The sequence below is a fragment of the Scyliorhinus canicula genome, chromosome 13, assembly GCF_902713615.1.
Source record: "Scyliorhinus canicula chromosome 13, sScyCan1.1, whole genome shotgun sequence".
NCBI lineage: Eukaryota > Metazoa > Chordata > Chondrichthyes > Carcharhiniformes > Scyliorhinidae > Scyliorhinus > Scyliorhinus canicula.
In genome coordinates this window covers 83678129-83966486 of record NC_052158.1, presented here as the reverse complement: position 1 = coordinate 83966486, position 288358 = coordinate 83678129, and the positions used below count along the sequence as shown (strand labels likewise).

At 48.1% G+C, this 288358-nt stretch overlaps 1 protein-coding gene across 1 annotated transcript; it reads left to right on the top strand.

Annotated features, from left to right (window-relative positions):
• Positions 1-72981: 72981 nt before the first annotated feature.
• On the top strand, positions 72982-257257 carry LOC119975449 (vesicle-associated membrane protein 2-like). Its single transcript, XM_038815118.1, has 4 exons — positions 72982-73123; positions 244855-244981; positions 247576-247734; positions 257180-257257. Coding segments are annotated over exons 1-4 (366 nt in total). The 5' UTR covers positions 72982-73121.
• Positions 257258-288358: the final 31101 nt, after the last annotated feature.

Genomic DNA, 288358 nt, shown 5'->3' with positions numbered 1-288358 from the left:
ATAATTTGGGTTTTAGGACAAATTAGACAGAGGGTGTGAAGAGTTATAGCAGGAATATTATCATGAGGGTAAAAGACAGGTACCCAAGAGTTTGTTGTGCTTATTAATTCGCAGTAAACATTTCTATAATTAAGTTTTTAGGCACTAGCTTCCAAAACAAAAGTCTTGGTTAATCTGACTGGGTTGTCGTAAAGTTCGGGTACTGTCCTGAGTTTGGTATGTATAGGTCCAATATGAACATAGAACATAGAAAATACAGCACAGAACAGGCCCTTTGGCCCATGATGTTGTGCTGAACTTTTGTCCTGAATTAAGAACAAATCACATTAACGTGATGTTTCAGTTCTAATGTAAAGGAGGGAATATTTTCAACCAAACTTTCAATTTTAAATAGATTAAGCGAGGAATCAGTGCTGTACACATTCTTCCTCGAGGTGGGGATTGTAAGATTTTGATAATTCGACTAATTTTTAGGTTCTGTAACACATTTGGATTTTATTATTTAACCACAGTTGGAATTAAATAGTTCAGTGTGAATTTCTGCTAGTTGGAATTCTGTACAGGAAGGCAGTTGTCTGTGACTGTTCTGTATCCAGAAGAAATGTATTATTTATTTGTAATGAAATGTGAACTTCCAGGATTAGAAAGTAAAGGATAGAGCTGTGGCTCAGTTTACGACACATGAAGCAGGGAGTTTCAGAGACAGGGCAACATTAGATTATTTGTACGCTGTAGCTAATAGAAGAGGCAAATTTGGACTATTCCTAAATAAGGGAGGAGGAATGAGAGACCCCCAGGGATAAAAGTTGAAAAATCATAGGGCGCGGTCTTCCAGCCTCGTGCTCAAGCATAACAAGGCTGGTGAATAGTGGGAGAGGGAACTGCACCAGGCGACAAAAAGTTTACGATGCAGCTGGCCCGTTACTGTAGGCAAATTCGTAGCCGTAGTGTGGTGAGAAACCAATTATCGCTACTTGAGCCCCATTTCCATACAATTAATGAGAGCCACCCATCATCCAATAATCTCCTGTCATTCACCAGCCTCCCCAGCAAGTGCTCACGCTGGTGCCGATTAGTGCTCCTTTTAAAAACGTGAACCTGATGGAAGGCTTTCCGTGGGGAGCCGAGGATGTGAGTGGTAATCTTTGCTCACAGGCAAAAAGACCAGGGGCACTGGCCTTGTCACCCCAGTGCTCGACAGGCGGGGGGGGGGGGGGGGACCCTCCGCAGTGGTGGGCCGCCATGGGAGGGTGGGGCGGTAGCACTGAGGGGGGGGGAACAATCACTCGTGTCACCACTGTGCCGACCCTTGGATCCCAACGCCATTCCAGGGGCAACCCCTGTCCCAGCCCGTCTGCCCCACGGATCACCCATAACCCCCACCGACTGCTAGGGCCTCTGGCTGCGCGGCTGAAGGCAATCGCCAATAGGGAATTGGCAATCGTGGTGAAGTGAGCACTTGACACATGCCAAGTAGTTTCCCAAGAGTAAGCGGGCCATGTAGCATGTGGGAGTCATTGCCCAGCATTCCAATCAAACTTTGATGCCTGGACACTGTGGGGGTCAACACCACACACACAGCAGCCAACATCCAAATACCCAGGGGATGGGACACAGCTCCCAGGACACAACCGCGACCGGGCGGTGGATGGTGCCTCGGGGAGAGGGTGCTGCCTGGAGGGATCGGCGAAGAGTCCCGGGGTCAGCCTGCATTGTGTAAGAAAATGCCAGAGGCATCATAATGGTTGTGCAACAAGTTGTTTAATATGCTATATAACACCCAATACCCGATAGTGCTGCCCCCCAATCGCCCCCGCCCCCAATCCAATCCCTCCCCACCCCCTACCTAACACCTACGCCCTACCCCAGTGCCCTCAGTGATGCTCAACATGCCTGGCCTTCCTAGATCTACCACAACGTCTCAGGAGGCATATGACATGCACAGGTAGCTGGGATCAAATGGATTCCTGAGTATAGAGCTTGTCGAAGTAGAGATAAGAGAGAAATCAGGAGGGCAAAAAGGGATATGAGATTGTCCTGGCAGATAAGGCAAAGGAAAATCCAAAGAGCTTTTACAGAGACATAAAGGGCAAAAGAGTAACTAAGGAGAGGCTCTTAAGGATAAACAAGGTCATCTTTGTGCGGATCCACAAGGGATGGGAGAGGTCCTAAATGAATATTTCTTGTGAGTATTTACTGTTGAGAAAGTCACGAATGTTAGGGAAATTGGGGAAATGAAAAGTGATATCTTGAGGAGTGCACATATTACAGAGAAGGCGATGCTGGAGGTATTAAAGCGCATCAAGATAGATAAATCCCCGGGACCTGATGAAATGTATCCCAGGATGTTTTGGGGGACGAAGGAGGAAATCTCCAGTTCCCGAGCTGAGATATTTGAATCATCGACAGCCACAGGAGAGGTGCCTGAAGATTGGAGGGTAGAAAATTTTGTGCCCTTGTTTAAGAAGGGCTGTAGGGATAAACTTGGGAACTACAGACTGGTGAGCCTTACTTCCGTAGTGGGTAAGTTGTTCAAAGGTATTCTGAGGGACAGCGTGTACAGGCATTTAGACAGGCAAGGGCTAATTATGGAAAATTAGCGGGGCTTTGCAAAGGGAAAGTCATGTCTCATGAATTTTATTGAGTTTTTTGAAGGGGTAACCAAGAAGGTAGATGAGGGTAGTGCGGTCAACGTTCAACGGTCAATGGACTTTAGCAAAGCCTTTGACAAGGTACTGCATGGTAGGTTGTTGCAAAAGGTTAAATGCAGATGACACCAAGATTGGTGGCATCGTGGACAGTGAAGAAGGTGATATAAGATTGCAATAGGATCTTGATCAATTGGGCTAGTGGGCTGATGAATGGCAGATGGAGTTTAATTTGGATAAATGTGAGGTGATAAACCATAAGACATAGGAGCAGAATTAGGCCACTCGGCCCATCGAATCTGCTCCCCCATTCAATCATGGCTGATATTTTCTCATCTCCATTCTCCTGCCTTCTCCCCATAACTCCTGATTCCCTTATTAATCAAGAACCTGATTAAAAGGGGAACCTGATGCGTTTTGATAGATGAAGTCTGGGCAGGACCTACTCAGTTATTGGCAGGGAGTTGGGGGGGAGTTACAGAGCAAAGAGATCTTGGAGTACAGGTTCATAGCTCCTTGAAGGTGGAGTCGCAGCTGGACGGGATGCTACGTTTGATCGGTCAGAATATTGAATACAAGAGTTGGGACATCTTGTTGAAGTTGTACAAGACATTGGTAAGACCACACATGGAATACTGTGTTCAGTTCTGGTCATCGTATTATAGGAATGATATTGTTAAACTAGAAAGAGTGCAGAAGAGATTTACGAGGATGCTACCAGGACTTGATAATCTGAGTTATAAGGAGAGGCTGGATAGGCTGGGACTTTTTCCCCTGGAGCATAGGAGTCTTAGGGGTGATCTTATAGCGGTCTATAAAATAATGTTGGACTTTAACCTGGTGTTGTAAGACTTCTTACTGTGCTCACCCCAGTCCAACGCCGGCATCTCCACATTATAAAATAATGAGGAGCATAAATAAGGTAGATAGTCAACATCTTTTCCCAAAGGTAGAGGAGTCAAGAACTAGAGGGCCTAAGTTTGAGGTGAGAAGGGAGAGATACAAAAGAGACCAGAGGGGAGAATTCTTCACACAGAAGGTGGTGAACAGCTGGAATGAGCTGTCAGTGGCAGTGGTAGAGGCGGGTACAATTTGGTCTTTTAAAAAGCAGTTACATGGGCAGGGTGGGTATAGAGGGATAGGAGCCAAATGTGGGCATGTGGAATTAGCTTAGTGGTAGAAACTGGGCAGCATGGACCAGCTGGACCAAAGGGCCTGTTTCCATGCTGTAAACATCTATGACTCTATGGTGTTTCCCCCAGTGGACGCTGCCAGCTGCCTACCTTGTCCCGTGACCTTCCATGGCCCTAGCGGGCATCCTCTGGGGGCTCTGGGGCCGGAGGGCCTTGACTCACTTGTCGATAGCAGATGCACAGCCGTGCTGTATGCTGACCCTGAGATGAGATGCAGCCTCATCAGAGGGATGGAACTCGGGAGTGCTGATGGCCACCCTCGTCGCCCCATGGGAGGGGCCCGGGTTGACAGTCAGTGCCCATCCTACTGGCCAGTGCCCAAAGGGCCCTGGGATCCACCCTGAATTGGAGGGGCAGCTAGTTCGGGCCCTGGCCACTCCTGCATTATTTGGCTCTGCCAGCCCAGGTGGTTCCCCATGGTCTGCCATCGTGTCGATGCCCTCAGCGATGCTCCTCAGTGACTGAGACACATCCCTCAGTGATGGGATCATGCTCTGCTTTGCCTCAGCCATGCCCAGCTGTGACTGGGACAAGCTCCACAGCACCTCGGCCATTCCCATCTGAGAGCGGGACATGTCCCGCAGAACGACCTGGTACAGGGTGACATCCCTCAGTGTGACAGACATTCTGCCAAGGCCCACAGCCATGGCCGTCATCAGCTGTGCGACCCCTTGGACACCTTCACTCATGGTGCCTTCGTCGTGCACCAGGCTCTCCACTGTGGTCACCACCCTAGCAGTGTTGGCCTCGGTGCTGCTCATTGCCGGTGCCATCTCCTGCCCCGAAGCCTCTGCGACTCCTCCAATCAGTTATGGATCTGCTGGAGTAACATTGACATCTCCCTCTGAATGTGCCTGCCGCTCCTTTTGTCTCCAGCAGCTCCAGAGACTCAGCATCAGGCTGGGAACCAGCTGGGTCCTGGGATCCAGCAGCCCTCTGACTGCTCTCTTGCCTGAGGGTCCTGCCTCCACTAGATGTACATCAGCAGCAGTATGGTGCTCACCAGGTTGGGCCCCAGACGCCCGTCTATTAACATTTCCCTTGGATGTATGTGTATCTGCGCTGGTGGAGGGTGGAGATAATAACAATAATCTTTATTGTCACAAGTAGGCGTACATTATCACTGCAATTAAGTTACTGTGAAACGCCCCTAGTCACCACATTCCGGTGCCTGTTCGGGTACACAGAGGGAGAATTCAGAAAGTCCAAATTGGCTAACGTGACAGCTGTGCCGCGACTATAATAGTTGCATCGTCGGAGCCCTCCTCGGCGCCATTGTTGCGAGCTGGCTGGGGTTGGCTGAGCAAGTGCAGCCTAAGTGCTCTCGACGTTGTTATCCGGGGGGCTGGAGAGCGTGGTCACGGCGAATCAGCTGGCGAGCCGGCATTTGGGCGGGAAGCTGTGAGGCCTCGTTGAATGGACCAATTAACGTTGAATAGCATTGCGGGCCTCGCTGGGGCTGAGTGCCGGGAATAGCATTGCGGGCCTCGCTGGGGCTGAGTGCCGGGATTAGCATTGCGGGCCTCGCTGGGGCTGAGTGCCGGGAATAGCATTGTGGGCCTCGCTGGGGCTGAGTGCCGGGAATAGCATTGGGGGCCTCGCTGGGGCTGAGTGCCGGGATTAGCATTGCGGGCCTCGCTGGGGCTGAGTGCCGGGATTAGCATTGCGGGCCTCGCTGGGGCTGAGTGCCGGGAATAGCATTGTGGGCCTCGCTGGGGCTGAGTGCCGGGAATAGCATTGCGGGCCTCGCTGGGGCTGAGTGCCGGGAATAGCATTGTGGGCCTTGCTGGGGCTGAGTGCCGGGAATAGCATTGCGGGCCTCGCTGGGGCTGAGAGCCGGGAATAGCATTGTGGGCCTCGCTGGGGCTGAGTGCCGGGAATAGCATTGCGGGCCTAGCTGGGGCTGAGTGCCGGGAATAGCATTGCGGGCCTCGCTGGGGCTGAGTGCCGGGAATAGCATTGCGGCTGGGGCTGAGTGCCGGGAATAGCATTGCGGATGGGGCTGAGTGCCGGGAATAGCATTGCGGGCCTCGCTGGGGCTGAGTGCCGGGAATAGCATTGCGGGCCTCGCTGGGGCTGAGTGCCGGGAATAGCATTGCGGGCCTCGCTGGGGCTGAGTGCCGGGAATAGCATTGCGGGCCTCGCTGGGGCTGAGTGCCGGGAATAGCATTGCGGGCCTAGCTGGGGCTGAGTGCCGGGAATAGCATTGCGGGCCTCGCTGGGGCTGAGTGCCGGGAATAGCATTGCGGGCCTCGCTGGGGCTGAGTGCCGGGAATAGCATTGCGGGCCTCGCTGGGGCTGTGCCGGGAATAGCATTGCGGCTGGGGCTGAGTGCCGGGAATAGCATTGCGGCTGGGGCTGTGCCGGGAATAGCATTCCGGGCCTCGCTGGGGTTGAGTGCCGGGAATAGCATTGCGGCTGGGGCTGAGTGCCGGGAATAGCATTGCGGCTGGGGCTGAGTGCCGGGAATAGCATTGGGGGCCTCGCTGGGGCCGAGCGCCGGGAATAGCATTGCGGGCCTCGCTGGGGCTGAGTGCCGGGAATAGCATTGCGGCTGGGGCTGAGTGCCGGGAATAGCATTGCGGCTGGGGCTGAGTGCCGGGAATAGCATTGCGGCTGGGGCTGAGTGCCGGGAATAGCATTGCGGCTGGGGCTGAGTGCCGGGAACAGCATTGCGGGCCTCGCTGGGGCTGAGTGCCGGGAATAGCATTGCGGGCCTCGCTGGGGCCAAGCGCCGGGAATAGCATTGCGGGCCTCGCTGGGGCTGAGTGCCGGGAATAGCATTGCGGGCCTCGCTGGGGCTGAGTGCCGGGAATAGCATTGCGGGCCTCGCTGGGGCCGAGTGCCGGGAATAGCATTGCGGCTGGGGCTGAGTGCCGGGAATAGCATTGCGGCTGGGGCTGAGTGCCGGGAATAGCATTGCGGGCCTCGCTGGGGCTGAGTGCCGGGAATAGCATTGGGGGCCTCGCTGGGGCTGAGTGCCGGGAATAGCATTCCGGGCCTCGCTGGGGTTGAGTGCCGGGAATAGCATTCCGGGCCTCGCTGGGGTTGAGTGCCAGGAATAGCATTGCGGCTGGGGCTGAGTGCCGGGAATAGCATTGCGGCTGGGGCTGAGTGCCGGGAATAGCATTGGGGGCCTCGCTGGGGCTGAGTGCCGGGAATAGCATTGCGGGCCTCGCTGGGGCTGAGTGCCGGGAATAGCATTGCGGGCCTCGCTGGGGCTGAGTGCCGGGAATAGCATTCCGGGCCTCGCTGGGGCTGAGTGCCGGGAATAGCATTGCGGCTGGGGCTGAGTGCCGGGAATAGCATTGCGGCTGGGGCTGAGTGCCGGGAATAGCATTGGGGGCCTCGCTGGGGCTGAGTGCCGGGAATAGCATTGCGGGCCTCGCTGGGGCTGAGTGCCGGGAATAGCATTGCGGGCCTCGCTGGGGCTGAGTGCCGGGAATAGCATTCCGGGCCTCGCTGGGGCTGAGTGCCGGGAATAGCATTGCGGCTGGGGCTGAGTGCCGGGAATAGCATTGCGGCTGGGGCTGAGTGCCGGGAATAGCATTGCGGGCCTCGCTGGGGCTGAGTGCCGGGAATAGCATTGCGGGCCTCGCTGGGGCTGTGCCGGGAATAGCATTGCGGCTGGGGCTGAGTGCCGGGAATAGCATTGCGGGCCTCGCTGGGGCCGAGTGCCGGGAATAGCATTGCGGCTGGGGCTGAGTGCCGGGAATAGCATTGCGGGCCTCGCTGTGGCTGAGTGCCGGGATTAGCATTGCGGGCCTCGCTGGGGCTGAGTGCCGGGAATAGCATTGCGGCTGGGGCTGAGTGCCGGGAATAGCATTGCGGCTGGGGCTGAGTGCCGGGAATAGCATTGCGGGCCTCGCTGTGGCTGAGTGCCGGGATTAGCATTGCGGGCCTCGCTGGGGCTGAGTGCCGGGAATAGCATTGCGGCTGGGGCTGAGTGCCGGGAATAGCATTGCGGGCCTCGCTGGGGCTAAGTGCCGGGAATAGCATTGCGGGCCTCGCTGGGGCTGAGTGCCGGGAATAGCATTGCGGGCCTCGCTGGGGCTGAGTGCCGGGAATAGCATTGCGGGCCTCGCTGGGGCCAAGCGCCGGGAAGCTCCCTGCAATTCCCGCTCGCTTCAGCACTTGGAAATTTTTTTCGAAGAATTTCCGAAGAATGTTGGCACAGTGACACCATGGCTTCTGGGGTATGACTTTTCCAGACACAGTCCAAAACCAATTCAAAAACAAAGAAGAGGAGGACTTAACTTGTGCTGGAACACCGAGAGCTCCTTGGATCTCGAGAAATAAGAAACTTCTATATTGCCTTCGCTGCCTCTTGTTACGTGTCTGTAAAAACCTCGCTTAATAAATTTTACTTGATTCATAAATACTAGTTATTAGTACCTTGTAGGTCAGCTGAGGACCCTAGTGTTAGAAATCAAGAAATCGGACCCTCGAGTCATTTTTTAATGAAGTGGTTTTATACCTCAAAACCCTAAACTTTAACGCTGCTGCAATTCAGAGGAATTATTAGATGCGCTCATCCCATCAGATCCTCTCTGAATTCTGAAAAATAATTTCTCACAAATAAGTTTCCACCATAAAATAATTAACAACGGGGTACAGCTGCGGCTTATTTCTCAATTTGCTAAGGGAGGAATACAACCTATTAGGCGCCATAAATGCAGTGTGAGTTGGAGTCAACTGTCACAAATGTTTCCCGTTCTTTCCTGTCAGCTCAAGACACAGTAAAGAGACTTGCGCTGCGTGCCACACTGAACTATATGTTGAAACAATTAAGGTTCAGCGGGTCGAGATAGGCCCTACATTCAGATCTCCACATTCAAGCGTTTCAGGTGATGTTAATGTCTGAATGAGAATTCCAAATGTACAATCCTGTCATTTTACCCAATTCTGTCACAGTTTGTCTTTCAGGTGGATGGCCTCAGCGAAAGGGTGAAAGTACACTTTTTGACAGACTGATGCAGCAATAGCTTTTTACTCGATTTGAATTTCTTGCTGCAAAATCAACAGCAGATACAGTGGGTCCCTTGTTATTGAGGTTGGACTCTGGTGCCACCTGGTGGATAAACATCACATTGGCTGCTTTCCGCTCAATGCAACAAAACAAGTAGCAAAAAGCGATTTGTGAGGAGGACAGTAGCGTCTCTGGCACCTGATTTGGGCCCCATTGATTGGATTGGATTTTTGATGCAGCCCTTAATATTGGATTTTTTAAATATGTTGATGAGACGTGGACATCGCCATTATTGTCCATCCCTAATTGCCCTTGAGAAAGTGGTGGTGAGCTGCCTCCTAAGCACTGCAATCCATGTGGTGTATCCAGAATCACAATTCTGATAGGGAAGGAGTTGCAAAATATTGATCCAGTTACAGTGAAGGAATGGTGGTTCTTTTCCAAGCTAGGATGGAGTGTGACATGTTTGCGAACTTGCAAGTGGTGGTTTTCCCATGCATCTGCTGCCCCTTGATATCCTAGGTGGAAGAGGTCGCGGGCAATTTGCTGCAGTGCATCTTGTAGATAATACACACTGCTGCCATGAGCCAAGGTGGATGGGGTGTTGATCAATCAGGCTACTTTGTACGGGATTTTGCCTAGTTTCCTGAGTAGTTTTGGAGTTACAATCGTCCGGGCAATTGGGGAGTTTCCCATCACATTCCTGTCTTGCGCCTTGCAGATGATGGATAGACTTAGGTTAGTCAGGAAGTGACTTCCTCGCTGCAGAATTCCCAGGCTTTGGCCTGCACTTGTAGCCACAGTATTTGTTTGGCCGACAGTTAAGCTTCCAGTCTGTGATAAGCCCTCACTAATTCACTAACAATTAGTATGCAGGTACAGCAAGTTATTAGAAAGGCAGGTGGACTGTTGGCATGGACTGCAAGGGAAATGAAATATAAAAGTAGGGAAGTATTCCTGCAGCTGTACATGACTTTGGTGCGACTACATCTGGAATACTGTGTACATTTTTGGTCTCCTTATTTTAAAAAGGGTATAGTCGTATCAGAAGCAGTTCAAAGAAGATTGTCTCAACTCATTCCTGGAACGAAGGACTTCTCTTATGAAGAAAGTTGAACGAGGTTGGGCTGATACCCATTATTACTTCGAAGAATGAGAAGTGAAACATACAAGATCTCGAGGGATGTGACAGGGTGGATACCCCGGAGATAGTTCTGCTAATGGGGAGACTGGAACAAGGGGGTCATAGGGGTGCATGAGGTTTCTTGATTATTTTTAAATGGTGGACCATCTCCAACACACCGTAGAATTATTGTCTGAGATGCAGGTAGAGAACGATGTTGAAAAAGGAAAGTTAGCTTTCATTTTTAGAGCACAATGAGAAGTCATACAACACCAGGTTAAAGTCCAACATGTTTGTTTCAATCACTAGCTTTTGGAGCACTGCTCCTTCCACAGGTGAATGAAGAGGTATGTTCCAGAAATATATATATAGACAAATTGAAAGATGCCAGACAACGCTTAGAATGCGAGCATGGAAAAGGAAGCATATATAAGATTGAGGCCACTCAAAACTGATGACGATTTGGAGGAATATCGGGAAAGTAGGACAAATCTCAAACGCGCAATAAAGAGGGCTAAAAGGGGTCATGAAATATCTTTGGCCAACAGGGTTAAGGAAAATCCCAAAGCCTTTTATTCGTATATAAGGAGCAAGAGGGTAACTAGAGAAAGGATTGGCCCACTCAAAGACAAAAGAGGGAATTTATGCGTGGAGTCAGAGGAAATGAGTGACCAAAGGAATTCGGCCGGTCGGAGGTGGAGAATAGCAGGACGGGCCTCTGGAAATGGCCTCTAGTGGTGGATAATAGGCACGGCGTACTCCCTGAGTATGCAGCTTTGCGGGGGGGGGGGGGGGGGGGGGGGGGGGGGTGGACAATCGCTGAACTGGCGCCGGTCCCGATTTCATGTGGGAAACAGGATTCTCCTCCCGTCGCCAAACGCGACTTCGCCGTCTGGATGCGGAGAATCCAGCCCCATGTGTATATAAGGTTGGCCAGGTAGGAACTGACTAGCAGAGAGAGAGGGGGCCGGGTGAAGTCTAACCAGGCTCCTTTATAAGCAGTATGTGTTATAAATAAATGTCTTCTTTATGTTACTCGCCTGACTCCCTTCGCCTTTATTTAATTAACTATTCTCCATATTGTCATCAATTGCTGTGTTTTATGCCTCGGAGATGTGTAGAGTTGACATACTAGTTTCTATCAATGAACAAGAGTTGATTTACAAGGGTTTTAAAATGTGTACCCAGTCATGTTTCCAGCTGCTTGCTTTCTGTTCAGTTCCTGTTTCTCTAACTATACCCAGACTTGACTAACAGTCAACATACAACATAATCAAGCACCAAACGATTGAGCAATTGACCACACGCCACTTGGGGTCCTAAAACTGGTATTCCGTCACTTTTTATATACAAAGAGCCTAGTGCCTGTTTTGGGTGGCCTCCAGACACAATCTGCAGTGCTCAAACCAATATAGCAATGGATGTCTTTTTGATGTTCACGTTGGAGCCTGGCCCCCATAATTGAACCACTTTTCATGCATTTAACACCTGGAGAACAGACACAACAAAATCCAGTTCCACCACACATGCACACTCTCTCACACACATCTACAAACCTGCACAACAGCTACACACACATACAAACCTACACATATATACGGAGACACACACACCTACATGAACTCAGACAGCTGCACACATGTACAAACCTGCACATGTATACAGAGGCACACACACACCTACACACGACTGCACACATACAAACCTACATATACATACAGAGACACATAGTTCCACTCAGACACACACAGACACACACACATCTACACACCTACAGATACATATGGAGACACACATACCTACACCCCCACACGTCCTTCTGGGCACAAAGCACATACTTGCACAACTACAAACACACAGATATATTTTCACACATTTTCATACACACCACTGTACACATACCTACATATACCCCTAAGGACATAGATACACACACAAACCTACACAAATACTGTTATAAACAATTGTTTCTGAACCTTGGTGTCTGGATAGATCTGTGACTAAAGGGTTTTAGGTCTTTTGGGATTGTTTGTATACTTACATTTTAATGAGGTCTAACAACCCCTGAAGTGAAAAAGATGGGTTAAAAGGCAGGGATTGAAAGTTAAGTGATTCTGGAAACAAAACACAAAGTAGAAAAGCTTTACTGTTGCCTAGCGACAGTGATCCAGTTACACAGACACAGCAAAGACGGCAGTGAGAGAGGAGTGTCCAGTGTCAGAGAGAGAAGACAATGATTGTAAGATTCCTGAGAAGAAACACTAATAGACTAAGAGACTCAGTAAAGTGACCAGTTTGGAGAAGGTGCTTTTGGAAGACTAAATTTAGGAAACTCATTTGTTTGCTCTGCAGTTGTAGCAACATTGAGTTTAAAGTGTTTTTTGGCGCTATCTCAGGAAGAGAGCAGGGTTATGTAAGAAGCATCAAGTGTGAATGCTCAGGAATTCACCAGAGGAAAACCATTTGCAACTGCGCCAGTTATTGGTAATTTCTGACTGGTTTATGTGTCTACAAATATATTGATGGAGTAAAGGGATAGTGGAAATTTGAATTGCCTTCTTTTGTTTAAATTGAAATCTTTCCAACCTTTTTGTCTGGTTTTCTAGGTTGAATCAATATTTTACTATTTGTAGAACAGTACACCTTTGTGAATTTGTTCAGTAGCTTTCCTCCACAGTTTAAAGTTAGGATCTATCAAGCCAGGTTTCAATCTGGGATCTAACTGGTCCAGTATTAACATCAGCTGGGATCATAGCACTACACGCACCTCCACACAATCAAACCCCTATACACACACAAAAACACACACACACCCACACACATATCGCTAGACACACCCTCACACATAAAAAACACACATACATTCCCACACACACAAGAAACACACATGCACCTACACACACATAAAACACACCCACACACAGCCCTATACACACCCCACCACACACAGCCTACCACACACAAAAACACACATTTTCACAAAAACTACACACACACAGACAAAAAATACACACGGCCATACACAAAACACACAAATCCCCACACCTACACTCACATACACTTACACACCTACATTCACACACACATACACACCTACACACACCCCACACACATCTGCACACACCCCACACACATCCCTACACACACACACATCCACACATGCACATACCTACACATTCACACACCAAGCACACACACAAAAAAACACACACACATGCACAATCCTCTATAATCACGCACAAAGACACACTCACACACACCTACACATATGCATCCCAGTACACACACTCACAAACAGAAAACACACACACGCATGCACACACCCCTATAAATGCACACAAGGACACAAGCACTCACACCTACACACATGCAGTCTGATACACTCAAGGGCAGCACGGTAGCATAGTGGTTAGCACAATTACTTCACAGCTCCAGGGTCCTAGGTTTGATTCCCGGCTTGGATCATTGTCTGTGCAGCGTCTGCACGTTCTCCCCGTGTGTGCATGGGTTTCCTCCGGGTGCTCCGGTTTCCTCCCACAGTCCAAAGACGTGCAGGTAAGGTGGATTGGCCATGCTAAATTGCCCTTAGTGTCCAAAGTTGCCCTGAGTGTTGGGTGGGGTTACTGGGTAATGGGGATAGGGTGGAAGTGTGGGCTTGGGTAGGGTGCTCTTTCCAAGAGCCGGTGCAGACTCGATGGGCTGAATGGCCTCCTTCTGTACTGTAAATTCTATGATTCTATGAACCACCCACACAAAGAAATACCCACCCATGCCCAAGCACATACACACACCTATATATACAGACACCTCAACACACACATACCTACACACCCACACCTAGACATATACACACTTACTTACACACACAGCTATAAATATACACACTTACCTACAAACACACACTTAAATACACATACCTACATACACACACACACAACCCGATATACACACACACCAAAACATACATATCCAGGTTCCCACACACACCTACACACACACACATGCTCATGAACAGTTACCTGAGCCACTGGTGGAAAACAGAGGGTTAAGAAAATATTTTTTTCCACAAAGAAAGAAGAAGCAATAATAATTCAGTCATCAACTGAAGCTCAGAGACCTTCATGTAACTGGGTGCCTTCCTCCCCTCTCAGTACGGATGCAAATTAATGAGTCAAACGATCTAATCAACTAATGAGTGCCCTGCTGCCTTTTCTCTCTCTCCTCATCAAAAAGCTGTAGCCACAGTCAGCATTATTAAAAATTAAAGACGAGACTTTGGTCAAAAGTTGACATTCTGGATTAGTTCAAACAATTTTTGAACAGTGACCTGAAGAATTGGATATAAGAGAGAGAAAAAAATAAAATTGTACATATGTCACATTCAGACAGTGAAAACCACATATCCAAATTTTCTGACAATATAAAGACAGGTGGCATTAAAAGCAGTATAGATGGAAGCATAAAATTACAAAGAGGTATTAATAGATTAAGTGAGTGGGAAGGACTCGGGCGAATTTAGGAATAAGTGAGATCACCCACTTTGGGCAAAAAAGAATCGATCAGAGTAGTTTCCAAACAGTAAACAACCAGAAACAGCTTGGGTAAAAAAGACTGAGCTTCGGATACTGAAACCATGAACATTTCACGAACAAATGCAGAAAATAATCAAAAAAGCTACTGGCATGTTGGCGTTTACATCTGGAGGGCTGGAATAAAAGAGGGTGCAAGTCATGTTTCAGCCGTACAAGACCTTGGCTAAACCACACCTGGAGCACTGTGAGCACCTCTGGGCACCACACTGAGACAGATTTTATTGCCATTGGATGGAATCCAGCATCTACCAGAATTGTACCTAGACTCAAAGCATTTGATTAAGAGGAGAGATTACACAAAGTTTGTGTTTCAAAAGCTAACAGATGATTTGATCCAAGTTTTAAAATACTAAGGGAGAGAAACTGTTTCTGGTGAATGGTGATCTAGAGCTGGGTGCATTGTCTAATATTGAAAGTAGGGAGCACCACTACGCAAGAAGCATTGAAGAAAATTGGAACACTCTTCTTTAAGCAGCAACTGATGCTCTCTGAGGCAGTCCCTCAGAGTCGAGGATGAAATGCTTCCAGGTGACTGAGGAGTCCAGTGTGCGACCCACAGTCTCTGTCACAGATGGGGCAGATGATGTTTGGAGGAGTAGTGGGCAGGGTTCCCTAGTAACCACACGCTCTCTTCACTATCGATCCTTATCTTCAGCTTGATCTTGGCGATGAAACAAGGTGTTCAGCTGTTTCCCAGATTCCATCCCTTTGGGGGGTCTTGGGCCAGGGATTGCCAGGTATCAGTGGAAATGTTCCACTTTTCAAGGAAGTTTTGAGGAAGTCCTTGAAGGATTCCCTTTGCCCTCCTGGGGCTCACTTGCTGTATCGAAGCTCCGAGTAGAACTAATGTTTTGGGAGTTGGGTGTCAGGCATGCAGACTGTGGCCCTCCAAGCAGAGGTGATCGAGTTTGGTCAATGTTTCACTGCTGGGGATGTTACCCTGAGCAAGAACACTGACATTGGTGCGCCTATCCTGCCAATGGATTTGGAGGGTCTTGCAGAACCAGCGCTGGTGGTATATCTCCAAGGTTTTGAGGTGCCTGCTATACATAGTCCTCATCTCAGAGCCATATTAGAGGGTGGATATCACTACTGCTCTGTAGAGCATGGGCTTAGTGCTGGGTCTATGGTCCTGGTCTTCAAACATTTTCTTCCTAAGATCGAAGGCTGTGCAGCACACTGAAGGCAGTGTTGAACCTCATTGTCGATATCTGCCCTTGTTGACAGTAGGCTCCCAAGGTATGCAAAGTGATCTAGGTTGTCCAAGGCCTCATTGTAAATATTGATAAAGCATGGGTGTAATGCTGTTTGGTGGGGGTAGGTTGGTAGAGTATATTTGTCTTACAGATGTTTAGTATATGGCCCATGCTTTCTTACGCCTCAGTGAAGATTTTGATGATGACTTAGAGCTCGGCCTCGGTGTGTGTACAGATGCAAGCATTGTCTACATGCTGTAGTTCAATGGCACAGGATAAGACGACTTTGGATCTGGTCTGCAGGCAGAAGAGGTTGAACAGATTCCTGTTTGTTCTGTAGTTTAGCTCCACTCCAACAGGGAGCTTGTTGTGGTTCAGGTGAAGCATTGCAACAAGGAAGATCAAGAAGAGCGTTGGTGCGATGTCACAGGCTTGCTTGACCTTAATCCAAATGTGAATTGGATCTGTGGCGGATCCATTGGTCAGGTCGCATGCATGTCGTCATGGAGTGGGTGGAGGATGGTGAAAACCCTTTGGAGGTAGCCAAAACTGTGGGGGACACTTCATAATCCCTCGCGGTTAACATTGACCTTTCAGAGGTCACAGAAGGGTTGGTGCTGTTCCCTGCATTCCTCTTGTTGCTGCCACATGGTGAGGATCATGTCTGTTTTGTCCCCTAGTGGGCAGCATCCACATTGCAAGCCTGGGAGGCATTCTTCAGCTACAGAGAGAAGGTTATTAAGGAGGATACTTGCACTGACCTTCCCCGTAGGTGACAACGGGGAAATTCCTCTGTAGTTACTGCAGTCGGACTTGTCATCTTTCTTGAAGGTGGTCACGATTACGGTGTCTCTGAGAACTTCTGGCATGCTCGCCTCTTCCCCCAAAGGGGAGACGAGGTCATGAATTTGCGCCAACAGTACTTCTCATCCATATTTCAGTGCTTTGGTGGGAATTCCATCTGCTCCTAATGCCTTGTTGTTCCTTAACTGTCGAGTAGCCTTTTCTACCTCGAGCCAGTTTGGGTTTTGCTGAGATGGTGGTTGGTAGCATGCTGTGGGATTGAACTGAGGACACTCATGGTGAAGACAGGGTCTCTGTTAAGGATGTCTTCAAAGCCAGAAGGCGCTGAGTGCCAGTTTGTTCTTGTTGAGAACCTCTCTGTCCTTGGCCGGCAGTGGGTTGAGGCCTTGGGTGCTTGGGCCGAAAGTGGCCTTAACTACACTAAAGAAATCTCACGCGTCATGGTTGTCAGCTAATTGCTGGATCTCCTGAGCTTTCTCCACCAACCATCCATTCTATAGCTCACAGGTTTTTGCTGGACATCAGCCTTCAGCTGTCTGTACAGCTGCGTTATTGCTCTCGAGTTGGGTTGCTGTTTCAGGTTTATAAAAGCCTTGAACTCGCAGCTTATCGGCTCCTGGATTTCCTGGTCATTCTCATCCAACCAGTCTTGGTGTTTCCTGGTCGAGTGACCAAGCATCTTTTCACAGATGCTGATTAAGGAGGCCTTGAGGGAAGGCCGGGCGCTTGGACACTTTGTAAATCTGCGTGACCATGAGTCATCGTCAGGTTGGCAGTGAGGCGTTAACTGAAAAGGTCTCTCATGTCACGGTCTTTGAGTTTCTCAGCAGTGATTTTCCTGCAGCATTGTTTCTAATGCTGTCACTGCTTTGGGGCTACATTGATGTTGATCACAGAGTGGATTTGACAGTGAATTTGACATAAAATCAATTTATGTATCTATTGGCTATGTCACTAATTTTTAAAAATACACTCATGGATAAGAACAATACGCTGACATTTCTTCAACTAATTTCTTATGAAAACAAACATCGCTATTCTGTATCCAGTTAGAGTTGTCAATGAATCTGCTCACTTCATAAGCATCCCTCCCGATAATGTACGGTTGTAAAATTAAACATGCAGCACAAATCCTATAATGCTAACCCTTAGGCTTATGTCAACAGACAATGATTGCTTTTATCAAACTCCACACATTTTGTTTTGATTTAAAGACCAGCAAGGTAAATCCTTCACTGCTTTGATAATTCCAATGAGTTTTGCCAATTCTTTGAGAGCTTGACAGTTCTTTGACAGCTTTTACAGTTCTAATGAGGTCATGCAATTTTTATGCACATGCATCCTTACTTTTAACAATCCCAAAGGGCACTAGATCTCTCCCAAAGGGGTGTCTTACCTCTCTCAAAGGACACCTAGGCAGGGATTCTCCAAAATCCCAGCCAAGTGTTGACGCCGGAATAAATACCGGAGGGGTGTACACCAGCGTCAACGGGCCTCCTGACCCAGCAATTCACCGCTGTTCAGGGGGCTAGAACAGCGCTGAAGAGCTGCGTGCTGCTCCGGCACCGAAAGGCGGCCCTGCACGGCCATTGCGGGTCCTCGCATGCGCACGACAGCCGTCTCTGCACCGGCCCCGTGCAACATTGCGGAGCCCTATAGGGCCCGATGCAAATGAACAAGGGCCCCCCCCCCCCCCGCCGAAATGAGCACGCCCGCCAATCGGTAACCCCCGATCGCGGGCCTGGCCACCATTGAGGCCCCCCCAAGTCAGATCCACCCCCCCATCAGGACGGCCCCCGCAGCCAGTACGGCGAGGTCCCACTGGGACTGGGTGGGACCACATGTAAACCACGCTGGCGGGACTCAGCGGAACTCAATGGACACTCGGCCCGTCGAGTGCAGTGAATTGCCACGAGGTCGCTTTCAACGGCCCCCGACCAGCGCCACGTCGACCGCGCGCGCGACTGCCGGGTCCAAGGAGAATCGTGGAAATGTCGTCTCACCGGATTTCTGGCGTGAATGGCTATTCTCCATCCCCACGCCAGGCGTGATTCCGGCACGGAGGGTCGGAGAATCCCGCCCCTGATCTCTCTCCAAGGTGTCCTGGGACCATATTCAAAGGGCTTCCTTACATCTCCAAAAGATTACCCTGGCTGTCCAGATGTTATACTCTGGTACCATTCCCAAAGGCCATAATAATAAAGTATGTTCATCATGTTTGGTTTCATGGTCATTCTTTTAAATCCAGCCACAGTAAATAAACAGTTTTTTTTTAAATTCAAGTGCAGTTCTGACCTCTGCTCTAAGATTCTTTTCAAACAGTCGTAACAGTGACAGACTGGGGAGAGGAATCATTCAAATTGAACACAATGCTGCATCGTAGTTTGATTGTACAGCATATACATGACAGTTTCTTTTTTAAACGATGGAACTTTTACAACCCAGGGAGTCATGGCAATTTGCTTCTGAGTTATAAAAGAAAAATTGATTTTGTCTGTATCAAGACTGTCAATTTAAAGATCCCAGATAATGAATCAGAGTGTTTCAAACACTTGAGAGAAGAAAATCGAATTTCCAGCAAGCAGATAAATTAATTAGGTTCACGCAGTCAAGGGAAAGAAGCATCCACCAGCAATTTCTGCAGGGCCCTCCCGAGTGCCCAACATAACTTTGCCGACACTCCAGATATACAATGTAAGTCGCAGGGAAACAGAATGAACAACTATTTTCACCATTCCCCCATGGTTCCCACCACTCTGCCACGAAGGTCAAAATACAAGATCAGAAGGAGTAAGGTATGCAAACCTACATCTGCAAATGCAAGTTGCAGCTCATGGTAGGGGTGCAGAAAGCACACCCCCACTCCCCCCTCCCACCCCCCCCCACTGCCCCCCCACCCCCCCCACTGCCCCCCCACTCCCCCTCCCCCTCCTCCCCCCCACCCCCCCCTCCCCCCTCCTCCCCCCCACTCCCCCCCACCCCCCCTCCCCCCTCCCACTCCCCCCCCACTTCCCCCCCACTCCCCCCCTCCCCCCCACTCCCCCCCTCCCCACTCCCCCCCCACTTCCCCCTCCCCCCACTCCCCCCCTCCCACCCCCCCCCACTCCCCCCCTCCCACTCCACCCCCCACTCCCACCCCCCCCACTCCCCCCACTCCCCCCCACTCCCACCCCCCCACTCCCACCCCCCCACTCCCCCCCTCCCCCCCACTCCCCCCTCCCCCCCACTCCCCCCTCCCCACTCCCCCCCTCCCACCCCCACTCCCCCCCCTCCCACCCCCCCCACTCCCCCCTCCCACCCCCCCCACTCCCCCCTCCCACTCCCCCACTCCCCCCTCCCACTCCCCCCCACCCCCCCTCCCACTCCCCCCACCCCCCCTCCCACTCCCCCCACCCCCCCTCCCACCCCCCCCCACTCCCCCCTCCCACCCCCCCCACTCCCCCCCTCCCACCCCCCCCATCCCCCCCTCCCACCCCCCCCCCCCCCACACCCCCACCCCCCCCCCCCCACGCCCATCAACAAATATTTACATAACACCTTTAATAAAACAAAACACACATGTAATAAAATGTCCCAAGATGCTTCCTGGGAGCATTAGGAAACCAGGTATGACACTAAGCCACATAAGGGAATGATAGATCCGATAACCAGAAGCTTGGTAAAGAGATAGGTTTTAAGGGAGTATTTTAACGGAGGCAGAGAGGTACAGGAAGAGTATTCCAGAAATTGGGGCAACGGAAGGTACAGCCCCCAATGGTGGAGCGATTACAATTGCAGACGCACAAGAGTCCAGAATTCTCAGAGGATTGTGGCGTTGGAGGGGACTCCAGTGTTAGGAAGGGCTGAGCCTAGGGAAGGATTTGAAAACAAGGATAAAAATTTTAAAATCAAGGTGTTGCTTGACGGGTCAGCGAGCATAGGGGTGATAGGGAATTGAGATTTGGTGCGAGTTAAGTCAAGGGCAGCAGAGTTTTGGGTGACCTCAAGTTTATTGGAGGGTAGAATAACCAGGAATATCCTTTTGTTCCTTCCTCCCTCGCATGTTCAACTTAGCCTTTCCTTACATTCCTCTATACTACTCACATCAACTACTGCTTGTAGTAGTGAGACTTCCATTTTCTAACCACTTTAAGGGTTTCCCCTGAAGTTCCTATTGTGTTTATACGTGGCTTGTCTTATATTTATATCCCCCAGTTCCGGTCTCAACCTATCTGTGGAAAAATTGGGGTGGGGGGGGGGCAGTTTCTGAGGATGTTGGGGGCAGATTTGGGGTCAAACAGGGTGGGAAGTTCAAGAAAATTCCACCAGATCAGGATCATGATGTTATCCTGCCCTCTGCCAACTTTCTCTGGATTGAGATTGTGGAACTCCCCCCCCCCCCCCCCCCCCCCCCCCCCCCCCGGCCAATCTGGCGGATAAGTTATTGAGAAGTTGTTGAGATTTTTAAGAAGACAAAACACTGAATTCTGGATTTCCTAGCCATGGAACATGATTCACAGAATCACACACTGCAGAGGAGGCCATTCAGCCCATCGAGTTTGCACCGACATGTGAAAAACACCTGGCCTGCCTACCTAATCCCGTTTACCAGCACGTGGCCCATAGCCTTGAATGTTATGACGTTCCAAGTGCTCATCCAGGTACTTTTTAAAAGGATGTGAGGCAACCCGCCTCTACCTCCCTTCCAGGAAGTGCATCCCAGACCGTCACCACTCTCTGGGTAAAAACTGTTTTACTCAAATCTCTATGAACCTCCTGCCCCTCACCTTGAACTTGTGTCCACTCCTGAGCTGTCAGCTATCTCCAGGGTCACTGGGAACAGCTTTGTCAGTGAAGCTAACGAACAGTTACACTGAAGAGCTCTGGCCATGGTCATTGAGGGACAGCCGTTCATAGCATTTCTCTCAGACGCAGCTTTCATTGAATGATAGGTGATTGCCAACTTCTTAGATCAGGTACCTCACCTGTCTAGAATTCACTTGCCTTCAGTTTCACTTCCCTGTTGTCAGCCTTCACCACGGAATGAAAACAGTTCATGCAGCTCCACCTTCAAGCCCTGGCGAAGGGCAAGAGCAGAGACCACGCCACCACCAACTGCTCCAGAACCAGTTTCCTTCCCCTCAGCCACATGTCGCTCCACAGGGCAGGTGGGATGGGCACTGGAGTCCAGCTGGAAAGGGGTGAATCCCCCAACACTACAGGAGGAGGATCTGCTCCCTCAACACGTCAGAGCACCAGTGCCTTAGGAGGCTCAGTCTATCCTGGCAGGTCAATGCTGTCAGCTGAAGCCTCCTGGAACAAGACCTCCCCAAAGGAGAGGGTGGGCACATACTACCAATGATCCACACAGTGCCTGTCATTAGAGACCCACACACCCCTCCTCCGGGGCTTGGCACCTGGAAGTATCAGGCCTTTCTGAGGTCCAGGATGCTCTCACTGCACTATCGCCAGATCAGAGGGACCACACACCTGCTGCTGACTTCCATATATACACCTGCTTTGTTGCCGAGGTTGGCCCCCATCCTCTATCCTTAAGTGCTTACTTCAGTAAAGCTCCTCAGATCTCTCCAGGTAAGAGTGAGATGCCTGGGGAGCAGCCTTCCCAGGTTACCTCTCCATTCTTGGTTCTGCAGCATCAAAAATGCAAGTGCCTTTCAAGTGATCCCTTTAATTAGTGATCTCCTTTCTTTGGCATCATCTTGCCCACCCTCTCTAATTGGTTGAGGATTCAGAGATGAGCTCTTACATGGTTTGCTCTGGAAAAATGCAAACACAAAACTTATAATCTCTTCCTTCTCTTAACTATTTTAGTAAATTATTTTTTGCACTCAGTAAGAAGACTGGGGGACAAGATAAATCAATCCATGTATCTCCGACAGACATTTCAGAACAACAACAGTTTGAAATGCCCGGCAAAAGTAGCATTAAAGTCTTGAGGACTTCTGAGAGTTCTTCTGAAGCCTTTCGATTTGAAAGCGCGACCCTTTCCCAAAGTGGCACTTACCTGGGCATTTTCAAAGTGCAACCAGTGCCAGAAAAGGTTATGAAAAGTGTGTGCCCCAAAATCGCCGGGTACCCCACCAACCCCACTGCCAACAAATGCAAGTGGCAAGCCGGCCTGGAGTCCTTCTGAGGAAGGGGCACCAAAGACCCGCAAAATGGCTTTTTCACAACCTCTTCCGAGAACAACATTTGTTTTTATAAATTTAGAGTACCCAATTCATTTTATCCAATTAAGGGGCAATTTAATGTGGCCAATCCACCTAGCCTGCACATCTTTAGGGTTTTGGGGGTGAAACCCACGGGGAGAATGTGCAAACTCCACACAGACAGTGACCCAGAGCCGGGATCGAACCTGGGACCTCGGCGCCGTGAGGCATCAGGGCTAATCCAATGCGCCACCATGCTGCCCTTCCGAGAACAACATTAACAGGTTCTCGGACTCACCTGCCCACAAATGCAAGTGCCCATGTTGGCGGGAAGAATCCGTTGGCCTCAGTGGGAATACCTCATTGTGCCCCAGTAAACAGGCTAGATCCGACCTCATACATTTCCTTGTATGTCGGGCATTTGCCTCTGCAGGAATGAAGGGAACTTTCTCCAGAACAACAAACGCAGCCTAAGGTGCATTTTCGTCTGGGTTGCCCATTTACAAAGGACAAGACTTGCCCTATCTGCCAGCGACCATGTCCCATTGGTTAACTATACATGAGGTCCAGGGCTTCTCTCCCAGTGTCTATGTCCCATTGTAAGAAGTCTTACAACACCAGATTAAAGTCCAACAGGTTTGTTTCAAACACAAGCTTTCGGAGCACTGCTCCGGATCTGTTAAGATTTAATTTCCTGCAAATGCTCGCATTCTAAGCATTGTTTGGCATCTTTGCATTTGTCTATATATATATGTTTCTGGAACATACCTCTTCATTCACCTGAGGAAGGAGCAGTGCTCCGAAAGCTCTCAGGTTTGAAACAAACCTGTTGGGCTTTAACCTGGTGTTGTAAGACTTCTTACTGTGCCCACCCCAGTCCAACGCCAGCATCTCATATGTCCCATCGGTTAGCCATTTTCAAGGCCCAGGACCTGCCTCCTTCTGACAGAGACTAAGTCGTGTTGGTTAATGATAGTTTTAGTTCCAATCCACAGGGAGGCTGGCTCCCCCCTCCTAGTCAGCTTCTGAACTCTGTCAGGAGCTCCAACCAGGGAAAATTCCCATTAAGCAAAAGGAGAGCTTTCCTCAGCCTTGTCGTCAGGCCACCGTTTTGAGCACCAACCAAAAACCCCCCAAATGTGCATAATTTGTACAAACCTCCCACCCAAAAGGACCAAAGGGCCGATGGGACAGGACCTGGGTGGTGTCCGCAGATCTGGAGGTTTGAGGAACAATTGAAATCAAAGTCTGATTCTCGACTTTCCATCTCCTACTATTCTGCAGGTACGCCGCCCACAACCCGTGCCAGCAAATGCAACTGGCAAACCAACGGGAGGACGACAGGTAGTCCTGCCAGTTCTCAGGTACAGCACTGGAGACGTTGGTTCACGAGTCGGGCAATTGGAAAGATGACCCCCATCAATAAGGGGTCAGGAAACCTTCTTGCCAAACTCTGAGAAAGCAATGGGAGTATATAGCAGGCAGTGCAAGCAGAACCTAAATCTAGTGCCACAAGAAATGTATTCATCTCCCATAAGGCACCAGGCCCAGTGAATATCTCTTCAAATGCTTACACCTCTTCACATCCTTACACCTGAACAACTAACCTCACACACCCTTCTTCAGTCGCTGATCAACAATCTCTATCAATCATGACTCACACCTAATATATTCTTCACCTCACACTCACACACTTCGCAGTGCTGTAAGCCTCACACCCCCATCTCACAGTTTGCACACAGAGCTATTTAACCATGACAGCCATGTGATCCAAACAGATTGCACCACACTCACTGAAATACTTCCCTCAACTGCAGGGCAGGCATTACATAACACCAGAGGCAGCAGGAGCCAATGGGCAGGAGATAGCCAGAGCTTTATACCCGCACCCCAATGGAGGAAATGACACTCACCACCACGGGAGAGGCCGGGCCTGAGTCCCTGGTTAACGGCGTGACACAAATCATTTATGAAAACAGCTTCAAAATAAAAGCAAATTACTGCGGATGCTGGGATCTGAAACCAAAGAGAAAATGCTGGAAAATCTCAGCAGATCTGGCAGCATCTGTCGGGAGAGAAAAGAGTTAACGTTTCGAGTCCAGATGACCCTTTGTCAAAGCTAACAGACAGAGAAAGAGGGAAATATTTATACTGTAGAGTGAGAATGAAAGATGAGTCATAGCCACAGAAACGGGTGCTAATAGCCACAGAAAGCAAGCGGAAAGAGTGCTAATGGCAGTCCCCAGAGAGAACAAAAGGTGTGAAAGGCCAAACAGCAGAAAAACTAACATCAGAGGGTAAACTGTGACAGATGTAGATGGGGAGTAGGAGAAGGGGGAAAGCAAAGGGGAGAAAGGGTAAGGAAAGGTGGATAAGAATGTGGGAGGGGAATGAATATATATAAATAAAGACAAGAAATAAAGAAATGGTAAAAGACAGTTAAAATGAAATGGGATGAAAACAAATGGGTTGAGGTGGGATAGAGCTAATCATCTGAAGTTGTTGAATTCGATGTTCAGGTCGGAAGGCTGTAGTGTGCCTAACCAGAAGATGAGATGTTGTTCCTCCAGTTTGCATTGAGCTTCACTGGAACATTGCAGCAGGCCAAGTTCAGACATGTGGGCATGGGAGCAGGGTCTTGTGTTAAAATGGCAAGCAACGGGAAGGTCAGGGTCCTGAATGCACACAAACCGAAAACAGTATCCTTATTTGTGATCCCCTAATATCCCTTCTCACGTCCTACAATCTCCTGTGGTTTACAAGCTGCAATGGTATGAACATGCACCTCTTGCTTTTCCCCCACTCCCCTCACCGCAATTCTCCCCTTATGCGTTTTCCTTCCAGATACCCAAGAACTGCCAGCTGGTCAGGTAGTGGAAAGGGAAGGCAGCAATAAATCACGAAGAAACATGATAAATCCATCTCACTCACAGCCACTAGCCACTACGCTGAGGTTAGTTTAGAGCTGGGATCTGCCTATGTTGAGATAGTGAATATGCGTGCCATGTAGCCAGGGACAAGGGGAGCATAGATAGCTGCTAACTGAAGGGTAGGGTCGGACACAGGTTCTGGTAAAGAGGTCTCAAGGTGAGGTTGGCAATGGGACAGTGCACAGAAGGTGGGTAGACTGGGTACACTGAAATGCTTCCTACATTGGCAGGCCTGCCAGTGGTCTATGTCAAGGAACATGGAGGAGTTGGGATTGTGAAGATCATGGAATCCCTCCCCTATGGTGTGGAAATGGCGGCTAGCTCCGGAAGAAGACATGCAGGCCCGTTCATCTGTTAGCTGTGGCTCAGTTTCCTTTCCAGCACAAGAAGAAGCTACCCAACATCTTAGTCCTGCTATGGAAGCTCAGTCTGAAGCTCTGGGCTCCGACTGCTGCAATCATAGCCAAAAGAACGAGGTAGGGGCTTATTGGATGTCACATGTGTCCAGAAATCTGTCCTCCATGACAATTCTCACACTCCTGTGGAAGGGGGTGACTGCGGTCATCCATCCACCACTGCTACCCGACAGCAGAGCCCTTGCTGGTGTCTGTCAGCCAGCTAGCCCGGACCTCTGCTGCCAATGTCAAGGTGGTGCAGTTCAAAACCAGGCTTTCTAGATTCAGAGCTGCTCGAGGTCATCCTGCAAGGCCATCTCCAGTCACCCCCCGAGAAAATCAGCAGCCTTCCACCAGCGACCAGGGTAGCACTGTGTAGGAGCAGTAGGACAGGCAAAGGCACAAGGAAGAACGATACTAACAGGATATACAAAGTGATCAGTTAATTATTTTGTTGAATGGTAGATGATTTGATTTATTATTCTGATTTAGAATGTTTGGTTAGTGGTGTCTTCCGCTTTAGCATTGTGGTCAAGCAGATGCTGTGAAGGTCTGCAAAAGGACAAAGATAAGGGTATGGGACTGTTGGCGAATGGGGAATTGGAGTTATATTCATCGGTACCAGGCAGCTAATGCTACGCAAAGGAATTTCTCCAGCATAGCCTTTTTCATCATGGTATACACTTCCTACTTTTCAAAATATCGAAATTATTTTCAAAGGTCTCCCTCTGCTGGCAATGTGATGTCAGTGCTGTCCAGAACTTTAACAGAATGAAGAGACCAAGGACAGTGGGCAGCATTCTCCAATAATGGGGCTATGTCCCCATGCCAGCGTCAAAACCCGGGCACTTCACTCTGGACTCTCTAAAGGAAGGTCCTTTAGAAAGTCCAGGGTGATTCTCCAATTTGCAGGGGGCTAGCAGGGCCCCAGAATCCTTCCCACAGCTCTGGCTGCAGATACGGGACCCTGCACCCTGCGGTTTGGAGTCCGCGCATGCACTTGGCGGTGGCCTGCGGCAGCCGCATTGTGGGACATGGCGGACTCACACCGTGGAGCAGCAACATGGGTCCCCCTGAGATTGCGTGCGCCCGCAGTTCGGTTTCGCCTGATCACTGCCCCAGCCGTCCATGAGGACCTCCCCCCCCGGTGAAGGATCCTCCAGCCCCCCACCAGGGCGGCTGCAGACTGAGTCCGCAGCCGCCACGCCGAGTTCCCAGCGGATGAGACCATAAGAGACCCACGCCGTCAGGAACTCGGCCGGTTACACTTAGAGAATCGCTGCAGTGGCCTCTGTCAATGGCCCCCTACCCGTGCTGTGTAGATTCGCGGCAATTCACCAGGGACCGGAAAATCACGGGAGCGGCCTCACGCCAGATTTCAGCATCAACGCCCCACACCAATCACAATTTCGCCGCGGAGACTCGAAGAATCCCGCCCAGGGTTTACCAACCTCATCGCGCCCCACTTGGTGTAGCGACAAGACTGTTGAATCTTGCAAGAGGAATCTCGCGGAATTCCTGAGGCTTGAGACATCTTGCGAGATTCAACTGACCCTTGTGAGATGTCGCGATATAGATCTCACCCTCGTTGGGCGTGATTCAAAGCAGCATATTTGAATGATCCATTAGGCTTGTATAAACATGTCTGCACCATATTCTCACGGCGCCCAGGAACTAACGGCCACTCCAGCGATGGCTCTATCAGCTGCCTTTTAGTACTGGTCCACACAAACGTGGACCAGTTTTAACGGCATCTGAGGGGTCTCCCAGGACACTGGAGGCCCCCTGGTGGTCAGATTCTAGGTAGGATGGAACCCTGGCACTCCTGCTGGCACCTGGGCATCTTGCCAGCCTGGTATCTTGGAACTGCTACCCGGATACCCTGGCAGTGCCACTCGAGCCTTCCAGCGTGCCTGGGTGGCACTGCCAGCTTGGAAGGGGCACTGCCGCGATGGCAGACTGGCAGTACCAATGTGCCCAGGTTCCAGGATGCCCGGGTCAGAGGTCAGGCTCGGGTGTTTTGCCCTTAAGAGGTGGGGTGAGGGGGCGGGGGGACAGTTCGACGACCCCGTAAGAGGTAAGTTGGATGCGGTGGTGAGGGGTGGGGTGGGGTGGGGCTGGTCCGGAGGCCGTGGTGGGGCTGCTGAGGGAGGTCGAAAGATCGGGGCTACCTTTAAATGTGGCGCCCCGATCTGCGAGTCGTCTACATCAAGGAAATGGTGTAAGTGCGACCTCAAAGGGGCGTTCCCCACCGAGGCCCAAAAAACAGCAAAGTGCCGTTGAATAGAGGGGTGTTTCTTGGTGCTGCATTTGCCAAGAGACACACCACTAAACGCGCCCAAAAGCAGACGCCGAGTTTTTTTCTCCATTAAATTGCGCCCCAGAATTTGAAAAGGAAATCATCATGTCTCTGTGATAATAAGTTTTGTGATACTTCCTTGACATTCCCTGTGTGTTATGAGAAGACATACTCTCAAAAAATATTGTGAATTATTTTTTTAAGCTCTGCGAGACTCAAAACTGAGTATAAACCCAGCCAAAATAAAATAACTCATTCCCTACATATCAAACATTTTCAAAGCTGAAACCTGTTCTTCCAGACAACAGTGGAGATCTATCTACCCTCCTGCAAACACACAACAAAACTACATTTCTAAAGTTACAAACTGATTACAATATGCATGGAAAATACATAAACAGTAAGAGTGTGAAAACAACTATTTCAGAATTTGATGGGATACAGTGCATGAACGGACACACAAACACACAGTAGTTAGCACTGCTGCCTCACAGTGCCAGGGACCCAGGTTTGATTCTGACATTTGGTCTGTGGGTTTCCTCCCACAGTCCAAAGATGTGCTGGTTAGGTGGATTGGCCATGCTAAATTGCCCCTCAGGGCAATAGGAATAGGGCGGGGGATTGAGCCTCGGTAGGATGGTCTTTCGAAAGGTCGGTGCATATTCAATGAGGCAAAAGGCCTCCTTCTGCACTGTAGGGATTCTACATTAAGGAACTGACTGTCACCGATACCCTCCATTCTACAATGGAATGTTAAAGTGGTGAAGAGGACATCTAATAAATCTTCTGAACACTCCCAGACATTCAGAAGTACTGCTGAAGTGTGTTAAAAAGAATTAAAAGAGCAAGTCAGCTAATTTAGGTTGCCATTAATTCAAACTGGCCGATGCCTGGTCAGCCCATGTGTGTTCTTCAGAGTTATGGTACAGGCTGATATGACACCAGGATTGAAAATTTGGACATTGCAGTTTTGGCAATGTCTGGTCCAAATGACTTATGCGTGCTCTTATTTCTAATCAAATAAAATCACACAAACGTTACAACACAGGAGATCACGCGGCCCATTGCCTCTGTGCTGGCTTTCTACAGGAACAATTTAGCTAGTCCCACTCCCCTGCCCGTCCCTCACAGTCCAGCAAATTGTTTCCCTTTAAGATCTTATCCAATTCCCTTTTTGAAAGCCGCGATTGAATCTGCCTCCACCACACGCTCAGGCAGTGTGTTGCAGATCTTAACTACTTGCTGCATAAAAAGGATGTTTCCATTGGTGGAAGAATGAGTACTTCCACCAATGGAAACAAGTTTGTCCTATCTACCCTGCATAGACCCTTCATGATTTTAAACACCTCAATCTTCCCTCTTCTTAGGAGGTGTGGTGAATGTAATATGATAATTCACACTATGTCTTTGTAAGCGCAGTAGCGTTATCCGACCACTAGGGGGAGTAGCTCTGGGAATGCTCAGGAGCTTGTACAGGGCTCCACCCTTGGCTCTGCCCACGACTCCTCCCCCTAGTGCTGCTGTATAAATACCTTTGTCCAGAGTCAGCCTGCAGATCACTGAGAGTTCATCAACGGGTAACAGGCTGGCTCTGTAGTAAGTCGATTAAAGCCTAGATTCATATCGGAAACACGTGTCTGATGAATTGATGGTTCCATCAATTTAAACGACTTAAGAACAGTCAAGATCGATCATGGAATCAGCCTTCAAGCCTGGAACTCGACCCGCAAGATTCAGTGGCTAAAGAAATCTTCTCCCACTGGCTGCGGTGCTTCAAGGCCTACCTGGCAGAAGCGAGCACAGCCGAAACGACAGAAGAACAGAAGTTGAGTCTACTGCACGCGAGGGTGAGCCACAGAATCTGTACACAACTAAACTCGGCCGGTTCATATACTGCAGCACTAGCAGTACTCGATAAGATATATGTGAGGCCCATTAACAAAGTTTACCCAAGCCATGTGTTCACGACTCGCCGCCAGTGGCCTACAGAATCACTCGCCGAATTTCTAAGGGAACTCAATAATTTGTCCAATGACTGTAATTATCAAGCGGTTACCGCGGCTGAACACAGAGAACTTGCTGTACGTGATGTTTTTGTAGCGGGCCTCAGGTCTAATTATGTGCGCCAACGGTTGCTGGAAAAGGGGGCCCAAGACTTAGAAACGACTGTGGAAGCTGCTACCACGATGGAGGTCTCCTTCCGCAGCCTTAACTCGTTCCCCGCGGACCCCGCGACCCAATCATGGGCCCCCGACCAGCGACTTCCCCAGGCCTGTGCTACGCGGCCGCCCAGCCACCATGCTGCCCCAGCCAGCCGCTATGCTGCTCCAGCCTGCCATTTCTGCGGCCAGAACCAGCACCCGCGGCAGCACTGCCCAGCCCGCAACGCGACCTGCAGCAGCTGTGGGCGGAAAGGCCATTACGCAAGAGTGTGCCTCGCTAAAAGGGCCCCAGCTTCCAACTCCCCAGCGGCACGAGTAATCGCTCCCCTCACCCGCAGGCCCGCGGGGCCCGAAAGGCTGCGGCCTATGCCCCGACTCCGCCCCCTCCAGCCACGTGCGATCCATGGAGGCCACCATCTTGGCAAACCTCCATCACGCGGCCGGCCACGTGCGACTCATGGGGGCCGCCATCTTGGACACCATCTTCCTCGCTGCCCGCCACGTGCGATCCACGGGCCCGACCTGCATCTCCGCGCTCGGACAACTCACCGGAAGAATACGACTATGAACTCAGAGGGCAGTCATCATGGGGCCACTCCAGCACAGCTGATCGAGCCGCCGACTACCCGCAACTCAGCGCAGTCACTCTGGACCAATCACGCCCGAAGCATCTGCGAAATTCGAGCAGACGTCCATATCAACGGGTACAAAACGTCATGCCTCTTCGACACCGGGAGCACTAAGAGCTTCATACATCCAGACCTGGTAAGATGCTGTTCGCTCCCCGTTTTCCCCGTGCAGCAAACTATCTCACTCGCTTCAGGCTCCCATTCCATCCAGATCCAGGGGCGCACCGCCGCGACACTCACAATCCGAGGCGCTAGCTATTCAAAATTCAAACTCTATGTTTTGCCCAAACTCTGCGCGCCACTCTTATTAGGCCTAGGCTTTCAATGTAACCTCAAGAGCCTCACCCTCAGCTTCGGCGGGCCCCTGCCCCCAATCACTATATGCAGCCTTGCTACGCTGCGAATCCCCCCCCCCCCTCCTCTCTTCGCCAATCTCACAAAGGACTGTAAACCCGTACCCACTCGTAGCAGGCAGTATAGCCTGCAGGATAGGGTATTTATCAGAACAGAGGTCCGAAGGCTTCTCAGTGAGGGGATTATAGAGGCCAGCAATAGTCCCTGGAGAGCTCAGGTGGTGGTCGTTAAGGCTGGGGAAAAATTCCGCATGGTTGTCGACGATAGTCAGACCATAAATAGATTTATGCTCCTCGACGCGTATCCCTTCCCCAGGATTGCAGACATGGTAAACCAGATCGCCCAGTACCGGCTCTTTTCCACGGTGGATCTGAAGTCTGCATACCACCACCTCCCAATCCACCCAGAGGACCACCACTACACGCATTCGAGGCCGATGGCCGCCTCTTCCATTTCCTCCCGGGTCCCTTTCGGAGTCACTAACGGGGTTTCGGTGTTCCAACGAGCAATGGACCGAATGGTAGACAAGTACGGGCTGCGGGCCATGTTTCCGTATCTGGACAATGTTACCATCCGCGGCTATGACCAGCAGGACCATGACGCCAACCTCCACCGTTTTCTCCAAACGGCACAGAAATTAAATCTCACTTATAACAAGGAGAAATGCGTTTTCCGCACAAACAGACTGGCCATCCTCGGCTACATCGTGGAGAACGGAGTCCTGGGCCCAAACCCGGACCGCATGCGCCCCCTCTTAGAACTCCCCCTCCCTCATTGCCCCAAGGCCCTCAAACGGTGCTTGGGGTTCTTTTCATACTACGCCCAGTGGGTCCCTCAATATGCGGACAAAGCCCGCCCACTCTTTAAGGCCACACAATTTTCCCTGTCAGCCGAGGCACGCCAGGCCTTCAACTGCATCAAGGAGGACATCGCCAAAGCTGCCATGCGGGCGGTGGATGAATCCACTCCCTTTCAGGTTGAGAGCGATGCCTCAGAGGTAGCTCTAGCAGCCACTTTAAATCAGGCAGGGAGGCCCATTGCATTTTTCTCCCGTACCCTATCCGCTTCAGAACTCTGACACTCCTCAGTCGAGAAGGAAGCACAAGCCATCGTGGAGGCTGTTCGTCACTGGAGGCACTACCTCGCAGGTAGAAGGTTCACCCTCATCACTGACCAAAGATCGGTTGCCTTTATGTTTGACAACTCGCAAAGGGGCAAAATAAAAAATGATAAAATCCTTCGGTGGAGGATCGAACTCTCCACCTATAGTTACGATATTAAATATCGACCAGGGAAGCTCAATGAGCCCTCGGATGCCCTATCCCGCGGGACATGCGCCAGCGCGCAGATCAGCCGTCTGAAAGCCATCCTCGTGGACCTCTGCCATCCAGGGGTCACCTGGCTCGCCCACTACATCAGAGCCCGAAACCTGCCTTTCTCCAACGAGGAGGTAAAAGCGGTCACCAGGGACTGCCCGATCTGTGCGGAGTGCAAACCGCACTTCTATAGACCAGACAGGGCCCGCCTGGTCAAGGCTTCTAGGCCCTTTGAACGCCTTGCGATCGATTTCAAAGGGCCACTCCTCTCCACTAACAAGAACATTTATTTCCTCAACATCATCGACGAGTTCTCCCGATTATCTTTTGCCATTCCATGCCCTGATATGACCTCCCACACAGTCATTAGGGCCCTGCATAGTGTCTTCACCCTGTTCGGTTTCCCCAGCTACATGCACAGCGACCGGGGTTCGTCCTTTATTAGCGACGAGCAGCGTCAGTACCTGCTCGATAAGGGCATCGCCTCGAGCAGGACTACCAGCTACAACCCCAGGGGGAACGGGCAGGTGGAGAGGGAGAACGCGACGGTCTGGAAGACCGTCCTACTGGCCCTCCGGTCTAGAAAACTCCAAGTCTCCCAATGGCAAGAAGTCCTCCCAGACGCGCTCCACGCAATCAGATCCCTCCTCTGTACAGCTACAAATCAAACCCCTCACGAGCGACTCTTCAATTTTTCTAGGGGCACTACCACGGGAGTCTCACTTCCGGCGTGGCTGAGGACACCAGGCCCGGTCCTCCTGAGGAAGCACGTCAGGGGCACAAAACTGACCCCCTTGTTGAAAAGGTGCGCCTCCTCAATTCCAACCCCCAGTACGCATTCGTGGAGTTCCCGGACGGTCGCCAGGACACAGTATCCCTTCGGGACCTGGCACCTGCTGGATCCAGCCCCCCCCTACCCCCACTGAGGAACCCCTTACCCCGTTCCCTATGCTGCCGCCCCCTCGTGCCCCCGATTCCGCAAGCTCACCCCACCGGTTCCACGCGCCAGAACCAGCCCGCCCCCAGCGCCCCCAGTCTCCGGTCGAGCCAGAGGTGTATAACGTTCGGACGAGACCCGCCCCGGAGTCTGCCATCGTACCCCAGCTCTCAACACCCACCCAGCCACCGCAAGATGCTGCAACCCCGGTGCTCCGCAGATCGAAACGAACAATTCATCCACCAGACAGACTAACTCTGTGAGCCACCACCCCCGCTGGACTCGATTCTTTTCGCAGGGGGTGAATGTGGTGAATGTGATTCACACCGGATGATAATCTGCATACACATGTGCCTATATTGTAAGTGCAGTTGCACTACCTAACCATCAGGGGGAGTAGCTCTGGGAATGCTCGAGAATTGTACTGGGCTTCTCCCTTGGTTCCGCCCAGGACTCCTCCCCCTGGAGCTGCTGAATAAATATCAGTGCCACATGGTCAGCCGGCCAGTTCACCGAATGTTCAATGGCTAACAGGCTGGCTCTGTTGTGAGTATATTAAAACCGCTTTTCTAATCCTACAAGCACGTGTCCGAAGAATTGTTGGTTCCAACAGTGATCTTCCTAACAAACAAATCACCCTGCTTTGAAACAACAATGTCTGAACCTTTTAATAAAGCCCTCTTGTTTAAAAAATGGGAATAACCTGAAAAGGGAAGAGCTATAGGTGTCATTCGTGCCTCGACAAATTGCACACCAGAGTGAAGAATTCAATTTCAGGCTGTCTTCCTCACTTACAGCAGCCTTCAGACAAGTCTAGGGAGAGAGAGGGTTGGGTGAGACCGTAAGGGGGTGGGGCTGATTGCAGCTTTTGTGATTACTCTTGTCCCGGATGGTACACTGCTGCTCCACTTGCTCCAATCATTTCCTTTACAAATATTTCAAAGTACCTTTTTGACACTGGCTGCTGGCAAGGCCACATGCATGTCCAAGAAACCTGAGTGGTGTAGGCCGAAAATCTCCTCCACTTGGAGTAGCACATTTTAGCACCGGGGTGTGAGGAAGTCGATGTTTTTAACTTTAATGTGAACGTTTTTTGAGGCAGACACTCTTTCAAAACAGGAGCTGAACTGAAAATTAAACTAGAAGGAAAGCAGAATAGGTTAGCGCAGAAACGAAACTGAACTTCCCAGTCTCTAAGGAAATCAGGAGCAAACTGAGATTGCCAAATCTAAATAAAATCTTGTTGAAAGATATAAAAGGACACAGATAAGTCCTCGCTGTCTAGTAGTTACTGTTGAATCCAATGGAGAAAGACAGACAAGGTGAAGAAGTCTCAAAAAAAGAGGTTAGATCCAACGGCTGACAGTAAGCAAAGAGATAAGTTGTTGTAGCTGTTTCTGTTACTGGAAGATAACAGTGTGGATCTACCCAATGTACAATAAGTTGATCAGGTTCTGCAGACACGGTTCATTGGCCATGAAGATCGAGCCCATGGAACTAGGGTTGATTGTGGGCTGCTGTTGTCTTGGGATCAGACTAGCTGATAGGAGAAAGAGCTGAAATTCCTCATGAGGAAGAGCTTGAAGGACTTTGTGGATGAGTGAAATCACTAAAATCTGACCAGATTGATGTCTTATTTGTACCTACCCCTCACTGTGAAATTTATAGTTTATATTCCACCAAAGGTTGCTAATTTAAGTTTAACTCATGTTAAATGTGGATATTAGTGCAGGATAGAAACTATTTATTATTTGCATTGTTGACTCTTGTATGGCAAAACTTTCTACCATAATAAACTATAGAATCTTGTGGCTTCATTCCATTATTGGATGACTGGGATTTTGTATTTTATCAACTTTAACAAAAATACTGGCCTCGACCAAGATCAGAACAGGGGTTAAAATAGATGCTAATCCTCTTAGCTGTTAGATTAAGTTAATGAGAGAAGGCTTTTGTTGATCTTTATTCAGTGATGTCGACAAGGGGACTTTGTGATGGGGAGTCTGAAATGAATACACCTTTGGGGAATGGTGTCGCCATGTTGCAATGGGGCGGTTCCTTCTAACTATAGGGAAGCTTCACAATACATTCCCTTTTGCTCTGTCCTGTTGGACGTGATAGATATGGCCTCCTCCCTTCTTCCTCCTCAGCCACACATATAGGGAATAACCCTTGTTGCTGAGAAGCCACCTTAGGTTGTGATTGGAGATTTGAAGATGGTCTGTTTTGAAGATTGTCACAAGATAAAACCATTGCACATGATGGAAGAATAACAGAAATTCACTGAGGTGAATAACATTTTGTGGTCACACCCTGACGGTACGGTGTTTCATTTTACAGTTCGTGTATCAGTCCCTGTAGTGTAATGGAAGTCCTATAGAGTCACAGCATGCAGTCAATGGCTCCCTGTACCATCATAGCAACTGGGAGGGCATTGCTCACTGTGATTTCCTCCTTGGTGAAGTATAGCCTCCTCGCTGCTCCTGGTGAAGCAGGATTGTACTCTTGGAACATCCTTTATCAATAGGGCCTTATATAGAGAGTCTCCTCCTCCCCTTCCCTCCTTGCAGAGCTTCCCTTCTCTGCCTCCTCCTCTCCATATCCTGACAGCACAATCGTTTCCATCTAAGCGCATGAGGAAAGGTTATTAGAACATGAAGTGTGCCATCTGACACACAGATGGAAGCCAAATGCAAAATCTTTTTTTTTTGGAAAATACAGAAATACCACACAGAACGTTGTGAGCACAGTTGCACAGTGATTAGCGCTGTTACTTCACAGTTCTAGGGTCCCAAGATCGATTCCTAGCTTGGGTCACTGTCTGTACGGAGTCTGCACGTTCTCCCTGTGTCTGCGTGGGTTTCCTCCGTATGCTCCGGTTACCTCCCATAGTCTAAAGATGTGCAGGTTAGGCGGATTGGCCATGCTAAATTGCCCTTTGTATCCAAAAAAAGTAAGGTGGGGTTACGGGTATAAGGTGGAGGTATGGGCTTAAGTAGGATGCTCTTTCCAAGGGACAGTGCAGACTAAGTGGGCCGAATGGCCTCCTTCTGAACTGTAAGTTCTATGATTCTATGATACACGTGGAAATCTGAAGTAGGACTCCATTGTTTTTTGATTCTCAGGGTGTCTTTCAGGGTTCTCTGATTGTTAGTCTAAATTTAGTGTTGTAATGCCAGAATCATGTGTTGGGACTGTTGATTCCTGTTGCGTATGCATATGCAAAATGGGCAAGAACCAATCAACATCCATTACACACCCCACCTAATTATCCTTCACACTGGAGCAGTGAAAGGAAATTTAGGTAACGTGGGAGAGTTAGTGTGTAATCAAACGTTGCCAATTTTACATTCCGCTTGAAGTCGAAAGCTCCAACAATGGAATTCTACAGCTCATTGTCCCTGCTTGGGTCAGCACCCTGAATGAGTGATCCATTTCATCCAATCTCACTGCTCTTTCCCACACTTCTTAATTTTTTCTTCAAATATTTATCATTTTCCTTTTAAAAATTATTTTGGATTTGGCTTCCGGCTGTGTTTCAGATGGGACACCCCATGTTCCAATTATCTTTAATGTAAATTACAATCGCTAAGCACTCCTCTCCTTCTTTCAGTGATGGTCTCAATTTTCTGCCCTTTACTTACTGACACACCAATTAATGTGAATAGATTTTTCCCTATTTGTTTTGTCAAAATGCTTCAAGGTTTTGAACAGCTCTTTCAGAGGTCTGTTTAATCCTCTCTATTTTAGTAAAGTTTCGCTGCCTCCAGCTATGGCTCAATTGGTAGCTCGCTTGCCTCAGAGTCGTAAGGTTCTGATCTCACTGCAGGGATTGAGCACCCCAGTGCAGTACTGAGGGAGTGCTGCACTGTTGAAGGTACCAGCTTTCAGATGAGATGTTAAGCCAAGGCCTAAAACTCAGACTATCTGGTCATTATCACATTGCCTTTAGTGGGAGGTTGCTGAGCGCAAAGTGGCTACAGTAGATTGTGTGTTCATGTGTATATTGAGATGACCTGTACACAGGAAGTGATGTGTCGACAGCCCGGGATTTCTCCATAGCATGGCCACACACCCAGTTTGTAAAATAAAGCTGCTGAAGGAAACATTTTAAGTTGTTAGTCCTTTGTCATCATTTCCATACAACCCAGGAATTTAACATAGCTGGCCGAGACGGCACAAGGACTTTACCGCTTTGATCCCCTCACCTTTCAAAACATTGCCGACACCTTGAAGAAGTTTGAAAAGGAATGGCGCGTACACAGTTATGCTGGTCTCTCTGATAAATCAAAGAAAGTACAAGCCTACACACTGTTGAAGATAGTGGGCCTGGGGGAAGCTGAAAATTCTAAACCATTTGGTTCACTAATGTCCTTTAGGGAAGGAAATCTGTCATCCTTACCTAGTCTGGCCTATATATTACTCCATACCCACAGCAATGTCGTTGATTCTAAAATGCTCTCAGGGATGGGCATAAATGCTAGCCCAGTCAGCGACACCCACATCTCGGACGAATAAAGAAAAATCTCGAACAGATCTGTGTGTCTGTAAAAAATGCCATCTTGGGCAGACATGTTTTCTGCAGCACTAACCAGAAGCTCGATGAGTTGGTACAATCGGGTGGCATGGTGGCACAGTGGTTAGAACTGCTGCCTCACAGCCCTGGGTGACTGTCTGTGTGGAGTTTGTTCCTTCTCCCATGTCTGCGGTTTTCTCCCACAGTCCAAAGATGTGCAGGTTAGGTGGGGATTGGCCAAGCTAAATTATCCCTTAGTGTCTAAAGGTTAGGTGGGGTTACTGGGTTACGGGGTTGGTGCCGTGGGCCAAGATAGGGTGCTCTTTCAGAGGGACGGTGCACTCGATGGGCTCACCATAGAATTTCATCGTAGAATTTACAGTGCAGAAGGAGGCCATTTGGCCCATCGAGTCTGCACCGGCCCTTACAAAAAGCACCCTATTCAAGGCCACGTATCTACCCTATCCCCATAACCCCAGTAACCCCCACTTAACCTTTTTGGATACCAAGGGCAATTTATCATGGCCAATACACCTAACCCGGGCACCTTTCGCACTGTCGGGATTCTATGATTCTAATCATATGCCTCAACGTTGAAAATTCTGGTGAAAATGTGTGTGTTCAGTACTCTCACAGATTAACCCATAAGACACCACATAGCATGTTAAATACACAGCAATGCTGTGTGCAAGCAGTTGCTCCGAGAGAAAAAACACATCAGAATCTGCCATTAGTGTCTGTATGTGCAGTCAGAGAGAAGTACCAAGGAACTAAGGGGAGGAACAGAAATGTTCTCGGGACAGCACACACCCTGCCCGAGCTGCAGTGGCTAGCACCCCCAGAACATTTAATAAACATAGCAACTGTAGCAAATTAATCACATTACCAAGTTTTTCAGGTCAAAGCAACTTGCCACAAACCACGATGCAGCCAGCTGCCTCTCCAATCTTCAGACCCCAAACAGAGTGAACGAGCTGGAGGTAAATCAAACCAACTGAATCTGTCAAAACATTCTGCTGTGAAAGTGTTGACTTTATCACGAGGAAAGGTGAAATATTTACAATGTTAAACATTGCTCACTGCAATGCAAAATGTTAATGTCCAAATCGACACCGGGGCACAATGCAGTGTTTTGTCGCTTCTGCCAGAAATCAAACCCTGTGCTGCACTAGATTCCACTATCAAGGTAAATTTCGTCACATATGGCGGACAATCCAAGCGCACGGAAGGCGTAGCCACACTGCACTGCACACCGGGCAATTCCATATAGTAGACCAAGATGGAAAACCACTGTTGGGTCTCCAGGACAGCACTGCACTGGAGCTAAGCCACCTTGGGCCAGATGTACACTCCCTGCAACACCAAGCTCCAGAGATGCTAGAATACAAAGGCCTATGCGACTGTGATATCATTGGGAAGCTGCCTGTCATATATCACATGAGGCTGAACGACTCAGTAATGCCCGTTGTCTGTGCTCCAAGAAGACTACCCCTTGCTATGAAATAGAAGGTAGTTGTCAAGTTGGATCGAATGACAAGACTGGGCACCATAGCCCCCACAGATAAGGCCACAGACTGGATTTCTGCAATGGTAGTGGTGGTGAGGAAAGACAGAATGGTCAGGATCTGCATTGACCCAGCTCACTTGAATAAAACACTTCTGAGACCTCACCACCCTATGAAAAGATTGAACAGGTTACAACTAACATGCCCAATGCTGAGGTTTTGATCATCCAGGATGTGATGTGTGGATTTAGGCAAATCCTACTGGATGAAGAAATTTCAAAGTTTACTATGCTCATGTCTTCAATAGACAGATACCGGTTTTTATGCATGCCCTATAGGATCTCCACTGGTAGTGAGGTCTTTCAAGAGTCTATGGAACAGCTCTGTGTAGGACATTCCTGTGAAATCACCAACAATGACATTCATGTCTGGGGTCATACAATGCAAGAACATGATGCACATTAGGGTTTGGTCCTCGTCAGAATCAGGACCATATAGCTGGAGATTAACCCTGTTAAATGCAGAGCCACGGTCAACCAAGTTCCCAATGCGGGCCATCCGCTCACAACCGTTGGAGAGAGGCCAGATGCGGACACGACAATGGCTATATGGTAACTGTCCACTCCTGAGGACAAGCATGTCCTGCAGCACTTCCTTGGTATGATGTATTATTTATCTAAGATCATTCCCTCTTACAGCGAGGTGACTTGGCTCCACAGTCAACATCTTCTTCAGAATGTAGGGAGGCGTGGGCTTAAGTAGAATCATAGAATCATAGAATTTACAATGTAGAAGGAGGCCATTCAGCCCATCGAGTCTACTCCAGCTCTTGGAAAGAGCACCCTCCATCACACCTCCACCCGAACCCGTAACCCAACAACCCCACCTAATGTTTAGACCCTATGGGGCAATTTAGCATGACTAATCCACCTAACCCACACAACTTTGGACTGTGGGAGGAAACCGGAGCACCCGGGGCAAACTCACGCAGACACGGAGAGAACATGTAGACTCCGCACAGACAGTGACCCAGCCAGTAATCGAATCTGGGACCCTGGTGCTGTGAAGCAACGGTGCTCACCACTGTGCTACCATGCCATCCACAAAGTAGGGTGCTCTTTCCAAGAGCCAGTGCAGACTCGATGGGCTGAATGGCCTCCCTCTGGACTGTAAATTTTATGATTCTATGATAATGTAGTATAGTGCTGGTAGGGGTATCACACTGCTGTGTTCAACAAACTGAAACATCTACTTTCAGCCCTTCCAGTGCTACAATACATTCAAGTGTTAAGAACCCTGCTGATATTACCTACGGGAGTGTCTCAAAGCCATGATGAAAAATGTGAAACACAATGGGCTGGATTTTCCTTTTGGGATTTTCTCCCATCAAGCTGAACTGCATCGATTTTACGATCGTTTTGGAGTCGTAAAGCAGGGTGTAATTTTGTGTTCCACGGCAAGCATAAATAATACTTGGAATTCCTAAGGAATCTCCAATCGGTCCTGTTATCCCCCTCCCCACAATAATCCGGGCCCAACCCCTGCTCACTGCAAATCGCCCCTCCCACCCCGTCACACTGCACAGTAACCTCCCACCTCCAGATTCCCTAAGTACACCCCCGCCCCCAAGTATGGGGATGACCCTACCCCCCCACGCCACCCCCCATGACTCCTGTAATATGGGAGGGGGGTGACCCTCAGGGACCATGTAATAGCAGGATACTCCACAGGGATGCCTGTAATGGGGGAACCCCTCACAGGGATCCCTGTAATGGGCCAACTGCCCCCCCCCCACCCGCCGTGACCCCCATCGGCACCTGTCCTTCGAGTACCTGCCGGACCAAGCGAGTCGCCGAAGACTCCAGCTGACCAGGGTGACCAGGGATACCGTGCAGCATCTGTGCCAGATGATGGCACACCTGGAACTGCGAGGGTATGGGGGAGGACAACCACACTTGGTGGCCGTCACGGTGACGGCCGCTCTGAAAGCTATCACCACGTGAGTCCTTCCAGGTGCCAAATTGGGGCCTGTCTGGGTTTCTCGGGCAATGGGATTCGCCGCCATTGCTGGCATGCCCCAGGTCTAGGAGATGATCGACGGGACACCTGTCTGCCTACGAGCACCGCTCATCAGGGGTTGAATACGTCAATAGGAAGGGCTTCCACTCCCTGAATGTGCAGGCGGTGTGTGACCACTGTTTGCACACCATGCGCATCTGAGCCCAATATCCAGGCAGCGTGCATGAAACATTTGTCCTGGCGCACTTGACACCTTCGAGGCATTCCCTTTGGTGAGGGGTTGGATCTTGAGTGACAACGATTATCTCCTGCTGTCATGGCTAATAACGCCTGTCCAGAGGCCAGGGACGAACGCAGAGAACCATTATAACGATGCCCATGCAGTGACCAGGAGCGTCATTGAACGGCACATTAGTGTCCTGAAGATGCGGTTCCGATGCCTGGGCCGCTCTGATGGGGGTTTCAATATAGTCCGAGGAGGATATCCCACATCGGGCTAGCCTGCTGTGACCTCCATAATATTGCGTTGCAGAGGGGGGACACGCTGGAGGAGGAGATAGAGGAATGGCAGGCCTCATCCAAAGAGGAAGATGCAGGGGATAGCCAGGATGGCCAGGGCATGGGGCCCGACAGGCACAGGAGGTCACACAACGTGTGCATAAGGGCCACCGCACATGGTAGAACCTCTCCTCCAGGTTTGCCAACTAGGAGGCTTTCCCATCAGCAGTTCAGCCCCGTCCCACCTCCCCACAACACCCGCCTCATAGCTATCCATCCCCTCCCTTGTCCCCATTTCTACACTCCATCCCCACCACCCCAGCACTTCCACCACCCTCCAAGCTTCCCACCAGTGTCACTACAGGGTGTTGGTCCTGGGTTGGCAGTATCAGTGAGTCTGGCCCATGGGACGGAGGATGATGACGCCACACTGTGCAATGAGCTCATTTGGCAAAGTCTTACCCCTGCATTCAGTATCACATTCCACTGGAGACACCGGCACGCGCCCCATCACCACCTCCTCCCTCAGGACGTCCAATGGCCCTCGGGCTACTCCTTGGGGAGGGGGGTGTGACCAGAGTGATCTCCGGAGTCTCAACCGTCACCTGGTGCTGCCAGTCCTGGAGGCCCACTTCCGTCTCGACAAGGGTCTCAATGCTCGGGGCCATGGAACACAGAGATTGGGCCATGTCCCTCTGTGAATGGCTTAGGTCAGCCAGGGCCCGGCCAATGCTCTCGGCGCTCGCAGCCAGACCGGTGTCACTGGGCCATGTTCGGCTGTGCTGCAGCAATGTCCATGTGACCCTCGTACATGGCTGCCTGTGACAGGGCATCCCTGTCCTGAGCCTCAGCCACAGGCCTTGGCCATTATGACCCATGACCATTGTGGTGATATAATGGTTGTGATGTAATTCATAATTCATAACTGACCGATAGGACTCCCATTAGTGTATAAGTGAATGTTAGAGTCATAGAATCAGAGGATTTACAGTGCAGAAGGAGGCCACTCAGCCCATTGAGTCTGCACCGGCCCTTGGAAAGAGTACCCAACTTAAGTCCCATGCCTCCACCCTATTCCCTTTATCTCTGTAACCCAACCTAACCTTTTTGGACACCAAGGGCAATTTAGAATGGCCAATCTACCTAACTTGCACATCTTTGGACTGTGGGAGGAAACCGGAGCACCCAGAGGGAACCCATGCACATATGGGGCAGATGACCTCAGACTGATTAAGGAGCTGGGAGAGAGGTTGTTTGAGTACGTTCATACTGTTATTTATCTGTTGTTTTGAATATATTTGAACCACAGTTAATGTAAATAAATCATTTATAGCTTTCGCTACAAGAGTTCTTGTAATATAAATCAAGCCATCTGACAAGAACATTACATGGTACCAGGACTGTATGGCATTAAACACTGAGAAAAAAACTATCAGCCTGCCATGAGGGCCACAGAGATTTGAAGATTTTGCAGACTGTACAAATGAACTACATGGAACTACGGCACCATGGCAGAACATAGCTATGGATCTTTTTCACCTATGAGGGAAGGTCACGTATGATTTCAATCACATCACGTCAAGTCCGTTGTACCCACAAGCCAATGGCAAAGCTGAAAAAGGTGTACATATTGTGAAACAATTTTTGAAGAAGGCAATGGACAGCTAATCTGATCCATATCTCACACTATTGAGTTACAGAGCGTCACCATTGTCACATGGTAGATTGCCAGCAGAGTTGCTCATGAATAAAAGATTGTGTATCACACATCCATACTTGGCAAAGAATGAGGAGAATGCAATGGTACTGCAGAAAATGCAAAACATTAAAGCAAAGCAAAAGCAGTTCTCTGATAGAATGTCGAGAACTTTACCACCTCTGAGTAGTGATGACATTGTGAGAGTAGAAAATTCAGGCAATTGGTCGAGAAAAGCCATTGAACTTGAAGAAGTAGCACCTCGTTCCTACAATGGATGTAGAGACAGAGGATGGGCTGGTTTTAAGAAGAAATCATCACGCACTCTTGAAAACCAGAGAAGACTTTCACAACAAGGTGATGGATGATGAATCTACATCAGAATCAACACAAGCTGCAGTGTCAGACACTTCAGCAGTTCCTGAGCATGAGAATGTCATGGAGAACATTGAAGCTACAACCTCTGAGCAGCAAGGTCAAACTTTGAGAAGATTAACCAGTGCAGGCAGAAAACCTGATTCACTCAATTTGCAGGTTTGGACTATTTGTACATACTATGCTTGCTGTTCTTGTATATAATATATATATATATTTGTTGAACCAGTTTTTAAAATAAATAAAAAACTAATACTGTTAGAATTACAGGCTCATGTAGACTGATGATAATGTTTTAATTTAGTCCTTCATAGGAAAGGGGATGTAGTGATATCATAGTTGTGTTGTAATTCACTGACTGACCAATAGGAGTCTCGTTAGTATATAAGTGAATGTTAGAGTCGGATGACCTTAGACTGACAAGGGAGCTGGGAGAGAGGTTGTTTGTGCATGTTCATACTCTTATTCAGATGTTGTTTTGTATATATTTGGCCCACAGTTAATGTTAATAAATCTTTTATAGCTTTAGCTACAAGTGTTCTTGTAATACAAATCAGGCCATCTGACAAGAACATTACAGCCGTGACCCTTGCACCAAGGCTTCCACTGCAGATGCCACCCATTTGGTGTTGACCTGGGTGGCACGTATTGTAGGTACTGCCTCCTGCTCCTGCAGGCAGTTGAACTCCCCCTACTGAACCTACAGGTGCTGGAAGATTGCTGGCACTCCATCCTGTAGTCCCTAACTCTATACCTGCATCTCTAGTATTGATAAGGACCACCCTTTCCAGAAGCACAAAACCCATCCAGTCTCTGGGGTCGGGCTGCCATCTGACTGTCCGCCCCCTTGGAGATTCCTACCTCCAACTGATGTACCACTCCATGTGTGACGTGTGCACCCGAGAGTGTCCAAAAGCCTCTTCAGGATAATGACCCACCAAGGTCAGAGTCTCTGTTATCTTAGAGGGTGCTGATGACAACAGTGATGAAAAGTCGGCATTGTCCCCAGACTATTGTTCCAGAGTTTTGTGGAGTTACGGTCGGCAGTGAGGGATTCCGGATGGTCCTGCCTCGTCCTGCAAGACAAAAGACTAGACACATGGCGAGATCAAGGATAGGCATGGTATAGGGAGAGGGGTGGCTCACTTGCCATAAGGCATCACAATTCAATGGGAACTCACTTGGTTGTAGCATGCTGGCCTCCTGCCTCAGTGACAGTCCGCTCTGTAACCCCACTGATCAGCTCCATCGCCCACTACTCTGCGACTGTCAGGGCCTGCAAGTCTGGCGGACTCCCTCCGGTCTTTTCTCTCTCCTGACAATTGGGGCCATCTTCTCCTGGGGGGATAGTTAATGCACAGTGTGAGATGCGGGCAGCACGGGAGGTCCACAGTTGGCACCCAGCCATGGTGGGTGGCAGAGGTGTTGGTGTGTGGCGCAGCGTGGGGTTTGAGGGAGCTGCCGGAGGCTGGATTTGATCACCGTCTCAGGGTAGGGGGGTGCAAGGGACATGTGCGGGGTACGGGACATGATGGTACCAGGGGCACAGAGGTGGTGACTCACCCTGGATGACGGGGAGAGGTTGCCCATCCTCATGCAGCACTGTTTACCCATCCGCCTCGTGTGGGCCGAATGGGGGGTAGGGGTGAGGGGTGGGGATGTGCAGGACGGGTGGTGCCAGGGCCAGGAAGGTGGTAACTTACCCTGGCTGGCCAGCGGGGCTGCCCATGCTCACGCAGTACTGCTTACCTATCCGCCTGGTGGGGGCCACATGGGTGGTGGGGTGGCGGGGATGATGCCCTGGGGTGGGGGGAGGGGGGAACAAAATGCTGTTCGGAGGGGTGCCGGTAAGGTGGTAAGGGATGGTGACTCACCCAAGTCGCCCTGAGGAGGCCTATGGCGCTCACAACCTGCGCCACCAGGCCCAGGCCCAGTTGGCATCAGCATGTAGCAGCCTCCTTCCCGCTCCAGGGAACAGGATGTCCTACATCTCCTCCACAGCATCCAACAACGTCTCAAGATCTATGTCCGCAAAACGTTGTGCTGCTCTTCGGGGGTGCCATCTTCTTGGCTGGAATGAGAGTGTGGGGGGAATGGAGCGCCTATGTACAGCTCCAGCTTGCCAAGCTCTCCAGTGCCAATCCCGATCCCGACGAATCCAACGTCGGTGTCAGTTGGAATTGCACTAGTTTAACGTGGGGAGAGTGCTGGCCTATTAACATGTCCTGAATGGCTCTGGCACTGGCGCCCCCATCGGGACGGGAGAACACTCCCGATTCAGTCCCATTGTCATCACCTCTCTCAAACAGAGAATCCCATCCTATAACTCCAACTGGTTTTCCATTCAATTCCAAACATACTGACTTGGTGTGGCCCAGTTTATGACAATAAAAACATCTAACTTTCCTCATTTATCTCTCCCTTCGACACTATCTCTTTTGTTTTGAGGTGAAGTCTCTTTTGAATTTATAACCACTCCCGCCCTTGCTTGACTGTCCTTTCCCAGACCTTCCCATTTTCTATCTTTCTCAGATTTAAAAGTGTCGAAAGAAAGGCTTTGACCTATGCACCAACTCATAATCATCCATAAGCTTCATTGCGTGTCTTGAAGTATGAACTGTTTGTTTCCTCCACATGAATCCTTATCATTGTTGGTAACAGGTCCTTAAATTCTTCCAACAGAAATACATCTCTGAGGTTTGTTCTATTTTTAATATTCTTACCGACCTATTAAACTATTTTGTTTAATTTTTTTAATTTTTTTTATTTTTAATTCTTTTCAAATTCAATACCATTCTGACCAGACTGTTTTCTTATATTTAAAAGCTTTTGGCTGTAAGCCTCTGGTACTAATGCGCAAGCACTCAATATAGCTCTCTTCACCGTCTCATATTCTCCAGACCCTCCCTCTGTGAAAGATGCATTGACTTCACTACCCTACCTACAAGTTTACTTTGTAACAACAGCATCCAAATCTCTTGTGACCATTTCATCTATTTAGCTATTTTCTCAAAGGTGTTAAAAAATGCCTTGGCTTCCCCATCAAATTTTGAAAGTGGCTGTACAAATCGAAACATCTCCCCACTAGGTTCATGTTTAGAACTATGTTCTTCCTCATCCAGCTCTGTTGTTCCAACTACAATTTGCTGCATTTTAATTTGATGTTCTCTCTCTTTATCCTTTTCTCTTTCTGCCATTGCTAACTTCTGCATTTCCACTTGCCTTTGGAAAGCCCTCTCTTTTTCTCGCATTTCTAATTTCTTCATTTCTATTTCTCTTTTTAGCTGATTCCATTTCCCCACTTGTCGAAGTACTGGGTCGATCTGATACCACTTGTATATTTGAATATATTTGAGTATATTTAAATGGGTTACTATTCTTTCAATTACCTCAGTTTTCTTAGCCCCTGTAGATAATCCTAATTTGGATTTGGATTTTGTTTATTTTCAAATGTACCGGGGTACAGTGAAAAGTATTTTTCTGCGAGCGGCTCAACAGATCATTAAGTACATGAAAAGAAAAAAAAATACATAATAGGGCAACACAAGGTACACAATGTAACTACATAAATACTAGCATCTGTATTTTCTCACCCAATTCCAGCAATTTAGTATTACGTACACTTTTCAAATATGATAAGGTTATATTGTCGATATTGAAATAAGCCTGGGCTAGAACAAGGGTCATCTTTGCAGTCTCCTCATTTTAAATAACACATTCTCACTTGGTTCTGCGTGTTCCTCACTCTCATTACGGTTGAAAAGTCACAAATCCCCTACACACAAAAGGAATTATGATTTTTAAAATCAAGGCCAAGAGCCCCCGGTTTTGTAAAGAACCTCGCTGATGTTACCTGCGAGAGTGTCTTGAATGCATGAAGGATAACTTGAAACACTGGTTCTTAGTTGTGTACATTTGCTTGGAATAATGGGAGGAAGACTGTACAACCCAGTGAGGAACCAGTCCAGGTGTATAAACAATTAATACAGAATATTTATTAAAGTAAAAGAAAAGAAAAAAACACACGAAAAGTGACTAATATGCACCTTGACACTTAAGTATATTAATAACTAAACACATCTGAAGTTACTGGATGTTCCCAAAATTACTCATGCTCCCTGAACTCACTGAGACACCCCTTTTCCCAAGCAACATCCAATTTTAGTAACTCTCTAGGTCAAATCCAGCTAAATGTGACCACAGAATACTAGGTGACTAGGTGTGGGAAACGTCTGTTCCTGGGTCTTTTAGAGCAGAGTATCTGTAATCTGCCATGGCTCTAAATGCTGGATGGGATAGGCCTCCATGGCTTGGATCACAGATGGAACTGGCCTGACTGACTGTCGGATGGGGAACTAGCCTGCTTCCCCAATGAGGGTTCTCACAGTTATACTTCTCAACTGATATCCCACAGAGCTTGACACATCCGAGTCCACAATCTATGCCCCCTGTACCAGTGGTGCTGGAGCTCCCTCTTGCCACTAATGCAACAAACCCTGCAGCCACTGTGCACACCTCCAGCACACCTGATTGGCTCCTGGGTGACAGGGGTGACCCACTGTGGCCGTGGCTGATGACACCTATCCAGAGGCCACAGTCCGACGCAGAGACCCACTACAACGGCGCCATACAGAGACCAGGAGTGTGTTCGAGCAGTGCTTCGGCCTCCTGAAGATGCGGTTCAGGTGCCTGGACCGTTCTGGGGGGCCCTCCAGTATGATTTCATAGAATTTACAGTGCAGAAGGAGGCCATTCGGCCCATCAAGTCTGCACCGGCTCTTGGAATGAGCACCCTACCCAAGCCCATACCTCCACCCTATCCCCAAAACCCACTAACCCCACCTAACACTCAGGGCAATTTGGACCCTGAGGGCAATTTAGCCTGGCCAATTCACCTAACCTGCACATCTTTGGACAGTGGGAGGAAACCGGAGCACCCGGAGGAAACCCACGCACACACGGGGAGAACGTGCAGACTCCACACAGAAAGTGACCCAAGCCGGGATTCGAACCTGGGACCCTGGAGCTGTGAAGCATTTGTGCTAACCACTATGCTACCCTGCTGGTGAGAGGGTTGTCCGCATTGTGGCGGCCTGCTGCATCCTTCACAACATCGCACATCAGAGGGGCGATGTGCTGGAGGAGAAGGATGAGGAGGAAGGGCAGGCCTCGTCCGATGAGGGGAATGCGGGGGAGGGGGTTGATGAGCAGGACATGGGGCCCAGGCAAGCATGGGAGGCCGCACAACGTCTGCGCCAAGGTCAACGTGCACGGGACACTTCATCGCCTCCAGATTCACCGACTAGGAGGGGGGGTGGATGTAGGGGGAGGGTTGGCCAGAGGCACAGACACCACATCCCAAGCCCATACCCCCTCACCTCCCACCACACCAACCATCCCGTTTAAATCCCCCTCAATAATACATAACTGCAACGCCATGAGGTGGAGGCCCTGGGTTGGTAGTAACAGCTGGTCTGGGCCATGGGATGGAGGATGATGACAATCCGCTCTGCGATGAGCCCCGGTACTCCGCAATGTACAACAACGTCTGACTCATGCCCACAGTTGCATTGTCCACCTGGGAGGTCCCTGCATGCGGGCTGGCCATTCCATCACATGGTCGCACCGAATCTCTGGGGTGGCGGTGTTGGGGATGGTCAAGGGGAGGAGGGAAGGAAGATGGAGAGGAGGATGAGGAAGACAGGCCACCCACAGGACCCTAACACTATAGCTAGGTGGTTCTGGTTCCCCAGATGGTAGAGTAGGAGTGGAGGCGGCCTGCTGTGACTCCCCACCTGCGACGAGGGTCCCGTTGGCACGCGTCTTCTGTGGCACTCTGGCCTGGATGGGCCAGGCCGCTGCTATGGTGTCCCAGGTGGTGTGGTGCCGCCCTGTTCTGCCCGCTGCCCACCAGCGGTGACAGGGACAGGAGGGGAGGAATCCGAGGTGCTGTGATATTCTGGCGAGAGTCACCGGCAAGGGCTCCATCATTTCCTCCTCCCTCGGGGTGCCCGAAGTCCCCAGGGCTACTCCATGGGTTGAGCGAAGCCATCCCCTGAGGCTCCCCTGCCACCTGATGCTGCCAGGCCCGTTCTGGTCTTGGCCAGGTTCTGCATGTTCGCGGCCATGGAGTACAGGAAGTGGACCATCTCCCTCTCAGGCTGCGCCACATCACAATGTGACAGCAAGATTTCAAACAGCCTGGTTAAGCCCAGACTGTTTCCAGCAATAGGGATGTAATTGGTAGCTGGGGAACAGAGTTTGGAGCAGGAACCAGTGAAAACCCTCATAAGAACCACAAAGAATCACTCATCGATCTCCCTTTGGCGCTTGTGGATTAGATTGGACATGATAGATTGGCCCCTAGTGTCCAGAAAGGTTAGGTGGAGTTGCGGGGATAGGGTGGAGACGCGGGCTTGGGCCGGGTGCTCTTTCCAGAGACCGGTGCAGACTCAATGGGCCGAATGGCCTCTGTCTGCATTTTAAATTCTATGATTCTATAATCCACCTACCTTGCATATCTTTGGGTTGTGAGGGTGAGGGCCATGCAGATACGCCCCTGAATGCATTACTAAAGATAAGACAGAAGTGGTCATGGGAGGCACCACAGGACGTAGCATTCACAAACAGCTGCTATCGTCCAATATCTTGGTGCACCATGACCCTGCAAGAATGCTGGTGCTAATGTGTGATGCCTCTTCTCACAGAGCAGGAGCAGTCCTCTCCCATCAATGTGATGATGGCACCAAACGTATGTGTCATGAACCCTGGCAGATGCAGAGCAGCGCTGTGCACAAATCAAAAAGGAGCGTCTGGACATGATATTCGGACTGAAGAAATTCCATCCATACGTTTACGGTCAACACTTTACAATCATCACAGATCATAAAGCAATGTGATCCCACCCATTGCCTCGGCTAGGATTCTGCGCTGGGCACTCTTGTTGGCGGTATACGAACACTCCTTTGAGAATCGCCCGGAAACGCACATCGCCAATGCGGACACCCTGAATTGCCTGCCACTACCCGCAAGCTCGCTTCCCTCACCAAGAATGGACAAAGCCATCATGACTTTAAACTTTATGGACACCATGCCTGTGTCCGCCAAGCAAATCCAGACATGGGCCCAGAAGTAACCCATGCTGGCAAAACTACACCGTGTGATCCTAAGCGGTGGATTAAGACACCCTAGGAAGATCTTTCTATCTAAACGGCAAAAGTTTAGCATGGGCGATGACATCATCCTGTTTAGAGCCAGAGTAGTTGTCCCCCACCCAAGCCAGCGCTCAATTTTGAGGGGTTGCACAATGGTCAGCCAGGAGTCTCCAAGATGAAGATGCTGACAAGGAGCTATGTCTGATTGCCCGGGCTTGACTCTGACATTGGAAATTTGGTGAAACAGTGCCTGTCCTGTCAGGAAAATCAGAAACTTCTGCATCGGCCTCACAACACTTGCAGAGGCATTGGGTACAGGTGCATTTGGCATTTGCTGGGATGTTTATGGGGTCAATGTGGAATTTGCTGGGATGTTTATGGGGTCAATGTTTTTAATCTTGGTCAACATCCATTCTAAATGGATGGACATACATCAATGTCCTCTAAGTCTTCCAGTGCCATGACAGAGAAACTTTGGCAATCATTTTTCAATCATAGGATATGGAGATCCTCGTGTCCAACAATGGGACTCCCTTCACCAGTGGAGAATTCTGGGCGCTCGAGAAGTCCAATGGGCTGAAACACATCCGAATGGTACCCTACAACCATTTTCTAATGGCGTGGCTGAGCAGGCAGTCCAAAACGGTAGTTTAAAAACGGTATGAAGAAACAGACCGCCAGCTCACTCGACACCAAATTAGCTCGGTTACTCTTCAATTATAGGGCAAGCCACTTACGACGAAAGCGGAATTGCTGATCGGCCGACAACTCCGGACCAAACTCAGTCTACTGTTTCCCAACCTAAGTCGTTAAGTAGAGTCAAAGTAGGAGGCCCAGAAAAAACATTATGACACCCAACGACCCAACAGAACCTTCAAGCCGGAGATCCAGCTACATTCGCAATTTCAGAGGTGGGTCCTCTTGGATCCTGAGAGTGGTAGTTGAGAAGACTGCCCTGTGTCATACAAAGTCAAGACCAGGGAAAGGACTATAAAAAAGCGCGTGAACTATCTCAGGAGTAGTGATCCCTCTACTGCGGATACTACTCCGGATAAGGTAACACCCTCAACATCCTTGGAAACTACCTCCAGGCAGGGCATTCAACCTATGATACTCCCAAGAGTCATCTCACAAGAGGACTAAGACTGAATTGATGAACTTACAAATTGGCGTTCATGGTGGCCCTTCAGTGGCCCTTCAACACTTAGCTAGGAAGCAGTGTTCCTCCATCCACTTCACGCCCCCAGATCCGACTCCACTGATGGTGGACTTATGGCATGAAGAGGTGAAGGAGGCCTCATTGTCACAGGAGCGAGGGGGAGGATCTGGATTTGGGTGGGGTGGAGGGATGTGACAACCCTCATGAGGACCGCTCATCGCTCTCCCCATGAGGTTCGTCAAGTACAAGTTTCCATGGTAACGGCCGAAGGCCCATCCAGCTGGAACACGTTTTCGAGCCCTTTAAATACTGTCCCAGAAACCCACGGCCATGGTTCTGCAGCCAGACAACAGAGAATCCCGCTAGTGGAGAATCCCGCCCAATAACCTCTGCCATTCTTCAAGGGAGGTGTTTTGAGGATGACAGCAGATTTAAAGGTAAGCGGGATGACACCTGAAGTGTGAGGACCATTTACAATGTCGACTAAAATGGGGACTGGTGGGTAAATTGGGTGATCAGCAATTTAATGGGATGAGGATTGAGGGAATAGGGGATCGATCTCATAGACAAAATAAACTCAGAGACAACATGAGGGTGGATGGGGAGAAAAAAATGTTATTCAGGGATAGGGCATGATGGGAACTTTAAAGAAAGTTTGGCAAGATTGGCTAGTGAAAGGGAGGAATGTGACAGAGGCTGCTAATTGAATTGTCTCGATCTTAGCGAGAAAAAAAGACCACGAGGTCCTCACTCGTTATTGGAGGTGTGGGTGGAAAAGACAGGGAAGATGGATTTGAGAATTTTAAATGAGAGATGAGGTGGGTAGACCAAGGTGGGATGATCAAAGACAGAGATGGTACCAGAGGTGTACGGCGGGGTCTGGCCAGGGTATGATTTAGTGATAAGAGTTACATCACCTTTGGGCAGGGGAAGTGAAGACATTTGCATGCTCTTCACCACACATTCTGGATAACTCAGAATGTTGTCCATATTCTGATCAAAAGAAAAAGACTATGGCTATGCTCTGTGTATGTAAAAAAGTAACATAGATGATCAAACTTGAATATTGATTAGTATTTAGGGTTAGGAATTTTTTTTAAGAAAAATAACACATTCACAAATGGACCACATGTGGATCATGGTTTATAATTCATAAATGGAAGAAATTTTATTTGGGATTTTAATTGTTTCCTCTTCAACCCCCTTGCCTTCCAAAAATGCAACTGCCATTTGGGAATTTTTTGAAAAAAAGCAAAAAGCAAATGCTGGAAATGTGACATAAAAACAGATAATACTGGAAAAGCTCAGCAGGTACTGGCAGCATCGTTGGAGAGAGAAACAGAGTTAATATTTGGAATTTATTTGACTCTTCAGTCACAGCCCACAATGTTTGCAGGGCAAACTGCTAATTGGCGGGGTGGGGGTTAGTTGACCAGGCAATTAGCAGCCACAGGTGCAGGAATGGGGTAGAACTAAAGAGATGCAGGCAGGCGCCATGCATATAAACATATTAAGGCAGCCATTGCTCTATATCATTTACAGGAGAAAATGCAAGCACCATGGATCAAGTAAGTGCAGCAGAGACTCAGCACCTGGAATAGGCCTGAACATAGAACATCCAGTGCAGAAGGTGGCCATTCGGCCCATCGAGTCTGCACCGACCCACTTAAGCCCTTACTTCCACCCTATCCCCGTAACCCACAAACCTCACCTAACCTTTTTAGTCACAAAGGGCAATTTATCATGTCCAATCCACCTAACCTGGACATCTTTGTGCTATCCGCTTGTGCTACCGTGCTACCCTGCTCTTTGATTCTCCTTTACTGATCTCAGGGTCGTTCTGGAGGCTAGGAAAGAAGAGGAAGGAGACCCTCTTTCCAAAGGAGAAGACCTTCAGTTTGTTAAGACCAACAGCATCAGGAATATGGTGCAGAGAAACTGGACCCAGTGCTGGAAAATGTTTACTGACTTCTGGCAAGATCAGGGTAATGTCAGACCTTGATGAGAAGTCTCTGGGAATTCAGCTACATCGAATTATTCCTGATGTTGGCAGTATCCTGATGAGACCGCCACTATGTGTGCAGCTGGACCACCTCTTAATTCTGCATCTTCCTTCTCTTCCATCTCCTGCTCTCCTCTTCCTCAGATAAGCTGCATTGTTCCTGTCACTCACCTGCTTCAAGATCCACACCTCTCTGGAAGTCTATGGGAAAGCATTGCAGACCACAATGCACAAGACCATTTCAGCAGTGAACTGCAGGGTATTATTCAACTGATCCAGGTGTCAGAATTGCAGCTTCTGAAGCCTCATGCCCTACACTATGGTGGTTCCCTCGTACGAACCAGTAAAGTCAATGTGTAGACATTGCCAAGGCATTTTAGACCACTCCCATGAATGCAATGTGGACAATGGTGGTGTGTTCCTTTGCCCCGCACGTGACTGGTACAGTTCTGCTTTTTCCTCTATCTGGGCATTGATTCCTGGCAACCAAAAGTAGCTCCGTGCAAGTTCCTTCGTTCAAACTACACCTGGGTGTCCTTCATGTAATTGTTCCAATACATTTTGTTGCAAGTTTGGTAGAAGTATTACCCACATCCCCCAAAGCAGGCATCCGCCCTGTACTATTAACTCGAGTTTTCTGAAAATATAGGGCTTTAATTCAGGATGCATTCCCACTATCCTCCCCTTTAATACCATTTCCTGTATCAGTCCCAGCACAGGATTATTTCTGTTATGTCACTGGACCTGAGCTACAGTCACTGGGACGTGTTCTATCTGTGCACAATAGAAGATATTTTCATTACTGAGTGGCATCTAACCAACAGGCAAAGGCAAACGTGGCAATTCATCAACATTGGCATGGCTCTCTGACTGATGGTATTTTATCTTTAAGGAATGTGCAGATAATGTTAAAGACCATCGTTGGAGTCTACTTGCTGTCAATGAAGGAATACTTCTATGTTGCCCAAAAATAGCTTTTAAAGGCCTATGATCCATCAATAATGTGAAGTGATGACCATAGATGTATTGCCAAAATTTTATCACACCAAAAATTATACTCAATGAATCCTTCTCCAACTGGGCGTAATTTGATTCAGCGCTTGTTAAGGTACCTGACGCAAAAGCTAATGGTCTTTCTTCCCCTGAAGGTAGCACTGATGTTTGAAAGAAATCATACTGATCTTACCTGACACGAAGACCATGAGCTGGATTCTCCGCCCCGCCGTGCCATATTTCTATTTCACCCCGCCGGCAGGATGCTCCATTAAGCCGGCCGGTCAATGAGGTTTCCAATTGTGGGGCAGCCCACGCCATCCAGAAACCCCAGGGCTGCCGGCAAAATGGAGCATCCTGCCGGCAGAGAATCCAGCCCCATGCATCTGAAAGTATTTCAATGTGGCTTCTAAGTAATTGTACCAGTAATTAGCATTTCATCAAGGGAATAATGTACTCCCTGTAAACCAATAGGGAACGGGTCCATGGACCATTAAAATAAAGCGAGTGCTAATATTATTCCAAATGGTAATCTCATATAGCAGAAAAGGCCTTTATGTGTCATGATGGTGAACAGGGGTTGAGATTCAGCTGCAACATTCATTTATATGGGTGGGCCTGCAATAGGTCGATCTTGGTGAGCTTCTGTCCTCCTGCTAGGCCAGCAAACAAACCCTCAATCATAGAAACAAATTCTCAATCAATGGCAGCAGGTATTGATCCGTGCATAGACCTGGATTGATGGTTATTTTAAAATCTCCACAGATGCTGTCCAGCTTCATTACAGGCACAATGGAGGTTGCCCAGTCACTAGTAGTGATGAGTTCCAAGACTTCGGTATCCATAAGCTCATTAGTTCATGTTCTACCTTTCGATGTATAGCGTAGGGTACTGTTCTAGCCTCGAGACTCTTAGGCTGGCTATTTTGCTTGATCTTTAATGGCACGTACTCCTTTCAAGGACCTTAGTGTAACCTCAAGTACACTGCTGTATTTTTCTAAGATGGTCTGTAAGTCCATCTTGAAATCAATTAAGCTGTTCACAGCACTCTAATTCGATCTCATCTTTTCCAGCAAAGTTCGACTAAAGAGATAGAAAACTTCCTTGGACAATATGGAGTGGCAGCTCCGCAGTTTGCCCACTTAACTCTACTTTGGCTATGATGTATTCTCTTAGAGGCACCATTTTCTTGGTGTATGTCCTCAGGATGATATCTGCTGGCTTTAATGATGGGTGATTCAATTTTCCCTCATATAGCTGTCCACTTAATTTTGGAACTATTCAGAACTGATGTGGTTCACCTTGAACTGAAACTACATATAACTTCAATTCTTCATCAGAATGATGTGCTGTGTCTTCATTGTTATTATTACTATTTTCTTCAACATTATGAGTTTTCTTGAATTTGTTTTGTTTCTTCCTTTAAATGTGTTCTGTGTTTTCTTGCAACAAAGAAACTTCTCTGGAGAAACTGCTTTATTCCAACAAGCTCTTGTGCGGCCACATCTGCCACAATTTTTGTATTGACTATCCTGCTCCAGTAATCCGCCTGTGAATGGCTCATTTTTGCATAGTGGTGAGGCGTCTGTTGCTGGGTAGACTTTCTCTGGGCAACAATCAGTTTATGGATCCTTATGCCTGCTCCGAGCTGAGGAACCTCCTTAGCAGCAAGGCCCATTGGCCATAATATCTTCGAAAAGCTTCTTGGCTAGGATATAACAGTGGAATTTCTCTGCATGTGATTTCTAGTTTCCTGAGGCTTCCTCAAATGAACTCATTGTGACAAATTTCCTGCCATTTTTTCAGGGGTATCGGAATGCTCTCACAAATATATAAATATTTATATAAATATATAAATATATATATAAATAGTAAGAAGTCTTATAACACCAGGTTAAAGTCCAACAGGATTGTTTCGAATCACTAGCTTTCAGAGCACTGCTACTTCCTCAGGTCCTATATTAATGGTCTAGTCAATTGTAGCAGCTTGCCATGCCAGAAACATTTTCTCTTTGCCTCATCTTGCCTCTATGTCTTACTCTCCAACACATGTCTAACTCTGCTGTCTGAACTCCTCAGAGTGCCAAGTAAGGTATGGACCTTTCCTTTTGAATTTTTGCCCAATAACCTTACCGGTCTGATGCCAGGACTGGGGTGCGACCATTGACCTACTTTTGATCTGCCTCAATGTCGACCATCAAAAGCTTTGATTTTCTTTTTCTCTTTGGAAAATAATTTTTCTTCTGATCCGTTCCTTGTCGCCAGCTTTCTTTTTATCCTGTTGTGTGCTGTACTTACAGAATAAAAGAATGGAAACACTGAAGCAAGTGGGTTCAATAATGCAATAATCAACAGAGGTTTATCAGATGGTTGATCTAGACTGCCAGAAAGCCTGCGAAGTAGCTAATGACGCCACGGACTATCATATGAATAAACCTTTAAAGTGAGCATGCAATAATGCAACAACAACCCACATATATAACAGATATGGCCTCCATTAACTCCCTGCCTCGCGTCCTGTTTCTCTGACCTCCTCCTGGGTGTCAGCCTCTGCTGCTGAAGATGTTGACCCTCATCATCACGGGACTTAATATCTGATGATCGTGCTTCCATTACCAGCTATTGATTTCCATACACTTAGTTGGTCTCTCAATCTTGTCTGGAAACCCAAAGCCCTCCTCTTATATTCCCACGGTGTCAGGAGGGTGATGGCCCCTGCCTTGCCCCAAGTGTACAGACCACTCTCCTAGCATGGAGCACTCTCCCTGCAACCTCTACAGGGATGTTGACTAAGTGTCCCTCTCAGCTTTGCTTCCTTTCATGGACGCACCTCATTTCATGATGCGGCCACAATTGACTCCCTGCTGTACTACCACCTCCATCCCTGGCCCATCCCTAACCCAGCATCCAACGCACGCCCCCCCCCCCCCCCCCTTCCACTATCCCCACAAACCCTATCCCAAGCTGGCCCTCAATGAGCTTACAACAAGCTCATTTACTATGCTAATTGGCATCATTTCAAAAACAGGCATGTTTCCAGATCCTGCCTTGCCCCACTCTTAGGAAGATCGCCGTCAGCAGAAATGATGATGAGAAATCGGCACATGAACCAGCTTGCTATATTTAGCACCCATGTGCCTCTGTTCCTGCCTCTATTGGGCCTAACATTTCTGCTCTGGTTGACACTGCAACCTTAGTATTCACATCATCATGACAGAACACCTCCTTTGGCTGTTATACCATACCACATTAGAAAACAACAAGAATTTTTCTATTTCTGGTGAAATTGTAAGCGTGTTGTTAAAAAGTAGTCTTCCACATCAGGTGTAATATTACTTGGCATATGCCCATACATCTACCTTATCAATAATTACTACTTGAACATAGTCTTGGCATATTCTGTAAAGTGCTTGGCATATTCTGTAAAGTGCTTCGGTTAAATATTTAAAGACAGTACAATCAAATAGTATCCAGCTTGCATTGTCAATGAACAATTAGTTCAATGAGCAATTAATATCATCAGAAATATACTATACTTTCTATAACAGAGTCATTTTCACAACTAGATGGGATGCTTTAATTTTATATTGTACAAAGGCAGACATGAAATGCTGTTCGAAGTATATTTTTTATGTATTTTCATCAAAAATGAACAATCTCACCTCTAATTAGTGATTTTAAACAAGCAATAAATCAACAATAAGAGGACCGCATTTTTTGAGTTTCACATAGGGAAACAAGTCAAGCTTTGTGATGCAATAAGGAAAGAGTTGAGATTTTTTAAATGGAGGTCTCATAAAGGAGTATTAACCACCATGTGCTAAATTGTGTGAAAGTGTTTTTGCTCGTCTCTCAAATTAGAAAAACTGCTGGATTTATTATTTAAATGTATGTTCTCAGGAGGGGAAGGCAATTATTATTTCAGTTTTGAAAATAATCTACACCACACCCTAGGGCCCGAAATGCTCTTTCATTTGACATTAGTCCTGATTAAAATGCAATTTGCGTTCCTGGACATAAATTATCCTCTGGTTATATCAGAGATGGTAATCGCTTTTTTACTATAGCTTGTACGAAAGATAAGACAAGTTATATGCCTATGCTTTGATCTGTGATATAAATAATACACATTGAATAACCAACCTGTGACCATAATGCATCCGTTATGAAGGTCTTAGTCATACCAGTGGGCTTTAAATATTGTGGAATTTCCATTATGTGCTATTTATAAAGGCAGATTAGCTGGCATTCAGGAAATAGTAAATACATTTAGACTTTAATAAAAAGGAGATTAACTACCCTAGTGCATTATGCAGGTTGCATTCGAAACTTTAATTATTCTCTTTGGGAGCCACATAGGGAACTGTTTCTTGTGTCTTTGCTGTAAGTGCTCGAGCCGTTGAACGGGTGACTTTTATGCCAAAGATGTTTATAAAAGGCAGAAAGTAAATGCACAGAATCTGTGTGGAGCATAAAATATTCTAAATTTTACAATTTAAATGTGCAAGACGTCCTGCATTTTATTGAAAATATATCTGACATTATTTCCAAACAAAAAAGTAAAAAATAGAATATATGGTTTAAAATGCATACATGTAACCACAAAATATAACATGAAATGCCTGATACAACTGGTGAACAGGCATCAGAATCTGTTATGCAATTCTCTCTCTGTAAAGTCTTTATAACACATGGACAAAGTTTTTTTAATTTAGAGTGCAATTAAGGGACAATTTAGCATGGCCAATCCACCTAACCTGCACATCTTTGGGTTGTGGGGTTGGAACCCACGCAAACACGGGGGGGAATGTGCAAACTCCACACGGACAGTGACCCAGAGCCGGGATCGAACCAGGGACCTCTTCGCCGTGAGGCAGCAGTGCTAAGCACTGCGCCACCGTGCTGCCTCACACATGGACAAAGTTAGCCAAATTTTAAATTTTGTTCAGAGAAAGCTAGCTTATTTCACTTTGAGGAGGAAACAGAATTGCAAACTTGTACTCGATCTCCCTTGGTTTCTGTCTGTCTGTATGCTATTATTAATTCCCATCTGCTAGCTCAGTAGTGACAATACGCTTGAGTGAATACATTCTCCAATGATCATCTGAACTAGTCTGGTCACTTCAGTTGTCTGTACCTCTTTTTTGCAGCAAGTCACTCTTCATATTTTCCATCCATGCTGCCTAGTTTCCTGATCTTCGTGTTTTAAGTACCTCTGTTTTGAAGGCCATAAAAGATATTCTGGTTGTGCTTGAATCATGGCCAAATCATAGCAGTCACTAATCGTGGATTTTCTACGTAGTTATTGTTTCTTCTAGCTGCCAAATGCTACTGTGCTTTCTGCCATCTTAAAGGTTATCCCTATTAGTACTGGATTTTCTAACCATTGCACGATGATATATCAATAAGGGGCAGCCAAATCACACAAAATAGTTAATTAAGGTTCCAGCATCAGAAGGCGGCAGGTTTCAAGTTGTCTCCAATTGGTAAACCCAACCTCAATGTGAAGAGAATCATGTTCTACACTTCACTCGCTAATTATTTGACACCTCATTGTCTGATTATGGTTTCCTCTCTATCTGTGTCATTTTTCACATATCGCTACATATCTGACTCCAAGGTCCTGCATTGACATGTTCTGCAGCAAGGTTTGACCATAATTTAAGATTAGTGTCATTTTTGAGCGCATGTTCCAGGTGGACCTGGTTTCCATCCTTTACTGTCTGTGCTGGCCTTTTGCAACAGCCAAGGGCCCACTTTGTGTTTATCCACCAATGCTACACAGATACTAGGAGCACTTTTAGATATATTAGAGGCTGTTTGAATGCATTTCCCTTAACTGAGTGGCTTGCGGGCAGTATGGCGGCACAGTGGTTAGCACTGCTGCCTCTGAGGAGCCGGGTTCGATCCTGGCCCAAGTCACTGTCCGTGTGGAGTTTGCACATTCTCCCTGTGTCTGCATGGATCTCACCCCGACAACTCAAAAGATGTGCAGGGTAGGTGGATTGGCCACGCTAAATTGCCCCTTAATTGGAAAAAAACCTGAATGCTTGTCACACTGTTTCAGAGTGCGGTTAAGAGTCAACCATGTTGCTGTGGGTCTGGAGTCACAAGTCGACTAGAGCCGAGAAGGACGGCAGATTTCCTTCCCTAAAGAACATTAATGAACCAGAAGGGTTTTTATGATAGTTGATAATGGTTTATAGTCACCTTTGCTGAGACTCGCTTTTCAATTCCAGATTATTAATTGAAGTTAAATATCACCAACTATTGGGGTAGGACTTGATCCCTTGTCCCCAGAATATTAGCTGTTAGGTATTGGATGACCGGCACAGTGATATTCACATAACACTACCGCCTACCCCGATATCTACCTGAATGTACCAAGTGTCATTAACAATTGTTACAATATAGTTAGAGAGCAGTAATTCCTTATTTATTGGCGACAATGTTTAAAATCCCAGTTACCCATTATGAGAATAAAGTCGCAAGATTCCATGATTTTAAACAAGCAAAATAAACTTCACTTCACAAAGTCGGCTGAACAAAACAATCTGCAATATATATCTTATTCTCCAACAGAATTAACAAGACGTAAATACGAATTAACAGGAAAAATGTGGTCGAACACACGATACTGCATCTCATATGAAATAACAGATGCAACCAGATTGCTTAATTTCTCAGCAGAACATGCAGACATCAGTGGTCACTGTGAATTACAAAATCGAGTTAAAATTCTGTCTCCCTTATGAGGGATTTCAATTCTTCACACCTGAAAATCGTAAAGGGGCGGGATTTTCCGTCGGCCAACCCAGAAATCAGGAGAGGCGAAGAATCAGCCTTGTTGCCGAAATCATGGCCGGCGCCAGGTTCACGTTGAATCGCAATTCTCTGGTGCCTCGACAGTGGCATCAATGTCTTCTACTCCACATCTACAATAAATGCCGTTTTCATATCATTAGCGGGCCTGACCCGATGCTCAGGCAGTGTGCATCTTGGTACACTCGGCGGTTCCTGGCCTCTTCAAGGTGCCATCCCCTGGCTGGGGCTGCTGGCTCCTTAGTAACAGGGATTATCCTCTGCAGTCGTGGCTGAAAATGCCTATCGGGAAGCTGTGGGGTGTTCTGTTTTCTCCTGCCTGCACTTATTCAGGCCTTCTACGGGGTCACCTCTATTATAACCGATCGCGTCTAGGATCGCCATGTGCATCTCTGCAAGGGTGCCTCCTCCTACATTCTGTGGGTCGGGAAGGGCTGCTACAACAGAAGGGTCTAAGCTTAAAACTGTGAGCTTCACTTGCTCTCGCTCATCCAGGCCGTACATGGTCGCCTGCTGCTTCACTCTAGCAAAGAATTGGTGGAGGTCTAAGGTGGGGAGGAACGGTGTGATCTTTTTGCATGCATCCCGTAATTGGGTCACGGTTAAGGGGGTTGTGTAAAGGAATTCCGCGTCTCCGTCCGCTGCCACTCTGCGGTGGGTGGTGACTGGATTCATGGGTGCGTGATCTATCTGCTCTGTGGGGGTCGGGGTGCTCTTCTCTTTTGGGGCTTTCCTCGCGCACATGTTCCCTGTACATATCTATGCGCTGTCTCATTTAGTTCTTGCCAATCAGGGCCGTCTTCTTCATCTAACTGGGATCCAAAGGTGCTTTGAAACCCATTTTGGACTGAAAGCAGAGACTACAGTTCTGCAATCTGCTTCCGGCACTTTGCGTGATCCACTGAGCTTTGTCTCTGCTCCGTGGTGGCAGCATGGAGTGCTCTTAACGTTGCTTTTAAATCACTGCACTGCTTTTGCAATGCCTCTACCTGTTTCTCTGTCTCTTCTCTTACCAGGTCTGCACGCTGTGTGTCCTGATTGGCCTTATCGTATTGGGTTTGGAAGCTACTCAGGTGCGCTAGTCAAGACTGGTGTTCCCTCTTGGCATCATCCACCTCTCTGTCCTTTGCTGCCAACTCCCTTTTTAATTCTATATTCTCTTTCTCGATCTCACTAACATCGACTTTACTCATTCGATTCCTCTCACCTATCTCTTTGCGGAGCATCCGAATGACCTCCTTTGTGCCTCACAATTGTGCCAGACAGGACACAATTGCCATCGGCTTGCGAGCTTTCCCTAAGCTCTTCTTATGGATTTCGCTCAGGTTCTCCCACCAAGTATGTCCTATACTCTCGGGACCTGTTTCCTCATTTGAACAAAAGTCACTCCAAAGGGGCCATCCCTTCCCTTTGAGGTACTTTCTCAATTCAACTTCCCAAACGGGACACTGACCTACTCTGCTGGTCACTGCGACCACGAATTCTTGAGGGTTCATAAGGCGTTCCTTCATTGCCATTCTTCCTATCTGTGCTCTCTTTTAAATTTGGAACAAGGGATACTAAGGCAGTGCTGCAAATACGGGTACGGCTTTCGCTATTTTCCGGAATACAAATTCCCGACAGCAACAAAATCTACCAGGTTTACCTTATAGCCCTGTTAGTATGCATGCATTGACACACTTCCGAATTCTGTAGGATTGATCAGAACTGCTTGAACACTTGTGGTTATTTCTGTTCCCAATTGGATTCTAATTTCAAATTTTCGGGTTCTCTTGGAGTGGGGGTGCCACTTCTAAGTCGAGTCCTGTCAGAGTTCGCCAATAAATGTTGCTCGTTGTGCTTTACTTAATTTGCTCTGTTTAATCACCTTGCTCTAGAGTCACCAGGTATCTTTATGATACCACCACGAGGTTCAAGTTCAAGTGCTGATCAGTAACTCAATACACCAGTTAGTAAGTTTCAAATCAAAACACATTTATTATATACACAGTCAATCACTACTCATGCATAAAACTCTACTTACTAGACTATCTTTAACACTAAAAGGCCAATACTTAGCTTGGGAAATGGCCCACCAGGTCAGGGGAACAATGGCCTTTCGTTCGATTCTGAGACTGCAGACTTCAAGTTGGTATGGACTAGTAGCTAGGAGCGCCTATCTCATAGCGTGCATTGACTGGACACTTACTTGGTTGGTGCAGCTGCTAGGCAGGTCTCTCATTGTTGAGAGTCACGGTCAAGAGTTGTTTCGAGCTGCTGAGACCCCAGGGGTTTTGCGCCCTTTTGGGCGGACCCCGGACTTGGTTCTAATTGATTGGACTAAGTTCCGACCATTTGAATCGATTTCGCCAATACTGGAGCTGTTCCCTGATCGCTGGGCGGTTCCTATGTGTCCGTTGGCCTTCCTTTGTCCTGGCTCCGGGAGTCTGGTTTGGTCTCGATTGCTCTTAATGTTTCCAATTGTTTCCGGGGATCGCTCATTAATATGCAGATTTCAGTTACCACGTTTCTGGTTTCAGTTCTGTCTGGGTTTCTGCAAGTCCTAATACACAGGAAACCTTGTACCTGCTTGTTTCCCTGTATCTGATCAGGTTTCCCTGCATTCATAGCAGACATCCATTTTGGAATCGGGAACTGGCCAACCCAGGTGGCTACAATTTCCAATTTTTGAAGCTGGAATTCTCTTTCTCTCTCATGTTCCATTGCTCTCTCCTTTCTCCCTCTATTTCTTCATCCCCTTCTCTCTGTCTTTCCTGAAATTCTAGCGCATCCTGAGCTTTCCCAGCTCAAATTTGACAAGGTGAAGGGATTTGGATTCTGGGTTAATCCCTTCATCTACCTGTTCTGTCAAATGTGTGAGATCCAAAAGTTCTACCAGCAACTGCATCAGTTCACTTCTCTCCACTTTCCTGGGAAAGTTTAACTATACCTCCCAAGCTACAGCTTGCTAAATTCTAGACTCTGGAACCATTCCTACAGATTGGGGGGGGGGGGGGGGGGGGGGGGGGGGGGGGAGGCAAATGAAACCCCAGTGTTTAAAAAGGAAGGGAAAAAAAAGGAGAATTACAGACCAGTTAGCCTGACGTGGTAACAGAGCATTTGGAAAGCATTAACAGGATTGGACGAAGCCAGCATGGGTTTATGAAACGCAAATTACGTGTTTTTTGAGGAAGTAAGGGAGAACCAGTGGATGTTGTGTGTTTGGACTTGCAGAAGGCGTTTGATAAGGTCTCTCATAAGAGGTTAGTGAGCAAAATTAAAGCACATGGAAAGGGGGTAATAGAACATAGAACATAGAACAGTACAGCACAGAACAGGCCCTTCGGCCCTCAATGTTGTGCCGAGCCATGATCACCCCACTCAAACCCACGCATCCACCCTATACCCGTAACCCAACAACCCCCCCTTAACCTTACTTTTATTAGGACACTACGGGCAATTTTAGCATGGCCAATCCACCTAACCCGCACATCTTTGGACTGTGGGAGGAAACTGGAGCACCCGGAGGAAACCCACGCACACAGGGGGAGGACGTGCAGACTCCACACAGACAGTGACCCAGCCGGGAATCAAACCTGGGACCCTGGAGCTGTGAAGCATTTATGCTAACCACCATGCTACCCTGCTGCATGTATTAGAATGGATCAAGAATTGGTTGACAAACAGGAAATACTGGACATAAATAGGTATTTTTCTGAGTGACAAGCAGTGTCTAGTGGGGCCGCAGGAATCAGTGCTTGGACCCCAGCCATTGTTTAAATATATAAACAATATATTTAAATTATCTGAATGATGGAACCAATTGTAACATTTCCAAGTTTGCTGGTGACATGAAACTGGCAGGGTTGTGAATTGTGAAGAGGGTGCAAGGAGGATTCAAGGAGATTTAGACAAGTTGAGTGAGTGGGCAAACACATGCAGTACAGCCTGGCTAAATGTGACGTTATACACTTCAGTGTGAAAAACAGAAAGGAAGAGTATTACTTAAATGGGAAGTGTGGGTGCACAAAGAGAACTGGGTGTCCTTGTGCACCCGTGAATGAACGTGGAGAGGCAGGTGCAGCAAGCAATTTGGAAGGTAAATGGTATGTTGGCCTTCATTACAAGAGGATTTGAGTTCAGAAGTAAGGTTGTCTTACTGCAGTTATGCAGGGACTTGGTGAGACCACACCCAGAGTATTGTGTGAAATGCTTTCTTAGGTTTCCCCACCTAAGAAAGGATATGCTTGCCACAGAGGGAGTGCAGCAGAGGTACAGTAGACTGATACTAGGGTTGGCGGACTGCCCTATGAGGAGAGATTGGTTTAACAGGCCTGTATTCACTGAAATTTAGGAAGATGAGAAGAGATCTGATTGAAACATATACAATGCTAACAGGGCTGGACAGACTAGATGCAGGGAGGATGTTTTCCCTGGTTGGGGAATCTAAAACCAGGGGACACAGTCTCAGGATACGGGGTAGACCATTTCGGACTGAGTTGAGGAAATATTTTGTGACTCAAAGCGGAGTGAACATGTGGAATTGTCTATCACAGAAGAAGTCACTGAATATATTCAACAAAGAAGTAGTTTTTTTTAGATGTTAGTGGCATCAAGGGTGTGCAGAGAAAGCTAGATAATGGCATTGAGATAGAGGATTAGCCATGGTCATGTTTAATGGTGCAGCAGGCTTGAATGACCTACCCTATCTCTAGTTTCTAGGTTTCTATGCTACAGCTTTGAGATGCTCTGTGCTGTGGGATCCTCATGTTCCACCAGCCGGACTTCCTTGCCTGATCGACATCTGGGCATCTAGAGATGACGTTTCTGTCGAGTTAGGGAAAAAGGAATTTGCTGCGGTTGGTTAGTGCAGTGTTATTCAAACTTTTTTTACGTGACCCACTTTTCTCAACTTTTACCGACCTTCGTGACCCATGCCGGCCGACCTGCTTATTCCTCACAATTCCCTTGAATGAGGTTCAAAGGAGGAGAGGGCAATGCGCATATCAGGTTCAGACATCAGCCAGTTCCTTTGTGCCATCTTCATATTTACGAAATCGGAAAATCCAACCTTGCACATGTAGGTCGTAATGAAAGACAATAGCAACAAAATGCATGTTTTACTCATAACTGGGAGATGCTATATCAGAATGCGAACAGCCTTATGGGCTTTTGGCAGGTTCTTAATATGGTATCACAGGCCAGCTCCAGCATTGCAATCTTTTCATTTGGAGTCAGCTCTAAGTTAATAACTGACTCTGGGGTCTCAACCTCAAAAATAATTGTTCACCCACCACTTCTGTTTCAAAATCTGAAATTTCTCCTCTCATTTGCCAGTACTTCCCTGCATATAACACATGGGCTTTGCATTCTTATATGCATTGGCATGATTGTCAAAACCATACCTCAATAAATCATCTTTATACTGCTTTGTTCCCCAGTTACACTTCTTCTTTGTAGGCTATTAACCACAGGCCCTGGTGCTGCTTGCAGAGAGAACACGAGCACTGCTCTGTCTGCCCTGGATTGTCCTGAGCAGCACCTTCACAGTTCAATTGCCTTGCTTGGCTTTCTTGCCAGGAGCTGGAAAATGGAAGCAACACTGCTCCGTGATGTTGCACCAAAAGCACATACCTGGCGGGCATGTAATGCCAAGTGTGCATGCAAGACGCGTGGCCTGCTCTCTGCTGCCGTTTCTTTCTGGGAAACTTCACACAGCCTAATTTATTTTCATTTGAAAGACGACAGCAGACACCATTCTCTATTTTATTTGTTTGCACTAGGTATTCTATTTTGGACAGGTTGGCACCAGAAATCCCAACGTAACCAATAGTAAGGAGCATTATTTCAGTTGGTGTCACAATCTAGCTTTAAAAATAATTTTTTTTTCCGGAATGTAATTTCATTATAATTCACGTCAAAATGCAAAAATGGTAAATTTCTTCAAGATAGCAATTAAAGAGAGCATTAAATATCGTGTCACAGATATTTAATGCTCAAGAAGATACAACATTGAAGCTTGCATTCTCCAAACATAATGCTGTCCTGCGGGAATACCAAAATAAGCTATACACTTTATAGCGTTCATGTCACTTACACCAAAGTTTGGTTTCTATCACAAGAGAGGAGCGTTTCTCAGTGGAAGCAGGAATTTATTTTCAAAATGCGACTTCAGATACTAAAATAAATGTAAAGATCTGTGGACACAACTCCTGAGAATAACCATGTTGGCATTTCTTAGCCCAGCACTCAGTGCGACCCAGCTCAGCCCCCCCCCCCCCCTCCCCCATCCAACACCACCCCCCCCCCCCCCCCAAAAATAAAACTCAGTGCCCAGTAACCTCCCCCCCAAAACCAAACCACAAATCAGGGGCTGGGTACAACTCCGAGCAGCGGGGTGGGGGTTCAGTCACCAGGGCTTACCTCAGCAGTGAAATCTTGGGTCCGCACAAGCCTAATTTCCCCAGATAAATCACCAAGGAGCCGTGCCAGAAGCAATAAACCTTGCCTCGGGTGCAGGTGCCCTGGGAATCAGATCAAAATACTCACAATGGGGAGGGGGGGGGGGGGTCTTCCCCTCTGTCCAGGCGATGGAGCGGCCTCAACTCTCCCTCAATCACTCATCCTGAGCGCCCGGCACAAAACCTCCCAGACACCAGCCGACTCAGACTTCTCCACACAAAACGGGGGTAAGCCCGAGCAGTGAACATTTAAGTTTCACTCTCCAACCCACTGGCCAACCTCCCCATTGCTGACTCACCCTCTCCATCGGAGCTGTGGGCGTTTTCAAACTTGGCCTCCATTCTCAAAGTAAAAGACAGGGACCACTGCAGGAATGGAGCGACTGATTGTCCGTGACCCTCCTGACAGCTGCCTGTGACCCACCCACGGGTCATGGCCCTGACTTTGAAAAAACCTGGGTTAGTGTGTTCTAAGACTTCTTCCAGCCACTGAGTTTTTTCTTTTGGCTTTTTTATATCAGATTTGGTTCACACCTTAAACTTGGATTCTAGTCAATTTTAAATAGCTGATCCTAGTGTTGCGCTTCCAATTTCTGTTATGGACAGAAAGGGGGTTAATTTAAACAGCGCTAGTTTCTCCTCTCACTACCCGTTCATTTGATTTGTTTCCCATTTTATATTCTCCAACCCCTCAGTTTTGGGTTGATTCAATTTTCCATTAATAATTCCACACCAAACTTCAGATAAGGTTAACTCAAAGGGTTAGTTTATTTTCACATACCCAAAACATGAAAGGAGGGTGGCAATGTTGCCTCCCCACTCAGATAGTGAAGAGCGGGTGAGTGAAAAGAAGGTTGTATGGTACAGAGATCACAAAGAAAATAAATATTGGTTCACATTAGTTCAGGACTCCAGAATCAAAGTCCAATAAGGTATTCCTTCACCAAGGTCAGTCGGTTGAAAACTATGGTGTATAATTCACTTTTCTGGTGATGCTAATTTCACACAATGAAATAGACATGCAGAGATAAATTAGTCTTCTAGGTGATGGTACAGAATTTCAAGTGCAAGCCGTGTAGGTGGGGGCTAGGTATTTCACCTGGGCAGAGCTCCTTGTCTTTGAGGCTGCTAGTTAGATGGTAAACAGACTTAATTATGTAGTTCGGCAAGGCAATATTGTTCCATAAACTAGAGGCCCATGTAACATGATCCCCACCTCTCCAACAGGTTTTTGACACAGGATGTGTATCCATCATTTGGATTTCCAAGATTGCTAAATGTCTCAGGCATCAAGAAGATTGTAGAGCCTTTGTCTTAGCAGATGACCCATCACCTTCTGGCCAGCCTGAGTTGTTAACTACAGATGGCCTTTCTTTATATTTCTTCGTAGTTGGGATTTACAATCCACAGGGGAACGTGATGGCTCCTCAGAGATGGTGAGGTCCAAATTTTCCCCAAACTACCAGGCAACTCTTTTGTTCAGGGTTCATAGGTTCAGCCAATTAAAACGTCTTTGCTCAGTTTTAAACTTTTAGAAATATCAAAGAACCTATTGTTATGAAACACTGGGCTACTGTACAGTCAATTCCAGCCCCACATGCCCCAGAGTGAAATTAATCGATAATTCGTAGAAAAATACCCGATGTCCTTGGCCTTTGGCTGCCCAATAATTACGGTCACCAGATTTGTAACTTTAAACACAATTATTGCTTACTTATAACAAGAACTATAAAAAACTATACAGCAAATACAAAAAGTTAACTATTAACTAATTCCTAACTCCCCACTTTAATTTGGCCACCACCCTCTACACAGTTACACAAGACAGACATGCACAGAGGGGTGGAAGGGGTAAAAAAAAAAAGTGAAAGTTAAAAGAGTCCTTGATTCAGATGTTGGTTTTTAGTACACCTCTCTCCACAACAGGATTCCAGGTTAAAGTCTTTGTTTGCAACCTGGAATGGTCTTCTCTGTAGATTCATTCATCCAAGTTCTCTCTAGTTTAGAAACACAACAGTCACTCCTTTCTGGAGAGAGTAGCAAGTTAAAGTCTCTGTTTGCAGCTTGTACAGGTTTGCCTGCAGATAAATTCATTCAGGCACTTGCCTTCGGTGGCATGGTAGCACAGTGGTTAGCACTGTTGCTTAACAGCTCTAGGGTCCCAGGTTCGATTCCTGGCTTGGGTCACTGTCTGTGCGGAGTCGACATGTTCTCCCCTTGTCTGCGTGGGTTTCCTCCGGGTGCTCCGGTTTCCTCCCACACTCCAAAGATGTGCATGTTAGGTGGATTGACCATGCTAAATTGCCCTTTGTGTCCCAACAAAAAGAAGGTTAGGTGAGGTTACTGGATTATGGGGATAGGTCTGTGGTGTGGGCTTAAGTAGGCTGCTTTTTCCAAGGGCCGGTGCAGGCTCGATGGGCCAAATGGCCTCTTTCTGCACTGTAAATTCTATGAAATTGTATGTAATCAATTTGTCACAGTTTTGCCAATTCACTTAAGCCATGTTCAGAAATATAACATTCACAGGCTTTCCAGAGAGAAACACAGAGGTAACAGAGTGAACCTTTCCTATATGCTTCCAGGAGTCAAACTTAAACTCCTTAGGACTCTGAAAAGCATTTCACTGGGATAAGACCCAATCACCACCTGTTACTCAGCAAAGTACGGCCCTTTGGGCCAATTCATTGGCCATTAGTCGATCAATCAAACCAAGTCTCATCTCATTCCTCTCACTGGTGTTGGAAAGCCTGTGGTCTCCTGTTCAAACCAGAACAGGCAAGCAAAATGATTGTTCCTGCTTCTGGTTTCTTCTGCTTGAATTAATGACACAGGCTGCTTGCCTTAAAGAGACATCTCCATTAATCATCCATGATCAAAATAAGAACAGCGAAATATAAGAAAGAGGAAATAAGGGGAATAAACAAGAAGGACCCTTACAATATTGTCTGATATTTTAAGACAAATATACAGCATGAGGTCTTAATTCCTCACAACATGGGATGAAGAACGGGTTGTTTTGCCCATTTAGCCTTTTCCACCATTCAGTAAAATAATGGCTGATGTACAACCTAACCTGTGCTTAACGAAAATCTATCAATCAAACAGCTATTGACGCAGCATCAACTGCTGTTTGCAGAAAAGAATTCCAAACTTTTGCATGTTAAGGTGTTTCCTAACTTCACTTCTGAAAGATATGTCTCTCATATTTAGACTGTGTCTTCTAGTTTTGGATTCCCCAATAAACAAAAAAAAGTTGCACTCTCGCTACCCAACTGTTTCCCTTTAATATCTTGGAAATTTCTACCAAATCACCTGAGCCATTCTAAATTCCAGGAAATACAACGCTAATTTGTGTAACATATCTACGTGATTTAACCTGTTGAGTCCAGGTAGCATTCTGGTAAATCTACTTTGCATTCCCTCCAAGCTGCCAATATATCCTTTCTAAGAAATAGAATCCAGGACTCCTCACAGTCACTCCAGTTATAGTCTAACCAGGGATTTATGTAGCTGAAACATGACTTTAAACCTGCTTGCATTCTGGTGCACTAGATATAAAGGTCAGCATCCCATTGTCCTTTTTCTTTACTTTCTGCCCCTTCCATGACATGTGAATGATTTATGTATCTGGACCCCAAAGTCCTTCTGGACCACCATTGTTTCCAGTTTGCCCTCATTGTTCAATCGAGCCTTGTAGGCGCACTTCGTTGAAAGCGATTTGCCACAGTTTTTGCCAATTGAGGTTCAGAAATACCACACTCACATGCTTTCTCAGGAGAAACACAGAGAAAAGAGAGTGGACCTTCTCTCTAAGCTGTCAGGAGTCAAACCAAAACGCCTTGGGAATCTGAACAGCATTTCAGTGGGCTAAGATTTGGTCTGTTTTAATGTTATTCTTACACCTCCACAGCTCAACAATACCAGCTGTATTTGTGCCATCGCTAAATTTGGACTCTTTCTCCAAGCCTTTGTATTTGACTCCCCGCCCCCACCTTCCGAGTCTCTGTATCTGGCTGCCTCTCTCTCTCTCAGACTCTATCTGTCTCTGATTGACTAGTTGACTCGGCCTCTGTGTTTTATTTTTGGCTCTGCCTCCAGGAGCCGAACTACCCGGATCATTGACGTCAGGCGGCTGCTGAAAAGGCCATCTTTGTTCCGAGCCCAGGGACGGAGCAGTCGGGAGAATCCTGTTGAATATCCTCTCAAAACCCGAGCGAGAGAGCGAGAGGGAGAAAAGAAGAACACAATGTGAGTAGATTCAGCAGCACGCACAGAACAGACAGACAGGGGCTGGCAGCAGCACTGTGATACTATAGCACAGATACAGCTATATGCAGGATTTGATGGACATATTGGCTGTGTGGTTTACAGGTGAAGAGGCTGCTGTCCTCTTGTATTGGTGCTGAAAGACTGCGCTGCCGATTTTGAGGGGGTAGGGGTGCCCCATATCAATTCAGACTCAGTTAGCAGAGAGGGGCTCAGGGAATGAATGTTGCAGACTTGTTGTGAGGGTGCTGAGACCCCCACCACCACCACTTCTCTCTCTCCCCTGTGTTAACATCAGCCACAAGCTGAAAGTCAGAGAGAGAACGAGCAACACGTTTCCCCAGGCGAAGCGAAGTGGGAATGGTTGCGGAGGTGAGCTTTTGATCTACTTTTGAATGCAATGTGTGCCCCACGACACACTCATGTTTAACCTGTGCTGTCACTGACACCCCTCTCTTCAACACGGCAGAGCACCGTGGACATGTGTCGAAACTTAACAACCTCACTTTCGGCAGGCAGTGGCCACTGACAGCCATGGTAAAGCTTGAAGCTGGAACGATTTAATCACAGCCCTGAATCCTCCATGGAAATGATCCGAAGTTCGGAAAAATAAATAGTGTGGTCCCCAGGAGAGTGCCCTCTATCTCTCTCTCTCTCTCTGTTCCCACAAACTAAACATGGAAATTGCGTGGCAGATGTTGGCAACAGGTCACTATTTCCAAAACGATGCTATTCATAGAATTTTAAGAATTTAAACCAGCTTTAACTAATACGTGTGCGATTAACGCCTTTGATACAAGTGTCAGCGGATTCTTAGATCGACGCCCACAACAGGGCGTAATATCTATCCGGATATAAATATACAATACTGTGGATGCTGAAACCTGAAATAAAAACAGACACTGTCGCAAATGTTCAGCAGATCTAGCAGCACAGATATGTGAGGTGCCCCCACTGCTGAGGTTTAGACCAACAGACAATATTACACCCAAGAGTGACTTGTTTTGGTAGTAAATTGACTCGGGATTCCCTTCCTGGCATGCTTATCCAGTAAACAAACCCACTTTCCATTCAGTCTGATCATGTCTTATTATCTTACCCGAAGCCTATTTGCATTTTAAAGGGAAATCAATTGTAATCGTTTGAAATTTTAAAAATGCATATATTGCTTCTGAATATGACAGTAATATGTACCTAATTCATGGTTGCAATTGGAGCCTAGTTCTTTTGGAATGTGGTAACACTTTACATTTTATTTCAAAGTGATTTTTTTTTACTAAACAATTTTATTGAGGTAGTTTTTGGCTTTGTAAACAGTTACAGACATCAACAGAAAGAAAGCAAAAAAGGCAGAAATGTGCAAACATCCATGTACTTTCAATACTTCAATCGTAACATACTGCACAAGCCCGCTCCTCTCCCACCGGTACTACCCGCCATTTTATCCCTCCCCCCCCCCCCCCCCCGCCCCCGCTCCCCCCCCCGCCCCCTGCTGACACTCACTCTCCCGTAATGAAGTCAATAAATGGTTGCCACCTCCGGGCGAACCCCTGGACAGATCCCCTCAAGGCGAACTTAATTTTTTCCATACCCAGGAAACTCGACATGTCCGCAAGCCACAACTCAGTCTTCGGGGGCTTTGAGTCCCTCCACGCCAATAGTATTCGTCGCCGGGCTATCAGGGAAGCAAAGGCCAAAACATCGGCCTCTTTCTCCCCCTGGACTCCCGGGTCTTCCGAAACCCCAAAAATTGCCACCCCTGGACCCATCGCCACCCTTGTTTTTAGCACCCGGGACATGACATCCGCAAATCCCTCCCAGTACCCCCTCAGCTTAGGGCATGCCCAAAACATGTGAACGTGGTTCGCTGGTCCTCCCGCGCACCTAGCGCATTTGTCCTCTATCCCAAAGAATTTGCTCATCCGAGCCACAGTCATATGGGCCCGGTGAACGACCTTAAATTGAATCAGACCGAGCCTGGCACATGTCGCGGTCGAATTTACCCTACTCAGGGCCTCTGCCCACAGCCCATCCTCCATTTCCCCGCCTAGCACCTCCTCCCATTTAAGTTTCAGTTCCTCCGTCTGGGACCCTTCCTCCCTCATGAGCACCTTATAAATACCCAAGACTCTACCCTCCCCTACTTCCCCCTGAGAGACTATTCTGTCTAGGATCCCCATTGGTGGGAGGCATGGGTAAGATGGGACCTGTCTACGAACAAAGTCCCGCAACTGTAGGTACCTAAAATAATTTCCCCTTACCAGCCCAAATTTCTCCTCCAAGCTCCTCAAACTCGCAAAGCTCCCTTACAGGAACATATCGCCCACCTTTCCCACCCCCGCCCGCCGCCATACTCGAAACCCCCCATCCATACTCCCAGGGGCAAACCGATGGTTGTCGCAGATTGGCGCCCAAACCGACGCTCCCGTCTCCCCTACATGCCTCCTCCACTGGCCCCATATCCTCAGGGTCGCCACCACTACCGGGCTGGTGGAGTACTTGGCCGGCGGCAGCGGTAGAGGAGCCATGACCAGGGCTGCCAAGCTGGAGCCCCTGCACGAAGCCGCCTCCACCCGCTCCCAAATAGACCCCGTACCCACCATCCACTTCCTTATCATAGCGATGTTGGCCGCCCAGTAATAATTAATCAGACTCGGCAAAGCCAGCCCTCCCTCGCTGCGGTTCCTCTCCAACATTGCCTTCTTCACCCGCGGGGATTTTCCCGCCCAGACAAAGCTCATGATCATCCTGTTAACTCTTTTGAAGAAGGACTGTGGAACAAAGATCGGGATGCACTGAAAAACAGACAGAAATCTAGGGAGGATTATCATCTTTACAGTCTGCACCCTCCCTGCCAGCGACAGCGGGAGTGCATCCCATCTCCGAAACTCTCCCTTCATTTGCTCCACCACCCTGGCCAAATTTAACTTGTGCAGCCTGCCCCAGTCGCGTGCCACCTGGATTCCCAAATACTGGAAATTTTTCTCAACCAGCCTAAACGGTAGCCCTCTCAATCTGTTCTCCTGGCCCCTTGCCTGTACCACAAACATTTCACTCTTGGCCATATTTAATTTGTATCCTGAAAACTGGCCGAACTTCCTCAACATTCCCAGTATACTTCCCATCCCAGCCACTGGGTCCGACAAGTACAGGAGCAGGTCATCTGCGTAAAGAGAGACCCTATGTTCTACCCCGCCCCTCACCATCCCCTTCCATCCCTCTGCGGCTCTCAGCGCAATCGCCAGCGGCTCTATGGCCAGCGCAAACAGCAGCGGGGAGAGCGGGCAGCCCTGTATGGTCCCTCGGTACAACCTAAAGTACTCCGACACTTCTCTGTTAGTCCTGACGCTGGCCCTCGGGGCCTGATATAATAATTTGATCCAATGCACCAGTCCCTCCCCGAACCCAAACCATCCAAGCACCTCCCATAGATAGTCCCACTCCACCCGGTCAAAGGCCTTCTCGGCGTCCATCGCCACCACTGCCTCCACCTCCCTGCCCGCTGGGGGCATCATTATCACATTAAGTAATCTTCTCAGGTTGGCCGCCAGCTGCCTACCTTTCACGAACCCAGTTTGGTCCTCCCCAATCACCTCCGGTACGCAGTCCTCCATTCTAACCGCCAGTACCTTTGCCAGAAGCTTGGCATCAACATTAATCAGGGAGATTGGCCTGTAGGACCCGCACGCCTCCGGGTCTTTACCCCGCTTCAATATCAGTGATATAGTGGCTTGCGACATTGTCGGTGGCAGGGTCCCTCTGTCCCTTGCCTCATTGAAAACCCTCGCCAAGACCGGGCCCACCAGCTCAGAAAACTTCCTATAGACCTCTACTGGGTATCCATCCGGTCCCGGGGACTTCCCCGACTGCATGGCCTTTAGGCCCCCCAATACCTCCTCCACTCTAATTGGGGGCCCCAGCTCATCCACTCGCCCCCCCACCTACAGTTGGGAAGGTTAACCCGTCCAGAAACCTTTTCATCTCCTCCGGTTCGTCCGGCGGCTCTGAAGTATACAGCTTGCGATAGAAGTCCCGGAATACCTTATTCAATCCTGCCGGGTCCTCCACTTTGCGCCCCTCCCCATCCCTCACTCTACCTATTTCCCTGGCCGCCTCCCTCCTCCAAAGTGATTTTAAAGGACATAATTGAGTGTTTCAATTTTGTGTCTGTACCCAGAATGAGATTTCTTTGTCTTTTTCCTCCTACTCTGCTCCTCCATTATCAAGTTCTCCCACTGATGGCCCTTCAATACCTTGGCTACCTGGTCATATACTGTGTATGTGAACTGAGAGCGACTATGGAGGAATCATAATGGAACCAGATAATAATAGTCTGTATTGTCATAAGTAGGCTTACATTAATACTGCAACAAAGTTTTTGTAAATTCCCCTAGTCACCACATTCCGGCACCTGTTCTGGTACGTCCTGAATGTCAGGTATGACTCCGAATGTCCAAATTACTGAACTTCAGGTCTCACCAAGCAAGGATTGTTGCAGATTGATCGAGATTGTGAACAGCGATCCTGTTTCCCCTCTCTGCCCCCCCACCACCACCATCTTTCTGGCACCAATACAGTTCAGTCGTTGAACGTGGAACCTCCATGTTGCTGAGACTTGTTGCCACACAGTACTATGTACAGTTACGAACTGTACAGTAAGCTCCTTTTCTTTGCATTGGAGAGTACATTGAACATGCCTATGCATTGGAGAGTACAGCGGAACATTTTGAGGACAAGTCCAGCATAAGATGACAGTGGATGGAATTTGATGAAGTGAGTGTGACAGTGTAGAACACGATAAGTTGGACACAATTACTTGGCAGAAACGCTTTGCCCCTTTAAGAAATTATGTAATGTGCCATATTCCTGGATAGGCATCTTGAATAGGTGCTTGGCAGAGGAAACCTGTTGCTGGATTGTTATACAGCTGCAAATTCATCCTTGATAGTTATACTTGATATCAAGTGGCATAAGGTTGTGACTGTCATTGGGCATTTCCATTTCGGATATTTCTGTCATTCCTATGCAAAATTCCATGTTTGTAAATCACCAAGTATTGGCCAAACATCTAGAATGTGAAAAGAACATTTAAATTCACTGCCCTCTGAATGAAGATCCTAAATTTTCAGTGCACCTCCTCTCCTGCACCAGCACGGGCAGCATGGTAGCACACGTGGCTAGCACTGTGGCTTCACAGCGCCAGGGTCCCAGGTTTGATTCCCTGCTGGGTCACTGTCTGTGCAGAATCTGCACGTTCTCCCCGTGTCTGCGTGGGTTTCCTCCGGGTGCTCCGGTTTCCTCCCACACTCCAAAGATGTGCAGGTTAAGTGGATTGGCCATGATAAATTGCCCTTAGTATCCAAAAAGGTTCGGAGGTGTTATTGGGTTATGGGGATAGGGTGGAAGTGAGGGCTTAAGTGGGTCGGTGCAGACTCGATGGGCCAAATGGCCTCCTTCTGTACTGTATGTTCTCTAATCCTTTTGGGCAGGATTATGCACTCCCTAAGTCTTTCATTGTCATTATGTGCAGTATGAGCATATGCACATACTTGTGCCTTTCCGCAATTTAGTGTCAGGAAATGAACGGTAAGCAAGCTTTGTGCTGAATGCCTGACGTTGACCCATCCCTAAATTGCTGACATGATTTATTTCTAGACTCTTGCTAAAGTAAACAGAATTGCTTAGTTTTTAATATTATTGATATTGCTTAGTAACATTACAGTTTAGTATTGAAGAGATCTGACACATCCATGTGCTGAGAGCCAATTAATGTTGTCATTAAAAAAATAACAGGAGAGCAAAAACAGTGCCTTGCTGTTTCAAATCATCAAAAGACTGAGAATTATTTTTGCTGTGGGGAGTTCAGTATGCTGTGATTTCCAGTTTCATTTTAGAAGAAAACTCCAATGGAAATAGTAATTGCTTCTAAGTGGGTAAGAATTATATGATTGTGAGATGTAGGATAAAGAAACAGCCATTCAGTTCACTCTGCTGTGTAGCTGCGTTTGCCAAAGCCAATCAAGGCATTTGCAACTTTATTTATCCTGATTGTGGGATCGCTACCCTCCACTTGGAAATGGCATGTTTGTTTTCCAGTCATTTTCTCCTTTCCTCTCCCAAAGGATATCATTCTTATTAGGGTATAATTTCACAGGCACCAATAGCTCCTTGGTATCTTGCCTAAATCAGATAGTGAAGCATCAATCACAAATATTACTGTGAAGGTATTAGTGTTGAACCTAATCCTGTTCAACCCAACATCCAAAGTATGTCTTCTAAAAAGCAATTAAGAGCAGGGACCTTGGATGACCTATTGTCCAATTAGAACACACCTTTATATCAATAGTTGCTGATTCAACATCAACTGAGAATGAAAGTGAGTCTTGTGATCTAGTTGCCTCATTACCACTTGTTGGTACATATATCTTCCAAGCACTTTTGACCAGTTTTCTAAATATATGCTTGTGGTGGGGAGCCTTGTCTCCTGGTCATGCTTATTTGGGAATTGATTTAAATGCTGGTGATAATTTTCTATTTACTCATGCCCGCTTCAACTGAAGCAACATTTCCTGCATCAGGTGGCAAATACATCAGTTCACAAGCTTAAGTTTGAAGAGGTTATTTAAGTTCTGTGTTTAGTTTTTGGTTCCCTTATCAGAAAATCTTGCACCCCAGGCATCATCCAGTCTTTCGTCAATGGAAATAATATTAATGTCCACCGACTTTACAGAACTTGGAGATTTAACATTGAGATAATATTTAATTCTCTACAAGGGCCACAAAGGTGCAACAGCTTTCTCTGTGCATAGAGATTCAATATTCATCCATGTTGTAATTTTGTTTTATGTACTGAAGCACACCTTGATAATGTAGCACTTAAGCCTCTGCTGCTATGTTTTGGTTGCAAATTTAGAAGACTGCTAAACTGGAATTAATGAATTAAAAGACCAAACTGAGTACTTTTTGAACAAATGGGGTTCATGATATTTATAACGTGAAGCACTGAGGGAATCTTATTTCCACTCAAACTGTTTTGAAGGATGATCCTGTTTGTATACTGACTGCACAAAAGGATGAGTCACCTTTTCTGAATCATAGACTGTAGAAGGAGGCCAGTGGCCCACAGTGCTGTTTGGCAAGGAGTTCCAGATTTATGACCTGGCAACAGTGGAGGAACAACAATAAAGCTCAAAGCCAGGAAGTTGAGGGGCTTGGAGGAGAACTTGCAAGTTGGACTCCTGCCATTTGTCCTAAGTGGTAGAGCTTGCGGGTTAAGAAGGGGCTGTTGAATATTTAGCTCAGTTGGCTTGGACAGCTAGCTCGTGATGCAGAGGGAGGCTAACAGCATAGGTTGAATACCTGTACCGACTGCGGTTATTCCCCCTTCTCAACCTTGCCCCTTGCCTAAGGTGTGGTGATCCTCAGGCTAAACCACCACCATTCAGCTCTCCCCATCAAATCGGAAAGTAGCCTTTGATCATTTGGGACTATGGCGACTTTACTTTATAGACAGATTTAAGTATATGGAAAATAAGGTGGAGCATAGGGTACATGAGTAATAAAGTTATCTTGAACTTGTACAAGGCACTAGTTAGACCTCAGCTGGAATATTGTGTACAGTTCTGGAGGCCACACTATAGGAAGGATGTGAATGCCTTGGAGAGAGTGCAGAAGATGTTTACAAGAATGGTTCCGGGTGAGAAACTTTAGTTATAAGGATAGGTTGGAGAGGTTGGGACTGTTCTCCTTGGAGAGAAGAAGGCTCTGAGAAGATTTGATAGAGATTATCAAAATCATGAGGGGACTGGACAGAGTAGATAGAGAAAAACTGTTCCTCAAGAGCGAGAGGGCAGAGATTTAAAAAGATTTGCAAAATGAAGCAAATGTGATGCGAGATCAGCAGGGTAGCATAGAGGTTAGCACAGTTGCTTCACAGCTCCAGGGTCCCAGATTCAATTCCCGGCTTGGGTCACTGTCTGTGCAGAGTCTGCACGTTCTCCCCATGTGTGCGTGCATTTCCTCCGGGTGCTCCGGTTTCCTCCCACAGTCCAAAGATGTGTGGGTTAGGTGGATTGGCCATGTTAAATTGCCCTTAGTGTCCAAAAAGGTGAAGTGGGGGTTACGGGTAGGGTAGAGACGTGGGCTTGAGTAGGGTCCTCTTTGTAAGGGCAGGTGGAGACTCGATGGGCCGAATGACCTTCTGCACTGTAAATTCTATGATTCTATGAGATGAAACTTTTTCACACAACGAGTAGTTGAGGTCTGGAATGCACTGCCTGGAAGTGTGGTGTACGCTGATTCAATCAAGGTATTCAAGAGGGCATTATATATTACTTGAATAGAAATAATGTGCAGGGGTACGGGTAAAAAGGCAGGGGAATGGCACCAAGTCATGATGCTCGGTTGGAGAGCTGGTGTAGACACAATGTGCCATAATAATGCTGTGACAATGTGCCATAATAATGCTGTGATAATGTGGGGACGTGCAAGATTATTTATTCACTTTAGAAGTAAGAACAGAAAAGCAGAATACTTATAAAATGACGTGAACTTATAAAGTTCGACGTTCAGAGAGACATAGAATATAGAACATAGAACAGTACAGCACAGAACAGGCCCTTCGGCCCTCGATGTTGTGCTGAGCAATGATCACCCTACTCAAACCCACGTATCCATCCTATACCCGTAACCCAACAACCCCCCCTTAACCTTACTTTTTAGGACACTACGGGCAATTTAGCATTGCCAATCCACCTAACCCGCACATCTTTGGACTGTGGGAGGAAACCGGAGCACCCGGAGGAAACCCACGCACACACGGGGAGGACGTGCAGACTCCGCACAGACAGTGACCCAGCCGGGAACCGAACCTGGGACCCTGGAGCTGTGAAGCATTTATGCTAACCACCAGGCTACCATGCTGCCCAATAATTGTTTCCAATTAAGGGGCAATTTAGCATGGCCAATCCACCTACTCTGCACGTTTTTGGGTTGTGGGGGCGAAACCCACGCAGACACGAGGAGAATGTGCAAACTCCACACGGACAGTGACCCAGAGCCGGGATCGAACCTGGGACCTCAGCGCTGTGAGGCAGCTGTGCTAACCACTAGGCCACCATGCTGCCCACCGTGCAGACCTGTGTGTACTCGCACAAAGAACAAGAAAACAAGCAATTAGGACGGTAAATTTCATTTTGGCCTTTATTCCAATGGGATTGGAGTATAGGAGTAAGGATGTACAGTTAAAATTGTACGGTGGCTTTGGTGAGACCTCACCTGGAATAGGTGTACAGTTTTGGTCTCGGTATTTAATGAAAAATATGCTGTACTTGCATTGGAGGTGGCCCAGCAAAGGTTTATTAGGTAGGTCCCTGGGATTGTCTCATTGAAACAATCAATATTCCAACAGGGTAAGCCATGAGAGGTTGCTTATCCTGGCTGGGGAATCTAGAGTACAGGAACACAATCTCGGGATAAGGGATTGATCATTTAGAATAAGATGAGGAGAAACGTCATCATTCAGAAGGTTGTGAATCTCTGGAAATCACCAACCCAGAATGTTGTGGGTGCTCCATCATGGGGAACGTCAAGGCTGGGATAGATAGATTTTTGGTCTCTCAGGAAATCAAGTGATATGGGGAGGAGGCAGGAAAGTGGAGTTGAATCAGAAGATCAGCTACGATTGTCTTGAATGGCGGAACAGGCTCGAGGGATGATATTTCCCAAACCTGAGTGGTGTTAGACCTGCATTCATCTCGACAAGTGGAGAATATTCCATCACACTCCTAACTTGTACCTCTAGGTTGCTTTGGGAAATTAGGAGGTCAGTTATTGCTGGAGATTTCCGAGCCTCTGACCCCCTATTGTAGGCACAGTATTTACACAGCGGGTCCACTGAAGTTTCTGGATGGTGACAAAAGTGGATAAAATATTCTATTATTCAGCATCATCATCATGGTGTGAACAGAAGGGAATTGACAAATTAATACAATATTACAAGATCAGGAAGTTTTTCTTTAGTGTTGTTATGTTTTTTCTGATAACAGTTGCCAATTAGGTAAGAGGGGGAATTTCTCGCTCCGACATTGAACTGAGTCTGCAAATTGTTTCCCAGAAATTGGCTTGCACCTGAAGTGAGTTGTGAGACGAATGCTATGAATGAAACATTTGCCCAAAGGGACTGATGGCAGGACCATGAAAAATGGGTCCACTGGCCTTATTTGTATGTCACCGGCAGGTAGTCCAAGTGGTAGCTCGTTAGGTCTGGTGTGGGCAGAGGAGTGAGATTGTTTGGCTGACGTGCTGGTTCAGGGCCTGCAGTATTACAAAAGCTGGTCTGTGGATGATAGAAAGAGGGTTGTAGGTTGCAGGAACATAGTAATGGACTGGTCAGCTGGGTAGGCAAGTGGCAAATAGAATTTAATCCAGAAAAGTATAAGGTAATGGATTTGCCGCAAGCAAACAAGGCATTGGAATATACAATGGTACTGAGAAATATACTGGAACCGGGGAACCTTGGTATGCATGTCCACAGACCTGAAGTTAGCAAGATAGGTAGATAAGATGGTTAAGATGGCATAGTAAATATTTCCCTTTATTAGCTGAGGCAGATAATATAAGAGCAGGAAAGTTATGCTAGATAACCATCTAGTTAGGCCACAGCTAGAGTGCAGTTCTGATCATCAAGAATATGTGATCGCACTAGAGAGGGTGCAGGTGAGATTTACAAGTGTGTTGCCGGGGGTGGAAAACTTTCGCGAAGAGGAAAGATTAGATAGGCTGGAGTTGTTTTCTTTGAAACAGGGGAAATTTCAGGGAAACTTATTAACGTTTAGAAAATTATGAAGGGCTTGGATAGAGGGTGGTGGACGTCCAGAATCGATGCCTAATAGGGTGGTAGAAGCAGAAACCCTTATCACATATAAAAAATACTTGGATATGAGTGTCACAAACTACAGGGCTATGGACCAGGAGATAGAAATTGGAGGTTGGCTCGATAGCTCTTTAATACACTAAATGGTCTCTTTCTGTGCCGTAACTTTTCTATGTTTCCGAGGTAAATCCGGGTCTGGGGGTCATTCAGGAGGAGGGTGAGCGTGGGCCATTATCGGCCCCTCCATAGTCAGGTAAACAAAAGCCCTTTAGCTTAATCTTTGGGGGGCAGCCTCCACTGGTTTCTTTGGGACTGCTGTGCATTCAAGGAAACCGACTGGCACATACACTGTGTATATTGAGATCAGTTGTCAATCTCGTAAAGGGTCCCAAAATCAGGCAGTAACCCCGATTTTCACAACATCAACTTCAGGAGAACTTCAGGAGTTAGCTTGTGGGTGTCCTAACCAATATGAAAAAAAAAATACTTTCAGTGTGAGCTATTAGTATTTACAATATACTGTGATCCACTCTTTCGCATTTGTTTTTGTGTGGTTTTTGGAGTCCATCATTTTCCAATCTGTTGTCAATTTCTTAATGTTTCTATTTACTGCCGCCATTAGGATTATCAGGTTTATTCATTTATTCCCAGCCTGTACAAAACAACACAGTTGTTAGTAACTTATAATATTCCTACATGTGTCACAATATTAATGTACACGGAATTACTCAAATTGCTCCATTGTTAAACTCTGTCCAGTTTGAAGCTCATGGTTGATTTTAAAAACATCAGATTTAATGAGAGTTTATATTAAGGGTTCTCAAGTGGGGGTCCACAGTCCCTAGCGGTCCGTGAAAAAGTTTCAAGGGGTTTGCCAAAGATACAGATTGTTTCTAAGATTATTTCCCATTGACTTCCTATTGCTCCACAATCGATGATCGCCTGGGGTATTACTGCCGATGATGTAGTTTAATTCCTAGAACCGATTATCTTTCAGTGGACAGACGCTGAGTCTAATGGATTGACAGCCCCAGTGTCAAGGACAAAGGTCTCAAACAGATTTTAGTATGTGTTTGTAGAAGAGGCAAAGACGTCTGTGCAGAGGCAGCCTGTTGTATAGGTGGGTGAGGGATGCAATGTTCCTGGCCATCCACATTTTTGCCTTTCAGCATCCTGTCACACTGTGAGACAGACCTTGGGGAGCAGTGAATGTCACTCCTGTAATCAGCTTATTAAATAAAATGTTGAATTCCTGAATGTGTCAGAGTGACACAAAGCGAGTTACTGAGCATCTTTGACACGCACTATAATGTTGTCTATTGTTTGTGTTTTTGCAAATATTTTATTTTAACTCTTATTTTAACAAACCTAATCCCCCTGAAATTATTTGGGAGTCAGCCTCAGTAATGTGGTAGCAAACTGTCTGCCTTTAAATAGGATTGCAATACCATGGTATTGATTTTGTGGAGACAGCTTGTCAAACACTGAAGTGTGGTCTGTTGATCTGTCTGGGGATACAGGTGATATATAAATATGTTTCATCTGAAAGCATGGTATCACATTTCTTGATATCTTCAGCCTTGATTCCTGTTCAATTGAGTGACAGGCTGAAAACTATAATCTTCTGTTTTAAGGCCGCAAAGTGCATCCTTGGATAGTCAAGCTTACATTTGCACTATCCTCTTTAATTCTCATATATCAACAATAGGTTGGATTTTGCAAATTTGGATTGCAAAATTGACAGCATTCACCTTCATTGCACCACTGAAATTGAAAGCAACGTTTGGAGTCCCACATGCGCAGCTAAACATGGAAATCCAGAAGTTGCTGTCAGTAATTTTATGCTTCCCCATTGAATGCACTGCTCGAGTGCCTACAGAGTATAATCAGTAGAAATCACTGAACTGACGAGATCTTGCCTTTTACACTGTAAGCCTTAACTGTAAAAGCCTTGGAAAAGTTATAACTGAGTTTTTAAATGGTGTACTAAGTCCATATTTATTGCTGAATTGTCTCTGGGAAAACAATGTTCTACTTGGTAAAGTTCATATTTCTTCATTATGATAAAACGCACAGTTTCAACATTTTTAAAAATGTATGGTATTTCAGCATGTGTGTGTCCCAATATTTTATTTTGCTCCTTTAACATTTTAATTATAAGTGCATGATAATCAGTACATTTTACTTCCTGTCTTTCTTGCCATATTTTCAGTAAATAAACAAAACCATTACGAATTTTGCCAAACATGTTAACACAATCTTTTGTTTCTAACTCAGACTTGCAAATAAAACATGTGAATTTTAGGAACTTGAAGCCAGACAGGAGCTAAAAGTGGTTAAATAGCTGTGCTGTTGTGCTGCAGAGCTATTAATCCTCCTCAACACTCACATCCTGACCTTAACATGCCAGGATCCATCAAATCCTTGCGTAAGCAATGTACTGTTTGAAAATAAATTCAATCTAAATCTAAATATGAAGTCAGCTATTTAGATCTTATGTTACTGGAGATTTCTACCCCAGGAAATGTTCCAGAACTACCTCTAAATAATGCCAATATTTGGGTGGTGTTCCTGGGTCACAATATTTTGTTTTAGTCAGCTATTTCACAGACTGAGGTGGGGTTTCTGTGCATTTGATCCAACATCTTATACCTGCTCTTTATAAATGGATTCATGACATTGTGACATGAAGCACTGGGGGAATCTTTCTATAAGGCAAACTATTTGAAGGAAGATACCAGTTGTATGCAGACTGTAGAAAAGGAATATTTAATAAGGACACGGTGAGTCCACACCGATTAAAAATAAGACGAAAGTTTTATTAACAAACAAGATATGTACATTTCCCAGTAATTCCCCACCAGGTTTCTCTCTAGTTGGTGCTTACTAACCGACCTTATATACACTGGGTAATTGGACTACCCCACCCCTAGCAGGGAAGCTCGTACTCCACAAGGAGCGGGGGAAGGCAAGCATTCCCACCCGTCCTGTGAGATATTACAGAATAGATCACTTTTTTTCATAGAATCATATACCATAGAAAGATGTGGCAATGCTGGACTGGGGTGAGCACAGTAAGAAGTCTTACAACACCAGGTTAAAGTTCAACAGGTTTGATTTGAATCACTAGCTTTTGGAGCACAGCTCCTTCCTCAGGTGAATGAAGAGGTAGGTTTCAGAAACATATATATATAGGCAAAGTCAAAGATGCAAGACGATACTTTGTATGCGAGCATTTGCAGGGAATTAAGTCTTTACAGATCCAGATAGAGGGGTAACACCAGGTTAAAGAGGTGTGAATTATCTCAAGCCAGGACAGTTGGTAGGATTTTGCAAGCCCAAGCCAGATGGTGGGGGGTGAATGTGATGCAACATGAATCCAAGGTCCCGGTTGAGGCCGTACACATGTGTGCGGAACTTGGCTGTAAGTTTCTGTTCGGCGATTCTGCGTTGTTGCGCATCCTGAAGGCTGCCTTGGAGAGAGCTTACCTGAAGATCAGAGACTGAATGCCCTCGACTGCTGAAGTGTTCCCCAACTGGAAGGGAACATTCCTGCCTGGCAATTGTCGTGCGATGTCCGTTCATCAGTTGTCTCAGCGTCTGTATGGTCTTGCCAATGTACCATGCTTCGTGACATCCTTTCCCGCAGCATATGAGGAGTCACACGAGTATGTACCGCGTACCTGGTGGGTGGTGTTCTCACGTGTAATGGTGGTACCCATGTCGATGATCTGGCACGTCTTGCAGAGATTGCCATGGCAGGGATATGTGGTTTTGTGGTCGCTGTTCTGAAGGCTGGGTAGTTTGCAGCAACAATGGTTTGTTTGCGGTTGCGCGGTTGTTTGAAGGCAAGTAGTGGGCGAGTGGGGATGACCTTGGCAAGGTGTTCGTCTTCATGGATGACTTGTTGAAGGCTGCGAAGAAGATGTTGTAGCTTCCCCGCTCTGGGGAAGTACTGGACGACGAAGGATACTCTGTCGGTTGTGTCCCATGTTTGTCTTCTGAGGAAGTCGATGCGGTTTTTGCTGTGGCGCATTGGAACTGTCGATCATGAGTCGATCGCCATATCACATTCGTGCGAGGAAATCTTTAAGTGTCTGTAGATGTCTGTTATGCTCCTCCTCGTCTGAGCAGATCCTGTGTATACGGAGGGCTTGTCCATAGGGGATGGCTTCTTTAATGTGTTTAGGGTGGAAATTGGAGAAGTGGAGCATCTTGAGGGTATCCATGGGCTTGCGGTAAAGCAAAGTGCTGAGGTGAACGTCCTTGATGGAGATGAGTGTGTCCAAGAATGCAACCGATTCTGGAGAGTAGTCCATGGTGACTCTGATGGTGGAATGGAACTTATTGATGTCATCATGTAGTCGTTTCAGTGATTCTTCGCCGTGGGTCCAAAGGAAAGAAAAAGGCCTCAACCGGGACCTTAGTTTCATGTCGCATTATATTCACCCCCCCCCCCCCCCCCCCCCCCCCCCCACCCCCCGCCCCCCCCCCCAACCATCTGGACTGGGCTTGCGAAATCCTACCAACTGTCTTGGCTTGATACAATTCACACTTCTTTCACCTGGGGTTACCCCTCTCTCTGGATCTGTGAAGACTTAATTACCTCCAAATGTTCGCATTCAAAGTATCGTCTTGCATCTTTGACTTTGTCTATATAGATATGTTTCTGGAACCTACCTTTTCATTCACCTGAGGAAGGAGCTGCGCTCCAAAAGCTAGTGATTTGAAACAAACATGTTGGACTGTAACCTGGTGTTGTAAGACCTCTTGGGTGAGATTCTTCAGGAATCGGCGGGGCGGGCAACTCCGGTGCGAAGGAGTGGCGTGAACCAGTCCAGCGTTGGGCCGCCCCAAAGGTGCGGAATCCTCCGCATCTTCAGGGGCTAGGCTGACGCCGGAGTGTTTTGCGTCCCACCAGCTGGCAGGGAAGGGGCTTGGCGCCACGCCAACCGCCGCCGAAGGGCCTCCGCCGGATGGCACGAGTTGGCGCATGCGTGGGAGCGCCAGCATGCGCTGGCGTCATCCCAGCGCATGCGCAGGGGGGAGTTCATCTCAGCATCGGCCATCGCAGAGTGCCAACGCGGAAGAATAGAGTGCTCCCACGGCACTGGCCCGCCCGCAGATCGGTGGGCCCCGATTGCGGGCCAGGCCATCGTGGGAGCACCACCCGGGCCAGATCCCCCCTCGTCCCCGTCCCCCCCAAGAACCCCGGAGGCCACCCGCGCAGCCAGGTCCCGCCGGCAAATACCTGGTGTAATATACACCAGCGGCACTGACCGGCGTGATTCCCTCCTCGCCAAATCCCCAGCGGCGAAGAATTTGGCAGCCGGCGGGGCGGGGTTCACCCCCCCCCCCTCCCCCACACCCCCGACGATTCTCCGACCCGACGGGGTTCGGAGAATCCCGCCCCTTACCATAGAAAGAGACCCATCAGCTCAGTGTGTCTGCACTAGCTCTTTGTTCAATGGTATAAGTATATTTTTATACAGGAAAAATACTGGTATTTTGTTACAGTGGATCAATGGAATTATTATAATACAGAAGGGGGGCCTCGAGAAAGAAAGCTGAGAGTCTTTATTAAAATTCGACCCAATGGGGACAATCTATTTATTGACACTGCTCTTGATAATTTATTGGCAAGCTGTCGATGATTATTTGAAAGCCACTTACCACCTATAATAGCCTGGCTTCCCTTTTCAAAATTAACAGGATTTAATTAATTAAGTTCAAACAAAAAGGCTGAATTTTACAATGAGCAGAATATATGTTTACAAAAGAAAGCATTATGTGCCTCCAGACATGAGCTGGACTTGTTTTTTATTGGAAGGCTCCTGATTGTCCTGAGGCGGATACGTCATTTATGAGTCATTCAATTTATCATTGCTTTTTAAAAAAACGAAAATGGAGTTTTCAAATTGATTCATTTGTTGCAACAATAAACCCAAGCGGATGCAAAAAAAAAATTTCTATTATAGAAAAGCAATGCAAGATGAATGTAATAAACAGGATAAACGTACTTCTTGGATGTGGTGGAGAAAATTATTCTGTCTTAAAAACAACCCAGAATGAACTGCTTTGACACACAATGCGAGAGTCTTGCTCAATGTGGGTAATAACAAACAGGCATTCATTGTTTATCTGGTACACAAAGGCTAATTCAGATAGTATTCAAATGTTTGGTTATAGACATCTATTTAAAATAAGTCTCTTTCAGCCTTTTTGCTCATGAGATGTCTTTTCATTGGCCTGAAAACTGCAACTGTATAGAGGCAATGTTTAGCCCTTACAAAACAACAGGTGTTTATCTGATAAGAAGCTATTAATGTGATGTCAGGATCCTGTCGGAATTGGAATTGAGTGGACTATAAGGAGATTATGTTTGCTTACTACCGAACCTTTCAGTAAACTGAGCAAAGGCAGACTTGCACTTGCACATGGTCATCTTCATTTCTGCCCCCACCCCACCGTTCCCCCTTGCTTCGGGCTGCCTGGCTATGGCCTTGCCTGCCCAGAACCTCTCAGCCATGGCCTGGAGGTCGAGTCACCCCTGCTCCCCTCAACGACCTTGCCTCGCTGCTGGAACAGGCTGCCTGGTGATGGTTTCGCCTTTGGACTGTGGGAGGAAACTGGAGCACCCAGAGGAAACACACGCAGACACGGGGAGAACGTACCGACTCAGCACAGACAGTGAGCCAGCGGGGAATCGAACCTGGGACCCTGGCACTGTGAAGCCACAGTGCTAGCCACGGTGCTACGGTGAAGCCACAGTGCGAGCCACTGTGCTACCTTCTCCCTACAACAACTTTGCCTTGCTGCTGCAACAGGTTGCCTTCCGAAGGCCTCGCCTTCCCAGCCCTCCTCAGCCCTGGCCTGGGGGGTCACGTTGCCCTGCTACTCCCCTCGATGACTGGTGCCTCGAACTTCACTTTTTTTTAGATTTAAAGTACCCAATCATTTTTTTTCCTATTAAGGGCCAATCTAGCGTGGCCAATTCACCTACCCTGCACATCTTTGGTTTGTGGGGGTGAGACCCACGCAGACATGGGGAGAGTGTGCAAACTCCACACAGACAGTGACCCTGGGCCAGGATCGAACCTGGGCCCTCAGCTAACCAGAACTAACCAGTGCTAACCACTGTGCCATCATGCCGCCATAATTTACTTTGCACTTCACCTTGCTCAAAGACTTTGTCTCGCTGCTGGCCTCCTGGGCTTTGGCCTGCCCTCCTCAGCCCTCGGTCAAGATTGAGAAAGCTGCTACTTTTCCCGCAAAAAACAGGAGATCAAACAACAGCCTTGACTGCTGGCTCTCCCCTCCCAGTCACCTCAGTGACTTTGGATTCCTGTTTTCCCACTCTAAGTGTACTCGACCAATCAGACTCTGATGTCATTCTACATTGCCTGCCGATTGGCTCAACATGAGCCGATCAGCAAATGCAAAGCAATCGGGCTCCGATTGATGCCTACAGACACTGGCCAGCACGGCTCCCCCAATTGGTTGTGGCCATGTGCTTGGGCACAGTGTGATTAATTGTAAATCTGCCTCAAAAACTAAAATAGTTTTTTTTCAGTAAACTGTTTTATCTTCAATGCTGGAGCAATAAAATTATGATTAACAGCAGTTCTACTTGTTTCAGTACCTTAGCTTCAGGAGAGAAAATGAGTAATAGACCCCCAGAACCTGATGCTCCATTCCAGGCCTGAGAGCAATTGGATATAAGAGGGAACCATATAGCATTATTTTGGTAATGTTAGCATTTTATAAAATTAACAGCAATACATTAAAAACAAATCTTTTAATCTTTTGTGTGGGCACACAGTATCGTAATGGTTAAAGTGCATTTTTTTAAATAAGCGTTGCTGAATCAGCATCAATCTCATAGGGCACTACCATTCAGAGTTGGCATGGTTGGTCACTGGCACAAAAGTAGAAACTGCTACGTTAAAATTACAACATACAATCAGCACCACATATGAACAAAGAATGATGTCTTCGACTGATTTCCAACCTAACTCAAGTTTCAGAAGATATTTAAACTGTTGGGGCTCAATGATTACAATTTATAGCATGGTTTGAAAGCAATATATATTAATTGGATTTCTTTTTAGAAATTGTCTCTTGTTTCAAATTATTCCATAATCAGTTGATAGGAAGAATAAAATGTACAAGGGGCTACAGAATACATGATGGGTATTATACTAATACACAATAAATCAATATTAATTTCTCCTTTATTTTCACTAAATGTCATTTGAAATAGATTAGCACCTCTGGTAAAGTAGCAGACAAAAGGAATATCATGAATTCAGAAATTGTTTATAAACGAACATTCAAAGAACCTAATTTTATGATGTTATTGTAAAAGCAAATTGAACAACACAGTAATAAGTGACACATTTTGTCTCCTCCACTGCCTGTTCTGTTGCTTCACAGGGCCAGGGTCCCAGGTTCGATTCCCAGCTTTGGTCACTGTTTGTGCGGTGTATGCACGTACTTACCTTGTCTGCGTGGGCTTCCTCTGGCTGCTCCGGTTTCCTCCCACAAGTGCCGCAAGACGTGCTGTTAGGTGAATTGGACATTCTGAATTCTCCCTCGGTGTGCCCGAGCAGGTGCCGGAATGTGTGGCGACGAGGGGATTTTCACAGTGGCTTCATTGCAGTGTTAATATGATAAAGATTATTCAGTGATTTGTTAGTATTTTTATTAAAATTAGCTATTTGTCAGCTTTGAATATCTAATAATGTAGATATTGTTGGAATCAATAACATGCAGATTACAAATTGTGCCTGTGTATACATTACAACCCCACTTTTTGCTTTTCTTTTTATAATCCAGAAGCTAATATTTAAGTTTCATTTCTATACTGGGAGGGTATGTCAAAGTAATGAAGCTATGATTTTCACACCAAATTTTGTATGGACGAAGTAATTAGAAAATGTGAGTTTTTATTATTCGAACAATTTTAAAACCAGCAACTGATGGATCAGTATTTACGAATGATCATTTGTAAGTTGTAAAACAAGCCATTTTTCCAGTTCTGAAATTAGGAATTGCTAAAGTGACAAACTAGGAACGACTACAAAGAGTTGGTTAACAACTTCACTGTAGGCTGCTATTAATTTTGTGTAACTACAAGATCACAAATGTAATTATAAACTTTCCCTTGATGGCTGACTGCTATTACCAGTGCATGTAGCCATCTTCTGTTAATCGCAGGATCCAAGAAGCACTAATTACAGCACTGAAATGGCCCTGCCTCAGTTAATCTACAGCTAAAACTCTAATCCAGCCTTCCATATACCCTTTGTAGACTTGAACTTATCCAAAACACTTTCTTTTGGTTATGAGGTTCATTGCTAAATTTTGCTTGATGACACTGCTGTAAAATTCGCTGGGACGTATTATTTTGTCAAAGGCATTACATAATTTCAAGTTGTTATTACTAGTTTTTAAAAATTCTTTATTAGCCGCTACATGAAAAATATGCACCTATTGTTTTAGAAGATTGGAATCATGTATATCTTTATTGCAAATGTAACTGGTTAACAAGTGCAATAATGAATTCATGATTCAGACTTAAGCCGATATTGGGTTTAATGGTAAACAAAGAAAACTTGAGCAAAGTTTCAAGTTTGTAACTAGATTGAGAAGAAAGCCAAGAAGTTTCATTACCCTCTAGAACCAACGTTGGAGTACCTACATGCAGTTCATAGTATCATAGAATTTACAGTGCAGAAGGAGGTCATTGGACCCATCGAGTCCGCAATGGAAAGACCAGCCCACCTAAGCCCACAAGTAAGTACTACAAGTGACATTATCATGCAATCTTTTCCATTTGTACTTTGAACTTTGATACATTTAAGTCTTTAACATCTGCAATGACTGAAACATGAGCAAAATGGTATTCAATATATTTGATCCTTTTTGCTAATATTTAGAGAGATACAAGTGTTGAGGAATTACTGCACTGCGATGAATGGCTTTCGGTATCCAGCTGTCAGCTATCACAGAGTCCAACACGACGATCAGTGATACAGAATATGATTAGTCTGGTATATTTAATGATGAAGTGGTAACTCAGCAGATTCTCCTTTATGAACCCTCTCATAGATAGTTCCCGGCCGCACAAATAATATCAAAAGAGATGTTGAGTAGAGAAAGCCACAGTAAGAAGTCAAGTTATCCTGAGCAACTGTCCTTCATTTCATGGTCACAGTCTATCTGGTCATAAATTTGCACTTTTATTTGATTCATTGATGGATGTGGATGTTGCTGGCAAGATTAATATTTATTGCCCATCCCCAATTATTTTCGAGCACCTACATTCCTTGTCCTTCTAGATGGTTGAAGCCAAGAGCTTGAAAGGTGCTGTTGAGCAAGTCTTGGTGACTTGCTGTAGTGCACCTTATAGATGGTACACGGTGTTGCCACTGATCATTGGTGCTGGATGTACCATGGGCGCAATTTAATGGAAAAAAACAGAGTTCCGTTTTAGGCATGTTTAGCGGGTTGTTCTCAGCATTGCAGGGACTCTTTTCTGGCTTCAGCAAGGAACCCCCTGCCAAGGACAACATACCTTAATCGGGGCACCATTTTTAAATGCCATTCCAATCTCTCCATCACCAACTGTAGCCTCCGGACCCCTCGAATGCCCCGCCTCAACTATAAAAGCAGATTACTGTGGACGATGGAATCTGAAACCAAAAGAGAAAATACTGCAAAATTTCAGCAGGTCTGGCAGCATCTGTAGGGACAGGAAAGAGCTAACGTATCGAGTCCAGATGACTCTTTGGCAAAGATCTGCTGAAATCTTCCAGCATTTTGTCTTTTGGCCTCACCTCATCTGTGAGGAGATCCTTCTCCCCCCCCCCCCCCCCCCCCCCCCAACCGCCCACCTAATAAGAGCAGGGTGGGCGGCAGGCACAGGCAACCTGCCACCTGGGCACCTTGGCACTGCCAGCCTGGCAGTATGCCTGTCAGCCTAGAAGTGCCACATAGGCACCCTGACAATGCCAGAGCAGCAGAGGATACCCATGTGGCACAGCCAAGGTGCCAGGCCAGCAGTATCAGGGTGCTTGGTGACAGCGGAAGTACCAGGGTACCACCCTGTCCAGAGCCTAACCACTTGGGGGCCACTGATGGCCTGGGAGACCATAACCACCCCCCCTCCCCCTCCCCCCTCTCCCCCTTCCGTTAAACCTGGTTCACATTTGTGTGGACCAGTACTAAATGGTGCAGTGGCAAGGTCTCCAAGTTGTGGGCATTAGTTCCCAGGCCTTGGGAGAATCTGGTGCCAACATGTTTAAGTGAGCCTATTTTAATTACATTAAATATGTAAATCAAGATCCAGATTGTGACGTCTCGTGAGATCTCGTTAGATTTCACGAGGCGTTCCAAGTGTCACAAGTCTCATGAGACACCTCGCGCAAGATGTAACCACACCGTCACCGGATTGAGCGCAACAAGGCCGTTTGATCGCTTCCCAAATGTTTACATTGGTGGATAGGGTGAAGATCAAGCAGATCAACCTCTGATCTGGATGGGATCAAGCCTCATGAGTGCTTTTGAGCTTCACTCAACCAGGAAAATGTGGCGTAGTCCATCATTCCCTACAGAATAGCCTCTAACCTACTCTTGTATCCAGAATATTCATATGGCTCGTTCAATTAAGTTTCTGATGAGCACCAAGAACAAAGAGTTTTTTAATAGAAAAGTGAAGAGTATACATGGAGTAAGATGATATTTTGTTTGAGAGAAATAAGCTGTTTTTTAATGCCCTCATTTGGTTTGATATTAACAGCATCTTGTCTGGCCACGATTAACCATATACCCAAAACAAAGGAATGACAGGGCACCTTTAAGATTAAACGATTGTCTGGTCTCTCTCTGTCTGCTTATTTTTTGTCACTTAACGTGCTCAAGCTCTAATGAAACACATGTGAAAGTTTTCATAAGAGGACAATAAACATTCTTAATGATTATGAAATATGGAGCTTTTTAATTAGATATAAGCTAGAAGGTTAATTTAAAACACTGTAGCTAACAAATTTACTGAATCAAAATGTAACTTGATTAATGAATTGTTATACAATCATATAAAACTAAGTAATTGAAATTCAGAGTCATGTAAAACCATCAAAATTGCAGTTCATAGTCTGTTAAAGGAATATACCACTTAAGGCAGCACGGTAGCATTGTGGATAGCACAATCGCTTCACAGCTCCAGGGTCCCAGGTTCGATTCCGGCTTGGGTCACTGTCTGTGCGGAGTCTTCACATCCTCCCCGTGTGTGCGTGGGCTCCGGTTTCCTCCCACAGTCCAAAGATGTGCGGGTTAGGTGGATTGGCCATGATAAATTGCCCTTAGTGTCCAAAATTGCCCTTAGTGTTGGGTGGGGTTACTGAGTTATGGGGATAGGGTGGAGGTGTTGACCTTGGGTAGGGTGCTCTTTCCAACAGCCGGTGCAGACTCGATGGGCCGAATGGCCTCCTTCTGCACTGTAAATTCTATGGGCGCGATTCTCCCAGACAGGGAGAAATCGTAAGGCTGGCGTCAAAACCGGGCGGGTTTGATGCCAGCCTCCGCCCCCCCGACCGGGAACCGATTCTGGTCCCCGGTCGGGGCTAGTGTGCCGCGGCCGTGAACTCCGGTTTTACATAAATTCGTTAAGCCCGCTTGCCAGAGTTTGCGACGGCTGACGCATCGCATGACGTCAGCCGCGCATGCGCGGATTTGAAGACTCCAACCTGCGCATGCGTGAAACCCGCGCATGCGCGGGCTGGGATGCCCCTCAGCCGCACCGCGAATTGATACAGCGGGGCGGCGGAAGGACAAAGAGTGCGCGGGAATCGGACCCGCTTCCCGCGATCGGAGCCCACCGATCGCGGGCCCATGGCACCCTTGGCACGGCCGTGGTACTGCTGTGCCAATCGGTGCCATGGTTGCCAAGATCGGGACTTTACGGCCGTTTTTACGAACGACCAGGTGTGTTTGCCGTTCGTAAAAACGGCCGTAAAGGGCTTGGAATTCGGCCCATCGGCCAGCTGAGAATCGCTGCTCACCGTAAAAAAACGGCGGCAGCGATTCGTGTCGGGAGTCGGGCGGGGGGGGGGGGGAGAATAGCGGGAGGGCGTTGGACTAGCGTGGCCGTAAAAATTTACGACCCCCGCTATTCTCCGCACCGTCGTGAGTGCGGAGAATTGCGCCCTATGTCTATGTAAACACCATGTGATTTCAATAGTAATTTTAAAGAAAATAAATGCCATTAGTTTGTTCTCGTTAGCATGTTGGTGCTAGTGTTTGGAATACAAATATTTCCAGAATCTAGTGCAATCATTAAGAACTCCATAGTTACCCTACCTCAACAACTTCCCTCACCCTCTAATGAGTATATCTTATGGCACCTTGTTAAATTTGTGTAATCTGAAGCAAATGTGCTTATAAATGCAGTGTCACAGCTAGCTTGCTGCTGATTGGTCCCCAAATTATGACCAGCAATGAGTTCCTGCCCATTAAAACGTTGTTTGAAACTCATTTGACTTGGCACCTTTACAGCTGCCTTAAGTAGGCAGTGGCATAATGGTAACGGCACTGGACTGGTAATGTTCTCGGGACATGAGTTCAAATCCCACCATGACAGCTGGTAAAATTTAAATTCCATTATTAAATGATGCTGTAGTAATATTTCCAGAATGTGCCACATCAAGGGTTACTATTCAAAATAAGAGCTCAGAGTGAAGGAGGGTAGAATATGAGCATGTGTAGAGGATTGGTTAGCTAAGAGGAGCAAAGAGCAGGGGTAAATGGGTTATTTTTCAGGTTAGCAAAATCTGACGAGTGGAGTACCACAGGGATCAGTGCTGGGGCCTTAACTATTTACAATTTAAATCAATTATTCGGATGAAGAGGCCAAATATATGGGGCGAGATTCTCCGACCCCCCCCCCCCCCCCCCCCACCCGCCGGGTCGGTGAATCGCCTGGGGCAGGCATCAATCCCGCCCCCGCCGTGTCCCGAATTCTCCGCCACCAGAGATTTGGCAGGGGCGGGAATCGCGCCGATCGGCGGGGCCCCCCCCCCGGCGATTCTCCGGCCCGCGATGGGCCGAAGTCCTGCCGCTGTTAAGCCTCTCCCGTCGGCGGGAATCAAAACACCTACCTGACCGGTGGGACTGGCGGTGCGGGGGGGCTCCGGGGTACTGGGGGAGGCGCGGGGCGATCTGGCCTGGTCCGCGATCGGGGCCCACCGATCGGCGGGCGGGCCTGTGCCATGGGGGCATTCATTTCCTTCCGCCTTCACCATGGCGGAGGCGGAAGTGACCCCCTCCCCTCCGTATGCGTGGGGATGACATTAGCAGCCGCTGACACTTGGCACATGCGCGGACTTACGCCGGCCGGCAAAGTCCTTTCGGTCCCGGCTGGCGTGGCGCCAAAGGCCGTCCACGCCAGCCGGCGGAGCACCAACCATTCCGGCGCGGGCCTCGCCCCTCAATGTGAGGGCTTGGCCCCTAATGGTGCAGAGACGTCCGCACCTTTGGGGCGGCCCGACGCCGGAGTGGTTCACGCCACTCCATCGCGCCGGGACCCCCCGCCCCACCGGGTAGGGGAGAATCCCGGCCCTGGTTGCTAACTTTACAGATGACACTAAGATAGGTAGGGTAGTAAATTGTGAAGAGAATATAAGGAGTTTACAAAGGGACATTCTTACGTTTAGTGAGTGGCCACAGATTTGGCAGGTGGAGTATGATGTGGGAAAATGCAAACTTGTTCACTTTGGCAGGAAGAATAGAAAAGCAGCATATTATTTAAATTGGGAGGGGGCGGGGGGAGATTGCCGAATCTGAGGTGCAGAGGAATCTGGGTGACCTGGTACATGAATCAGGAAAAGTCAGTATGCAGGAATGACAAGTGATTATGAAGGTAAATAGAATGTTGTTGTTTATTAGAAGGTGAGAGGAATAGAAAAATAATTATGTTTTGCTATAATTATACAGGGTGTTGATGAGACCACATACAGAGCTCTGTGTACAGTTTTGGTCTCCTTATTTAAGAAACAAGAGGTGGGATTCTCGCCGTCGTAAATGCCGTTGGGTTTCCCGACGGCGTCAACATGGCCTCAGGAGCAGCAATTCTGATCCCTACGGGGCACTGGAGTGACCCACACCGCTCCAGCTTGTCGATTGCAGCGTCACATGGGCACGGCAGGTCTGCGCATGTGCAGAGGGACCGGCGCCAATGCGCACATGCACAGTGGCTCCGATCTCCGTGCCGGCCCCGACACAACATGGCGTAGGGCTACAGGGGCTAACACGGAACAAAGGACGCCCCCAGCCTGAGAGGCCGGCCCACCAATTGGTAGGTCCCGATCGTGGGCCAGGCCACAGCGGAAGCCCCCCTCCCCCCGGGATCGGACCCCCCTCCCACTGGGCCTCCCCCGGGTCCATTGATGCCGAGGTCCCGCTGGGTAAGACCAGGTTAGAACAGCGCCGGCGGGACTCGTTTTTTTTGTATGGCCACTCGGCCCATTTCCGGGCCGGGAACTGCCGGGGTGGGTGCTGTGTAGAGTTGCCCCCGACTGGCACCGCGCCGACCACGCCGGCGCCAATCGCGCTGATTCTCCGCTCTCCGGAGAATCGCGTCCCGGCGCCGGAGTGGCGTGGCGGATTTCGCGTGGCCCCCCTGGGAATTTTATTTAGACGGCTTTTCTGTTTATCTGCACAATTTATTATTTTATAAAATATATTTCAGATTGTAAAATATATTTTATAGAATTGGGTACTCTAAATTTATTTTTTTTAAAGTGAGACTAGCTGTCTCACTTTAATACGCATATGATCCTGCGCACAACGGGCGGTCATGGTTTTCCTGAACTGAAAACAATGTGTTGAATCATTTGTTGCCAGCAGTTATCGAGTTAAAGTCTACCTGATAACTTCAAAAGGAGAAAAGTTTATGACATGTGTGTCAATTTCACATTTAATGTGGTGGTGGTGGGCGGGATGTGGTAGGAATGTTGGGACGAGTGAGGAAGCCGAAAACTGCCCGACTGACCATGGTAACATCACAGGTTCATTCAATGAAGAGCATAAAACCTGCATACCACGGTGTAATGAATGTACAAAATGTTATATATCATACTTTATATTTGTTGCAGTAATATCATTAACTAACCTACGCTAAAGTATCCAGACTGTGTGTCTGCTAAATCTGTAATTAAGAAAGTGTAAAACTGAGGTCATGATTTATTCTAACCATTTACTTGTTTACATATAGAGGGCTAATGGGATATTGTTATCATTACTGGACATTTGCTGGAGAGTAGATAATTTATGAGGTGTTGCATTTAATCCTAGTTAAGCATCTTAGTGGGATACAGATGATTTAATTAATGAGAGAAGCCAGGTCTATCTGTAGTTTTGCAGTTTGTCACAGGACTAGAGTCTGACAAGACAGAAGGATTTCAAATTGAACAGCATTTTACAAAATGCTGCTGGCTTGAGTAGAAGTGTACTGAACCTACTCCTGAAAGAGTCTCTCCCCCTCCAAAAGTCTCTCCACAATTAAACAAGCAATTTCTTTGTTAACTTTATTTATAAGTGGAATTTGAACTGTATTGGGTTGCTTAATTAGAGTTAGTAGCAAGTAATGATAGTAAGTTTAAGTTTTTCCTTCTGATAAAATATAATTGTAAAGCTTTTTTATGTTTTTGTGGTTAATTCTGTGTTTAAATTAAAGTTTGTTTTAACATAAAAGATACCTATTAGTCAGAGTCATCACTCCTGGGGTGAAGTAACCTTTCCTCACAGTTTGACAAATTTTTTAAAAAAATGTTTGGGGTTTTTGTCTGGTATCCTGACAGATGTTGGGGTCTGGTCCAGTATCCTAACAATTATACTAACTTGTATCATTATTAAAATGATGAGTTTTGGTGCTTTGCAAAGTGATGACTTTCATGTCCCCCATAAGGAGTGGTTCCATCAAAAACTAATTGACAGTTGACAATGACTGAGATTATTAGAATTCGATTATATTTTGAATGAAACATGATTGAGTTACGAAGTTCTGCAAAATCTATAATTGAAAAATAGCCTTGAGTTTAGGATGAACTAGTTGTTGCCTTCTGCAAATTTATTATGTACTGAAAAGTTTATTTTTACATTTACCACCTAGAGACAGAGTGTGCTAAAGCATTTGGTTGGTAGAATTGTCATAGTGAAATTGGAACAGCATATTCATAGATGGCATTTATATGACAGGAAAGATAGTAGGATGAAGGATTTGGCAGAACATTATTGATTCACAATCAGTACAGTAAGGAGGAGACTCCAAGGTTAATGGTGTATAATAAGTCTGTAGTACACTTGAGAAGTTTAGTTCAGCCCTCAACACACAAGAGCAAGTGATGCCCTTAAATGTTGCAAGTGTAACAGCCACCTTTGTGTTATTTTAATATTCCATGAGAATGTTTATAGGGCTGTTTTTTTTTAAATCAGGCATCAGTCTTCATCTGTCCCATTAGTACTGTCAGCATATCTGTACAGCTACCACCCTGCACTAATGAGTTGGATGATGTGTCACGTGATAGAAGAAGGTGTTTTTACAAAAGACTGAATTATAAGACAGGCAGAGGTTGTTTTACTGAGAAATAATGCGACCTTTTCATGCTGTTTGCAATTTGTTTTCTGCTCTACTATTTTTAGAACATTTTGACTGAAATATTTAGTGCAGCAGTGTAATCAGACTATTCCAAGGATACTTCAACTGTGAAAAAGATTTAGGGCGCGATTTAATGTACAAAATAACAGAGTCCCATTTTGGGCATGCAGAGCTGCAAATGGCCCCGCTATCAAACGTGACTCTGTCGTTTCTTCTGACATCAGTCGCGAATGCCCTACCGAGGCTGTACTTGCCTAATTTCTTGCTGACAAGCTCTGTGCAGGAAGAGATCCAGGCACCATTTTTAAATGTCGCTCCTATCTCTTGACACCCCCCCCCTCCCCCCCGGACACCACAATGTGGCCTCCAGACTCCCCACTACCCCAACCTACCACTTAGGGGGTCCTCAAGACCACCTTTTCCCAACCGCTTAAGGGCAAGGCACACCCTGGCCCGATCCCTAGCACAGGCAACCTGGAACCTGAGTGCCTTGGCACTGCCAGCCTAGCACCCTGGCATTGTCCCTGCCAGCCTTACAGTGCCAAGGTGTCACTGCCAGGGTGTCTGGGTGGCAGTGTCATGGTGCCCAGATGGCATTGGGAGTACCAGGGTATCATGCTGCCCAGAGCCCGACCACCTGGGGGCCTCTGATGGCCTGGGAGACTCCCCCTCCCCCCCACAGGTGCCATTACGCCTGGTCCACGTTTTTGTGGACCAGTGCCAAATGGTGCCATGGCTAGGTCATCCAGGCACGGGCATTCGTTCCTGGGCCTCAGAAGAATCATGCATCAACATATTTAAATTAGCGGAATAGTTCATTTACATATGTTAATTTTCATCTTGCCGAGCGAGGGCGAGGTCATCATGGTGTCTCACGTGATTTAATGGCCTCATTGCGTCATCGAGTCAGGTACGACTAGGCTGTTCAATCGCGCCCTTAATTACTGTTAACAAAACAAGGATGGAACCATTGCTGCAATGTCTTTTATGTACTGTACACCAAAGTAAATAAAATAATGAAAACTCAATTTCACTGACAGTATGTGGAGAACAAATATTAGCACATATAAGTCACATGGTTTTAATGAATGATTTAGTAAATAGTGGCATTTTCTTTGATTTTTGTGGGAATATTAAGTCTTCTTAACTTTCCCTGCTCTAAATGCTTTCACATAATTCCTAGTTTACACAGTTACCAGAGGGCTTAATTTGACATGATACATCTCTGTTACAGTACCAGTTTTAACAATAGCTTATAGAACTCAAATACTGTGAGGTGAGCCAACAACACAGTTGCATATCATGATAGTCATTGTAATCTTTCACCTGTTCTGAATATCATAGAATCATAGAATTCCTACAGTGCAGAAGGAGGCCATTTGGTCCATCACATCTGCACCGACCCTCTGAAACAGCACCCTACCTAGGCCCCATCCACCCTCTCCCCATAATCCCACCTAGGGACAATTTAAAATGGTCGATCCACCTAACCTGCACATCTTTGGACTGTGGGAGGAAACTGGAGCATCCGGAGGAAACCCACGCACACACGGGAAGAATGTGCAAACTCCACACAGACAGTCGCTTAATTTATACACCTCTGGCTATAAAAAATCACTTCAGAAAAATCCAGTTTGTTCCAAATTTCATTCGGGAGGCAGAGGGGGTCATAGATAGGAGCTTCAGGGAAGTAGTTACACCAAAGACTGGAGATAGATGGGTAACTGTAAGAGGGACTGGGAAGAAGCAGTCAGTGCAGGGACCCCCTGCGGTCGTTCCCCTGAGTAACAAGTATACCGTTTTGGATACTTGTGGGGGGGACGACTTACCAGGGGTAAGCCATGGGGTACGGGCCTCTGGCACGGAGTCTGTCCCTGTTGCTCAGAAGGGAAGGGGGGAACGGAGTAGAACATTAGTAATTGGGGACTCAATAGTCAGGGGCACAGATAGGAGATTTTGTGGGAGCGAGAGAGACTCACGTTTGGTATGTTGCCTCCCAGGTGCAAGGGTAAGTGTTGTCTCGGATCGTGTTTTCCGGGTCCTTAAGGGGGAGGGGGAGCAGCCCCAAGTCGTAGTCCACATTGGCACTAACGACATAGGTAGGAAAGGGGACAAGGATGTCAGGCAGGCCTTTAGGGAGCTAGGATGGAAGCTCAGAGCGAGAACAAACAGAGTTGTTATCTCTGGGTTGTTGCCCGTGCCACGTGATAGTGAGGTGAGGAATAGGGAGAGAGAGCAATTAAACACGTGGCTACAGGGATGGTGCAGGCGGGAGGGATTCAGATTTCTGGATAACTGGGGCTCTTTCTGGGGAAGGTGGGACCTCTGTAGACAGGATGGTCTACATCTGAACCTGAGGGGCACCAATATCCTGGGGGGGAGATTTGTTAGTGCTCTTTGGGGGGGTTTAAACTAATTCAGCAGGGGCATGGGAACCTGGATTGTAGTTTTGGGGCACGGGAGATTGAGTATAGAGGTCAGGAGCACAGATTTGACTTCGCAGGAGGGTGCCAGTGTTCAGGTAGGTGGTTTGAAGTGTGTCTACTTCAATGCCAGGAGTATACGAAATAAGGTAGGGGAACTGGCAGCATGGGTTGGTACCTGGGACTTCGACGTTATGGCCATTGCAGAGACATGGATAGAGCAGGGACAGGAATGGTTGTTGCAGGTTCCGGGGTTTAGGTGTTTTAGTAAGCTCAGAGAAGGGGGCAAAAGAGGGGGAGGTGTGGCGCTGCTAGTCAAGGACAGTATTACGGTGGCGGAAAGGATGCTAGATGGGGACTCTTCTGAGGTAGTATGGGCTGAGGTTAGAAACAGGAAAGGAGAGGTCACCCTGTTGGGAGTTTTCTATAGGCCACCTAATAGTTCTAGGGATGTAGAGGAAAGGATGGCGAAGATGATTCTGGAAAAGAGCGAAAGTAACAGGGTAGTTGTTATGGGAGACTTTAACTTTCCAAATATTGACTGGAAAAGATATAGTTCGAGTACATTAGATGGGTCGTTCTTTGTACAATGTGTGCAGGAGGGTTTCCTGACACAATATGTTGACAGGCCAACAAGAGGCGAGGCCACATTGGATTTGGTTTTGGGTAATGAACCAGGCCAGGTGTTAGATCTGGAGGTAGGTGAGCACTTTGGAAACAGTGACCACAATTCGGTGACCTTTACGTTAGTGATGGAAAGGGATAAGTATACCCCGCAGGGCAAGAGTTATAGCTGGGGGCAGGGCAATTATGATGCCATTAGACATGACTTAGGATGTGTTGGTTGGAGAAGTAGGCTGCAAGGGTTGGGCACACTGGATATGTGGAGCTTGTTCAAGGAACAGCTATTGCATGTTCTTGATGTACGTACCAGTCAGGCAGGGAGGAAGGGGTCGAGCGAGAGAACCGTGGTTTACCAAAGAAGTGGAATCTCTTGTTAAGAGGAAGAAGGAGGCCTATGTGAAGATGAGGCATGAAGTTTCAGTTGGGGCGCTTGATAGTTACAAGGAAGCGAGGAAGGATCTAAAGAGAGAGCTGAGACGAGCAAGGAGGGGACATGAGAAGTCTTTGGCAGGTAGGATCAAGGAAAACCCAAAAGGTTTCTATAGGTATGTCAGGAATAAAAGAATGACTAGGGTAAGAGTAGGGCCAGTCAAGGACAGTGGTGGGAAGTTGTGTGTGGAGGCTGAGGAGATAAGCGAGATACTAAATGAATACTTTTCGTCAGTATTCACTCAAGAAAAAGATAATATTGTGGAGGAGAATGCTGAGACCCAGGCTATTAGAATAGATGGCATTGAGGTGCGTAGGGAAGAAGTGTTGGCAATTCTGGACAAGGTGAAAATAGATAAGTCCCCGGGGCCGGATGGGATTTATCCTAGGATTCTCTGGGAAGCCAGGGAAGAGATTGCTGAGCCTTTGGCTTTGATTTTTAGGTCATCATTGGCTACAGGAATAGTGCCAGAGGACTGGAGGATAGCAAATGTGGTCCCTTTGTTCAAGAAGGGGAGTAGAGATAACCCCGGTAACTATAGGCCGGTGAGCCTAACGTCTGTGGTGGGTAAGGTCTTGGAGAGGATTATAAAAGATACGATTTATAATCATCTAGATAGGAATAATATGATTAGGGATAGTCAGCATGGTTTTGTGAAGGGTAGGTCATGCCTCACAAACCTTATCGAGTTCTTTGAGAAGGTGACTGAACCGGTAGACGAGGGTAGAGCAGTTGATGTGGTGTATATGGATTTCAGTAAAGCGTTTGATAAGGTTCCCCATGGTCGGCTATTGCAGAAAATACGGAGGCTGTGGATTGAGGGTGATTTAGAGATGTGGATCAGAAATTGGCTAGTTGAAAGAAGACAGAGAGTGGTAGTTGATGGGAAATGTTCAGAATGGAGTTCAGTTACGAGTGGCGTACCACAAGGATCTGTTCTGGGGCCGTTGCTGTTTGTCATTTTTATAAATGACCTAGAGGAGGGCGCAGAAGGATGGGTGAGTAAATTTGCAGACGACACTAAAGTCGGTGGAGTTGTAGACAGTGCGGAAGGATGTTGCAGGTTACAGAGGGACATAGATAAGCTGCAGACCTGGGCTGAGAGGTGGCAAATGGAGTTTAATGTGGAGAAGTGTGAGGTGATTCACTTTGGAAAGAATAACAGGAATGCGGAATATTTGGCTAATGGTAAAATTCTTGGTAGTGTGGATGAGCAGAGGGATCTCGGTGTCCATGTACATAGATCCCTGAAAGTTGCCACCCAGGTTGATAGGGTTGTGAAGAAGGCCTATGGTGTGTTGGCCTTTATTGGTAGAGGGATTGAGTTCCGGAGCCATGAGGTCATGTTGCAGTTGTACAAAACTCTAATACGGCCGCATTTGGAGTATTGCGTACAGTTCTGGTCGCCTCATTATAGGAAGGACGTGGAAGCTTTGGAACGGGTGCAGAGGAGATTTACCAGGATGTTGCCTGGTATGGAGGGAAAATCTTATGAGGAAAGGCTGATGGACTTGAGGTTGTTTTCGTTAGAGAGAAGAAGGTTAAGAGGTGACTTAATAGAGGCATACAAAATGATCAGAGGGTTAGATAGGGTGGACAGCGAGAGCCTTCTCCCGCGGATGGAGGTGGCTAGCACGAGGGGACATAGCCTTAAATTGAGGGGTAATAGATATAGGACAGATATGGGGCAGCAGGGTAGCATGGTGGTTAGCATAAATGCTTCACAGCTCCAGGGTCCCAGGTTCGATTCCCGGCTGGGTCACTGTCTGTGTGGAGTCTGCACGTCCTCCCCCTGTGTGCGTGGGTTTCCTCCGGGTGCTCCGGTTTCCTCCCACAGTCCAAAGATGTGCGGGTTAGGTGGATTGGCCATGCTAAATTGCCCGTAGTGTCCTAATAAAAGTAAGGTTAAGGGGGGGTTGTTGGGTTATAGAGTGGATACGTGGGTTTGAGTAGGGTGATCATGGCTCGGCACAACATTGAGGGCCGAAGGGCCTGTTCTGTGCTGTACTGTTCTATGACAGAGGTCAGAGGTGGGTTTTTTACGCAAAGAGTGGTGAGGCCGTGGAATGCCCTACCTGCAACAGTAGTGACCTCGCCAACATTGAGGGCATTTAAAAATTTATTGGATAAGCATATGGATGATAAGGGCATAGTGTAGGTTAGATGGCCTTTAGTTTTTTTTCCATGTCGGTGCAACATCGAGGGCCGAAGGGCCTGTACTGCGCTGTATCGTTCTATGTTCTATGTTCTAATTTTGAGTTATTAGTGTTCAGTATAGCCAAGTATTTTATTGCAGATAGATTTCAAAATATATATAAGTTAGGTTTGAAATTTAGTTGCTGCACCAAACTATTCAGATGCTGTTCGGGCCCATGGTGTGTGTTGCATCCATTGCAACCAGCTAATTATTGATCTTTAAAGAAATATTTGAATTTATTCAGGGCAGCACGGGAGCATTGTGGATAGCACAATGGCTTCACAGCTCTAGGGTCCCATGTTCGATTCCGGCTTGGGTCACTGTCTATGCGGAGTTTGCACATCCTCCCCGTGTGTGCGTGGGTTTCCTCCGGGTGCTCTGGTTTCCTCCCACAGTCCAAAGATGTGCAGGTTAGGTGGATTGGCCATGATAAATTGCCCTTCGTGTCCAAAATTGCCCTTAGTGTTGGGTGGGGTTACTGGGTTATTGGGATAGGGTGGAGGTGTTGAACTTGGTTAGGGTGCTCTTTCCAAGAGCCGGTGCAGACTCGATGGGCCGAATGGCCTCCTTCTGCACTGTAAAATCGATGATCTTATGTTACACTTTTCACAATCACTGAAAGTCTCAAAGTGCTTTATAGCCAATGAAGCATCTTTTAAAGTGCTGTGATGCAGAAAATGTAGAGTGAATCAAATGGGCCGAAGATTATTATCTCTGATGCTAAGCACCTCGAAAGGAGGCCGAAGTGGATCATTCACTCAGCGCAGCTGGATGAAAATGGTAGCAAATGTTTCAGCCTTGTCATGGCTCCCCCATCATTGAGGATGGGGATGTTCATAAGCCTCCTCTTCCCACCATTCAAGACCGGATATGGTAACAGACACTTGGGAGAGGGAATATGCCTTCAAAACAAAAGCCATCACAACACAAGAAACCAAACTGTGTGGAAACTTGAATTGTGGGCAGGAGGTGTGTCAGATGCAGCTGTGAAAGTTTCCAAGGGTGTGCACTGAAATGGAGAATTATTAAGAACAGCTGTTTGAATGCTGAGACCTGAAGGAAAAAGTATCTGATACTGAAAGCTAAAGTAGGTTAATGGATTATTTATTTCCTTGTAAATTCACTAGGAGAGGAACAATTTTACATGAGTTGGATTCTAGAATGCAAACACACAAATCTTCAGAAAATTATTAGTAAGATGGCACCTTTATCTGGACAATATTCAATGTTCAATCTTATAAGCCTCTGTCAGGTAACATTCCTGCCACACAAGTGCCAGACAATGACCATCTCCAACAAGAGAAAATCTAACCATTGTCACTTGACATTCAATGGCATTACCATCGCTGAATCCCCCACGATCAACATCCAAGGGGTTACTATTCACCAGAAGCTGAACTGGACCAGACATATAAATACTGTGGCTACCAGAGCTAGCTCCAAAAACACTCAAGCTTGACATCATCCAGGAAAAATCAGCCAATTGATTGGCACCCCATCCACAAACATTCACTTCCTGCACCACCAACACACACTGGCAGCTATGAGGACCATCTACAGGAACTCGCCAACCACCTTTCAAACTCACAACCACTACCATCTAGAAGGACAAGGGTAGAAGATACACAAGAACCCCAACACCTGAAAATTTCCCTCCGAACCACTCTCCATCCCCAGCTGAAAATATGTCACCCTTTCTTCACTGTCGCTGGGTCAAAATCCCGGAACTCCCTCCCTGACAGCACTTCGGATGTACCGACAAGGACTGCAGTGGTCCAAGAAAGCAGATTACCACCACCTTCTCAAGAGCAATGAGCAACAAATGCCAGCTCGCCAGCGACGCCTACATCCCACAAAAGAATTTTAAACACCTATACATTTTATGTAGTTATGTGTTACCAATAAACACTACTGTTCAATCTTACAAGCCTCTGAACCTCTTTGTGAGATCTACTGAACAAAACTTTACAACAAATGCTTGGTTTGATTCAACAGAGTATTTGTCAGTGAAATAGGCCAGAATATTAACCCCTGCATTTTGGCCCAAATGCCGCATCTTTCCCTTGCCCGCTCATCCAATAATCTCACTCACTCTCCTTTCCTCCCTTGTTCTCTCACAGATTGGGCTCTCTCTCTCTCTCTCTCTCTCTCCCCCTGATCTCTCATGAGATATTCCCCAAGGCTTCCCCATCTAAAGGTCCCCGACTGCAGCTTCCTACAGCTAATTTTCTCTCTCAGCAGCTAAGCCGGCCTGACAATTTGGCTGGCTGCCTGATGGGAAAAGAAGACATAAATTATAATGGGGATACTCCATTAAATTCAGCAGTGGCTCCATTCCCTAATGTCCTGCACAATGTGTTCTGGGCCAGGGTTTAGAGAGTCCCAAAGTGTATCATGGATTCACCTGACCCACAACTTTTAATAGATTGTGGTATGGGGAGCACACGGCCCACTCTACAGGTGTGGTGTAGCAGAAATCTAAAAGTATTTTTTAAAGCAAAACAATGTTTATTCTATGAACTCAGTTAATCTTTTAAAAACATTCAGTAAACATCTTAGCAACCATCAATTCAAATACAACTCCCAAAGAATACAACATTCTAAGTAATCGTTAAACTTTCCTTTTAACATCCATAAGAGAAAAACTTTTATGGAAGCACATCAGGTTTAAATTCTCTACTGAGAGCAGTTATCACTCTAAATTCACCAAATGATCTAGAGATGGTCTTTAGATGGCAGAGATATCAAAATTACACCTTCTTTGGCTAGCTGCAGCTCCAACACTAAAAAGAAACTAAAAAACACAGACATACCCAAGCATTTCCTCAAAGCGAAACTAAAAAGCAGAACCAGAGATCAGCTCCACGCATTCTCTGACATCACTGCAGCCACTTGAGCAGACAAATATTTCTTAAAGTAACATTCCCATGACAATGGCCTCCTCATCAGTATCACAGCCATAATCCCTGGCTGAACCATGTCTAATTGTCATCAAATCTAACAGGAAGGTAAAATGAAGGAGCCCATAAATTATACATTCACTTGCTCAATGGATAGAAGTCGTAGAACATCACAGGACAGAGGAGGCCATTCGGTCTGTCATGTCTGTGCTACTGTATTAAATTTTATATGTTTCCCACCAGCAACAATGTGTGGAAGGGTGAAAGGCTCATCTCATCTGGAAAGAAACCATATGGCTTCCTATACAATGATTATCACACTGAATGAAGATTTTTAATGCTAACTGGAGAATTATTTGGGAGAAAATATAAAAGTTTTTATTGTGATACATTTGTGTTGGTGTATAACTTTCTGCAGAGAACTTTAAACAAGGTCGCAAAACTGTCGAGCATTATGGAGTGAAATCGAATACATTTATCGACCAATTGGAATGTGCAGCGTCACTAAAAGCAGGGTATCAGAAATGAGGTTCACACAACAGTGACAACACATATAAACTCAGCTTGTATTTCCACTGAGATTAGGAAGTTGAGTGGGTGATCGAAGGGGCTTCAAAGGGATTCTATAATGTAGATACAGAAGACCGAATTTTTACTCCCGAGTCGGGATTGCAGAGTGCGGAAACAATTCCAATTCCGTACAACTAACTGAAGAAGTGCCCTAAGCGGTCGGATTTTCATTTTTAGGGGAGGGGGGGTGAGGGTTGGCGGGAGGGGTGGGAGGGGTGTGTGCTGACATGAGTCAGGCCCGCTGACCCTGGAAAAGGTTTGGAGGAAGCCACAAGGTCTGCCGGGTGGCGAGACGGGCTCTTTAAAAGGCCCACCTTGCTGCTCTGGGGAATTTGTCCCAGTTACAATAAAAATAATACAACAAAAAATAGAATTGCCCTCCAGCTTTCATACCCCCTAACTGCCCCCCCCCCCCACACACACACACACCCCATGCCTTATCCATGCCAACTTATTCCGTCACCCAACCCCATGATCCCCATGGTGCCTCATACCCTGCCTACCAACCTATGCCCCTCTACCTGCCCCCATGACCTCTTATAGTCTCGATACCAACCAATATCCCCATGGCCCCCATACCCTTGTACCAACTTATTGCCACCTCATTCCAACCTGTGACCTCCCCCACTCACCCCCACAGCCTTTGATAGCCAGTATGCCAACTTTATGCCAACATGCGCCAATCCACGATGTCCCCGCCTACCATTCTTTGTCCTTTTGCCCCCATGACAACTCACCCAATATCCAAAGTGCCTGGGGATTTAATTAACTTCACAGCTTGACAGTTCCATGGATCTTATACACACATTCATGTCTCCTATTAATTATAGAATTTATCATAGAATTTACAGTACAGAAGGAGGCCATTTGGCCCATCGAGTCTGCACCGGCTCCTGGAAAGAGCACCCTACCCAAGGTCAACACCTCCACCCTATCCCCATAACCCAGTAACCCCACCCAACACTAAGGGCAATTTTGGACACTAAGGCAATTTATCATGGCCAATCAACCTAACCTGCACATCTTTGGACTGTGGGAGGAAACCCACGCACACACGGGGAGGATGTGCAGACTCCGCACAGACAGTGACCCAAGCTGGAATCGAACCTGGGAGCCTGGAGCTGTGAAGCAATTGTGCTATCCACAATGCTACCATGCTGCCCCAAACAACCCCAAGGGGTTAACAATCCCAAGGGGGCACATGACCTCTACCAATGGGGTGCTTGACCTCTCCCAAAGGGCAGCTGACCTTTCAAAATGGTGTCTTAACTCTCCAAATATCTCTGGCAGATTTAGACCTTTTCTTCAATGTCTAAAGCCCTCAAGTTGTGTTTTAGAAAACCGACTAATGGAAATTGGATTGGTCTGATGGTAACTGAAATTGCCATCGTGTGCAGCTTCCTCCGTGAGCTACTGATGTGCAAAGTACAACCTGCCTCCTCTACTCGGAGAGCTCCGAGGATGCAACCGGTATCATTGCGTCACAGCTGTCATCCCCACCCTCCACCAGTGGACAGGCTTCGGGGGCACAATCTGGTGAGCACCACACTGCTGCTGATGCACATCAGGTGGAGGCAGGAACCCCCAGGCAAGACAGCAGTTGGAGGGCTGCTAGATCCCAGGACCCAGCTGGGTCCCAACTTGATGCTGGAACAGAGTTACCCAGAGCTGATGGAGATGATAGGGAGCGGCCGGGACTTGCAGAGCGAGATGTCAGCATCAGTCCAGCAGATCCATAGCCACTTGGAGGAGTCCCAGAGGCTTCGGGTGCAGGAGATGGCACTAGCAACGAGTGGCACCGTGGCCAACACTGCCAGAGTGCTGACCGCAGTGGAGAGCCTGGTGCACGACCTCGGCACCATTAGTGAAGATGACCAAGGTGTCGCTCAGTCGGTGAGGGCATTGGCCTAGTGTCTCGACAGAATGTCTGCCTCGCGAGGGGAGGTCACCCAGTACCAGACCGACCTTTATGAGGTTCTGCAAGACATGACTCGCTCTCAGATGGGAATGGACGAGACGCTGCGGAACTTGTCCCAGTCACAGGTGGGCACTACCGGGGCACTGCAGAACGTGGCCTGGTCACTGGGGAATACGTCCCAGTCACTGAGGAGCATCGTCGTGGGCATCAACACCGTGGTGCAGACATTGGGGAACCGCCAGTCCTGGAAGAGCCAGATGATGCAGGGGCAGCCGGGGCTCAAACCAGCTGCACCTCCATTCCAAGGTGGAGCCCAGGGCCCTATGGGCACCGACCAGGAGGAGGTGGCGCTGAGTGCCAACATGGACCCGTTCCATGGGAAGGCGACAGTAGCCACCAGCTCCCCTGAGTTCCAACCCTCTGATGAGGCCACATCTTGGGGTCAGCACATGCGACAGGGCGACTCGGCTGTACATGTGCATTGACTAGTGAGCTGGGGCCCTCTGGCCCCAGGGCCCCAAGAGGACACCCGCAAAGGGCATCGAAGACCACGGGACAAGATAAGCAGCTGGCTGCCTCCCCCTCAGATGTGCATCCTGCGGGAATACGAGGATGTAGTGGTACAGTTAGTAGGGCCAGGCACATCGAGGATCACTGAGGGCACCGAGAGAGGGAGGAAGGGATTGGTAGGGGGTGATGGGGGTGTGTGGAGGAGGATGGGGATTGGGGGTTGGGGGCGGCACCATTGGGAGTGTGCGGGACCGGTATTAAACAATAACCACAATCAGTAGGATGCCACTTTCTTCCACAATGCATTGCCTCATGCAGGTGATGGGTGTGAGCGAGCACTCAGCAGACAGGCAGGGGTCAGACTATGGCATAGATTGAGGAGCACCAGCACTCAGCTCCCTGGGGGTTATCATCAACCCCCTGCCCTCAACAGTGACCTGCTGACGGTGTTGACACAGTCCCAGCACTCTGGAGTGATGTGACAAATACCCTGGGAGTGTGGACGATGGGGGTGATGGGCAGGTAAGGTTGCGATGATGGACCAGGCCATGTCCTAGTTGAAGCGGGGGAGTACGAGGACCTCCCTAGCCCTCCGGCCTTGCCAGACCCTTACCCCTGCCGCCTGTCCTGCAGCCTCCCCAGTTCCTCATCCTCCAGCCCTGCTGATCCAGCGCCTCCTCGTCATCCTCATCCTCTTTGTCCTCCTTGTCAGAGGTGGCGACATATTCCTTGTCACCAACCTCCAGCTCGTCACCCTGCTGCTGTGCCAGGTTGTGGAGGAGACAGCATACCACAATAAAGTGGGCGACCGTTCAGGCGGTTGTTGCTCGTTTTGGGTGAGTGTGCTTAACACTCACTTGGCTCTGTTTCTCGTTCTAAGCTCTGGAGTCGCCAGGTGCCGTAAAGACACCGTCACAAGTTTCAAGGTCAAGTTCAAAGCAATAAAGCTGTACACCAATTAGTAAGTCCAAAACAATTAGAGTTTATTATAACACAATTATAATAACACTCATGCACACGCTAAAGATTAAACCTACTTCTACCACTAAACAACTAATACTTAGCTAAGAAGGAACTGCGAGGTCAGGGAACAAGGCATTTGTTCTGGTCTGGTCTGCAGGCTTCGGATCACTATCAGTCGGCAAGGGTATAAGTAATGCCGGTTTCAGGTAGCGGTCGTCGTTAGGCACTTACTTATTGGCGGCTGCTGCTCAACGGCTGATGTAGAAGACAGGGGTCTGGAGGCTGGAGTCGGAGGCCGGAGACAGGAGACTGAACCATGTGTGGGACCTTTCTTTTATAGGTCCCAGGGGGTCCGCGCCCCTTTGGGCGGGCTCCCTCACCTGCTGGGGATCGATTGGGCCTCTTCCCAATCGATATGGTTTGAACCCCCCAATCCTAGGGCCATTACTTGATCGCGGGGCGATTCTCAGGACTTAATTTGTGTCCATTGTACCTGGGACTGGCCCGGTATCACCTCATTAATATGCTAACGGCTTTCCATTTACAACGCTGCCTGATCTCTGCAGCTGTCGGGAAACCAGTTTCTGTAATTGTCTCAATGCATAATTGCTCTGCAAGCTGTTTGCTCTTTAACATGTCTGTTTTCCCTGCACTCTTTGCAGTCTTCCATTTTGTGTTCGTTAGTGGCCATCTTAGATGGCTACACTGTGTACTGGAGTGCACCACCAGAACAGTTGCGGCATCGGATCCGCATCTTGAGGAGTCCGATGCACCGCTCAATGACAGCCCGTGTGGCTCCATTGGCCTCTTTGTAGCGGGTCTCCTGTTCGGTGACCGGCCTCCACATTGGTGTCATTAGCCAGGTCCTCAGCGGAAACCCCTTATCCCCCAAGGGCCATATGGCAGAGAAACCTGCCGCCGGGCATCTTGCTGAACCTGGTCCATGTCAAAAACGATGTAGTCTTCCGCCCGGGCACACAGAGTATTCGTGTCCTGCCGGATGCACCTGTGGGCTGTGGCCTGTGAGATACCAGCCGCTCGAGCCCTGAAATGATCCCAAGGCATAAACGCATGTTCTCCTCCTCCATGCGGTGCCACGTCCGCGAGGACAATGCACAGGTGCCGCACCATCTCCTTGTTGAGGCGGAGCCTCCTGAGGGACACGTTGTCCGTCATTTATTCAAAAGACCTTGTACACCTGGGCCGTCGCGGGATTCCCCTTCTGGGTCCTTCTCTAGCCTGATGGGAGGCCGGGTCCTCAGGGTGTGTGGTGGGGTCTAGCACATGAGCCACTGCCTTGAGCACCTGCAGATACTGTTGCTGCGACCTTCTCCGGTGTCTGGCCACGTTGCGCAGCAGCAGCATCGCTCGGGAAACCTCTGCATCCAAGATCCCTGCCATAGTGTTCAATACCTGTAAGGAATTGGGAGAAGCTGTTAGACTGACAAACAGCAGCAGCTCCCAGACCGGGACCCTCCATTCCTCCACTGAATCCCCCCCCCATCCCCCTACCCGGACACCCTGCCCATCCGGCCGCAGCGGGCCCCCCTCACCGGACCACAGACCCTGTACCCCGGTCACCCGGTCACAACATCAACCAGACCGGGCTCTGGCCCTCTCGCCATGGCACTCACCCACCCTCCAGTCATGGATGTGTCTATCAGAGCTGTGTCCCACTCCCTGGGTGTTCAGATGTTGGCTGCTGTGTGTGTGGTGCTGCCTCCCGCTGTCGAGGCATCACAGTCTGATTGAGATTCTAGGCACATGCCATATGGTCTGCCCACCCATGGGAATCCACTTGGGTTGTGTGAAGTGCTCACTTAACCATGTCTGCCAATTCCCTGGAGGCTGTAGCCTTCAGCCGCATGGCCAGAGGCCTCGGCAGTCAGTGGGGGTTATGAGTGATCGTTGGGGTGGGCAGGCAGGTGCAAGAGTTGCCCTGGAACGGATACACATGATCCAGTGGATGGCATGGTGGTTTCGCAAATGATTGCCCACCGGCTGCCCTCCAGCGCACCCCCCCCCCCCCCACCCCCCGCCCCACCCCCCCGCTCCCCCCCCATGCTCCCATGCCGACCCACTTCTGTGGAGGGTCCCTGACCCCCCCAGCAAGCACAGGGGCAGGAAGCCCAGTGCCCCGGATTCTTTGTCTGTGAACAGAGATGGCTACTCACCTCGGTCCTCCACAGAAGCCCTTCCGCCAGGTTCACATTTTAAAAAAGGAGTACTAATCCAACGGCCTCCCATCATTCATCGGTGCCAGCGTGAGCACTTGCTGGGGAGGCCAATGAATGATGGGAGGCCGTTGGATATGGAATTGCTCTCATTGATTGTATGGTAATGGGGCTTAAGTGGTGATAATTTTTTGTCACCACGGTATGGCGAGATCCCGACTGCGCCGAGCGGGCCAGTTGCATCGCAAACTGTTTGCCGCCTGGCGTGGATCTCGTTTTTGGCCTCTCCCGCTATTCACCAGCCTCAATTCGCTAGAGCGAGAGTGTTACAAGGCCCAGTGTGAGAGGAGGATAATATTTTTTTTTTTTGGTTTTCCCAGGGCTAAGAGATGCAGAATTTCCCATCTGGAACACACAAGGAAACATTGGACCTCACCCTCTGTCCCAGCCTTCAAATCACCCTGCCCTAATTCTGGGAATTTTGCTCCCTCACATAAACAAACACAAATCTGCTGGGCAAAACATTATTTGAATTACAGTCGAATCGTATTTGGTGTCGACATGTCCTTGTGCCGTAAATCAGAATTTAGTCATTCGTTATTTGTAGCTGGGGGCACTTTACTGGTGGGAAAAATGTCAGGTTGGGTTTCAGTCACGTACTCCTATATATCTACAAACACTATTGTTAGAATAGTAGAGTTTTAGTCAGTAATAATGGGGGACAATGGATCAGCATTCATGTTGCACCACCTGTCTCTACCCAGGCTGTGGGTTCAGCATTCAGTTCAACACCAGAATCATCAGCTCAAACACACTCCTGAAGGTATGATGTGTGGGAAAAATCATTGTCATTCTAAAATCTGGAAAGGACCTTACGTGGATGGCCAGCTGTCAACCAATCTCACTACCATCTCCGTACTTTAAGATCTTTGAGCATCTTATCCTACAACGCATATCTCTGGAAGTAGAGATCATCCTTAACGTTGAACAAGCTGGTTTCCATAAGGGGAGCAGAACACATGACCCGGTTCTGGCACTCACCACCTACATTGAAAGTGCCTTCCAGAAAAACCTGAAGGTAGGCATAGTTCGACTGGATCTCACAACTGCTAACCGTACAGGGGGGAACCCTGGCCTGCTCCTAAAACTATCTAGAGTGCTTCCAACCTGGTCTGGGGCAATTGTTGAAACACTTCTACACAACAAACGATTCAGTGCCCACCTTGAAAAATGGAAAGTGCTAAGAGAAGGCAGAACAACACGCTAGCACATAGCTCAGTGCTAACCCCAACCATGTATCAACATATATACAAATGAACTGCCGACAACCACGTGCCATAAGTCCATCTATGTTGATGACATCTGTTGTGCCACCCAAGCTCCATCCTTCTGCACTCTGGACCAATCCTTAATCAGGACTATGCAAAGTTGACTATTGCACCACATGGTGTCTTATACATATCCAGTGCACTCCACCTCCACAATGCCAGTGCCAAAAAAGAATTGCAAATCTACATAGATGAACAAAGACTAAAGCATGATCTCACCCCAACATACTTGGGCATGACTCTAGTTAGGATTCTGTTCTTCCGAGAACATAGCAAAGGTAAAATCCAGAGGCAACCTACTAACCATAACATTAAAATAATACTGCAGATGCCAGAAATCTTAAGTAAAAGCAGGAAATGTTGGATTAACTCAACAGGTCCGGCAGCATCTGTGGAGAGAAAAATAGAGTTTATGGGCACAGTTTAATGCCGAAAAAACAGGTTCTATTTTGGACCCGTACCATCGGGTTGTTTCTCGACGCCTGCAGCACCAAGAATAACCCCGCTATTAAACGGGACTCTGATTTTTATTTTGCCTTGGTCAGGAATGCCCCACCGAGGCAGCACTTATCTCACAGCTCGTGTGCAGGACGACATCAGAGCACAATTTTTAAATGAAAGCTCAATCTCTTGACCCCCCCCCCCCCACAGACGCCAGACCACCCCACCCCCCCCCCCACTCAATATCCCAACTTACCATTGAGAGGGTCTTCGAGCCCCCCTCATCCCACTCCTTAATAGCAGGGTACCCCTGGGCCTCATCCCTGGAATGGGCAATATGGCACCCAGGCACCTTGGCACTCCCAGCATGATATCCTGATAGTGCCCCTGCCAGCCTGGCAGTGCCATGCCAGGGTAGTACTGCCAGGGTGGCCGGGTGGCAGTGCCAAGGTGCCAGGCTGGCAGTGCTAAGATTCCTAGGTGGATGCGGGAGTGCCAGGGTACAACCCTGCCCACAGTCCGACCACCCGGGTGTCCAAAGGCCTGAGAAATCCCCCTCCCCCAAGAAACTGTTAGGCCTGGTGCACAATTGTGTGGATCAGTGCTAAACAGTGCTATGATGGGTTCCCCCAGGCGCAGCTGTTCTTTCCTGGGCCTCGGGAGATTCGGGGGCCAACATATTTAAATGAACCTAAATAAAGCTCACTTAAATATGTAAATCTGGATCTCGCTCTCAGATCGCAAACCTCTCACGGGATTTAACAGCCTCATCTCCTCAGTCGGGCGCAATGAGGCCGTTCAATCATGCCCAATGTTTCAACCATATGAATTTTTCAAGACCTACTAAACAAACGTGCTGGATCTACATGGGTGCTACTGCCACAACACTCCAGACCTCAGCGCCTGCCCTATCATATTCCACAATAGAGTAGTGTGCATCTGATTCTAAAGGTCATCTCACACACATCTTGTTGACACTCAATTGAATGCAACTTTACACATCATAACTGGAAGTCTCCATTCAACAACCCTTCCATGGCTTCCTGTCCTTGCAAACATCACTGCCCAATACATCCGACATCCGCCGACTGATGAATGCCCACACATTGGTACATCACTTATCACTCCATGAGAGTCTGCCTTCTATCTCAGCACTCCACATGGAGCACTGACCCTGAGCAAGATCTACCAGCAAAATTCTTTGGATCAAGAAATGGGAACACAGAAAGTCACAAGGAAGTAGCTTGCGACAAACCCCATTGGCAGGCTTCTCGCTACCATGGCTGGTCCTTGCTAAGCAGGTTCAGGGCAAGCCGGTGCTTCTACTCGGCCAACCTCCACCGCACGGGCCTCAGTACAAACTGCTGATGCACATATAGAAAGTTGCAAACAATGTTGCACATTGTGGAGGCTTGTCCCTGCTCGAGACTAAATGGTGGCCTAATCGACATAAACCCAGTAAATGGGAGGCTATTACTCGGCTTCAGGGGTTTGCATTCACTAAGTAAATGAATAACAGTCATGGAGGAAGGTTGAACTGTAAATATGTGTCTGAGATTTTTTTATGGTGAGGAAATATACCTTCTTTTCTCAATGATTAGTGCTTCAGTAAGAATTGGGGGAATGTGCAATTTGAAAGATATTTTGTTGCGCAATTATTAATGAAATCAGGTATTCATGCCATTTTTCGTCATTGGCAATCTATCCTTATCTCTCCGAAGTGCAGGCATTTGCACAAATTATGGTGCTCCAGTGTTGATAAGAGTTAAATATAGTTCAAGTCAAAATAAGTTGTTTGTCCTTGAGCACATGACAAATGCAGTGGAGGTTGCTTGAGGCTAAATGTCATATTGATCACTGTAGACAGCCTAATCTTCAGAGCACCAGAACACTTGTCCTCTAGTCCCTGGTTTCCTATGAGAGGAATGTCGCCAGCGTAAGGGTTGTCTGTGATTTTATTCAATGTTTTTGCCTTTGGCCGATATGCAATGTCCTGCTGTTTACTCATTCTTTCACAGATCAGGGACAATGTTCAATTTGTGATTGAAGCGATTGTACAGATATCTGGAGATTTCGCCGTGTAAACTCTGGGGCTGGAAAGAATTAATCCAGGCAGTTGTGTAAATGTTAAACAGACTGCGACAGCATTATAATAAAGTCAAAGTTTAAATCATGAGCAGTATGGGCTCAAAATGCATTCATGCAACTGTGCTACGAACGCCTATCTGATAATTTGCAGCCTGCAAGGTATTATCGGCCATTGACTTCACAGCATTGCTGGGGTGGTGCATCCCTGGCGCTGCACATGCACTATCATTGTGTCACTGATATCATTGAGCTGATGTGATGCCAGGATATCTGTGGTAGTATGACTAGGGGTATTACGGTACCTGGGAGTGTGAGCTGCCATTGGTGCAGAGGACTCGCTGCCCATTGGCCCAGTTATCGTGTGCCTCTTAGCCTGATTGGCTAAGAGGAAGGTAGCTCCGCCTACGAGGCGGAGTATAAGAACCCGTGTACCCCGGCAGCCAGCCATTCTCCTGTACGTCTACTGCCGGGTTCACTTCTTGCTAATTAAAGCCTTTCGTTCGGACTTCACCTACGTTTCGTGTCCATTGATTGTGCATCAATATCTAAATTGGCCAACGAATGTGCTAGCAATGTTCTCCTTATTCACTCCTGAAACGACCAATGTATGAAGCAAACGGGCAAATTCCTGGGAATATTTAAAGAGCCACACAACAAGTTGAGATGCTTTTGACTTACTTATACTTGAACAATGTTGATGGAAACATCTCGACGAGTTTCTGGAGGAATGTGGAGATTATTGCCAGCCACAGGAAGGAAGAAAATAAATTTTCCTTGTATAGGCGGAGGCAGTAGTTGCAGTGCCACTTGCTGTCTAATATGGCCGGAAATGAAGAGGAGCAAAGAGAATGAGAGCTCTCCTTTAAAGGTCATACCCAAGAGGATCTTTCAGGAGCCCCAGTCCCACGTTAAAATGAGCCAGGAACACTGTCACAGGAAGCTTTACTTCACAAAAGAAGTAGTGACTAAGTTGTGTCACCTCCTTTGCCTGGGGCCTTAAACCAGGGTGAGGGCAACCCTGTGGATCCCCAAAGTTAATGGGAGCAATTCTACAATCTGAGGGGCAACAGTTTTCTCAATGTCTGTTCATGTTCGACCACAATGAGAAGTTCAGATTTCCCACTATATTCATTGTATCCACAATATCTTGTAGCAGTTCACAAGATGAGCCTCCAAGAAATTGTACTGGATATGGTTGCTTGGCAACAAGGACTAGCCCCTCCATGTATGGCTTCTGACCCCCTTCTCCATCCCACCACATGAGGCCAGAGGGCCTTCAATGAATGCCATTAAACCACCAAAACACAGTGGAGTAAGCCATCTGTCTCATGACAAAAGTTTTGCTGCTTAGATCACACAGGGTGGGGGTTAGGAGAGATGGAGGGGATGGCGGTGGGGGGAAGGGGGGGGGGCAGGGAGTTGCAATCGCTGTCTCTGTAGTACATATCTTAAATATAGTTTTGATCAAAATAAGATGTTTTTCCTTGAGCACGTGACAAATGTATTGTGGGTTGCGTGAGGCTAATGTCATCTGGATCGCTGTGGACAGCCTTCTCTTCCCAAAACAGTATGGGCTTGAAATTCACTCATGTAGCTATACCTTGAAGGCCTACCTGGTGATATGTGGCACGTGGGAGGTTATCCATGTTTGCATAGCTATTCTGTGTCCTCCGCAACCTTGCAATTATGAGGACCTAGCCACTACCTCCTGGGATCTAGAAGTCACTTCAAGAGAAGAAAGAAGGGAGGCGACTACATCAACCATGAGCAACTGGGCAGAGTGAGGAGAACTGCATTGTGAGGCCAACTGATGGTGTTTCTTTCTCAGAGGTCTGGTCCTCCATTTGCCCTCCGGCCTGAGACATAAATGACTGCTGAGCCATCAATTCTTGACTATATTACAGTCAGGAGTGTGGGAAGGGAATGGGTAGGAGAGCAGAAGATCCACGGTTACTCCATCTGCAGTTTACACTTCAAGGCACCTTTCAAAAGTGAGTGACGACACAGATCAACCTGTGTCCTTGGCAGCACTGTGAGCCATTAGCTTTTCAGCATTGATACCTATTATCCTGTAGACCATCTCCTTGAGGATACTGAGGAATTGAAGGCATACTGGTCTTCTCTCACACTGTTGCATCTCCCTATTGTTGTGGGCAACATTTGCTTGCAAGAGAAAGGACAGAAGGTCAGTGGCTGCATCAGTGTGCTTAGGTGATGTGCCTGCCATAGTTGAATCGCGATGGGCTTGCAGAGGCATGAAGGGGTACTGATGCAGTGGGCAAAATTGAAAGGTGTCTGTGGATGAGGCAGTGTAAATATGTTAGGGGTGAATCCTGAGTGTCAGGGTGCGATGCTGGTGAGTGATGGGGGTATGGTATATTGAGCAGTGGGTGCTGTGGTGATTGGTGTAACAATATGTGTATTGTAAGGAATACAAGGGGTTAACAATAAGGTAATAATATTTCTCACCTCTATATGGAGGCTGGCTGGCTTAGCACAGTGGGCTAAACAGCCGGCTTGTCATGCAGAACAAGGCCAGCAGCGCAGGTTCAATTTCTGTACCGGCCTCCCCAAGCAGGTGCTGGAATGTGGCAACTAGGGGCTTTTCACATTAACTTCATTGAAACCTACTTGTGACAATAAGTGATTATTATTATTATTATAAGGAGCAGTGATACAAATATCATGTCACCTTTGTGATTCTGGGAGATTCTGTTAAAGAGATTTGGGCCGGGTTTCTCCAATCCTGCAGCCAAGTTCTGACGCCGGCGTGAAAAGCGGCGCCAACCACTCCAGCGTCAACGGTCCCCGATAACGAGGAATGCAACCCTTCCTAGGGTGCTAGGTTGGCGCTGGATTGGTCCCTGCAGCTCTAGCCGGCACGGAACGGCCAGAGCAAGTTAGTGCATGCGTGCTACGGCCGGCGTGATTCCATACATGCGCGTGGGTTCCCGTCTCCGCGCCGGCCCCCGGGCAATATGGCGGAGTCTACCGGGGCTCGGCGCGGAGTAACATAAGCCCCCTGGGAACCAGCCCACCTGCCGATCGGTATGCCCCGATCGTGGGCCAGGCCACCATGGAGGCCCCTCCCGGGGTTGGATCCCCCCCCGCCTCCCCTCCAGGACGGTCCCGGCAGACACACCTTCCAGGTCCCGCCATGTGGGACTTGAGTAACCCAAGCCGGCGGGACTCGGCTGAACTCGGTGGCCACTCGGCCTGTCGGGGCCCGGAGAATCGCCGGGGGGGGGCGCGCTTTCAATGGCCTCCAACCACCGTGGCGGCGATACCACGGGTGCCTGAGAATCGGCGCCGGAGAATCGGAAAACTGGCGGCGGGGCCAATTCTCGCATCCCCCCAAGGATTCTCCAACTCGGCACGGGGTCGGAGAATCCCTGCCTAGATGTATAGCATAGAGTTCTGTTGTAAGAACATAAGAACATAAGAACTAGGAGCAGGAGTAGGCCATCTGGCCCCTCGAGCCTGCTCCGCCATTCAATGAGATCATGGCTGATCTTTTGTGGACTCAGCTCCACTTTCCGGCCCGAACACCATAACCCTTAATCCCTTTATTCTTCAAAAAACTATCTATCTTTACCTTAAAAACATGTAATGAAGGAGCCTCAACTGCTTCACTGGGCAAGGAATTCCATAGATTCACAACCCTTTGGGTGAAGAAGTTCCTCCTAAACTCAGTTCTAAATCTACTTCCTCTTATTTTGAGGCTATGCCCCCTAGTTCTGCTGTCACCCGCCAGTGGAAACAACCTGCCCGCATCTATCCTATCTATTCCCTTCATAATTTTAAATGTTTCTATAAGATCCCCCCTCATCCTTCTAAATTCCAACGAGTACAGTCCCAGTCTACTCAACCTCTCCTCATAATCCAACCCCTTCAGCTCTGGGATTAACCTAGTGAATCTCCTCTGCACACCCTCCAGCGCCAGTACGTCCTTTCTCAAGTAAGGAGACCAAAACTGAACACAATACTCCAGGTGTGGCCGCACTAACACCTTATACAATTGCAACATAACCTCCCTAGTCTTAAACTCCATCCCTCTAGCAATGAAGGACAAAATTCCATTTGCCTTCTTAATCACCTGTTGCACTTGTAAACCAACCTTCTGTGACTCATGCACTAGCACACCCAAGTCTCTCTGAACAGCGGCATGCTTTAATATTTATCGTTTAAATAATAATCCCGTTTGCTGTTATTCCTACCAAAATGGATAACCTCACATTTGTCAACATTGTATTCCATCTGCCAGACCCGAGCCCATTCACTTAACCTATCCAAATCCCTCTGCAGACTTCCAGTATCCTCTGCACTTTTCGCTTTACCACTCATCTTAGTGTCATCTGCAAACTTGGACACATTGCCCTTGGTCCCCAACTCCAAATCATCAATGTAAATTGTGAACAATTGTGGGCCCAACACGGATCCCTGAGGGACACCACTAGCTACTGATTGCCAACCAGAGAAACACCCATTTATCCCAACTCTTTGCTTTCTATTAATTAACCAATCCTCTATCCATGCTACTACTTTACCCTTAATGCCATGCATCTTTATCTTATGCAGCAACCTTTTGTGTGGCACCTTGTCAAAGGCTTTCTGGAAATCCAGATATACCACATCCATCGGCTCCCCGTTATCTACTGCACTGGTAATGTCCTCAAAAAATTCCACTAAATTAGTTAGGCATGACCTGCCTTTTACGAACCCATGCTGCGTCTGCCCAATGGGACAATTTCTATCCAGATGCCTCGCAATTTCTTCCTTGATGATAGATTCCAGCATCTTCCCTATTACCGGAGTTAAACTCACTGGCCTATAATTTCCTGCTTTCTGCCTACCTCCTTTTTTAAACAGTGGCGTCACGTTTGCTAATTTCCAATCCACCGGGACCACCCCAGAGTCTAGTGAATTTCGGTAAATTATCACTAGTGCATCTGCAATTTCCCTAGCCATCTCTTTTAGCACTCTGGGATGCATTCCATCAGGGCCAGGAGACTTGTCTACCTTTAGCCCCATTAGCTTGCCCATCACTCCCTCCTTAGTGATAACAATCGTCTCAAGGTCCTCACCTGTCATAGCCTCATTTCTATCAGTCACTGGCATGTTATTTGTGTCTTCCACTGTGAAGACCGACCCAAAAAACCTGTTCAGTTCCTCAGCCATTTCCTCATTTCCCATTATTAAAACTCCCTTCTCATCCTCTAAAGGACCAATATTTACCTTGGCCACTCTTTTTTGTCTTATATATTTGTAAAAACTTTTACTGTCTGTTTTTATATTCTGAGCAAGTTTACTCTCATACTCTATCTTGCTCTTCTTTATAGCTTTTTTAGTAGCTTTCTGTTGCCCCCTAAAGATTTCCCAGTCCTCTAATCTCCCAGCAATCTTTGCCACTTTATATGCTTTTTCCTTCAATTTGATACTCTCCCTTATTTCCTTAGATATCCACGGTCGATTTTCCCTCTTTCTTCCGTCCTTCCTTTTTGTTGGTATAAACCTTTGCTGAGCACTGTGAAAAATCGCTTGGAAGGTTCTCCACTGTTCCTCAACTGTTCCACCATAAAGTCTTAGCTCCCAGTCTACCTTAGCTAGTTCTTCTCTCATCCCCTTGTAATCTCCTTTGTTTAAACACAAAGGAGATATCATATTGTTTTATTTAATAACTTATTCATTGTTGACTGGTTAGAATCTTTAATTTAGTAGTGTAAATAAATCACCTTTGTTCAATAACTCAGCTTGATGTTCTTTGTTGCTGGAGCACAAGGTTTGCTCATAAGGGGAGGCTCATTATTAGGGGAGGCAGTGGTGTAGTGGTATTGTCACTGGCCTAGTAAACCAGAGACCCAGATTAATGCCCTGGGGACCCAGGTTCAAATCTCGGCACTGCAGATGCTGAAATTTGACTTCAATTTAAGGGGAGGCAGTGGCATAATGTTATTGTCACTGCACTAGCAATTCACAGACCCAGAGTCATCCTCTGGGGACCAGAGTTCGAATCCCACCATGGCAGATGGTGAAATTTGAATTCACTGAAAAAAAATAATCTGGAATCAAAAGTCTATAGATGACCATGAAACCATTGTCGATTTTTGACAGTGGGGATGCAGTGGTGTAATGGTATTATTGCTAGACTAGTAATCCAGAGATCCAAAGTCATACTCTGGGGACCTGGGTTCGAATCCCACCATGGCAGATGGTGAAATTTTTTCGGGGCAGCAGGGTAGCATGGCGGTTAGCATAAATGCTTCACAGCTCCAGGGTCCCAGGTTCGATTCCCGGCTGGGTCACTGTCTGTGTGGAGTCTGCACGTCCTCCCCCTGTGTGCGTGGGTTTCCTCCGGGTGCTCCGGTTTCCTCCCACAGTCCAAAGATGTGCGGGTTAGGTGGATTGGCCATGCTAAATTGCCCGTAGTGTCCTAATAAAAGTAAGGTTAAGGGGGGGGGGGGGTTGTTGGGTTACGGGTATAGGGTGGATACGTGGGTTTGAGTAGGGTGATCATGGCTCGGCACAACATTGAGGGCCGAAGGGCCTGTACTGTTCTATGTTCTATGTTCTATAAGGCTGCTTGATTCCCTGCTGTGTGCAGAGAAGGCCAGAGGAGCACTGGAGTCTAGGGTCTCTCCTGTGTCAAGGAAATGAGGTGGATAGATACATTTTACATGCTGTCCATTTCCTTTCTCATGGGAGTGGGCACATTGTGAACCATTGCCCTTAAGTTTGGAGTAAATGAATTTTGCATCAAATAATTTTAAAGAGAAGAGAAATGAAGAAGACATGGTTGCAATTAACTGTTCTTCCATAGCACTAAATGTTAAGGGAAAAACTGATTAATAGACGGATCTCCTTAAAATTCACGTTATGTTTGACTGTCAGTAGCGTTGTTTGGTCGAAACCCAATAGATGCTTCCCCGTTATGGGGGAGTGCGGAATAGCTCATTTAAGGCCCAAGTTACCTCAAGTCACAACTTAATAATTGGTTTCCATTCAGCAGTAGCAAAGGTCTAGCAGTTATTCTGCTTACTCCCTCAGCAGGAGTATGATATATCGGCTCAGCATTCTAAAGAGAAGAAGAACGAAAATACGTGTGTACATTGATCCATTAATACAGGAAAAACATTAAAATAGAAATTGAAATTCTGGCCTAAAAATTCAATGACGGTATCATCTGTGTGCCATAATGTTTGGAGCATCAAGAAAGGTCTCCACAACCTACACCAAAGGCGTGAGTCTCCTAACAAGTGTAAATAAGAGGCCTAATGACTGTTTAATGGCCTTTTAACCAAATAGGTTTGACCTGCAAACAGGTGGCGCTGGGCTGTCTGCATTCAGGAAAAGGAGATCCACATGAGACCTAACTTAGCAGCCACCAAAACGGTGCTTTTTCTGTAAAACACTTAACTAAATGCGAAGTCCGGAGAAGCAGCTTTGTCTGCACTTGATTTGATATTGCATTCACCCATTCTAAGTCTTACCCTTTCTGAGCCCTGTCATAGTTTATTTCAAATCCTTAAACCTCATTAGATAAGAAGGTGCACCTTTGTCCTGTTGTCCAAGGTCGCAGATGCATTGGGCTGGATTCTCCACCGTCGGGATGCTCCATTTTGCCGGAAGCCCGGGGATTCCCCGACAGCGTGGGGCTGCTCCACAATGGGAAACCCCAGCCGGTGAAACGGAGCATCCTGCCGACGTGCCGAACGAGAAATCTGGCTCAGCGGGAGGGAGAATCTAGCCCATTGTTTCCCTCACTGCAGCATTCTGAGCTCATGTTTCGGAAATTTATTGGGAAAAGAAAATTAAAAATCTAAATCTGCCTGAACATATCTAACTAGCTGGGGACACTGCAAGATGTCCAACCGTAGCAAATACCCACCTTTGCCTCACTGTGGTGATTTTGTAGTATTTAAATATCATCTGCATTCGATTCTCCATTATATAGTTTCAAGGTTAAATCCATTAGCTTCCTCCATTTATCTCCTTTACCACTTTCCATCCACTGTTTTTCCATCTTTCCAATGGGGGTTTGTTCAGAGGTACAGGTTTAGCTCAGTTGGCTGGACAGCTGGTTTGTGATGCAGAGAGAAGGTTCAGTTCCTGCACCAGCTGAGGTTATTCATGAAGGCTCTGCCTTCTCCGCCCCTTGCCTGAGGTGTGGTGATCCTCCGGTTACTTCACCACCAGCCAGCTCTGCCCCTCAAACGGGAAAGCAGCCTATAGTCTGGGACTATACTTTACTTTGGTTCAGAGGAGGCTCACTAGATTGATTCCAGACTGATGCACTAACAATTCCGACGAGATGAGAGTAGAATGTAATCAAGGCTTTATTACACAGAGATGTGTGGCCTCCTACAGCAGCTGACAAAATGGCTGCTGTACGGAGAGCACACATATTTATACTCCACCCACTGGGCGGAGCCAGCAGGCAGGGATCTACCCCCGTACGTGTAGTACAGGGGCCTTACCGTAAAACCCATATGTACAGTATCAGTGGTGACTACCACATTCACCCCCTGTTAAAAATGAGTCCAGTGGGGGTGGTGGAGAACTAGATACATACAAATTGCTTTTTAAAAATCACAGAGAATGTTACAAATTTAGGCCTTGATCTGCCATTGAGAGTGCCATAGTGCTGGTGGCGACTCCGGCGTCGGCTTGGTCTTCAGTGACTCCGGGAGTGTGTCAAAATCCTCTTATCCCCGAGTGGGAGGACAGATTGTCCTGGAGCGGGGGCTGCGGTGGGGTGCGCCGGGGCAGGGGGGGGGTGTACCAGGTCCCTGAGGGAGACTGTGTCTTGGTGGCCATTGGGGTACGCTACGTAAGCGTACTGCGGGTTGGCGTGGAGTAGCTGTACCCTCTACCCTCTCAACCAACGGGTCTGTCTTGTGGAGTCGCACATGTTTACAGAGGAGAATGGGTCCTGGAGCTGCCAGCCACGTTGGGAGTGAAACCCCGGAGGTAGACTTCCTGGGAAAGGCAAAGAGACGTTCATGGGGGGTTTTGTTAGTCGCGGTGCACAGGAGCGACTAAATGGAGTGAAGTGCGTCGGGGACGACCTCCTGCCAGCGGGAGGCCGTGAGATTTCTGGACCGTAGGGCCAGCTGGACGGTCCTCCAGACCATCCCATTCTCCCACTCCACCTGCCCGTTGCCCCTGGGGTTGTCGCTGGCCGTCCTGATCGAGGCAATCTCCTGTTGAGCAGGAACTTGCGCAGCTTATCGCTCATAAATGAGGATCCCCGGTCGCTGTGGACGTAGGCGGGGAAATCGAACAGAGCAAAGATGGTGTTGAGCGCTTTGATGACGGTGGCAGACGTCATATCAGGGCATGGGACGGCAAAGGGGAATCGGGAATATTCGTCGACCACACTGAGGAAGAGCGTGTTTCGGTCGGTGAAGGGGAGGGGCCCTTTGAAGTCCACGCTGAGACGTTCAAAGAGGTGAGAGGCCTTCACCAGGCACGCACGGTCCGGCTGGTAGAAGTGCGGTTTACACTCCACGCAGACCTGGCAGTCTCTGATGATAGCCCTGACCTCCTCGATGGAGTAGGGCAGATTGCGGTCCTGAGTGAAGTGGTAAAAACGGGTGACTCCTGGGTGACAGAGATTGTCATGCAAGGTCCGGAGTTGGTCCACTTGTGCGCTGGCACATGTACCTCGGGATAGGGCATCGGGGAGCTCATTGAGCTTACCGGGGCGATACAAAATCTCGTAATTGTAGGTGGAGAGCTCGAAGCTCCACCTCAAGATTTTATCATTTTTGATCTTGCCCCACTGTGTTGTTGAACATGAAGGCTACCGACCATTGGCCAGTGAGGAGAGTGAATCTCCTGCCAGCCAGGTAATGTCTCCAATGTCGCACAGCTTGAACGATCGCTTGGGCCTCCTTTTCGACGGAGGAGTGCCGAATTTTGGAGGCATGGAGGGTTCGGGAAAAGAATGCCACAGGCCTGCCTGCCTGGTTGAGGGTGGCGGCCAGAGCAACGTCTGATGCATCACTCTGGACTTGGAAGGGGAGCGTCTCGTCGACCGCGAGCATCGCAGCCTTGGCGATGTCAGTCTTGATACGGTTGAAGGCCTGATGAGCCTCGGCCGTCAGTGGGGAAATGATGGATTGAATGAGTGGGCAAACCTTGTCCGCATAGTTTGGAACCCACTGGGCTTAATACGAAAAGAACCCCAGGCATCGTTTGAGGGCCTTGGGGCAGTGGGGGAGGTAGAGTCCCATGAGGGGGCACATACGATCGGGGTCTGGCCCTAGAACTCCGTTCTGAACCACATAGCCGAGGATGGCTGACCGGTTCGTGCTGAACACACACTTCTCCTTGTTGTAAGTGAGGTTGAGGAGAGTGGTGGTGTGGAGAAATTTGGAAAGGTTAGCGTCACGGTCCTGCTGGTCGTGGCCGCAGATGGTGATGTTGTCCAGGTATGGGAAAGTGGCCTGCAGTCCGTACCAGTCAGCCATTCGGTCCATCTCCTGTTGGAAGACCGAGACCCCATTGGTGACGCCAAAGGGAACCCTAAGGAAATGGTAAAGGCGGCGGTCTGCTTCGAACGTAATGTATGGGTGGTCCACCTTACGAGCTGGTGGTAAGCAGATTTCAGGTCCACTGTTGAGAAGACCTGGTACTGTGCAATCTGATTGACCATATCAGATATGCGTGGGAGGGGATACGCGTCGAGCTGTGTGTACCGATTATGGTCTGACTGTAGTCAATGACCATCCTGTTTTTCTCCCCAGTTTTCACCACTACCACTTGGGTTCTCCAGGGGCTGTTGATGGTCTCGATAATACCTTCCCGCAGCAGTCGCTGGACCTCAGACCTGATGAAGGTCCTGTCCTGGGCGTTGTACCGTCTGCTCCTGGTGGCGACGGGTTTGCAATCCGGGGTTAGGTTTGCAAAAATGGAAGGCGGGTCGGCCTTAAGGGTCGTGAGGCCGCAAACAGTTAGGGGTGGTAAGGGCCCGCCAAATTTCAGGGTTAGTCTCTGGAGGTTGCACTGGAAGTCCAGGCCGAGTAGCAAGGCAGCGCAGAGGTTGGGGAGGGCGTAGAGGTGGAAGCCACTGAACCCTACGCCCTGGACTGTGAGGGTGGCGATACAGTACCACCGGATCACCACGGAGTGGGATCCAGAGGCCAGAGGGATTCTCTGGTTAGCGGGGTGTACCGCGAGGGAGCAGCGCCTTACCGTATCGGGGTGGATGAAGCTCTCAGTGCCCCCGGAGTCCAGAAGGCAGGATATCTCGTGCCCGTCGACTTTCACCTTTGTCGAAGCGGTCACGAGGATGTGCGGTCGAGACTGGTCAATCGTGACCGACGCGAGACGCGGCTGGTCATTGGTGGTTGCAGGCGATGAGCGGCCCGATGAGGTGCCCAATAGGCAGGAGTCTTGACGGGCAAGATGGCGGCACCCACAGGCCGCACGTGTTGAGTAGAGCAAGATGGCGGCGTCCACGGGCCACACGTGGTCTGAGGAGGGGACGATGGCGGTGCCCAATGGCCGCACGTGGGGGGTGCCGGGACAATAGCGGCGATTAAGCGGGCCTGGCACACTGCAGCAAAATGTCCCTTCTTGCCACAGACCTTGCAGAGCACGCTACGCGCCGGGCAGCACTGCCGGGGGTGTTTTGACTGTCCGCAGAAGCAGCATTTGGGTCCCCCGGGGTTGGTTGGCTGCCGGGCGGTGCAGGTGTGGGGTTGGCTGAGGGCGGTCGCTGATGGGGTCCATGATGGGGTGGCCGTTGGCGGGTCCACAATGCACAGGGGGGGTGGGTCGCGGGGTCGGAGGCATAGACCTGTATATTATGTGAGGCGACCATAAGCGAGACCACTAGTTTTTTGGTCACCGCGAGGTCAAGCGTGGCCCCTTCTCAGAGGCACTGGCGGATGTAGTCACACTCTATGCCCGTAACGAATGCGTCTCTCATCAGCAGGTTCGAATGTTCAGTGGCCGAAATGGCCTGGCAATCACAGTCTCTCACCGGGGCGAGCAGGGCACGCCAGACATCTTCCACAGACTCACTGGGAAGTTGGTGCCGCGTGGACAGGAGATGCCTGGCGTAGGTTTTGTTGGTCCGCTGAGCGTAACTCTCCTTCAGTAACGCCATGGCTTCTGCATAGGTCGGCGCGTCCTGGATGAGGAGAAAACGTTGGAGCTCAGCCGCGTGTACAGAATCTGGAGCTTCTGAGCTTCAGGAATTGGGTCTGGCGCAGACCCGATGTATGCTTCAAAACAGGCCAGCCAATGTTCAAAGTCCTTTTTGGCGTAGTCTGCTTGACAATGCAGCTGCAGGCGATCCAGCTTGATGCGGAGGTCCATCTCTGAAAGATCCCTGTGTAATAAATTGTTGCACTATCAATTACGACGAGACGAGAGTAGAATGTAATCGAGGCTTATTAAACAGAGATGTGTGGCCTCCTACAGCAGCTAACAAAATGGCTGCTGTACGGAGAGCACACATATTTATACTCTGCCTACTGGGCGGAGCCATCAGGCAGGGATCTACCCCCATACCTGCAGTACAGGGGCCTTACCGTAAAACCCATATATACAGTATAATACATCAGTGGTGACTACCACACAGACATGAGGGGCGGGTTTCTCCGGTCGCCGATGGCTAAATCGTGTTCGGCGATCTGCCGGAGAATCCCCGTTCACGACCTAATCAGGTGTGGCGCCGCTTTCGGCATGCTCCGCCCCCTCCAAAGCGACGTATTCAGAGAGTACGCCACGCGCTGTATCGATAGCCTCAGAACATTGCCTGAGGTCAACCCCCCCAATGCTCCGCCCCCGACCTGCCGACGCCATGTTGCATAGCGTGACCACGAACCCAGCAATTTTACGGGCCATATCGGCAGCTAGTGCTGGGTGCTCTAGGCTGCCTTGCTGCTAGCCCCCTGCCAAACGGAGGATCGGTGGCCGTTTTATGCCATTTTTTCTGTCGGAAAACGCCACCGTTACCATGGAGTGGGAGACATAGCCTCAAAATCGGACGGGTCTGTCTCATGAAGAGAGATTGAGCAGTTTACGCCTATACTCTCCTCACGTTTAGAAGAATGTGAGGAGATCTAATTGAGGAATATAAGATGCTAAAAGATATCAACAAAGTAGATGTAGAGCGGAGGTTGCCTCTTGTGAGGCAATCTGGAACGAGAGGTCATAGTTTTAGGATAAGGAGTAGCAGATATAAAACAGAGATGAGGAGAAATTTCTTTTCACAAAGGGCGTGAATCTGTGGCATTCACTACTCCAGAGTGCGGTGGATGCCGGGTCATTGAGTAATTTTATTGAGGCGTTAGACAGGTTTTGAATTAGTAATGGGTGGAAGTGTTATGGAGAATGAGCAGGATGGTGGAGTTCAGGCCGAGAGGAAATCAGCCATGATCGTATTAAATGGCGGAGCGAGCTCGAGGGTCTGAATTGCCTATTTCTGCTGCCAGCTCTTCTGTTCTTATTTGAAATGTATCCACTGTCATAATCCTCAAAACAAGGCAGTCATTATGCATGCACTAAAGTCCCAGAAATGAACATTTTAGAAGGTGAACTGTTTTAGTGCCATTTGTTGAGGGAATAATGCTGGTCAGGACACTGGGAGAACCGCCCTGGTCTTCTGCAAAGTAGTGCGAATGCATATTTTACATCTACTTGAGACGCCTGAAGCATCCTCAGTTTAACACCCTATCCAAAATACAGCACCTACAACAGTGCAGCATGCTAAATACTGAACTGAAGTGGTTTATCTGCTGTAGTCTCTTGCGTGGGCTGACTTTTTTTGTAGTGGTTTGTTGAAATTGGCTCTGTCACTAATAGTGATGTTCTTAGAATTAAACAATTAGGGGTGGGATGATGGAACTGTTGAAATGCTTCCTGATTTTTCTGTTGTTAAATGTCAGCGACAATAATAGTGTCACTGCAATTTTAAAAATACATTGGGAAAACCACTTTGCTCTTGTGGAGTCTTATCCATTGTATACGAAGGCTGCAGCTGTGCACAAATAATATATATGAAATGTTAGCAAGGTACTTCTCTCTTCGTAACTTAGGCCCCCCACATATGGTTTAATTATACTCTCCAGTGTTTCCTTAGCATCCACCACGATTTCACTTCTGCCATGAAAATTGAATTTGCCATGGGAGTCGGCCACATGGTTAGAGTGTGATGCAGAATGGTGTCAATAGCACGGGTTCAATCCTTGTGCTGGCTGTGGTAGTTCATGCCTTCTTGCCTTGTCCCATGCTTGACAATGGAATGGAGCCCTTCAAACTATATAAACATCTGTCTCTCTCTCTCTAATGCAGTCAGATGCCTATGGTGCTTTGTGACGACAGTTAATTCCACACCGTCAGGTGGCCATTTGCATCAGTTCGTAGAATTGCAGAATGATTACAGCACAGGAGACCATTCGGTCCATTATACCCAATGCTAGCTCTCTACAAGAATAATTCAGGTTGTCCCACTTTCCCGTCCTTTCCCATGGCCCTGCCCATATCCAAGTCCTTTTAAAGCTACATTTAAACATGCCAGTCCCTCAGGTGGTGAATTGCAGCTCCCAACCACTTTCTGAGTAAAGCAAATGTTTTCTGATGTCACCTTTGGTTCTTTTGTCAATCACCTGGGGCTGGTTTAGCTCACTAGGCTAAATTGCTGGCTATTAAAGCAGACCAAGCAGGCCAGCAGCATGGTTCGATTCCCGTACCAGCCTCCCCGGACAGGCGCCGGAATGTGGCGATTCGGGGCTTTTCACAGTAACTTCATTGAAGCCTACTCGTGACAATAAAGCGATTTTCATTTTCATTTTCATTTCTGTGTCCTCTGGTCTTGACTTCTCTGTCAAAGGGAACAGTTTCTCTCTGTCTACTCTACCCAAACTCATCATGATTTTAAACACCTACATCAAATATCTCTCAACTTTCTGTATAAAAACAATCTCAACTTCTTCAACCTATCCTCATTACTGAACAGTTCCCTGGAAGCATTCTCATCAATCATTTTTGTACCCTCTCCAAAGCCTTGCCATCATTCCTGGGCGTAATGCTCAAGTTAAGGTTGAACTGGTGTTCTATAAAGGTTCATCATGACTTTCTTGCTTCTCTGCCTTGATTTATAAGAAGTGCTGGAAGGTATAGCAGACAGTGCCATTACACAGCAATAACCTGCTCACTGATGCTCATTTTGGCCTCCACCACTTAGCTCCTGTCCTCATTATCGCCTTGGTTCCAAAGTTGGGCAGAAGAGCTGAATTCAAGCAGTGAGTGACTGTCCTTGACATCAAAACGGCATCTGACCAAGCGTGGCATTAAAGGAGCGCTTGCAAAACTGAAGTCAATAAGAATTAGAGGAGAAAGTTCTCCACTGGTTGGTGTCATACCTAAAAAAAAGAAAGATGGTTGTGGCAGATGTTTGCGAAGATAACCATCTCAACCCCAGGGCAGTTCTGCAAATGTTTTTCTGGGTAACGTCCTCGGCTCAATCACCTTCTGCTGCTTCATTCTCTCAATCATAATGTCAGAAGTGGGGGTATTTGTGATAATTACATACTGTTCAGAATCATTCACAAATCCTGAGATCTTGATGTAGCCTGTGTTCAAATGAAGCAAGTCCTGGACAACATTCAGACCAAGTGGCAAATAACATTTGCATCACACAAGTGCCAGGCAATGGCCATCTCTAACATTCGAAAATCTAACCATCTCCCCTCGACATTCAATAGCATTACTATCGTTATCAATAGCCTGGAGTTTACTATTAACCAGAAGCTGAACTGGACAGCCACATAATATTGTGCTATGTGAGCAGGCCAGGTTCTGGGAATTCTGTGACGAGTAACTCACCTCCTGGCTCCCCAAAGCTTGTACACGTTCTACAAGGCACAAGTCAGGAATGCACTGGAATGCTGCCCACTTGCCTGCATGACTGCAGCCCCAAAACACTCGAGAAGCTTGATGTTATCTGGGACAAAACAGTCCAATTGAGCAACACCTCATCCACCACCTGAAACAATCACCTCCCCCATCACTGATGCACAGTGGCAACAGTGTGTACCATATATGAGATGCAGTGCAGCAATTTTTCAAGTCTCACTCAGAAGCACCTTCTCAAAGTAATATTAATCTTTATAATCTTTATTATTGTCACATGTAGGCTTACATTAACACAGCTATGAAGCTACTGTGAAAATCCCGTAGTTGCAACACTCCGACGCCTGGTTGGGTATACTGAGGGAGAATTCAGAATGTCCACATTACCTAACAACACGTCTTTCGGGACTTGTGGGAGGAAACCGGAGCACCCGGAGGAAACCCACGCATACATGGGGAGAACGTGCAGACTCCGCACTGACAGTGACCCAAGCCAGGAATCGAACCTGTGACCCTGGGGCTGTGAAGTAACAATGCTAACCATTGTGCCATCCACCTTTCAAACCTGCATCCAGGACAAGGGCAGAAGGCACATGAGATCAGCATCACTTGCCAGTCCCCCTCCAAGCCACATACAATCCTGACTTGGAATGATGTCCTAACTATTGCGGAGCCCAAATCCCAGAACTCCCTTCCGAACAGCATTGTCGATGGATATATACCACATGGACTGTATGATTCAAGAAGGGGCTCACTGCCACCTTGTCCTGTACAATTAGGGACTAGCAACAAATGTTGACCTTGTCAGTAATGCTCACATCTCATGAAAGAAATAAAAAAATAAAGCCACTGATCCTGTAATGCATTTTAATCACTTTATCAACATACACTGCTACTGTACCAATTTTACACATATACCCCTAGGTCCATCAGTTTCTGCACTCCCTTGAGAATTGTACACTTTAGTTTATATTGCCCTTTATTATTATCTCTAAAAAAATAAAATGGACCATTTCACACTTCTCTGCATGAAATTTCATCTGCCATGTGTCTACCCATACCATTAGCCTATGTCCTCCAAAAGTCTATGACTATCCTCCTCACAGTTCACAGTACTTCCACTTTTGTGTCAGCTGCAAAAGTTTGAAATTATACATTGTAAATTAAGTCTAAGTCATTAAAATGTATCAAGAAAAATCACGGCTCTTAGTATTGACCACTGGAGAATACCACTGTATGCATTTCTCCAGTCTAATAAACAAGCATTTACCACTATTTGTTTCCTGTCACTCAACCGATTTCAAATCCATGCTGCTACTGTGTCATTTATTCCATTGGCCTCAACTATACTGACAAGCCTATTGTGTAGCACTTTCCCAAATGCCTTTTGGATGGCCATATACACCACATCAGCTGTGTTACCCTCATCAACCCTTTCTGTTACCTATTCAAAAAATTCAATCTAGTTAGCTAAACATGGTTTTCCAGCTACTCCAGTGAAACAGTCGTCAAGTAGTAGGCAGTTACCACCCATTTGTAGTAAATTCGACATGAAGACCATAGACAACACTGAGAGTATAACCATCAAATAAGCCGGGGAGGAACCTAAATTGGCCTGCTAACTCTCCTGAATTTCACACCGGATTTGCATGAAATTTTGAACAGAATTCATGCTACCATGTGGGGGGCTGGGTGGTCAGAGAAATATGCGCCATTGGTCATCAACTGCATGTTGGTATTCCACCCCATCTTGCTCTGGGGTAATTTTCCTGGAAGGGGCGGAAAATCAGTGAAGGAGGGCTATTAGCCTGCAAACCATGAGGAGTTAATTAAGGTCATTTAGACACCTACACGGTCCCCTCACTGGATTGGGAGCAGGCCAGCTGCCTGATGAAGCTGCAAGTAGCAGGCCAGGCAGTCTTTGACACCCTCCTGACCGATGTAGTAAAACGCCCTGTGGGGTGGGTCTTCCCTGGCACTTGTAGCCATTCTTCAAATATAAAATTCTAAATGTTCTGAGAGGGCATTTCAAGATAGTAACCACCCCCCCCCCCCCCTCTCTCTTTCTCCCTTACTTGCAATGGCAAGCTTCAGCTCCTTCAACCTTTGATCCCCCCCAGCTTCGAGAATCCGTCTGCCATCCTTAATTAGCTCTCTGGCCTCTAATTGGCCAATTGGCCAATCTCTAGTTTAAAGTGCTTTATAAAGCACTAGTTAGGCCCCATTTAGAATACTGTGAGCAATTTTGGGCCCCACACCTCAGGAAGGACATACTGGCACTGGAGCGGGTCCAGCGGAGATTCACACGGATGATCCCAGGAATGGTAGGCCTAACATACGATGAATGTCTGAGGATCGTGGGATTATATTCATTGGAGTTTAGGAGGTTGAGGGGAGATCTAATAGAAACTTACAAGATAATGAATGGCTTGGATAGGATGGACGTAGGGAAGTTGTTTCCATTAGCAGGGGAGACTAGGACGCGGGGGCACAGCCTTAGAATAAAAGGGAGTCACTTTAGAACAGAGATGAGGAGAAATTTCTTCAGCCAGAGAGTGGTAGGTCTGTGGAATTCATTGCCACAGAGGGCGGTGGAGGCCGGGACGTTGAGTGTCTTTAAGACAGAAATTGATAAATTCTTGATTTCTCGAGGAATTAAGGGCTATGGGGAGAGAGCGGGTAAATGGAGTTGAAATCAACCATGATTGAATGGTGGAGTGGACTCGATGGGCCGAATGGCCTTACTTCCGCTCCTATGTCTTATGGTCTTAATTCAGTGAAAATCAAGACGAGGTGCTTCCGACACAGGGTTGGGGCCATCTTCTGACATCAGTGTTCCAAACAAAAACCTAAAATCCTGCCCCACCTATCTCCCGTCCTCCAAGCTCAGGATTGTAATCTGCGATGTGTAAAAAGGAATTTGATCTTATGTAATGCCTTTTATGACCTCACGATACCCCAAAGCACTTTACAGTCATTCAAATACTTTTGAAGTGAAGCAATTGGTGTAATGTAAGGAATAGAATGATAATTGGCAGACATTGTCTCGCTTTCCCTCTTTGGAAAGTAAGGGGAAATAATACTGCTCTGAAGGCTTATCTATCTCAGTATTCATTGTGATATTGAAAACCTCAATTGAAACTAGCAAATCCAATAGCTTTACTGAAGGGATTTCAATCCTGTTATCAACACTTGGCTATCCCTTTCTCTTAAATTGTGCCTTGCTTTTTCCTGCTTTTCAATCTCGGCTAATTAAGCTGTAATGAAAGGCGGAGGAAGATATGGAGGTTAAGTGAGAGAAGAATATCTTAATGCCACTTGGCTGTCCCCTGTGGCCCACACAATGGATGCAGCTCACTGCTTTTAACCAAGTAGTTGTTATTGGTATGGCGAAGCACCTAAAATCTGTGGTTCGCAACTAAAAATCGCAGCTAGCCTTTTCTCCATATGAATTACATGCCACACAAACCTAAGTTTAATATTGTGCATGTAATTTCTATTTAAGAAAAGCAATTGGGGATTGCTTAAGTAAATAAAATTATATATTTGCTTTCCAGAAGCAATAATAACAGGTCTGGTATTGCCAATTGTTTGTTATTTTGATTTAGTTGCACAGCAGACTGGATGACATGCAATCTGCTGATTGCCAGTAACTATAGCAGCCACACTAAATGACAGATGACCCATCCTTGTTCCATTGTTCATTATCAATATCAAGCAGATATCAGCATGCAAGCAAAACCATGGTGACTGGCCTCCAAGGAATAAAAGATGATGCTGTCTAGAATTTGTGGCCTTTGTAGAAAGGGTAATGAGATGTGAATTGTCATTCTGATTAGCCTTGTGTATTTTTGTAAATGGAATTTGATTCACATACATACCTAAAAGGATAATCAATTGTAGAGCACAGACAACTTGAAGCCTTGAAATATGAAACAACAGATAGATCATCGTGTAAAAATGTGGAGCACTAATTGAAGTTTGCGTTAAATTATGTTTCAGAGGGTGTCAGGGCCACATTGGATTTTGTTTCAATAATTAAAGTCACATTTTTGAGCATAAGAGTTTATCGAAGCATAGAAAATATAAGCACGAGGAGGCTATGCGGCCCTTCGAGCCTGCTATGCCATTCATTAGGATCATAGCTGGTCATCCAACTCAATAGCCTAATCCCACCTTCCCCTGTATTGTTTGATCCCCTTGCCCTAAGTGCTATATCTAACTGCTTCCTGAAAACATACGGGGCGAAATTCTCCGCACCCGCGGAAAGTCGGCAAACGGTCGTAAAAATCGGGACCGTTTTACGACGGTCGCGAAAGCTTCATTTCCCGACCGATTCACTTCCTGGAAATGGGCTAGCAGCGCGGCCGCGTCAATTACGTGCGTGATGACGACGGAACGCGACGACGACACGAACCCGCCCATGTGACGCCGCCCGACGCCGTAAAAAGGCGCGGGCGACCACAGAATCTGTCGGGCAGGATGTCGGAGCCTAGGCGAGCTGCACCTCGCTTTATTGATGCAGACGTCGAGGCGCTGCTCGATGCCGTGGAGCAGAGGAGGGGCATCATCCGCCCGCGGAGAGGGCATCGCCAACCTGCCAGCACGGTACGCCAGGCCTGGCGTGACGTGGCTGCTGCCGTCAGTGCTGTGGGGCAGACCCCTCGCTCAGCAGAGCAGTGCCGAAAGAAGCTACACGACCTCACCAGGTCTGCCAGGGTAAGTGCCATGAGGGTGCCCCCTAGTCACAACCATCCCTCCCCCTTAACTGCCCGGGGGGGGGGGGGGGGGGGGGGGGGGGGGGGGGGGGGGGAGAGGGATTGGGGCAGAGTTATTTGAGGGTGGTTCACAAAGTTGTCACAGACCCAGCGCTCCGGCCCCGAGGAGAGATGCAATCATCTGATGACAACTTGCCCCCCCCCCCCAAACTGTGCCAGTATCAGAACGGACTTCTGATACCTACCGTTTTGTAATGATCTACCTATGTTTCCTCCCCCAACAGGCCAAGGCCGGTCATAACCACCGTGAGCGGCACAAGACTGGAGGGGGTTCGCCCAACATGCACCCCCTCAGCACCTTTGAACAGAGGGCACTGGACCTTGTTGGGGGGTCTGCCACCCGCGATATCGCGCAATGCGAGGTTGGCGGAACTGCAGCAAGTGAGACAACCCTCCCTGACAAACACCCTCCCCCCCCCCATCCTCTGTCCCTTTACACACCCTGCCCACTGGGACACCTCCCCATCCTCTGTCCCTTCACACACCCTGCCCACTGGGACCGTCCAGCGGCCTGCCGAGCAAATCGAAATAACCCGTCTCATTCTCTTCCCTAGGACGTGATGCCGAACGACCAGGGCCGTCTGGCTGCAGACGGAGACAGGAATCTGCCACCACCTCACCCGGGGCCTCACAACAGAGGGTGCCCGATCAGCGGGCAGCCCTATCTGCCCCAACCCAATCTGCGGACCAGGACGCACAGAGGGTTCGAAGTCCACCACCACCACCAGAAATGGCCAGGGACAACCCTCCTGTCGCTGAGCGGCCCCACACCCTGGACGAGGACCTAACCATTGAGAGCGTCGGGCTTGCGGCACTGCTTTCTCCCACCACTTCCATCATCCCAGAGATACACACCCCGGCGGGCCTATTTAGTGATGAGTCTCCTGGGGCACAGTCTGGTTGGCACATCACAGATGAGCAGGTACAGCAGGTGGAGGTCGGAGCAACAGAGGGCCCGGACTCGCGGAGGCCAGACCAGGCCCAGGATGCAGCTGGCTCCCAGACGTTTTCGGAGTTCCTGGAGTTTCTCAACCCACCCGCACAGCCGATGCCTCAGGAAACCCAGGGAAACAATGACGGGATGAGGGCTTCCTTCCAGACTCTGCAGACGCTGTTAGAGGAGTCGATCCGCGTCCAAGAGCAGGGAGTGGTGCCGCTCATGGCAGAGACCCAGTCCGACACCGCACGGGTGGCATCCGCGGTGGAGGCAATGGGTCAGGTTATGCAAGACGTTGGGATTAATGTGCACGCGTCATCCTCGGCCCTGGACAGGGTTGCCCTCTCACAGGCAGCAATGTGCCAGAGCCAAACCGACATTGCCGGCGCCCTGCGGGCCATGGCCGAGTCTCAGCAGGTCATTGGCCAGTCGCAGCAGTCAGTCGCCGAGAGCATCAACCGCCTGACACATGTGCTGGATGGCGTCGTGCACACTCAGGTTGAGATCGCACAGTCCCTGGCGGGAATGTCTAACTCCCTGGACTCCGTCTCTGCAAACCTTCGGATCCTGGTGGATACCGTTGCAGGCCTCCAGGACTGGCAGCGCCAGGTGTCGGTGGTGCGACGGGGAACCTCCCCGCTCGCACCTCTGTCCCAAAGTGAGGCCCGGGGGCCACCGGGCTCCCCGAGGGAGGAGGAGGTTTCGGGGCCCGTCCCATTAACTCCATCACGGGACGTCCCGGAATTCTCGGCCTCCCCCCGTCCCATCCCTGGTGCATCGGGTGGGCAGCAGGCAGAGCAGGGTGGCACAATGTCACCCGAGACGCCCGCAGAGCAGCCTGGCCCATCAAGGCCGGGTCGCCCTAGGAAACGCTTGGCCAAGGAGAAACGAGTCGAGGGGGGCGATTCGCAGCAATCCTCCTCCACTCCTGCTGTATCATCTGGGGATTCACTTAGACGTAGTGGTAGGGCCCGTAAGGCAACTAAGATAGACACTGAGTAAGTTGGCACGGGTGAAGGGCACAGTTTAGTTGTAGGGGCTAGGGCACCTGTAAATAATTGTTAATATTAAACGCACTATTCCACCTTACTTGTAATACCGTGTGATTGTTCCACAGCCACAGGAATCGTGATGGTGACCGAGTGTCGCTGGGGGTGACGGGTGGTGAAACCTCGGTGCCGGGTGTGCAGTCCCTGCCCCTACCCCCCTCCCACAGCTAGCCCACGCGGGCACGTGATGGAGTGTCAGTGACGAACTCAGCGGCCACCAAGGTGGATGGTTCAGCTATTGCCATGGGTCAGACTCTCTCTAACGATTCTGAGCTCACAGCTCTTCGCAGAGCGGGCTGTCATCATTCCACATGGCACTGATCACACCCGCTGACACAGCCATCAATGTTGTGCCATTCCGTCTGGACCCAGTGATAAGCGTCATGTCGAAGTGGAGCAGTGTACACTGAGGGGGGGGGGTTGTGGTGGTGGCAGTTGTGTGGTGACCCTCTGCATGACTAGCGATGCAGGTGGTGGTTTGGTGTTCATCGGGGACGTCACATGCGATGCGTGAACCGTGCTGCCACCATGGCGTCGCGTGCCCGCAGTCCTTGCCGGGTAGGTCGTGCCGCCTCCTGGACATCACCAGCACCTGGGTCGTGTCTGCGTGCTGCGCCCGCCACTCCGCCAGCATCCTCGTCCTCCTCCTCCTCCTCCTCCTCCTCCTCCTCCTCCTCCTCTGTGCTGGCACCACTGCCACTTGCTTCTCCCTCCGCCTCCTGCAACAGGTCATCTCCCCTCTGCATTGCGATGTTGTGAAGCGCACAGCAGACCACTACAATGCGAGCGACCCTGTCGGCCTGGTACTGCAGGGCCCCTCCGGAGCGGTCCAGGCACCTGAATCTCATCTTCAGGAGGCCAAGGCAGCGCTCCACCACACCCCTGGTTGCTGCATGGGCCTCGTTGTATCGTGTTTCCGCATTGGTCTGAGGCCTCCGTATCAGCGTCATCAGCCAAGACCTCAGCGGATAACCCCTGTCACCTAGCAACCAGCCCCTCAGCCGGGGGGGACGTCCCTCAAACATCGCAGGGATGAACGACTGCGCTAGTATGTAGGAGTCATGCACACTCACTGGGAACCTTGCACAGACGTTCATGAACCTCATGTGGGGGTCGCATACCACCTGGACATTAATGGAGTATGTCCCCCTCCTGTTTGTGAACACGTCCCTGTCCACAGCAGGCGGGCGCATGGGGATGTGAACACAGTCGATTGACCCCTGAACCCTCGGTATCCCGGCCACACTGGCAAATCCACGGGCTCGTGAGTCTTGACTTGCTCGGTCCTCGGGAAAGGTGATGTAGCGATCGGCGATGGCATAGAGGGCGTCGGTCACATCCCGGATGCACCTGTGCACCGATGACTGGGAGATCCCAGAGACGTCCCCGCTCGGAGACTGGAAGGAGCCGGTAGCATAGAAGTTCAGAGCGACCGTCACCTTGATGGCTACCGGGATCGCGTGTCCTCCCCCCGTTCCACGTGGGGCGAGGTGCGACAGGAGTTCGCAGATATGTATCACCGTCTGCCTACTCAGCCGGAGTCTTCTCCTGCAGGTGATGTCCGGCATTGTTAGGAAAGAGACCCGGACACGGTACACCCTCGGCTTTGGTCGTCGCCTCTGACGCCGTGGCTGCACCCTCACTCTCTCCTCTTCCTCTTCCTCCTCCTCCTCCTCCCCCTCCTCCTCCTCCCCATGCTGCTCGACGACTGGCAACTCCTCGGCCCTTCCCTCTGCTGCTGCAGCTGGCCTTGCAGCCACTGCGGGTTGTGGGTGTGGATGCTGCTGCATCTCCAAATCCAGTAGAGCGGCCCCAACCACTGCGCAGAACATAGGCGTTCTGTTCACAGACATTGTGCTAACCTACAGAAGGGTGGTGGGAGGCAGAGAAACGGAACATGTTAGACGGACGTTAGTCGACACCTCGGCAGCCGCCAGCCATGGGATACCAGTATGTCCCGGTGGCCTGGTCGCGCTGCTGACACGCGGTCAGCCTAACCCCTGGTCACTTTCTGCATCCAACGGCCAGTAAACTATGGCCTCCTCACGGGTGCGTCAGTGGCCTGTGGCCGGAAGCCACAGGGGAACCAGCGGCCGTGTCCTCGTCACCTGCACACCATGGCATGCTGGCAGACATATTGTTACGGGGTTGGACGGCTCACTCTCTACCTAACCCCCCCCCTCCGTCGCCCCCCACTGCCCCCTCCGTCTCCCCCACTGCCCCCTCCGTCGCCACCCACTGCCCCCTCCGTCGCCCCCCACTGCCCCCTCCGTCCCCCCCACTGCCCCCTCCGTCCCCCCCACTGCCCCCGTTCTGGACCCCCTCCCGTTCCCAGGGATGCCTTCCCCGTTGTGGCCAGTCTCGAGCGGTGCGCTGAACGGTGCGCTGAGCGGTGCGCTGAGTGGTGCCCTGACCTCCTCCAAGCAGTCGTCAGCCAGGCCGACTGGTTGACGAATTTAAAAAGCAGGTGTGTTTCACGACGTCCAAACAGGGCGCCATGACGTCGGGACTTCGGCCCATCCGGGCCGGTGAATAGCGGGGGGGCTCTCAGTGGCGATTCTGGTCGTGTCAGGGGCGGGAAGGAGGCGTTTGTCGGGAAACGCGACTCCGACAATTTGCGGGGTTCGGAGAATAGCGGGAGGGCGTCGGAACAGCGTCGCCGTAAAAATTTCCGACGCCCGCTATTCTCCGAACCGTCGTGAGTCCGGAGAATCGCGCCCACGATGTTTTGGTTTCAACTACTTTCTGTGGGTATAAATTCCACAGGCTCACAAACTCTCTGGGTGAAGAAATTTCTCCTCATCTCCGTTCTAAATGGTCTTCCCCATTTCCTCAGACTGTGGCCCCTGGTTCTGGACACACCAACCATCAGGAACATTCTTCTTGCATCTATCCTGGGCGGAATTCTCCGACCCTCCGCAGGCCGATCGGCGTGCCCCCTGCGGCGATTCTCTGGCCCGCGATGGGCCGAAGTCCCGCTGCTGAGAGGCCAATCCCGTCGACGTGGTTTCAACCACCTCTAGTGGCGGCGGGATTGGCAGGGCGAGCGGGCCCCCGGGATCCGGGGGGGGGGGGCGCGAGGTGATCGGACCCCGGGGAGTTCCCCCACGGTGGCCTGGCCCGTGATCGGGGCCCACCGATCGGCGGGTGGGCCAGTGCTATGGGGGCATTCTTTTTCTTCTGCCGCCGCCACGGCCTCCACCATGGCGGAGGCGGAAGAGAACCCCCCTACCGCGCATGTGCCGCTGGTGACATCAGTGGCCGCTGACGCACCGGCGCCTGCGCGAACCGGCGAAGGCCTTTCGGCCAGCCCCAACGCCGGGGGCGGGCGTCAAAGGCCGTTGGCCCCGGTTTTGCCGCCAGCCGGCATGGCGCCAACCACTCCGGCGCGGGCCTAGCCCCCAAAGGTGCGGAGAATTCCGCACCGTTGGGGAGGCCCGACGCCGGAGTGGTTGGCGCCACTCCGCTACGCCGGGACCCCCCCGTCCCGCCAGGTAGGTGAGAATCCCGGCCACTGTCTAGTCTTTTTCGAATTTTATAGGTTTCTATGAGATCCCCCCCTCATTCTTCTGAACTCAGCGAATGCAATCTTAAACTACTCAATTTCTCCTCATACATCCATCCTGCCATCTCAGCAATCAGTCTGCTAAACCTTCGCTGCACTCCCTCTCGGGCAAGAACGTCCTTCCTCAGATCAGGAGACCAAAATGGCACACAATATTCCAGGTGTGGCCTCACCAACGCCTTGCATCTGGGCTCATCTCCAATGACTTATTTCATCTTTACTTCTGGACAGCATAAATATATTTAGAATTGCATTGAAATTATAACATGGTAGCTGGACATTTGACCCAACAAATCTGTGTTAGTATTTGTCCCCCACATCAACAGTGGATCCAATCCAATGTGCCCACACTGTCACATATCGCTCTTATCTTTTTCCTTGCAACAGCTTATAAGACATGTTCATAATAGAACATAGAACATAGAACAGTACAGCACAGAACAGGCCCTTCGGCCCTCGATGTTGTGCCGAGCAATGATCACCCCTACTCAAACCCACGTATCCACCCTATACTCGTAACCCAACAACCCCCCCGTTTGACATTGGCTCATATCTTCCAGTACCTGGGTTGTCAAGAATTGGATGTAAGCTGGGAGATGCATAGAGGTGCCCACCAATCGGGCACAGAAAACTCCAAGTAAACTGGTCACTGTAATATGGAATAAGGACAAGTTGTGAATAATGATAATAATGCAGCACAGTGGTACAGTGGTAACCATTGCTGTCTCATGGCACCGAGGTCCCAGGTTCGATCCCGGCCCTGGATCACTGTCCGTGTGGAGTTTGCACATTTCCCGTGTATGCGTGCATCTCGCCCCAAGGTAGGGTAGGTGGATTGGCCACACTAAATTGGCCCTTAATTGGAAAAAATAATGGGATACACTAAATTTATTTAAAAGATAATAATAATCTTTATTATTGTCACAAGTGGGCTTACATTAACACTGCAATGAGGTGACTGTGAAAATCCCCTAGTCGCCACAGGCCTGTTCTGGTACACAGAGGTAGAATTCAGAATGTCCAATTCACCTAACAGAAAGACACTCGCTGTGGTGATCTTGTGCATCTTCAAGCTGTAAGGGTGGATCCCACCAAGCCTCATGCAGAACTACCACTTTGCAGCCCTCTAACCCACTTGTTCTGCAGCAGCCAAAGCTGAACAGGGTCTGGGGACAAAATTATCCCAAATTTCAGCTCTGGGTCATTCACTTACTGCCCCTGCCTGTGCCTGCACAGGACCAGATGTCCCATCCCTGCTGCAGAGTGGACTTGTGGCCCAGACATCTGTAAGTGCCTCAGGGTTGATTTGAGGCCTCTGCACTGCGCAATACGCTCCTCCCCCAAATATCAGTAGTGCTGGAAGACCACACAGATGCAAGAACTTCCTCTGTGTATGCTTGTCCATACTCATTACAAAATGCCACTACAAAATGTCCACTTTAAGGTGGTTAGCTGAATCAGCCTGGTTTGTACCAGTGAAGTTGGTTTCTTTGAAATGACATTTTATTTGGTGGCAAACATTCCCTTTCTGTAGTTTCACACCTCATTTAGTTAATTTGCACCATTTTGTTGCTATATTTGAATTCAAAACAGCTGTGAGCCCAGACTAGAGCTGACGTTAGTGTGGGTGTCAAATAATAAAGCATGTTCAGTACCTGTGACTGAATCACAAGGCAATAATAAATAATGGAAGAGTAAGTAGTTTAATCTGGTTGTGACATCAAATTTGTTTCCACAGGGAATGCTGAGTAGAAAGAAATGCTTCATTTTGACTGATGGGTCAAATGTTGCTCCAAAGATACTGGAAGAAATGGAACTACCTGAGAGCCAGACCATTAGTAGTAATCCATTTAGGAGGGAAGGGGAAACTACATTTTTAGCTGGAGAAATTTAAATTTCTTCTACTTAATTGTTGCAATCTTGTTTCCCACCCTTCCCATGCCCCAATGGTTAACACTGTTGCTTCACAGTGCCAGGGTCCCAGGTTCGATTCCCAGCTTGGGTCATTGCCAGTGCAGAGTCTGGACATTCTCCTTGTGTCTGGTCTGCGTGGGTTTCCTCCGGGTGCTTTGGTTTCCTCCCACAAGTCCTGAAAGACGTGCTTGTTTGGTGAATTGGACATTCTGAATTCTCCCTCAGTGTACCCGAACAGGCGCCGTAGTGTGGCGACTGGGTGATTTTCACAGTAACTTAATTGCAGTGTTAATGTAAGCCTATGTGACAATAATAAAGATTATTATTATGCCCTGCGGCTGTATCTATGCAGCCCAATGTACTTACAACTTTTATTTAATTTGCATCTTATTCAAATGGATCCATTGCCTAGGGTTGTAAGAAGTCACTGTTGTTTATTGGAACAACATCTTACCACACACACACGCTGTAAATGTTTTGAAAAGCTTTGACATTCTGTCTAGGTTTGAATCCTTCAGTACTCATCATTATGGCAACATCAACAGTTCTTGTGGTTCACAAATATTGATGCACAAGCGTTTATGGGAAGTCACAGAAATATTATTAACAGTGAAAAAAATGATTAAAACATTGCAAAGCAATGTGAGTTTTGAACCTCAAGGTGTGGAAACAAAGCAGAAAATACTGGACAATCTCAGAAGGCCTGACTGCATCTGTGGAGAGAGAAGGGAGCCAATGTTTCAAATATGGATGGCTCTTTGTCAAAGCTGTCACTGTAGCGGGGAGGCACAGTGGCACAGTGGTTAGCACTGCTGCCTCACAGCTCCTGGTCCCAGGTTCAATTCCGGCCTCGGGTGAGTGTCTGTATGGAGTTTGCACGTTCTCCCCATGTCTGCGTGGGTTTCCTCTGTGTGTGCCGGTTTCCTCCCACTGTCCAAAGAAGTGCAGGTTAGGTGGATTGGCCATGATACATTGCCTTTAGTGTCCAAAAGGTTAGGTGGTGTTACTGGGTTACAGGGACAGGCTTGGGTAGGGTGCGCTTTCCAAGGGCCGGTGCAGACATGATGGACCGAATAGCCCTCATTATTTGTTCTTTGTTATTTATTTTTCTGCACTATAAATTCTATGATTCTGTGATAATATGTGAAATCATCAGGAACAACATTAATAACAACTTGGATTCATGTTGTTCTGTGGAGCAGTGCTTCATAGTGCCATCAATTAACCTTTGGGCAGCACGGTGTCACAGTGGTTAACACAACTGCCTCACAGTGCTCGGGATCCAGGTTCGATTCTGACCTTGGGTGACTGTGTGGAGTTTGCACATTCTGCATGGGCTTTCCTCCGGGTGCTCCAGTTTGCTCCCATAGTCCAAAGATTGTGCAGGTTAGGTGGATTAGTCATGCTAAATTGCCCCTTAGGGCAAGGTTGCAGGAATAGGGTGGGGGGTTAGGCCTGGAAAAGATGGTCTTTCATAGAATGATAGAATTTACAGTGCAGAAGGAGGCCATTCGGCCCATTGAGTCTGCACCGGCCCTTGGAAAGAGCATCCTACTTAAGCCCACGTCTCCACCCTATCCCCACCCACCTTTTGGACACGATGGAGCAATTTTTAGCATGGCCAATCCACCTAACCCGCACAACTTTGGACTATGCAGCTTTCAATGGGTCTGTGCAGACTTGATGGGTCGAATAGCTTCATTCTGCACTGTAGGGATTCTATGGTTCTTTGATAATTCTATATTGGGTGAATTCTCTGGCTGCTCTTTTTCCGCTGCTGGCAGTGCATTCCCGCTCGTGAAGTGGCCTCAATGGGACATCCCATTGACAAGCGCCAGGAGTCGAGATTCCGCTGGCAGTGAATGGCGCGCTGCAGAGAAACACACAGCTGAGGGACCGGAGAATCCTGCCTTATGCTTGAAATTGTTTTGCCTTTTTAATTATTTTCTGGTGCTTTGAAATAGTACCCAGTGTGTAATATTGATGTTAGTTAAGGACTGAGGTTACGGTCGATTGCTGCTCATAAGAAAGCACAAGCCATGGATTGACCTGAAAAAGGTGAGCAGTCATGATTTACCACATGATCAGGCATATTCTTGAAGGAAATGGCTGAGCAAAGATGAGGGGAGGGAAATTGGATCTGGGCTGTGACGTGCAATTGGAAAGCAGCTGCTCCTGTGGTAATATCCTTTCAAACAATGTGATGCAGGAAAATGTGCCGGGGGTGAGAAAATAATGGGCTAATTTTGACTGAAAAAAAATGTTTGTGTTTGAGTTGGGGATTAAAAGTCTGGGAAATTGGCTTCCTAATCCAAACCAGCCTCTAACCTGTCCATTTGTAACTTTAACTAGGAAGTGGGCGGCAATGTTCCCTGTAAACTGGGGAACCGCAGTGCAACACAAGTCAGCTTCTTCTAGATACTGTATCTACCTGATTGTGCCACAAAGTCACCCGTTCAGCTTCAAAAAGATTTAAAGGAATCATCAGTGGGCGGATGGCCAACCTGCTCTTGAGCCTTTTAACCATTCTACTTTTGCAATTGACTGCCAGCGTCCAGGCTTTCTAAATATTGGGTGTCCTGGTAGCTTCACTGAAACAAGGATTTAGTCAGTCCAGGAGACGAACATCTTTACAACTGCGTCCTCGATCCAGTTGCCTGGGGCAGCACGGTAGCATGGTGGTAAGCATAAATGCTTCACAGCTCCAGGGTCCCAGGTTCGATTACCGGCTGGGTCACTGTCTGTGTGGAGTCTGCACGTCCTCCCCGTGTGTGCGTGGGTTTCCTCCGGGTGCTCCGGTTTCCTCCCACAGTCCAAAGATGTGCGGGTTAGGTGGATTGGCCATGCTAAATTGCCCGTAGTGTCCTAAAAAGTAAGGTTAAGGGGGGGGTTGTTGGGTTACGGGTATAGGGTGGATACGTGGGTTTGAGTAGGGTGATCATTGCTCGGCACAACATCGAGGGCCGAAGGGCCTGTTCTGTGCTGTACTGTTCTATGTCCTATACCTGTGGAGTCTCCATAATGGGTGCTGGAGCTTCAATCTCCAACCCCAACCTCCGGGGTCTCCGATCCCACAACAGGGACACCATCTCCTGCCACCACAAGGCCTCTGACATTCCCCCCGCCAGACGCTGAACTCCCTCCCTCCATGAGGCCTCCAACCTCAGATCTCTCCCATCCGCAGACGTCCAGTCCCCCATTCACCATCAGTGGAACACCTCTAACCTCCCTGAACTTGGGTGACCAAGACTATTGGACCCAGTCATTTTAACCCCAACCTACCTCATCAACTGTGATTGATCGCAATCTCTACTGAAATCCCACACTTAACTCCCATCTAACCAGATGGATTTCCCTGCTCTTGCAGCCTTCACTATTGAAGGCTTGACCATCTATCCACCAAATGGAGGCCAAATTTATCATCAGGCTGCCATCTGAGCAGGAACGAGGTCAGTGATATGCTGTGGAAGAATCCCAAATTGCAGTTCAGGCAAGTTAAGATTTCCTCTAAATGTCAACAATGCAAGGGTGCAGATTTTGAAGCACTGGCCTTAAATAATTTTTAAGTTTCTGGGGCATTTTGTACCCTAGACCAAGTTTATTCCAATCAAAATGAATTTTAGTTAGACTCTAATGAATATTTGTCACTGTTCATAACCAAAAATCTCAAGAAAACCTCAAGAAAGTCTACCCAAATCAAAACACTTTTTCAGGAGCCTTCCTTGATCTCCATTGCTCGGCAGTTGGATAATTGGGGAATTTTGCAAATGAACTTTCCATGCAGTGAGCTGGTTGGAAACCATAACATATGATCTCCCATCATTGTTGCAAATTAAGTTTTATAAAACATGAGAGCCATTGTTTCGAAACCAAAGCTTAAAAGTTATTTTTCTTAGGAAATTAAAGCCTAGTTTTCCATTCCAATATCAATAAAAGCATCAAAGAAAATCTTCAAATTCTCGTTCAGAGTTACATGGAGCGTTTTTGTTTAGCGTCAATTATTGTACCTGGGAAAATATAATTGGATAATAACAAGCTAACAGGTGTGCAATCTAATTTCTAGATTAAGGATTTCAGTTAGAATTGGCCAGAGCATGGCCATCACTGGAATAATAATTTATTATCTAAATCGCAATGTGCGTTTTTGTGTTTAAATGTACCACAGATGGCACATTAAGCCATCCAATGGCATGTTCGATGAATTTATGCAATATAAAGGGCTTAATAACCTGAAATGAATCCTGTGACCCCCTGTTAATGGCTGGCTTGGCATATTTAGTCCCGGAGATAGAACATAGAACATAGAACATAGAACAGTACAGCACAGAACAGGCCCTTCGGCCCTCGATGTTGTGCCGAGCCATGATCACCCTACTCAAACCCACGTATCCACCCTGTACCCGTAACCCAACAACCCCCCCGCCTTAACCTTACTTTTTAGGACACTACGGGCAATTTAGCATGGCCAATCCACCTAACCCGCACATCTTTGGACTGTGGGAGGAAACCGGAGCACCCGGAGAAATGACGTAACATCTCCACAAAAAGCATAAGCATTTCTCAGGCAGCTTCACCTCAATGTTTCAGCCTGTCTATGATTCCGGCTCTTTGTCTGGCCTCCCTTTTAGTCTTAAATAAAAGTTTTTCTCCCATTACTGACAGAGCAATAAGTATTTCAGCTGGCAATAGCTGGAAGCAGGGATTGAGGGGGTGGAAGATACAGAGTTAATTTTATACAGAAATACATGATGGTAATTATTGTAAATAATCCATAAATAAGCATGCTGTGCATCAATTGCTGCGTGATATTGATTGATTGCTCTGAGCTTCCTTGTAATTTGTATCGCTAATTATATAGCAGCCATTACAATGTGATTTTTGGATTTAAAAAGAATTGCCCCATGAAAAACACAAACAAAAGATGATAGCTAGTTATCTCGCACTTTCAGGCTCAATCAGAAGGATTGCAAGAAATGTGGAACTTGAAGTTTTATTGATAAATCTGCCCATTGGTTCAGTTTTATTGAAAGACCCTATGGATTTACCATTAGCTCAATCTGACATCACCTTCAATTCGAAACACGAACGAGTTGAAATTCGTAATGCTGTCTTGGGGCAGAATGTTCAGCAATTGTAAAACGGCAACTGGATTTCAATGTAGGAAAATGTGAGGCATCCATTTTGGACCTAAATTGGAAGAGAAGAGGGTACATCTTCAATCTTGTAGAGTTGGAGACAGTGAAGGCCAGAGAAACTTGGCGGTCCAAGTATATAACTCATTGAAATGTCATGAGCAGGTGCAGAAAATAATCAAAAAAGCTAATGAAATGCTGTCCTTTATAGCTAAAGAAATAGAATACAAGGAGGTAAAAGTCATACTGCAGCTATACAATCTTCCAACTAGGCCACACCTGAAAAGTTTTGGGAACCATACCTCAGCAAGGACATATTGGCCATAGGTTATCAGAAGGATGCATGAGCTGTTAAATTACAGTGAATGGTTAGAAAAGCCAGGATTGTATTCCGTGGAATATGGAAAGGTTAAGGTGTGGTTTTGTTGAAGTTTAGAAGATAATTAAGGGAATAGACAGCGATACTAGAAAGAAACAATTTCTGCTGGTTGGGGGTTCTAGACTAGAGAGCATTTTCAAGTCTCAGAAGCAGATTTTTAGGGAATTAAATTAGGCACCATTTTTACACACAAAGGGTGGCCAAGGTTTGGAATTATCTTCCCAAATGGCACTTGATGCTGGATCAGTTGCTCATCTTAAATCTGATTAATAGATATTTGTTAACTAAAGACATTAAGGGATATAGGGGAAAGGCAGGTGTGTGGAGGTGGACTGCCAATCTTCCAAATTCTTATTGAATGACAGAACAGGCTCGAGGGGCTAAATGGCCTCCACTGGTTCTTATCCTATTATATGCATTGTCCGCAAAGCATGATGTTTGCAGTCAGTGGCACTCTGCACAATGGGGAAACCAACAGTACCCTGGCAAAACAATGTACAAACTCTCTCCGTTTTTCTCGGCAAAGGAAGAATGCAATGCATTTCTCTTTCCTGACATACAAATAATTGGGAAGCTCCTACATACAGCGGTTGACAGTGAACTATGAGAGTTAGATGTGTTACCTGCTCCAGGGGCTCAATGTAAAGTGTTTCTTGGTCACAATTTCTGTTATATCCACTGGTAGTGTCATCCCCGCCCTGCAGATCCGTTTGCAATCCATTCCTGTACCAGCCTCCCCGAACAGGCGCCGGAATGTGGCAACTAGGAGCTTTTCACAGTAACTTCATTGAAGCCTACTCGTGACAATAAGCGATTTTCATTTTTCATTTTTCAACAGGTATCACGGGCGAAATTCTCCGACCCCCAGCAGGGTCCGCTGAAAATTCCGCCCCCGCCGTGGCAGAAATTCTCCGCCACCCGGGAATTGGCCGGGGGCGGGAAACGCACCGCACCGAGCGGCAAGCCCCCTGCAGCGATTCTCCGGCCCGCGATGGGCTGCAGTCCCGCCGCTGTGAGACCTCTCCCGCCGCCGAGGTTTGAACCACCTCTGGTGGCGGTGGGATCGGCGGCGCGAGCAGGCCCCCGGGTCCTGGGGGGGGCGCGGGGCTATCGGACCCCGGGGGGGTGCCCCCACGGTGGCCAGGCCCACGATCGGGGCCCACCGATCGGCGGGCGGGCCAGTGCCGTGGGGGAACCTTTCCCTTCCGCTGCCACAGCCTCCACCATTGCGGACGCGGAAGAGAATCCCCCAGTGTGCATGCGCCGGTAGTGCCACTGACGTCACCACCGGCGCATGCGCGAACCGGCGAAGGCCTTTCGGCCAGCCCCGGCGCCGGGTGGCGGGCGTCAAAGGCCGCTGGTGCCAGTTTTGCCGCTAGTCGGCATAGTGCCCGGGACCCCCCGCCAAGGCCGGGTAGGGGAGAATCCCGCCCCACATTTCTGAAATCTTTGTAAAATGGACATGTCAGACACACACTGTTCCTCACTGACGTTGAGGTAAAATATTCACTACCCAAAGACCTATCGGCCCCTGCTGAAAGCCTTTTTTCCCCATCTCCACCAGCCTCTTTCAACAGCTTGTACTCCTCTATGTTGCCTCTCCTCAGTCTCCCTGTCATGACTGTAGGCCGAGGGGCTGGTAACTGCAGCACCCATGACTGATCTCTTGATGTAAGAACAAAGGCCTTCAAGGTGTATAGACCATGGAACACCATTTACTTCAGCGCTAGACAGAGTAACATACTGACTGATATTGTGATCTGTATACTCTGTATCCTTCCAACACACACACTTAACGCCCATAGAACCCGTCTCTCCAAAATGACGGTTCACACCGGGAGGTCTTTGCATTTTGCACCTAAAGTAGAGTTGAGTTTTACAGCCTTTGTAACCATATATGGTTATCGCTGACCTTAATAAGTAAACGTGTTTTTAAATTTGGGTGCAACAATTTGATCAAAGTGCCTCAAAATGTTTGAACATAAACATAGTGGATGCTTTTATATAAATGTCTATTTAGAAAAAACACAAATCATATTTGAAATGGAAAATGAAAATCGCTTATTGTCACAAGTAGGCTTCAAATGAAGCTACTGTGAAAGGCCCCTAGTCGCCTGTTCGGGGAGGCTGGTACGGGAATTGAACCGTGCTGCAGGCCTGCCTTGGTCTGTTTTAAAAGCCAGCTATTTAGCCCTGTGCTAAACCAGCCCCACAAACATATCCCAATGCCATTGAACAACCACTAAAATTGAAGCACCAAGGTATGCCGCTTTATTAGAATTGGAATGGACAGTCAAAAATCCAATTCACTTCTCTTTGGGGGAACAGTGCGGACCTTTATTTTCTATCTGTTTAGTTGTTTGATGATACAGGATATTTACAATTCGAGTAAACTTAAAACCTAAAATAGTTTTGTTCCTTATACAACCATGGATGTATGCTAATTGTAGCTATCTACACAAGTTTACTGTGCTATCATTCATTTCTATTACTAATGAACAATTAGTGCATCAGAATTGAACAAAATCAACAGATCAAGATTGTCCCAATAATTTTCAGGTAAAAGTAAGTTACTTCTTCCATAATGTTGTGTTTTACAGATTGCATGAAGGGTTGAATAACTAGTAGTTAGTATGGACACACTAACCTCAAAATCAGCAGACAATGGGTTCAATCCCTACAATGTATTTGGGTACATCATGTGGTTGAGCATTTCATTTCTGTGCAATGCCATTACAGAGAGGTGCTGACATGATCACTATCTGAGTTGTAAATTGAGGCCCTATTTGTCTACCCAGACAGAATTAAAAGATTCCATGGTATTATTTGATGAATTGGTAGATTGCCTGGTGTCCTTGGGTAGCTTTCGTCTCAGCCAACACCAAAAGTATATTATCTGCTCATTCATTCTTCAGATGCTAAAACTCCACTGGAAGAGAAGGGAATAACTAAGGATTTTAAGCGGGATTCTCCGTTCCCCGACACCGATTTCATAATTGCTGATTGGGTAGAGAATCCTTTTTTATGACCGAATCGAGGGCGGAGCCTGTTTTTGGATGCTCCGCCCCCTCCAAAACGGCATCATCGGGGAGTACACCGCACGCCCTTGGGACAGCCTCAGGATGTTACCTGAAGGCCCTCCCGCGATGCTCTGCCCCCGATGGGCCGAGTTCCCGATGGCGCGGGACATGTCTGCTCTCCGTTTTCGTGAACCTGACATGGCGGCTGCGAACTGTGTCCAGCACTGCCACAATCGGGGGAGGAGCCTTGCTGCTGACCGGGCTTCTTTGGAAAGGCTGGGGGACTGGTGGGGAGTAGTCTGGGGGTGGCGAGAGGCTGTCTGGAGGGGCCATGATCTGGCAGGTCGGGTCCGCGTGCGGCCAGAGCCATGTTGTACGGCGTGACCACTGCAGGTCATCGCCGGGCGCATGTGCGGCCATGGATCCGGCAATTCTCCAGCCGTTTATTTTGTAAAGGCCGTGTGTTTTACGTGGCGTGGTTGCTAGCCCTCACCGGCCAGAAGGTCAGTCCTGGGATTGCGGTGATTTTTCATTGTAGAACAGTTCCTCTGGTCATAGCCTCAAAAACGGAGAATCTAGCCCTATGGCTTTCGTAGAGTGAATAGCTAATGACTATTTTGATCAGAAACAATTTTCAAGCAGTCTTTTGCAAGGCTCATTACTGGCATAAAACAATTTTGCTTCCTGCTGTAACAATTTCCCTGCCCTATCAGCAGAATGTTGAGTTGAGTAGTGATGTGGCACAGTGGTTAGCACTGCTGCCTCACTGCACCAGAGACCTATGTTCGATTCCGGCCTCAGGTGGCTTTATAGAGTTTGCACATTTTCCCTATGCCTGTGTGGGTTTCCTCCAGGTGCTCCAGTTTCCTCCCAAAATCCAAAGATGAGCAGGTTAGGTGGGGATACAGGGATAAGGCGAGGGAGTGGGCTTCGGTATGGTGCTCTTTCAGAGGGTCTGTGCAGATTCTATGGGCCGAATGACCTGCTTCTGCACTGTTGGGATTCTGTGGATTCTAATATGTCTCTTCCATTTGGATATTTTAATAGTTTAGTGAGTCCACATCATGTAATCAAGCAGATTACATTTAATGTAGATACATTTTATGCATTTGGATAGATCTAATTTATAATATTATCTTTCATGGTGCTTTTGGCTACAAAGTGCTTCAGTATATCCTATATCAAAACGTTACTACTGTTGTAACATACGAAACCCGGAAGCTAATTTGTACACAGCATGTTGTGTTCGTAGCAATGAAATAATTAACCAGATAATTTGACGTTGGTTGAGTGATAGATGTTGACTCGGATTCCAGGATGAATCCTCTGCTATTCTTTGACTGCGGTATTATTTTATTTCCACCTCAAAGGAGAGACTGGTCCTCGGTTAAATGTATCTCTAAAGGCTTTGACACTCTTCTGGAGAATTCACCCAGGTTATGCAGTCAAGTAATACAAACAGAAAATGATGGATATATTCTGCAGGTCAAGCAATATTTGTGGAACGAGAAACAGAGTTAACCAGCTGGATTTTGCAAACAGGGAAGCAGTCCAGTGCCGAGACCGAAAGCAAGAGCAACACTTCTTCACTGGGCAGTGGGACGCTGGGGGAGGATTTTACCAGAAGTGGCCACTCAGAGGGGCGACAACTTGTTCGTTTCAGTAATATCACTGTGAGAGGTGGCCACTGCTGAAAAGGAGAAGGCACCTCCATGCAAAGGCACCCTTGAAGTCACGGTAAGTTTTCATTTCAACCGTGCCGGGGTCAGGCAGACAAGCCTGGTGGGAAAGACCATCCTTTTCCATCGGTAGCATTGTGTCCGCTGTGTGGCCATTGCTTCCAGGGGGGCTTTTTATGTGTTATGGAGCAGCCATAAAAGATCTTCATTGGGCATTTAATTACTCAAGTTGCTGTTCGGTGGGCAGCAGCACCACCTGCCATTATCAGGTCAGTTGGAGCACTCTTTCCTTTTGAGTCACAAGATCCTTGTCCAAGTCCGACTCCAGGGCTTGAGCACAAAAGTATTGAAGTGTTGGCTAGTGTAGACTTGAGAGATGAACAGACACTTCCAACACTGATGAAGGTTCAACTCAATTTTATTAACTACTTCTAACTAACCAACACACGATGACTGTGGGTCTACATTATGCTAACTAACAGCATGTGGTGTGAGTCTGTGCTGGGCTGGATGAGTTCTTGTTACACTGAGAGGCAGCACCCAGAATGAGCAGGAACCGAGGTGCCCTCTGCCTTTATAGTGTGTGTATTCTAACTGGTGATTGGCTGCGGTGTTTGTACATGTTGATTGGTCCCTGTGTGTGTCCATCAGTGTGTGTCTGCACCATGATATACTGGTGTATATTATGACAGGTATGACATTCCAAAGCAGTGCTGAGGGAGTGTTGCTCTGTCAGAGGGACAGCCGCACCACTGAGCTTTGTAATATCCAATGGCATTGGAAAGAAGTTGGGCTCACCTCCTGTTGCCTTCCACCACCATTTTATTAGCCCTTCCATCTTGCAGCCTATCTGTAAAGGGCTCGTAAAATCCAGGCCAGATTTTTGGGTCAACCAGCACTGAGGCTCAAATGTCTGGGATGGGACTTGAAATCTATATTTCAAAGTTGTTTTACATTGTTTGCAGTGAATACATATAAGGCAATGGAAAGCCTGCTGGTATCAATTGTAATGTTGACAGTTTAGTTGGCAGCTAAAATTACATGTTTTCACTAGAAATTAAGTGAATAGCCTGGTTATCATCATTGAGCCTGATGGTGGGCTACAAGATGACATTGTGAGTCAGGATATTTAGATTACATTTGCATACGTGAAACTAAATTGTGTGATATTTAGAAACATGACAGAGTTGCTCCGGTTGCCAACTCTTCAGGATTATCCTGGAGTTTCCAGGAATTAACGACTAATCTCCCTTGCACTACAGTAAGTAATACCCGACAAAACATTTTTTAAAGTTGTCCATTTATTGATTTTGTTTGAACATTTGCATCTATTAGTCACAGGAATACCTTAGATGGGAAAAATCAGCTGTTTTTCGGTATTGTAAAAGTCTGTGGGCACAATCAAACGACTTTGTTGCGCCCGACTCAATGACACAATGAGGCCGTTTAATCTCGCAAGAGGCCGCTCATAAGATTTACAACACTCGGAACACGTCACAAGATCTAACAAGATCACGCTAGATGTCGTGATCTAGATTTCGCCTAAACTGGACGAGATCCAGATTAACATATTTAAATGAGCCATTAGGCTCTGCGTCACATTCTCCCGGGGCCCGAGAACTAACGTCCGTGCCTGGGAAACCTCGCCACGGCACCATTTAGCTCTAGTCCACACAAACATGGACCGAACGTAACGGCCCCTGGGGGTGTCTGCCAGGCCCCCGGAGGCCCCGGGGTTGTTGGGCTCTGGGAAGGGTGGTACCTTGGCACTCCCACTGGCACCTGGGTACATTGGCACTGCCACCTGGACACCCTGGCAGTACCGCCCCAGCACTGCCAAGATGCCAGGGACACTAGCAGGGTGCCAGGCTTGCAGTGCCCAGGTGCCCATGCTAGGAATCAGGCCCACGGCTGCCGTTAAGAAGTGGGCTGAGGATAGGCTCGAGGACACCCTGAGAGGTCATTTGGAGCAGTGGGGGTTCCGGAACCCGCAGTGGGGTGTGTGGGGTGTGGGGGGGTGGGGGGAGGTCAAGAGACCGGGGCAGCATTTAAAAATGGTGCCCCGAGCTATTCATGCACTGACGAGCTGAGATAATCAGTACAGGAAGTGAGATAAGTGCGGCCTCGGCAAGGCGTTCCTGACTGAGGCCAGAAAAAGCATCCCAGTCCCGTTTGATAATGGGGTCATTCTCGGCGCTGCAGGCACCAAGAAAACCCCCGCTTTACGTGCCCAAAATGTGTTAAATCACACCCTATAACTCTACTTTATGACCAGATGGGGCATTTGAAACAGGACTTTCTGATGAAACCTCCAGGACTTTGTCTGACCAGAGTTGGTAACTCAGTAGCATTACTAATTTCAGTGAAATTGCCGAGAAATTGTTCTGAATTTAACTTAGCTGTCAGTTACTGAAACTCGATTTCGTCCAATTATCTTGACCTTCAATATTGAATAAGTGCTGATTTTCCCAGTTCCAGGTGCCTAGTGGGATGGTACTAGGTGAGTCCTTTCTTATCTTCAAATGAGTACAACTTCATATATCTTCTTTTTGCTTTGCTCCCAAGAGGCCATTGCTTTCAAAGAAAATGATAATCCAATGTCCAGCGAATTAATTAATCTTCACTTTGCTGCTCTAACTTTTGTATTTGTCATGGTTTTTGTCAAATGGTCAGAATAAAATTAACTTCCCTCAGAGCGTGTTCATGGTGCCGGTATGACTTCTGCAGTTCTCAGAGCTTGTAAGACTCTAATTTAATGGTAGAAGTGTGTTGCTGGTTGAATGACTGTCATGAATGGCAATGTCCAAGTAAGGAGTGAGTGACTTGTGTAATAGATTAAATGCATAGGGCCAGACTTTGCTAAGAAGCTAACAGCAAAGATAATAGCACTAGCCTTTATGGGTAAACTGTACAGAAACTGTAGGCAAGGAGATAATGCATTAAATGGGAATATCCAATATTGCTTGTTGCTTCCTGAAAGTGGCATCTCTTCCTTAGTCTATTTTTTAAAGAACGTGCTGTACTTGCCCATTAATAGTGCTATAGAAAATTAATCCTGGTCATTACAAGTATAACTTACCTTTTACCAATGTGATAAGTGTTGATGTCTGCCAATGAGCATTTTTTTTAGCATCTAAATTCAGTTTTAACAAATGTGGGCTCATTCTTTCAGGCTGTGAATTATTGGGGTCAATTTTAAGATTTTAAATACAATCAATTGTTTTTAAGTACCTTTGTATTGTTTTTCTCCCTTTCTATCCAATCTTTTCTTCCCTCTCTTTATTTCAATTTCTGTTCCAAATTTGGCTTTGAATTCATCTCCTTTAATTCACCCTCCTTCTGAGTTCCTCCTGTGTTTCTATCCTCATCCTTAAATCTCGTTGGTGAAGGGAATATTTTATTATCCTGTTCACTCATATCCTAAATGCCTATTTCACTCACTGCATCGATACAAGCTTACATTTCTTGTAATTTTAAAGGCAAAGATGATTTGAGCTGAAGGGTTCAGTCGAATGGCAGGTTGTGTTAGATGCCCCACCATACAGCGAAATCTACCTCATGAGAAATTTACCACCAATACAGAACCAGATTGCTTCCGAACTGGAAGACTGACCAAGTGTGATTGTTTGCAAATAAATGTGTAATATTTTCCTTCTTTTCTATCTGAAGTTTACTTGAGCAATATTTTGACATTCTACATTTAATGGGCTGGATCACCGTTTTTCAGACTAAGTACCGACGTCGGCGTGGGAACTGTGGCATTGTACAACACCAAAATCGGCACCACACCCTCACCGATCCTGCAACCGGTGAGGGGCTAGCAGCCGCGCCAAGTAAAACTCATGGCTCCCACGATAGAAACGGCTGGAGAATGGCCGGGTCCGTGGCCACGCATGCACACGGCAACAACCTGCAGCGGTCGCACCGTAAAACATGGCACCTGCCGTGCGTGGACCTGACTTGCTAAATAGTGCTTACCTGGCCACTCGCTGGCCACCGCCCATCACAGCCCTCACAGAAGCTCCCCCCGCCCCCCGGCCAGCATCACGGCTCCAGGCCAACTGTAGCAGCGCTAGGCACAGTCCCCCGTGCGGTCGGGAACTCGGCCCACTGGGGGCAGAGCATCGTGGGAGGCCTTCAGGTGACGCACCAACACCATTCCAACGGCGTGCGCCGCTCGACATGATGACGCCATTTCGGAGAGGGCGGAGGATAGAAAACCGGTTGCAAGTCACCACCGCTCCCGATTTTGGCTTCGGAAGGGATTCTCCGTCCAACTCGCCGATTACGATAACGGCGTCGGGGATGGTGAATCTCGTCCAAGGAGTTTGCCAATGACGATAGAGTTTTAGGATGGTGGTGTGTTATTTGGAGAGGCCAGGTTGCTTTGGCCACATGCACTTTTTTCATGCATGTCGTGTTCTGGAACATTAGGTAGTCACGGTCGAGGCTCAAACGTTCTTCCCATCACATAGCTGACCGGGAATCTGTCCCACTCTTACCACCTGTCTTTGGCACATGTTGAAAGAATTTGCAAGTTGATGTTCAACCTTTTTGGCCATTTTACAAATGTATCTTCCTTTGTTATCAAGTTCTGGGCTGGGGCCTGAAGCCAGAGCTTCTGACCCATGATGCACCATCAATTACCACGAGATGAGAATGGTGAAACAATCGAGGCTTTATTGAACAAGATGTTGTGCCTCCTGTAGCTGGAACTAGAATGGCTGCAGCGCAGGAGAGTATACACTTTTATACGCTTTTATACACCGCCTGCTGGGCGGGGCCAGCAGGCAGGGATTTACCATTGCATGAAGGTGGCCCGCAGTCCGTACCAGTCAACCATTCGGTCCATCATTCGCTGGAAGACCGAGACCCCATTAGGGACGCCGAAAAGAATCCTAAGGAAGTGATAGAGGCGGCCATCTGCTTCGAACGCAGTGTATTGGCGGTCCTCCGGGAAAATGGGGAGCTGGTGGTAGGTGGACTTCAAGTCTACAGTGGAAAAGACTCAATACTGCGCAATTCTGATTGACCATGTCAGATATGCATGGGAGGGGGTACGCGTCGAGCTGCGTGTACCGATTGATGGCCTGACTGTAGTCAATGACCATCCTGTGCATCTCTTCAGTCTTCACTACCACCACTTGAGCTCTCCAGGGGCTGTTACTGGCCTCAATGACGCCTTCCCGCAGAAGCCGTTGGACCTCCGACCTGATGAAGGTCCTGTCCTGGGCACTGTACCGTCTGTTCCTCATGGTGTCAGATTTGCAGTCCGGGGTGAGGTTCGTAAACAGGGAAGGTGGATCGACCTTAAGAGAAGTGAGGCTGCAAACGGTGAGGGGGGGGTAGGGGTACGCCGAATTTTAAAGTCAGGCTTTGGAGATGGCACTGAAAATCCAGGCCAAGTAACAGGGCAGCGCAGAGGTGGGGGAGGCTGTAGAGCCAGAAGTTGCTGAACTCTACGCCCCAGACAGCGAGGGTCGCGATCCGGTATCCCCGGATTTCAACGGAATGGGATCTGGAGGCCAGGGAGATTTTCTGGGTGACGGGGTGTACCGGGAGGGAGCAGCGCCTTACCGTAGTGGGGTGGATGATGCTGTCTGTGCTCCCGGCATCAAAGAGGGAGGTTGTCTCGTGCCCATTGATCTTCACCGTCGTCGTCGCCATCGCGAGGTTGTGGGGCTGGGACTGATCCAGGGTGATAGAGGCGAACTGCGCAAGATGCTGGGAGGTCCCGGACTGGTCAGCGGTGGCGGAGGTAGCGGTCGGAGACAAACGGCCAGAGGAGCAGAGGTCCTGAGGCGTGGTCCAAAATGGCGCCGAAGATGGCGGCGCCCATGGGGCGCACATGGTGGGCGGCATCAAATTAGCGGCACCCACAGGCCGCACGTGGCTTGCGAAGGGGAAGATGGCGGCGCCCCTGGGTCACACGTGGGCGGGTGTAAAAATGCCCGGCCTGGACACAGCGGCCGACAGACCAGGCCTGGCAAACAGAAACAAACTGTCCTTTCTTCCCACACCAATTGCAGGTCGCGCTCCGTGCCGGGCAGCGCTGCCTGGGGTGTTTGTTTTATCCGCAAAAATAACACTTGGGCCCCCCAGAATTGGCTGGCTGCCGCATGGCGCAGGCTAACGGTGAGCTGGAGTCGGCAGCTGGTGGGGCCCACGATGCCCACGAGGGTGCCGCACGGTCGGGGGCGTAGGACTGAACATTACAGGAGGCCACTTCTAATAAATTTGCGAGCTGCCTAGTCCCCGCAAGATCGAACGTACCCCCCTTCCAATAGCCGCTGTCGGACGTACGCAGACTTCATGCCTGTAACGTAAGCATCTCTAATTAAGTGTTCAGTGTGCTGGACTGCCGAAACTGCCTGGTAGTCACAGTTCCTACCTAGGATCTGCAGGGCATGGAAGAAAACGTCCAGAGTCTCCCCGGGGAGTTGCTGTCTCGTGGCCAGGAGGTGCCTGGCGTACATTGATTCCCCGGTCGAACATAATGTCCCTTCAGGGCGTCATCACTTTGGAGTAGGTGAGCACATCCCGCATGAGGGGAAAAATGTCAGGGCTCACCCGTGAATAGAGGACTTGGAGCTTCTGCGAGTTCAAGGGTTCTTCAGCAGCTGCTCTAAGGTAGCCTTCGAAGCAGGCTAGCCAGTGGTCGAAGGTGGACGTGGCATTGGCTGCTTGAGGGCTCAGCTGCAGGCGATCAGGCTTGATGAGGAGATCCATCATTTAAAAATCTTGTTCAATAAATTGATGCACCGTCAATTACCACGAGACGAGAATGGTGGAACAATCAAAGCTTTATTGAACAAGATGTTGTGCCTCCTGTAGGTGGAACCAGAATGGCTGCAGTGCAGGAGAGCACACACTTTTATATGCCCCTGCTGGGTGGAGCCAGGAGCAGGGATTTACCATTGTACCTCTAATATATGGGCACTGCCATAATACATATAATATACCACTAGTGGTGTTCACCACAACCCAGAGGTAAGGATGCTACCCATTTTGTCACGTCCTCCATGACGGAGTTTTATATCAGTCCCCAAATGAAATAGTTGATTGGAAAAGTGAAATGGTGGATGACTTTAGTTCAGATCAGGGTCTGGATTCTCCGCACGTTGATGGCAAAATCATGTTTGGTGACGGGGCGGAGAATCCACTTTCTCACACGAAATCAGGACCGGTGCCGGTTCCGCGATTCTCCGCCCCCCCGAAAAGTGGCGTATTCAGGAGTACGCTGCGCTGAGTATCCACCGCTTCAGGCCAATGTCTGAGGCCCGCCCCGCTATTCTCCGTCCCTGACCGGCCGAATTCTAATGTGGTCTTGCCGTTTGGGAAACTCGTGAGGCAGCTGCGGACTCATTCCGTGGCCGCCACAGTCGGGGGTGGGCCAATCGGGGAGCAGGGGGGCTTCGTTCGGGACTGGGGGTTATGTGTGCGGGTGATCCAGGGCGGGCGAGCGGCCGATGCGGAGCACAATTTTGCTGGTCCAGGTCCGCGTGGCTGCTGGAGGCTGCCGCCGTGCGCATGTGCGGTCTCTGACCCGGAAGTGCAGGGGGCCGTATCGCTGGTTTTCCTGTCGTAAAAGACCACAGTTTTCATGACGGCATGGGGACATAGTCCCAAAAACGGAGAATCCAGCCGCTGGTCTTCTCTCCTCATGTTCCTCTGGTTGTTGAAATACCTATTACTGGTTAAAATTCAAAAATAATTAGACTTGCAATTTAAGTCAATGAAGATTGAGCAAGAAATCATTTCCTTTGTGACCTGAACTATGCTGTGAACGTGCGTCAAGAATCTATTTTAATGATCTCATTCTTTTGGACTAAAATATTGAAGGTGCACTACAGGTCTTGTGTCAAAGAAGCGGGCAGTATAACTAAATGATAAATATTCAGTGAAGGTTTGATAGCCAGATTCAGTGATTTCTGCTGGCAGAAAGGAAAAAGTGGAAAGACCATCCATGAGGGCAAGGGCTCCGCTAGTTAAGTAGCATTTAGTTTAACCCCACTTTCTTTTTAACTAAAATATTTCAACCCACAACTGAATCCTGTTCCTTTCAAGGAAGATGAATCGAACCATACCTCAGGCCAGAACCTTTTAAAACTGATGAAAGCTTAAGGTCAGATTCCTCTCTAAGCTGCCCTCCACCTTCATTTTCAAAACTGACAACTGTAGCAGACAGAGAATAGTTTCAACTGGTTGTGCCGTTTAGCACCAGTTACAAAAGAGTAATTTGCTCAGCTATACTTGCTCTCCAAGTCACAGCATATATGTCGTTCATGACACTTCTATTTGTACTATGTGCCATAGAATGATAGAATCCCTACAGTACACAAGGAGGCCATTTGGCCCATCGAGTCCGCACCGACCGCTGGAAAGAGCACCCTATCTAGGCCCATGCCACTACCCTATCCCAGTAACCCCCCACCTAACTCTTGGACACTAAGGGGGAACTTAGCATGGCTTATCCACCTAACCAGCACATTTGTTTGGACTGTGAGAGGAAACCGGAGCACGCGGAGGAAACCCAGGCAGACAAGGGGAGAAAGTGCAAACTCCCACGTCCAGAATTGAACCCGAGTCCCTGGAACTGTGAGGTAGCAGTGCTAACCACTGTGCCACCGTGCCACCCTATCATATGTAAAAGCAAAGAATTATTTTTACGGTATTGTAAGCTGAAGGCCAATAAAACAGTGAAAGATGTGACCAACCAGTAACCTAGCTTGAGTGCCGAAGAATCATGAAACAGTGATGGATTTGGGGGGTGGGTGGTGGTGTTGGGGGGGGGGGGGGGGGGGGGGGGCTTAACAGGGGAGCTCATACTCCACAAGGGACACGGGGAAGAAGTCAATCTCCGCCAGCCTGCAGGTCCCGTGCGGGCTATGACAGCGAATTCATTCTAAACGCTGGTTGGTTGCTGTGCCACTCTAAAACAAAGAGTCTTTATTTCCTCCACAATGGATTTTTTCATCCACTGTCTCTCCTCGCCCCATGCAATATACACTTAGGCTGTCAAATACTTTGGGCTATTTCCAGTTCTTCAGAAAGGTTCAAACATACATTACAACTTGCTGCATCACTTTCCCTGCAGCTACTTAAAGCTACAGTCTTGTGGTATTTCCAACAGGTCCTATCACAAGTTAGCTATGTCATTAATTACATTAATTAATGAAGCCTTTGGTCACCTATTCTAACATCTCCTTAGGTAACATGATGTCAAATGTTTTTGATGATACTCCAGTGGATTGATTTGGGACAGCTTACTACATCAAAGGTGGGATGCAAATGAAAATTGTTGTGGTAAGGCGATAACTCAATGATATTTTCACTGGCAGTGATCTAGCTCTGCTGAAAGACACCAGCACTGGAAAATTGATCCGTGTATATTCTGTTATGCATGCAGATTTTTTCAGAAGCTTTAAGCTTTAAATATCCAGCTCATTTCACCATGTTACTGTGAAATCACAACTAATGATAACACCTTCTATCACAAGAAATGTTTGGCTGCCACAGCTTGTGACACGAGAGTGAAGATTTCTAACCAGGGTTCCAGAGCGATCCTGGAAAACGCTTCAAGTTGTAATGCAAACTTAGAATTCATGAGGATAGTGTAATTTATCTTACTAGAGATTGTAGTTATCCATTTCAATTATTCTTAGTCCTGAGAGATTTCTAAGATCCTTCCAGATACCAAGTGAGATGACAGAGCTGCAGGATCATTTGGATTGGGAGCAGAGCACTGAGCAGTTTGATGCAGCTGTAAAGACTCTGTGAATGATTTAGTTGACAGTAAAAGAACTATTAAATATTGTTGTTGTTTCTCTTCCCATATCTAATGGTGCACAAGGCAGATTTTCATCTGTTCCCATTGTGAGGTTTTTCCTAGAACAGGTCGCTCGTCTGTCACCAGAGGTTATGCTTGAGAGCCACTCCACATTGTTGCTCATTCTGAGTGTGTGCTTAACACTCAATTTGGCTCTGTTTCGTTACTTAGCTCTGGAGTCGCCAGGTATCGTTAAGATACCGCCACAAGTTTCAAGGTCAAGTTCAAAGCAATAAAACCAGACACCAATTAGTAAGTTCAAACAACTGAGTTTATTATAATGCAATTATAATGCTACCCATGCACACGCTAAGATGATTAAACTATTCCTACCACTAAATAAACCAATACTTACCTCAAAGGGAACTGCCGGATCAGGGGACAAGGCCTCTTGCTCTGCTCTGGTCCGCCGACTTCAGGTTGGTACGGGTTAAAAGGAGTCAGGAGTGTCTATCTCTGGTAGCAATCGTTGTGAGACACTTACTTGCTTGCGGCTGCTGTCCCAAACCTCTGCTCTCTCTCGGTCAAGGTCTTCTTCGGTAAAAAACTGGTCGAGATGCTGGTCCAGAGAGGAGGGCTGGTTAAGAAGAACGAACTGAGTTTGGGACCTGTCTTTTATAGGTCCTAGGGCTTTGCGCCCTTTTGGGTCGGCCCTTTACCTGCTGGGAATCGATTGGGTCTCTTCCCAATCGATTTGTTTGAATCCCCCCAATACTGAGGCTATCTCTCGGCTACTGGGCGGGCCTTCAGGTGCTTTGTTTTCGAACCCCGCTGGTGCCGGGGTGTCTGGTATCCCATACACTGTTGCAATCACTTCCCTATTTGTGTCCATTGTCCCTGAGATCGTTCCATTGCTATGTTAACTATCCCGGAGATTGCCTCATTAGTATGCGGAATGTTCATTTCGGTGCTGTCTGCTTTCTTAGCAGACAGAATACACATTGGCTTGGTGCAGCCTGCTTGTGCTGCTAACATTGTCCATTTTAACCTGCAAGCTTTGCGTTCCTCCATTTTGTATTTAGGGAATGTCCAACTTCGGTGGCTACAACATCAAGCACAGGAAGGATTTTGCAGGCAGATACTCAACCTGTTGGACACATTATGAGCGCACCCTCCTCACTGTGCCACAAGGCCGCCTACTATTATATATACTTGTACAAAAAATATAAATGCGTGATTGGGCTGAGAGCAGAGGGGACTGTCAGAGCTCATTGTACCAGTGCAATTTAGTTACAGTTACAGCCATACTATTCCAGGCAGTTGTTGTTGTTGTTGAATGTTACCATTCAAGAAAAATTCCTAACCTTAACAAATGTCTCACACTAGTTTCTTTGCAATGGATTTTAAATCTGTAACACTTTCTTGATAATCTCTTGATTTGCAATTTGCTTGGTGCTTGGCTTATGAATACAAATGGCCTTTCATAAATTATGAATTTTTTCGTTTGGATCACTTTAGATTCCATAAAGAACAATCACACTGGTTGTTACTGTATTGTTACTCTTTTATTCCTCACAGGTTTCTGCTGGAAGATATCAGACCAACCTAATAAGTCAGAGATAAAGCAAAAAGGATGCTTGCCTTTATACAGTTGATCCACACATTCTAAATAAGTTAGCATAGATAATCAAATATGGAAGGGTAGAAGGAGCTGTGGGGGGAGAGAAATCAGAAATGTTTGGTGACTGCATCAATGCAATCTCCTGCTCTCACCCCAAACTGGAAAATTTCACCAAAGTGACTCTACTCTTCCCTCACCTTCACCTGGTCCATTTTCCAGTTTCGACTTTCTGCCTCCATTCCTGTAGATAGGCTGTTGACCAGTATCAACAATAAACCTCGGATTCCTGCAGCTAACCTGACTCTATCTCTTCCCACCCTGCTTCCTCTAATGGTTTTATTCTCCAAGTTTCTTTGGCTCTGTTGCATTTGTCCTGACAATGATGACTTCCATACCAACATTTCCAATGTGTCTTTTTTTTCCCTCAAACATAAGATTCTGCTCCACCACAATTGCCAGGATCCTCAACCATGTCCATTCTATTTTCCACACTTGTGCTCTCTCTCCATTCCCTCCTCCCCAGAACCATGATAGGATTCCCTTGGCCTCACCCTCCAACCCACCAGCTTCCCCATTAAATAGATCATCCCCCATCAATACCAGTGCGATGACACTACCAAATAGTTATTGTGGTAGTCACCACTGTTGTATTATATTGTATATGTGGGTTTTACGGTAAGGCCCCTGTACTACAGGTACAGGGGTAGATTCCTGCCTGCTGGCTCCTCCCAGGACAATCGTTCCTCCCCTTGCTCCCACCTGGGGATGAAGAGGATTTCGACATGCTCCCAGAGTCACCAAAAACCAAGCCGACGCCTGAGTCGCCACCAGCACTGCGGTGCTCTCAACGACAGATCAAGGTAAGGCCCCTGCACTACAGGTACGGGGGTAGATCCCTGCCTGCTGGCTCTGCCCAGTAGGCGGAGTATAAATGTGTGTGCTCTCCGAACAGCAGCCATTTCGTCAGCTGCTGTAGGAGGCCACACATCTCTGTTTAATAAAGCCTCGATGATATTCTACTCTCGTCTCATCGTAATTGATAGTGCAACAATTTATTACACAGATATTTTTCAGAGATGGACCTCCGCATCAAGCCGGATCGCCTGCAGCTACATCCTCAAGCAGACAACTCCAAAAAAGACTTTGAACATTGGCTAGCTTGTTTTGAAGCATACATCGGGTCTGCCCCAGACCTAATCCCAGAAGCACAGACGCTCCAGATTCTGTACACACGGCTGAGCTCCAACGTTTTTCCCCTCGTCCAGGACGCGCCGACCTACGCAGAGGCCATGGTGCTACTGAAGGAGAATTACGCTCAGCAGACCAACAAGATCTACGTCAGGCATCTCCTGTCCACGCGGCACCAACTTCCCAGTGAGTCTGTGGAAGTTTTCTGGCGTGCCCTGCTCGCCCTGGTGTGAGACTGTGACTGCCAGGCCATTTCGGCCACTGAACATTCGAACATGCTAATGAGAGGCTCACTCATTATGGGCATAGGGTCTGACTACAACTGCCAGCGCCTCTTAGAAGGGGCCACGCTTGACCTCGCGGCGACCAAAAAACTAGCGCTCTCACTCACGGTCGCCTCACACAACGTACAGGCTTATGCCCCCGACTGCACAGCCTACTCCGCCCTGTGCATCAGCGACCTCCATCAGCCAACCCCACGCCTGTGCCGTGCGGCAGCCAACCAACCCCGGGGTCCCAAATGCTACTTCTGCGGTCAGAGAAAACACCCCGGCAGCGCTGACCAGCACGGAGCACACTCTGCAAGGCCTGTGGCAAGAAGGGACATTTCGCTGCAGTGTGCCAGACCCGCTCAATCGCCGCAATTGTCCCGGCACCCCCACGTGCGGCCAGTGGGCGCCACTATCTTCCTGTCCTCAGACCACGTGCGGCGCATGGGCACTGCCATCTTGCTCCACTCACAACACGTGCGGCCCGTGGGCGCCACCATCTTGCTTGCCCCAGGATACATGCGGCTCAAGAGCGCCGCCATCTTGCCTGCCGCAGGACACGTGCGGCCCCTGGGTGCCGCCATCTTACCGACCTCAGGACCCCTGCCCGTTGGCCACCTCATCGGGCTGCTCATCGCCGCAACCACCGACGACCAGCCACGTCTCGCCTCGGTCACAAACGACCAGTCTTGACTGCACAACCTCGCGACCGCTTCGACAAAGGTGAAGGTTGACGGGCACAAGGTATCCTGCCTTCTGGACTCCGGGAGCACTGAGAGCTTCATCCACCCCTATACGGTAAGGTGCTGCTCCCTCGCGGTGCGCCCCGCTCACCAAAGAATCTCCCTGGCCTCCGGATCCCACTCCGTGGCGACCCAGTGGTACGGCATCGCCACCCTCACCATCCAGGGCATAGAGTTCAGCGGCTTCCGGCTCTACATCCTCCCCAACCTCTCGCTGCCTTGCTACTCGGCCTGGACTTCCAGTGCAACCTCCAGAGCCTAACCCTGAAATTTGCCGGACCCCTACAACCCCTTACTGTTTGCGGCCTCGCGACCCTTAAGGTCGACCAGCCTTCCATTTTTGCAAACCTAACCCCGGATTGCAAACCTGTTGCCACCAGGAGCAGGCGGTACAGTGCCCAGGACCTTCATCAGGTCTGAGGTCCAGCGGCTGCTGCAGGAAAGTATCATCGAGGCCAGCAACAGCCCCTGGAGAGCCCAAGTGGTCGCAGTGAAAACCGGGGAGAAAAACAAGATGGTCGTTGACTACAGTCAGACCATCAACCGGTACACGCAGCTCGACACGTACCCCCTCCCACGCATATCTGATATGGTCAATCAAATTGCACAGTACCAGGTCTTCTCGACAGTGGACCTGAAATCTGCCTACCACCAGCTCACCATCCGTAAGGCAGACCACCCATACACTGCGTTTGAAGCAGACGGCCGCCTTTACAATTACCTTAGGGTTCCCTTTGGCATCACCAACGGGGTCTTGGTGTTCCAACGGTACATGGACTGAATGGTTGACCGGTACGGACTGCGGGCCACTTTCCCATACCTGGACAACATCACCATCTGCGGCCATGACCAATAGGACCACGACGCTAACCTTTCCAAATTTCTCCACACCGCCAATCTCCTCAACCTAACTTACAACAAGAAGTGTCTGTTCAGCATGAACCGATTAGCCATCCTCGACTATGTGGTTCAGAACGGAGTTCTGGTGCCCGACGCCGACTGCATGCGCCTCCTCATGGAACTCACCCTCCCCCACTGCCCCAAGGCCCACATACGATGCCTGGGGTTCTTTTCGTATTACGCCCAGTGGGTCCCAAACTATGTGGACAAGGCCCGCCCACTCATTCAATCCACCACTTTCCCACTGACAGCCGAGGTTCACCAGGCCTTCAACCGTGTCAAGGCCGACATCGCCAAGGCCGCGATGCACGCGGTCGAAGGCACGCTCCCCTTCCAAGTCGCCTGCCCTCAACCAGGCAGGCACGCCCATGGCATTCTTTTCTCGCACTCTCCATGGCTCCGAAATTCAGCACTCCTCCGTCGAAAAGGAGGCCTAAGCGATTGTTGAAGCTGTGCGACATTGGAGGCATTACCTGGCCGGCAGGAGATTCACTCTCCTCACTGACCAATGGTCGGTTGCCTTCATGTTCAACAACACACAGCGGGGTAAGATCAAAAATGATAAAATCGTGAGGTGGAGGATCGAGCTCTCCACCGACAATTACGAGATTTTGTATCGCCCAGGTAACCTCAACGAGCCTCCCAATGCCCTGTCCCGAGGTACATGTGCCGAGGTACAAGTGGATCGACTCCGGACCCTGCACGACAATCTCTGTCACCCAGGAGTCACCCGCTTTTACATTAAGGCCCACAATCTGCCCTACTCCATTGAGGAAGTCAGGGCTATCACCAGAGACTGCCAGGTCTGCGCCGAGTTTAAACAGCACTTCCAGCGGCCAGACCGTGCGCGCCTGGTGAAGGCCTCCCGCCCCTTTGAACACCTCAGCGTGGACTTCAAAGGGCCTCTCCCCTCCACCGACCGCAACACGTACTTTCTTAGTGTGGTCGACGAGTATTCCCAATTCCCCTTCGTTGCCCCATGCCCCGATATGATGTCTGCCATCGTCATCAAAGCGCTCAACACCATCTTCGCTCTGTTCAGTTTCCCCGCCTACGTCAACAGTGACCGGAGATCCTCATTCATGAGCGATGAGCTGTGCCAGTACCTGCTCAACAGGGGCATTGCCTCGAGCAGGACGACCAGCTACAACCCCAGGGGAAACGGGCAGGTGGAGCGAGAGAATGGGACGGTCTTGAGGACCGTCCAGCTGGTCCTGCGGTCCAGAAATCTCCCGGCCTCCCGCTGGCAGGAGGTCCTCCCCGACGCACTTCACTACATTCGGTCGCTCCTGTGCACCGTGACTAACGAAACCCCCCCATGAACATCTCTTTGCCTTCCCCAGGAAGTCCACCTCTGGGGTATCAATCCCAACGTGGCTGGCAGCTCCAGGACCCGTTCTACTCCGTAAACACGTGCGACTCCACAAGACGGACCCATTGGTTGAGATGGTACAGCTACTCCACGCAACCCGCAGTACGCCTACGTAGCGTACTCCGACAGCCGCCAAGACGCAGTCTTCCTCAGGGACATGGCACCATATGGGTCCCCACACCCCCCCCCCCCCCCCCCCCCCCCCCCCCCCCCCCCCCGCCCCGGCACCACCCTCCATTCCCCGGCGCACCCCACCGCAGCCCCCGCTCCAGGACAATTGTTCCCAATTGTTCCTCCCCTTGCTCCCACCTGGGGATGAAGAGAATTTCGACATGCACCCGGAGTCACCAAAAACCAAGCCGACGCCTGAGTCGCCACCAGCACTGCGGTGCTCTCAACGACAGATCAAGGTAAGGCCCCTGCACTACAGGTACGGGGGTAGATCCCTGCCTGCTGGCTCCTCCCAGTAGGCAGAGTACAAATGTGTGTGCTCTCCGAACAGCAGCCATTTCGTCAGCTACTGTCGGAGGCCACACATCTCTGTGTAATGAAGCCTCGCTTACATTCTACTCTCATCTCGTCGTAATTGATGGTGCATCCATTATTCACCTCCACTTTCAGCATTCTGAAGGTACTGTTCCCTCTGCAACATACTGGTTAACGCCTTAATCTCCACCAACACCCGCTCCGCTTTCCACGACAACATTCCATGTAAATGTGGGAAATGCAACACCAGCTCTTTTAACTTCTCACTTCTCAACATCTAAGGTCCCAAAGAGGTAAAACAGCAGTGTACTTCTTTCAATGTAAAGTATTGTGGGCGAAATTCTCCCAAAACGGGAGAAATCGTCAAACTGCCGTAAAACCCGGGCGGGTTTTACGGCATCGCGCCCCTTCCCGACGGGGGACCGATTCTGGTCCCCCGTCGGGGCTAGCAGCCCGACGTCGGAGGCTCCGACAAGTCGGGCTTAACGAAAATCGTTCAGCCCGCTTGTCGGACTTAGCGCCGGCTGACGCGTCATATGACGTCAGCCGCGCATGCGCAGGTGGGAAGACTCCACCCGCGCATGCGCGGGTGACGTCATCGCGTTTTTGCGCGAAACCCGCGCATGCGCGGTCCGGGTTGCCCCTCAGCCGCCCCGCGTATTGATACTGCGGGGCGGCGGAAGGACAAATAGTGCGCGGGCATCGGGCCCGCTGCCCGCGATCGGTGGGCACCGATCGCGGGCCCATGGCACCCTTGGCACGGCCGTGGTACTGCCGTGCCAATCGGTGCCATGGTTATTTTTTTCCAGGTGGTCACGACGTTTTTACGAACGGCAGGACCAGGTGTGTTTGCCGTTCGTAAAAAGGGCGTAAAGGGCTGGGACTTCGGCCCTTCTAACAGCTGTGAATCGCTGCCGGCCGTAAAAAAACGGCGGCAGCGATTCGTGTCGGGATTTCGGCGGGGGGGGGGGGGAGAATAGCGGGAGGGCGTCAAAAAAGTCGGGAAGGCCCTCCCGCTATTCTCCCACCCGTCGTGGGGGGGGGAGAATTTCACCCTGTATTTTCTATCCACGATACAGTCACCACTCCATTTGGGAGGCCAAACACAGACTGGCCGTTTGTTTTGCACGACACCTCCATTCAGTCTGCATGCATGACCCTGAGCATCCAGTGCTGGAGGGTATCTATCGTATTGGCTCTCCAGCCTCAGGAACCTGCTCATCGTCCTGAATTGGCCTGCTGGTTAAAAATCCTGTCTGGCATTAGGTGCTGACACGATGTGGGCTTGGAGCCCGAAAATGCACTGGCTGTCGGGGTTACCACATAGGAAAAAATTCAGTCCTTTAGCTTACTTTTCACTCTCCAGATATGCTGCCTGACCTGCTGAGTATTTCCAGCATTTTCTGTTTCTTTTCCGATTTCCAGAATTCACACTATCTTGCCTTCCAGTTGTCGGGGATTTGGGAATGGAGTCAGTGCAATAGGTTAATGGATCAAGATATTGCACTACCTCATGCTGTTTGTGTCTGAAACCAAGGCAGGCTCTTGCCAATTTGGAATTTGAGCAGATCTATTAAATTTGAAGCATTTATTATTCCTAACAGACAGTTGGATTATTGTATGAATCAAACTCCAATATTATCACTAAAAAGAGAAGAGAATTTGGGCATTGATCGATTGTTGAATGATCCAGTTCCACTAAATAAATCAAATCAGCCCTGAGCACAGATTCAAAGACGGTAAAATGCTCTCAGTATTTCTCTAGTGCAATAATTTATCTCCTTCACTGATCCCATTTGCAATTCAATCCTCATCTCATTTTCATCTTCCACTATTTGGTATCTCATTTCAGTGAACTGCTGCATATGCTGTTCAGTAACTCCTGTAAAGAACGACTTGGAGATGCATCAAGCCAGAGACTCCAAAAATTAATTTGAAGCCCTGGTCAAATATCCTTGGGGGATGGGAGGAGAGAAAAAGATGCATAATGATAGTTTGAGATACAGAATTATCTCTGTCTTTCATTTATTGCACTCCATCTAGATGTTCCCTATTCCCAGCAACATATTTAAGTTTTCCAAAACATCTCATTTCTTAATTACCGCATGCTTATTACAATACAAAAATCTCCCACTCTTCTTTTTAATTCAAATATTCTATGCACAAGGGCACAATTAGTTTCCTTCATTATTATAGGGATGCCAATCAAATCTCGCTGAAGTATACACTTTTCTACAGTAAAAGTTCTCTAAACTTATCATGGTAACGTTTGCAACGAAAATCAGGGTCACATGACCTCCCCGAACGAGGCCTTGGCAAACTTCAGAGGCCATGTGACGCCGGCCTATCAGCAAACCGCACGCGATTCTGGCAGGCTGGGGGCCTTTAAAACCTGCAGAACAGATCGAGGGTTGAATTCTCTGATTCTGGGGCTATGTCCCCATGACGGCGTGCAAACGGTGGCGTTTTATACCAGAAGAAATGGCGTAAAACGGCTACGCATTCCCCGTTTCGCTGGAGGCAAGCAGGTAGGCGGCGTGGAGCACCCAGCTCAGCTGCCGATACGGCCCGGAGAATTCCCGTGCCTGTGGTCGCGCACGGCGCCGGCCTACAGTGGCCACACCATGCAACATGGCGGTGGCCGCTCGCGGACCCGGCTCGTGAAATAGTCCACCCCTTCGGCTGGCTTGCGAACCCCGGACCACACCGCACAGTGCCCCCAACCCCGAATAATGTCCCACCCTACCTGCGGATCGGCCCTCCCCTGACTGTGGCAGCGCTGGAATGAGTCCGCAGCCTCCACGCCGAGTTCCTGGCAGATGAGACCACACGCGACCGACATTGTCGGGAACTCGGCCAGTCGGGGTTGGAGCATCGGGGGGCGGGCCTCAGGCAACTTCCTGAGGCCGTCGCTACGTGGCGCAGCGTACTTGTAGAGTACGCCGCTTTGGAGGGGGCGGAGCATCGCAAAAGCGGCGCCGCACCCGATTTGGTCTGGAACTTTGATTCACCGGCCGATCGCCAAACTTGATTTCGTCGTCAGCGACCGGAGACTCCAGCCCTCGGTCTTGGAGAAGATTTGGAGTCGCTGGCTGGTATCGTAATGTTCCTTCTACTTTCTGCTAATTGTTTTTGCCTCTAAATAAACTGTCTGTTACTGTTATCCGTTGATGATCGTCCGGAATTCCTGTTGTTACATTAGCGATGAGGTAGAAGGACCCGATTGCTGATCGAGCACAGTAGGATTTCCAGGCCCGATTCCTAGTTATTTCCAGTGCCTGGCGGAAGGAGCGCCATCATGCCGCTTTTTGTTAAGCTTGAGATTTTCAATGATGCCCGGCCTATCAGGGCAAAGTGCACAAAATTCCAGCAGACTGGGGGCCTTCAAATCTCGCAGAACAGATCCAGTCTGGGAGAAGAGTTGGAGTTGCTGGCTGGTATTGTAATGTTCCTTTATACTTTCCACAAATAGCTTTTTGCCTCAAAATAAACTGTTGCTGTTTTCCGCTGATGGTCTTCTGGAGTTCCTGGTATTGCAGTAATTAAGAATGTTTAAATTAAATATCGGCTGGAATTCTCTGACTGTTGGGATTCTCTGTTCCCGTCGACAGCACACCCCCGCCCATGTGTTTCCCGACAACATGTTGTGGTTTCAAAGGAAAATCCCATTGACAAGCGGTGGAAAGAGAGAATCCCACCGCTGGCGATCGGTGAGCCGCCAAGTAACACACAGCTGGGGGACCGGAGAATCCAGCCCATCAACTGAATGATCCACTTTTGAACCTTTTCTAGGGTCTCTCTCACCAATTGTGTGAGGGGACCAAATTTGGGTACAGTAATGTAGATCAGGCGAATGCTGTACTACGACACCATTTTGCTTTATATTTGTTAGTCTTAGCAAGAACTTATATGATTGCATCAAGCTACTAATTGTGAAACTTTAAAGACCCTGTTCTACAATGCCTAACACAGAAAAGGGCTCATATGCACAACTCCCATTTCTTTAAGTATTCTCAGGTGAATGTCAACTGTACCAGAAACACAATTTGAGACACCTTGGCATTTGTTACTGGATTATATCTGCATCTATTTTTGACATTCTGCGCAATATTGATGGCAGCATTGAGAAAAAAGGCAAGAGGTGGGTCCCACAACTTCACGCTGGTCGGCCATACTCTAATTGTGCCTGCCCATGAGCAACTTAGTTTTTTAAAGATTGTGGCCCCATTTTTAAAGGCCATCCTGGTTCACAAAAGTAAAAAGAGAACATCACCCTCGCAACACAACACTGTCCCCTCGCATTGCAGTGCCAGGCGAACTATCAAGGTATCACCCTCTACCCCCTGAGGAATGCACTCACCTGAGCTCCTCCAACCGGTCTGCTCGCCAGGTGCAGGCTGTGGGAGACAGCATGCCGAAGAGAGTAGATAATGTAACGGAGGAGAATATCACGTATATAAGCCTGATAATTAGATTTACATTGATTGTAATAGGGTTAAACACAGGGAATTCCATTATGTCACTGGTAGGGGGCAGAGGACAATCATAACAGGACTTCCCACCAACATATAACATGACTTGGGCCTTCAGTGAGATTTTGCGCTCCCATTGCTATTCACACCAGATGCGAACGGCAGCACAAAATCCCGACCAACATTTAAACTTTCTTCATAACCTGGGTGTCACCTGAATCTGTCCCTCAGAGTTCTAATAACAGCCCCATGTTTTTCTTTGGGAACTATTATAACACCTTTATAGCAAAGAGAGAAAGAAAGATTATGATGGGGGAAGAAATTCCAGGACTGTAGGCCTTGATAACTGACGGCAATGTTACAAATGGTGGGGCAGAGGAAGTGAAGAAATGCACAGAAGCTACATAGTTGGTGGGTGGCAGAGGTCTTAGAAGGACATCAATGGGCCACAGAAGAATTTGAGTGCTCGTATGTGAATTTTAAAATCGCTGTGTTCCGTGACTCAGTGAGTGAAAAAAGATTTGATGCATGAACAGGACTTGATGCAGGTTTGGATACATGCAACAAATTTATATGAGCTTAAGTTTATGGTGGGTAGAAGATGGAAGGCTTCCCAGGAGATCATTAGAATCCAGTGGGCGCAATTTAGCCAGAAGAAAATCTATGTCCGGTTTTGGATGCGTTTAGCAGTGCGTTTCTTGATGGCTACAGCACCTAGAAACATCCAGAAATTCAACTGCGCTTTGCCGTTCCCTTTGGCCTGCGGGAGTTTCTTTCCACAGGAACGCGCTTCGAGTCATTTCCTGTTGATCAGTCCAACAGGATAAGCTTCACGCAGATCAGGACACCATTTTAATCTGGCTGCCCTGATCACCCTCCACCCCAGCTTTCAGCCCACACTCCCGTTTTCAACTCCCTTCAACCTCAGGATGGCGCCCGGGTACACCCCCTCAATCCCCTCCACCTGGTAAGGAACCCTGGGCACCCTGAAACTGGCAGCCTGGCACCTTGGCAATGCCACCCAGGCACCATAACAAAGGCTTGGTGAAGGTTTTAGCAGAAGATGGGCTGATGCAGAGGCAGATATGGATGGTATAATGGAGGCGGAAGTCAATGGTCCTTGCAATTATAATGAAAATTGCCAAGTTTAAATAGTACACATCAAAAGCAAATTTGTAGACTTAAATAAAAAGTTCAATCTTTTGTTATTATGTATCCCTTCAAGCCATGTTTAAAAATGCATGTAATACAATTTAAAGCCCATGAAAGCAAAACTCATCCTTCCATCAGGTTACAAACCAACACATTTGTTGGTGTGTTTATTTATTCAGTCTGAACTGTTGTTTGCCTGCTTTGAATTTTTAATTACTGTATACTTTAAATAAAAAAGTGATCCTTCTCAATACCCCCCCCCACCCCCTACCCCCCCCCCCCCCCCCCTCTCTCTCTCTCTCTCTCTCTCTCTCCCCCCGCCCCCCAACCACCACCACCCTTTCACAGTGCTGAAGAATTAGCTGTCTTGCAAAATAAAATTTGGCTTGCTGGAGTTAACATTTGCAGTCTTTAAGACACTTGTACATTCCAGGAGTGTACCTTGCTGAATTGGACCAGAATGGCTAATTCATGTGAGGCTGAATTTAGCCACTGTTTGAAAGCATTTGTGAGGCTTCATTACACTTTATAATATAATTAATTGCATGCAAATTGCTCAAGTGCCAAAATCCATAATCTTTTTTAATGCTTTATTCTTTCAGCCTACTTGGGCAATAAAATTGGCACTAGTAAATTTTGTACTCAGTCCTTTAAGAGTATTTATTGTTAAAGGTATTATTCACAGTTCACTGTCGCATTTTAAAATCCACCTTTGGCTCTTTTACGTACCTGTGCTATCTTTGGTACACAAGTTGCTATTGCTGTTTGCTTTACACTGTCGCACTCCTTTGGCTTTGCCCTTTAGAACTGTTGCTGCCGGCAACTGCTTCATTAGCAGCAGCCATCTGTGTTCAGTATGGGAATTCCTGTTGCAAGGATAGATTTGGAGGAGGAACAGGAGCTCAGGAAAAGGGACCAAAGCAGGTGCACTCTCCGCTCTGGCATCTGGTCCTCACTTGGACTCATTCCAGAAGTTGAATCTTCAGACACAGACACACCTCCTTGGGAATGCCTGAAGAGACCTGCTTTCATCCTTCATGCTTCAAGAAGGAGACAATTGTGAAGTTATGCTGTTGCATCTACTTCAAATGACAGACAACACCGACCATAGGGACAGCCCTGTATAGCTGTAAAGATTTTCACAGCATGAAGTTTCATGTATTCTTAGAAGTAAATATGAGTCGCTGCATCAATCAGTCTTCAGTCTACTGAGGATTTGTGCGTAAAACGCATGAGCAAGAGAAATATTCAGTTTACTGTTTTCCCCAGAGGAACAAGGCTAGAGTACGAAAGGGCATTGTTGCTCTTTTACCATGTAGCAAACTTTCCAGTGGTGGGCCTCAATCATGGCATGTATGTAACTATCATGGCCGCAAACAGCACAGTAGCACCATGAATAGGAGAGATTTCCAATCTAACAGTGCGACAATGGTTCCAGGGATTGGAGCCACATAAATGCGCAATACCCGAGCAACACTCCCTTGCACCTCGCTACTATCCTGGGAAAAACTGCACGGCTGATTTCTAGGACTGCAAAGGTGCGCATGCCAGCCTGAGATAACAATCTGAATAGAGATGGAACAGAGATGCATTGATGCTAATTGCTCCACCAGACTCTGCTGGAATGTACAAATATATCAATAAAAGTAAGGCTCCATAGCCTTGGCAAGGACTCAAAAGTTATATGTGGTGAAATTATGCAATGTACACCAGATAACTTGTAGAGAACCCACGCTGCAGTAGAACCAAAGTGGAGACGTCAGTCAGCTTGAAGTGGTAAGAAAGGAGATTGCACATTTATTTAATTCTAAAATGTATTCTCTACGGTTCATAAAAGCATACATACAAATTCATACAGTCATGATAGCTAAGTTAATACAAGATACGACTGGGAAAGATGGATAAATAACTATCACCTCGAGTAGAAAAAACAGTATTGGACCGTTACATTAAGCTGATATTTGGAACACTCATTCCTCTATTGGCAGTGACAGCAGTCCCTCAAAATCAAGGATGATGTCCGTCATGCTTGGTGAGTCTTCAGGTGACTGAGATTATGGATCCACATATTCTTCCACAGTGGGAGCATGTTGTTGCATGGGGAAATGGAATTTGCAGCCCCGAATTGTCTTCTCTCTCCTTCCTCTGCTGCCACTGTTCTGCCTCGCTGTCAAGCCGCTGAGCCTTGATGCGACATGCGCCTTGATGACCAGGTGGAGCCATGCTGTGTGGTCCACAACCTTTCCCTCCCAGTCCATGGTGTTCTTATACATTTTCCTTTGTTCTGCAATGGAGAACTGGAAGAAGGAAATCTAATTAATAATAATCTTTATTGCCACAAGTAGGCTTACATTAACACTGCAATGAAGTTACTATGAAAAGCCCCTCGTCGCCACATTCCGGTGTCTGTTCAGGTACACAGAGGGTGAATTCAGAATGTCCAAATTACCTAACAGCACAACTTTGAGGACTTGTGGGAGGAAACTGGAGGACCCGGAGGAAACCCACGCAGACACGGGAAGAAAGTGCAGACACCACACAGACAGTGTCACAAGCCGGAATCGAACCTGGGACCCTGGAACTGTGAAGCAAAGTGCCAACCACTGTGCTACCATGCTGAGGGAGGTGGTTTCCGGGCATCTGGAAGCAAAGGCCCATCCATTGGAGTTGTTTCTGCAGGATCAGGGCTTCAATGCTGGTAGACACAGCTTCATGGAGGACACTAGCATTGGTCTTGTGGTCCTCCTATTTGATCTCCAGAATCTGACCACAGCACCGCTAATGGAAGTTCTCAAGGATCTTAACATGGCATCAATAGACAGTCTACATTTCGCTACTGTTGAGAAAAGTGGTCCACACAATGGCTTTATAAACCAGGATCCTTGTTGACTTCCAAAGGTCCCTGTTGTGAAAGGCACCACATTGATGCAGCTCGAAGAAGGCACACTGACACAGCTGACAGTGTTGGACTTCCTCATCAATGGTAGCTTTTTGGGAGAGGTGGCTGTCGAGATATGGGAAGTGCTGCAAATAAACCAGAGCCATTCCATCTACATGGTTGGTGTCAAGGTTGCTCACCTAGCCTGGGGAATATTAGTGAAGGACCTTCGTCTTGGCGATGTTTAAAGATAGGTCAAAACCTCTTCTAGGAAGGTTGAAGAGGTCAAGTGTCCCTTCGATGTCCTGTCCAGAATGAGCCATCACCCAGCAGTCATCTGCAAACTGAGGCATGCCGATGCCCTTGGTGGTTAATTTTGTTTTTCTTCAATATTTCCCTGGACGCAGCCTGCCTCTGCAGCTGGTGCGCCAGCATGCGGCTCGCCTTCTCTCGATATTCATATTTCACCACTCTTGCCCTATGCAGTTGCCCTACTGCCTCCCCGTTTTCTGCCTGTCAAACTGCCCCTGCAACTTTTTCCTCCTCGCCAATCGCCAATCCCTCTAAAGTGGGCAGCTTTGAATATTCCCTGTCCACCTCCATTATCTCGCTCACGAGACAGTCATATTCCTCCCTCCTTTCCCTATCTGCACAAGCCTTAAACAAAATAATTTCCCCCCGGACCACTGCCTTCAGTGATTCCCATAAAATGGCCGCCACCACCTCTCCATTCTGATTCAATTCCACATACTCCTTTTTTTTTTAATAAACAATTTTATTGAAGTAGTTTTTGGCTTTGTAAACAGTTACAGACATCAACAGAAAGAAAGCAAAACAGGCAAAAATGTGCAAACATCCACGTACATTCAATACTTCAATCGTAACATACTGCACAAGCCCGCTCCTCTCCCACCGGTACTACCCGCCATTTTATAATTCCACATAATCCTTAATTGACGCCCGCACCTGATCAAAAACTTCCATCCGCCAACAACCCCGAGTCAAACCTCCACCCCGGCCTCTGCTCTCGTCCCGAACTAACCAAATCTCCAGCCAATGGGGCGCATGGTCCGAGATAACTACCCCCATATACTCTGCCTCCTCCACCCCCAACCAAAATCTCCCGACTCACTCCAAAGTAATCAATCCTCAAATACACCTTATGGATGTGTGAAAAGAAGGAATACTCCCTTGCCCCTGGGTTCTGAAAGCGCCATGGATCCACCATACCCATCCTCTCCATAAACCCTCCCAGCTTCCTTGCCATACATACCCTACTCATTGACCTGGGGCTCGACCTATCCACCCTCGGCTCTAGGACACAGTTAAAATCTCCTCCCATGATCAAATGGTGCGTGGCCAAATCCGGGATCGCTGCCGGTAACCCCCTCATAAAACCCACATCATCCCAATTTGGGGCATACACATTTACCAACACCACCAGTGCCCCTTCCAATACCCCACTCACAATCAGATATCTCCCACCCGGATCCCTCACCTCCTTCGCACTCACAAATCCCATTTTTTTGTTCATTAAAATCGCCACTCCCCTCGATTTGAAATCAAACGCTGAGTGAAAAATCTGCCCGACCCACCACTTTGTTACCCTAACTTAGTCCTTCACACGGAGCTGCGTCTCATGCAGAAAGGTCAACCCCAGCTTTCAAGCTTCTGAGGTGCGCGATCACCTGCGACCTTTTAACCATCCGATTCAGTCCCCGGACACTCCATGTTACCAGCCTTAATGGAGGCTTATGCCTCCAATCCCCTCTACTGTCCATCATCTTCCCCCTTATCTCCCACCCCCTTAATTCCACCCTATACTTAGCCCATCCCAGATGGCCCCCTTCTCCGCCCCTGACCATGTCACCTCTCATCCTCTGCCACCTCGCAACAACCTCCCCCCCATTCCCCTTCTCCCCTCCCGCCTGCCCCCTCCCCCGGCCACCCCTCTCAGCCTTCTCCCCCGCCACCTCACTTCCGTTCACCAGTACCACCTGCTAGTGCAGCAGCCCCTGCCCAAAGGCACCTCCCAATGACCTCCCCTTCTCCCCCCCCCCCACTCCTCAGCTCAAGGAGGAAGGCTCCCTGTTGACCTTACCCTCCCCTACCCAAACACAGGCTTCTCCTGAATTCCAGGCAGCCTTCTCCAAAAGCAAACAGATAAATATTAAACACAAACAGTCCTATAAAATAGGAGGGGAGGACGGGAACATCCATCCCACATAAACTTCCTTCAACCCCTTACAATGCCAACAGTAAACAAAAAAAAACCACCCACCTAAATAATAGACGAAAATCTCCCAATCCCTACCCCCATTTAAACATGCACCCAACCATTACAAAGTGCCAGCCCCCCGGTTCCCAAGGATTGGCCGCTCAGATCTCCCCCACTTTATGCTCCTCAATGAAGTCTTTGGCCGAATCGGGGGTCTCGAAATAATACTCCCGGCCTCCGAATGTCACCCATAATTTTGCTGGATAGAGCACCCCAAACGTGATCTGCTGCCGGTACAGCACCGCCTTAGCCTTGTTAAAGCTTACCCGTCGTTTCGCCACCTCGGCTCCGATGTCCTGATAAATTCAGACCTTATTCCCCTCCTTGTTGCAGGTCCGCTTCTCCCTGGCCCATTGCAAAATCTCCTCTTTCTCCACAAAATGTGGAGTCTCACGATCACCGCCTGCAGCGGCTCCCCAGCTCCAGGCTTCTGCTTCAGGGCCCTATGCGCTCGGTCCACTTCAGGTGCCTATCCCTTCATAGACATTCATAGAATTTACAGTGCAAAAGGAGGCCATTCGGCCCATCGAGTCTGCACTGGCCCTTGGAAAGAGCACCTCATCAAACACCACATCTCCACCCTATCCCCGAAACCCAGTAACCCAACCTAAGCTTTTTGGACACTAAGGGCAATTTAGCATTGCCAATCCACCTAACCTGCACATCTTTGGACTGTGGGAGGAAACCGGAGCAGCCGGAGGAAACCCACGCAGACAAGGAGAGAACCTGCAGACTCCGCACAGACAGTGGCCTAAGCCAGGAATCGGAGCTGGAGCTGTGAAGCAACTGTGCTAACCATGGTGCTACTGTGCTGGCATCCAGCCCCCTTCTACCACCAGCCCCGCCAGCATCTTCGAGACGTACCTAGTGCCACTCACACCTTCCACTCCTTCAGGCAGACCCACTATTTGCAGGTTCTGCCTTCTCGAGGTGTTCACTGTCAGGTAAAAAGAGCTCTTTTTCGTCCCATTAGGCATGAGCTGCCCTGTGTGTGACCATTCGCAACATGGCCACCACCGGAAGTCGCTAATTTTGTTTTTGCTCAAAAGCGACAAAGGCTGAAAATCTTCCTGTCCAGACAATACTGAATGCTGACACCAGGCGATAGGTCATATCAGATGAGGTGGAAGATAATGGTTCGGTAAATGGTGAACAAGATGGGGGCGATCACAAAACCTTGTTTCATCCCGGTCCAGTCAGATCTCCACTCAAGACGTTGGCAGTCATACTGTCATGCAGAAGACTCAGCAAGATGACAAACTTCAATGGGAAACTAAAGTGTAAGGGAACGATTCAAATAGTTTCAAGATTTAAAGGCGAAGAACAATTCTTGGTTTTGCCCCCAGCATTTTTCATGGATCTGCCGAGCCACAAAGACTATGTTCTCAGTACCCCAGCATGGTTGGAAGCCACACCCGATTTCCGGGTGGATCTCCTCAGTGAAGGTGGTCCAAAAAGATGCCAGCCAGTGAGTTACCCATGGTGGATAGGAGGGAAATCCGCCTGTAGTTTTCACAATTAGATTTATCCCCCTTCTTGTGGATACTGAATTTGGACATGTTCTTGGGACCTGGGGGGGGGGGGGGGGGAGGCCGGGGCCCGGGGGGGGGGGGGGGGCTGGGGGGGGGGGGGGGGCGGGGGGGCCAGGGGGGGCGGGGGCGGGGGGCCAGGGGGGGGCCGGGGGGGGGGGGGGGCGGCGGGGGTGGGGGGGGGGAGGCGGGGGGGGGCGGGGCGGGGGGGGGTATGTCCTCTTCATCCCATAGATGTGTGGCCCACAAACGTTGTTGGCTTTCATCTTCTGGATGTTCTGCTTTAGCTCATCGATAGTTGAAGGATTGTCAAGGGAATCCTCCACAGGATGTTGTCGGATGGCTTGTTGGTCTTCTCCGATACGATGAGCTCCCGGTTAAGGAGCAGATTGAAGTGTTCCTTCAAAAGGTAACGGAAGGTGTCATCATCCTTAAGGAATTGGGAGTCATCCTTGTAATGATATGTATAATCTAAGGAGAGTAAAGGGTTAACCAGTTGATGTTCATGTATATCAACACTAGATGGCATCACTCAGTAATCTTATAAAAGGCTGCATCTCTAGGCATTCTGGGAGAAACTGTGAGGGAAGCTATTGGAGAAGTTGATGTAGAAGGATAGTGTGAAGTTGTGTTTGAGTGTAGGTTATCTATCAGAGAGATAATTAATTACTGTACCATAGATTCAATACTATTATTTTGTTAACTGTTACACAGTAGAGAGTGTGAACCACTTCAAGTAGTGGAAATTCATAACATGCTACCAGCAGTGTAAAATAAATTAGTTTTGATTTAAACACATAGCTTTATGTTCTTTGGCAACACTATGACTTTGGCTATCTTGGAGAACAATACAAGGAACATAACAATCCTGTGATCAGAGCGGTTTTGTCTGGTCAAGCGGGGTCCTGACCGTCTTGGTAGCCTAGAAGAAGTTGCGCATGTCGTGCTAGTCAGCATAGGCCTGAATCTCATGCGTCTTCTCCACAACCCAGTGTTCTTCATGTCATAAATGCACGCTGGACCTCAGCCTTCAGTTGAGGGTATAGTGCTGTTTTTTGTCGGATATGTGGGTGACTTTGTCAGATTTCTGGCCGGGGAGTATGACGATTGTGGTGTCAGTGACAGTCCTTGTTTCATCGTGGCATGAACCTTTATACAGGTATCTCGGACAGAAGACTTGAATTGGTCCAAGTGCACCTGGATGAAGGTGGCATCAGTGATGAGCACTTGCTCCAGTGCACTATGCACCTGGGCCTGGAACTCTTCTCACTGTCCCGGGTCCTGCAATGCTGCGGTATTCAGCTTTGCCTGGGGGGCTTTTTGGCGCCAGGCAGATGTTCATCACTGAGCGCACAAGTCAATAGTCCATCCAGCAGTATTCAGAACCCTTCATAGCCCTCATGACAAGTACATCCTTCTGGTCTCTGCCTCGGACACTGATGTAGTCCAGGAGATGTCTATGCCCTGATTTTGGCTGCCTCCACGTGCTGTGGAGTTGGTTCTTCTGGTGGATGGCTGTGTTCATCACAATCAGTCTGTATTGGGAGCAATTGGTCAAACATAAGATGCTGTTGGCATTGGCCCTCCCCACACCATTCTTGCTGGTAGCTCCACGCCAGATTTCATGACCACATCCAAACCTGGCATTAAGGTCACTTAGAAGGATTACCTTGATGTCCTGGCGCTGGAAGCAAGGACATCATTGAGATTGGAGTAGAACCTTTCCTTGACTTCATGGTTGGAATCTGAATCTGGTTAATTTTTTTAAAAATTAATAATCTTTATTGTCACAGGTAGGCTTACATTAACACTGTAATGAAGTTACTGTGAAAAGCCCCCAGTCGCCACATTCCGGTGCTTGTCTGGGTACACAAAGGGAGAATTCAGAATGTCCAATTCATCTAACAGCACGTCTTTACGACTGAGATGTCGGCGAAGGGTAATCACCCTCTCATTGGCACTCAAGAGGAGTTTGGAGAGCACGCAGGAGATCATGTTCCTCGTGGTAAAACCAGTCCCGTGGATGCAGAGGTTACGTTCTGACTTCCCTTGCCAGAAGAAGTTTACCCTCCACTGACCTCCCTCAACTGCCCCTCCTCAACGAGCTAGGTTTTGCTAAGAGCAGCAATGTAAATGTTATATCTTGCTAGCTCCTGGGCCACGGTGGCAATTTGTCTTTCCAAGTAAGATAATCTTTATTGTCACAAGTAGGCTTACATTAACACTACAATGAAGTTACTGTGAAAAGCCCCTAGTCGCCACATTCAGGCACCTGTTCGGGTACACAGCAGGAGAATTCAGAATGTCCAATTCACCTAACAAGCACGTCTTTCGGGACTTGTGGGAGGAAACCGGAGCACCCGGAGGAAACCCACGCAGACACAGGGAGAATGTGCAGACTCCGCACAGTGACCCAAGCTGGGAATCGAACCTGGGACTCTGGAGCTGTTGGGTTGTCAATAAACGTTCTCACATACCAGCCACCCCGAACAGGCGCCAGAATGTGGCGACTATGGGCTTTTCACAGTAACTTCATTTGAAGCCTACTTGTGACAATAAGCGATTTTTATTTCATTATCATTTCATTTCATCGTTTCAACCGTCGGGTTGGTGAGTCCCAGCCAGGTGAAATGGGACAATCTATTTTTTGGGCACCTCTTCGCAGCCCCGCCCCCTCTACTTGGGGTGAGCAGAGGGTATCCTGAAGAGGTATGCTCAGTCGAGGATGCACCTGCCGAAAGGCACCCCTGTCCCAACTCAGGTGCCTGATGACCTCCACGCATCCTGTGGGCAGAATCTTAGCTGGGGTCCTCCAACTATCACAGCCCTGCTCTGGATCGGTCGAGTCCGAGGTTGGGGGAGAATTGGCGGTAGCAAGGGAACTGAGGGGGTTTATGGAGCGCACGAGGGCGGGGAGGGGGGGGTGGATCCCTGGAGGTTTGGTAGGCCGAGGGCAAGGGAATTCTGATTTTTCTATCACATGCCTAGGGTCTACTATTTTGTGTTGGTCAGGACGTTGTTGGCAGGGGTGGTCGGTTCAGAGTACTCGGCAATCGTGATTTCAGACCATGCGCCGCGTTAGGCTGACGTGCAAGCGAATCGTGGGGGGGGGTGAGGGGGAGGGGGGTGCAGCGCCTACAGTTTGTGTATGGGGCTGTTGGCAGATGAGGGGGTTTGTGAGTGGGTGAGGGCTGCCATTCAGGGATATATGGAGCTGAATGATATGGGTGAGGTTTCGGCCGCCACGCTCTGGGAGGCACTGAAGGCAGGAGTAAGCCATTTTGATACGAGAACACAAGGATAAGGCGGAGCAGGCGGAGATGTTGAGGTTCGTGGATGAGATTTTTCAGGTGGGTAGGAGGTATTCGGAGGCCCTGGAGGCGGGGTTGCTAAGAAAGTTGCAGAAACTACAGATGAGGTTTGGCTGATAGCCACGGGTAAGGCGGTGGGGCAGTTGAAAAGAGCTAAAGGGGTGGTATAGGAATATGGGGAAAAGGCAAGTAGGATGTTGACACATCAATTGAGGGAGCAGGAGGCAGCGAGGGAGATCGAGAAGGTGAAGGATAGAGGAGGGAAAGTGGTCTTGGACCAGGTGGGGGGGAATTGGGTGTTTGAGGATTTTTCTAAGAGACTGTATGATTCAGAACCCCCAGCCCGGGTGGAGGGAATGAGGTGTTTTTTAGATGGGTTGGAATTCCCGGAGGACCTGGTGGAGGGTGTGGGAGCCCCCATTGGGCTGGTGGAGTGTAATGGCCTGATGCAGGCGGGGAATGCTCCGGGCCCGGATGGGTTTCCAGTGGAATTTTGCAAAAGGTTTTTGGTGGCCTTGGGGACCCTGCCCCCCCCCCCCCCTCCCCCCCCCCCCCGAAGCTATCGGAGGCCACGATATCCTTAATTTTAAAGAAAGACAAGGATCCGGAGCAGTGTGGGTCCTTCCGGGCCAATTTTGTTCTTAAATGTGGAAGCCAAGTTGCTGGTCACGATCTTGGCCTCAAGGATGAGGACTGTGGTTGATAGGGGAGGACCAGACGGGGTTCGTTAAGGGGAGACATTTGTCGACAAGCATCAGGCGGCTGTTGAATGTGATAATGATGCCCCCGGTTCTGAGTGTACAAATTGAATATGGGGAAGAGCAAGGTTTTTCCGATTCAAGCGAGGGGGCAGGAGAAGAGGCTGGAGGAGTTGCCAATTAGAGTGGTGAGGGGAACTTTCGATGTCTGGGTATTCAGGTGGCACAGGGATGGGAGCAACTGCATGAGCTGAATTTGGCTCGGTTGGTGGAACAGATGAAGGGGGATTTCAGGAGCTGGGATCTGCTCCCGCTGTCGTTGGCGGGACGGGGGCAGTCGGTGAAGATTTGTGTTTTAAATTTCAAGTACCCAATTCATTTTTTTCCAATTAAGGGGCAATTTAGCATGGCCAATCCACCTACCCTGCACATCCTTGGGTTGTGGGGTTGAAACCCACACAAACACGGGGAGAATGTGCAAACTACACAGGGACAGTGACCCAGAGCCGGGATCGAACCTGGGACCTCGGCGCCATGAGGCAGCAGTGCTAACCCACTGCGCCGCAGTCGGTGAAGATGACGTTCTCCCGAAATTCTTGTTTGTTTCTCAGAACCTCCCGAATTTCATTCCTAAGGCTTTTTTTAGGATGGTAAATGTGCTGATTTTGGGGTTTGTTGAGCGGGTAAAGACCCACAGGTGAAGAAGGTGCTGCTGGAGCAGGGTTGAGGGTGGCTCTCCCTAACTTAATGAACTACTACTGGGCAGCGAACATAGCAATGGTGAGGAAGTGGGTAGTGGGGGAGGGGTCGGTATGGGAGCGGATGGTGGCAGCCTCTTGTAAGGACACGGGTTTGGGGGCATTGTTGATGGCCTCTTTGCTATTCTTGCCGGCCAGGTACTCCGCGAGCCCGGTGGTGGTGATTGTCCTGAGGGTGTGGGGACAGTGGCGGAAACACCTGAGGCTGGAGGGGGGCCTTGGTTTGGGCACCGATCTGTGGGGATCACCGGTGGGGCTGGATGGGGAGTTTTGGTGGTGGGAATGTGCGGCAATTGAGCGGTTTGGGGATCTGTTTGGTGAGGGCAGCTTTCCAAGCTTGGAGGGGTTGATATAGGAGTTTGAGTTGCCTATTCCGGTATTTGCAGGTGAGGGATTTTGTCCGGAAGCACGTACCATCCTTTCCTCACCTGCCGCCCCAGGGGCTGCAGGACAAGGTGGTGTCAAGAACAGGGGTAGGGGAGGGTAAAGTGCCAGAAATTTACAAGGAGCTCATGGATTGGGAGGGAGTCCCGATAGGGGTAATGAAGCGCAAGTGGGAGGAAGATTGGGGCAGGGAGTTGGAGGCTGGGCTGTGCGAGGAGGCTCTGAGGAGGGTGAATTCATCTTTGTCATGAGCTGGACTTAGTCTTATTCAGTTTAAGGTGGTCCACAGGTGCACATGATGGTGGCCGGGGTGCGCACGTATTTTGAAGGAGTGGAAGACAGGTGTGGATGTTGAGCGGGACAGCTCACATTTTAGGGTTTGTCTGAAGCGTGGGGGATTCTGGCAGGGGTTTGCTGACATTATGTCGGAGGTCCTGAACATAAAGGTGGTCCGGAGTCCAGAAGTGGCGATCTTTGGAGTGTCAGAAGACCCGGGAGTCCAGGGGGTGAGAGAGACTGATGTTTTGGCCTTTGCCTCCGTGGTAGCCTGGAGATGGATATTATTAGAATGAAGGGACTCGGGGCCCCGAAACCCGGGGTGTGGGTGAGTGACCTGGCAGAGTTTCTCAGGCTTCAAAAGCCTTGAGGGGGTCTGTGGAGGGGTTTGCTCGGAGATAATAATTCTTATTATTATTGTCACAAGTAGGCTTATATTAACGCTGCGATGAAGTTACTGTGAAAATCCCCTAGTTGCCACACTCTGGTGCCTTTTTGGGGACACAGAGGGAGAATTCAGAATGTCCCATTCACCTTACAGCACATCATTGGACTTGTGGAAGGAAACCGGAGCACCCGGAGGAAACCCACACAGACACAGGGAGAACGTTCAAACTCCACACAGACTGTGGCCCAAGCCGGGAATCGAACCTAGGACCCTGGCCCTGTGAAGCAACAGTGCTAACCACTGTGCTACCGTGCCGTCCACATGGCAGCCATTCATTGATTTCTTTGAGAACAGTTCAGATGTCATCAGTGGAGAGGGGAATAAAATGGGGAGGTAAGGGAGCTGGGGAGTGGGGGGGGGGGGGGGGGGGGGGGGGGGGTCGGGATGGTGGGTTGTTAGATATTTAGTTGATTTGGTTATTTGCAGCCCTGTTGGATTGTTTTGTTTTGTGATTGTGTTTGATGTGTAAATATGTGTAAATGCCTCAATAAAATATTTTTCAAAATAAAACACTTTTGATGGACAACTTGGTTGTGGGTATGAAAATTTAATAAAAACTGAGAAATCATTTGGGGGGAGAATTGAGGGCAAAAGACCTTTTGTAAACGTAAAGAGCCTCTGCTGCACCTTCAAGGGGATTGCGTTCCTGACAGAGATTTCTGGAAGCCACTTCTTGGCGTAATCCCAGCATTTAAAAAATTGAATCAGAAACAATATTTTGATAAGCAAGTTTAACCTGGGTACAGCAGGTTACATCCTGTGAATCACATTTTAATGATTTTATTAAGGTGCTTCACAGCTCTGTAGTTTTGTAAATTGAAGAGGAGAATTGGTTTCTGTAGCAATGACATTTGGCCTCGTAGGTGTACAAGGTGGAACAGTTTTGCGTAGTAAGTGGGATGACTCAGTCCTCAAGTATATTTAGTCCAGGATGTGCATCCTTCTTCTGAAAATTGTCAGTAGGTCTGACGCATGATGGTTGGAGCATGTGGATTTATGTCCTGATTCAAATGTCAAGGCTTGCATTTGACTTAATTAAAATTATTCCCACAGGGACGTGTGGAAGACCCCAGAAAGCTGCCCCTTTATAATCTGTGCTCTTGCATTGATGTTCAAAGATTAGTTCAATTTATGCCGAAGTGGTTTGTTCTGGCAATCTTCTATTTTATTATAAATTGCTTTTCGAATTATTTGTATTTTTAGCTTCAGCAGCAGAAACTTGTATTAATGTGGCACCTGCACCAACATATGTTGACCCAAGACACTTCACAGGCACGTTCGAAGTAAAATGTGACACTGAGACACACAGAAAGCGATCAGCCATAAACTTGGTCAAATAAATAGGCTTTAAGGAGCATCTTAAAGGAGGAAAGAGAGGTTTAGGGAGGCAATTCCAGCAGTGAGGGACAAGGTATGACCACAAATGATGGAGCCATTAAAACCTAGATCCACTTGAAGAGACCAAAATTAAAGGAGCTCATATAACTGAGGGCTGTGAAACTGGAAGAGATTACAGAGATAGGAAGGGGTGAAATTATGAAAGAATTTGAAAACAAGGATGAGAATTATAAAATTGAGGCCTTCCCCCCCCCCCCCCCCCCCCTTAAAAGTATTTCCAATCTCGAGAGGTGTACAGTCACCATAGTCCCGGATGACCATGGGCTGCTTTCCCCTTTGAGGGTGAGAGCTGACTGGTGGTGATTTAAACTGAGGATCACCACACCTCAGGCGAGGGGCAAGGTTGAGAAGGCGGGGCCTTCATGAATAACCACAGCCGGTTCAGGAATTGAACCCATCACAAACTAACTGTCCCAGCTAACGGGAAGTATAACCCAGTGAGTAACCAATGTCCACTGACACCTTCAAACTTTGTTGTCAATGAAACAACACCTCAAAAAATTATTTCCTGTGTATTTATCCAAGATATTATTTACAGAGCAATATATAGAACCCTTAGGATGTGCCTGATCTAAGGTTTACTGTTGTTTCAAAAAATTCTGATCACATTAATTTTCTAACTTGTTTTCTGTTCCAGGCCAGAAACTCCACTGTAGGCGTTACATGGTTAAGAATGCAATATATTTACATAAAATCAAAATATTACAGCGCTGGAAATCTTAAATAACAGAAAATAATGGATAAACTCAGCAGGTCTGGCAGCATCTGTGGAGAGAAACAGAGTTGCCGTTTTGGATCTAAATGACCCTTCTGCAGTTATTATACAATAGACTTATAACACTGGTTGATGTTGAGCTCCTAATTTACAATTGGAAAATGTTGCAGTTGCACTTCTGAATATTGGTCAGTTCGTCGCTATCCGGCATTGAAGAAATATGGCAAATCCCTCCCAATGGAATGGGTGAGATCTTCCCAGCTGTACACACTGGCGAGGTCCTATGGATCGGCCAATGGCATACACACACCCCTTCCCCCTCCATGGCCCCATCCCCAATATTTTTCATGTTAGATAAGATGTTCTTGGCGGGGTTCGACACAGATTGCGGTTTCTGACCACGAGCCATCCTAGGTGGATTTGCGCATGGCCAGTTTTGGGGGGGGGGGGGCAGGGTTGTTAGCGACTAAGGAGGTGTGTGAGCGAGTGAGAGCTGCCATTTGGGGCTACATGGAGCTCAACGAAGCGGGGCAAGTCCGGCCGCCACACTGTGGGAGGCACTCAAGCCGGTGGTTAGGGGGAATTCATTTCAATTTGGGCGCACAGGGAAAAAGCAGAGCGGACGGAGATGGCAAGACTGGTGAACGAGACTTTGAGCGTGGACGGAAGGTATTCGGAGAACCCAGAGGCAGGGCTGTTGAAGGAGAGGCAGAGGCTCCAGATGGAGTTTGCGCTAGTGTCTACGGGTAAGGCAGTGGGCAGGTATGGAGGCCAGAGGGGCACTGTTCAAGTACGGCGAGAAGGTGAGTAGGACGTTGGCCCATTAGTTGAGGAAGCAAGAGGCGGAGAAGGAGATTGGCAGAGTGAGGGATGATAAGGGTAAGGTGGTGATGGACCCGGCGGGGCTGAATGGCGGGCTTGAGGCGTTTGATAGAAGGTATACGAGTCTGAGCCTCCAGTCGGGGGGAAGGGATGCAACGTTTTTTGGATGGGCTGAAGTTTCCCACAGTAGAGGAGGGGCTGGTTCTGGGACTGGGGACTCCAATTGGGTTGAGGGAGGTGATGGACAGTGTGGGAGCGCTGCAGGCAAGGAAGGCACCGGGGCAGTACGGGTTCCCAGTCGACCTTTACAAAATGACCTAAGGCCACTGTGGTGAGAGTGTATCATGAATCAAGGTGAGGGGGGAGCCCCCCCCCACACCCACACACATTGTCACAGTCTTCCATCTCCCTGATATTAAAGAAGGATAAAGACCCAGAGCAGTGTGGGTCATACCACCCATATCATTACTGGATGTTGATGCCAAGCTGTTGGTGAAGGTATTGGCCTCGCGAATTGAGGACTGTGCCCCGGGGGGTGATAGGCAAAGTTCAAACGGGCTTTGTGAAGGGGAGGCTGCTTAATGTAATCATGATGCCTTCGGAGGGGCAGGAGGTGGAGGTACTGGTGGCGATGGATGTGGAGAAGGCTTCTGATGGGAGTACCTGCTGGAGGTGTTGGAGCAGTTCGGGTTCAGGCAAGGGTTTGTAGTTTGGGTCTGGTTGCTGTATGAGGCACCAGTTGCAAGTGTGCGGGAGAACCGACTGAGTTTGGGGTATTGTGGGCTGCATCGAGAGACGAGGCGGGGTGGCCGCTCTTCTCGTTGTTCTTCACCTTGGCAATCGAGTTGCTGGCAATGGTGCTTAGGGCTTTGAGGAACTGGAGAGAGATTGAGTGGGGGGGGGGGGGGGGGGGGGGGGGCGTCGGGGGGGGGGGGGGGGGGGTCGGGGGCGCGTTGAGCACGGGATTCATTGTATGTGGACGACCTGTTGATGTACATTTCAGGCCCGTTGGGCAGTATTGGAGGCATGGTGGGGATTTTAGAGGAATTTGGCCAGTTTTTGGGGTGCAAGTTGAATATGGGAAAGAGCGAGGTGTTCCCGAGCGAGAGGGCAGGTGAGGAGACTAGGGGAATTGCCATTTAAGGTGATGGGGGCAGGCGTCAGATATTTGGGTAACCAGATGCCTCGGGGCAGGACACAACGGCACAGGTTGAACCTGGGTAGGTTGGTGGAGCAGATGAGAGCAGATTTTAAGAGGTGGGATGTGCTGCCGCTGTCGCTGGCAGGGTGGGTGCAGACAGTTAAAATGACGGTGCTGCCAAGGTTTCTGTTTGTGTTTCAGAATCTCCCAATCTTCAGTCTGAAGTCATTTTTTTAAGAACGTCAATGTTGATCTCTGGGTTTGTGTGGGAGGGGGTCTTTCTGGGAGGGGTGCTGGCACTGCCAAACATGATGGCCTCCTACTGGGCGGCTACTATTGCTATGGTTAGGAAATGGGTTGTGAGGGAGGGATCGGCGTGGGGTCGAATGGAGGTGGCATTGTGTAGGGGAACATGTTTGAGGGCTTTGTTGTCAGCCATTCTTGCACCAACCCAAAGGGTGTGGGGATAATGGAGGCAGTATTTAGGGCTGGAGGGTGCCTTGGTGTGGGCACCAATCTCTGACAACCACAGGTTTGCACCGGGAGGGCTGGATGCAATGTTTTGGGAGTGGCGGCAGGCAGGGATTGAGCAATTTAGCGATCTGTTTACAGGTGGTTAATTTGTGAAGTTGGAGGACCTGGAGGAAGTGTATGAGCTGACCAGGGGGAATGGTTTTAAGTACCTGCAGGTCCAGGATTTCATAAGGAGAGAGGTGGCATCTTTTCCTGGGTTGCCACACCTGAGGTTGCAAGACCAGGTACTATTGAGGGATAAGACAGCGGAGGAGATGGTGTCTGATGTCTATAAGGAATTGATGGATTGGGAGGAGGGCCTGATGGGAGACATAAAGCGCAAGTGGGAGGAAGAGCTGGGAGGGGAGGTGGGGGCCAAAACTTGGGTAGAGGCCTTGCGGAGGGTGAATGCGTCATCGCTGTGTGCGAGATTAAACCTCATCCAGTTTAAAGTGATACATAGGGCGCATATGATGGTAGCAAGGATGATCAGGTTCTTTGAGGGGGTGTGGTTAGTGTGTGGAGTGGCCCGCGAATCATGTGAACAAGTTCTGGGCATGCCCAAGGCTGAAGTGGTTCTGGCAGGGGTTCGTGGATATAATGAAAATGAAATGAAATGAAAATCGCTTATTGTCACGAGTAGGCTTCAATGAAGTTACTGTGAAAAGCCCCTCGTCGCCACATTCCGGTGCCTGTTCGGGGAGGCTGTTACGGGAATCGAACCGTGCTGCTGGCCTGCCTTGGTCTGCTTTCAAAGCCTTTCAAAGCCAGCGATTTAGCCCAGTGTGCTAAACAGCCCCGTCTGAGGTGCTGGTGGTGGAGGTCGTCCCGAATCCAGAAGTGGTGAAATTCGGGGTGTTGGAAGACTCAGGAGCCCAGAGGGTGAAAGAGCCCAATGTTTTGGACTTTGCCTTGCTGATAGATTTTGCTTGGGTGGCGGGACTCGGAGCAACCGAGAGCGGGGGTGTGGATGAGCGACCTAACGGAATTACTGAGGCTGGAAAAGGCCAAGTTCGTCTTAAGGGGGTCGGTCGATGGGTTGACCCGAAGGTGGAAGCCATTTATTGATTTCTTTAGGGACGTTTGGGGGTTCAGCGGGGGATGGGAGGGGGTTAAGGGGTTAAAATTAGGAAGGTGGGAAATGAGGAGGGGGTGACATTAGGGGAGCGGGGGTGGGGGGTGGGGAGTGGGTGTGGGTTGCTTATAATGTTGCTTAGTTGTTCTGCTTTTGTTGAAAATGCCTTGAATAAAATATATATTTTTTAAGTTTTACAACTGACAGCCTTAAAGTCTTACAGCCAAGGCAAAATTTCATAAAGGCAGCCTGAATATCTTTGCTAGACCAGAACAAGACGTCTCCCAGACTTCAGTATCATACCTGGATTGCTTAGTAACTCACAGCTGGTTTTAACCAATGGATTTATTTAATTTGGATGTTGTTTGGGGAAACAAGGAAGTCTTAAGGAGTTCAGAGATCGTGGATATATTTTGTAACAAGGGGTGCGTTCGACATAAGTTTTTTTTTATAAATGTTTTTATTCAGTTTTCGTATTTTATATTGAACAAATTACAAATTGTTAGGAGAGAGAAAAAAAAAACAAACAAAAACAAACACGCAAAAATTAACACACATATTTACAGGTAAGCATCTTCATAGTAGTAACTGCGCCCCCCCCCCCCCCCCCTCCCCCCCTCAACATGTTTATTTAGCTTGGTTTTGGGCCTTAGCTAGCCATCGAACCCCCGTAACGAACCTGTAGCCCCCCCCCCCCCCCTCCCGCTACCTTCCCCCGACTATTCTTCCTCTTGTACATTGGCCACAAATAGGTCCCGGAACAGTCGCATGAATGGCTCCCACGTTCTGTGGAAGCCGTCGTCCGACCCTCGGATGGCAAATTTGATTTTCTCCATTTGGAGAGATTCCGAGAGGTCGGACAGCCAGTCCGCAGCTCTGGGCGGTGCTGCTGACCGCCAGCCAAACAGGATTCTACGGCGGGCGATCAGGGAGGCAAAGGCAAGGGCATCCGCCCTCCTCCCCAGGAATAGATCTGGCTGTTCTGAAACCCCGAAGACCGCCACTATCGGGCATGGCTCCACCCTCACTCCCACCACTTTGGACATTACCTCGAAGAAGGCTGTCCAGTACTCCACGAGTCTGGGGCAGGACCAGAACATGTGGGCGTGGTTGGCCGGGCCTCTTTGGCACCGTTCACATCTGTCTTCCACCTCCGGGAAGAACCTACTCATACGGGTTCTTGTTAAGTGGGCTCTATGTACCACTTTTAGTTGCGTCAGGCTGAGCCTTGCGCACGTGGAGGTGGAGTTGACCCTATGCAGTGCTTCGCTCCAGAGTCCCCACCCGATCTCCATCCCCAGGTCGTCCTCCCATTTCCTCCTTGTTGCGTCCAGTACGGTGTCGTCCCTATCTACCAGTCGGTCATACATGTCACTACAGTTCCCTTTCTCTAGGATACTTGCGTCCAGTAGGTCTTCCAGTAGTGTCTGTCGTGGCGGTTGTGGGTACGTCCTTGTCTCCTTTCGTAGGAAGTTTTTGAGCTGCAGGTACCGTAGCTCGTTCCCCCCAGCTAGCTGAAATTTCTCTGTCAGTTCGTCCAGTGTTGCGATCCTGTCGTCCGTGTACAGGTCCCTGACTGACAGTGTCCCCCCGTCCTGCCTCCACCTTTTGAAGGTGGCGTCGGTCAGTGCTGGTTTGAACCTATGGTTGTTGCAGATGGGAGCCCTGTTCGACATTTTGGTCAGGCCAAGTTGCTGCCGCAGTTGGTTCCAGGATTGGAGGGTGGCTGTCACCACTGGGCTGCTGGAGTGTTTTTTGGGTGGGGATGGGAGTGCTGCCGTGGCGAGGGCCCGGAGGGAGGTTCCCATGCAGGAGGCCTCCTCCGCACGCACCCACTCAGCTTCTGGCTCCTGGATCCATCCCCTTACTCGCTCGGCTGTTGCTGCCCAGTGGTAGAATTGTAGATTCGGGAGGGCTAACCCTCCCCTGGTTTTTGTTTTTTGTAAGACCTTCTTTGGGATCCTAGCATTTTTACCCCCCCATACGAACGCCATGATGAGTTTGTCCAGCGCTTTGAAAAAGGCCTTGGGGATGTAGATCGGAATGGATCTAAACAGGAAGAGGAACCTGGGCAGTACGTTCATTTTGATCGTCTGAACTCTCCCCGCGAGGGAGAGCGGGAGTGTGTTCCATCTTTGCAGGTCCTTTTTAACTTCCTCCGTCAGGCTGGTGAGGTTCCATTTGTGGATCCCTTTCCAGTCATGGGCTATTTGGATCCCCAGGTAGCGGAATTTATGTCGGGCTTGTTTGAACGGCAGCCCCTTTAGTGCTGCCCCCCCCCCTTGCGGGTGTAATGGGAAGATCTCACTTTTGCTCATGTTGAGTTTGTAGCCCGAGAAGGCTCCAAACTCTTTCAGGAGCGCGATGATTCCGTCCATGCTGCTTTGTGGGTCCGAGATATAGAGGAGCAGATCATCCGCATAGAGTGAGACTCTGTGCTCTCTACCTCCCCTTCGGACGCGTTCGACATAAGTTGTGTGTGTGTTCGTAAATTCATATGCCATAATTGTCTTAGAGTAGAGTAGTTCTGTTTGTGAGTATGTGTCGTTTCTTTACTTTAATAGACGGTCTTTCATAATTATTACATGACGACTGGGCTATTTATTCTCACTCGATTTTCACTTGTCTCCTCACACCAAAGCAAAACTATACAGCCGTGCAAACTGGTGTTCCAATTTGGGATGCCCTCATGATAACATCAGCATAGTTTGTGACACAAGTTGATTCCAAGACTCTACTGGCAAGTTCCTTTGATCTGTAGATAGCCAGAATACAGGAGCCATGCCCTGTAGCTAATCAAATAAACTATCCAAACAGCAATTATGTATACAAGGTCTGGAGAAGCATTAAAAGGCAAACTCATCTTTGAGCTGGCTTGATTAACTGTTTATTCTCTATTTAGAGGCATAATGATACAGGGGATGTATACTTGAATTTACGGTTCATTTTTTAGTGGGGTTTAGGGTGAAAGCTCCATTGGATGCCATAAGCAGGACCAACACATCAGCCATCATCGCGCCCGTTATAAGATACAGTGCCCTCCAGAACTCTCCTTTTGTAAGAGATTGTCGGGCGCGATTCAGCCGACTTAAGTTAAAGTCCTCTGAATGGCACCTTCAGCGGGGTGTTTCTCAGCACCTGCAGTGCCAAGAACACCCCGCTGTTCATTGGCGCTTTGCCGTTTTCTTGGCCTCGGGGAGATTATGCCGCCCGAATTCGCACTTGGAGTGATTTCCTGCTGGCAAGCAGATTGGGGTGCCATTTTGTCTGGCTGGCTCAAACTTCCCCCATCCTCACACATGTTCAGGTCCCCACCCCCTCTTTTGACACCCCCTTACCCCCTTAGACCCCAACCTCGGGGGGGGGGGGGACTCTCAGGAACCCACCGCCTCACCCTCCTCCTCGAATTGGTAATGCCCTCCAGGCCCGATCGCTGGCAGTGTCAACCTAGCACCCTGGCAGTGCCACCCGGGCACTGTCTGGGGTCAGGATGGCAGTGCTAAGGTGCCCGGATGCCAGTGGGAGAGCCAGAGTGCCACCTTTCCCTATCTCCGACCACCCATGGGTCTCAAAAGGCCTGGGAGACCCCCTTCCCCCACATGCCATTACGCCTGCTCCACATTTGTGTGGACCAGTATTAGACGGTATGTTGGTGAGAACTCCGACACACGGCCATTGAGCCCCGGGCGCCGGGTGAATCTGGCAAACATATATTTAAATGAGCCGCACATGTGGGCAAGATCCAGATCGCAACATCTCGCGAAATTCAACCGCCTGATGCCAATTCGGGCCCATTATCTGAAGATGATTCTAATCTCTTATGAACTGATTCAATCTTCATTGCTTTAATACAACATGTTTCGATGCATTTCTGCATTTGTGCAATCATTTTTCTTGTAAATGTGTTTCAATTGGCCACAGCCTGAACACAGCAATCTGATACTCTAGATTGTGATGTAAGCCTGTAATGATTTGATGGTAAAGGGAAATCGTGGCACATGATCCCATTCCCCGGAAATATGGTGGCAGACTATCCTTTTCCCATAAGATATTGTGGCACATTTTTCTATTCCCAAAAAAACAGTTAACACACTACTCTATTCCCATAAAACATGGTGGCATATTATCGAATCCCATTAAATAAGCTGGCACACTAACCTATTCCCTTACAATATGTGGATTAACCATCCCATTCCCACAAAACATGGTGGTATATGGTCCCATTCACATAAAACAAATTGGGTGGGATTTTCACGCCCCACCCCACCTCGCAGCGTGTTTCGCGACGGCGGAGGTGGACTATCATTGACCGACAGCGGGATCTTCCGGCCCCGCTGCTGTCAATGGGTTTCCTGTTCTACACACCACCCAACAAAGGGAAACCCGCAGCAGGGGGTTCGCCATCTGGACCCTCATGTGCGGCTCATTTAAATATACATTTGCCAGATTCATCCGTTGCCCGGGACTAACTGGCCGCGTGTCGGAGTTCTCACCTGTGTGCCGTCTAATACTGGTCCACACAAATGTGAAATGTCCTGAAAGTTGTACATGCACCGAAAATACTGCCCGGTGTGACAACAGAAAATCAATTTAATAAAGCTTTCCCCGAGCGGTAGTTCACTTGTCATGAAGTCTGGATTCAGTGAAAGTCCAGAAAGAAGTTTTGTGACGGCTGGAAAATTCCAGCCACTGTAGCAAGTTTTGGTTTCCAAACAAATATATCTGAAAAAGGAAGCTATCTTTTTGCCGTGAAGTTAACATGTTGGGAGATGACTGAATTTGTAACCAGAATTTCCTCTAAAACTTCACAAACACACAACTGCTGAAGTAGTTGTAGCGCTAACAATTATACTCAAAGCCGAGAGACTAGTACAATAGAGGCTTTATTGTTGTACGATGTTGTCCCTCCATCTGCAACAGTAGACTAAGGGTCTGAGCAGCTCTCATACATTTATACATAAGCTCCCTGTGGGTGGAGCTAGCCGGCAGGGGCTTACCGGAGGAACCTGTATTACAGGTACAGGCATACATCCCCCTACTGCAGTACACATAACTACAGTGGTTATCTCACCACATTCACCCCCTGTAAAAAATGAGTCCGGCGGGGGTGACATGTAACTCTAATACAAAGGATGCTATTTACAAGAGGGTCCAACAAGGAAAATCAAGAGTCCATCCGGTTAGCAGGTTACAGGTTGAGCCGAATCGGTGGTCGAACGTTCCGCTGTGATCGGCGTAGCTGTGGTGGTGACGACGGCACAGGCGGTGATGGCAACGATGGTGCAGGTGTTGGCGGTGTTGGTGCTGGCTGCTGGCGAGATGACTCCGAGAGCAAGCCAAAATCTTCCGTGTCCTCCAGGGTGGGCAGGGGGATGAGGGATGGACCAGATGGGGACGAATAGGGGGGCGCTGGGGTTGGCGCGGGAAGGGGTGTGGGCATGGGATCGGCACCTGAGGGAGCCAGGTCCCGGAGCGAGACTGTGTCCTGGCGGCCATCGGGGAACTCCACATAGGCATACTGAGGGTTGGCGTGGAGAAGGCGTACTTTGTCCACCAGGGGTTCCGCCTTGTGGTGCCGTACATGCCTACGGAGAAGGACTGGGCCCGGAGTCGTGAGCCAAGTCGGGAGCGACACCCCGGATGTGGACTTCCTAGGGAAGGCAAAAACACGTTCATGGGGTGTACTGTTAGTTGCGGTGCACAGTAGCGACCGAATGGAATGGAGCGCATCAGGGAGGACCTGCTGCCAGCGAGCGGCTGGGAGGTTCCTGGACCATAGGGCCAGCTGGACGGCCCTCCATACCGTCCCGTTCTCCCTCTCTACCTGCCCGTTTCCCCGGGGGTTGTAGCTGGTCGTCCTGCTGGAGGCGATACCCCTGCTGAGCAGGGATTGACGCAGCTCATCGCTCATGAATGAGGATCCCCTGTCACTGTGGACATAGTCGGGGAAACTGAACAGGGCGAAAATGGAATCCAGGGCCTTGATGACGGTGGCAGATGTCATATCTGGGCATGGGATGGCAAAGGGGAACCTAGAAAATTCATCAACCACACTAAGGATGTAGGTGTTGCGGTCGGTGGAGGGAAGGGGCCCTTTGAAGTCCACGCTGAGGCGTTCAAAGGAGCGGGATGCTTTCACCAGGCGCGCGCGATCTGGCCGGTAGAAGTGCGGCTTGCACTCCGCACAGATCTGGCAGTCTCTGGTGACTGTCCGTACTTCCTCGACGGAGTAGGGCAGATTGCGGGCTTTGATCAGATGGTACAAGCGAGTGACCCCCGGATGGCAAAGGCTCTCGTGCAGAGCACGGAGCTGGTTCACTTGTGCACTGGCACATGCACCTCGGGAGAGGGCGTCTGGGGGCTCGTTGAGCTTGCCGGGGCGATACAAGATCTCGTAGTTAAAGGTGGAGAGCTCGATTCTCCACCGCAAGATTTTGTCATTCTTGATCTTGCCCCGCTGCGTGTTGTTGAACATGAAGGCTCACCGTTGGTCAGTGAGGAGAGTGAATCTCCTGCCGGCCAGGTAATGCCTCCAGTGCCGCACCGCTTCAACGATTGCCTGGGCTTCCTTTTCAACAGAGGAATGCCGAATTTCGGAGGCGTGGACGGTGCGTGAAAAGAATGCCACGGGTCTGCCGGCCTGATTCAGCGTGGCGGCAAGGGCGACATCTGAAGCGTCGCTCTCTACTTGGAAAGGCAGAGTCTCGTCTACGGCGTGCATCCCCGCCCTGGCTATGTCAGATCGAATGCGGGCGAAGGCCTGTTGTGCCTCGGCCGAGAGGGGAAAATGTGTGGACTGGATAAGTGGCCGGGCCTTGTCTGCGTATTGCGGGACCCACTGGGCGTAATAAGAAAAAACCCAAGGCAGCGTTTGAGGGCCTTGGGGCAGTGGGGGATTGGGAGCTCCATGAGGGGGCGCATGCGGTTGGGGTCGGGCCCCAGTAGTCCGTTTTGGACTACGTAGCCAAGGATGGCTAAGCGGTCTGTGCGGAACACGCATTTCTCCTTGTTGTACGTGAGATTAAGGAGAGATGCGGTGTGGAGGAATTTATAAAGGTTGGCATCATGGTCCTGCTGGTCATGGCCGCAGATGGTGACATTGTCGAGGTACGGGAAGGTGGCCTGCAGTCCGTATCGGTCAACCATTCGGTCCATTTCTCGCTGAAAGACCGAGACCCCATTCGTGACGCCAAAGGGAACCCTCAGAAATTGGTACAGACGACCGTCTGCCTCGAAGGCAGTGTAGGGACGGTCCGATTTACGGATGGGGAGCTGGTGGTAGGCGGATTTCAGGTCAATAGTAGAGAAGACCCGGTACTGTGCAATCGGATTGACCATATCAGAAATGCGGGGGAGGGGGTACGCGTCGAGCTGCGTGTACCGGTTGATGGTCTGGCTGTAGTCCACGACCATCCTGTGCTTCTCCCCGGTCTTAACCACTACCACCTGGGCTCTCCAAGGGCTGTTGCTGGCCTCGATGATACCCTCCCGAAGCAGCCGCTGGACTTCGGACCTGATGAAGGCCTTGTCCTGGGTGCTGTACCGTCTGCTCCTGGTGGTGACGGGCTTGCAATCCACAGTCAGATTGGCAAAGAGGGAGGGAGGCTCGACCTTGAGGGTCGCGAGGCCGCAAACGGTGTGGGGAGGTAGGGGTCCACCGAATTTGAGGGTGAGGCTCTGGAGATTGCACTGGAAATCCAGGCCTAGTAGGAGTGAAGTGCAGAGGTCGGGGAGAATGTACAGACGGAAACGGTCGAATTCCACGCCCTGTACAGTAAGTTTAACCAGGCAGAAACCCCGGATCGGGACAGAGTGGGAACCAGAGGCAAGGGAGATCTGCCGGTCGGCGGGATGGACCGCAAGGGAATAGGGCCTTACCGTGTCCGGGTGGACGAAGCTCTCGGTGCTCCCGGAGTCGATGAGGCAGGAGGTCACATGGCCGTTGACCAGCACCGATGTGGAAGAGGGTGCCAGGTTGTGAGGACGGGACTGGTCGAGCGTAACGGAGGCGAGCAGTGGTTGGTCGGCGGTTGAGTCAGATGAGTCCGACGAGGAGCGGTAGCGACCCGTGTCCCGTGATGGCGGCCCCCGGAGACGAGATGGCGGCATCCGCAGTACCTGTGGGTAAAATGACGGCGTCCATGGAGAGCACGTTATGGGGTCGGAACAAAATGGCGGCGCCCATGGAACGCACATGACTGTGGTGGATGAAGATGGCGGCGCCCATGGGGCGCACGTGGCGGGGGCGGCAAAAGATGGCGGCGCCCACTGATCGCACGTGGGGTCGGGGGAAGCGGACGGCGGGGCCCATTGAGGGAGCGGCTGAGGCGTGGGGACCGGTGGCGCGATAGCGGCGACCGTCCAGGACTGACACACCGCTGCAAAATGGCCTTTCTTGCCACAAGCTTTGCAGGTCGCTGTGCGGGCCGGGCAGCGCTGGCGAGGGTGCTTCTGCTGGCCACAGAAGTAACAGTGGGGACCCCCAGGGGGTGCGGTGCGGCGGGCAGCGCAGGCATAGTGCGCGGGGGCGGCTGCTGGGGGGGCCGTTTGCGGGTTCCACGAGGGGTAGGACGGATGGGCCTGGGGGGCCGTTTGCGGGGTCCACGAGGGGTAGGACGGGTGGGCCGAGTGGCTAGCAGAGTAAGTTTGCGCACTACGGGAGGCGGCCGTCATGGAGAGCGCCAGGGCCTTTGCGGCCGCGAGGTCGGGGCGACCCTTTCCAGCAGTCGTTGCCGGATGGGGTCCGATGCAATGCCTGTAACGAAGGCATCGCGCATGAGTAAATCAGAATGTTCCGTGGCTGTGAGGGCCCGGCAGTCGCAGTCTCGTACCAGAGGTATAAGGGCCCTCCAGAAGTCCTCAATCGACTCACCCGGCTGCTGGACGCGAGTAGAAAGTTGATGCCTCGCAAACAGGGTGTTCGCCGATGGTGCATAGTTCTCCTTGAGCAGTTCCATAGCTGCGTTGTAGTCGGTCGCATCTCGAATGAGCGGAAAGACGCTGGAGCTAAGTCTGGAGTACAGGAGTTGCTTTTTCTGAGCCTCCGTCGGGGGAAGGTCTGCTGAAGAGATGTAGGCCTCGAAGACTGCGAGCCAGTGATCAAAGTCTTTTCTGGCGTGAGGCGAATGCGGATCCAGCTGCAGACGGTCAGGCTTGACTCTGATGTCCATGGTGACTGGGAAATCGTACAACAATAAATTGTAGCGCTAACAATTATACTCAAAGCCGAGAGACTAGTACAATAGAGGCTTTATTGTTGTACGATGTTGTCCCTCCATCTGCAACAGCAGACTAAGGGTCTGAGCAGCTCTCATACATTTATACATAAGCTCCCTGTGGGCGGAGCTAGCCGGCAGGGGCTTACCGGAGGAACCTGTATTACAGGTACAGGCATACATCCCCCTACTGCAGTACAAATAACTACAGTGGTTTTCTCACCACAGTAGTTTAATAGTGAAAAACTTTGCATAGCCCGCATCGAGTGAATGTTAGTGTGCAGTTAGTCTGGCCTCACTGTTTCTGCCAGGTGTCAGTTTGGTTCAGTTGGTAGGACTCTTGCCTTTCAATCACAAATTTTCAGATATGAAATCCGTCTCAGGACTACTGTGCATTAACTAGGCTGCTTGAGTACTACACTGTCGGAGATACTGGCCGTAATTCTCCGGCTATTGGGATTCTCTTTTTCTGCTGTCGGTGCACCTCCACTCATGTGTTCCCGGCGGTGTGGGATAGCTTCAATGGGACAGCCCATTGACAAGCAGCAGGAGTAGAGAAACCCACTGCCAGTGAATGCCGCGCCACCGAGAAACGGGCAGCTGGGGGACCAGAGAATCCCATCCAATGTATTTCAAATGAGCTTTTAAACCAAAGCCCTATTGTATGTTTTAAATTTCTTTATGGTTTTCAGAGCAGGAAGCTCTATCAGTGGCCTGGCCAACATACTTCCTGCAACCATTATTATTGAATGCCATGACTTCTACACGGACAACAGACTGACAACGTTAGAGGAACTGACAGAGAAGCTCCAATTGACTGGGAGGAACAAGCTACGACACATCCAAATTGAAAACTTCTAACGTAAAGAAACAAAGACATACCCATGGGCACTGAGACAATCATTGTTAGACAAACTCAGGGGTGAGAAATTTTGGGGACTTGGGTAGACGACTACCACGCTCCCCACTGGACGAGACAAGAGAAAAATGGGAGGAAAAGCTAGGGTTTGAAATAGAGTGGGACGCTGGAGCGAAGAACTGAACAGGGTCAACTCTACCTCACATGCACAAGGCTAAGCCTAATGCAGCTAAAGTCATACACAGAGGGCACCTAACCAGAACAAGAGATGGAGGACAAATATGAACGGTGACAGGGACGTTCAATGAACCACACCCATATGTTCTGGCCATGTCCCAGGCTTGTCAGGTTCTGGATATCAGTCATCAAAGCAATGTCCAGGGTTGTGGGGATGAGGGTGGAGCCAAGCCCAAAAGTGGCAATCTTCAGGGTATCAGACCAGCCAGAACTCATTATGAGGAGGAGAGCCTACTCCCTAACCTTTGCCTTCATAATCGCACACCGAAGAATTCTGCTCAGCTGACGATCAGCAGCACCACCAACCTGTCGGAATTTCTCCAACTGGAGAAAATCAAATTCACCATGCGTGGGTCGGAAGGGGGCTTCCACAAGACGTGGAGGTCATTCACCCAGTTGGTCCAAGACCTGTCTGTAGCCAACAGCCAATAAGCCAGAGGGAGGGGGAATCCACAGAGGGCCCCCAGACACCAATGGAAAGAGAAGGGGACGGGGGGGGGGAGAAAGGGAATAGGGAGGCACATAACCAACCACAACCAAACTCGGGGGGGGGTCTTCCCACCGGACTGAAAGTTTGTGAATGCAGACAGCTAAATAGGAACAACATAAGAACATAAGAACTAGGAGCAGGAGTAGGCCATCTGGCCCCTCGAGCCTGCTCCGCCATTCAATGAGATCATGGCTGATCTTTTGTGGACTCAGCTCCACTTTCCGGCCCGAACTCCATAACCCTTAATCCCTTGATTCTTCAAAAAACTATCTATCTTTACCTTAAAAACATTTAATGAAGGAGCCTCAACTGCTTCACTGGGCAAGGAATTCCCTAGATTCACAACCCTTTGGGTGAAGAAGTTCCTCCTAAACTCAGTCCTAAATCTACTTCCCCTTATTTTGAGGCTATGTCCCCTAGTTCTGCTTTCACCCGCCAGTGGAAACAACCTGCCCGCATCTATCCTATCTATTCGCTTCATACTTTTAAATGTTTCTATAAGATTCCCCCTTATCCTTCTAAATTCCAATGAGTACAGTCCCAGTCTACTCAACCTCTCCTCATAATCCAACCCCTTCAGCTCTGGGATTAACCTAGTGAATCTCCTCTGCACACCCTCCAGTGCCAGTATATCCTTTCTCAAGTAATGAGATCAAAACTGAACACAATACTCCAGGTGTGGCCTCACTAACACCTTATACAATTGCAACATAACCTCCCTAGTCTTAAACTCCATCCCTCTAGCAATGAAGGACAAAATTCAATTTGCCTTCTTAATCACCTGTTGCACCTGTAAACCAACTTTCTGTGACTCATGCACGAGCACACCCAGGTCTCTCTGCACAGCATAACATATGTATCGCTATACTACTCCACTATGAACAGGATTGACGAGCCAGTGAATAAAGAAAACACGGCAGATAGCAAGAAGGGGAAAGAATCTCGACGAAGTTTGGGGGAGTTGGGATTAGGAAGCTAAAATGTGAGGCATTTGCAAATTATTACTGCTGCCTCACAACGCCAGGGGTCAGGTTTCAATTTCAACCTTGGGTAACTGCGTGGAGTTTTCACTTTCCCCCCGTATCTGCATGGGTTTCTTCCAGGTGCTTCAGTTTCCTCACACGGTCCAAAAATGTACAGGTTAGGTGGATTGGCCATGCTAAATTGCTCCCTAATGTCCAAAGATGTGCAGGTTGTGTGGGGTTATGGGGGCTGGAGTTGGCCAAGGTAGGGTGCTCACTCAGAGAGTTGGTGCAGACTCGATGTGCCGAATGGCCTCCTGCACTGTAGGATTTCTATGATTTAGCTGGACTTTTTAAATTCGGAATGTAGGGTCAATAAACTTATCTCGTTCTTTGATTGAACTCAGAAAACCTGTCTGGTTAATTATTTATATTCTGAAAGTGTACAGTGGGAATCCTGCAGTATTAGCAAAATATATCCTAGCTAAGTGCACAATTACAGTCAGACATGGAGTGGTAAATTACGGGAGTCCATTTTTACCCCTCCTTACGTCGTCGTAAGTGAAGTGAAGAGATAGAATTGAATGAATATTTTACTTTTTACTAGCTGACAGGAAACTCTGAAGAATTTTACGCTGAATAAACAAATGCCTAAATGAAATATTTGCACAAAGGCAGGTGTATAAAAGCCTGAGCTCATTTGAAAAATAACCATAAGACAAAAGAAACGATTGACAATATTGGAAATGCTAAGCATATTTTTATGTACTGGGATGAACATTGCGCTTTGGAAAAAGACTATTGTATTTTCTTTTTGTCAAGGTCCCTTTATGTCCAAAGTGAAACTAAGATAATTCTGGCAATGAGGTCATTCGACTTCTGACAAGTTAAACTCTGGCTGAGGTTGCTATGGGGATGGAAGTTAAAACAAAAAGCTAATAAAGCTAATTAGGATATCGAATTACAGCTTGGATTCTTAAGCTTGGAGTGGAAGAACACAGATGCAGAAAACAAAGACATGGACGTAGATCCTGGGGCAGAAGCAGGGAGAGATCTCTGAGAATAGGACATGTGAAATTGCGCATGCGAGGCAGCTGAGGTGGGAAGTCGGGCCTGGTAGTGAAGGAAACCAAAATGGCGAATTCTGAGAGCCACGCATTGTGGCTGGGAAAGTTATGCATTTTGGAGACTGCTCTGTGAAGGGACTTCAGGCCTATCCCTTGAATGAGTAAAGGAATAAACTCTCCACCTGGGAAATACAGAGGCCTATGGAACAGTTCTGTGCATCTTATTGGCTACTTAAAGTTAAATTTAACTTTTCATTTGAAGTATCATTTACCTTTAAATCATGTTTGATATATTTTAACTAGTAAAAAAAATTTAAAAAGTGACGTTTTGTCCATTGGTTTTCATTCCATTGACTATGTGGAGATTTATTTCTTTTAAAACGTTGTCGGTCTCTATCGTCACAGTACAGTAAATAAAATATAAAATTCGAGCTGTCTTTTGGCTTATCCCTTTCTGACTGCAGCAGCTCAGAGGTGTAATCATGTTTAGTCGTGTGCTATCTAATCTCAACAGCATAGCTTGGGTGGGATTCTCCGACCCCCCCCGGTCGGAGAATCACCAGGGGGCGGCGTGAATCCTGCCCCGATGCCAGCTGCCAAATTCTCCGGCACCGGATTATGGTGGGGCAGGAATCGTGCCGTGTCGGTCAGAGGCCGTTGGCAGTGGTCACCCCGGCGATTCTCCGCTCCGCGATGGGCCGAGTGGCCGCCCGCTTACGGCCAGTCCCACCGGCGTAAATCAAACCAGGTCCGTACCGGCTGGACCTGGCTCTGTGGGTGGCCTGCAGAGTCCTCGGGAAGGAGGGGGGGGGCGGGGAGATCTGGCCCGGGGTGTGCCCCCACGGTGGCCTGGCCCGCGATCAGGGCCCACCGATCCACGGGCGGGCCTGTGCCGTAGGGGCACTCTTTCCGTCCGTGCCGGCTGCTGTCAACTTCCGCCATGGCCGGTGCAGTGAAAAAAAACCCTGCGCATGCGCTGGGATGACGCCAGCATACGCTGGCGCTCCCTGCATGCGCCAATTTACGCCGGCCGGTGGAGGCCCTTCGGCGTGGTTGATGCGGCGCCAAGCCCTTCCGCACTGCCTGGCCCGGCGCCAACCCTGTCGGCGCCAGACTAGCCCCTGGTGGGGAGGATTCCACACCTTCCGGGTGGCCCGACGGCGGAGTGGTTCACGCCACTCCTCGGCGCCGGTACGGCCCGCTCTGCCGGGTAGGGGAGAATCCCGCCCCTTATCCCTCAAAAAGCCAACAAAGCTGGACATTCTTTGTCCTCTATGACAGGACAACCAATGATCAAACATGGATCAATCCAGTGATTAAACATGGCCCTGGCAGCTGAAATTATGCTGCAATTTACAGGAAGCTGTGTGTCTTTTTCAACATGCCTAGGGGACACATTCCTAATGTCCGCGTGAATCTTTGGGCTGTTTTAGTTGCAGCAAACATCCATATCCTGATGGTAGGGCACTGTTGATACCACTGTGCTACCGTTCCCATTGCAAGTACATACATACTTATGATGAACGGCTAGTTCTTGGTCGATGTTGTAATCCTATTGACTGCGGACAATTGGTTACCAATGTAATCTTTTAGGGTCGATCAACTTAATAGAATAGCAGAAATAAAGTCAGGGATAAATTAAAAGGGTCCGCTCCCGTCCAAAAGTAATAAAGAGAAACGGAACCTTATCAAACATCATAATGTGAAAAGTGGGGTCGATAAAGTGCCTATCGGGCAGGGAAGGCCTCAAGGGTGCCTTTGGCACTGGGGCAGGCTGCATAAGTTAAATTTCGCCAGGACTGGGGCAGGCTGCATAAGTTAAATTTGGCCAGGGTGGTGGAGCAAATGAAGGGAGAGTTTCGGAGATGGGATGCACTCCCGCTGTCGCTGGCAGGGAGGGTGCAGACTGTAAAGATGACAATCCTTCCTCGATTTTTGTTTATTTTTCAGTGCCTCCCGATCTTTATCCCACAGTCCTTCTTCAAAAGAGTTAACGGGCTGATCATGAGCTTTGTCTGGGCGGGAAAATCCCCGCGGGTGAAGAAGGCACTGTTGGAGAGGAACCGCAGCGAGGGAGGGCTGGCTTTGCCGAGTCTGATTAATTATTACTGGGCGGCCAACATTGCTATGATAAGGAAGTGGATGGTGGGTACGGGGTCTATTTGGGAGCGGGTGGAGGCGGCTTCATGCAGGGGCTCCAGCTTGGAAGCCCTGGTCACGGCTCCTCTACCGCTGCTGCCGGCCAAGTACACCACCAGCCCGGTAGTGGTGGCGACCCTGAGGATATGGGGCCAGTGGAGGAGGCATGTGGGGGAGATGGGGGCGTCTGTCTGGGCGCCAATCTGCGACAACCATCGGTTTACCCTTGGCAGTATGGATGGGGGGTTCCGAGTATGGCGGCGAACAGGGGCTGGAAGGGTGGGTGATATGTTCCTGGAAGGGAGCTTCGCGAGTTTGAGGATCTTGGAGGAGAAATTTGGGTTGGTAAGGGGAAATGATTTTAGATACCTACAGTTGCGGGACTTTGTTCGTAGGCAGGTCCCATCTTTCCCACACCTCCCGCCAATGGGGATCCTTGACAGAATAGTCTCTAGGAGGGAAGAAGGGGAGGGCAGAGTCTCGGGTATATATAAGGTGCTCATGAGGGAGGAAGGGTCCCAGACAGAGGAACTGAAACTTAAATGGGAGGAGGAGCTAGGCGGGGAAATGTAGGATGGGCTGTGGGCAGAGGCCCTGAGTAGGGTAAATTCGACCGCGACATGTGCTAGGCTCGGGCTGATCCAATTTAAGGTCGTTCACCGGGCCCATATGACAGTGGCTCGGATGAGCAAATTTTTCAGGATAGAGGACAAATGCGCTAGGTGTGCGGGAGGACCAGCGAACCATGTTCTCATGTTTTGGGCATGCCCTGAGCTGAGGGGGTACTGGGAGGGATTTGCGGGTGTCATGTCCCAGGTGCTAAAAACAAGGGTGGTGATGAGTCCAGGGGTGGCAATTTTTGGGGTTTCGGAAGACCCGGGCGTCCAGGGGGAGAAAGAGGCCGATGTGTTGGCCTTTGCTTCCCCGATAGCCCGGCGACGAATATTATTGGCGTGGAGGGACTCAAAGCCCCCGAAGACTGAGTGGTGGCTTGCGGACATGTCGAGTTTCCTGGGGATGGAAAAAATTAAGTTCGCCTTGAGGGGATCTGTGCAGGGGTTCACCTGGAGGTGGCAACCATTTATTGACTTCTTTTCGGGAGAGTGAGCGTCAGCAGGGGGGGTGGGAGGGGGGGGGGGGGGGGGATAGAGTAGAGTAGGAGGGAAAATATGGCGGGTAGTACCGGTGGGAGGGGAGCGGGCTTGTGCAATATGTTACGATGGAAGTATTGAAAGTACGTGGATGTTTGCACATTTTTGCCTTTTTTGCTTTCATTCTGATGATGTCTGTAACTGTTTATAAAGCCAAAAACTACCTCAATAAAATTGTTTATTAAAAAAAAAGGGTGCCTTTGGCACTGCATGCTCCCTGTTCAGGGACACCCGGCTGTGAACAAAGTCATGGAAGAGGAGTAGGCAGTCTGGCTGGACGACCCCCTCAGTCGGCCGTTGCCTGGACCTGTTGATGGCAAGTTTCGTCAGGCCCAGGAGCAAGTTCACGATGAGATCCTCAGCCTTCCCCGCACCTTTCCACAACGGGTGCTCGTATATCAGAGCATGGGGCTGAAGTGCAAACGAAACTTCAATAAAAGAGTTGGCAATAAACTATAAAGGCAGCCTAGATCATTCAACGTAGACATAGCTCACTGACTCCACAAGACGGCAAAAATGGCAGGGGGTTAGCCCTCTGTTGTATTTTAGGACTAATCAACTAACTAGAAGACCAGAATTTAACTGAGGAATAAATTAAAAGGGGCCGCTCCTGAAAAACAAATGGAGCACAGCCCAAAAGGAACAAAGAGAAATGTAAACTTATAAACATTTAATCAAAATGTGAAAACTGGGATCAATGAAGCAGTCCAACCCCTACGATGCCCACTGAACACGGAAGTCCTTGAGTGTTCCCGTTGACACCACCTGCTCCCTCTGCAAGGACATCCGGCCGCAAGTGAAACTGTGGAGGTTACTCCATGTTGTATTTTAGGGCCCAATCAACTAATTAGAAGAACAGAAATTCACTGAGGGCTAAGTTAAAAGGGTCTGCTCCTGAGAAACAAATGGAGCACAGCCCAAAAAGAACAAAGATGAACGGAAACTCAAAAACATTAAATCAAAATGGGGTTGATGAAACAGTCCAACCCCTGCGGTGCCCACCGAGCACGGAAGGCCTCGAGTGTGCCCATGAACACTGTATGCTCCCTCTCCAGGGACATCCGGCCGCGAATGATGCCGTGGAGGTTACCCCATGTGCCTTGGAGAATATCAATTCCGCCAATGAGGGGTGCAGGGCAATCGTTAGCAGTGCAGCTGTATGAATAGAGCTGGCCAATGTGGTACTGGCTAGAGAGGGAACCAGTAGTGAACTACTGGTACTATGTACAAATTGTTATAAATAAAGTTAAATTCTGTTTGACCCTAAAAACACCTGCTGGACTTTTCGTGGCTCTCACAAAAGTTGGATTCGTTTTTAAAGCAGCAGAAAGTCTGACATTGTCCAGAAGGATTTTAAACAGTTATTTGGTAAAGGTTCACGGAATATGAAGCAAAAGTAGAATACTGCTGATCAGCTCTGAGCTAATTGAGCAGCTGAGAAGGTCAGAAGTGGTGCAATGAGCATGTTTGTAACTTTACTATGTTTAATAATTACTAACACAATGAGCTACACAAAATAAATAATGGCCAATGAAATTTGATGCAGACGAGTGTGAAGTACTGCACTTGAGAAGGAATAAGCAATTTGCCTACTCCATTAGTTGAAATAGCGAAGAATAAAGCTGAAAGGATCTACGTCTTTATAGTTTCAGTGCCAAATATACTAAAAGAATGTAAAGCAATATTGAACTATGTAAAACATTGAACTATGTTGCTAAAACAGTAGAATATAAGTCAGAGGAAACTGCTTAAATTGTACAGTGCTCTGGTCAGACATTCTTAAATGCAGTATCCAGTTCTGGTTGCTTAGAAACAAGGAAACAAGGGAGAAATTCAAACACTGGAGGTAGTGCAGAGAAGTACCAGAAGGCTGATTATGTCAAAGGCCTGAGTTATGAGGACAAACTAAAGAGAACATTCAGCCACGAGATATCTGGGGCATCATGGCGGCACAGTAGTTAGTACTGCTGCCTCACAGCGTCAGGGACCTGGGTTCCATTCCGGCCTTGGGTGACTGTGTGGAGTTTTCACATTCTCCCAGTGTCTGCGTGGGTTTCCTCCTACAGTCCAAAGATGCGCAGGTTAGGTGCAGGCCAAGCTAAAAATTTCCCTTAGTGTCCAAAGATGTGCAGGTTAGGTGGGGTTACGGAGTAGGGCGGGCGAGTGCGCCTAGGGAGGGTGCTCTTTCAGAAGGTTGGTGCAGACTCAATGGGCTGAATGGCCTCCTTCTGCATTGTAGTGATTCTATGAGAAGTCACCTAATAAAAGATGTAAGATAATCAAGCGTATGGGAAAGGTAAACCTGGAATGTTGCTTTGAATTATTTTAATGTATTAGTAAAGAGTGTGGCAGGGAACATAGGTTCAAACTAATAGAATGCATCTATTGATACCTGGAAATTATTTTTAGTACGGAATAATTAATACCTGAACCTACATGTGAAAAAGAGTAATTTAGGCAAAACAATATGGAATCATTGAAGAAACAATAGATGCAGCAGTGGTGGGGCTATAGAGTGCATCTGGATGGATGAATTAAGGTGCTTTTGCCCTTTGTTACCCACAATTACCTTGTGAAATATTCTGAATGTGGTTTTCATCTCAAGCTATTGCTCTATTCTGTTCCTGACCAGGGCATCATTCTTATCTACAAAGGGCACAGCATGATTGAGTGACTGACTGCTAAACTGATTTGCGAGCTGCCATCAGTCATGCACAAAAAAATGTTGTTACTCTAGAAAAAATTGTTGCCTTCTGTCTTCCAGTGACCTAATGAATTGATCAAAACTTCATACCCTAGCTGAATGTGTCATCAATCATGCAACCGAGTTTATACCGGTGTGTTTTCAACATGATCAACGATTGTTTTGCAGTGGCAAACTGCACCGGCGCAGTGATGGCGAGTCATAAGCTGCAGGTTATTGGTCGTCAGGTTGCTAAGGGTTTACAAGAGATGCTATCACATGTGTCATTATGCAAAGACTTCAAAAAAAGGCCTTAAGGAAGAAGTTGTCAATTACAGACATATTTTCTGTGCAGTGATGCCTCAACAGATCTTAAATTTGGAAATATTTTTTTGAACGCCACTCAAGTGCTTGTCTTGTGTCAACATAAGCTTACTTAAGCCTGAACAAGAAAATATCGAAATTAGCCCTGATTCCTGTTGAAATCTGTCTTTAAAATGCAATTCCACAAACCTATGTAAATTTCTCCTGGTTAATTTAAAAAAGGATAAATCCATAATATAATTTCCAAAATAATTAATGAAAGCAATCAAATTCTCCTTTAAAACCATATAACCTGTTGTATAATTTGCAATGCTATTTAACTCACCCATAGTTTTTGCCCTGATTGACTTTTTTACAAAGAAGCCTCCAGCATTAGTCTGCAGGGAAGTTTTTACTTGACAAATTGTGAAGACATTTATGGTCACATTTAAGTTCCAATTTTATAATACCTCTAAATACAAGGCATACTTTACTCTGCAAGTGGATCCTTTTAACATACTGCATAACCTTGCTCTAATAACATAGTATAGTTAAACAAGCAGAGTTTGAATTTGCCCTCTCATCTTATTGGGCTGAATTGCGGCCATTTTTGGAAATCCTGAAGGAATTCAATGGCACTCAGGCAATTTGTCAGGGCTTCTATGTCTTTTAAGTGCAAAGGTCCTGTCTTTAAGAGGTGCTGGCTAATCAGAGGCCTGGTAGATCTCCAGCTCCAGCAGTGCCACTGGGAGCGGTGACCCACCGTCAATACTGCCACAGTCAGCCACCATGGAGGGGAATCCGGAATTAACATATGTTTGTTCCTTGATACCTCACTGAGATGCCAGCTTTTCTGTGATTTGAACCCACGACTTAATGACTGAGATAGTTCTCAGCTAAGACTGCACAAATTGTGGTGGACAGCTTGAAATAGGGCGCAGTTTAAATTAATGGGAACAAAGACCCATAGCGAGCACGTTTAGCCACGTGTTTCCCGGCGCTCACAGATCAGTCTGAGGGAGAGTCGTTGGGGAGTCTAGTAGTTGTGCGGAAGGAGCTTTTCCTATGTCTGGATATGTTCCTTCTTTTTTACTTCTGCCTGATGGAAGGGTCTGGAAGAGGGCAAAGCCTGGGTGTGAGGGGTATCTGGCAATGCTGTCTGCCTTCCTGAGGCAGCGGGAGGTGTAGACAGAATAAATGGGAGGGTGGCAAGCTTGTGTGATGCAGCGTAGCCATTAAATCACACCCTTAGTCTAAGGTGCCTCTTGTCCTTACTTTGCAAATGGTTCTTTTGTTTAGAAACAAGTACAAAACTTATTATTAATATATAACTATATTGGCATCCTTTTGGCCAGCTTACTCGCTTTCCCCCATGTGTCTATTTCCAGCCCCTCCAACACCACCACCTCCCCCACCCCCCGCCACTAGTTTTCTTCCACCCTTCCCTAAAGATATTGAATTGATCTGGAGTGTGCTTTTACTTAGATGACCATTCATCAGCTGTAAGGTTGGGCTAAAGAGAGTATTGTAGCTGAGCCTAGTCTTGATTGGGCAACCCCACGCAAGAGTCTTGCAGCATGGGACAAGGAATTGACGGTGTCAAGCTAATTTAAAAAAATTATTTTTAGAGATGTGAGTGCCATTGGCGATGGCATTTGTTGCTTATTCCAAGTAGAAATATCCTGAGGTAAAACGTTAAAGCTACATGTTTGCAAGAATGTCCTTCGTGCTGAAATGAATCTTTGTGATGATGCCTTTCAGAATTTATCAGAATTAGTGATCCAAATTAACAAACTCCTTGGGCGCGATTCCCCCAACGGGAGACTGAGTGCCGACGCCGGAGTGAAACCCGGAGTGTTTCACTCCGGCCGCTCCTCGTCCCCTATTCTTCCCCCCCCCCCCCCCCCCCCTCGGGGGGCTAGGAGCGGCGGCGCGTGAATCCCGAGCGCCCATCCTTGACGCTTGCTGAAGTGACATCAGCCGCGCATGCGCAGGTTGGCCGTCTCCAACCTGCGCATGCGCGGTTGGCATCTCCCCTCCGCTGCCCCGCAAGATATGGGAGCTTTATCTTGCGGGGCGGCGGAGGGAAAAGAGTGCGTCGTTTACAGACGCCGGCCCGACGATCGGTGAGCACCGATCGCGGGCCAGACATCTGCTGAGCACGCCCGTGGTGCTCGATCCTCCCTTCACCCCCCACAGGCCCCACACTCACCTGTCACGCGCTGTTCATGCCAGCAGCGTCCAGGCATGGTTGGCACCGGCGTGAACCGGTCGGGTTCGGCAGGCCCATGCGGGCCAGAGAATCGCCGGTCGCCGTGAGAATAGGCGAGTGGTGATTCTCCGAGCGGCCTGTCGCAAAACATGACACGCCATTTTAGGGGGGTGGGAGAATCGCGGGGGTGCCAGAGCGGCGTGGCACGATTTGCCCGGCCCTTCCGCGATTCTCCCACCCGGCGTGGGGTGCGGAGAATCTCGCCCCACGGGTGCAATTCAGTACAGAAGATTTCCATTCTGCTTTGTCATCCCACCTCAACCATCTGTTCCTATGTGTTCTATATGCCTCACTTAGCATTTTAACTGGAATTAATGCTGATATTGTCAAGAAGTAGCAAATTATTTCAATAATACTGTCAAAGAAATCGTAAGCGGCTTTCAGATGCTGACACGTTTGCTGCTTAACATGTGGAAAGCCAAGATGTTGTTACACAGGAGTAATTCCAGTGTGAAATATTTCTGCTCTTTCCATCTTCCTGTGCATGGCACAGTAACCAAAGATGGTCGGAGGAGAAAACTGATTTGTCCAGAATGGATATTCAGGGAATTATGTTATGGCTTGAAGGTTAGCGGGTCTGCGACCTGTTCCTCATTTCCTCCTTTTGGGGCTCCCCCTCTCCATCTTCTTTCCTCCTAGTGTGAAGATGTTTGCCCATATTTGGATATGACCATCCTCTGGGACCCCACTCAGTGTGACCATTTTGCTGCTCTGAAAACAGAGATAGTGAGCCAAGGGAGGTTATTCCAGCGAAGCACAATTCTGTTCCCACTCCATTTTCATGTGCTTACATTTTCCTTTCAGCAGGGGGGGTTACAGGACAGTAACTATAAAGGGCACATGGACCAATTAAGAACATAAGAAACAGGAACAGGCCATTTGATTCCTCGAACCTGCTCTGTCATTCAATAAGATTGTTGCTGTTCTTCCACCTCAGCTATTCCTTCCCTCACTATCCCTATCTCCCCTTAATTCCTTTAGTCCCTAAAAAATCTATCGATCTGTTACTCGAATATACTCAGCAACTGAATATCCACAATTCTCTGTGGTACAGAATTCCAAAGTTTCAGAACCTTTTGAGTAAAGAAATCTTTCCTCAGGAGAGTCCTAAATGGACAACCTTTTATTCTGAGGCTGTGACCCTGAGTTTCAGATTCCCAGCCAGAGAAAACATCCACCTATCATCTACCATATCAAGCTCCATAAGAATTTTATATGTTTCAATGAAATCACCTCATTCTCCTGAACTCTCAGGCCTAGTCTATTCAATCTCTCCCTTAAAACAATTATTCCCTCATCCCAGGAATCATAGTGAACATCCATTGCTCTCCCTCTAAGGCAAGTATCTCCTGCCGCAGGTAAGGAGACCAAAACTGTACACAATATTCCAGGCATGTCCTCACCAAGATCCTATACAATTGCAGTAAGTCTTCTTTACTCATATTTTGAAACCTGTAATAAATGCTAACCTAACATTTTAACATTTGCTTTCCTAATTGTTTGCTGCCCCCGCTCGTTAATTTTCTTTGTTCCATCTACAGCTGCATTGGATTTCTCCGAATACCAACATTTTTCAGTCTTTCACCAGTTAAATTAATTCTGCATTCTATTTTTCCTATAGCTTCACATTTCTCCACGTTATACCCCATCTGTTATTCTTGTCCATTCACTTACAGCTACTTTCTGTCTTCCTCACAGCTTACTTTTCCACCTAACCTTGCACCATCAGTAAACTTGGATTCACATGGGGCGGGATTCTCCGGCAACCGGATAATCGGTGCCAATCGCGCCCGCGTGGTGGCCGCAGCGCCGGACGGGGCCCGCTGAAAAAGGCTCTGCGGTCGATCAGCCAAACTCCCGCTGAGTCCCGCCGGCATGGTTCCAACCTGGTATCACCCAGCGGGAACTCGGACCTGCGGCCGCGGTGGACGTCCTGGTTGGGGGGGGGGGGGGTGGATCTGACTCGGGGGGGGGGGGGGCTCTACGGGGTCCAGACATGCGATCAGGGGCAATCGATCGGCGGGTGCCCGCGATCTGGAGGGGCCCACGTCCTTCCGCACGGGCCCGCTGTAGGTCTCTGGCCATGTTGCTCGGCACCAGTGCGGAGATGAAAACTACCCACATGCACCGGCGTGGAGACGGCCGTCATGCGCATGCGCTGGCGCGGAAATGGCCACCACGCGCATACGTGGACCCGCACCGGCCATGCAGGCGGAACAGCGCGCAGCACTCCGGTGCCGTGCTAGTCCCATGAGGACCGCTGAATCGCTGGGCCAGGAGGCCCATTGACTCTGGCATACACCACTCCGGTGTTTACGACGCCGTCAAAACTTGGCTGGAATTTCAGAGAATCCCGGCCATGATTACCTCATCTAAGTTATTGACAGCTGAGGTTCAAGTATTGATCCTGCAGTAGCCTACTGAAACAGCCCAATAATCTGAAAATAATTTATTTAATCCAATTCTCCCTGTTAACAAATCCTCAATCATAGCTTTATATTGCTCATATATGGGCGGCATAGTGGCACAGTGCCTCACAGTGCCAGAGACCTGGGTTCGATTCCGGCCTTGGGCGACTGTGTGGAGTTTGCACGTTCTCCCAATGTCTGTATAGGTTTACTCTGAATGCTCCGGTTTCCTCACACAATCAAAAAGATGAGCAAGTTAGGTGGATTGGCCATGCTAAACATGCCCCTTGGTGTCCAAAGATGTGAAGGTTAGGTGGGGTTATGGGGATAGGGTGAGGGAGTGGGCTACGATAGGGTACTCTTTCAGAGGGTTGGTGCAGATCGATTGGCCAAATGGCCTCCTTCTGCACCATAGGAATTCTATGGATTCTATTGCCCCCAATCATAGGAGCCCTACTTTTGAGTAATAACCTCTTGTGCAACAACTTGCACTGTAGCATAGTGGTTGAAACTATGGTTTCACAGCGCCAGGGTCCCAGGTTTGATTGCCGGCTTGGGTAACTATCCATGCAGAGTCTCCACGTTCTCCCCGTGACTGCGTGGGTTTCCTCCAGGCGCTCCGGTTTCCTCCCACAAGTCCCGAAAGACATGCTATTAGGTAATGAAGTAAATTGGACAGTCAGAATTTTCCCTCTGTGGACTTGAACAGGCGTGGGAATGTGGCGACTAGGAGCTTTTCACAGTAACGTCATTGCAGTGTTAATGTGACAATGTTACTAGTGACAATAAAGATTATTATTATTAAAACTTATCAAATGCATTGTGAAAATCCAAATACACTACGTCCATTAGTTTCTCCCATATTCACCCCACTAGTTACATCCTCACATATTCAGGCTAACCAGCCTGTAAGTTCCTATTTTATTCTCTGCCTCCTTTTTTGAAAAGCAGGGTTATATTTGCTACCTTCCAAACTATGGGGATCACTCTAGAATCTAGGGAATTCTGGCATATCACAACCAATGGATTCACTATCTGTAGCCATCTCTTTGAAATCCAGAGGGTTTCGGCCATTAGGTGCAGAGGATTGTCATCTTTTCGCCCATGAATTTCTCCGGTACTATTTCTTTACTAATATCCTCAAGTCCCCCTTTTTCCCTTTTCTCCTCAATGGCCCAGAAGTACTGAGACTAATTACGCACCTCCACGAGAGGTCCCAACTGAGGTCAGCTCATTCAGCACAAACTGGGGATTAAACCCAGGATCTTCCCCCTACCCTCTCTACCCTGTATGGCCGAGGACTGTGCAATGCACCTAGCCACTGAGATGCTTCAGCTGGCAGAATCAGAGTTTGATAAGGACACGGGGCGTCTACAACGAGTAAAGTAACAGACTAGATTTATTTACAATACGATATATACACTGCCCGGTAGCTCCTACCGCATTCCTCTCTTTCTGGCCGGTGCCTTACTGGCCGCCCTTTTATACAGCGGTTAATTAGAGCTCCCCCGCCCCTAGCACTCTGCAAGGACCACAGGGAAGATAATCATTCCCACTCCATAGGTCCCTGACGGAATATTGCACTGAGGTATCAGAGGTTTGGGGTAATCCCCTAACTACTAGCTGCACTGTAAGGCTGCTCAGTTGAGAAATCTGACGGTGTGGGACTTGCATCCTGCAGACAAACTAGAAAAAATGGCTCTATGCATGAACCAGTGAATCCTATTCCAATCTATTTGCAGTGTCATACGGCACCATCGCAATTCAGCAGCATCAGGATAGGTAATGCCTGAGGGTTTTCTAGTCTTTGCAGCAATAATGTCAAATTTCTAATAGTGTCACCAGCCACAACAAATCCTCTGCAGGAAGTTTTGATCATTTCGGAAAATTTACATTTTTAATCATTTTGTCGCATATTGTTACTTTCATCTTTTTCTAGAAAAGCGTCCTTGCAGAGGTTACTTCTGTGACAGCAGACTAAAATGAAAGAAGTTGGATCCACAGAGGGCCTACGACACCACAAGTGCTGTGACAGCACTGCCGCTAAATACATTTTCTGTATCATGCTACTAAATATAAATTTTATTAATTAGACATCAGAGGTTTGCAGCCGCAAATTAATAATTAATTTATATTTTAAAACTATTTTCCTGAATGTCAATTCTTATGGTCACTGCTTCTGAAGTTGCATAGAATCCCTCAGAGGATCAAAATATTATATTTATATAGTGCCTGTAACATAATGAAATATCCCAAGGTGCTTCACAGAAGCATCATCAAAATAAATTTCACACAAAGCACCAGAAGATGTTAGGACAGGTGACGAGGAGGAGCACCTAAAAGGAAGAGATCGAGAGATGAGGGAATTCCCGTGCTTCGGGCCGAGGCAACTGAAAGCAAAATCGTTACTGGAAAATTGTTTAAAATCGAAAATGCACAAGAGGAGTAATTGGAGCTGTGCTGACGCCTGGGGTTGGAGGTGGTTACAGAAAAAAGTCCCGGTGCCATATTTAAATACCAGTCCAGCACATTCATATCACTCTCTCCAGCTCACCTGTCTATGTCATCACCAGACTATGCAGGATGTCAGCAACCCAGAGGGAAATAGCTAGCAGCCTCAAGAGGTCTGTTCCGCGATTCATTCATTCATAGAATTTACAGTGCAGAAGGAGGCCATTCAGCCCATCGAGTCTGCACCAGCTCTTGGAAAGAACACCCTACCCAAGGTCAACAATTCCACCCTATCCCCATAACCCAGTAACCCCACCCAACACTAAGGACAATTTTGGACACTAAGGGCAATTTAGCATGGCCAATCCACCTAACCTGCACATCTTTGGACTGTGGGAGGAAACCGGAGCACCCGGAGGAAACCCACGCACACACGGGGAGGATGTACAGACTCCGCACAGACAGTGACCCAAGCCAGAATCGAACCTGGGACCCTGGAGCCGTGAAGCGATTGTGCTGTCCACAATGCTACCGTGCTGCCCTTATCACCTTCACCCCGAGTGATTCAATCACCTTCACCCCGAGCCCTTCACCTGCAAGGCGGCCATGCCCCACTTGGACCTCTATCCATTGCAGCTGGAGTTATCATGCATCCTATTCCAGTGAACAATATGGTATCTCTTTAACCCCCTTGTTTCTGAGCTTTTTATGCAGTTTTGTCGAGGTCCAGCTTCCCTCCCCTTGGTCTTCTCTCTGCTTCCTTTGTTCTTGTTCTTCATCCACCTTCTCACCTGTTTTGCCTGTCATTGTGAGGCCTCAGCCTTTCACCTGTCCTTGCATATCCCTCCTTCCACATTGCCACCCTTGTCTTTGTCAGCCCAGCCCCCTCCACACCTTACCTTGCACTCCATCCCCGGTCAAATTTCAGACCTTTATTGTGGTGGCTGAATGAATCCCGCAGCACAGTGCTGTCCAGATGCCCCTGGTGTGGCACCAGGAGCAAGGTGACCCCCTACTCCCCAACCCCAGGCACTATACTGATCCACGGGCCCTTTAGCACAGTGCTGTCCATGAAGACCAGCTTGGCATGGCAATGTCTGCCCCGGAAGAGTGATGAACATCGTATCAGGAGCACTATAGCAGAAAGGCTTTGTTGCATTCACCTCAAAGTCTCTTGTCAACTGAGGACTGCCTTGTGTATTCCACTCTTTAGCAATTGGGTTTTAGACCGATGTAATTTCATGCTGTTGTAACACAAGATTGGAAGACCTGACTAGATGCCGATGGCCATTTGTTTTACTGAGCATTCAGTATTGCTTCTGGAGTTATCATGCGTATCATGAGTATTAATGAATACAAATGGTGTTCATGCCAGCAGCCAGCGGGAAGACCGTCCTGCCATTGGGTGAATTGCATTTCACATCAGCGGGATTCGGATTTTTGGCTCCCGTTAGATACTTCGCTCCCTCCCGCCACCAAACCCGTAATGGGCAGGTTGGGAGAATTCCAACCAATGTGTTCAGTTTCCCAATATTTAGTTACAGGAAGTTTATGCTCATTGAGTCCTTGGTGTCAGACAAGCAGCATGGCAAATCAGCGCAGGGTTTGAGAGAGGTGGGGGTAAGGAGCAGACTATTCAGCTGCTCAAGCCAGTTTGGTCCAGTTTTGGTCTCCTTATTTGAGGAAGGTTGTGGTGGCACTGGAGGCAGTTCAGAGGAGGTTCAGCAGATTGATTCCAGGGATAAAAGGGTTGGCATACAAAGAGAGAGTAAACAGGTTGGGTTCATACTCGCTGGAGTTTAGAAGGATGAGAGGGGATCTCATCGAGGTATATAAAATACTAAAAGGGATTGATAAAGTATACATAGACTAAATGTTCCATTTGTGGGGAAATCTAGAAAGTGAGGTCACAGATATGGGTTGAGAGGCAGTAGATGTAGGACTGAGATGAGGAGGTGCTACTTCTTGCAGAGGGTGGTGAATTTGTGGAACTCACTGCCCCGTAGTGCGGTGGAATCGGCAGGCAGAGATCAGCCATGATCAGACTGAATGACGGAGCAGACTCGAAGGGCTGAATTGCATACTACTGCTCCTAATGTCTATCTTCCTATGGTCATGTAATTCAATCATGCCTGATCTTTACCTTAACCCCATTTGCTTGTCTTTGCTCCATACCCCATGGTAGCCTTTCCTAACAAAAAAACTATTGACCTCGGACTTAAAACTTTTGATGGACCCAGCATCTACAACCTTTTCATGAAACAGGTTCCAGCTTCCCACTTCACTCTGTGTGGAGGAATTTCTTCCTGATTTCACTGAAAGGCCTGACTCTAATTTTAAGGTCATGACCTCTTGCTCCGGATTCCCCCACCAAAGAAAGTTTTTACGCATTTACCCTATCAAATCCCTTTATCATTTTAAACCCATCTAATAGTTTATGCCAATAACATCTCAGCAACCTGGCTTCATAATTTAAGGCTTCAAGCCCTTGTATCACATGGGTTCCAAACAGCACCAGGAGCAGAATTCTATAGCCCCCCCCCCCCGCTGGCATGATTTTCCAGTCCTGCCGAAACTGATGGAGTTTAGAATGGCTCGCCACATTTTCTATCCTGCCCCTGACACGTAGTGAGCCATAATTCCGCGCCAGGTGTTTCAAATACCCATTTTACAGATTGCGAACCTTTTCATTCAGAAGCACTGGGAATGTCCTATTGGGATCAGTGGTTTTATCAATTTTGCTCAGTAAAATTTGAAAACATTCATTAAATTGAATCACGGCAAAGCTAGGAAATGCAGGGGGCAATTCAACTAATTGGGAACCAAGTCCTATAGAGAGCGCGTTTAGCCACATGTTTGCCGCCCTCGCAGCACCGGGAAACACATGTCTAAACAACACAACTCGCTTCGTAAAAGGAGCTTCAACAGGGAACGCATGGCCAAGACCGGACCTAGGTCCATTTTTCACACTAAGGAAGTCCACTCGCCGGAACTCCCCAATGTAGTGAGATATCAGGATGGCCTGCAGCTGGGGGCCTTAAAGTGAGACCAGCCGAGGTGGCAGAGTGGTTGTCACTACGCCGAGGTTCGATCCCGGCTCTGGGTCACTGTCCGTGTGTAGTTTGCATATTGTCCCTATGTTTGCGTGGATTTCACCTCCACAACCCAAAAGATGTGCAGGGTAGCTGGATTGGCCACGCTAAATTGCCCCTTAATTGGAAAAAATGAATTGGGTACTCTAAATTTATTTTTTTTAAAGTGAGACTAGCTGTCTCGCTTTAATATGCATATATTCTAAAAAGTGATCCCGCGCACAACGGGCAGGATCTACATCGCAATGACTTGCGAGATCCCGGGAGCGGGGTCTCCCAGCTTTTATCGGCCACGCCGCACTGTTATGAGCTGCTTTTTGGGCGAAACATGGCCATTGGATCACGTCCGCAGTCCCAGCTTTATGCCGACGCTCCAACCTCGACTACTTTGCCAGAAGACATTTCCTTTATGACACCAATCACTCTCGCAACTTCTTGAGATAAAACTGGCAATAGTATTCATTCAAAAAATAGAAATTGTTTAGAACAAAACATTTAGAAACATTTAGAATAAGTAACAAAATAAAGATCTAGGAAAATAAAACCCAGAAGGAAAAGGCAAACATACAGCAAAATGCAGCAAACTGAAATATCAATACATCTGTTGTGTGATTCCTGGGGTTGGTTCCAGCCAGTTGGTTGAGTCATCTAATATAGGCTGGTAAATACTAGATACAAATTGAGCACATCCAGTAGCTGGCTGCACTGAATTAAGATGTGGGTCAACACATGTTACTGCCAGGAAAGAATGAAAATATCCACCTATTAGCTTGTAATTTATACATGTTTAGTTTTGAGTATAAGCAACCTGTGTGAAATAAAATGTACAATGTAAGATACTCCAATAGATAGTTCATTCCTTCATCTCTTTGGCTTGGATGGTGGGGTGGAGGGGATGACAGTGGTGACCCACAGCATAATCGCACATTGGGCTGGATTTTTCCAGCCCCGTGGAAATGGGGCTGGAGGTGGAAAGTGGTTTTGGGATGGCTCCCCTTGTACATCCCTACCTGGGGGTGTGGGGGGGGGGGGGGGGGGGGGGGGGGCTAATTTTGTTGTGGGCCCTTTGATTGGATTTCTAGCATCAGGAATATGCCCAGCACCCTGAATAAAATGGTGAACACAGAGGGGGCCAATTAGGAGTCCTCTTCCTGAAAGATTGCACCAGAGAATGCACTTGTGACATGGGCAAGCTCCAGGTCTCCACCTGGATCCAACATCGGGGTGCCGGGCAGAAAATCCAGCCCATATTATGAATATACAATTTGATAGAACAGCTTCCCTCCCCACCCTCCATATCGCACTTTCTTTGAAAGCATTCTGCATTGTGCCATATCTTTCCTACTAATTAGAATGAAAGAGATGGAAAATGTAATGGTTCATTCATCAACTTCTGATGAGTTGGTGCTACTTCCTTGAGTGATATCCAGGCATTGTAGTAATAGGCCTCAGATGCTCTCCCTGCTTCCAATCAAAAATTAATGTTTGTTAAAAAGATGATTAAGATACTTTTACAGTTGATCTCTAAAGAGAGAATTAATCAGAATCCATCTCAGCACCTTATATTAAAATTGCTTGAGGGCTGTAGTTATCAATTGTTATGCTTTATACTTCCTTTGACAAGTGGACAACTTCTTCTTTGCCTTCAAGATGCATTAGTTGTTCTCAGTCTTTGTTTATCACACATCTGAGGAGGAATAAACCACGGCCCACTTGACAGTGGCTCTTATTCTCCACTGTACTGAATTTTACAAGAGACTGCAATGTCATTCAACATGCAAGAGAACAGTGATTACCTGCATTTGACGTGACTTCTTTTTTAAAATTTAGAGTACCCAAATCATTTTTTCCAATTAAGGGGCAACTTAGCGTAGCCAATCCACCTACCCTGCACATCCTTTTGGGTTGTGGGGGCGAAACCCACGCAAACACAGGGTGAATTTCCAAACTCCACCCAGACAATGACCCAGAGCCAGGTTCGAACCTGGGACCTTGGCGCAGTGAGGCAGCAGTGCTAACCAGTGCGCCATTGTGCTGTCCTTGAAATGACTTTTTACATGTGACTACGGCTGGCTCATGGATCCATAATTTTTTTGAAGAACTGTTTCGGGAATTACAACAGTAGGCATTAAGAAAATGCTGCGGAAACCATTGATTCTCAATTAATTGGAGATTTAATCAGGAACAAATTGACAACAAAAAGTATGCTAACAATTTGTGCCCATTGGGCTTGTAGTTAAACTAGTATGACTTAGCAAATCAGAAGTGCTACAAATGTTTTTGAAAATTTTGTCGATAAATGAATTCATCCACACACATTGCTGCGTACAATTTGCCTGAAATGTTAATTTGGGCTTTCTGGAGAATATGGCAGATGTTGGGAGGTGTGGCGTGTGGGTGGAGAGTGCTTCGTCACCTTAGCTGTCTGCTTGTCAAACAGTGTGTTTGCATAAATCAGCTAATGAACAGGAAAATCTCATCTTGGCTTTCCCTCCTTACCTACGCTGCTTCTTTGAACTAAACTGGGCATCTGGAGTGACAGTTTTCGGGAGGCAACCTGGATCAGTGAGACCATGCCCCAGCTTCTGTTTATTGCTGGAACCTACACAGAGTGGGAGATTTACAAAGGTCCCATATTCATATCAAACCATGAAGCCAGCTAGTATCGTGTTGGTTGTGCCTGCTGAAGTATGTGTGGCTGTCTTTCAAAAGTTACCCCGGAGTGGGTGTTAGTGCTGCGAGGAGCAGCTGCTGGCTGTTAATTGAAGGGCTGCGGGTTTCTTTGTTTGGCGATGAATGAAGAAAGTTTTTGCGGCTAAGTACAATCTTCTGAAAAAGTATTGTACTGCGCCAAAGGCACAACTGTTTCGTGGTGGAACAAAGCTTTCTAATCTCCCACAGTGGAAACGCTGTTCGAAGTTGAAGGTTCACTACAGGGGCCCAGATGGTTGAGACTTTTCGCTTTTGGGGTTAATCTGGTGTTTACTCGAAAATGAAATGAAGTGGGGAAGTTGGCATTCAACTGTTGCGCTCACAATGTGTATCGCACATGCCCAGTGGCTGAAGAATTAGTCCGATTGTTTTCCATGAGAGTTTAATACTGACAAACCAGAAATAGAAGATTTGCATGAACGCGCGTGTGTAAAAGTATTTCAGTCAGCGTGTCAGAATCTATTTTTCAGGAAGGTCACTACTCCAGAACACAAAAATGTATTTCTGGTCATTGCAGTGTTGTAAGGGAAGGGGCAGTGAGCAAAGGCTGTTTTCTTTCTCCATGGGGAGGGACGAGAATATTGGCAGACACTTTGCACCTGCTCTTCTGTTCACCCTTGCAGGCAGAGTACTGGAAGTTGGTGCTTTTCCCATTCTATGACGAATGAAAGAGAAGGAAAGAATTGCAACAGTCTCCCTGGTTATAAATTACACACATAATGGAGAGGGTTGAATGAAGAAAATGTCGCTGTCAGAATATTATTTTCATGGGCCTGTAACGAGGCTGTTATAATCAAATATCATTTCTAGGCAGAAAATAATTTTAAGATATGACTGCATATATTCCTCTTAGGGAAGATGATCTTATTTGCTCAGCTGTAAGTTACCAAATCTCCCTTCCCTGTGGAATCTATTTTATTCTGCATGATTCTCCGTCCCTGCTTGCATTATGTGCTGCTAACACAGAGTCCAGTGATCGGTTTGGAGCTGAGGGTATTAATTGGGACACTGTCAGCCACGCTCAAGTGTACAGCTGCGAGTTGCTTTTGCAGACTCCGTACCAGTTGCGGCAATAATTAGAATTTCTCAGAGGTATTTCATGGGATGGAGCCCACAATACCAGCTCACAGGCACACAGCTGACTATGTGTGCTAAAGTGCCCCAATTATTGCTCTGAAGGATTGTGCCATTTCTTCTGAACCAATCATTTAAGAGGAATATGAGCTTGTTTTCTCTTGGCTCCGATGTCCTCGGAGCATGGTCACCACCAAATAACGAAACCATTCGGGCAAATTCACTGGTGCAGACTGCGCTCAAAGGAAATGTGGATCGGACAATAGGCAACACCACATTGTGGTCCCGTATCTGACCTATTATGATCCCAGACCTAGCCCCCAAGTGGCTAGGATACTGGACCAAAACCCCAATATTTTACTTTATTTGAAAGACTGTGCAGAAGAATGATTTGCTCCAGGAGTGATTACATAAAGAAATAGGGCTTGGTTATTTTTAAAACAAAACTTTATTATAATTACACCATTAAACTTTTTAAGTTCATGCCCAAAAAGAACAGCTTACAATTTACACCTTGAACACTACTACTTAATTTCCCATAAATCAACAAGAAAAGAAACACACTAATCTTAATCTATCTTACTGTAGGAGAATTGTGGACTCAGCACCAGGCAGATCAGAATTCAACTCCTCTCTCCAAAGTTTCTCTGATTCTTTTACAATGTCTCTCTGCCTTCTTTGGCTCCACCCAGCAATGACCTCATCTCCCAAGCTGAAAAACAAATGATCTCTGCAGGCTGCAAAGCACATTGGGCGCGATTCTCCGCACTCACGACGGGGGGGAGAATAGCGGGCGGCGCAAATTTTTACGGCGACGCTGGTCGGACGCCCTCCCACTATTCTCCCCCCCCCCCCCCCCACGCCCGCCCCCCGACACGAATCGCTGCTCGCCGTTTTTTTACGGCGAGCAGCGATTCTCCCCTGGCCGATGGGCCGATTTCCAAGGCCTTTACGGCCGTTTTCACGAATTTGAATACACCTGCTATACAAGTTCATGAAAACGGCGCCAAAGTGCCGTTCTGCACAACCATGCCACTGATTGGCACGGCCGCACCACGGCCGTGCTAAGGGTGGCATGGGCCCGCGATCGGTGGGCACCGATCGCGGGCAGCGGGTACTTACCCCGCGCACTCGTTGTTACTCTGCCACCCCGCTGGATCAGTCCGCAGGGCGGCTGAGGGGCATTACCGACCGCGCATGCGCGGGTCTAACGCATATGCGCGGATGACGTCATCTGCGCATGCACGGGTTGGAGTCATCCAATCCGCGCATGCGCGGCTGATGTCATCAATACGTCAGCCGTCGCTAACTTTGGCGCGGGCTTAACGAAATTCGTTAAGCCCGCGATGCCGTAGTTCATGGGGCCGCGATGCTAGCCCCGACCGGGGAGCAGAATCGGGTCCCGGGTGGGGGCTCGGAGGCTGCCGTGAAACACGGCCGTTTTCGTGGCAGCCTTCACGACCCGCTGCCTTTGGGGAGAATCGCGCCCCAAAACTCCCCAGGGACTTCCCCAGACAAACCACAATACATTAGCCTAGACTGAAAAACACAGTCCTTGACAATTTCACCTTATGGCTGCTAAAAACACCCAGGCATGCTAAATTTGTTTTTTTAAACAATGACTATTGCAGTCAAACACACACTGACCCCAGGCTTTTAACCCTTAAATTGCCCGATACTTGGAATCTAATATTCCTAAAGTCTTCCAGTCACCACAGACCCCCATTTACCTGCAAGTGTGACTTGCCGCTGTTAGCACAGGATTGGCAAAATTATACCTAAAATAACACAACAAATTGCATTTATATAGTGACTTTAATGTCATAAAATAATCCAAAGTACTTCACTGGAACATTATAAAAGAATGAATGACACTGCGCCACACAAAGAGATATTGGTAAGAGGATGAAAAGCATGATGGAAGAGGTAGGCTTTAAGGACTATCCAAAAGGAGGAAAGTGAGGTAACTTGTTTTAGGGGAACAATTCCAGAGCTTAGGGCCCAGGCAGATGAAGGCAGTTGTGGAGAAATAAAAATCAGGAGTGCTCAAGAAGTAGAGTTAAAGGAGTGCAGAGGGTTTGAAGGTCGAAGGACATTATCGATTACAGAGAGAGGCAAAAGCTATGGAGTTATTTGAAAACATGGATGTGAATTTTACATTCAAGATGTTACTAGACTGGGAGCCAATGTGGGTTAGTGGGCTCAGGGTGATAGGGGAATTGGACTTGGTACGAATTGGGACAGATGGGATAGTTTTTGATGGCATCAAACATGCAGAGGGTACAACAGGAATCTCTGGACAGGAGTGTATCAAATAGTCCAGCCGAGAAATAGAAAAGGCATGAATGAGAGTTTCAGCAACAGATGAGACAGGGGCAAAGCCAAGAACATTACAGGGGAGAAATAGGTGTTCTTTCGTGATGGCATGGACATGTGGTCCAATCTCCATCTTAGGATCAAGTGATACCAAGATTGCAAACAGTCTGTCGGCCTCAGACAGTTGTCAGGGTGAGGGATGGACACAGGGGCTCGGGAGCAGAGTTTGTGACTGGGGTCAGAAACATTGGCTTCAAGCTTCGCAACATTTCATTGGAGGAGATTTCTGCTCATCTGTCAGTCAGATACTCAAATTTATGCTCCTCGGACAAGAAGTCTGATCACTTGGAGGCAGTGAAGGAGTTGAGAGAGGTGGTGGTCAGGTAGAACGTGATGTCATCAATGTACATGTGGAAACTGAAGTTGGGTTTTCAGATGATGTCACCGCGGTGCAGCATGTAGATGAGAAATAAAAGGGAGTCAAGAATATATCCTTGAGATACCAGAGATGGCTGGGTGGGAACAAGAAGATAAGCCATTGCAGGTGATTCTGTGGCTAGAATTACCTAGATAAAAAAGGAACCAGGTGATGTGAAAAAGACATAAGTTCTAAATTACCTTGATTGGTGACTTGCTACCTCTTTTCACTTCTACTCTCACCCATCAACTTTCCCTGTCGCTTATTGGAGTGCTTAGTGCTTGCTCTCTGTACCTCTCACTCTCCATGCTCTTAGATATCAATGCAACTTACTCCACCCCTTCCTAGCATGCCTCTTCCTCATTCCATAGACTTCCTGGATGCAAGTCTGTGGGAGGTATCCAGATAATAATACGTTTTGAGTTCTCAAATGCAGTGTGAGATTACTTTTGAATAATCGGCCAATTCAACCAGCAATTCTATTACTTGTTCACAAGAAAGATATGAACTTTGTGATATGACTGGCATTGTAGTCACTGCCAATGATTTTCAAGATTAAAAAACCTTATAATAACACAATGTCCCCTGTTACCAACCTGTATTTCATATTGGTTATGCATTAATCATAGGTAATGCTGTCTCACCTTGTACCTATCAGGTTGCACACAATGGGTTCTCCCTCCCAATCAAAATTCAAAACATTATGTCATCTACCCACCTGATTGAATGCTGGAGCACCAATGTGTTTCTGATCTCCAATGATATGCACATAACCCAGTGCATGTCTTACTGGTCTGAGGACGCAGAGCACATGATGCAAATTGCACTTGGCAGCTCCCATTGTTTGAGCACTCTGGGTGCCATTTGGGGACCAACATGTACTGAGAAGTGTGCACATACTTCAGCCCTGAGTTGTGACAGACGCCATCTTGGTGAGGGTATTATTTCATAAATAGCTAATATCTAGCGGAAGTATGTGGCAGAGCCTGGTTTGATGCCTGTGGTGTCATTTTGGAGCTAAACACTCCAGCTGACACCATCTCTTACATGACTGAACACGCTTTAAGCAACAGGAAGTAAACCCCCATCAGTGCTATGTAAAGGAATCATCAACTACTTACAGGCAAACTGCAGGTTGATTTTTTCTGGCTGTTGCTATGATTTAACACACATTCGATGCTCACTATTGTTGTTTCAAGGTACAGTAGTCTCAAGAGAGTGGTGCACAGGTGCTGAAGCAATTTTTGCACAAACAAGTTGCTCCGAGGTCTGGGTGTAGGAGTAGGCATTCCCCTTGGAATACAGCACAACTTGGAGAACAAGCAGACGTCAAACTCAACAGGACAAGTTCTAAAAGGTGGAGGTCTCTCAAGCAGGAGGCCAGGCCCACTCAGGGTGTTCAGGGAGCAATTCTCCTACCTGATCTCAGCAGCAGATATGGTGTAGGACCTTCAGTAAAGATGTCCTGACTTAAATTTTCCACCTTCTTCAGTCGCAACTGCAATCTCAGAGCAAGGCAGTGACAGCATTGCTAATGACCGAGAAGGTGAATGTGTTCATGACCTTCATACATCTGTCTCCTCCCAGATGGAACTGGAAATATTTGCAGCATTCCCCAGTTTGTCATCCACTGTTGTGTCGATGACCTATATTTCAAACATCTTGTTAATTCTTGTCAGAGGTTACTAACCAGTACAATCAAACATCCATCAGGGTGGTACAGTGGTTAGCACTGCTGGCTGTCTCATGGCGCCGAGGTCCCAGGTTTGATCCCGGCTCTGGGTCACTGTCCATGTGGAGTTTACACATTCTCCCCGTGTTTGCGTGGGTTTCGCTCCCACAACCCAAAGATGTGTAGGGTAGGTAGATTGGCCATGCTAAATTGCCCCTCAATTGGAAAAAATGAATTGGGTACTGTAAATTTTTTTTATTTTTTTTTAAAGAATTGCTTGCCACAGGACCCCATTGAATGCGCACACATGGTCTTGTGAGCATTGCGTGTCAATTTTGCCTTATACCATAACCCAAATTAATTCCACTGCCTCAACTGACGTGTGACCATGCCAGTTAATGCCCAAAATCCTGACAGTAGTGACAATACCTTCATTCTGCGGCAGTTCACTGTGACAGCTGTACACTGAAAACATCAAACTTTACCTCACCATCACCTCTCCGAAATCCTCCACTCTCTTTATATGATCAGGTTGCTTCCACGTTGAGCAGATATCTGGCTGTCTGCCTGCTCGGTGAGCTGAACTTTCTCCGGTTAAATCAGAAGACTGAAACCATTGGGTGGATCATTGAATCATAAAATGTACAGTGCAGAATGAGGCCAATAGGCCCATCGAGTCTACACTGGCCCTTGGAAAGAGCACCCCACTTAAGCCCACACCTCCACCCTGTCCCCGTAGCCCTGTAACCCCAACTAACCTTTGGACACTAAGGGGCAATTTAGCGTGACCAATCCACCTAACCTGCACATCTTTGGATTGTGGGAGCTGGGAGGAAACCGGAGCACCTGGAGGAAACCCACGCACAGACGGGGAGAACATGCAGACTCCGCACAGACAGTGACCCAACTGCCGCTATGAAGCACCAGTGCTAAGCACTGTGCTACCTTGGCCGGAATTATCCCAAGCACCCGCCAACGTGTTTGATGATGGACATGATGGGAGGATGTGGTGGGAGGACCAGAAATCTGTTTCACACCAACATGAATTTAGTTGGAACTTCCACCATGGCGGTCGGAAAACCCACCAGAAAATGACATGAACCTAATTTTCATTCCCTTAATGGTATGCAAATGAAGGCCCGACTCCCAGATTAGGTGTCCTGTGGGGGTCCATCTTCCACCAATTTTCTCACCTTGTCCAACAAATATAAAACATTCCACCCATGGAGATTGTCGGTAGGTGAGTAATACGGGTGTGTTGAATTGAGCAGTGGTCTGAGGCTAGTGATGCCATTGGTAGGATATTGCATTTGAAGATGTATTCACTCACCTTGCCACACTTGTGAAGATACTGATCTTCATGCAGTGCTGCATTGAGGTCCTCAGAGCTTGACTCCTTAATGGCCTCCACAGCTGTCTGCTCCCACTGTGTCTGGAAGGCCTCATGCCCTCTGTAGAAACAGGACATCTCACCTTCTCACCACCTCTTTCACCAGACCTCCAGTGCAGCATCGAAAAACCTTGGAGCCAGCTCCTCCCATATTCTGTCAGTTTTCACTCCTTCCCAGGACAGAATCACATTCCGAACACCTGCCAGGTTAGGTGCAGGTTAGCCTTACGTGGTCCTGGGAAGTTATATATTTAGCGCTGGCTGAATCTTACAATCATTTAACTGAGCAGGGAGCACAGAGATAATGTGCTTCCTGCATTTCGATGAAGACTTGCAGATTAATCATGTTTTGCAATCCCCTCACCTATTTTCAGGGGCTATAAAAGCTAGCCCCTCCGCTCACCCCACCCCCTCGACTAGTATAGGTCATAGGTCTTTTTGAATGCATGTCCTGTGTTGTGATGATGGTCCTGGTCAAACTCTGAAAGGAGGAAAGAGAAGCATAGAGAGGGAATTCCAGAGTTTAAGATCTTAGCAGCTGATGGTATGGCCACCAGTGGTGGAGGGATGAAAATCGAGGATGCTCAAGAGGTCAGCATTGCAGGAACGCTGAAATCTGAGAATGTTGCAGGGCTGGCGGAGATTACAGAGACAGGGAGGGGTGAAGCCGTAAAGAGATTTGAAAACAAGGGTGACAATTTTAAAGGGAGGTGTTGCTGGATGATGAGCCGGTGTAGGGCAGTGACTCACAGGTGATGCTGTCACTGTTTGGCTGTTCATGGAGTGAGTGAAGTGGCTGCCAATGAATTGAGAATAAAACCTTGTTTGCTGTATTACTGTTTTAACACCTCAGCTGCATCAGTAAAAGGGTAAACCTAATCAAAAAGAGCAGAATGATAGCCGAAAACCCCATCATCCTGAGTTCTTGGCTTTGTAGCCCCATGTTGGTGGGATTTATATTTCCACGGGTTTTCCCAGCGAAGCTCAGAGAACTTGGATTCAGGAACAGCTTGTTGCTGATATGAAGACTCGTTTATATTCTTTCAATAAAATGTCTCATACATAGCTGGACATTTCTACTGCCTGATTTGTACGAGATGGTATTTCAGCTACCAAAATTAAACTATTTTCATCCACGCATTAACATAATAGCTACCACCTATAGATTGCAAATCTTATCCTCTAAAACCTTGTTGATCAGATGGTTTTGGATAGTGAACCCTCAGTGGGTTGGAGTGCTCTCTAGTGGTGCACATTGTTATAATTATTGGAGATACATTGCACATTTTATTCGTCATATTATCAGTGAGCTTACAATGTTGTTCAGAGCAGAGCCATAGTAACCTTTCTGGCCAGAAAAATCTATATTCACTACCTATCCCTTCATCCATTTTAAAAGCAACATGCCTCCAGTAAATAATGTCGGAAAGTGATAAATTAAAACTTTTTATTTGCACAATTCTTAATGTTACAAAGCCAATGCACAGAGTGGACAGGCCACACCCTTAGTCCATCTCATTGCTTGCTCCAAAAACTAATTCAACTTCAAATTGAATCCAATTCATGGTCTCCATAAGAGACCACACAAGATCCAAGCTGTCAAGAAAAGGCGTTGAACCTCATCTTGGACTTGATCTGATGTCTGATCTTAACCAAAAGGCCGAGAAGGGACAAATGATAGGGTGCAGAAAATACCCAAACTTACTATACCAGTAATTGAGCAATCAATCAAAGCACAGTGGTTAGCACTGTTGCCTCACAGCACCAGGGACCCGGATTCAATTCCTGGCTTGGGTCACTGTCTGTGCGGAGTCTCCACGTTCTCCCCATGTTTGCGTGGGTTTCCTCCTTTGAAGCGCTTTGAAGCGCACGGCTTGGTCTCCGGGTGTGGTATTACAATTATTGGCTGGTGGGTTTTTAAACACAAAACAATGTTTATTCCATGAATTCAACTTATCCTTTTTAAATAAACATTAAATCAATTGCCACCCCTTACTTCAAAGATAACCCCGAAAATAATACAACACTAAATAACCCCTCAAAATGTTCCTTCAAACCTCCAAAAGATTTAACACCTTTAAACAGAAACACATCAGGTTAAAGACATTACTATTATGAGTTTAAATCACCCAAATGATTCAGAGATAGTCTTTCCTGGGAGAGATCACGCAGATCCAGCTCACTGCAAACACAGACACAGCCAAGCTCTTTTTCTTCATGCAGCTCTCAGCAAACCAGCCAGACACTTTTCAACTGCTCTCTCAAACTGAAACTAAAAGCAACTCAGCTACCCCCACCCACTGACATCACTTCAGTAATATGAGCTGCTCAATTTCTTAAAGGTACATTGCTTAAACATCCATTTCTTAAAGGTACTCTCACATGACAAAGATGATACTTTGAATGCGAGCGTTTGCAGGTAATTATGTCTTTACATATCCAGAGAGAGGAGTAATCCCAGGTTAAAGAGGTGTGAATTGTCTCAAACCAGGACAGTTAGTAGGATTTTGCAAGCCCAGGCCAGGTGGTGGGGGGTGAATGTAATGCGACATGAATCCAAGGCTCTGGTTGAGGCCGTACTCATGTGTGCGGAACTTGGCTATAAGTTTCTGCTCAGCGATTCTGCGTTGTCGCACATCCTGAAGGCTGCCTTGGCAAATGCTTACCCGAAGATCAGAGGCTGAATGCCCTTGACATCTGAAGTTTCCCCAACTGGAAGGGAACATTCCTGCCTGGCGATTGTCGCGCGATGTCCGTTCATCCGTTGTCGCAGCGTCTGCATGGTCTCACCAATGTACCATGCTTCGGAATATCCTTTCCTGCAGCGTATGAGGTAGACAATGTTGGCCGAGTCGCACGAGTATGTACCACGTACCAGGTAGGTGATGTTCTCATGTGTAATGGTGGTACCCATGTCGATGATCTGGCATGTCATGCAGAGATTGCCACGGTAGGGTTGTGTGGTGTAATGCTCGTTGTTCTGGGGCGGGATTCTCCCCTACCCGGCGTGACGGGGGGTCCCGGCGTAGGGGAGTGGCGCCATCCACTCCGGGGTCGGGCCTCCCCAAAGGTGGGGAATTCTCCGCACCTTTGGGGGCTAGCCCCGCGCCGGAGCGGTTGGCACCAGAAGACTGGCGCAAAAAACCGGCGTCCCCGGCAGCGGGGCTGGCCGAAAGGCTTTCGCTGGTCGGCGCATGCGCCGGCGGTGACGTCAGCAGCCAGCTGCCACTGACGTCACCACCGGCGCATGCGCGATGTGGGTTTCTCTTCCGCTTCCGCCATGGCGGAGGCCGTGGTGGCCGCGGAAGAGAAAGACTGCACCCAGGGCACTGGCCCGGAGTCTGAGCGGGGGGCCCCGATCGCGGGCCTGGCCACCGTGGGGGCACCCCCCCGGGGTTCGATCGCCCCCCCGCCTGCTCGTGCCGCCGATCCCGCCGCCACCAGAGGTGGTTCAAACCTCGGCGGCGGGAGAGGCCTCCCAGCTGCGGGACTTTGGCCCATCGCGGGCCGGAGAATCACCGCAGGGGCCTCGCCGATCGAAGTGGCGTAATTCCTGCCACCGCCACTTCCCGGGTGGCAGAGAATCTCTGCCACGGCGGGGGCCGGATTTTCGGCGGCCCCAGGCAATACTCCGACCCTGCTGGGGGTCGGAGAATTTCGCCCCTGAAGGCTGGGTAGTTTGCTGCAAACAATGGTTTGTATTAGGTTGTGCAGTTGTTTGAAGGCAAGTAGTAGGGGTGTGGGGATGACTTTGGCAAGATTTTCTTCTTCATCGATGACATGTTGAAGGCTGTGAAGAAGATGTCGTAGCTGCTCCGGGAAAGTACTGGACGACGAAGAGTACTCTGTCGGTTGTGTCCCGTGTTTGGCTTCTGAGATCGGTGCAGTTTTATGCTGTGGCGCATTGGAAATGTTGATTGATGAGTCGCGCCATATCCCGTTCGTACAAGGGCATCTTTCAGCATCTGTAGATGTCTGTTATGCTCCTCCTCGTCTGAGCAGATCCTGTGTATACGGAAGGCTTGTCCATAGGCTTGTCCTAAACACATTTTTTAATGTGTTTAGGGTGGAAGCTGGAGAAGTGGAGCATCGTGAGGTTGTCTGTGGGCTTGAGGTAAAGCGAAGTGCTAAGGTGACCGTCCTTGATGGAGGTGAGTGTGTCCAAGAATGCAACCGATTCTGGAGAGTAGTCAATGGTGAGTCTGATGATGGGATGGAACTTATTGATGTCATCGTGTAGTCGTTTCAGTGATTCTTCACCATGGGTCCAAAGGAAAAAAATGTCATCGATGTATCTAGTGTATAACGTTGGTTGAAGGTCTTGTGTGGTGAGGAGGTCTTGTTCAAACTTGTGCATGAAGATGTTGGCATATTGAGGTGCGAATTTGGTCCCCATGGCTGTTCCGTGTATCTGGATGAAGAACTTGATGCCGAAGGTGAAGTCGTTGTGATCCAGAATGAAGCGGATGAGTTGCAGAATTGCGTCTGGAGATTGGCAGTTGTCGGTGTTGAGTACTGAGGCTGTTGCAGCAATGCCGCTGTCATGGTGGATGCTGGTGTAGAGTGCCGAGACATCCATTGTGACGAGGAATGTTCCTGGTTCAACTGGTCCATGGGTGCTGAGTTTCTGTAAGAAGTCCGTCGTATCGCGACAGAAATTGGGCATTCCTTGCACGATGGGTTTCAAGATGCCCTCGATGTAGCCAGAGAGGTTCTCACACAGGGTCCCAATGCCTGATATGATAGGATGGCCTGGTGTGTTGGCCTTGTGTATTTTTGGGAGGCAGTAGAGATCTCCAACGTGGGGGGTACGTGGGATGAGAACACGTAGGGTGCTCTAAAGGTCTGGATCCAAGGTCTTGATCAGTCTGTTGAGTTGGCGAGTGTGTTCCTTGGTCGGATCTGGGGTAACTTTCTGTAGTGTTCCTGGTTGTTGAGTTGTAAAGATTATTAATAAAGATTATTATTATTGTTATCAACTAAAAATCATGTCATCTCTCTCCCTCCTTTAAGACACTCTTTAAAACCTATCTCTTTGACCCAGCTTCTGGGCATCTGCCTAGACTGACAAAGTATGAGTCCCTGCCACTTTACAAGACAACACAAGTGGGAGCATCATTGGAGACTCCTCTGGAGCCCAGTGAGGTGTGGGGAAACCTCCGGGTTTCAGCACCAGTGCATGCTCTATAGTTACAGAGCCATTCCAACTTTCAATAGTGACAAACACCTCTGTGCTCGCCACTATTGAGAACCCAAAATCTGGGCTATTATCTCCTTATGTGGCTCTTTGTCATGGTTCGTTTCATCAGACACCTGTGAAGCACTTCAGAATCTTTCATTACGTCAAAGATGATGTATAAATATAAGTTATTATTGTGTGAGAATCATTTTACCTGAAAAATAGATAAGAGCCGGAATTCTCCAGCCATTGCGATTCATTTTTCCCGGTGGTAGTGTCCGCCCTCCCACGGGTTTCATGGTGGCGTTGGGTGTTTTCAATGGGAAATCCCATTCACACGCAGTGGGAATATAATATCTCCCCCCTCCCCCCCGCCCCCCCACCAGCAAAAGGTGCGCCACTGAGAAACACACGGATGGGCGACTGGAGAAGCTAGCCCAAGGATTTGATCATCTGAAGTTAACCACTCTTGGTTAAAAGTTTAAGCCCATTTATCTCTGAAAACCCTTTCAACCGAGAATATGTTTGACCAACAGAAGAATGCCAACAGCGTCGGGGCCCCCGACCTCAAAACAAAATAATCTTGCTTCAAGTCTGTGGTCAATGCTGTTCCCATTCCAGAGATACAGTGGGCGCGATTTACCGGCCATGTTGCACCTGAAGGACAGTGTGCCACAGCGCAACATGGCCAATACAAGCCAGGAAACCCCGCCCGCAGGATCGACATGGCTCGCAACGCCTCGCAAGATCTAACGCAAGTTGTGAGATGTCATGATGTGAATCCCACCGATTGTTGGCTGGGTCACTTTTTGGCAGATCTGCACATTAGAGCGAGACAGCTACTCACATTTTAATACGCGGTTTCTCGAGGCACCTGAGGCATTGGGATCTATCCACGTCGCCTCGGAGACCTTGGGCAAGCACCGTTTAGTACTGGTCTCCACACCCAGAACGGCACTCGTGGGGTCCCCCAGAGGATCTATCCACCAGGTATATGCCCTTTGGGCAGGGTTGCACCATGGCACTGCTGGTGCTACCTGGGCACCCTGACACTGGTGATGCCCAGGTGGCTCTGCCCGCTGGCAGGACATTGCCAGGGTATTAGATCGGCAGTCAGACTAGCAGTACCCTATGTAGATGTTGGGGGGTTTGGGATCCCCCCTTATCGTGATTTGGGAGTCGGGGGCTCCAGATATCGCGAGCGGAGTTCCTCAGTGCAGAAAACGAGGCTATGTGCGGCCGAGGCCATGCATTCCCCGCTGAAACCCCTATCTAACCGGGGGAGGTGGGGGTGTTTCTCGGCAAACACATGGCCAAACAAACTCGCTATGGGACTTTATTCCATTTGGTTAAATCGTGTCCAGCATGTGGCAGAGTGAGAGTGATGAATGCTAAAGGCCAAACTACTCCTAACTGCCAATGCCCCTTTAAAAACTGGCAAGACAACTTTGGAGTCAACTTTTAGAGCTGAAACTTAAGAAATGAACTTCAGCAGTCTCGGTCAGTGCGTTTGTGATAATTTGAGTAAGTAAGGCACTGCTCCTCAGATAAATGAGAATTCCAGCACTGCACTTTATAATAATTCATGCCCAGCAATGAGGCTTACGCTGGTCAGCATTGTGACCTCCTTTCGGCTCACTGCTCCCTTCACTGTAAAATGCCCCCAATTCATCATCAATTTACCCACTGGCCAGCCCTTATTGCCAGCAAAGCCTTACTTTAATAAGGCCACGGGGAGTCCACACTGAGTAAACCTACCAGGTTCCTCTCTCTATGGTCGGTGCCTTACTGGCTGACCTTTTATACAGAGGTTAATTGAGATATCCCACCCCTAGGCGGGGAGAACGGGGAAGAGAATCATTCCCGCCCCCGTGGGTCCTCTGCAGTATATTACACTTACCCTTTCAAGGACTGATACTTCAACTGCTAATAGTGGGAACTTAATGTACAATTGATATGCTCACTGACGCATTATATGGTTAGCTGGAGATCTGTCTTACTTTGGCTTGTAGGTCCACCCCATCCCAAGCTGCTGCTGCTCCTGCTGCGGGAGGACCAGGAAACGATGGAGGACCACCGCCACCCGTCAACACCACTAGCAACAGAAGGCTGCAACAAACACAGGCTCAGGTCGATGAGGTAGGTTCCATTGTACTGTGGCTGGGTTCTGAAAAAGGAAACTTAAACCTGGTGACATTCGATACAGCTGATCCAAGATGTCGCACTCAGGAATTGCATTAGGAAGCAGGTTTTAAAACAAACTATAGTCAGGTGACTGAGTTTTCTTTCCTTTGAGTGGTGCTAAAAGGAAATTTTACAATCACTTTAAAACATGGCTCTTCCCAAGGTATGGATGAGAAAGCAGAAAGATTGTAGGGTGGGATTAGACTGAGTACCACCTGGAAATAAATGTGCACATTTTCAGCCATGAGCGGTTTCAACTTAAGCCAGACCACCAGAGGCATTGTGTGAAATTCTGAGATAAGCCAGAATAGGCCACACACTGAGAACAGAATGCTGACAACAGCCTTTAACTATAGTCTCAGTCTCACCTCCCCAAAAAACTCTGATTTAAAACAAAATATAAAATAACTCTCAGTTTCCCAATATTTGGGACTGAACACTGTATTTTGCACAGTAATGAACGATCTCCACTCCTTTGGTCCAAAATCTTTCATTCTCCAACTTGTCCATCAGACACTAGGTGGCGCTATGTTTCCATACCAGTTAGTCAAAGTGAATCTGACACTAACCAATCTTGCTGCAAAAACTATTATCAACTCTGAATTATCTGCACACACTCAATTTATGTAGAAAGGTGATGTACATGGACCATACAAATAGATTACAATCATATCGTGTTGCAATACCTTCACTTTATTGGTGCAAAATCTAGTCTGTGGCACTCTTTGAAGAGCCTTCAGATGTTTTCCGACATTAAAAATGCAAGTTACTTTTCGTTAATTTGAAAATAATTTCAGCTCTTTTGCTTCTGGTCCATAAAGGTCTCTCAGGTCCATGCATTTTAGAACATGTGTATTTTCAAATCTTGATGCAAAATTCAGTTTCAAACACACAGATATATAACACCTACACTTCAAAATCCACAAATAGGAGCTATTGATTCCATTTGACCAGAGTGAGGGAGACACTGGTTTCCTGTTTGATACTTGACACTGATTTATTTTGGGCTTGCAATAGAATAAGGAGGAAAATGTAACTTTTAAACAGTGGTACCGATTGATGCCCCTTACACCTCCCCTGCATGTGGCGCATAAAGGACATCCACTGAAAGAAATTCTAATCTATTCATTATCTTAACAACTTCAATCATAACCCCTTGAAGTGTTCGCTTTTTCAGCAGGGAAATCCCCACTTCTCTCAGTCAGTCTTGAAAAGTAAGGGCTCTTACACTTGGGATCATTCGAGAGCCGCACTCGACCATTTCCAAGGCCTTAACATTTCCAGGAGTAAAGAGGGGATGCAGTTTTGTTGGTCCACCTCCTATTCCTTTTTAAAGCCAGTGGCACACATTGAGGTGGTGACACTTATAGAATGGCATATACATCAGGGTGATACCCGCAGTGTTGTAAAGACAGGGTTATGCATCATTGCTGCTGAACATGGAAGGAGTTGTCAGCAGATTGTGCAGTCGAGGTTCCTATTGAAGGAAGCAATTCTGAAAGTGTACATGGCCATTTGACAGGCAAGTGAAAAAGATTTGCATTAGTATTGCTCCTTTCATGACCTCAGGATGTCCCAAACTTCGTTACAGCCAATGGTAATTTTGGAATGTTGTAATGTAGGAAATGCCGCAGCTGTTTTGCGCTCAGTGAGGTCTCACAAATAGCAAAGAGACAAATGACTGGATAATCTGTTTTAGTTGTGTTGGTTGAGTGATAAATATTGGCTGCACACGGGGAGAATCCCTCCATTCTGCTTTAAGTTATGCCCTCGGATCTTGTAATGTACCATCTCAGAGGGCCGACAGGTCCTTAGCTTAATGTCTCATTTGGCGAATGGGATTTCCATCAGTGCTATAGTGGGAAGATAGCCAAACACTGTGAGAGTGCATGCATGAAATGGAATACATGCATGCCAAAAATAGCTGTTGAACTATGTGGTAGCAGTGCAGTCCCCTAGTTTATCATTCCTCGAGAGGCCATTGAACTCCTCCTGGACTGACGCAGGTCGTTGACAAAGTGCTGTCAGTAGTAACAATCCTCTGCGATTTTCCTGAAGGATCCTATGGCCCACTCATATAGGTGGGTAGCAAGAGGTTGGGTCTCCTTTGCTGCTCTTGCTGCAGTATGATTTTTATAGCCTCCCCTTTGAACCACAGCTATTAGTTGCCAACATGGCTGGTGCTGGCATTTCCATTCTCTTTGATGGGACCCCCTTCAGGCTGGTGCAAGTCCTTTAGAAAGGTCTGAACTATACGTTTGCCAGCCAGATTATGATCCTGTTAGAGGCAGCAATGTCCAAACCATGTACCTTATGTTAGGACACTGGGCTAAATGTAAACCAACTCCCTTTATCTAATCCACATGTATATTCCTACATGAAGAATGTTTCTCTATTCTTTTAAATCTCTGCCAGACGACCATTTTTGGATCCATTACTAAAATGATGAAATCGCCATAAAATATTGAAATGATGAGATCTATGTAGCATATTAAATCTAACTGAAGAGCTTGGAATTGTGAAATTACTCCTCGGACTGTTCTTCCCAGGTGGTGGACATCATGCGAGTGAATGTGGACAAAGTCCTTGAGCGAGATCAGAAGCTATCAGAGCTCGATGATCGTGCAGATGCACTCCAAGCTGGAGCATCACAATTTGAAACAAGTGCTGCTAAGCTGAAGAGGAAGTATTGGTGGAAAAACTGCAAGGTGAGGATGTTTGTACTAAGTGTCATAAAACTGCCCAATACCTAAAGGCGAAATGTAAGGGATTTGACCGCAATGAATGGGGCTGTAAATCCATCTTAGCACCTACAGTGTTCAATGTGGCAGAAAGTTAAAAGATAGATATTGAATGTAAATGTCTGATACTACATGTGTAATTCTGCGTTTACACATAAATACTCCTGTTTATAAAAAAAACCTCATAAGCAATGCACTGCATAATCAAATTTTATTCGACACATTTTCAAAATACAAAACAACCCCAAGGTCAGGAAAACCTTCCTTGCAAAGTTCTGCATCTGCATATACCTAAACCCTTCCCCCTGCACCAACCCATACTTCTCTCCCAGCTCCTCTAAGGTCGTGAATCACCCCCTCATTTCCTTAATCCCTCTCTCGCCCATCCCCAAAAGCTCACATCCATCCTCCCCAGCTCGAATCCATGATTCCCCGCTAATTCCCCGCTAATTGGCAACCTCTCTGATCCAGCCCCCAAGTGCTGTCTAAATCTTCGGTGTGGCATCACTGGACTCACCGAGTACTTTTCTGGGACCGTCGGTAGCGGCACCCTTGCCAGCGCCCACAACCCTGACCCCCTGCAACAAGAGCCCGCCTCCACCTTTACCCACAGAGCCCCCCGCCTCTTTGCTCCAAACCCCCCCACCTCCGCAAATAAACAGAGATCAGCTTGTCCAAGCCCCTGAAGAAGGACTTAGACAAAAAGGCAGGCAGACATTAGAACAAAAACAGGAATCATGGCAAAACATTCATTTTAACTGCCTGCACCTGGCCCGCCAACGACAGAGGGCGATTGTCTCACCTCAGCAAGTCGGCCTTCACCTTCCCCACCAGACTAATGAAATTAAACTTCCAAAGCCCTGCCCATTCCCCAGCCACCTGCACCCACAATACCTAAAGTGGGTTGCTGCCAAGCAGAATGGCAGCCCACCCCATCCCGCTCCAACTCCCAGCAGGAGACCATAAAACACTTGCTTTTCCCTCAATTTAATGTATATCCCAAAAACATCCCGAATCTCTGGAGCAGCTCCATTATACTCCCCACTGAAGTGCCCAGTTCCGAAATATACAGCAGCAGATCATCGGCATATAGGGACACCCTATGATCCACCACCCCCTCACTATCCTCTTCCAAAATCCAAAGCTCCTCGACGCAACTGTATAATCTAATTGCTGGTATTGCATTAACACAACACAAGATCAAATGTCAGCTTTTAAGGAATTGCATGTAAACTTCTAAATTGTCCTGAAGTTGCATCTTCCTATCTGTTAAATGATATATAGAAGATAATTTTAAATGTAATCAAAATATTTCTTTCCAGGCTATATTTGGTCAGGTTTATCTCACTAAATGCATCATGTAGTTCATGAATCTAAACATGAGTAGCAGATTATAAATACCTATGTAGCAGATAGTGTGATTCTTTAACCCCTAGTGTCAGGATGTTTCTAATCTCCCGGCGTCAACTCAGTGGATGCAATTGCGTCCATATTAAAGTAATGAAGCTATTCAAATGTCAAGATTGGCTTTAGCTCTGTAATATTAACTCTACTGCAAAAATAAACACATTAAATGTTGAATATACTTTTGGAGGATTTCTTATTTGTCATACGTCTCAAAAGCAAAAGAACTGTTTGTAAATCATGTGCTTGTGACTGGGGGCATTATATCCTTTATAACCATTTTCCATGTCGTCCTTTTATGAAATTCTTTCTGTTTCGTTCTTTTCTATCTTTTATAATTTCACCTTTTGTTTCTTACAGCACACCCAGCTAGGTTATATAGATGCTTTATGTTCTTGAAATAAATTTATTACATTTCACTCACTTTACTTCTGGGTCCACTGCCCACTGAGAGGTTGCTACAACTTTCAAAACAAATGTGACCTTTGAGTAGTTCAAAGCCACATCAAAGACTTGTTTTCTGCTAATCGAGTATTAGTACTGCAAAGACTGTCAAGATTATATCATAGGTATGAATAGGGTATACCTTTCTGCATTTTGACATCATATGAACTAACTGCTACAATACAATATGACTCAAATTTGTCCAGTCAATTGAATCTGTACAAGTGGTAGATTTGTGGAGTTTGACAAATATTCAGCTCTGACGTACACAGCTTTGGACGAAGGAATGTTGCCAACCAGAATTTTGTTGACAATCATTGTCTAAGTGACCACATTCAAAGTTAAATCAATACCTATAGTTGACATTATTGTGGCGCAAATATAATCAGGTAAGTTCCCAATTATTGGCCTTTTTTCTATTCCAACATACGTGTATTTCCGAATTTAAGCCGAAGGAACTTGTTCAGACATCAAAAGAATTGTTTACTTTTTCAAATGTGTACATATTTTCAAACTTAATTATGTACACATCTTGTCTATAAAACCTTCCATCAGAAATTTCTGTGTCTATATTTATAATGGAAACTGTAATTCACCCTCCTGTCAGTACCACCTCACTTTTGTGTCTTTCTCTGCCTCTGCTGCAGAGAAACCTCTGCTTCAACTGATTCTGCTGTTCTATTTCCCAAGCTGTTGTAAGTGTTGGTGTTTAACTATAATTAATAATGGGCCAAAATTTACAATACCCAGCAAATAGCTAGATTTCCTTTGCATATTTAATTTCATGAACTTTTACAAGCCAACTGCGATAGCTGGGAGATCGAAATTGCACAGCATCTTCGACAGGGATCTGGGATCTGTCATAAAATCCCGAGTGTGGAAGGAGGCCATTCAGCCCATTGAGTCTGCAACAACTCTCTGAAAGAGCACCATACCCAAGTCCACTCCCCACCCCACCCTATCCTCTTAACGTGGGGCAGCACGGTAGCATATGGGGCAGCATGGTAGCACAAGTGATTAGCACTGTGGCTTCACAGCGCCAGGATCCTAGGTTCAATTCCCTCCTGGGTCACTGTGCAGAGTCTGCACGTTTTCCCCGTGTCTGCGTGGGTTTCCTCCGGGTGCTCCGGTTTTCTCCCACAGTCCAAAGACGTGCAGGTTAGGTGGATTGGCCATGATAAATTGCCCTTAGTGACCAAAAAGAGTTAGGAGGGGTTATTGGGTTACGGGGATAGGTGGAAATGAGGGCTTAAGTGGGTCGGCGCAAGACTCGATGGGCCTAATGGCCTCCATCTGCACTGTATGTTCAATGTTCTATGTATGTTAACCTAATCTGCACATCCCTGGACATTAAGTGTAAATATAGCGTGGCCAATCCACGTAACCTGCACATCTTTGGACTGTGGGAGGAAACCAGAGCACCCAGAGGAAACCCACGCAAGCACGGAAAGAAAGTGCAAACTCCACACAGACAGTGACCCAAGCTGGGAATTAAACCCGGGTCCCTGGCGCTGTGAGGCAGGAGTGAAAACCAGTGTGGCACACTGTCTGAACCAGACTAGCAACTGTGTATACCCTTCATCAATCTAATTGAAAAACCGTCAATGAAACATCAAGTGCAATGTCACAGCAGGTTGGCTAACACACAACTAAAAATAGAGAAACAAATTAGCATTTGAGCTCAAAACCCTTTGAAAGTTTTCAAAGCCATGTTTTATAGACAGGAAGTGTGTGCATGATTTAAGATTGCAAATCTTTCAAAATGTTTGTGAACTGAAATATTAACTGTTCCTCTTGTCCAAGAGTGGCACAAATTTGGAACTTGCTACTACGAGGAGCAATTGAGGTGAATAGTGGACAAGCTGTCTCACTCTAATATGCAGATTTGCCAGACAGTGATCTCACCCACAACGTGCGGGATTCAGATCACGACATCTCATAAGATCGCGTTGGATCTTGTGAGGCATGGCGGGCTGGGTAGATCTCAGAAGAGGGATCTCCCAGCATCTACAGGCCGCGTCTTGCCACTGTTCGGGCACAACGTGATCGGTAGATCGTGCCCACTGTCTTTCTGCTTAGCTTCATCCTTTTGCCTCGCTTTCATTTTTCTGCGTTTTGACTGCCAGATTAAAAGTTTTTCACGTCGCGAAAAAAACTGATCTTGACTTTAGGCAGCTAATAACATGACTGAAAGAGCAAGCGTTCGTACAATTAATCCTGCGTTTTTAAATCAGGTTCTAGCTCTACAAAAATGGGATTCATCCTTTAACAATGAAGCTGTGATTCTGATCATCAATTTCAAACAACACTCACTCTAATCTCCTCATGCCCATCCCCCCCTGAGAAACTTTCTGACCCCCAAAACCCCCTTAGAAACCCGCCCTCCCTCTGTGTCCCCCTCAGGATCTCTCCTTCCCTGCCATCCCCTTAGAAGCTCTCCCTCCTCACAATCCCCTCAAAAGCTCTCCCTTGAACACCACCACTTGCTCAACGCAGAACAGATGCACCCCCATATGTTTGTGCCAAATACAGAAGATCATCTAACTCATGAATTGTTCGGGAGTGTTGTATTAATTCTGTGATGGATTCGGCATTGAAAGTTTTTAATGCCCTAAATCCCAGAAAACATTCATTCAAAGAACAACACAGGAAACACAGATTGCCAGCTGTTCCTTGTATTTGTCTCTTGCTTCATCAGCCATTATCACATACGTTCCCAATCTCTTCATTTCACCAACTATTATGGATGTTACTTGTTTTGAACAGCACTGAATAACTTCATTGTGAGATAATGGTGAAATATAGCTTATTTTGGATGGTGCTTTGTAGTTCTGAAGAAATAGGTCACACCTCATCAGTAGATTTAAGCACCTGGCTAAATTTCCCCATTTTGGCTGCGTACCGTTTCATCATGACCTCCAAATGGTATTCCTTGCTTCCCAGAAATTTTGCAATGCCAATAATCAGTCGAAGAGACTCTTGTTTTTATTTTATCTCACTGTCATTTTCTGCTTGTAACTATGGTACTACGTCACCATGCACCTGACTGCCTGTGAAGGCCACACAGGACAACATGCTTGCCTGCTGCCTTTTTTTGCTCTCTAAAAGAATCCAGTGCCCTTTTCCAGTTGTTAAGCCAATGTTAATCAATGACCACTGTTGCATCTGGTGTGTTTTGAACTGAACATTTTTCATGGTGAGCAGAGAATCGGCGCCATTGGCGCCGGCGCGGTCGGCGTGGCACCGGCAATTCTCCGCCTGGGATGGGCCGAGTGGCCGCAAATAATTCTGAGTCCCACCAGCGCCGTCCACCTGTGGTCTTACCTGGCGGGACCTCGGCATGCATCCTTCCGGGCCTGGTGGGGGGGTAGGGAGAGGGGGGTCTGACCCCGGGGGGACCTCTGCTGTGGCCTGGCCCGCGATCGGGGCCTACCGTTCGGCGGGCCGGCCTCATGGGCTGGGGGCCTCTTTTGCACCGCGCCGGCCCCTGTAGCCCTATGCTATGTTACGTCGCGGCCGGCGCGGAGAAGGAAGCCACTGCGCATGCGCACAATCTCGTCAGTCTCGGTGCGCATGCGTGCAATCACGCTGGTGGCAGGGTGCACGCGCAGACCCGCGGCGTCTATTTGAGGCCAGTATTGGCAGCTGGAATGGCGTGGATCACTCCAGTGCCGTGCTGGCCCCCTGTAGGGCTCGGAATAGCTGGGCCTGGGGGCCTGTTGATGCCGTCGAGAAACGCGACGGCCTTTATGACGGCGTCAACACTTAGCCTCAGGATCAGAGAATTACGCTTAGGATGCTGCTATTTGCTTAATGGAGTATTCTAATCAGTTGAAACTTTCAAACCAGTGATGTTGAAATGAACATCTTTCCAAACCATAATATTCATATGGGGACCTGCGTTAGTTTTGGCTGCGCTGGCCCGTTTTCATTGTCTCCCAAATCAGATGCTTCATGTTTTCCAACATCTGCTGATGTGACACTTATTGTGGTGGTCTCCTTAACTGGAACCTCCCTCCACACCTGACACCCATTGGAGCTGCCTTGCCTCCTGTGTCTGCTCTCCCTGACATCTCTGTGCCACATATCTGCAGTAACAAAACTGCCTGTGACAGCCATTCCCTACAGGGAACCAAAATTATGATAATAAATTATTCAGGAAAACAATCTGATCGGATCCAACGGTCTCTTTCAAACTCTTCAACTTGGAAAGTTGTTCACTTAAAAATAAATCTAAGTTTGTTCGTGGTCGACTTACTTACCTCTAAACAGTAGCCTTTGGTCATTATATCAGTACCATTTGTTGAGCAACACAATTACCCCACACAACAATTTTTTACAGTAGAATCAATTCTTTGTTTTTCACATTAGAATGGTTGTATTCAAAATAAGTTCAGCACTTTATGATGTGACCATAAGACATAGGAGCATAATTAGGCCACTCGGCCCATCGAGTCTGCTCCGCCATTCAATCATGGCTGATAATTTTCTCATCCCCATTCTCCTGCCTTCTCCCCATAAACCCTGATCCCCTTATTAATCAAGAACCTATCTATCTCTGTCTTAAATACACTCAGTGACTTGGCCTCCACAGTCTTCTGCAGCAAAGGGTTCCACAGATGCACCACCCTCTGGCTGAAGAAATTTCTCCTTATCTCTGTTGTAAAGGATCGTCCCTTCAGTCTGAGATTGTGTCCTCTGCTTCTAGTTTTTCCTACAAGTGGAAACATCCTCTCCACATCCACTCTATCCAGGCCTCGCAGTATCCTGTAAATTTCAATAAGATCCTCCCTCATCCTTCTAAACTTCAATGATTACAGACCCAGAGTCCTCAACCGTTCCTTATACGACAAGCTCTTCATTCCAGGGATCATTCTTGTGAACTTCCTCTGGACCCTTTCCAAGGGTCCTTCCTTCCTTAGATACATGGCCCAAAACTGCTCACAATACTCCAAACGTGGTCTGACTAGAGCCTTATACAGCCTCAGAAGCACATCCCTGGTCTTGTATTTTAGCCTTCTTGACATGAGTGCTAACATTGCATTTGTCTTCCTAACTGCTGACTGAACCTACACATTAAACTGAAGGGAATCGTGAACAAGGACTCCCAAGTCCCTTTGTGCTTCTGATTTCCATTTCCTAAGCATTTCCCCTTTTAAAAAATAGTCTGTGCCTCTATTCCACCCTCCAAAATGCATAACCTCACACTTTTCCACATTGTATTTCATCTGCCACTTCATTGTCCACTCTCTTAGCCTGTCCAAATCCCTCTGCAGCCACCCTCCCCCCCCCCCCCCCCACCCACTTCCTCAATATTACCTGTCCCTCTCCAGATCTTTGTATCATCTGCAAACTTAGCAACATACTTGCAGTTCCTTCTTCCAGCTCATTAATGTATACTGTGAAAAGTTGTGGTCCCAGCACAGACCCCTAGGCACACCACGAGTCATTGGCTGCCATCCTGAAAAAGATCCCTTTATCCCCACTCTCTGCCTCTGCCAGTCAGCCAATCCTCTATCCATGCCAGGATCTTACTCTTAACATATGGGCTCTTAACTTACTTAACACTTAAATTGACGGTAAGATTGGATATGCGCATTATATATGTATATATATTAACAACTGAGGGTGGGATTTCATGGAAAAAATACAGAATCCCATTTTGGCCATGTTTAGCGGGGTGTTCCTGGCACTTGCAGCGCCGAGAATGACACTGCTATTGAATGGGACTCTGCTTCTTTTTCGGGCCTTGGTGAGGTAGGCTGCACTTTGACCCATTTCCTGCACCCATATTTAAATGTCGCCCTGATCTCTCAATGCCCCCCCCCCCCCCCCCCCCCCACTGCGGTCTCAGACCATCCAACGTCCCAACTCACCAATTAGGGATGATCAAGTCCACCAGCCTATTTCATAAGGCTAGGGCACCCCCAGGCCTGATCCCAGGCACGGGCAAGGTGCCTACTCAGGCACCTTGGCACTGCCAGCCTGCCACCACTCCTGCCAACCTGGCAGTGCCACCTGGACACTGGCATCATCAGGGTGGCACCCAGGTGGCACTGCCAGGGTGCAAAGCTGACACTGCCAGGGTGCCCAAGTGGCATCGGGGGTGCCAGGGTACCACCCTGCCCAGAGCCCAACCACCCAGGGCCCCCAATCCTGGGAGACCACCCCCCCACCTCAAGTGCCATTATACCTGGGCTATGTTTGTGGAGGCTAAGGCTAAACGGCCCAGCCAAGGTCTCCGGGGTGAGGCTGTTCGATACGCGCATCGGGGAACTCCAGCACAGACATATTCAAGTGAGCCTAACTGATCACTTGAATATGCAAATCTGGTTCACGCCCAGTGAGGATCTCATTAGATCTTGTCAGCTTCATCACGCCTTACAAGAGGCCTCTTGCAAGATTTACCAGTCTCGCAACGAGGTTGTTATATCGCTTCCTTTGATTTTGACTTGTGCGCAGTGTGACTATTACAACTTTTCACCTACCTCGTGGATTTACAACCGTCAAGTGAGGCAAAACCACACTTGACTCACTGTATGTGGATGAGGCTAACATATTTTAATAAACAGATCATTTAGAAATTTCAGAAAAATTTTAAAATAACCATTTAAATTATTTAAATTTTTTTGTCTGTTTGAAAATGTTAATAGCCCAATTGGCTCGCTTTAATTTAACAAAAAGTCAACTAGCGATAAATGGAATATTCCATTGCTTGTACCTTTTTTGCAGTTCTGCGCGAGCCATAATCGATCATGCCCCGAAGGTCAGGGATGAGGTTAGCCCCTCTCTACCAGGGAGTCAGTTAGCTCGGTTGGCTGGATGACTGGTTTGTAATGTGGAGCAATGCCAACAGCACGGTTTTCAATTCCCATACCAGCCGAGGTTACTCATGAAGTTCTCATGAGATTACTCATGCCTTCTGAGCCTGCACTGCGCTGACCCTCAGGTTAAATCACCACCAGTCAGCTCTCTCTCTCTCACCCTCTGACAAAAGCGGAGAGCAATCTATGACCCTCTGGGGCTATTGTGACTTGCATTTCACTACTACCTCTGTCTCCCGCCACTCAAAGAGCGTGTTATGACATTCCGCAGGAAAATGCGGACTGGACTACTTCTGTTGATAACCCCACCATGTGTGCCATTATATGAATGTCACCAATCAAGGAATTAAAAGGTTTAAGTCCAATTCGCATTTTAAATTCAGATTTTTCAGTAGCTAACAAAATAGATCCTGATTCAGCCAGACGGGGCACAGCAAAATATTTCTGGAGCCCGGGTCCTATAGCCCAGTGCCCAGCAATGCCACTGCTTGTGACCATTCTTCTGTTGACTACTGCAGCACTCTGAATACTGTGTAACAAGGTACACATTACATTATTGACTCGACATTACAAATTGCTCTTCCTTCAGTTTCCTTTATATCACTAACAATTGAAATAATTTAATGTACAAAATGTGTTTTGGAAAATAATTCAATTAACTAAATCTGACTTTACATAACTTTAATGGATGTGATAAGTTTACCCATACTAGACTAATTTATTTTTTGCTATACTTTTAGATGATGATTATAATTGGAGCAATATGTGCATTCATTATCATCGTTCTTATAAGTAAGTACCTTTACTGGAATACATGATAACTATGCATTGTTTCATACTAACTGCCTTACTATGTGCCTCTAAGTTAGATTTGGAGAAAAACACCTGGTTCTACTTTCTTCCCAGCACTCAGTTGTGCACCTCGAGCTCTCCTCTCTATTTTTAAAATTATTCACTGGATGTGGGCATCGCTGGCTGAGCCAACATTTATTGCCCATCCATAATTGCCATTGAGAAGGCGGTGGTGAGACATCGTCTTGAAGGTCCATGTGGTGTAGGTACACAGTGTTGTTCGGAACAGAGTTCCAGGATTTTGATCCAGTGACAGTGAAGGAACAGGAATATAGTCCAAGTCAGACTATTTTCTTTTATAAATGTTTTTTATTGAGTTTTTGAACAAAGTGTGTTTACCGTTATGTACACAGAATAAGATATTCATATATATATATTGAAGAGAAGGGCACACACAAACATATCAAAAAAAAGTAATAATAAAATATAAATAAAAAATAAAATAAAGTAACTGGTAAGGTATTATGCACCAGCTCAACAGCAGTAATTCTGCACAATTGGAAAAATTATTTACAACACATAAGTAGGCATCTGTTTGTGCGGGGATGGGGTGGGGGTAGATATGCATTTCGGTGCCGGAGAAACAATTACAGAGGGCAATACTCGAATGGGTCTGGTGTTGGTGTTGTCACTTGCTTCTCCTGGACGGATTTCAATGCCGTTGTCGCCTCGCTCTCACCTCCGCTTCAGCCATTCCTCCCGTCTTTCGCCTGTATTCTCCTTGCTCTCTGTTCCTGTAGATGCCAAGTTTGTTATCATTTCCCGTGCCCTACTTCCAGGTATCATTTCCCTGCCTCTCCCCACCTCCCTGGTTCTCCTCTATTGTTCCCTGTCTCTTCCCACTTTCCCCCTCTCCCACCCGCTTCTGCCCCCTCCCCCCTCCTGTGGTTCACCTTACTTTTCTCTCAGGTTTAGCTGTGTATCCCCCACTCCTCCCGGTCTATCTCTCCCTTTCATGCTTTGGCTACTTTCCCCTGTTTCTTGGCTACCTGGCTATTCTTCTGCTTGTTCGTTGGCCACAAACAGGTCCCAGAACAATTGGGTGAATGGCTCCCACATTCTGTGGAAGCCGTCGTCTGACCCTCATTTGGCGAATTTGATTTTCTCCATTTGGAGAGATTCTGAGAGGTCAGACAGCCAGTCTGCAGCTTTGGGTGGTACTGCTGACTGCCAGCCGAACAGGATTCTATGACAGGCGAACAGGGAGGCAAAGGCAAGGGCGTGTGCCCTCCTCCCCAGGAATAGATCTGGCTGGTCTGAAACCCCAAAAACCGCCACTTTCGGGCTTGGCTCCACCCTCATTCCCATCACTTTGGACATTGCCTCGAAGAAGGCTGTCCAGCACCCTTCAAATCTGGGGCAAGACCAGAACATGTGGGCGTGGTTGTCCAAGTCAGTCTTGCTTGGAGGGAAACATGCAAAAAGTCATTGACAAATAGGGTTAAGGAAAATCCCAAGGTTTTTTACATGTACATAAAAAGCAAGAGGGAAAGGGTTGGCCCACAGAAGGATAGGCAAGGGAATCTATGTGTGGAGCCAGAGGAAATGGGCGAGGTACTAAATGAATATTTTGCATCAGTATTCACCAAAGAGAAGGAATTGGTGGATGTTGAGTCTGGAGAAGGGTGTGTAGATAGCCTGGGTCACATTGAGATCCAAAAAGACAAAGTGTTGGGTGTCTTGAAAAATATTAAGGTAGATAAGTCCCCAGAGCCTGATGGGATCTACCCCAGAATACTGAAGGAGGCTAGAGAGGAAATTGCTGAGGCCTTGATAGAAATCTTTGGATCCTCACTCTTCAGGTGATGTCCTGGAGGACTGGAAAATAGCCAATGTTGTTCCTTTTTTTAAGAAGGGAAGCAAGGAAAATCCATGGAACTACAGGCCGGCAAGCCTTACATTAGTGGTAGGGAAATTACTGGAGAGAATTCTTCGAGACAGGATCTACTCCCATTTGGAAGCAAATGGACGTATTAGCGAGAGGCAGCATGCTTTGTAAAGGGGCGATCGTGTCTCACTAACTTGATAGAGTTTTTTGAAGAGGTCACAACGTTCATTGATGCAGGAAGGGCAGTGGATGTTGTCTATATGGACTTCAGTAAGGCCTTTGACAAGGTCCCTCATGGCAGACTGGTACAAAAGGTGAAGTCACACGGGATCAGGGGTGAGCTGGCAAGATGGATACAGAACTGGCTAGGTCATAGAAGGCAGAGAGTAGCAATGGAAGGATGCTTTTCTGATTGGAGGGCTGTGACTAGTGGTGTTCCGTAGGGATCAGTGCTGGGGGCTTTGCTGTTCGTAGTACATATAAATGATTTGGAGGAAAATGTAACTGGTCTGATTAGTAAGTTTGCAGATGACACAAAGGTTGGTGGAATTGCGGATAGCGATAAGGACTGTCAGAGGATACAGCAGGATTTAGATCGTTTGGAGACTTGGGCGAAGAGATGGCAGATGGAATTTAATCCGGACAAATGTGAGGTAATGCATTTTGGAAGGTCTTATGCAGGTAGGGAATATACAGTGAATGGTAGAACCCTCAAGAGTATTGACAGTCAGAGAGATCTAGGTGTACAAGTCCACAGGTCACTGAAAGGGGCAACACAGGTGGAAAGGTAGTCAAGAAGGCATATGGCATGCTTGCCTTCATTGGCCAGGGCATTGAGTGTAAGAATTGGTAAGTCATGTTGCAGCTGTATAAAACCTTAGTTAGGCCACACTTGGACTATAGTGTTCAATTCTGGTCACCACACTACCAGAAGGATGTGGAGGCTTTAGAGAAGGTGCAGAAGAGATTTACCAGGCTGTTGCCTGGTATGGAGGGCATTAGCTATGAGGAGCGGTTTGTTCTCACTAGAACAACGGAGGTTGAGGGGCGACCTGATAGACGTCTACAAAATTATGAGGGGCACAGACAGCGTGGATAGTCAGAGGCTTTTTCCCAGGGTGGAGGGGTCAATTACTAGGGGCATAAGTTTAAGGTGCGAGGGGCAAGGTTTATAGGAGATGCACGAGGCACGTTTTTTACATAGAGGGTAGTGGGTGCCTGGAACTCGCTGCCGGAGGAGGTGGTGGAAGCAGGGACGATAGTGACATTTAAGGGACATCATGACAAATACATGAATAGGATGGGAATAGAGGGATACGGACCCAGGAAGTGTAGGAGATTTTAGTTTAGACGGGCAGCATGGTCGGCACAGGCTTGGAGGGCTGAAGGGTCTGTTCCTGTGCTGTACTTTTCTTTGTTCTTTGTTCTTTGTATGCAGGTGGTGGTGGTGTTCCTGACAATCTGCCGCCCTTGTCCTTCTAGGTGGTAAAAGTTGGGATTTGAAGGGCATTGACAAACGAGCTTTGTTGAGTTGTTGCAATGCTTATTGTAGAGAATACACAATTCTACCATTGCGCTCCTGCGGAGGAGATGAACATTTACTTGATGGAGAGGCTGTTTTGTCCTTAGTGGTGTTGAGCGGCTTGAGCTTTGTTGAAGCAAGTGGAGAGTATTCCATCATACTCGTGATTTATGTCTTGTAGATGATGGACAGAATACATAAGAGGGTGATCGGAAAGTGTTCCAGAATGCAAGTAGCTGGAGGCATGTAGTACTATTAAGAGTGGGATTGTGTGGTTTGGCAGTTTTAGAAGGTATCCTTGGTGGGGTATTCGAAGACTAGAAGAATGCTGAGGTGTGACAGCGTTGCCGAGGAGATCTTTCGGCCTGGCAATAGGAAATGATAGTTCTGAGATGCAAAAATCTTGGGACTGCGGGATGTAAAGGTTGCTGGGATGTGACACTTGTCTTCAGTTATGAGAGCACCATGTTGAAATATTATGGTGATGGGAAAATTAAAGGAAGTGACTACTGGTTGTGGCAGTACTGGAAGGGTAGTGAGAGGATGGGATCTTGGAGCATTTGGCAAAGGTCCCAGGGCCTCAAGCCAATGTGAGGTGGATAGTGGAGTCTGGGAGCATTGGCAGCAGACTAAAGTGAAGGTCCCAGGGTCGTAACCCAATGTGACATGGATAGTGGAGTCTGGGAGCACTGGATAGTATACTAAAGTGAAGGTCCCAGGGTCTTAAATCAATCTGAGGTGGATAGTGGAGTCTGGGAGCATTGGCAGCAGACTAAAGTGAAGGTCCCAGGGTCGTAACCCAATGTGACATGGATAGTGGAGTCTGGGAGCACTGGATAGTATACTAAAGTGAAGGTCCCAGGGTCTTAAATCAATCTGAGGTGGATAGTGGAGTCTGGGAGCATTGGACAGTATACTGAAGTGCGGGGGAATTGGGAAAAGTAGGTGCCCGTCTGATGAGGGATCAGAGTAAAGTGTTTGGACATGGCAAAAGTACTGGGGAGAGAAAGTTCAAAGGACTTCAAGCATTAGGGAGACAAGTTTTGGAGACATTTGGCCGTGATTCTCCGCAACCACGATCGTTGGAAGAATAGCGGGAGGTCCACTCCCGCACCTCACGCTATTCTCCCACCCCCCCAAAATGGTGTGTCTGGTTTTTCAACACGCCGCTCGGAGAAACGCGGGCCGCCGTTTTTCATGGCGGCCCACGATTCTCTGACCCGGATGGGCCGAGCGGCCTGCCGTTCCCGACCTGTTCACGACAGTGGCAACCACACCTGGTCGCTGCCATCGTGAACATGGCGCGCCAGGTAAGCGTGGGGCCAAGGGGGGGCGGATCGGGGATCGAGCACCACGACCGTGCTCGGGAGGGGACTGGCCCGCGATCGGTGCCCACCAATCGTCAGGCCGGCGTCTCAAGGGCACGCACTCTTTCCCCTCCGCCGCCCCGCAAGATCAAGCCACCACGTCTTGCGGGACGGCTGAGGGGAAAGACGGCCACCGCGCATGCGCGGGTTTGAGCTGTCCAACCCGCGCATGCGCGGCTGACGACATTAGGTGTCATTCTTGGCGCGCCGGGCCTTGAAGCCAGGGACAAGGCCCGGCCACCGAGTTTCCCGGTACGGCCCGCCTATCCCCCCCGGGTAGGGGAGAATAGGGGGCCGGGAGAGATTTCCGACGCCGTCGTGAACCTCTCCAGGTTTCACGACGGCGTCGGGCCTTGCGGAGAATTCCGCCCAATGAAAATTAAAGAGGGTGGAAGATCTAGTCCTCAGTGTGATAGTATTGGGTGAAGCATAGGGTCTCAGAGTAGTTGTTGAAGGCAACACTGTACCTTGTCCAACTCCTGTTCTTTCACAGATACTCCCTCCATCTCCAACTGTTAGTTCATATTGACACCTGCTGGCCTGTATCCAGGGTCTTAAAAGAAGCGGCTGCAATCTTCCAAAATTCCTGAGATTTTGGAAATGTCTCAGCAGATTTGAAAACCTCAAATGTAACACCACTATTCAAGAAGGGGTAGGAGAGACAGAAAGCAGGAGACTATAGGCCAGGTAGTCGAACATCTGTCATTAGGAAAATGCCATAATCCTTTTTTAAGGAAGGAGTCATAGGACATTTAGAAAATCAAAATATAATCAGACAGAATCAACGTGGTTTTGTGAAAGAGAAATTGTGTTTGACAAATGTATTCGTGTTATGTGAGGATGGAACAAGCAGGGTGGATAAAGGGAACCCACCATTTGTAGCCAGATTTGGTCACGATACATAGATAGATAGGAAAACGGGTTGTGAAGGGGGATACAAGGGCTCAGCAAAGGAATAAATTAAGTGAGCAAGCAAAAGGTAGCAGTTGGAGTACAATGTGGAAAGATGTGAGGTAGTCCACTTTGGAAGGAAAAACAGGAAAGCAGATTATTAAAATGGAGAAAGACTGCAGAATGGTGCAGTAGGGAGGGATCTGTGTGCCCTTTGAAATAAATCACAAAACGTTAACATGCAGGTACTGCAGGTAATTAGGAAGTAAATAGAATGTCCTTTATTGCAGGGGGATGGAATAGATTATAGAGAAGTCTTGCTACAACTGGACAGGGTATTGGCGAGACACACTTGGGGAGTACTGTGTACATTTTGGTCTCATTACTTAAGGAGGGACTGACTTAGCATCATAATGTCATACAGTACAGAAGAGCCCCTTTGGCCCATCGCGTCAGCACTAAATTTACACTCGTTCCACTTTCCAGTACTTGGGCTACAGCCTTGAATGTTATGACATTTCAAGTGCCCATCCACGTATTTTTTGAAGGTTGTGAGGTTTCCCCCCTCTACTACCATCCCAAGCATTCCAGACTCCCACCACCCTCTGGGTGAAAAAACGTTTCCCGAAATTTCCTCACCTCCTGCTTCTCATCTTAAAATTATGCCCCCGTTATTGACCCTTCAACTAAGAGGAACAGCTGCCTCCGATCTACCCTCTCCACGCCCCTCATAATGTTATACACCTCAATTCCCCCCTCAGCTTCCTCTGCTCTAAAGAAAACAATCCAAGCCTATCCAGACTCTCTTCATCTCAAATGCCCCATCCCAGGCAACATCCTGGTGAATCTCCTCTGCACCCTTTCCAATGCAATCTCATCCTTCCTATAGTGAGGGGATCAGAACTGCACACAGTACTCCAGCTGTGGCCTAACTAAAGTTTTGTACAGCTCCAACATAACTTCCCTGCTTTTATATTCTATGCCATGACTGATGAAGGCAAGCATCCCGTATACCTTCTTAACTACCTTATTAACCTGTCCTGCTATCTTCAGGGATCTGTAGACAAGCACCCCAAGATCCCTCTGTTCTTCTGAGCTTCTAGTGTCCTGCCATTCAGTCAGTACTCCCTTGTCTTGTTACTCCTTCTCACGTGCATCTCCTGACACTTTTAAGGGATACATTTCATCTTCCACTTATCTGCCCATCTGAGTAGCCTGCCTATATCTTCCTGCCACCTTCTTCCTCATGATTAACCATCGTGCTAATCTTCGTGTCATCCACAAGCTTACTTATCATCTCCCCTTCCCCCCCCCCCCCCCCCCCCCCCCCCCCCCACATTCTCATCTATATCGTTCGTATATATCACAACCAAAAAAGGACCCAGAACTGATCCTTGGGTACACCACTGAACAACTGGCCTCTAGTCACACAAACAGCCAGCTACCACCACCCTTTCTCTCCTGCCACTAAGCCAGTTTTGGATCCATCTTGTCAAGTTACCCTGTCAAGTCATGCTGACTACCCCGATCACCCCTTGCCTCTCCAAGTGGAGATTAATTGTCTCCTTCCGAGTTTTCTCCAGTAGTTTCCTTACGACTGGTATGAGACTCACTGGTCTGTAGTTTCCTGGTTTACAACAGCTATTTAAAAACATGAATCAGTCGAGGTGATCTCCCTGGGGCGTAACGGTAAGTCTATCTCATGGGGGGAGAGGGAGAGGGCACTGCCTCTTGGCACATGTTGGCACTGTCAGGGTGACACTGTAGATGCCATGGGGCAGTGTTAGGGGTGGCATTCACGTTGTTTTTTTGGGGGGGAAAGGATCACCCGATGCTGATGCTTGTGGTGGGGTCTGAGGGGGGGGGGGGGGGCGGGGGAACAACTGTTTGGGTTATTTTCGGTCCTGGTTGTGGGTGCCCCGATCTCAGTAGAGCCATGCTTGTCTGCTCTATGAGGTCCCGTCCCACTACTGTGATGGCATAAACCATGCCCCCTTGAATTTCTTTTCAGGATGTCTCAAAATCTGGACTAAAAACGCAGCTGTGCAGCTGGAGAGCTACAGGCCGGGTTTCAGTCAGAGCCTGACATTGTGAAAAAATATGGGAAAATTCCACCCTTAAAACCCTGAGAGAGCTTGCCAGGGTAGACGCTGATGGAGTGTTACCCCTCGTGGTAAAATTTAAAACTAGAAGACACAGTTTAAAAATAAAGGGCTTCCATTTCAATTGGAGAGGAGAAAGAATTTCTTCTCTCAGAAGATCAATAGTCTTTGGAATTCCCTTCCCAGACAGCAGTGGTGGCTGGTTCATTGAATATAGTCAAGGCTGAGTTAGACAGATTTTTGATTGACAGGGGAGTCATGGGTTATGGGGAACAGGCAGGAAAGTAGAATTAAGGACACTTTCATGTCAGCCATGATCTTAATGAATGGTGGGGCAAGCTTGATGAGCCAAATGGCCTGCTTCCACCATTACTTCTTATTTTTTAATGGCCTTTTTCCCTCTCCCCTCAATTCAGTTTGGCGCATTTTCCAAGCTGGCATTTTCCCAGCATGGTAGCACAAGTGGATAGCACTGTGGCTTCACAGCGCCAGGGTCCCAGGTTCGATTCCCCACTGGGTCACTATCTGTGCGGAGTCTGCACGTTTGCCCATGTCTGCGTGGGTTTCCTCCGGGTGCTCCGGTTTCCTCCCACAGTCCAAAGACGTGCAGGTTAGGTGGATTGGCCATGATAAATTGCCCTTAGTGACCACAAAGGTTAGGAGGGGTTATTGGGTTACAGGGATAGGGTGGAAGTGAGGGCTTACGTGGGTTGGTGCAGACTCGATGGGCCGAATGGCATCCTTCTGCACTATATTCTATAACCCCATTCTATAACTTTGAGATGTGATCTACTAACATAGTGTGGGTGGTGGCCAGAATGGAGGTTCTCACTCGAGATTTGAGCAATTAACTTTCAATTGGCTTTCTGCTGAAGCTACCTGCCCTTTATGGGCATAATTTACCATTTCATTTCTAATGATTGAATGGAACTTTTTACAATGTTATATGTTATATATTGATCTGGATTTTGCCACCCTTATAAGGGGTGAACCCACATCAAACGGGAGGTACAAAGAGGTGTGCAGGACCAAATTCTGGGATTCCCATTGTGTAGTATTTTTAAATGCATGCGATAAGGTTGTGAGTCTGAACACAGTAATCCCAAAGCCAGTAGTTCCATTGTGGGGTGGTGATTTCAGACCGTCAGCCATAAAGGGAACTTGTTCCAGTGTTGGGAAACATCTGACGAGTAATGCTGAATGATAAGTTAAGTGTGTTTTAGTACATGAATTGATTATAGGGTTCTGTTTAGAACAAAGTAGTGACTATCGAATTAACCAGCATGGCTTCCCCCAATGGTTCACGATGTTGGAATGCTGGTATGTACCCTGCCTGCTTCAGAAGCCTCGGGAAACTGGCCCGGCTCAATGAAATCACCGCCTGCACAATGGAGGCACCAGGTTTTCTCCACTCGGGCCTGCGACTCAAGCTCATCCTGCTCCCTTAAAAATGCCCCATGATAGGAATAAGGGTGAGAATCCCAGATTCAAGCCATGCCTACTTTTGTCTCTGTCCCAACATGGGTTTGCCTTGCATTGGAATGGCAAAATCCAGTGCATGGCTCCTAGTCCCCTTTGAAATTAAATTTAGTTAAGAACTCAATCTTCTTTTTCCCAGTTTAGTTGTGCTCTCTGATTTTCAACTCTTTCTTGTGACTCTTTTGCAGTTTATTTTTGCACCTGAGGAGAAGGAAATCCAACTGAAGATGCAGCTCAGCTTCGTTCTTGTCAGCCACATCTTCTCCAGTGTCAGATATTATTTATTAATCTCTGCTTATAACCATGGTTGTTTTTATTTTGTCTTTAAGCTACCCTAATTATTCAAATGGGTGCATTGATTGATATCTAAATCTGAATAACAATTTAACCAGCTATTTACTGCCGAATAGTGAAGTAGGTTCATGTCTTATACATTCCTAGATGAAACTAGCACAATATAGATTGGCCTTCAATAGTTGGATCATGTTTCTGAATATATCTCTGTGACCTTTTCCTGACTTGTCAAGTCGTCTGGAGGTAACAGTCTGAAATGCCTGAAGCCTTAACAACCATCAAAACAAACCACGGACTTAAATCGTACAATGTTAAGACCACCAGAAAATTGCATTACCTTTGACAGATCTGAACCTAACATTTCCAGATTTAAAACAAATCAATTGTTACATTGCAGATATTAGACATGAAAGTACAAAATCAAAAATAAAGGTTCAGAGCTCGTACCATGAGCATAACGCCTGAGTAATCACGGTAAGCAGTCTGTTCAGCATTTAGGGCTGTCTCAGATCAGATAAAAGAAATGGCTGAAGCTTTAATTGATTTTAAATCATAGCAAGGTCAACTTTGGGCTGAGCGAGCATAATTGTATGAGCAGAACCTTCAGCATACAGCAGTGGACCATTTTTTTTGTCATGGACAGGTGCACTTTTCTTATGAACTTACGAACATTTGTTGGGTCGGGGAGTCACATCAGGCAGTTCACGATGGACAAATTCTACCCCAGATTTTCTGCAGTCAGGTACCCACTTTGAACACACCAAAGTTTGAACAGGTTGCCCACTATCCCGATAAAATGTTTGAACAGAAAATAAAATGCACCATCCAATTTTACATGCTAACGGTTTAACTAGAAACACTGCCTACAAGAAGGAGAGATTGCCTGAGAGACAGTTGAATTTAGCTGTGGCAACAAATTCCAATCAATACCAATCATTTTCAGTCCAATGTGGTCTTGAAACCAGCCAACTCCAAAATTCATTCCCAATTTTGGTACAGAAATCACACACATTTGACGTGGGAAATAACTTGAGGCAATAATTTCCTCTGGACACTTGTTCCCTTTTCTCCCCAGTAAAAAAAAGTCTGATGAGGGTTAGTTGCTTTTTTTTCCCATCCATTTCGTCCTTCATTATAACTTTACTGTGTGAAACAGGACTGATGGCATGTCTTTCACCACCACAAATATCCCACCATTTCCACCTCATGTACATGCAGGCCATGTATTGTATGAAGCAGATATATTTATCATGCAACAGCTGTACATTGGGCCTCCAATGCCAGTTCCTGTAATGCTAGAGTAAAGAAGCAATTACACCAAGGAACAGAAGAGTAATGAAAAATGTCATTGTCCACTTTAGCTAGACTCACCTGCTGCCCCATTCTTGGCAGAGCTAATGCCCATGAAATGCTATAAATAGCATGGACATCTGCCCTTTTTATGCTGATAACCCATACACAGGACTCAGAATGGATTCTGACCTGTTGAACATCCCGTGGTGCAGCAACTTAGTCTGGACTTTACAATCCCTAATATTTAGTAATCTTGTGCAAAATATCAGATGCAATGACCGTCTTTATATCTATGAAGTCTCCAGAATGATGTTGTACTCCTATACTATTGCCCAATCATCAGTTTCTTTTCTGGGGGAATAGAACTTTGGTGCTAAAAGAAGAATGGTGAAAATTAAACAAGCAACAATCTTCCCATTTTGCTATAACTATTTTGGATACCAATGGCATATTTGTTAATTGGACCACTTGTGGGTTGTTTTTCAAATGGCATGGGTGTCACTGAAGATCTCTTCTTACTAATAACATGTGCTATACTTGTAGAATCCCATCTACTTAACATGAGAAACTGAGGGCCAGCTGAAACCAGGCATTGTTTCATAACAAGAGGTTGACTTTTGACCATGCCATTAAACTCCATGGCACGTTCTCTAAAATAGGTTGATGTTTGGTGTGACTTCATCAAGGCACAAATTGGATATGCCGCAGGGTATCAATAATATCCAGCTCATTAACTGGGACCATAAGTAACAAGCAGCGCCCCTGAGCTTTCATACCTTTTTTTTTAATGGGAGTCATTCCTTGATTGGAGATGGTATTTTTGCACCTGCTCATGATGCAGCTTTTTCCCCTTTTTGTTTAAATATTCTTTATTGAGGGTCTTTCCTTAATCAACTTTGGAGGAACCCCTCTACACTGAAATAATCACACATGACAGTCAGAATGGTTTGCATATTCTATTTTTAAAATACTACTCTAATAAGTGTTTACCTCCTTCTTCCATTTTTTGTATATATGGTGTAATCTGTAATGTCCTATCCTCTGAAACCTTGAACGACAAATCACTCATGTATCCCTATTTGCTAACTGTGTTGTAAAATAGTTTGCTTGTACGCAGATTGAATATTCCTGTACTGTACGTGTGTTCCAGCAGTGTCCCTCAAAAATACAAATGGACAGCTTGATCTGTCCCCGCATCCCCCCCCCCCCCCCCCCCCCTCTCCTTTTCTGTCTAAACACTACCCTTATTAATCTGGTTGCTCTGTAATTCATTCCCTGCCCGGAGAGGAGTCAATTGACCAGCCAGAACTTTACTTCTGCTAATGCCACATTGGGAGATAGTCATGAGAATCTGTACAGCTGAAGCATTTGCAGTTTACCCATCTCCATTTGGCACCCCCTACCCACCCACCCCCATCTTATTTTCCACCTTTTCCTTAGCTGTGAAAAGTATTCAGCCCTGCTATCTGCTGGTCCTCTTAGTGCTACAAACTAGTAGAAATTGAAAACCCACTGGATGGAAAATTGTCATTGTAAACCCACTGTCACTTTGTGGTGCAGTCCCTTGGCACTTAGCCACTGTGCCACCTAACCTTAAGACTTTTGATAGTGTTCAATCTTGCTCTGGTTACCTTCATCGACTATGCTCACAAAGCAGTCAAGTCAACAGCCCATTCTAAAATGATGATCTTCTTGAAAAAAAATTAAAAGTCATAATGTTTTTTAAAAAGCTTTTTCTCGTGATTTACAAAGTAATTTGTTTATGGTCAAAATAAGCTGTGCAATTGGCAATAATATCAACTAACCATTAGAGAATACAGTAAGAATTTCACTGGTCAATTTCAAAATTAGTGTTGGCATAGATAGAATATTTAGGTTTGGCTAATATTTTATAACTTCTGTAAAGTTGCAGAATATATTTTCCCCAAATGTGTTGAGAATACGAGGATACCTGACTGCTTCATAGGCTTTTGTCTACTGAAAGAAGTTTGTTCTTTTCATGTTCAGATATTTGAACTGATTTATTTTCAGCACATTTCAGTGAATATAATCACCTATGCCCTCTTTTTGACTTGTTTTGATTTTTTGTGAATATTGCTGCATCACATTTAGCATCACTATACTCCAGTTGAGTTGAAGCGCCACACAACTTTTCAGAAGGACTAATTTTGTTAGAAGTGATGCAAGTGGAAGGAGTGTGAAGAGGGGTCACTGGATGGGCATCATACAGTTGAATTTTTAAAAACTCATTAGGTGAAAATTAAGTTGTGCGATTTTGGTACACAACTGCATTAATGTCATTGCATGAAATTCCTCTGTCCACTAATTTAATGAAGGCACTAACCTATTTAAAACAATCAGGCAGCACATTTTCACACCATCTCCCCCATTGAGCCCCGGTTTGCCTCTTTCCATTGAACCCTTGTTCGTTTTCCTCCTTGGAGCCTCAGTTTTCCTGCCTCCTTCATGCCCCATACATCACTCCCCTTTAGACCCTGCTTCGCCTCTTTCCTTCAAACAACGTTCATATTTTCCTCTTTGAGATTTGTAACATCCTCTCTTTCAGACCCCAGTTCTCCTCTACATCCTCTCCTCAACACCTCCAACATACGCACCGCACCCCCGCCCCTCGCCCCCCCCCTCCCCCCCTCCCCCCCTCCCCCCTCAATCCTGACTGGATCCTAATAATTCTTGAATTCTTCCATTTCATTGCAGAGAAAAAATTTAATACGAATGGAAGTATTTTTAAAATTATTTTTTAGAATTAAACATGAAATGACAAATGGCAACGCTGTTAACCTGCACCATTAAGATGGCACAATGGTACAACAGCTGGGCCTACATCACTTTGTTGATAACCTGTGATTTAGGTTTAGGTTTAATGGTTCAGGATTAGTGGTTAGGTTTAGGTTTTGGGTTAATATTAATGGTTATAGTTGTTTACGGTTTGTGTTTAGTTATAGCAATTGGGGTTAGGATCAGTGTCTGGGATTAAGATTGGGGGTTGGGGTAAGGATGTCAGGGTTATAATTAAGGCGAGACTGTCAAGGTTAAGGTTAGGGGTTTGTGAATGGCATTGGGGGATGGCGCTAGGGGTCAACAGGAGTTGACAGTGCCATCGTGTTGTCACTCGATATGCCCAAAGGAATAATACTTGGGACTGATTTTAGATACCAGAATATCTGAAATGTTAACTAACTCGGGATTAATACAAGGTGAAATTTATATAAGTTTCCCTTGATTTCTGTTGTTGAAGATAGCCTTAGAACAGTTTAGTTGGTCTTCAGAGGGGAAAGGAACAGAGTGAAATGCTTGCTGTAAGTTAGATTGCCGCATTAATTTGTTAAAAACAAAACCACAACTGCACGAGGCATATTTTGTTGTGCCTTAATAGGTAATGGAACAGAGTTCAATGGAAATGTGTTGGCGGAGGAAATTCAGAATGCTGAAAATAGGTCGATCAATGTGTAAAAGAAAAAGACAAGTTAATGATTTCACCGGGATCTTGCGTCAAAATGGAGGTTTCAGTTTTTACTTTAAATCTCCAGCATTTCTTTTATCTCAATGAAAAATACCAGGATTGAACAAACATTCTAGCTGAAAATAAACAGGCACCTAGAAAACTGTTCTTAATTTTCTATAATGCTTTTGGAATATTGTTATACCATAGTATAGTTTTTTTGAATATTGTTATAGTTTAGAAAAATTGTAATGTTTTATATCTTTCTGCTCTCAAGGACATTCCAATGAATCAGTAGTATTTTTCTTTATTGTCTTAGAATGCTTTATAACTTTAACCTATGAGCCAATATTGTATTTTCTAAGTGCTTAACCTGGAGGTGAGTGCAGCTCTGCCCCTATCCTACCTAACAGCACCACCACCGTCCCCATTAAAAAATCACTGGGAATTGCATGGAAATGTTGCATTAGATATTTACTAATTTGATGTTGCAATGATGAACTTGTTAACACTGAGTGTATTCTGTATGTGTGTGTGTGGGTGCGTGCGTGTATGTGTGTGTGTGTGCGTGCGCGTGTTTTATTTAAATTGGTGAATGCAATTTCCATGTTGTGTATGTGCAACATTGATGTAATTGTCTTGGCAAATAAACCTTTGTTTAAAAAAATACTTTGCTGGTTCCTATTCACTTGCTTTAATCTGATTTTGGAATATTGAACTTGTGAGCAACAAGCCTGCCCTTTGCGTGGTTCATATTTAAATGTGCAAGTGGGAACATATTAAATTAAGCAATATAGGCATAAACTAGTTTAATTTAAACTGCATAACTTAGCATGTCAAGGAGTGCAGTGCAAATGTGTTAATCTTTTGTTTGTGAACTTTGCTGCTCAGAATTTCTATGATTTGATCTCCTACTCAAGACACCGTCCTCATTACGAAGATATGAAAGTTAATTCATATGCAAATTGTTAAATGTCTATTTTAAAAGTTAGAGAGTGTGATTTGATATAAGTAATTAATGATTAATAATCTTTATTGTCACAAGTAGGCTTACATTAACACTGCAATTAAGTTACTGTGAAAAGCCCCGAGTTGCCACATTCTGGCGCCTGTTCGGGTGCACAGAGGGAGAATTCAGAATGTCCAAATTACCTAATAGCACGTCTTTCAGGACTTGTAGGAGGAAACCCACGCAGACACGGGGAGAACGTGCAGACTCCACACAGACAGTGACCCAAGCCGGGAATCGAACCTGGGACCCTGGAGCTGTGAAACAACAGTGCTAACCACTGTGCTACCATGCCGCCTGTTATGGTCGATTTAAATTTACCTCAGAGCTTGGCTTTCTTAAATTCAGTTATTTTTGAATCTGTGCAAATAAATGCATAGATGTCAAAACTTTATGGCACAAATCAGTATGTTGTAAGGATTGACTGGCTAAAGGTAATAATATAGTGTTTGTTGACCTTCCTCTCTGAAGCCTTCACAATGCTTCATTCAACATGAAGATCACAGAATTGGAAGAAAATTTAGAAATATTTGCTGGCAAAAATTCCAAAACATTTATCAATATTCTTTACTAGCATTTCAAAGAATAATCAACCACAGAAATTTGCAATAGTATTATAAATTCAGTTTATAAATTCAGTTGATTCATCAGCTGTTTACTATGTTCACCTGCTATCAGATTGTACCTTCAAAATCTATTATTTTGTGCCATTTAACAATGCACGATTTATATCATTATGTTCTTGCATGTTGTCTGTAATTTTTTATCTAACTTTCTCATTGTGTTTTTTCTCTGTTGCCTCCATTTGTATAAAGCATTGATGAACACAATTCATTATCCAATTCAGAGTCATACATTCAGAAAGAAAATGTTGAAATACTACTTGTCGTGCAGTATTGAAAGGACACCAAGATTGAGAATTTCCCAGACATGCAGGAAAATGATGAGTATGAATAATAGAGGTTCCTCAAAATAAAGCCTGTGTGTGATCCATTCAGCTTCCAAAAATGCAACAGACAGACTGGTCCACATTATTTGGGGTTGGGCGCGGGGGGGGGTCGCACAAGATCACACATAGAAATAAATAATTACGATTTGATAATGATTACAGAGATATGGCTGCAGGAGGATGTGGATTGGAAATATTGACGGGTGCAAGATATTTAGGAAGGACGAGAAGTGAGGAAAAGGTGGAGGGGTGGCTCTGTTAGTTACGCACAATACAGAGGGAGGACCTAAGTTCAGGAAACGAGGATGTGGAAACGTTTTGGGTAGAGGTGAGATGAGCAATGGTAAAGATAAGAAGTCACTTGTGGGGTCGCTAACAGGAGCAACATGGTAGGGTGGAGCAATAATGGGAGCTTGTCCAAAAGGTACGGTGATAATAATGGGAGATTTTAACTTGCACATAGACCGGAAGTGTCAGATGGGCAAAAGTACCCTAGATGAGGAGTTTTTGGTATAGACTTTTAGAACAGCATGATCTAGAGCTAACCAGAGAGCAGGCTATACTAAACCTGGTATTGTGCAACGAGATGGGAGTAATTAATGATGTCAAAGTACAGATGTCCCTAGTTTTCAGAGACTATAATATGATTCAGTTTTACATTCAGTTGAGGGGAGTGAAGTGGATCTGAGACGATGGATGCATTTTTCCCACCATGTTGCATCCAGCGTCGATCCCATTGCGTTGAATGCATAGTGGGAGAGGCCAAATACAGGTTTTGTGCTGGACGCTGGGCGGAGCGCGATCCACCCAACCCACTATGCCCGGCGCGATTGTGAGGGCACGATCCAGTTAATCATATTTAAACGAGTCAGATTTGACAGCCACGCCAGGGGCGGTGGGGGGGGGGGGGGGGGGGGGGGGGGGGGGGGCTGTTCAGTGGCTATTGAAGCCCCCGGGTTGTCGGGAACAGAGCAATACAGTACCCTGGCAGTGCCCCTGATGCTCAGGCAGTGCCAACCTGACACCCTGACAGTGCCAACCTGGTACTGCATGGGGTGACAGGTTGGCACTGCCAGGGTGTCAGTGCAGTGCTTGGGTGCCAAGTTGGCACTGCCCATGTGTGGCCTGAGGCGGACCATGCCCATGAAAGGGGAAGTGAAGTGGAGTATGAAGAGTGAGAGTGTGAAGGGGGGTTTATGAAGGGTAGGGATGAAAAGTGAGGGACTGAAAGGTGGAGAGTCTTAAAGGTGGGGGGGGGGGGGTGCTCAGCAACCCTACAGTGGGGCAGCAGGGTAGCATGGTGGTTAGCATAAATGCTTCACAGCTCCAGGGTCCCAGGTTCGATTCCCGGCTGGGTCACTGCCTGTGTGGAGTCTGCACGTCCTCCCCCTGTGTGCGTGGGTTTCCTCCGGGTGCTCCGGTTTCCTCCCACAGTCCAAAGATGTGCAGGTGAGGTGGATTGGCCATGTTAAATTGCCCGTAGTGTCCTAAAAAAGTAAGGTTAAGGGGGGGATTGTTGGGTTACGGGTATAGGGTGGATACGTGGGTTTGAGTAGGGTGATCATGGCTCGGCACAACATTGAGGGCCGAAGGGCCTGTTCTGTGCTGTACTGTTCTAAGTTCTAAGTTCTAAGTGGGGTATGCTCACTTGTGACGGTGGGGGAAACGATGTCTATGAGGATGAATGAATGTCACCCTCATGCCATGTGTGTGGGATGGCTCCACACGGACATTTAGTGACGTTTTGATGTGACTCTTCCAGAGTCACGGGTTGGGGGGGTATTGCCCATGTCTGCAGAGGGGTCACAATGTCCATGTGTGGGGGACGTGGGGTACTCTTAACCTCACATTTAGATCTGGGCACCCTTCAAAACTGGCACCCCAATCTCTGAGGAGTCAGTCTTGCCGGTGTCTTTCGTTCCTCACTGTGGAAAGATTATGGGATTTTCCAGTGAGAAATATCCCAAGATCCAAATAAATCACTATGTGTGAGTGAATACCGGTCTGGATTGTGCCCAAACAGCCGACGGAAATCACCCACTAAACCCACCCAAAATGACACTGGGCTGGATTCTCTGATCTCCCAGCCACCTGTGTCTCAGCGGTGCACCGTTTGCTGGCGCCACGATTCTCTACTCCCGCAGCTTGTCAATGGGATTTTCCCTTGAAGCCATCCCATGCTGCTGGAAACCCACATGCGGGAGTGCACTGCCAGCAGGAAAAGAGAATCCCAACGATCGGAGAATTCCAGTCATTGAGTCATTTTTTGGAAGAATTGTGCCCCATGCTTTTGACCTAAATAATGGCACTTGTGAGAGCATGAAAGCTGAGCTGGCTAAAGTGAAGTGGCAAATTAGGTTTTTTTTTGTAAATTTAGAGTATCCAATTCAGTTTTTCCAATTAAGGGGCAATTTAGTGTGGCCAATTCACCTACCTTGCACATCTTTTGGGTTGTGGGAGCGAAACCCATGCAAACACGGGGAGAATGTGCAAACTCCACATGGAGAGTGATCCAGAGTTGGGTCCGAACCTGCGACCTTGGCGCCATGAGGCAGCAGCACTAACCACTGTGCCACTGTGCTGCCCCTAGTGGAAAATTAGGTTAAGAGATAGGTGTATAGAGATGCAGTGCCAAACATTTGAGGGATATTTCAGAATGCACAGAATAGATAAATTCCAATGAATAAATAAAGGTCCACAGGACGTAACCAGCATCTGTGATTAACTAGAAAGATTAAAGATATTAACAGACTCAAAGGAAAAACTTACAATTGTGCAAAGACATGTGGCAGGTCAGAAGATTGTATAATACAGAGTACAAGGAACAGCAATGGATGATTAAAAGATTAAAGAGGATGGAGAAAATTAGAGTACGATAGAAAGCTAGCCAGAAATATAAAAACAGATAGAGTTTGTATAAGTGTTTTTTAAAAATACAAGAGTTAATGAAATTGAGTGTTGGTCCTATAGAAAGTGAGTCTGGAGAATTGATCATAGAAAACAAGGAGATGGCAGATGAATTGAACAGGAATTTTGCATCAGTCTTCACTGTAGATGATGAGTAACATTCCAGAATTAGCTATAAACCAGGAGATTAAAAGGAGGGAGAAACTCAGGAAAATTAGAGCCGCCAGAGAAATGGTACTGAGTAAATTGTTGGAGCTGCAGGTTGACAAGAGCCCGGGTCCTGATGGACTTCATTCTAGGGTCTCAAAATAAGTTTTGCAAATAATAATTTAAGCTTGTGAATGAAAACAAAAATAAGGCGTAGTTTAAACTAATTTGTGAATATAGTTTGAGGAGAAGCTGACTATTGAAATGAGCACTGATCCATCATGTAAAATAATCCCACTCATCCATGGAACTCGACATGTATTCCCATTTCATTTAAGTTATTTGCTTTTATTTGTTAATTTGCATGGTGTGTCGCTGGCAAGGCCAGCATTTATCGTCTATCCCTGACTGAGCAAAGGGAGTTGGTGGTGAGTTGTTTGGTAGCCTGCTGTTTGGTGAGGTGTTCCACAATTTTGATTCAGCGAAGATGAAGAGATGGTGATATCCAGTGTATGTGACTTGGACGGAAGCTTTGAGGTAGGTGTTGATGCTCCCGCACACCCACTGGCCTGTGCTTCTAGGAAATAGAGGCCACAGGTTTCAGAGCTGCTCTAGATAGTACTTACTGCTGACACTGTGCATCAATGGTGGAGAGAGTGAATGGTTAAGATAGTTGATGGAGTGTCGATCAAACAAGTTGCTTTGTGCTGGATCATATCGAGCTCCTTGAGTGTTGTTGGAGTGGCACTCATCCAGGTAAGTGGGGAGTGGGGGAAAGGGGTATTCCATCTTGTCGATGGGAGTCACTGGTCTCGGACCTGCTCCTGTAACTACAGTATTTATGTGACCAATCCAGTTGTTTCTGTTCAATGGTGACCCCCAGGATATTGATGGTGAAGGATTTGATATTGTGGGAATATAATTGGAATATCGTGGAATTGTACTTAGACTCCTTCTTGTAGAAAGTCATTGCCTTGCACTTGTGTGTTGCAAAGCTTATTTGCATCTTTTCAGTTCAAGCCAGAATGTGTTGTCCAAGTGTTGTTTCATGTGAACATGGACTGATTCTGCATCTGAGGAATTGGGAATGAGACTGAATATTGGTAATTAACAGAGAATATCTCCACTTCTGCACTGAAAACAAAAATGCTGGAAGTACGCTGAATCTGCAGAGAAAGAAAAAAAATGAGCAGTTCAGGTTGATGACCTTTTAGAACTAGAAAAAGTTAGAATTGTAACAGGTTTCAAGTAAGTGCAGACAGGAAATGAGGGTGGGGAAACAAAAATGAAAGTCTGTGGTGGACAGGAGAGATGAAGTTACAAAGAGTTTATGGTACAAGGTAAATGAGGTGGTAATGGGGCAAGTGGGTCTAGTGGAGATGTATATGAGCATAACAGAATCATCAGCAAAAGTTACCATCCAGAAAAATGGGGATAAGAGTCAGAATCAAAATGACCTGAAAGAGTTATTACAGTCACATGGAGCTGTATGTGAGAATAAATTAGGAATACAAAAGTAATTACGCCTGATGTAGATATAGGAAATGCCGTTATCATTAAACAACATCCAGACAGCAAAATCCGTTAAAGTTAACACATGTACAAAAGGAGATTGACAACTTGCCTAAAGATGATACAAACTGAATGTGGGGAAAAGCAAGGTATTCCCGGTGAATGAGCTGGGACAGCGGGCTAATTTAGGAGGGATGCAATTTATGGTACCGAGGGATAGGTTTAGGTATTTGGGGATTCAGTTAGCGAGGGAAGGGACGGGGCTCCATAAGTGGAACTTAATGAAGCTGGTGAAGGAGGCCACGGAGGATCTTAAGGGATGGGATACACTGCACTTAACGTTGGCGGGGAGGATCCAAGTGGTGAAAATGAATAGTCACCCAAGGTTCTTGTTTATCGTTCAAACTCTCCTGATACTTATACCAAAGGCCTCCTTTCGGAAAGTGGACATGATCATCTCAGACTTTGTATGGGCGGGGAAGGTGCCAAGGGTGGGGAGGACCCTGCTACAGAGTAAAAGGCAGCAGGGACCGTTGGCGAACTTGCTTCATTATTATTGGGTGGCAAATGTGGACAAGGTGCGGCAGTGGTGGGAAGGAGAAGGGGTAGAGTGGGTTAGGATGGAGGAGGAATCTTGTAAGGGGTCTAGTTTGAGGGCTACAGCGACGGCAGCGTTGCCAATGGTTCCGAGTAGGTATTCAGGGAGCCCGGTGATGCAGTCCACGGTGAAGATATGGAATCAGCTGAGGAGGCATTTTAGGGTGGAAGGGATGTCGGTGCTAATGCTGCTGTGCGAGAATCATGGGTTTGAGCCGGGGGGAGGGGCTGGATAGTGTATACAGGAGGTGGAGGTAAGTGGGGCTGGTCAAGGTGAGGTGAGGGATCAGTATTTAGAGGAAGGGTTCGCCAATCTGGAGGAGCTAAGGGAGAGGGTAGAGTTCCCAAGGGGTAGTGAGTTCAGGTATCTACAGGTTAGAGACTTTGCACGAAAGGTCTGAAGGGGGTTCCCAAGGTTGCCAGGATACACCCTGCTGGAGTGACTATTGCTTCCGGATGTGGAAGGGGAGGGAAGAATTGGGGATATATACAAGGGCTGGGGGGAGCAGGGAGCTGGGCGGGTGCTGAAGATCAAGGAGAAATGGAAAGCAGAGTTGGGAGGAGAGATCAATTGGGGAGTATGGTGAGGCCTTGCAAAGGGTAAACGGAACCATCTCTTGTGCAAGGATGAGCTTGATACAGTTTAAGGTGGTTACAGTGTGCATATGAATCGGTCAAGAATGAGTGGGTTCTTTCAGGGGGTAGCAAATGAATGTATACCTATAGGTATACCTATAGGCGCGGGGGTGCAGGGCGTGGGGGGTTGGGTGGGGTGTAGTGTGAGGGGTACCTCGGCGATGGTGGTGGTGGATCCTGCAGGCGCCAAGTTCCGGAGGGAAACGGTGTCCTGACGGCCGTCGGGGTATTGAATAAAGGCGTAGTGGGGGTTCAAGTGAAGCAGTAGCACTCTCTCTACTAGCGGATCTGTTTTGTGTGTCCGGACATCCTTCCAGCGGAGAAACGGGCCCGGTGTCCTCAACCAGGATGGGAGCGAAGCCCCCGTGGTAGTGCCCCTAGAGAAAACAAATAGTTGTTCGTGAGGGGTCTGGTTGGTGGCGGTGCATAGGAGGGACCTAATTGCATGGAGCGCGTCGGGGAGGACCTCCTGCCAATTGGAGGTCGTGAGATTCCTGGATCGGAGGGTCAGTAGGACGGTCTTCCAGACCGTCGCGTTCTCCCTCTCCACCTGCCCGTTCCCCCTGGGGTTGTAGCTGGTAGTCCTGCTCGAGGCGATGCCCTTGTCGAGCAGGCACTGACGCAGCTCGTCGCTCATGAAGGACGAACCCCGGTCGCTGTGTACGTAGCTGGGGAAACCAAACAGGGTGAAGACACTGTGCAGGGCTCTGATGACTGTGTAGGAGGTCATATCGGGGCACGGGATGGCAAAGGGGAAGCGGGAGAATTCGTCGATGACGTTAAGAAAGTACACATTTTGATTGGTTGAGGGGAGTGGCCCTTTGCAATCGGTGCTCAAGCGTTAAAAGGGCCAGGAAGCCTTTACCAGGTAGGCCTTGTCTGGTCTATAGAGGTGCGGTTTGCACTCCGCGCAGATCGGGCAATCCCTGGTGATGGCTTTTACCTCCTCGGTGGAGAAAGGCAGATTTCGGGCTTTGACGTAGTGGGCGAGCCGGGTGACCCCCGGGTGGCAGAGGTCATTGTGGATAGCCTTCAGGCGGTCGTCTTGCGAGACAGGGCATCTGGGGGCTCATTGAGCTTCCCCGGTCAATATATGATATCGTAGTTATAGGTGGAGAGTTCGATCCTCCACCGCAAGATTTTATCATTTTTAATGTTGCCCCTTTGCGAGTTGTCGAATATGAAGGCAACCGATCTTTGGTCGATGATGAGGGTAAACTTCCTACCTGCAAGGTAGTGCCTCCAGTGCCGTACGGCTTCCACAATGGCTTGAGCTTCCTTTTCGACTGAGGAGTGTCGAAGTTCCAAAGCAGAGAGGGTTCGGGAGAAGAAGGCGACTGGTCTCCCTGCCTGATTCAGAGTGGCGGCGAGAGCAACCTCTGAGGCGTCGCTCTCCACCTGAAAGGGGACAGATTCATCCACCACCCGCATGGCGGCTTTGGCGATGTCCTCCTTGATGCAGTTGAAGGGCCTCAGCTGACAGTGGGAAGGGTGTGGTCTTAAATAGTGGGCGGGCTTTGTCCGCATACTGGGGGACCCACTGGGCATAATAAGAGAAAAATCCCAGGCGCCTCTTGAGGGCCCTGGGACAATGAGGGAGAGGGAGTTGTAAGAGGGTCGGGGCCCAGGACTCCGTATTCCACGACATAGCCGAGGATGGCTAGTCTGGTAATGCGGAAAACGCATTTCTCTGTATTGTAGGTGAGATTGAGTTTCTGGGCGGTTTGGAGAAATCGGTGGAGGTTGGCGTCGTGGTCCTGCTGATCATGGCCGCAGATGGTGACATTATCCAAGTACGGAAACGTGGCCCGCAGCCCGTACTGGTCCACTATTCGGACCATTGTTCGTTGGAACACCGAGACCCCATTCGTGATGCCAAAGGGGACCCGGAGGAAATGGAAGAGGCAGCCATCTGCCTTGAACGCCGTGTAGTGGCGGTCCTCCGGGCGGATTGGGAGCTGGTGGTATGCAGACTTCAGATCCACCATGGAGAATATGCGGTACTGGGCGATCTGATTGACCATGTCTGCAATTCTGGGGAGGGGGTACGCATCGAGGTGCGTGAACCGGTTAATGGTTTGGCAATAATGAACCACCATCCGGAACTTTTCCCCGGTCTTGACGACCACCACCTGAGCTCTCCAGGGGTTGTTACTGGCCTCTATGACTCCCTCACGTAGGAGCCGCTGGACTTCGGCTCTAATAAATACCCTGTCCTGCAGGCTATACCGCCTGCTGCGAGTGGCTACGGGTTTGCAGTTAGCAGTGAGATTAGCGAAGAGTGGAGGGGGGTCGATTTTTAGTGTCGCTAGACTGCAGATAGTGAGTGGAGGCAGGGGTCCGCCGAAGCTGAGTGTGAGGCTCTTGAGATTACATTGGAAAACAAGCCCGAGTAAGAGTGGGGCGCAGAGGTCGGGGAGTACGTACAGCTGGAAATTGGAGTAGCTGGCAACCTGAATCATTAGGGTTGCGACGTTGCGCCCTTGTATGTGGACCGAGTGCGAGCCCGAGGCGAGGGAGATAGTTTGCCGTGCTGGGAAGGTAGGGAGCGAACAGTGTCTTACCAGGTCAGGATGTACGAAGCTCTCTGTACTCCCGGAGTCGAAGAGGCACGGTGTCCTGTACCCGTGGATTTTAACGGACATCATCGAGCTTTGGAGATGCTTCGGATGCGACTGGTCCAACGTGACTGCATTGAGTTGTGGGTAGTCGGCGGCTCGATCAGCAGTGCTGGAGTAGCCCCATGATGACTGTCCGCTGAGGTCGTAGTCGTCGAGGTGAGGTTCGGTTAATGGCCAAGATGGCGGCCCCCGTTGATCGCACGTGGCGGTTGATGAAGAAGATGGCGTCCAAGATGGCCACCCCCGTGGATCGCACGTGGCGGGCAGCGAGGAAGATGGCGGCCCCCATGACTCGCATGTGGCCGGCCGCATGGAGGAGGATTGCCAAGATGACGGCCCCCATGAGTCGCTCATGTCGGGTGGTGGCGGAGTCGGCAGACACGCTGCAGCATTACGGGGTCTGCGGGCCTGCGAGTTTGGGAGGCGAGTGCTCTGGACTGCGTGGGAGTTAGAAAGTTTTGATTTTGCCAGGCATACTCGGGCATAGTGTCCTTTGTGACCGCAGCTGCTGCAGGTCGCGTTGCGGGCCAGGCAGTGCTGCCGTGGGTGTTGGGACTGGCCACAAAAATGGCACGCTGGCGCTCCATAGTGGGTGGGTGGCCACGCGGCACAGGCCTGGGGCAGTCGTTGGTTGGGGGCCCACGATGGGGTCGCTTGGTCCGCAGGGAATGAGTTCAGACTGCGGAACGCGACCTCCATAGTCGTAGCTAATTCTACCGTGTCCTCCAAGTTCTGGGCCCCTTTCTCAAGTAATCGCTGGCGCACATAGTTAGACCTGAGCCCTGCAACGTATACATCACGTACAGCGAGTTCCATATGCTGGGAGGCCGTTACAGCCTTAAGATTGCCGTCCCGAGCAAGAGCTTTTAAATCACACAGAAAGTTCTCTAGCGACTCTGCGGGGCGCTGGCGGCGGATCGTGAAAATGTGCCACGCATAGACCTTGTTAATCAGCTGCACGTACAATCGGTCGAGCATAGCCAGGGCCTCAGTATTGGAGGTGGTACAATTGAGTTGCGTAGAGATACGATGGCTCACCCGTGCGTAGGCTGAGTTTCTGCTCCTCTGTAGTCTCGGATGTGCTTGATTCAGCCAGGTAGGCCTTAAAACATCGAAGCCAGTGTCGGATGATATCCTTCGCCTCTGCAGCCTGCAGGTCGAGTTCTAGTCGATCAGGTTTGAGGGCTGATTCCATAGTAGTTTTCTTCAAGTTTTCTAAGATTATTAAATTGATGTGACCATCAATTCACTAGAGACACGATTGTAAGTAAACTGTGGTTTTAATAGTCTTACAACTGAGCCTGCCTGCGACCAGAAGAACTGAGAGCAGGCTCACGGCTGCAGCACTTTATACTTCCAGTAGTGGGAGGGGCCATGGGCGGAGCAAAGGGCGGAGCCAAGGGTGGAGCCCTGTACAAGCTCCTCATCTCCCCCTATGGGCAGAGTCGCGCAACGGCTCACATACAGAGCCCACAAGGACATAATACTATGTAATGCAATACAATGTGAATTACAATACAGTATGAATTCACCACAGTAAATACAATTAAGGAGAATCCCAAGGCATTTTGTGCATATATAAAGAGTAAAAGGTAGCCAGGGAGAAGGTTGGCCCAATCAAGGACAGAGGAGGGAATCTATGGATGGAGCCAGAGGATATGGGTGAGATACAAAATGAGTACTTTGCATCAGTATTCAGCAAAGGACTTGGTGGATGAGGAATCTAGGGAAGGGTGTGTAGATATTCTGGGTCACGTCGATATCAAAAAAGGAGGAGGTGGTCATAGTCTCACGATAAGGGATAGCAAATTTAAAACGGAGGTGAGGAGAAACTATGGGCGGGATTCTCCCAACGACCGGCTAAGTGCCAATGCCGGAGTAAAAACGGGAGTGTTTTACTACGAGGTCGGCGCCCTTTTTTTTTGGAGCCTACGCCGCTCCAGCTGCCGTTCCCGGCCCGAACATGGCGCCGCGGGGTCCGCGCGTGCGCCGTTGGGCTGGAGGCAGCTAGCGCATGCGAAGTGGCCTTCTTCCCCACGGCGGCCCTGACGCCAAATGGTGCAGGGCTACAGGGGCCTGCACGGAGGAAAGTAGGCCAGAGAGCAGAGAGGTTGGCCCGCCAATCAGTGGGCCCCAATCGTGGGCCACGCCACTACGGAGGCCCCCCCCCGGGGTCAAAACCCCCCTCCTCCCCCCCACAGGCCGCCCCTGGACCCTTCAACGCCGAGGTCCGCTGGCTCAGAGGATGTTAGAACAGCCCCAGCGGGGCTCGGCTTTTTTTGACAGCCGCTCGGCCCATCCGTGCTGGAGAATCAGCGCGCGGCCCATGCCGGCCGTGCCGGAGAGTCAGCGCATACCCCGACCAGCGCCGCGCCGACCACGCCGGCGCCAATGGCGCTGATTCTCCACACTGTGGAGAATTGCGTCCTGGCGTCGGGGCGGTGTGGCGTGATTCGCATGGCGCCGTGCCAATTCTCCAACTCGGCAAAGTGTCGGAGAATTCCGCCCTACTTCTCCCAAAGGTTCATGAATCTGTGGATTTTGCTACCCTGAGTGCAGTGGATGCTGGAGTAAATTTAAGGAGGAGAGAGGCAGATTTTTTATTAGTAATAGGATAAGGGTTATGTGAATGGGCAGGACGGTGGAATTAAGGCCATGGGGAGATCAGCCATGATTGTACTGAATGGTGGAGCAGGCTTGAGAGGCTAAATTGCCTAATCCTGCTCCTAGTTCTTCTGTTCTAAGAAAGAACTAGTCTCTCTAAACTAGTCTCTCTAATTCCATCTCTTGGTCTGGAGCCCTGTAGGTAACAGCACCTCAAGTACAAATCTGGGGCTTGATCCACCGGCCGTGTTCACGCTCGAGCGCAATGTAGGCTGTCGATTTCGGGAGAGACCCTCGCAGGCTTCCCAGCAGCCTCCATGCCTCACAGGATATACCCAAGCCTCATGAGACATTGGAATCAGAATCCCAGCCAAAAGGGGCGTGACCAATTGACGGACGCCAAAGTCGGGTTTAAGGATTCTTTGCTTTCGTCGGGATGCTACAGGTCCAGGGGCAATGGATGGCACACATGTTGCCTTGTGCTCACCGGCCATCTGGGAATGCCCATGTTGACAGAAAAGGGTTCCATTCCCTGAACATACTGCCTGTGTGCGGCTACTACATGAAGATCATGCATGTGTGTTCTCGCTCCCTGGGATATGGGGTACCCGCTGAGGATCTTGCCAATGACGCCAGTGCGGAGGGTGGAAACCGAAGCGGAGACCCGGTACAACGAGGCCCATGTGGCCACCAGGGTTATCACTGAACAGTGCATTGAACTCCTCAAGACGCAGTTCCGATGCCACGATCACTCCCGTTGTGCACTGCAGTACGCCCTCGCTGGAGGGTCGACCGCTTTGTGGTGGTCTGTTGCATCCTCCACAACCTGGCATATCAGCAGGTCGATGTGCTGGAAGCTGGTGATGTAGAACATGTAGCCACCTCCAAAGAGGATGAGGAGGAGGACGAGAACGATGAGGTGGCGCCAGACTAGCAAGGACTGGAGGATAATCCCAGGGAGGAACCAGAGGACAACCAGAGGCTGCAGGATAGGTGACAATGGCAAGGTCCTGCAATCCCGGAGAGCCAGGGAGGCCCTCATACTTGCCTGCTTCACATAGGACATGGCCTGGTCTGTCATCGATACGTTATCCATCCCCCACCCCCATCTCCCACCATTCCAGGTTATATGGTGCATCACTTCAGGGTGCTGGGACTGTGCCGGCACCGTCAGTGGCTCGCTGTCGAGGGCAGGGGGGTGATGATAATCCGCAGAGAGCTGAGCGCCGTTGCTCCTCAATTTATGGCATAATATGATCCCTGCCTGTCTGCTGTGTGCCGCTTGCACCCATTACCTGTACACGGTGTGCCCGGGGGTTGCAAAGAGATGGGCCAAGGGTTTGAAGGTCGGCCCACATTGCAGAGGAAAGTGACAGAGACTTCATACTGGTTGTGCACAAGTGTTTTTAATGGGTCACAAGTCACCATTCTCGCGATGGTGTTGCCCCACTCTCCACATCCCCCCCCTACCTACTCCACCCCCCTCCCCCTCCCATCTTCATCCCCCTTCCTTGATGCCCTCGGTGATCCTCGATGTGCTTAGCTCTCCGAGCTCTACCATTACGTCTAGTTGCTTCCCCAGGATGCACAAATGGGGTGAAGGGATCCTCGTCCCTTGGCCTGCAATGCCCCAGGGATGCTCTGGGCCGGAGGGCCCCGGCTCATTTGTCGATGGAACATGCACAGCCGTGCTGCCTTGTCCTGGGTGCTGACTGCGAGACAAAACCCCATCAGACGTGACCACTCGGGGAGTTGGTGGCCATCGCCGCCAGTCCATGGGACGGGTCCAATTTGGCATCGTGCATTCTATCCTGCTCGCTGCTCATCGGTCCCTGGGGTTCATCTTAAGACGGAGGGGCAGCTGGTTCTAGCCCCGGCTACCCCTGCATCATCTGGCTCTGCCAGCCCTGGCGGCTCCCCGTAATCTGCACGATCGAGGCAAAGTCCTCGGTGACGCCCACCTGTGACTGGGACATGCTCTGCCGCGCCTCGACCTTTCCCATCTGAGACCGGAACATATCCCGCAGAACCTCATCAAGGTTAGCCTGGTACTGGGTCACATCCCCCAGCGAGTTGGACATTCTGCCGAGACCCTCATCCATGGCAGTCACCAGCCGTGTGATGCCTTTTACCACCTTCACTAATGGTGCTGTCATCATGCACCAGGCTCTCCACTGCAGTCTCCACCCTAGCAGTGTTAGCCTCAGTGCCACGCTTTGCTGGAGACAGCTCCTGCACCGTAGTCTCTGTGACTCATCCAATCAGCTATGGATCTGCTCGAGTGTCGCTAACATCTCCCTCTGAATCTCCCAGCTACACCCTGTCACCACCATCAGCTCCGGGATGCTGGGAGCCAGCTGGGTCGCGGGATCCAGCAGCCCTCTAACTGATGTCACGCCTGTGGGTTCCTGTCTCCACCTGATATGCATTAGCAAATGTGTGGTGCGCAATAGATTGTGCCCCAGAAGCCTGATAAACATTTCCCACCGAGGTGCGAGCATCTACGTTGGTGGAGATTGGGGATGACAGCTGTGGCACATTGATCATGTCTTCCTCGGAGCTCTCTGAGGTAGTCTCCTGGGAGGCTGCAGAGGGGGCCACCCGGGATGGGCCAGTGCCATCGGCTGGAGGACCTGCGGGAGAATGGACATATAGCCGCCCTTTCCGCACTAGCTCTTCGAGCTTTGAAAGCAATAATTTCCCCTCTTACTACGTCCTTTAGTGCTTCCCAGGACATGGAGGGTGATACCTACCCGTTTTGGTTGTTCTCCGTGTACTCTGCTCTGGCCTGTGATATCTTTTCATTGAAGGCCTTGTCTGCTAGTAGGGCAATGTCCAACAGCCATGTGGGGCATTGTGCCCTGCACGTCTCCAGCCTCATGTCCATGTAGTGTGGAGCGTGGTCGGATATCACAATTGCGGAGTATTCCACTTTGTCTATCCGCGGAAGCACCGTTTTCCTCACCACAAAGAAGTCAATTCTGGTGGATACGTTGTGTATTGGGGAGAAGAAGGAGAACTACTTCTCCTCTGGGTGGGTGAACCTCCAGGGGTCCACCGCTGCCATCTGTTGCATAAAGTGACCTAGTTCCCTTGCCATGCTTTAAGTTTTCCTCGTTTTGGAGCTTGATCTGTCAGTCGTTGGGTCTTGTACACAGTTGAAGTCCCCCCATCATTAGCCGTTGCGTTGCTGTGTTGGGGATTTCTGCCATTGTCATTTTGATGAAGCACGTGTCATCCCAGTTGGGCGCGTACACGTTAACTAGTACTACAGGTGTCCCATCCAGGGCCTCGCTGACCATGACGTACCGTCCCCCTTGATCTGTAAACGTCTTAGTTGCCCTAAATATCGTCTTCTTGCTGATCAGCATTGCCACCCCCCTGGCTCTCGTCCCATAGCAGGAATGGTAGGTCTGCCCCGCCCAGCCCTTTCTTACCCGTAGTCGGGTAAGGAATACTATGGAGGAAGACTATGTCGGCTTTCATATTTCTTAGGTAGCTGAGGACTCTGGATCTTTTCACTGGGCCGTTGAGTCCCCTTACATTCCAGGTGACCATGCTGGTTGTGGGCTTCTGCCTACCCGCTCCTGTGGGATTAACCATATGATGCATGATCAATCACTACTGAAGCGAGATTCTTGTCCAATTGAAGGCTTTAGTAGTTACCCCAGCAGCTCCCCCAGCAACCCCAGCAACAAGTAGTTACCCCAGCAGCTCCGGTACAGAATGACTGCTGTGGGTGAAACACAGATGCTTATGCTTCGCCTGCTTGGCGGAACCAGCAGGCAGGTTCTACCACTCATACTACAGTATAAGGTACATCCCACAGGTACCACGATACCCCTAATA

Coding starts and splice junctions, on each gene's coding strand:
- LOC119975449 (XM_038815118.1), top strand. Junction 244,982..247,575: donor CACAGGCTCAGGTCGATGAG/GTAGGTTCCATT, acceptor TGTTCTTCCCAG/GTGGTGGACATCATGCGAGT. Junction 247,735..257,179: donor ATTGGTGGAAAAACTGCAAG/GTGAGGATGTTT, acceptor CTATACTTTTAG/ATGATGATTATAATTGGAGC.